The 288,358-nt window shown below is 43.1% G+C and overlaps 1 long non-coding RNA gene across 1 annotated transcript; it reads left to right on the forward strand.

Moving 5' to 3' along the window:
* The first annotated feature begins 22,748 nt into the window (after positions 1-22,748).
* On the forward strand, positions 22,749-224,782 carry LOC309978095. Its single transcript, XR_014327110.1, has 4 exons — positions 22,749-22,786; positions 105,105-105,333; positions 107,379-107,533; positions 224,673-224,782. It is a non-coding gene; the product is annotated as an uncharacterized lncRNA (long non-coding RNA).
* Positions 224,783-288,358: the final 63,576 nt, after the last annotated feature.

Consider the following 288,358-nt stretch of genomic DNA (forward strand, 5'->3'; position numbering starts at 1 on the left):
GCACAGGCTTCACTCGTGCAAGCTTCAGTAGTTGCGGCACGTGGGCTCAGTAGCTGTGGCTCGTGGGCTCTAGAGCGCAGGCTCGGTAGTTGTGGCTCATGGGCTCTAGAGCGCAGGCTCAGTAGCTGTGGTGCACGGGCTTAGTTGCTCCGCAGCATGTGGAATCTTCCCGGACCAGGGCTTAAACCCGTGTCGCCTGCATTGGCAGGCAGATTCTTAACCACTGCACCACCAGGAAAGTCCGAAAATGAGTATATTTAAGTGTGGGTGTAAAAGAAGCATTGGAGGGAGAGGACATAATTCTGGAAGGAGAATAGATAATAGTTCTGATGACTATCCCGAGAAGTCAGTAGCCAGTGGGATCCAGAATACAGGTAGACAATAGGAATCTTTGCAGGAGGAGATAAGGAAGAAAAGACTGCCCCTCTCACAGATAAAAGAGTCAGTCTCACACTAAGAAGTTCCAATCGCAGAACTTCTGTTTTCTCTTTGTAGAAAAGTACATTATTTGGCTGAGAATGAGGGATACAGTCATCAGATGTAAGGTTTAGATGTTAAAAAAAAAAAAAAAGCATCAGCTATCCAAAGACTCAGGAAAATGCAAGAGGTATAAGCATGTAGTAAGTGTCCAAGAAACTAGAACCAAAGACAGAGTACCACTAGGGTTTACTCTCTCCATGCTTAATTCTCCATATTTTGTATCTTTCTCCCTGATTGTTGGTTTCGTTAGATATATTGATCATGGCCACTGCTGGGGAAACAGGGGTAGCAGGGCTCCTGCACCCCACTCACACATTCACCAGAAGAGACGTGTTGGTACTTTCCACTGAGGCAGAGAAATGGGAGCCCTAGTGACCAAGTCAGGGCTCTGGCCAGGCTCCCCGATTCCAATCTTTGATGTAGTTCTAGGCAGGTGCTTTGTTTCTCAGGTTTCTCATATCTACAATGAAGATGGTGCATATCCCCGAGGGCGGAGATAAGTAAATAACAGATACAGAGCACACAAGCCAATATTTGGGGCATAGATCAACTTAGTATTAGACTGTTGATAGAGGATGTGCGTAAGACACTGGACCACAGGAGTTGAAGGCATTGGCTGGGTACCTGAAGGAACAGGAGACAGCTGGACGATGTATGGGAGAAGACAAAGAGGTGAAGGGGCTGGAGGTGGAAGATGTTTGCAGGAGGACATGAACTACAGGAATAGAAGTGTGCATGGCCAGAGAGAGGAGGACTTGATAAAAGATGTCTGAGAGGAAGGCATCCCAAATGATGGCAAATTGGTGGAAGGACAGCGGGTATTTGGAGCAGGCAGTGTCTGGGGACATCCAAACAACAGAGCCATAATGGTTTGTTGAGCGTTAATAAGAAGCAGGAAGGTGGAAAGAGGAACAAGGGTCTGAGCATCACAGAGAGGACCACGACTGATGAACCAGGCGAGATGAGGGAGGGTGAGAGGTCAGCGGCTGGTAACTAGAGAGGAGATATTATACCACTGGGAAACTGGAACTGTAATCAGTACAGTGTCACAGATTTTTAACAGTGTTAGAGAGAAGTGAAATTTACTTACTGTGACACCACATCAAAGTACATTACTTTTTCTGAACTGGTTTGGTTCCAGATGGCCATCAAAGTGAAATACAAACGTACGTATTCCTCCTAAGAAGGATAGTGTATGGCTTTGTACATGGTATTAGATTTACTTCGGCTGATGAGTGGTGTGAACAGTCGTGGATTTCTGAAGGTTGGCGTATTGCGTTGGAAGGTCAGTGTGCTCATTGTCTGTTGGAGGCTTGATTACGCCTTTGAACAGCATCGTAATTCGGTGGGGGGGAATGTTTTCATGTTTTTTCTCATCCGTGCTGAATTTTCCGTTGTGGAAGATGCCAGCCATCAGGAAAAGGGCATGTTTTATAGGGACAGACGTAGTTGCCAACGAAAAATGAGTGTCATCGAATTGTGATTCTTTGTCTTGAAACTTCAGTGGTGCTATTCTGCATAAGCAGAAGGAGATAAAATCTGAACCCTTCGTCAAGGGCTGGCTTCCACCTTCACAGGTCACATGGCAGTTTTAATGTTTCAGTGTGTTCTCAAGTGTTTCTTTTAGCTAACTGTGAACTTGACCTCAGAACTACTATTGTTTTCCTTTTCATCTTTTTAAAATGACTAACCAAACGTGATTCTCTTTTAAGGGCTATATATGTCAAGAGTTTTGAAGGTTACTAATGTAACTAATCTGGGTGGCTCTGGTATTCAGATCGAGCATGTATTTTGACTGGATGTGACATTCGTGAAAAGACCTCCTATATTGTCCCAGGTTGTAAAGTTATTGTGCAATATAATTGATTCCAGATCATGTCTTTAAAAACTTAACTCCTTACTACTAATGTGATAGATAGTCTTGATAACACTGGCGTTGAAAATTATTTTCAAAACAATGGAATGTAATCCCAGAAAACAGAATCACCACTTGACTGCCAGAGAATTAGTTTACTTTGCAAGGTCTTTTTACCCTTGTTGAATGCTCTTGAAACGCTGAGCACATGGCACCTGTATTTTGCTGAGAGCTCCAACTTCGAATGTGCATGACAGGTTGCTCTCTTTTGTTTCTCTGTGGTTGGAGAATGGCACTGAGGACCCTGAGTAGCTGGGAACTTCTGTGTCTGCCTGGGCCTTAGAGGCAAGGTAACTGTCAAGGTGACCTCTGGTTCTTTTTCCATTATGCGAGTCTAGAATTCCTATAAAAACAACATGTGACCTGGAGAGCCCAGTAATTGCTGAAGAAATCTGGGCTTTTAGTCACCTAGTACTCTTGACTTGGGGTCTATTCCAGGACAAGTCGTTCAGCCCCTGTGATGACATAAGCCCCTCACCAGTCCAGTGAGGGAGGTGGGTAATGATTACCTGCACTTCAGAGCTACTGATAAGAATAATTTGGGATGGATAATGCTTAGATTAAAGGTGCAATGGAAGTTGCTACTTCAACAGCATATATTTAGCCATTTAACAGTACCATCATTTAAGCAGAGGAAACTGATACAGCTATGGTGAATGTTTTGTCTTCACTAGGGGTTCTCAAAGTGTGGTCTTCAGACCAGCAGCATCAGCATTACTTGGGAGCTGGTTAGAAATGCAGATTTTCGGCAGCCACCCCCCACCTGCTGGATCAGAACCTCTGCTGCAGGGTGGGAGCAGCTGTCTGTACATTAACAAACCTCCAGGGATTCTGATGCGAGTTCAAGTTTGAGATCCACAGCTCTAGACCAGAGCCTTTTCTGAACAGGGCCAGATAATAAACGTTACTGGCTTTGCAGACAGGTGGTCTCCGTCTCAACTACTCAGCTCTGCTGTTTGAGCCTAAAAGTGGCCATAGACAGTACATAGATTAATAGACGTGTCTGTGTTCCAGCAAAACCTTTATAAAAATGGTAGCTGGGTTTGGTCAGCAGGCTATCACACTTGCTGACCCCTATTCTAAACCACTGTTACTCATTTTAGATCAATTTGGCTTGTTTTCTGTGAGTTGAACTGAAGACATTTATCCACATATGATGTTTTACTTTTTACATTTTTTATTTTATTTTATTTTTGCCGCACCACACGGCTTGCTGGGTCTTAGTTCCCCGACCAGGGATCGAACCCATACCCTCAGCAGTGGAAGAGCAGAGTCCTAACAACTGGGCCGCCAGGGAATTTCCACACAGATGATATGTTTTTTTTAAAGATTCTCTTTATCCAAAATATGTCTATTACTGAGTGCAAATTGAAAACACCTTTTTATTATTTGAATTTGTAAGGTTTTTGTGTGTAAGCAGAAAAGTAGATGCTTATGATAATTAAGGGAAGATATTTATTTTAAACATTAATATTGTATTTGAATTCATTATTAATACATAAGGAGCAAAATCTTACCTTAGGTCTTTTGTTTTTCTTGTCTTCTTCTTTTGTTTGTTTATTTTTTTAACTTTTATGTTGGAGTATATATCCAGTATTTTACATTGGAGTTGTGTTAGTTTCAGGTGTATAGCAAAGTGATTCAGTTATACATAATACGTGTATCTCTTCTTTTTCAAGTTCTTTTCCCACTTGGGTTATTACAAAATATTGAGCAGAGTTCCCTGTGCTATACAGTAGTTCCTTGTTGGTTATCTATTTTAAATATAGCAGTGTGTACATGTCAATTTCACACTCCCAATCTATCTGTCCCTTCCCCCCTTCCCCCGGTAACCATAGGTTCTTTCTCTACGTCTGTGAGTCTGTTTCTGTTTTGTAAATATGTTCATTTGTATCATGTTTTTTAGATTCCACATATATGTGATATTTGTCTTTCTTTTTCTTACTTCACTTAGTATGATAATCTCTAGTTGCATCCATGTTGCAGCAAATGGCATTATTTCATTCTTCTTAATAGCTGAGTAATATTCCACTGTGTGTATGTAGCGCATCTTTATCTGTTCCTCTGTTGATGGGCATTTAGGTTGCTTCCATGTCTTGGCTATTGTAAAAAGTGCTGCAGTTAGCATTGGGGTGCATGTATCTTTTCAAACCATGGTTTTCTCTGGATGTATGCCCAGGAGTGGGATTGCTGGATCATATGGGAACTCTATTTTTAGTTTTTTAAGGAACCTCCGTAGTGTTCTCCATAGTAGCTGCACCAACTTACCTTCCCACCAACAGTGTAGGAGAGTTCCCTTTTCTCCACATCCTCTCCAGCATTTATTGTTTGTAGACTCTTTTTTTTTTTTTTTTTTTTTTTTTTTGCGGTACTCGGGCCTCTTACTGCTGTGGCCTCTCCCGCTGAGGAGCACAGGCTCTGGACCTGCAGGCTCAGCGGCCATGGCTCACAGGCCCAGCCACTCCGCGGCATGTGAGATCCTCTCGGACCGGGGCACGAACCCACGTCCCCCGCATCGGCAGGTGGACTCCCAACCACTGTGCCACCAGGGAAGCCCTGTTTGTAGACTTTTTGATGAGGGCCATTCTGACTGGTGTGAGATGCGGGCTCTTAGTAGGGGCATGTGGACTCTTGGCTGTGGCATGCGGGATCTAGTTCCCCGACCAAGGATCGAACCTGGGCCCCCTGCATTGTTCCCCACTGGACCATCAGGGAAGTCCCTAGTCCCTCCTATTTCTTAAAGTTAAAGCTGGTAGGAAATATTTTAAGTCCAGTTATATACTTTAGTGATAAAATTATGTCTTACTCTAAGTTTGCAGAGCCCAGGATTATTATCAAATAGATTTGGATATCTTATAGTGCTAGCATAGTCTTTTACTGAGAAGAAAACAATTATAAATATTTGCTGAGATACTGAGTGAATGAATGGATTAATGAATGAATGAATCAATGAAGCATTATCTGAAGTTAGGACAATTTTCTTTTTCAGGCCATGGAGCTTTAACAGAACAGCTCCATGTAACTGCTCCAAAATGATAGATAATTGCCCTGTGTTCATATGTGAAAACATGTTTATATTAATGTACACTATGTATGTATTTTTCTCTTGGTTAGTCTATTTTATATTGTATCTTTTTTTTAAACAAAATTACTCTGAAAGCCTGCTAGTTTATGATGAAGTTTCCACAGGCACTAAAACCAAAAGAAAAATAATCAACTCTATTTCTCCTGTGTCCAGAATGTGAAAATTGTTATTTTTGGATCATTTTCAACTATGTTCTTCATTTTTTTTCTGAATTTGGCTACATTATTTTTATTTTTAGTGTGTGCTTTTTATTTTTCTCTGGCCAGGTTTTCTTGCCTTTAAAAATTGGTTTAGAAATGATATAACCCATGGAGACCTCTGTTATTCTCTAACCGTCCATGTGACAGACACTCTGGCTCAGATGGGTTAGTCAGGGTATAGATGATTGAAAGCTAATTAGAGTATTCTGGAACTGAAGACACAAACCACACAAAACGGTCAATTTTTGATGAAGGAGACAAGAATATACAATGCGGAAAAGATAGCCCCTTTAATAAATGATGTTGGGAAAACTGGACAGATACATGCAAAAAAAAAAAAAAGAAACGGTACCACTGTCTCACACCATACACAATAATTAACTCAGAATGGTTTAAAGACTTAAATGTAAGACTTGAAACCATAAAACTCCTAAAAGAAAAAAAAACACAGGCAATCTGCTCTTTGACATCAGTCTTAGCAATATTTTTGTGGATCTCTCTCCTCAGGTGAGGGAAGCAAAAACAAAAATAAACAAATCGGACCAGGTCAGACTAAAAGGCTTTTGCACAGTGAAGTAAACCAACAAAACAAAAATGCAACCTACTGAATAGAAGATATTTGCAAATGATATGCCTGATAGAAGGTTTAATATATAACCCATAGAGACCTCTGTGGGTGTATGTATAAAGAACTCATGCAACTCAGTGTCAAAAACAACAAACAAAATCATTTAAAAATGGGCAGAAGGTAGGAATAGACATTTTTCCAAATAAGACATGCCGATGCCAGTAGGCGCATGAAAAGGTGCTGAACATCACTAATCATTGGGGAAATGCAAACCAAAACTCCAGTGAGGTATCACCTCACACTGGTCAGAATGGCCGTCATCAAAGCGACAACAAATAACAAGTGCTGGCAAGCATGTGGAGAAAAGGGAACCCTTGTGCAGTGTTGGTGCGAATGTAAAGTGGTGCAGCCACTGTGGAAAACAGAATGGAAGTTCCTCAAAAACATTAAAAGTGGAACTACTATATGATGTAGAATTCCACTCCTGGGTATTTATCCCCAGAAAATGAAAACACTAATTTAAGAAGATACACGCACCACAGTGTTCACAGCAGCACCGTTTATAATAGTGAAGACATGGAAGCAACCTAAGTGTCCATCGACAGAGGAATGGATAAAGAAGATGTGGCACGTGTATATATATACAGACATACATAGAAACACACACAATGGAATACTACTCAGCCATAATAACATTAGTCAGAGAAAGACTCATTATATTTTTTTCACTTACATGTGGAATATAAAAGACAGAACAAATGGACAAATACAACAAAACAGGAACAGACTCACAGACACAGAGAACAATCTAATAGTTGCCAGAAGGGAGGCTGTGGGAGGACGGGCAAAATAGGTGAAGGGGAGTAAAAGGTGCACAATACCAGTTATAAAATAAATAAGTCACAGGGATGTAATGTGAAGCAGAGGGAGTATAGTCTTTGCATGATAGGTAAAAAAATATCCCTTATTTCAAATAAAGACACTAAACTTTCAGGGGCTTGAGGAGCATGGTCATAGTTACAAATCGGTAGTGACAGGGTCGGAATCTGGGACTTCTCCTTATAAATCGCTAGTATAACTTCTTAGGTTTACATAAGTAATGACATGAAGGAGGAAAAATTGTAATAAATGACAATGGCCAAGGAAAGAGAAGCAACAAATGTATGAATAAATTTACCCATCCTTAAGGCCCCCTTTTTATCATGCAGTGCTCTATTCATATATAAACAAGGTCCACTTCTGTTATTAGTTCACTAAGTGAAATAATTCATTTCACTTTTCTCTGAGCGTTTTTTCAAAAGAAAAAAAAGTGGGCCAGGACAGAATGAATTCTAAGCATGAATGAAGATTAAGGGGTTCTTTGCAAATGGGTGTATGTACTTAAGAGATACACTCACAGTTTTGTTGACGCAGATACCATATATCCGTGCATAAACTATACATTAGCATCCACGGTTTCTCAAAATAAAAAGGATAATTTTTATGCATGCATGTGAAAATACAAAATTGTTCATGAATGCCTTGCCTATTTCAATATTGTGAATTTCATTCTATACATAAACAGCTATCTAGATGGGTAGCTAGATGGATGGATGGGTGACTGATGAAGAGGGGACAGAGAAATTTATGCAGCATCGAAAGTCTTTGGCCACTGGATGTCATGGTTTTCCCCTGTAATCATTAACCCTTCACTGATATTTGAGGGGTTCCTGTATTTCCGGCGCAGGGGTTAGCAGTGTAAATGGCATGTTTCATTAAACTGTGCCACAGTCCTTTTTCAGTTTACTATGCTTTGTTTAAAGCGCATTGTCAGTATTATTTTCTACCTAAAACTGGCTGATGAGGATTAAATCTCCAAATATATATTTTTAACGTCTAAATATTTAAACGTCCAAGAATTACATAGTTGTGTTGATTATACTTAGGTTTTACTGAATCAAACTCAAACCTGAAGACTCCGTGCAGTGCATTTATGCACGTGCTAGGGTACGTTTTTAAAGAACTCTTTGCTCTACAGAATTTCCATAGTACAAAGAGGTACAGATTTTTAGACGTAATGATCGTATTTGAGCATCTACTTGCTGTTATCGGGACCTGGTGAATACATGTGTGATGGCAGGGGTATTATGAAAGCGTACCATTAATGAGAACCAGAGAGCCATATATCTTCCTTGTGGATGTGGTCCAGCCTACAAAGTCTGATGGAGGTGAGTGGTTGTGACAGTTAAAAACAGTTGTGCTTCTTCTGTCACAGAAATGCTGCTGAGTTTGCTTAAAAAGCACTGCAGGGACTTCCGTGGGGGCGCAGTGGTTGACAGTCCACCTGCCAGTGCACGGGACACGGGTTGCAGCCCTGGTCCACGAAGGTCCCACATGCCGCGGAGCCACTAAGCCCGTGTGCCACAACTACTGAGCCTGTACTCTAGAGCCCGCGAGCCACAACTACTGAGCCCACCTGCCACAACTAACGAAGCCTGTACACCTAGAGCCCGTGCTCCGCCACAAGAGAAGCCACTGCAATGAGAAGCCTGCGCTTTCCGCGGCTAGAGAAAGCCCGCGCACAGTAACGAAGACCCAACACAGCCAAAAATAAATAAATTTATATAAAAAAATTATTGAGAAAGGTACAGCAGTAGGAGTTAGCAAAATGTGTGGGTTCATGGAAAGTCTGCTTTCGTTTGAGAAGGATTTTTCTAGTTAAATTGGAAAAACACAGCCAACGCTCAATTCTTTCATATCCATGTTCAGTATTGTTTGTGGAGATGGTGACAGAGGAGGAATCAAAAAATCAATGAGAAAATGGAGAAGTGCTTTTTTTTTTTTTTTTTTTTTTTTTGCTGTACGCGGGCCTCTCACTGCTGTGGCCTCTCCCGTTGCGGAGCACAGGCTCCGGACGCGCAGGCCCAGCGGCCACGGCTCACGGGCCCAGCCGCTCCGCGGCATGTGGGATCTTCCTGGGCCGGGGCCCGAACCCGTGTCCCCTGCATCGGCAGGCAGACTCTCAACCACTGCGCCACCAGGGAAGCCCGAGGTGCTATTCTTGGTTACAACTGTCAATAGGAAAATTTTTTGAAATGAGATCAAGACCAAGAAAAATTTAAAACCACTCATTTAACAGGCATTTTTAGGACACTTACTCTTTGAATGAAGCTGAAGGTCTGCTTCACCAAAACCCCAGCTTTCAGGGAACTGTCAAACTAGAGGAGAGTCAGATACTAAAATACTCACAAAGATATGTCATTAAAATGGGACATGTCGTGTGGGTAGCCCTGTTTTTGGTCTTGGGGTGCAGAGAAGGTTTCCCTGATGAATTCATGCTGGCTCTTCAGGCCGGTGGGAGCAGAGCTTCGGACAAGCGTGGTGCGTGTAGTTCGAGGGCACGCCTTGAGGGCAAAGCACCTGGATGGTTGAGGGACTGAGAGACTGTCGCTTGCAGGGAGTATTTATAGGATGGGAGGAGGCTGGCCACTACAGGTGGAGGCATAGCGTGCGATCATCTGGAGAGAGGAGGGAGGAGGGAGTGTCTTGTAGGGCTGTTTAAGAAGCTCTGAGCGTCTTAGACGTCCCTGCAGAAGGAGAGACAGAAGGGAACGGAAGGGCAGTGAGAAGGCCGTGACAGTAACATAGGTTGGAGACGAGGACAGCTCGTATGAGGGTGGTGGTGGCGTTTGGAGCACATCAGATGCAGTTGAGAGAAGGTTTGCAGATGAAGTTGACAAGACAGGCATCATTCGTAACTGGATGGTGGGAGGAGATTGGCGAGGTGGGGGGCGGTCCTCAGGGACACATCTCAGGTTGTGGTTGGATTAACTGGGTGCATGGGAAGTGGATGCTAGAAGGATCCAAGCCTAAAGAAATAGGTGATGCATTCCGTCTGGGGTTGGTGAACTTGAGGCGTCTTCGAAACATTAGTGGAGATAAGTAGTGACAGACGTTTGGTTACTGGTCTGAATTTCTGAAGAGAAACATGAGGTAGGAATGGAATAATGATTAATTTTATATGTCAGCTTTGCTGGGCCATGGTGTCTGGATGTGTGGTCAAACATTATTCTCCATGTTTCTGTGAGTGTCTTTTTGAAGGAGATTTACGTCTAAATTGGATGACATTGAGTAAAGCAGATTGCCTCCATAATGTGGGTGGGCCTCATCCAGTCATCTAGAGGCCTGAGTAGGACAGGACTGACCTCTCCTGAGCGGAAGAAGATTCTGCCAGCACATGGCCTTGAGACTGGAACTACAGTATCTGCTCTTCCTGGGTCTCCAGCCTGGTGGATTTGGAACTTGCCATTCTTCCCTGATAGCATGAGCCAGTTCCTTAGAATACGTCTCTTTCTAGATATTTACGTTTCCTATTGGTTCTGTTTCTCTGGAGAGCCCTGACTAATACGGATGGTTATCATGATGTCAGCAGTGTTGCCTAGGTGGGAAGTACAGAGTGAGGAGACAGCAAGTCAATGAAGGACTATTGAGAAACTCCCCCACTTCGAGCCTGACGTAGCAGCCGCGTAGCGTGTGCTTCCTCGGCACGCCGCGAGGTGCCCCTTCCTTGCCGAAAATAAATGACTCCTCTGTGCACATTGCTTCTTAGAGATGGGCTGGAACCAGATTCTGTGGGAGGCTGCCTTGTAGTTTTTTGTATGCCACTGTTCTGACAACAGTGGATTGGTGCAGGGGTCCAGTGTGAGCCAAGGGGACAGTTGGATGTTCTTTCTGGAAGGCTCCAAAGTGGAGGCGAGAGAAGGCTCGCTTTTGTTCCGGTGTATAGATTCGGAGGTATGAGGCGTGGGGACTTGCAGCGGAGGGACACGCGGGTGACCGCATTTGCAGCTAGACCCACTCATCAGAAAGAGTAAACCTGTGTTTGGAGAGAAGCAGGCGCTCATGCGCTCGTGCCGTGGAGAGAGTGCAAGCGCGGGGAGGCGGCCCAGCCTGGCCCCCGGGGGAGTCCTGTGTCGCGTGTGCTGCGCCAGCCCCCTCCCCCCCTCCTGTGCGTCTCCCCACACACATGACCTCCTGTCGCCTCCGTTAGTTACGGCGTGGCTTCTGTCGTGGAACACCAAGAGAGAGCTGGCTGGCAGGGATGGGTGAGGGCAGCCAAGGCCACTGAGTAAAAGGAGGAAGAACCTTCGAGTTTGGAGGAAGGAGAAAGAGTGGGAAGGCCCCACCGAGTTTTGCAGGCCGGAGTCTGTGGGAACCTCTGCAGAGCCGTTTCTGCAGTGACCGGGTGGAAGACACGTGGCAGCAGCCCGAGGGGTGAGCTGCACGTGGGGAAGTGGGAACAGGCACTGCGGGGACCACAGCTGGACTCGACAAGCTGGGAGCTGGGGAGGGAAGTCAGAATACAGAGAAATTCCCCCTTTTATTCTCCCCTCCGCTCCCTTCTCCGTTTTCCCTTTCTTCCTCCCCTTCCTTCCTGCCCCTCTACCCTCCTCACTGCCTGCTGTCCTGCCTGCCTTTCTTTCTTTTTTTTTTTTTTTTTTTTTGCGGTACGCGGGCCTCTCACTGCTGTGGCCTCTCCCGTTGCGGAGCACAGGCTCCGGACGCGCTGTGCGCCAGGGAAGCCCCTGCACCCGGGAAGCTCCTGCCTTTCTTTCTTGATGAGAAACTTAAAGATATTTAAATATTTTCATGATTCTTCCGGTAGAAAAGGAAAGACTAAAGAGCAAAGGTGTAGTAAAGATTAACGTCGCTAATAGGGAGAGAGTCGAGTCCAGAGAACAGAGGAGGGCTGCCCTCAGGAGGACCCAGGGGGGATGACAAGGGACAGTGCAGGCTTGGGTGGCTGGTGGACTTGAAGTGGGAGAACACGAGTTCCCGTTGGCTGGATGAGGTTTTACCCTGATGGAAGCATTGTGTCCTCTACTGAGTATAAGGAGTGAGGCAGGAATGGATTGGAGAGCAGTGAACCTTTAAAAGAATAGCTGTGAACAGTGGGTATGGAGTGCGAGTAAAAAATGTGTTGGTTTTTCTGGATATTTTAAAGTCCCTAGTGGATTTCGTTGATCAGCAGTGCATTGTTATCCATCTGCCATTTGGGTGTGGTTTTCCTGGTATTCCTCACGTGTCTGGGTGAAAGGGAGCAGAGAGATTTGGGTGAGAATGTTTTGTCTGTTAAGTATGAGAACATGCAGAGCCAAGGCAGGTTAGCTTATTGGCAGGGCAGTTGTTAGAAAGGTGAACATTTGCTGTGACATAAGTGGATATGCAAACAAGGAAAAGTAACAAGGGGCGATGGATCCCGTGCGAATTTGGACCAGGTGGTACTAAGCAGTAATTTTAGTGGGAGTGGTCCGTCAAGCAATCTGCAAGGTAGAAGACGGAGGTCTGAAGATGAGAGACTTCAGTTTGCTCTTTCGGAGAGGGAGCAGTCATGGGAAAATAATATGGACAAGGAGATGGCCACAGATGCAGTTCCAGTCTGGGCAGTTGTGGGAGACGCAAGGCAGAAACAGAGACGTGAAAATGAGTGTGGCGCCAGTTAAAAAAGTAGAGTGCTGCGAAGCCCTAGCACGATTCTGCACACTGTACGCACTTTGTACCCTGGCCCTGCTGGGCATACGAGTGCATGGACGACAGGCCATCAGCCACCGCAGAGGGCCTTTCTCTTACTGCTTCTCAGTTTACCTCAGGTTTGTTTTGGTGGGTGAGTGACCTGCAGTCTGATTAATTCGGACCTACCTACAGATGAACTGGGGAAAAAACGACATCACAGTGGAGCTCAGTTTTTGCATGCTAATTTTGCAGTGAGCTAATTCAGGATTTGTTAGAGTAATCGATGACTTTATCCTTAGGGACTCGCAGGTTGAACTGGGCTGAAATGTGAACATGGTATCTGTTCCTCACCGTGGTGGCAGTGGAAGAGGCCCGGGTAATGTTGGGAGAGGGCTTGCAGGGCTTGGCTCTGGTGCGAGATTGGGCAGATCTTTGTTTTCCTAATACCTATTGAGGCAACATGATAACAAAGGCAAAACCATTATATATTGTACAACCTGGCGGGGAGGGCAGACACCTAGAATCAGTGAAAGGTCTTCTGAATTATTTGAGCTCAGCGAGGGCATTCCGTTGAATCCCATCTTGAAATCATTGTCTCATGGAGGAAAACACATACAACAGACTTTGAACCAATATGGAAATGCAGCAGGTGGTCAGTTACTTAAAGATGAGCCACTGACTGCCCGTGTGATTGTGGCACGCTCGTCTCTGTTACCTCTCAGCCGTCCTCACCTGCAGGGTAGGGGTGTCTGTCTAGGCCGACACTCGTCTTTGGAGACATTGCTCTCTTTATTGATCAAGCGGTCTGGCTGTGAACTCCCGCCTTAAAGCGATCTGTCACATAAAATCCGGTTTCAAAGTACATTATTTTAAAATAAAATCTCGTGTGTATGTGCTAAAAGCTGTCGCCCCTGCCTAGGCTCTTGAAAGCACACATGTCAATCAAGTATTTCCTCCTTCTGGCAGTCCGACCACGCCAACACGATGGGGCCGTCCCCGGAGGAGAGAGGCTGTGTCGTTCCACTGGGTCCTGGCAAATGCGTTTGGGGCTTCTACCTGAGACATAAGCGAACCCGCCTATTTCTCTCGACTCGTATCCTATGTTTTATTGCTACGGATGAATCGGAAGTAAAGACCCCTGACTGCTGTGTCCTCTTAGGGTCTGACTCCACAGGGGTGATGGTCATGTTTCGAACAGCAGAGCATGGTGGTGTCTGTGCTAAGCGTTTGCGTCTGTTACAGCAGGGCAGAGGCAGCGTAGGGCCAGAAATGATTCTAGTGACACGTGTGTGAGTTCCTCCTCTACAGGAGTGTCTCAGCTTGAATTGAAATAAAAGCTCAGTGGCACCGTAGGAAGGATGCTTTTTGTCACGGGACCTGACAGTCCTGAGTCGGTGTGACTTCTCTCACACGCCACTTTGAGGATGAGAGGTGCAGAAGCCGTTCACATCACCTCTAGATCAAATGGGCTTTGTGTGCGTTTGATTATGTATCTGCAGTGGGGTCCGCTGGGTAATTTATCATTATGCATAACAACTTATAAAATTGGAAGCTTGGAGGTATCACTTTAATTGATCATCAGATATTTTAGAGCTAAATACACTGATTTTAAATATGTATAATGATCAGTTCCCCCGGCACACTAGGAAACCTGAACAGTTGCAGTAACCCCGGAGTTTTGAGGCGCTCTACAGCAGAGCCATACTCAGGGCCAGTGTTCCGGCCCCATGGAGTCGCGCTCTTGCCTTTCACAGATTTCCCAGAATTTTTCCCTGGAACGCTCTGGCTGCTCCAGAATGCATATCTGGGTGTACTTTTGGTCGAACAGAGCTGAAAACGGCTCCCTCCATCTTCTCAACCGGGTGTAGCCTAGGTGCATATCTCAGGAACGATGTAGTTACGCCTGAACAACCAAGACGGCCAGAGCTGCAAGGGGCCTTGCTGTGAGGCTGCATTGCGTTCATGGAAGAGAGTGGGACGGTGGTCAGAGATGGGAGATGGTCAGGGAAGAGCATGGAGGGAGAGGCTCAAACACAGCGGGCAGCCTGAGCAGAAAACGTGGATGGAAATAGCAGGCTTTGCTGAGGAGGGTAAGAGCGATGAAAAACAGGGACACCTGAGTGAGAGCGAGAGAGAAAATCCGCCACGGAGAGACGTACAAACGACGGCAGCAGGAAAAGAACCAGGTGTGTGTGTGTGGAGAGAGAGAACGACACATAGAGACAAGTAGAGACATAGAGAAGGAAGGGGTTCTGTCGCCCTTATACCTAAATATTCTTGATTCAAACAAGCAGGATTTTTGTGGGAGATTTTCTAAAAAGTGGATAGTTCTACATGCCATCCCCCCCCATTATATCAGTATAGAATGATACCCAATTATAAAATTATAGAAGTAGGTATCTCTTCTATCCTCCTGCCGTATTGTCCTATGGAAATTGTAAGCGAGCAAAGTTAACGTTTTTGATCGATGCAATGTAGCTTTCAGTGCTCATGCTAACTCTGTGTAGACTGAAACAAGTCTCCGAAGTGTTATCCGGGTGTTTAAATCTACTTCTCAGTGCCCGGATGGACTGCCTAATGCATGTCAGGCGTAGAGAGCGGGGCTGGAGCACGGGACCCAGGGACGTGCTGGAGTCCTCAGGGAATTTTACCCACAAGCGTGTCTATTCATCACTGCAATGCGAGGGAGACTAAGATGTATGTTCTCAAACGAGAGCATTTAATGACTCGGGGGCTCCCATCTGGGGAAAATTATAGCTGACTGCAGAGAAACAGGTAAATGGACTCTGTTGGGAGTAAAAACCTGAGGCAGATGGTTAAGGAAGCCAAGTTTCTATGGGTCTCGTAGGGACAAGAATTCAAAGAGGACTGAGCAGTCTCACCAGCTGGAACACAGGGCGAATGTAGGGTGAGGGCGGAGGGCTAGTGGGTGTAGGGTGACAGCGGAGGGACAAGGGCTGGGCCACACCTGGGAGGGCTATGAATACCAGGTTGGGGGGTTATTGGCGGGCGGGAGGGACCGCTGGTGGCTTAGAGCTGAAGAAGCGGGTTGCATGGCACTGCTAGAGAACTGGGGGATTGCACGCTCCTTCCAAAGACTGACGCTAACGTGAGAGGAGATAATCTAGGCTCACCCCACGGAACAGAGACACAAGCCCTGACGACGGTCCTCAGACACAGCATACCCTTGTAGCAGCACCGTCCAGTGGGATTTCCCGTGATGACCCAGAGGTTCCAGATCTGTGCCGTCCAGTAGGGTAACCACTACCCACATGTGGCTTTTGACCCCTTGACATGTGCCCAAGGTGGCTGAGAAGCTTAATTTTTAATTTCATTTAATTTTAATTCACTTAAATATAAATGTAATAGCCATGTAGCTACTGGGTTCTGTATTAACGTAACTATATTAGGTTATAGAGTGAAAAAGAAAGCTTACAAATCATGTTAAATATTACAAGGTAGATTTTGATCCTCTGAGGTTAAGACGTTTCTCCTGTATCCATGTCTGGTGCTCTGTCAAGTTCATTATCAGGAGATGTCTGCCTTACTGTGAAGCCTGATGTTGAGAACATTATCAAGGACACCCTGGAGGACGTTAATGGACCAGTGGTCTAGGCCCAATCTAATTTGGCAATTCACAGTTTCTGTTTTTCTGTCTGTTACAGTGACTTGACCAGTCTTAATTGGACGTTTTTGTGTCATGCTTATCAAACACCCTCACCCTCTAAAACGCTTTGCGCGGTGGCAGCTCGTTTTTGAGAGGGTTTCTTCTGGTGCCGGAGGAAATGCACCTCCAGAAAGTCATTTCACGCTCGGGGATTTGTTCTGCTGTGATGGATTTATGTGTTGGGCAGAACAGTCAAGGTGAGGAGAGACACACGCACACGCGCACAGAGCAAGGCCTTGAGAGACCGCAGGCTGGAGCAAGGGTGACGGGTGGAGGTGGGGAGGTTAACGAAAACCCGAAGCAAACCAGGGGATTCCAGACGAGAAGTGAAGACCTTCACATGTTCCTGTGGAAATGGACCGACAGGCTATTAACAAACTCTGACGTGGGACCTCCTCCCCTATAAACGTTAACACGGTGGCTCATGGATCAGAAGACACACGTTCAGCGGCCCCCCTTCCACTCAGCATTGGCCTTCAGGCGTCTTTGTGGAGCCCAGGGTCTACAGAGAACAGAGTTGGACAAAATAATGGTGTCTAAATTAGAAGAAATGACCTCAGTGCTGTGTTAGAAGAAAGCAAAACTTCCTGGTCTCACCAGGGTTACCCAGAATAGTTCAGAACAAGCAAGGGCGATTCAAAGATGGTGTAACCAAACCAGCAGAGCACAAAAACCCAGCCCTCAGTTTGTGGAAGAGAATCCACAAGTGTCTAAATGCAGTCTGAGATATTTATGGTTAGGTTAGCATTTGAGGGCTTCCCTGGTGGCGCAGTGGTTAAGATCTGCCTGCCAATGCAGGGGACACGGGTTTGAGCCCTGGTCTGGGAAGATCCCACATGACGCGGAGCAGCTAAGCCCGTGTGCCACAACGACTGACCCTGCGCTCTAGACCCCGCGAGCCACAACTGCTGAGTCAGTGTGCCACAACTACTGAAGCCCGTGCGCCTAGAGCCCGTACTCTGCAACAAGAGGAGCCATGGCAGTGAGAAGCCCGCGCACTGCAGTGAAGAGTAGACCCCGCTCACCGCAACTAGAGACAGCCCGCTTGTAGCAACAAAGACCCAACGCAGCCAAAAATAAAAATAAATACATTTATAAAAAAAAAAAGATTAGCCTTTGATAGGAAAACTAGTTATAATGTGTACTACATTTCCAAGTGAAAAGATAAAAAAATTAAGATCTCGTAGATGCCATAAAACTGAGAATTCCTGTCAAAATGACCTTGATCTATCAATACAGAATTTTATATCTCAGTAACGGGGAACACTTCAAAGAAAGCAAAGAAGAGCCCACTGCATTTCTACTCCCAGTTCAAGCTCCTTAGTGGCACAGATGGGACCTGAAACTCCGGTCTGTGGGGTGTCTACTTGGGAAATGTGTTTAAGCTCCTGAGAAGCCCGTGGAAGGGGTTCTACGTGAGTCCTCGGGCTTCAGCTGGTTGTACAGCAACTCCTTCCCCCAGACGCACATTAAGAATAAAAGGACCACTCGTTCTATCACTTGGTAGTGTCCACTCAACTCATGTTATGGTTCTCAGAAAAAAGCAGTTTTTCTTTGGAAGATGTTTTTGAATGTTGACTTCTGTTGATGAGACTCTGAGAGCACAGTTCTCCTCGGCCCGCCTGGTAGGGAGAACGTGCAGAGGGGCAGGACTTGGTGCACACAGGCAGGGAGGAGAAGGGCTGTTCCGTCCCATGGTCCTGCTGAAAGAGCAGAGGCGCTTTCCTCCGAATACCCGAGGGAGTCTCCTCGTGTCTCATCAGCCTGAACGGATTGCGTGGCGTCGTGAGCCAGAGCCAAGCGCTTTCAAAGGCAGCGGACCCACTTCCTCGTTTGCTGTAGACTTTGTCACGCGCCTGGAGCACCTGGCCGCTTGTCGCCCTTCCCGCCCTTCCCGGTGGAGATCCTTGGCACCACCGGAGTCCTAATTAAATCAAACTTATGCCTGAGGCTGGGATGTGTTGACTCCCCCCCCCCCCCCGCCCCCAGTCCAGGGAGATAAGAGTTGAACACAGAGGAAGAATCGGGCTGGGGAGACACAGCAGGCAAGTCCAGGATGGACAGGTAGAGGTGCTGCTCGAAGTATTTTCCTCAGGGACACGTCTGCCTGATTCCTTTTTTCCCCTGGTCAGAATACTATCTTTTGTCTGCACCAACTATAATTGTGGTACTTATAATGTCTTTTGCAGCACAATTAGCTAAATGTCGTCTTAGAATGCAGAGACCTTGAAGCAGCATCATTGTGTCTATGAACTGTGTGTCACTAGCGCGCACAGAAATGGGAGTGAGGAGGAAGGAGTAGACGGGCAGAGAGAGAAAGTGTTGCCGTCTTTGGGAATTTAGCTGATAAACATTTGCTAACATTGGGCTTAAAATATCAGATACTTGTTTAAGGACATTTCGGAAAGGATAATTTTAAAAGCGTGTGAGTTGCCATCACGTAGGACTTTTTCAGTAATTTGAGTCATTTCTTACTGTGAAACATTTGAGGATTTCTACTTTATTAAAATGCGCTAATTGTTATACCACGCAAGTGCCTGGTGACCACAGTAACATAGAGTTAAGAATTTTTGCTTGTTTAAGGAGCCTGCTGCCTATCTTTGCCTGAAATCTTAGAGAATTCCTTTTAGTTCATAAGGAAACATAATACCTCCACCATTCTTAACTCACATAGTTATTAACATGTGTATGAAAATAACCTAAATGTTTTCTTAAACTACACTGGATAACAACATAATTGTTCTACCTGGATACAGGATTATATCAGCACATGTTATGAACAGATCATTTTCTAGAAACACAAAAAAAGAGCAGGGATGAATTTCAGTGCCCCTACTCTAATCACTGGAGACCAAAATTGCTTTACTTCAGACTCTTGGAATCAAGTAAAAATGTCTACTCATGTGCTTAAAGGGTTATTTGTTCTAGATTTAATCTTACAGCTACTTAGGGGGAAAAAAATTGAACTTAAAGGTAAAATGTCACTAGATGTATTTTCAGATCTTTCCCAGAGCATGGTTACTCTTGCTTATGTTTAGTTATCTGGAGAATAAAGTTTTAATGCTTACCTCATGTTCCCTGAAAACTCCTTGTGTATTTTTATGAGATTAATAGCCCGGGAGGAGAGGCGACCATCTGTGTCCTGAAGCTGGAGATTGAGGACTAGGCAGTGGGATAGCTGAGGTTGAGGCTGACTGTTGCTCCTTCAGGTATCAGTTTGCGATTTATGAGTCACATAGGATCGCGGCGAACCGTTCGCGCATCTACAGTACAGTATGTGCGGTAGGCATGATTAAGGAGAGCCGTGAGTGTGAAAAGCAGATACACAGAGTCAATAACTGCAGAGACATGACCAGTGTCATCTAGAGCAGTGAATGTAGCTACGAGGCAAGGATGTGCGGGTCGCTGAGAGATCCTCGCGAGCAGAGTCCAGGTGGTCAGCCACGAGTGTTTTGAAGGAGTTTCAAGGAGCCGTCTTCTCACCAACCTCTAAAACTCCATTTTGTAATTAACACGCGCTCCATGTTATTTTTCCTGTTGAGTTGCATTGGGCTCCTTCCTTTGCATATTTCTGTGCAGGGATGATTAAAATACGGACAGAACATATTTTATGGTCTTAAGGAGAATGCAAGTGGGAACTGAGACACAGTATTCACATTAGACAAGAGGCGGCTGGACGGGCTGCTTGTAATATTGCCAGGTCAGTGGTGTCCTAAGTACTGTGTACTTCAGAGCAAGGAGGCACTGCTTGGAGGGGTGTAATCGAGCCTTCACAGGTGCTAGAAAGGAGGTGAGAACTGAAAGAGCCAGTGCAGGCACAGGAGTAAGGGAGTCAAGGTCCGGGGGTGGGGAGAATTTAATGGTATTTTTCCCAGCTGTATTGCAATATAATTGGCATATAACATTGTGTAAGTTCAAGGTGTAGAAAGTGTGGATATGATACCACTGTAGGTTAGCTAACAGTTCCATCGTGTGAGAGAATTCCATTTCTGTTCTGTGGTGAGAACATTGGACTTCAGTTCTTCTCAGCAACTTTCAAGTGCATGGAGCAGAATTAACCATCTTTCACAGTGCTGTGTATTACAGAACTAGGAGGTGAGAACATCTGTATCATTTCTTCCTGTGAGTGGTTCCCGTGATAACTGAACTAGGATTTTACCAAAGGCGTTTTCTGCCCTGGTTCTCTAAGTAGACGGAAGTGTAAAGCAAGGGTTCCAGTGGTATTTTTAGTGGCCTTCTCTACTCTGGGAACAGTGGTCTCTCATGTACCCTTCTGCATCTTAATTCACCTTTGCACACTGCAGAAAGGAGCTCCATGGAATCTTCCCGTGTAAGAATAGAAGTTTCCTGAATCCGTGTTCTCTCCACGGCTTCCACACAACTCAGGAGCTGTGAGGGGGCGTCCTTAAGAAACAAAATTCCTTTAAAATATATTTGAAATAGATTTTCAGATGACGATGTCACTTAATCAAATGACCAATAACAGAAGAATGTTGGGACTTCAGAAATGTTGCCACTGGGTAGTTGACCATTTGACCCATAAGTAAAAAGGAGACTTTGCTTTAGGGACGTGCCTTCTGCAGTAGGCAGTGTATCTATCTGTGCTCCAGATTAAAATGGCAAGATTGGGAAATAGGACTGGTTGCAGGCACACGTGTTACCAACAATGAAATATGCCCTTTGTCTGCAGTGTGTGGTTAAATGATGTTGGTGTCATGTTCAGAATTAGGTTTCTTGGGCTCTGAGTTGTTTGTTGTCCTCAGGGTTAATCTTGTAACCATCTTTTATCAGGTATTCATCTCTCCCAGCAATTGAGATGCTGAGGCATAGCTTGAGGTCAGTCAGTTGAAGCAAACGCTCTAGCTCGTTTGCTAAAATAGCTCCAGGAGAGCACACATCAGCCTCTGTCTGCGCACAACTCCCCGTCTCCCCCTGCCACGGAAAAAAATCATTTCACGGCACTCTGTTTATACAGGTATTTCCAAAATCTGAACTTAGTGTGACCTTGGCACTTACCAGATAATGGGAACCGTTATGTAACTGAGAACGTATTACAAAAACTTGCAGAAGACAGACGGGTCTTAACTTCTGCAAAGCCCAGTTGTTTCACTGCAGCAGTGTTTTCCCCATTATTTGCTGGAGTAAATAAATACTGAAGCCAAGAATAACTGACTTCTTTAACATTTGTAAAATGGCCAACTCCCCCAGCTAATCCATCTTCAACACGAAGGGGTTAGGTTGAAAGCTCTAGGTCATGAGTTTTGCTGAAGTGATGGAAAGCTCAGGTTTGCCCTTAGGTAAAACTAAGATTAATAATAATTTTATAAAGTGTCTCATAGTGGTCGTACCTCCACCGTTTTTCCCGTCGAGACCACGTATTTGTGAACAGAGGCCTGGTTGCCTCTTTATCTCTGGTAGACTGGCGAGTTCATTGTGGTCATGGGGGCGTGAGAGGCTGAGACCCTCCTGGGAATGCCTGGGGGGTGGTGAGTCACCTTGGAAGCACAGCAGTTCTGCACAGGGTCACGGGGTGTCTGAGAGACCACACTGAAACCCACTATACTTACCTGCAGAAACCGACACTGTTCCTATTGGGGTCAGACCCCCAGACCATGGGAGCTCGTAGCTTCGGGGACCCACGCTGTGCTTTTCGGAAAGCCTTGGAGTTTATTTACCTTGCCTTTGGGGTTATTGGTTGGGCAAGTCCAGTGGTCTGCCAGGCAGGGTATGTTCGTTTCAAGATGAAGACCAGGTCCTCCCAAGAAGGAGAATGCATGTGCATTTAAACATTTTTTTAAATTCACCACACAGGTTTCACTTTATTTGCTTCACTGGTTTATTACATTATATAAGTTTCATGTGTACAACATTATATTTCTACTCTGTGTACTGTACATTGCCGTGTGCTCACCACCAAAATTGTGTTTCCATGTGTCACCAAACAGTTGATCCCCTCTATCCATTTCGCCTTCTCCCCTCCCCTTGCCTTCTTGTAACCACTACTCTGTTCTCTGTATGTAAAGGTTTTTTTGGGTTTGGTTTGCTGATACATTTTTTTTATATTCCACACGTGAGTGAAATCATACGGTATTTGTCTTTCTCTATGGGACCTATCTCACTTAGCATAACAACCTAAAGATCCAGCCATGATGTCACAAGTGCCAAAACCCCATCTTTTTTATGGCTGAGTACTATTCCATCGTGTGTGTGTGTGTGTGTGTATGTATACACACACACACACCCCCCACATCTTCTTTATCCATTCATCCCTGAATGGGCACTTAGATTGTCTCCATATATTGGCTATTAATTACACGTGTATTTTTTTTTTTTTTTTACAGAAAGGTGTAAAGATGGACACTCCTAGGAAAACTGAAGTGTAAGTAATGCTGTCTTCCTTTTAAGTGAACAGTGGTTTTGCTTTTTTGGTTTTTTCCACATTAAACTGGTCAGTCTTTGACATACCATGTACCCGTGTGTGTGTGTGTGTGTGTGTGTGTGTGTAAATATGTCTGTGTGTGTGTATGTATACTTAGTATCCTGATAAATTTCCTAAATTACACTCGGAAGTTTTCTATGAAAACATGAAATGATACTTGCAACAGTACATGAACGTTTTCCCTGGTTTCTCTGAATCGTCTGTGTCTAGTAGAATTTAAACGTCAGCCAAAATTTGAAGCGCCTCTGTGATTGTAAAAGTTCTAGTAGCCACGTTAAAAAGGTAAAAAGAAACTAGCGAGATTAATGTAACAGTATATTGTATGTAATACGGTATATCCCAGGTATCAGCTCTACACGGATTGTAAAACGTTGAATGAGATGCTTTATAGCCCACCTCTTTTCCTGTTTAGCCTTGAGGTTAGTGTGTATTTTGCACTTCCGTCACGTCCCAGTTTGGAAGTACCACGTTTCCAGTGTACACTGGCCACGTGTGGAAACGAGCGGTGCGCTGGGCAGCCTGACTCTGATGCTGCTGGTGTGGTGGGTTGACGTGCAGAGGCTGGCCTTTCTCGGGGCCTTCCTTAGTGGGATGGGTTCGCTGTACGAGGCCCTCTTTGGGTTTTATACCGCTGACTTCGTGGCGGTCTGGAGGTACGTACCGAAAGTAACCTTTGCTTCAAGATCTTCATCCAGGTTCCTTCAGTCACGTCAGGCATTTCTCAGAACTACCGAGGGAGTCAGAGTTTTGCAGAACAATCTTGAGGGGTACTGCTCAGGTACTACATAGAATGTCCTTCGGTTTGGGTCGGTCCATACTGCAATGTAGAGGAAACTTTTCCTGTAAAAAGCCGTAGAGTAAATATATTCAGTTTTGTGAACACTGTACGTACGGTCTCTGTTGCCATCATTCAGCTCTGCTGCTGTCCTGTGAAAGCAGCCACAGACACTGTGTGAATGAATGGGCAAGGATGTGTTCTAATAAAACTTTATCCACAAAAGTAGGCAGTGGGCTGAGTTGATCCATGAGCTATTTGCCAAGCCCTGATGGAGAGGCAAGAATGCTAGACTGGAGCAAGTCTTTTTGGTTCTATATGGGGGGAGGAGAAAACGACAGACTGAAAAAGCAACTGAAAGAGACCAAGTCAACTCAGGTTGCCTTCCATTTGTAAAGTCAGACCCTTGATTCTAACGGCATGTGACCCTACATAACCTTGCTTTGCCACCTGTCTTCTACGTGATTGGTTTGGTTGAAGAATGAGTATAAATCGTGAGAGAGAGAGAGGAGAACCTTTCTAGATGCTCTCTTGTACAGCCACCTGCTCCACTCTGACAGGCTGTCATTTCAGGGCTCCATTGTAGGTAAACAGAAGTGCATGTTGTAGAAGAGGATGCCACGTGAAGTCAACCTGAGGGCAGGTGCCCGCTCAGTTTGTTACAAATGTCTGTCCCTTCCAGGGGGACCCTGTTGAGCAACTTATAAATGCTTTGCTGCCTCAGCACCTTCATAGCTTTTTTTTTTTTTCTTTTTAACCAAAACTAGGATTCAAATATGTCTCTAGTTTTTCTCTTCTTCTTACTCTTGGTGTTATTATTATCATCATTACTAGCAGAGATATTACCGAGGCCTTCAAAGAGTGAGTGTGTATTTAGATCAAATAGTGAGTTATGTAAAAATATTTTTTCTATTATTTGTAACTCTACATAAGCTAAATTTTGAGTTCTCATTGTGCCAAATGACAGACAGTTAGGCTGCAGCAAAAATATAGGTAAACTCATTCAGTTCGGATCAATTAAATCCTGCCTGCTCTCTTTTCCTCTTGCCTGCGATGGCATCAGAAAACCTAGGCTGTGTGTAGTCACTGCATTGGGAGGAGGCATCAGTTCTGGTCACTGGCTTGCCCCTGGGTGGCCTTCACACTGCATGGAGTTCCTATCCTCTCTCTTTTTTTTTTCTTTTTTAAAAAAAATTAATTTATTTTTGGCCGCATTGGGTCTTCGTTGCTGTGCGTGGGCTTTCTCTAGTTGTGGCGAGCGGGGGCTACTCTTTGTTGCGGTGCGTGGGCTTCTCATTGCAGTGGCTTCTCTCGTTGCGGAGCACGGGCTCTAGGCGCGCGGGCTTCAGTAGTTGTGGCTCGCGGGCTCTAGAGCGCAGGTTCAGTAGCTGTGGCTCGTGGCCTCAGTTGCTCCGCGGCATGTGGGATCTTCCCGGACCAGGGCTCGAACCCTTGTCCCCTGCGTTGGCAGGCGGATTCTTAAGCACTGCGCCACCAGGGAAGTCCCCCTATCCTCTCTTTTGCGAGGAGAGAAAAGAAAAAGAAGGAAGGAGGGGGCGAGGAGGAGAAGAAGAATTGACTCCGCACTTGGCTTTTATTTTTCCAAATCTTTCTGTCATACATCTGCATTATTGCTTTTTTTTAAAACAAGACTGACATTTTTGGACTCTGGTTCCAGAGCAACGATCTCCCATTTGGACAATGGCAGCCCAGTACCTAATGGTCCCCACAGGAGAGGAGGAGAAGGGGTGGGGACGGTCGGGGGGAGGGGGAGGGCATCGTGGGCTCTAGGAGAAAGGGCACACTCCCGTTCTGTTTTTCATTAACCCTTGACCACACCCACTCCGGACAGCAACTCCAGGATAGGACGTCATAAGCGTGGGAGACAGGCTCGTTGCCCCGTGGAGCCAGGGAACCTCCAAAATGTGTGGCGTCTGGAGCAGACCAATAAGTGGGCAGCCCTCCCAACTAATATTAGTTGAATGCATTTCATCCTTTATTTCGTGACAGTGCAGAAATCTAATTTGCTCTTTCCCCCTGTTTCATTACAGTTGTTAATCAAAGCGTGATAGTGCAGCACGCATCACGTCAAGCATGATGCGAGCGTGTAGGGAAAAAATGAGGACGCCTTCTTACACCTGACCCCGCCCAGCTCCTCCCCTTGTCTTTTCTCCATGAAGACACAGAGGTCCTTGTCCCTTCACACTCCCAACAGCTCTGTCCCCTGTCTGATCTGTTCTTCCCGGAAATGATCACTCCCTGATGGACATTTTGCTTTGTTATTTGTCCCTTCAGTTAAAAATCTGTCCTCAGTGAGAATAAATTGATCTGTTTCGATCGTTGCTGTATCACCAGGCTGGTGTATGGAGGGCTCAGTAAACATGTACTGGATGAATGAGTTGCACTGCATTTATGTAGTCATTTTACCTGGATTCGTTGTTTTCATATATAACTCATGCCACACAGCAGGTATCCAGTAAGTAGTTACTGTTCTGTGTGTGGAATGTAGTTGTCACTTTACGAGCTTGTGGTATCAGGCGGAGAAGTTAGAGAATATTGCCGAGGAGACATCCCTGGCCTTCCATGGTGTTTAATATGTAGGTTATAGGGTATTAAACAATGGATGCAGAATGGAAATGAGAATGTGATTACGGTGTTTATCTGACTTTCTCATATGACAAGGTTCACATCAATGGGGCTCTTCAGAGTTGACTTTTACTGAGAGCGTGTGAGGGAATGCCCAGCGTCTGATACCACTGTGCTGAGCATCTAACATGTGTTAGAGAGTTCATTTGTCAAAATGACCCTGGAAGAAGGCAGGTGCTACTGTTAAGGCTAAATAACGGACTCAGAGAGGGTTATTGATGGAGAGAAATTGTGAGAGTGATCTGGCCCTGGTACCTGTGTTCTTGAGTCAAGTAATATTTCTTGAATCCAGAATAGAGTCTGGCTACAGATAACGTACACAAGATTCTAATAGTGGGCACACGTATGAATTGGAGGCTGATGGCTTCCTGTTTTCCAGTTGAAGCAAAAGGTGGCCTCTTTGGTTGAGAATAGGTTTGGGAGGGCTTTGAAGACAAACCATTTGAAAGGATTCCAGGAGTCTGAGACAGGGATACAGCACAGAGGACAAAACAGACTGGGTCAACTTTGGAAAGCCCAAGGGATGTGAACTCAGTCCCTTCAGGAAGTACGGCCGCCTGAGGAGCTGTAGAGAGATGCACAGGTAGCTGCGGGCTTAACTCAGCTAGAACCAGGAGTCCTCTTCCTAATTGTGGTAAAACCCATGACATAAAGTAAGTCCTCACGCTTGGAGAATGGTGACCCTGATTTTGTTTTTTGTTTGTTTGTTTTGGCGCTCATCGGAAGACATGGCTGTTTTATCTTTGAATCATCCCAGAGCGCTTTGCAGCCAGTCTGTATGTTTCTCTCCCCAAGATGATGGCCTTATTTGGTTTGGTCTGGTTGGCGTCCTTGGCCTTGGCTAATGTCTGTGTTTCAAGCTCTTCTTCGTTTTCCACGCTTCCCCGATTACTCAGCTGCGCGGTGCATTGTTTCAGCTCCAGTCCCATTAATCAGGCTCTTGCCAACGTTTCACAGCTTGGGAAGAATTTTTACTCAAAACATTGAAAACCAGCATTTCACGGAATTCAGCTGTGGTTAACAATGGGCGGCCTTGTTGGTGGGGACCACATTCAAAGTTAATGGGCTTGAAGGAGCCTCTTGGGGTCATCAGCAGCTGAGGGTGCAATTAGGATGCTCGGGGCCGGCTCACCAGCCCTAGAGACAGCTTCGCCGGCTCGGACACGTTCTCAGGGCCCGGGATGGGGAGAAGCAAGCACATGTCCATCCTACTATTGTGGCGGCTCCCGATCAGATGCAGGGATTTGCAGTGGGAGGAAAATCGGGGATTGTGCCCCGCCGCTCGCTCACGCTGAGGTCACACTGGCCTGATTTTCCCCCCCTGCCACGGAACAAAGCCCTCTAATAAATTTATTAAGTCCAAGTTATTTGCAATTCATGTGCTCTTTGCAAATCAGGAGTAGATGATGAGGACGATGCCCTCTTCACACAAAAGAATCTAAGCATGGGGAGAATTTAGGCAGCGAAGGAGGGCAGCGAGTCCTTCTAAATCATCTTACAAGCCCTTCAGGTAGGTTTTTATGCAAACCAGATGCAACGTTCTTTTTCTCTTCTGACTCTGGATAGCTAGGGTTTGGTGGGGGCGGGGGGAGTTTCTGACTGTTAAATTCAGGATTATATTTTACATATCACGACATACCGTGCCGTTCGTTTAAACCGTCTCAGCAAATTACTGATGAAGGCATCACTTAAATTTCCTACCATCCTAAACATTTCATTTCCTGACCTCTACAGATGGAATTTTTTAAAAAGTAGTAGGCTTTGTTTCTCAGAGCACTCTTAGGTCTACAGAAAAATTGAACAGAAAGTCCAGCGTTCCTGCGTACTCTGCTTCCTCCCTCTGGTCACTCTATTATTAACATCTTGAGTTAATTTCATCCATTTTGTTAAAATTGATGAACCACGATTGATACATTATTGTTAGCTAAAGTCCCTAGCTTACATCAGGGTTCACTTTTTGTGCTGAGCGTGCTGGGGGTTTGGCCAAATACACCATATCCCGTGTCCACCATTACAGTGTCCCGTGTCCTCGGCACTCTACCTGTTCACCCCTCCCTCCCCTCTAGCCCCTGGCAACCACCGATCTTTTCACCATCTCTGTTTTCTTTTTTTTTTTTTTTTTTAGTTTTTAAATCTGTAAATTTTGCCATCTGAATATTTTTCTTTAATCAACGTCCCTGAAATTGACCAACACCAGGAGATTGCAACAGTAGTTTCAGGTTCAGATCATATATTCGTCTGTCATATGTAACATGGTTTTTAAAAACAATCCACTTTCATCAAATGTTAATGGGCTTATTTTTTTCTTTAATAATAATGAAAATCATTAAGGATCCCTAGACAAGTGGCAAAAAATTATAGCGTGTACTGGAAAGAAAATATAAATTATGGGATCATTTGTGATTTTAATTTAAAGAAATAGGTCCTGAAGGACTTGGATAAAATACGACTTTAAAAATGTGTACGAACCGTTACATAAGTGTCATGTTTAGAAAAACACATAATGCATTAAAAATTTTTTTTTAATTGAAATATAGTTGATTTACAGTGTTGTGTTAGTTTCTTCTGTACAGCAGAGTGATTCAGTTATGCATATATATCCATTCTTTTTCATATTCTTTTCCATTATGGGTCATCCCAGGATATTGAATATAGTTCCCTGTGCTCTACAGTAGGGCCTTGTTTATCCATCCTATATATACTAGTTTGCATCTGCTAACCCCAAACTCCTGATCCATCCCTCCCCCACCCCCCTCCCCCTTGGCAGCCACAAGTCTGTTCTCTCTGTCTGTGAGTCTGTCTCTGCTTTGTAGATAGGTTCATATGTGTCGTGTTTTAGATTCCACATATAAGCGATATCATATGGTATTTGTCTTTCTGATTTACTTCACTTAGTATGATCATCTCCAGTTGCATCCATGTTGCTGCAAATGGCATTATTTCATTCTTTTCTCTGGCTGAGTAGTATTCCATGGTATAGATGTACCACATCTTCTTTATCCATTCATCTGTTGATGGACACTTAGATTGTTTCCATGTCTTTACTATTGTGAATAGTGCTGCTATGAACATTGGGCTGCACGTATCATTTTGAATTATGGTTCTGTCCGGATATATGCCCAGGAGTGGGATTGCTGGATCATGTGGTAATTCTATGTTTAGTTTTTTAAGGAACCTCCATACTGTTTCCATAGCGGTTGCACCAATTTACATTCCCACCAACAGTGCAGGAGGGTTCTCTTTTCTCCACACCCTTTCCAGCATTTGTTATTTGTAAACTTTTTAACGACGGCCATTCTGACCCTGGTGTGAGGTGCTACCTCATTGTAGTTTTGATTTGTATTTCTCCAGTACTTGGCGATGTTGAGCGTCTTTTCATGTGCCAGTTGGCCATCTGTATATCTTCTTTGGAGAAATGCCCATTTAGGTGTTCTGCCCAATGTTTGATTGGGCAGGCCTGCTCTGCACCAGTGTCCTGCAGAATGCCTCAGCCTCACATCCCCTGCTTGGGGGCCTGGGAGGCCACCAAGTTGTAGACATGACAGCTGGTAGATAAGCAGGACCACCGAGGATGAGTGGGCAAGAGATACATCTTTGCTGTGTGGAGTCACTGAAATGGGAGCGCTTCTTAGATACCGTGTCATAGTCTACCTTGTCCTCACGAATCATAATAATTGGTGTATCTGCAGCTTTTCCTTTGTATGTTTGGTTTTCTGGTACTCTCCTCCGAGTAAGTTGAGGATAGATTCTGGTTTACTCTTCCCAGGAGCTTATAAAGTAATTTTCTGCTTTGCACTTAACTAATGTCTCAGCAATAAATTAGGGAATAACCCCAAAGCAAAAAGAATAGTGATTCAATTGTTGTGATATATTTATCTCACAAAAAATGTGATATATGTATATTACATATTATACATATTGTATATTTATCACACATACACACAGGCATACCTGTATGTCTGTACCTCATAAATTAGGAAATACATATGTATTTGGAATAAAGAGAGAACGAAATTAGTGGATTGTTGGCTTATTAGTTTTTCCTTCTTCTCAGGTTTTCAATGATTTATTTCTAGCTTTTTATAACTTTGAATTTAACTGAGTTTTAGATCCAGTTGCTAAGTTTTTAAGGAAACAGTGTTGGCTGTAATAGATGTTTTACAAAAGTAATGAACAGCAAATTGAAAATATGTTGCCATGTGCATTGAAACTCAGTCTGCAGCCTTGACTGCAGCCTGGATGTGTAATAACAATGCATACGGGTTATTGAATCGCGGTCATGAGGCTCCCAGTGAAACAGGTTGTTCTACAGATAAAAACACGGAAATGTATCACAGGTGGTTTCATCTTTACAAGACATTTTGTTTTTGCATGACATTGGTGATGGGATACTTTTTAGCATCCATAAAATCATCAACAGTTGTCTGCTCTGGGGACAGTAGCAAAACAGAGGGCTCTGGTGGAGAAAGGAAAGCTCAGCTCCACTAAAAAGACTGACATGGCCAACATTCCCTTGACTTTCATGCTACCACCATGGGAAGGCTGGTCTTACAGGGGAGCGACTCCCCATATCACTAACGAAACCAAAATCGGACAGGAAGGCACAGACATCTCACTGTACATAACACACCATGTAAAATGACACAATTGAACCTTAACTGCCTTTTGACAGTAAGTGCAAATAGGGTCTCTATTCATACAGAAAGGCACTCATTACAGATTAAAACCAAGTGATAAATTGTCTGCCAGAGACACACCTAAAACAAATTGATCGAAACATTTAGGAAAAGTGTCAGCAAGCATAAATAAACTATGACTGTGCTTAATCATCATGGGTAAAACCTTTAGAAATACAGGGAGTAGGGGAGGCGGAGACCTCCAGAGATCATGTAAACAAAGTTTGGAAACTTGGTAGAAGACCCAGATAGAATAATTAGCAGCATTTAGCGTGTGTGTCTGTATATTTAATACCCGTGAGCCGAGCTAGGCAGACCACGCCTTCCCCTCCAGGACCCACAAAACATTTCCAAATTTGGCTTTATATTTGGCCACAAGGACACCCCACAATCACTCAATAAAGGGAGCAGTAGTAGACACCACATTCTATGACTAGGGAACAATAAAATTAGAACTTAATAACAAAAAAGTGTAATAAAATCCTAAGTGGGTGTGTTCCTTTAAAAATAGCACTCTTTAAGTAGTGAGTTATTTAAGAGGGCATTTAGAGATTAAGGACATTCAAACAAGGGAACATTTAAAATGTAATTGCAAGTTATTTAGAAAATAACGGTAGAAATCAAAACGAGCTGGGCATGGTTAGTGGTGGGCTGGTAACTTTAACAGTTGCTTTTCTGGGTGTATTTCAAGCACGAGTGGTGTTTGTGTATTCATTTATATTAATGAGTGAGAGAAAAATAACAGGGAAAGTACACATCGGAACTTTACTTGTGCATCCCCCAGCTGAGCAATTTGTTTGCTGAGTTCGGTAGTTAATAAACTTCAAATACTGGGAGATATGTCCTCCATTTTTTTGTGTTTGTTACTCACAGGGTAATGGCTGAAGACTCAACACTCTTTTTGTGATTAATCTGCACTATTATTATTTTCTCCAGCATTTTCTTCAGGAAATCAACAAAACAATAAAGTCCTGATTTGTAGCACTTGCCAGTTTCTGTGGTGGAAATGCCCCCACCATGGCCGATCTCAAGCTCCCACCATGGTCACTGGACACAGAAATGGCAGGAGATGGACAGTAGCCGCCAATATGTAGTGTTTCCACCATAGACACTGCCCAGTAACCTCCAAAGCAGGGATAACAAGTAGGGAGATGATGAGAGAATTACAGCATTTGTTTATTTATTACTATGGTTTTAATAGAGTTTTGACTGAAAGTTTATGTAAGTTAATTTTTAATAATGACAGCATTGAACAGCAGGCTCCCCGAATTCCTGAACATTTGATAAATCTGTGTGAGCTAGCTCCAGACGTCACCGGCAGACAGTCCAGTCCAAAGGGTCCTTAGAAGGAGAAAATTCCAGTCCAAAGCTTCCTTAGAATTGTTTTAATTTCTAATTCGATAAAATACACGTTACAGTAATGTGACTAGATAGCCCTAAAAATAGGAGGAAGGAACAATTAATAAAGTTAAAAACAAGAATAGTACTTAGAAAATAGGAAGACAGGGTAGAATTTATAAACGAATACTCTGCCAGTTTCTTTCAAAAATGTGCAACGTACACAACTAAAATCTGACGATACTCTCCTTGTTCCCATTGATCCCCGGTCCTCTTAAGAGAGAAGGTGCTGGACGTGGAGAACAGAACGCATAAGGCCAGAACAGGAAGTAGGGGAGTGTTTGTAGGAGATTATGGGGTAGATTCATATGACTCTGTAGAGTTACCTGCTGTTCACCTGTTCGGGAACTAAAGTCGGTTTAAGTGCCGAGTATTTTGGCCTAATTCTTCTTTTTTTTTTAAATAAATTTATTTATTTATTTATATTTTTGGCTGTGTTGGGTCTTCGTTGCTGTGCGCGGGCTTTTTCTAGGTGCAGCGAGCGGGGGCTACTCTTCGTTGCAGAGTGCGGGCTTCTCCTTGTGGTGGCTTCTCTTGTTGCAGAGCACAGGCTCTAGGTGTGCGAGCTTCAGTAGTTGTGGCACACGGGCTGAGTAGTTGTGACACACGGGCTTAGTTGCTCCGCGTCTAAGTGGGATCCACATCCTGGTGGGATATTCCTGGACCAGGGCTCGAACCCGTGTCCCCTGCATTAGGAGGTGGATTCTTAACCACCGCACCACCAGGGAAGTCCCTTGGCCTAATTCTGAGAGCTTGGAGATGATATAGTTCCCCTGTGGTCAGAGTATTAGAGGTGGCTCAGTACAGCTTCACATGGTCCATGCTGGGTGCCCCTCACCAAGAGTGTAAGTCCTGGATCCAGTTCCAAGGATGTGGAAAGACTTGACTCCAGCAGCGGTAGGATCAGCTTGTACCAATCTGGCTTGTTCAGCTCTCCAACCTGAGCTGACCAAACTAAGTAGTTTAAGAAATCCAAACTCTTTGCCCAGACTTATTTACTTGGGTGCAGAGGAAAGGGGAGGAGCAGATGGACCCAGGGGGCACTGGGAAAGGGGAGGAGCAGGTGGACCCAGGGGGCACTGGGAAAGGGGAGGAGCAGATGGACCCAGGGGGCACTGGGAAAGGGGAGGAGCAGATGGACCCAGGGGGCACTGGGAAAGGAGAGGAGCAGATGGACCCAGGGGGCACTCTGTGGCTCGTGGTCACAGTGCTGGGCATCCTCGGGATCCAGGGCTCTGCGAGGGATGCGGGTGGTTGCCGTGGATACAAGTGACTTGGTCTCTCTTGGCTGGGCTGCAGCTGGGTACCTCCCACAGATCCATGTTCTGGGGAATTCCCAGGGCAGAGTCAGGGTTCAAAGCACCCTCCACACAACAAGCCAGCAGTGTCCACTGCAGCAGCCTTGGTTCTGCACAGAGCCCAGTGTTTGCTCATTTCTTGGTTTTCTTGAGTCTTGTCTCATTAGGTTTGGGAGGTTCCTTCTCATTGTCTTATTCCAGGACGAGATGACCATATTCACCTGGATGATTGTTTCATGTTGGTTCCAGTGAATTTCTCCATGCAGTTTATGATAAGCCAAGGATTAGTAGGTTGTCGATTTACATTTGCTGTCCTAGAGCTGGTCTTATAGTCTGGAAACAAACTTGAGAATTACTAGCAGAGTCTAATTTCCTAAGGCATGGTGCACATTGCAGAACCTGTAGATGAAATCCTGTGTACCCCAGTCTAAGTGAGGAAAAGGGAGAGGGAGGGAGAGAGAAATATAAAGGATAAGTAAGAATGTAAAATTGGAATATAGACGGAAAACTGTAGAATATTTATGAGGTGAAATGTTAGGAAAGTGTAAACAGACTGTTGTCATGGTCCCAACTGAAAACAATTGTCAGAGCCTCCCTCCACTCTCTGCTCACACAGTGACAGATGGAGGTTATTCCGCAGGTAATTTTCCCCCATAATATAGGGAAAGTGAAATTTCTATGCTATTGAACTTTAAAGGAACAAGTAATCCCGATGGTACTAAAACTGACCAAGGCCTTATAAAAAGAAGGAGTAGTTGTATTAAATATTATGAAGGTAGATTAACTCTGATATTAAAATCTGACAGTGATCACAAAGTAAAAAAGTTATATGCATAAAATGTGTCATCTCAGTTATATAAATATTAACGCAAACTCTGTAAGTGAACATTTAAACCAGCAGTATATTAAGAAGTAATACCTCATGATGAAATAACGTCTATTTTAGGAATACCAGCATGATTCAGTATTAGGAAATGTATTAATGTAATTCCTGACATTATTAAGTTAAATGAAAAAAATAACTTTGGTGCTTCAGTAAGTGCCAAAAAAATTTGATAAAATTCAACCACTATCTCAGACAAAAGTTCTAGGTAAAATAGACATGAAAGTAATAAAAATAACTTCAACCTAATGCCTAACTATGTCTTGATGGTGAAAGAAACATTCCACTAGAGTCAATAAGAAAGAAGGGTGCCTGATGTCATTTTTATTATTAACATCAGTGTGGAAGTATTAGCCAATACAGTTGTTTAAAATTTTGGAAATCAGAATTAACATTTTTTAAAGATAGGAAAGCCAAAAGAATTCATTATGATAATGATAATGGACTATATGATAATGATAATGATAACAGAAAACACAAGCATGTTAAATAAGGTGGCCAGTTACAAGAGAAGCATACGTATGTAAATATGACATGAAGAATAAAGAGAATGATAATGATGAAAATTTAAATGGTATCTACTGTTCATTTAGTGCTTACTTTGTCGCAGGACTTCTTCTGGGCATATTAGTGGCACTGCGTTTAAATATCTTTCACAACCCCGTGAGATAAATATTGTTCTCATTGTACCGGCCAGAGATGTTACTCACCATAAATACTGATGAATGCCTATGATGACAACCGTCCATGGTGATTATAAGAGAATAGTCTTGGGAAATAGGTAAATGCTAGAGAATGCAAATGATAGGTTTGGGAGAAAACAATAATAAAATTTTTTTCACATAGTGTTTATGGGATATCCTGGTAGAGGTGCCTCAGAAGCATTAGAAAGGCAGTTCTAGGGCTCACGTGGCGAGTGAGAGTTGGGTTCATACATTTGGAAATCATCACCTTACTGACAGTGATGCTAGGTTTTCATTTGAAGATTTAATGTGTGAGTTATTTCTTTTTATAATCAATTTAATACTTAACATTCATATTGGCTTCTAACAATGGGCAGAGTTCAGGACTGAAAATTAATTACATATTTTAAACTTGGTGGAATATTTTAATATTATGACATTTTATCTAATTGATTTATTTTTATACGTATTTAAGTTAGAAGTGTATGTGCACTTATACTACTGCCTGCGTGGAAAGGTGTATATATATATATATATTTTTCGAATACTAGAATATTGGAATATATATATATATATTCAAATACTGAACATATATTTGTATTCAAAAACTGGATTGTAACTATATCCGCTAACAGATCATCTTTTTTTTTAAACCACTTAGTATGATATTTAGAAACATGAGCTGCTGATAATAAAATGCATCTAGAGCATATTAATGGCTAAAGAATATTTTATGTATACTTTGAAAAAAATTCAGTCTTCAACTTTGGGGCAATAAAGTGGTTCATTTATTTCCCTAAAATAAGCAATGTTACGGCAGCTACTTTTCATGAACTTTGAATATTTGTCTGAAGTGTTTCAACAGAAGATCCTAGAATCAGAATTTCTCTTTCATTAGTTATGCTTTTTAACAATAACATGAGTTTATTTTTTAATATACAGAAGTACAGTGAAAAGAGAAAATGATTCCTAATATCACCGTCCAGATGACATCACTGATACTTTAAGAAGTAGACACATGTTTAAAAATTCATAGAGCACTAAAACATTGAAAATGACAAGTGGCAACTTCTTTTCCTTTTCTTGAAATACGTACATTGGAGAGCTGTGCATAGGAGCATATGCAAATCTAGCTCGCTGTGTACATGGCTGTGAATTATTGAAGAGCCCCTACCCAGGGGTGGGAAATATTTCTAGATTAAGTCAGCTTCCCAGAAGCGGCTACCTAGTTTGTTGTTCTCCAGTGCTTTGGGCTCCACCATCTGGAATGTTCTTTCTTTTCTGTGTGTTCCTTAGCTGCTCAGTAACAGGAAAATACACCCTTTGAACAGATTTCTCAGTTTCTCTGCTTCCTGTGCATACATAGCTGGGGATGCCGAGGCTCACGTTTACATTTTGAACGAAGTCGTTCTGTTTTATTCCAGACTGGTAACACTTTTGCCAGTACAACTGTCTCGAAATCTTGGAGGGTCTCCTATGAATTGGATTCCACGCTGGCGCTAGAATGGAATTAGCACTTCTCTTTGAGATACACTTTCCTCTTGGACTCAGTCACTACTTTGGGTATGCAAGGCTATGCTAGAACAATGCCCTCACCTTCTCAGTAGCTATTTTGCCCAGCCAACAGGTTCTACTAGATTTCCGAAGCCTTAATACAGGGTCTTAGTGCTACACTCCTGCTTCGGTCTTTACCCTGAGGCTACAGCTTTCTGGTAGTTTGCTGGATTTTTTTTTTCCCCAGGGTTTTAACCTTTTGGGGGAATCATTTTCTCACTAAACAAGGTGGTGTTAAGACACATATTTGTTTTCCAGTTTTGCTGTTCCCAGAATCTCTATTTTCTCTAAATTCTGTCTCCAAGTTAACCTGCTGTTTCTGCATCTATTCCTTTTTATAGCAGTACCTTCTCATACACAGTTAGTAAGGGCCAGCTGCCTCTTACAGTAATTTGCATAAAGCTCTCTGTCCCAGTGCAACAATTTCTTAGGTACATTTTCTGTCTTGTAAAGTTACCAGAGACAACAGGTCAACCAATGCATTGATTGTGACTGCAAAACATGATCACAGTTTTTTCCAGTCTCTTAGAACAGTTCCCTTGGCATTTTTACAGCCTCCTACATTCTCAGAGATTCTCGGTTGACCGTTCCATCGTGATCATGTTTGTTGTGGGTAGCGGTGTCCAGAGATTTTACTTTTACTTATGGGACATGAACAGATGCTTCTCAACACCTTTCCCCTTGTGTTTACTATGGAATGGGTTTTAAGTACTGTTTTCTTGAGCCCTTGGATTCAAGGAGGGTTGGTCTCTGCCTTCCTGGGACGTGCCATTCTTTGCGCAGCAGAATTCGACTCTTTTCTGTAGGGGATGGCTTCTCCACCCCGGAAGGTGCTACTCTCAGGTATCTGATTGTTCTCTGAATTCAAATGAAACCCTTGGAGTCTTTCCTTTCATTACACAGTCAGCTTGGTTCTCCTTCTGGCCACACTGCTTCCCCTGAGTTTCCACAACCCCTCGCAGAAAGTGAAAAGGGGAGGGAGACTTGGTATCTGGTCCCAGCTTTCCTTCTCCGAGGGAGGGGAGGTAAACTTCGTGTGGGGCTCTCTGGGTGGCCCAACTCGCTGAGAAGATCTTGAATGACTTGATTTCTCTTTAGTCGTCCTTTCCCCTAAGTTCCTGATTGCCAGAAAAGCAAGGGAAAGGAAAGAACTAGAGCTGTATTCCTTTCCCATTCTCTCATCTCACCATGGACTCCATTGGTCTTTTCATGTCTTCGATAGTACATCATCTTCACCAAGGAGCTTGTCTTCTTGAAAAACTTCATCCACTCCCTCCCGGGCCAAATTCTTCGTCCGTCCTAATGCCACTCTTAAAAGTTGAGGGTAATTGTGGATCATTTCACGGGTTTAGTCTTACTAAACTCTCTCCTTCCTTAAAGGAGGAAGAGAGGAGAGGCCACATGGAGCTGCACCCAGCAGAGCTTTGCAGACAGCACGAGAATGTCAGACTAGAGGACATGCTGCTCGTAAATCCTTCCCTTTGTTGGAGCGCTGTGGGTATTAGGGAGTGGGCTGCTTAGGGGTTGGTCTGTGTGTCTTTAAATTGCAGCCTTGCTTATGCTGTCCCCCTTTTTCCCCCCTATTACAGCTTATCTGTTGAAGAACCTGGGTTGTTTGAATTGTAGTGTTCTCCACAGTCTGAGTGTTACTTACTGTATATTTAAGCTGTGGTTAATCAGATTGTTCTCTTCCCTGCGGTTCCAGATGATTATCAGGTGAATTCAGAGGCTCGATCGAAATCCCATTTGGTCCATTGGGCAGGACTATAGCTGGCGTTAAATTCTTTCATCAGGAGATGCATGTTTTCTGGCTTTTAATCTTTTTGCTCTTATCAGCATTTGGTATTCAATGCCTATATCCATGAATTCATTGAGGCCTGCAAAATGGTGATATTCTAATCTGATGACTTTATTTATTCATTTATTTAACGGTAGTAAAAGTATAACTCTCTGCTAACATTCTCTTGCTTACATGGAGAAAGCAAGATATACATTTAGATTTTCAAGGTAATAAATTGGCCACCGCTCATACTCACAGTGCGATCAACTAGTTTTATTTTTTAAATATATTCATAAATTCACGGATCTAAATATATTTGTTGGGCTTCACTCATTTACAAATCTGTCCTTACTGAAGCTCAGACTGGCTCAGCTGCGGCCAGTGCAAGTTCCTTCAACTTGGCCACTGCGTCTTTTTGACAGAACCCTGCTAGTCTTTGGTATCTTTATTTCTGTGATCTGTCCAGATGTTCTAGTCTCATCTTAAGCAGTCATTTCTCTAAGAAACTCTGTCTTCTTGAAATAGGCAGTGGTATACCGAAACCAAAATGTGAGTGCTGAGAAGGGCCATTGCCACTCAGTCGTGCCTAAGAAGTTTCACGTAGTTGAAACATCTGTATGAAACTTGAGCGTTCATCCTAATGTGTCTGTGGCAGTTCTCCCGCCTGTCTGCCTCTCTCATGGTTGTATGTTTACGTCTGAGAGGCAGACGACTCATCACTTTAGTTCACACGCCTTCAGATCAAGAGGGGCTGCACCCAAGTAAACCTGTCAAGTAAACCTTACTTCTCACTAGTGTGGTGAAGCCTAACCTGACTCGCCGCAAAGAGAAGTGCTTTCCCTCTGTTCCTTGGTGACTTTCCTGATATATATGGAGGGAGGGAGGGAGGTGAGTAGGGGGATATACAGGTGGACACAGAGATAGGTGGGTGGATAGTAGATCTTTCTGTTGATTGCAGTGATCTGTTTATAGGTATGACACACTCATTCTTCTTTTTTTTTTGTATCCCCATTACTTGACACCTAGTAGGAGCTCAGCAACCTTCGTGGACTGAAGGAGTAAACTTTGTTTCCAGAATTATTTAGAAACATTATGTGAGATTATCATACTAAGTGAAGTAAGTCAGAGAAAGACAAATACCATATGATATCACTTATATGTGGAATCTAAAATATACAAGTGAAGCTATATACATAACAGAAACAGACTCATGGATGTAGAGAACAAATGTATGCAAAGGAGGGGAGGGATAAATCAGGAGGTTGGGATTAACAGATACACACTACTCTATATAAAATAGATAAACAACAAGGTCCTACTGTATAACACAGGGAACTATATTCAATACCTTGTAATAACCTATGATGGAAAAGAATCTGAAAAAAAAAAAACATATATATATCTGAATCACTTTGCTGTACACCAGAAACTAACACAACCTTGTAAATCAACTATACTTCAATTAAAAAAAAATTCATGTGGAATTTTGTAAAAAGGAAACCTATATTATAGAATCACTTATTATTAAATGCATGTTATGACTGTTTTAAGTATATGTCATCCATCTGTGAAATGTATATTTCACCTCCATTTGAGGAACCTAAAAATAGAGATGGGAATAGGTGAGGAAACTCAAGTCTGTGACCAATCTTTATATTTAATTTGGTTTTTAAAGTCTGTTAGTTCTTTCTTTATTTATGTACGTATGTGTGTATGTATGTATGTTTGGCTGTGTTGGGTATTCATTGCTGCACACAGGCTTTCTCTAGTTGCATCGAGCAGGGGCTACTCTTCATTGCAGTGCGTGGGCTTCATTGCAGTGGCTTCTCTTGTTGCGGAGCACGGGCTCTAGGCACGCGGGCTTCAGTAGTTGTGGCACATGGGCTCAGTAGTTGTGGCTCGCAGGCTCGGTAGTTGTGGTGCACGGGCTCAGTTGCTCTGCGGCATGTGGGATCTTCCCGGACCAGGGCTCGAACCCGGGTCCCCTGCATTGGTAGGCGGATTCTTAACCACTGTGCCACCAGGGAATTCCCAGAGTCTGTTAGTTTTGAACATCCCTTTTAGTTAGTTTTGGAAGAAAATTCTGGGGTATAGGAACCACAGATTATCTTGTGTCTTCTGAGGTCAGAGTGCTGACTACTGCCCTGTTCTCGTCTCCCTGTGCCTGACTGGCAAAAATTCACTGCATAAGAAATAACTTTGTTATTGAAACATTGAAATATTTCAAGAACGAATTGCACAGAATAACAAAAGGGGATGGTAAGCTTCATCTACTTGCCTCTGGCTTCTTTGCATTTTGTAAAAGCAAAATTAACTACATTTTCTGTGTAAGCAGGATCATCACTAAAAAAGAAAAATAAAGTGGAAGATTATCCACCCTTTAAATGAAATTGCTTGTATAGATACACATTAATTATCCGGATTATAGTCCTGTCTCAGTGACAGGTCATCAGCATATTGGGTCAATCCCTGAGATTTCAGCTCTGTATTTATTGAATCCCTGGAAATAAAGGTGAGACCTTTTATTCCCCAAGGAGGATTCAGAATGCAAGTCAAGCAAAAACACTCATCCTTAGACTCACAGAACCTTAGAATAGGTGAGTATTGGAAGGGAAGTTAAATATTTTCTAGACTAAAATTTGCCACTGTTTGGAAACTTGCTATTACATTTCTGCTACATGTACGTCCAGCTGTGTAGTAACAGTTCCAGGATACTAAGATTGTGAATATCGGCATTTGAGAAAGAGTGTCTTGTCTTCCAGTGTTCAGGCGCTAATACGTCAGACAGTAAATTACTCGAGTTTCATGTAAATTCATTTAAGTTATTTGAAATTCATAATGACTATAAGAAGGTTTAGTATTAATCCAACACCAGTAGTGACATTTTTCTGATACTTGGAAGAGTTCAAGAGGCCTCTCAGATTCAAGCAATAAAGTGATCAGTAACTTGGAGAATAAATCCTTTGTAGGCTAGTTGGTTGAAAACCACACCGAGAAAATAAGACTCTAAGGGTGAAAATAAGAAAACTCAAAGTTCTATCAAAGATAAAGTCACCATGTCCTTCAGTTACAAAGAGAATGAGGTGTAGACTTAAATTCTTACATAAAGGTGTTCAGTTGAAGGCTCTAAGGGGTGGTCATGTAGAGATTTGGAAGTCTTAAAACACATATGCCTCAAGCATGTTCTTGTCTGAAAACCTGGAAGAAGATTAAATCTTTACAGTCATTTTTCACTAAAAACAAACAAACAAAAACAACTTCATGAGTGTCTGTCACCACCATAATAATCACTTTTTTTTCAGCTCAGAGACTCAAGTAATATTTGCTGAAAAAAGAGTGAATATACGAGTTTTCATAATGGCACCCTGCAGATAGATAACATGGAGATAATATACCAAATAATTGAACTGAAGACAGACATGGACTGTAGTCGTCATTTTATATCTTCAAAAGTGATGGTCTTTGTTGGAACATCTGCAAGTAATAGAGTCGATATTCCTAAGAAGGCAAATTGAGGGAAAAGTTTAGAATTAAGGATATCTGCTGTCACAGACCTATTTGTCTAGTTTGATGGTACGAAAATATAATACGTATTTGGTTTTCAAATAAAATTGGAGACATTGAAAAATCGTACTGTGCTGTTATCGCCTCTGAAATTCATTTCTTGGTGTTAGTTATTTCCTGTTATTTTAGTTTTTCAGACAAGATGAAATTCAATCACTTAAAAAGAAATTTACATCTAGGCCACTCCACAAACCCAAAATTCCGATATCAGTTTTCTTCTTGGCTTCCTTGGAAAAATGTGTCAAGTTCATTCTTTCACGTAGGAGTCCGGTCAGTATATTAGTGTTGTTTTTGACCATTTTTTAGAACCTCCTAGCATTAGCCTATGAGGTATGGTTGCCATCTAGACTGGGCACTTTGTAAACTAGTGAGGTAAGAGGAAAGGACTTAACTCTTATCCAAGACCGAGAAGAAGGCAGGTAATGATTCAAAAGGGCGTGTTACTTGTGGCCACTAAAATCGTACTCCTAAGAAGCTTTAGGATCAAGCGCAATCCGTAGAAACATAGAATTGTGTGAGATGTCACTTTTTATATAAGTTCTGTTCGTAACAGATGGGGAGAATATAAAAAAGTATTCAGAAGAGAATGAAACTGCATATAGATTAGTTCAGTGTATCTCGTGTGTAACTGCTTGGTTTGAACATCCTGGAATTGATTTGCATACTTAGTTAATGTTGAGCACAGAGGCATTGGCTGTGGACCACTCCTTTTTAAAGGGTTTGAATGTATAACTACAGGCAAAAAATAAAAGTTTCAAGATAGCAAAGAGGATTTAAAGAAATTCATCCTGCATGACTACATCTCCATCGTCCATGTCATGCCTCACTTTTTTGGCCGTCGTTTGCTTGGGTTAAGTCAAGGAACAGGTACATGCATGAAGTAGATTTTCCATTTGAGTATTTGATTTCCAGTCCCATACTGGAGACTGTCCAAGTATCCATCAATAGAAAAATAAATTATCTTCCTTCTTACACATCTATACAGGGGTATGTAATTTATCCTTAGCTGAAATGGGCCAAGTTCAGTGTTTTTGATTATCTCAGTTATTCTAAAACTGTTCTCTTATTATTACACATAGTACCATGCTGGTGAATTTGCTTCTTGTTTTATATTCCTTGGATTTATAAATTCATGGAATATTACCACTAAAGGCAAATTAAGAGATCGCCTCCAAACCTATCCTTTTTCAGGTAATGAAGCATATTCAGAGAGGTTACACCAACGATTCCAAAATGCAAAGGTTGTTTATAGCAAAAGACACCTCACACTTTCTCTAGGGTTTGTTAAATGGCAAAAAGGTACCTTAATGGTATTATTATTTTTTTTCATTATAAGACTCCAGGTTTAATGGGTCTCTGCTTTGTTAATCACACCTAAATTGGATTCTTTGAAAATGTTCATAAAGTTCAAATTACATACAACTAACACTAATATTTTCAATGTCAAAAGCCCAAAGCCCCTCAATAAAATGGTTTGATCCCCCCAAACAGAATTCTCACATACTAAAATCACATTTTAAATGAGTTTTCAACGTTGCATTAGAGTTGTATTTCGTATATTAGAAATATAGTCTTCATAAAATGTTTTAGTCTGCTTTTGCATTTACTAGTTTATCAGCATCATTTTCTACAATACCTGAATGCATTTCAGAATTATAAATCATCAGTTAATTCTTGTCTTTTGATCAATATACCAAACCTTATTTACTCTTCCCTTCTGTTGGTACTTCACAATTTTTACCATTATGAATATTTTGATACACCCAACTTTTTTTTTTTTTGCGGTACGCGGGCCGCTCACTGTTGTGGCCTCTCCCGTTGCGGAGCGCAGGCTCAGCGGCCATGGCTCACAGGCCCAGCCGCTCCGCGGCATGTGGGATCCTCCCAGACCGGGGCACGAACCCGTGTCCCCTGCATCAGCAGGCGGACTCTCAACCACTGCGCCACCAGGGAAGCCCTGCACCCAACTTTTGATTTGTTAAAACAGTTTCTTTTCGATAAAGGTTTAGGAGGGAGGTTACTGGGATTAAGTTTCAAGAGCATGAGTAAAACATTTGGATATAAGACACAAGAGCAGATAGGTAAGGAAAGACCTCACAGTGAATCCCACCTCATCGCTGTAGCAGTGTGACTTCATTTCACATAGCCCTTCAAAGTTTAGTTTCTTATTGGTGAAATGATTGTAGACACATATATCAAACACGAATGTTATTAGGACACTTTATAAATATTTTGTCCAGTGGCAAAATAGGGCAAGTGCTTTATTAATGATGTTTAACATTTTCCTCATGGTTCTTGTGATATTCCTTTCTGAAAGCGTTGTGGTGTTTTCTTCTCCTCCTGTGCACCTGGAGTACATCCCTTTTTATGACATACAGGTTTTTTTTTTTTAATTTATTTTGGGCTGCGTTCGGTCTTCGTTGTGGCCTGTGGGATCTTTTTTATTTATTTATTTTTGGCTGCCTTGGGTCTTTTGTTGCTATGCGTGGGCTTTCTCTAGTGCGGCGAGCAGGAGCTACTCTTCGTTGCGGTGCCCGGGCTTCTCATTGTGGTGACTTCTCTTGTTGCGGAGTACGGGCCCTAGGTGCACGGGCTTCAGTAGTTGTGGCACTCAGGCTCAGTAGTTGTGGCTCGTGGGCTCTGGAGTGCAGGCTCAGTAGTTGTGGCGTAGAGGCTTAGTTGCTCCGTGGCATGTGGGATCTTCCCGGACCAGGGCTCGAAACTGTGTCCCCTGCGTTGACAGGCGGATTCTTAACCACTGTGCCACCAGGGAAGTGTGAGCACATCCCTTTTTAAAATACCTGGCTTATGTATTGAACCTAAAATTATATATTAACTTTGCTCTGAGTTTGATTTCTCTAATTTTCTCTGATTTTATCCTTCTCATATTAATTAAGTAGTTATTACGTTAGGAAAAAAAAAGTAGTGCATAAAGAGAATGTCCATCCTATTCATTGACTAAGACACTAGATAATATTTTAATGACTAGTTATGAGGCTTAAATGGCCCATTAGAATCCCCAGGTGACATATCATTTCTCTAATCATATGAAGTAAACGTAAAATATTGGGTCCAAAACATTTGGAATCCGGGGCGGGGGGGAAAAAAACGTGAGCATTTAAAACCCCAGAGAATCTGAAGAGATACGTGGGCGTCCTCAGGCCGCATTGGAAGAAGTTGGAGCCCATGTAATGATGAGGAGACATTATGCTGTACCCGTTCTGAGATGCTGAGATCGACCGTGTGTGATGGCCGTTTCAAGAGCCATAGCTCAGTTTTGCGAAGGAGCCAGTTTCAGCAGTGATGAGAGCAGTGGGTGAGGCCGATTCGGTACTGCATGTGACTCTATGCTGCTTGAGCTCAGAGCCATCCCGCCTGGTGATTTTTTTTTTAGACTTTGCTTTTTGTGTTTTTTGTGGTAGGCGGGCCTCTCACTGCCGTGGCCTCTCCCATTGCGGAGCACAGGCTCCGGACGCGCAGGCTCAGCGGCCATGGCTCACGGGCCCAGCCGCTCCACGGCATGTGGGATCTTCCCGGACCGGGGCACGAACCCGTGTCCCCTGCATCGGCAGGCGGACTCTCAACCACTGCGCCACCAGGGAAGCCCCAAGACTTTATGTTTTAATGGCGGTTTTAGGTTTACAACAAAACTGAGGGAGGTACAGGGATGTCCCATATATTTCCCGCCTTGACACGGGCATAGCTTCTCCCCTTATCAATGTCACTCACCGGAATGGTACATTTGTTATCAAAGATGAACCCGCATGGACACAGCATCACCACCCAGAGTCCATCGTTTACATTAGGGTTCACTCTTATTTATTTATTTATTTTGGCTGTGTTGGGTCTTCGTTTCTGTGCGAGGGCTCTTCTCTAGTTGCGGCGAGCGGGGGCCGCTCTTCATCGCAGTGCACGGGCCTCTCACTATCGCGGCCTCTCTTGCTGCGCAGCACAGGCTCCAGACGCGCAGGCTCAGTAGTTGTGGCTCTCGGGCCTAGTTGCTCCGCGGCATATGGGATCTTCCCGGACCAGGGCTCGAACCCGTGTCCCCTGCATTGGCAGGCAGATTCCCAACCACTGCGCCACCAGGGAAGCCCAGGGTTCACTCTTGGTGTACAGTCAGTAGGCTTGGACAAATGTATAATAACACGTACCCGTCATTATAGAATCACTCAGGGTAGGTTCACTGCCAAGAATCCTCTGTGCTCTGTCTCTTCATCCACGGAAAACCACCCATACGCCCTCTCCACCTTTACAGTCTGTTAATACTTAGACATAGTTCTCTCCGATCTTTTAGATATGTGTACGTTTTAAGGAAAGGACTCATTTATGACATTGTGTGGTCATAGTTCTGTGTATTTCCTAGAGTAGTAGAAAAATGGCCTTCACATTAACTGCTAGTTCAGTCAGTGTCTCATAAATAGAGCGGCAAGCATTGTAATTATTTTCCATTGCTGTTGTTACCCGATATATTTTTTGTGGGAATAGAAGGCAAAATATATTTATACATTTAACTGGGCATTAGTATACCCAGTATAATACATAACTAGTTACTGATTTCACGCTTAAAATAGCTGAGCGTAACTTGTAATCCTTTTCCTGGTCCGCTGAGAATATTTTGTGTTTTAATATATTTAATGCAACGTGCCCTTTTCATGGAGTCATTTTGTTTAAAAAAAAGATACAGAGACTTTAGGACTTCGTAGTAAGTTAAAGCAGAAGATTGAGTCAGCAATCAAACGACTATTACCCATCTTCCCCTTCTACCTAAATGTGTAAAAGTTCACAGGTGTTGATTTTAACTTTCAAAGAGAAAAGAAAACGTTCTGCCTCAGGATGCTGATGAAAATGGTCATTTTCCCTTTCTGACAATCCCTTTTGGGTGGATACATGTTCCTGTAATCTCTTAAAAGAGTTCAATGCAAAGGGGAAACTAAGTGCAGAGAAAGAGAATGCCACAGAAATTGCAGAGGAATATTTATAACTTGAATATTATGGACAATGTTGCTAAACCTTACGTTCTCGACACTCATCAGTCTATCCTTGGACAGTGCATAACCGAGATCTTAGACAGCTAAGAGTAATGGCATTAGGACTGGCTGGTAAACTTTAGAAGAATCAACTCTGAAGATCCTTACATAAGATTATGTGAACAGGACACCTTACCATTCAATCTGTCGCTCACTTAAAAATGTTTAGGTAAGTGCTACAGAGTAACTTTTTTTTTTTTTTTACTAATCCTTTCCAGTGTGAAGGATGGAGGGGAGAAAATAGATACTCACAAGCGACTCCTTTGATCTTCTCAGGGGATGTAGTGTGCTCGCTTTAATTTATTAAACTGTGCCTGTAAGACTAGGATCAAGAGCTAATCAGGTGTTTGAAAATATGGATAATCCGAAATTGTGCCAAGGATGAGAAAGAAGAGAGGAAGGTGGGGAAATCACCCAATTAAAGAAGCAACACACACCGGAACTCCCGCACAATGCGGCATTTAAGGTGACTTTACCATGGAGAAAAAGGTTCCAACATCCAGAAAATAATTAGATCTTTGGAAGAAATACGAACTAAAATTGGGGGAAAAAATTAGATTGAGCTATATATTTTTACAAGGTTCTATATTTTAAAATCTACTTTCTTTACTTATGATACTTTTTCAATGGTATCTATTCAAAATATGGACCAGTTGATTTGGAAAGTGAGTTCAAAAAGGGATTCAAGGCTTCCCTGGTGGCGTAGTGGTTGAGAGTCCGCCTGCCGATGCAGGGGACACAGGTTCGTGCCCCGGTCCGGGAAGATCCCACATGCCATTGAGCGGCTGGGCCCGTGAGCCATGGCCGCTGAGCCTGCGCGTCCGGAGCCTGTGCTCCGCAACGGGAGAGGCCACAACAGTGAGAGGCCCGCATACCGCAAAAAAAAAAAAAAAAAAAGGATTCAAACAGTTTCATGAATTTTTAAACAGAATGAAATATTTTAAAACCATTGTAACACAATTCAGTTTTAATAGCATTAATTTGTGTGCCTGATTTCAGCCTGACTGTTCTTAGGGAGGTCCAATATTACAATTTGTAAAAAGGCCCAATATGTCCATTACATGATTATGAATCAGTTTCAAGAGTAATTTTAAAGTCAGATTTAGTAATATCTATGACAGCACTTATGGAGCACGTGACATGTTAAAGGCAAGATATTATGCATTAGAGACAGCTTTCAGCTGAGAGGAAGAATGAGGCGTAAGTCAATACTAGTGTTATAGGTGTGATGAAACAGGGCCAGAAAATCCTTATGTTCATTGGCAATAAATCACAAATGTAGAGTCTCGATAGCTTAGTTGCTTGTAGTCATTTTTCTCTTTAGCCTGGTTGCACATTATGGTCAACTAGAGAGGTATTTGTAAAAATGCTATTTGTGGGGTACCATGCCCAGAGATTCTAATCCAGTGGTGAGAGGGGTGGGAGGATGCCTTTTCATTTCCAAAATCTCCTAGAGTTGATTTGAATATGCAACCTGAGCTGAAGCTCCTGCCTGGAGTTATAAATAGAACCAGTTCCATACTTGTGTCTTTTTCTATTTCACTTCTATTAGATTAGCAAGACCTGGTGTGAAATATACAATTATTTTCCGACATATTTTAGAAACATCTTTGCACATTATAGCTTAATATCAGAATGCACACAGTGCATTCTAAATGAGCATTTTCCCTGAGAAGTGACCCGTAGTCGTGGTCTGAAAAAATAATGTTTCAGGCACCCCCACGTTAAATTAATAGAAGGTGGTTACAGACTCCCAAAAGGATTGGTGTCACTTTCAGCTAAGGATGTCAACTGGCTGGTTCTTGTTTCTTTTCAAGTGGCTGGTACGTGGTTTGCAGCTGTGATGATGGGAAATTTGGGAAATGTTAAGAAACCGTCCTACTGCTTCGTAACAAGCCAGGAGTGTATGCATACTCAGAAGTCAGAAACAGTTTAATGAGATGTTTCAAAACAGATAGCGAGACGGGCATCTTCTCTCTGTTGCCTTCCCCTAGTTTAAATGAGTGTGTGCAGTGGTGATAAAGTAAACACGTAGAAGGAGACAGCAAGAAGCAAGCTATCAACTGAACATTGGCAGTGTGTCCAGACATGATAGATATACAACACACGCGTATTATCTTACAGGTCGGGAGGTCAGAAGTTTTAAATGGGTCTCCCTGGGTTAAAATCCAGGTGTTGGTGGGGCTTCATTCCTTCCAGAGGCTCCAGAGAAGAAGCCATTCCTTTGCCTTTTCCGGTTTCTAGAGGACATTTGCGTTCCTGACCTCGCGGCCCCTTCCTCTGTCTTCAAGCACATCACTTAATCTTTGCTGCTTTCCTCACGTCATTTTTCCACCGTTGACTGTCCTGCATCCGTCTCACAAGGGCGCTGGTGATTCCATTGGGCCCACCCAGATAATCTAGGACAATTTTCTGTCTCAAGATCCTAAATTTCATCCCATCTGCCAAGTCCCTTTTGCCCTGTAAGGTGACGTATTCATAGGTTTCTGGAGCATGGACGTGATTGGAGGAGGCAGTTATTCTGTCTACTGCAATATTCTCTAGGCAGTTATTAATCAGTGTCTATCTGACACCTATAATTGTTTTTACTGATTAACTTTTGAGCTTGAAAAATGTATTTTTCCATTTGACACTTTCTGTTGATTCTCCGTTAAATAAGGTGAGAATTCTGACACGCCTACTTTTCCTTCAGTTCTTACCTGACCTTGTACCTCTTGGAGATGGATCTATGTATTTTTATATAATTCCAAAATAATTGTATATTATTTTATATAATAATTGTAAAGTAATAAAATTAGATAAAATATTTTATAAAATGTATATATTTAATTATCCATTGTCAAGTGTTTATGACACCTAGATTTTGTTCTGGAAGTACAGTTTGATCTTTTGTGCTTTTTCTGTGAGTTGATTCTAAAAGGTGAAAACAAGAAGAAAGCATTCATCAGGCCATAGCCTGACTTTGTAGATAATCTACACTGACTGTATGTCCCACCACTTTGGGAGATGATTTAATTCTTGAGGTTCTGAGATTTCACAAGGACATGACTGCTCTTTCATTCCTCTTACCTTTGACCTAAAACCCCGTTTCAAATTTTATATCTTTTAAAATAATGTACTCCCTTCGGTTTTCTTTCTAAAAACCCTACCAGTACAATACAAGCTCTTGATTGAGCGAGTAACTCGCTTATATGTCAAATAGTATACATTTATCTTTTAGTTTTACATTCTAGGAGTTTCCTTACTTTGTCATCCATCATTCCAATGAATTATTTCCATCCTTTTATTTTTCAAGTATTCTTTCTGGCATCTTCATTATTTCTTTTTCATTTAAATCGAATCTTTGCTCATGGATGCAAAACAACTGGAATGTTGCTGAGGGTTAAGTCGGTGTGTTTTACGTTCTCTTCCCTGAATCACGTCTATTTTCTCTGAGATCAGTGTTTATGTTAAATTTACATAATCTTTTACGTTACCTTCTGCCTGATTTTTTTTTTTCTTTTTGACAACTTCCTAGTAATAGACATTTGTCTGTTAGGCAGCCTGTTATAGATATTATTCCATGCCATATGCTAGGCAATCGTCAGTTTGTTGGTAGATGAAATTTTCTAATTCCATAAGTCATACCTGTTTTTGACCTTAGTGTGCCCAAGTCATTTCCTTTTTTAACTTTTTACATTGTTTCATTGAGGTATAGTTGTTTTACAATGTTGTATTAGTTTCTAGTGTACAGCAAAGTGAAGTGGAGTTCCCTGTGCTATACAGCAGGTTCTCATTAGTTATCTATTTTATACATATTAGTGTATATGTGTCAGTCCCAATCTCCCAATTCGTCCCACCCCCTCCTTTCCCCCCTTGGTGTCCATATGTTTGTTCTTTATGTCTGTGTCCCTATTTCTGCCTTGCAAACAGTTTCATATATACCATTTTTCTTCTTTTTCACTATTGACTTGTGGTTTTCAGAAGACGAGGCTGATTATACTGGGTGGCTGATGTGAGTTTCTTTCACTGTGGTTTCGTGATGTTCTGTTGTCATCAGTTTTCTCCAGGTGGAGTGAGAGCTCTCCAGGTGCTCTGTATAGATGAGCAGGGTTTGTGAGCTATCAGGTTTTGCTGGGTTGAGCTTTTGAGGGTTGGATTCAATGTCCCAGAGCCCCTGAATGATAGGATAAGGATATCATTTTCTCTGGGATATCAAAACTCACCCTAGTCACTCACTTTCTCCAGGTAGTCTTTCCAATTATGAAGAGAGGAGTCCTTTGGTTTGTTTGTGTGTTTGTTTTTGTGCCAGCACGTGGAGAAACTGTGAACTTTCCCTTCTAGGCAGCAGTATCAACCAGCTCCTTTTCCCTGCCCACTGGCCTCTTCTTGTTCTCTGAGTCTGATTGACATTGGAGAATGAAGCACATGTCTGGCGCACTGCTCGCTTTCTGACATTAAGAGTCCTTCCAGAAACCTATTGGAATCTGTTGTTCAGTGTTAAACTTCTTCCATTTTTCTTTCCAATTATAGATTGCTTCCTGGTTTTTTTTTTTCTTTTTAAATGGGCATCTGGGAGTGAGGGAAGACCTATGATTGCTCTCCATCCACAATGTTGAACCAGAAGATACTGAGAGTTTATGTTTAAATAATTTAATTTACAGGAACTTATGTTTCCATCAACACATTTCATGTATATGCAGTGCAATTTGGTGATTCACAACGAAGACACAGAGAACATAATTTGCCCAATAACCCCTCATTTCACTGACTCTTTTTCTTCTCTTGTAAAATGAAGAGATTGGATAAATGGTCTGTAGTATTCCTTCTACATGAATATTCTATATTCTTCCCCTCTAATACAGGGAAAACATTTAAGACACAAATAACATATGCCATTTTTGAAATTTGATTCACAGACAAAAACATTTCATTACAAATGACAGCCCATTCCTATGAAATAGTTCCATTTTATGTGACATTTACATTAATCACTTAAAACTTGACACAATTTTATTGGAATTAAGTTTCACAAATAAAAATACAGCCTTATGTCTGAAAGGAGAGAACATAAAAATATTTTTGTATGGACTTTAAGAAAAATAGTTTGACTTTTAAATAGGAAAGCACATCTCAAACACCTACTTTTTCACCAGTTTTATTTTAAATATCAATAGTTTTGTTTTCACTGTTTTCTGAAATGATGGAAATGGAAGGTTGGGTCCTGCCTAATGAATTCAGGGCTGCAGAACTATAGACTGTACCTTCGCTTTTCAAATAAAAGCAAAGAAAGTGTCTCCCAAGTAAGGACTCTTACTTAGACTTTGGATTTTATATGTATCGTACTTTCATCAAATATGCTTTCCGTCTGACCCCTACTGTTTGCTTAAATTAGACTGGAAATTAAAGAGCAAAGGATGCCTGTGGCAATGAACCACTCATTGTTGGAAGTTTGAGAAAATAGCAGAGGAAACATCAGCTGGGCATTTTGACCTAGGACTCATTACATCAGCCTGGGAATTGCTAATACAAGTAGCCGTAATATGTGAAATAACAATAAAGAAATAATTTGTGAAATATGCACAGTATAAAAGTAAGATATTTTATATTTCATTTCGTCTGCTGACAGGAAGTAGCCACTCTTAGCAACTGGTATTTTTCCACCACTTGAATCCAATCTCCCTTTCTTTTTTCCTGTTTTTCCTTTCTTCCGAAAGTGAACCGACACAACCACAACAACAGAAACACAGATCATCTCGTGCAGGATGTTCTGTACTCTGGCATTTTTTGAACTTAAGTGCGTACTGCCTGTGTATCTTGAGGAGACTCCCACATCCTTAGGTATTCTTTACAGCTTGCACAAACTCATCCTTTTGGGGAATCTTCATAACGTAGGGCATTGAACCAAGTGCTTGAAGGAGTACAGTGATGAATCTAGTATAGATTTTGCCTTCTGTGAGCTTGTCAAGGCTACAAGACATGCTAGATCATGAGGCACAGGCTGCCCAGGGCTACATCCCTGGGCCATGGAAACCCACAGTAGAAGAGACACTCCTACCATGCACGAGAGCCTCACATGGCAGGTGATATCTGAGCTAAGCTGTAAAGAATGGGCAGCATCTTGGCAGGTATACCAGCGACCCACCTGTGCAAAGGCACAAGTTAGAACACGCTGCAAAAACAGCAAAGGCATAGGTTTGACTGGAGCCAACACTTTGATGTCACTAGAAGGGAAATAGTGCCAGAAAGGAAGAGTGGAATCAGGTCTTGGAGAGCTTGAGTTCCAACAAGATGGTTTCCTACTTAGTAAAGGAGGTAATGATGATTCCTTTTTTTTTTTTTTTTTTAATTAGCAGCATAGCATGGTCACAGCTATGTTTCTGGATGATGAATCTAGCAGTGGATTATTGCAGGGAGCTCAGAGCAGAGGCTGGAGATGAGAAGAGAAGAAGAGAAGTTTAGCTGAAAGTTGCCAGGCTGAGAATCAAGAAAGGGATGGATTTAAGAAATGTGTGCATGGTAGAAGCAGTGTGATTTGTTCACTGTAAGAAAGGAGAGAGGATTAATCTCCAAGTAGACATGTGTTGCTCATGTTCGTCTCGATATGGCAGATCCTAAGGTTTTTGGAGGTTTATTTTGGTTTGTTCTCATTGAAGTACAGTTGACTTTACAGTATCATAGTAGTTTCAAGGGTACAACAAACTAATGCAGTATTTCGATACATTATACTCCATACAGAGTTATTAAATATTGATTACATTCCTTGTGTTCTACATTGCATCCTTGTAGCTTATTTTATACCTAGCAGATCCTAAGTTGTAATGGAAGACATTGGTATTCGTTTTCTACTGCTGACCATAGATGTGGGAACTTAACATCTGTTTATTACCTCACACATCTGTATGTCAAAAACGCAGCAAGACATTGCTGGATTCTCTGCTTAGGGTCTTACGAGGCCAAAGTCACATGGTGCCCTGCAGGGTAGGCTTCTGGCTCCGGGCTCTGGAGAAGGCTCTGTGTCCAAGGCCATTCCCATGGAGAAGAACCCGGCCCCTTGCCGTTGTAGCATGTAGGTTTTTGCTTTATTACTGGACTTTGGGTGGCGGCCACACTCTGTTGCTAGACACCTCCCACCTGTCCCTGCATGTGGCCCTCTGTTTTCCAAGCTAGCAACAATACATTGACTCCTTCTTAGGCCTGGAATATCTCTGACTTACCCTTCTGCTAACAGCCAGAGAAAAAGCTCTGCTTGTGAAGGACTTGGGTGACAGGATTAGACCCACTAAGAGAAGGGGATTTTATTTTGTTTTTTTAATTTTTTTTATCATCTTTATTAGAGTATAATTGCTTTACAATGGTGTGTTAGTTTCTGCTTTATAACAAAATGAATCAGTTACACATATACATATGTCCCCATATCTCTTCCCTCTTGCATCTTCCTCCCTCCCACCCTCCTTATCCCACCCCTTTAGGTGGTCACAAAGCACTGAGCTGATCTCCCTGTGCTATGCGGCTGCTTCCCACTAGCTACCTATTTTACATTTGGTAGTATATATATGTCCATGCCACGCTCTCATTTTGTCCCAGCTTACCCTTCCCCCTCCCCGTATCCTCAGGTCCATTCTCTAGTAGGTCTGCATCTTTATTCCCGTCTTTCCCCTAGGTTCTTTTGACCATTTTGGGTTTTGGTTTTTTTTTTTTGATTCCATATATATGTATTAGCATACGGTATTTGTTTCTCCGCCTTACTTCACTCTGTATGACAGTCTCTAGGTCCATCCACCTCATTACAAATAAATCAGTTTCGTTCCTTTTTATGGCTGAGTAATATTCCATTGTATATATGTGCCACATCTTCTTTATCCATTCATCTGTCGATGGACACTTAGGTTGCTTCCATGTCCTGGCTATTGGAAAGAGAGCTGCAGTGAACATTTTGGTACATGACTCTTTTCGAATTATGGTTTTCTCAGGGTATATGCCCAGTAGTAGGATTGCTGGGTCGTATGGTAGTTCTATTTTTAGTTTTCTAAGGAACCTCCATACTGTTCTCCATAGTGGCTGTATCAATTTACATTCCCACCAGCAGTGCAAGAGTGTTCCCTTTTCTCTACACCCTCTCCAGCGTTTATTGTTTGTAGATTTTTTGATGATGGCCATTCTGACCAGTGTGAGATGATACCTCACTGTGGTTTTCATTTGCATTTCTCTAATGATTAATGATGTTGAGCATTCTTTCATGTGTTTGTTGGCAATCTGTATATCTTCTTTGGAGAAATGTCTGTTTAGGTCTTCTGCCCATTTTTGGATTGGGTTGTTTGTTGTTACAAGACACCGATGAAAGAAATTAAAGATGATACAAACAGCCGGAGGGATATACCATGTTCCTGGATTAGAAGAATCAACATTGTGAAAATGACTCTACTACCCAAAGCAATGTACAGATTCAATGCAATCCCTATCAAACTACCACTGGCATCTTTCACAGAACTAGAACAAAAAATTCCACAATTTGTATGGAAACGCAAAAGACCCCGAATAGCCAAAGCAATATTGAGAAAGAAAAACAGAGCTGGAGGAATCAGGCTCCCTGACTTCAGAGTATACTGCAAAGCTACAGTAATCAAGACAGTATGGTAGTGGCACAAAAACAGAAATATAGATCAATGGAACAGGATAGAAAGCCCAGAGATAAACCCAGGCACATATGGTCACCTTATCTTTGATAAAGGAGGCAAGAATATACAGTGGAGAAAAGACAGCCTCTTCAGTAAGTGGTGCTGGGAAAACTGGACTGCTACATGTAAAAGAATGAAATTAAAACACTCCCTAACACCGTACACAGAAATAAACTCAAAATGGATTAAAGACCTAAATGTAAGGCCAGACACCATCAAACTCTTAGAGAAAAACGTAGGCAGAACACTCTCTGACATCAGTCACAGCAAGATCCTTTTTGACCCATCTCCTAGAGAAATGGAAGTAAAAACAAAAATAGACATACGGGCCCTAATGAAACTTAAAAGCTTTTGCACAGCAAAGGAAACCATAAACAAGATGAAGAGACAGCCCTCAGAATGGGAGAAAATATTTGCAAACGAATCAACTGACAAAGGATTAATCTCCAAAACATACAAGCAGCTCATGCAGCTCAATATCAAAAAGAGAAAGGGATTTTAATTGACTCGAAATCAAGCGATTGGTACCTTTATTTGCATCTCCCACCGCGCCTTTGCCTTGTACAGGGAGTGAAGTCCTGCGTTCGCGGTTCTGGGGGTCAGGGCAGGGTATCCTGGGGTGGTGGCGTCTTCGAGCTTTGCGTGCCTGGTGTGTGTTAGGGAATTGCTCCAGTTCAGGGGCAGCCTGATGCCTCTGCCACTTTGTCCTGCTCACCGTCTGTGTAGTCAGTTGCCTTTTCCATGTTCACTCAAGAAACAGAGGCAAAGCACATGCATAGGTGTGGAGGTCAAAGAGCTGCCCTCAGCGAAAGTAGTGCCTTCAGATGGCGCCATCTTTGAACAGTGCAGGATACGCACATATGCTGTGAGTTGGTGCAGAATCGAGCTTGTCGGGCTGGGAAGATACTCAGAAATGAAGAAATCTGTCACCACGCAGCTCGTGCCAACAGAAGCTTCAGACCAGCCTGGGTATCAGCCATGGGTGGATGACTTGGGTTGCAGTAGTGTGATAAAAATAGAGAATTATACATGTAGATTTAAAAACTGGCCCAATCTACAACCTGAGAATTACAGTGCTTGTTTTACGGCTACAAGATTTAAAAAAAACAAAAGAAAAAAACAGTCATTGGAAGTTTATAAGCGTCGCAAGTGTAGACTTCTGACTTCTTTTGGTGCGTGTGGCTATAGTCGTCTTCTGTCTCCTAGAGGTGGATTAAAATCCGTAGACTGTTTACCTCCCCCCGTCTTGTGTCTGTGCAGACTGTGCTGTGGAACCCTCGCATTCCACTGGATAGAATGATCTTTGTCTTTTAATCGCTGGCTGCTCACATTAAGAGAAATTGGGGAAGTAAATTCTAGGATGGGGTATCAACTTGGCTCCATATTTAGGAAAGCAAAAGGATTGGAGAGTCAAAAATGGAATTGATATTGAATGGAGATAGAATTTCTAATGGGACTTGTTCCTTCCTTGAGACTTTTTATTTTACTGTCGTAATATAATACCACATTGTGATGGCAAGTCGTGGTATGATTTTGGAGTCAGTTCTGTGAAGACAGCTGTCTGACAGGACAGCCGAGGGGCCTTCCCATTGACCTTGAGGCAGATCAGAAAGCACATATTCCTTCTTTAGAGTTTACTTTTGTTCTCTCTCTCTCTCTTTACATGCTCTGCCATGTGTATTTTTAAAATCTTTATCATTTAGATTTTATGTTTAGATTTTCTTGGAGTTTAAAAGCTCTCATACAATCTTTGGTTTTTCTTTGCCACACATTTATGTCAGATCTCTTATAGTTTTTCTTCTGATCAACATGGTTCTGTTTATTCTCAACGTGTTCATTCTGGGGCTCATATATTGCTGTGAAATATCGTAGCAAGCTATAGTTTCCCTGACAACTGGCTATCATAATTTCAACAGTGATGCAACTATCCAACCAGCTTGATTCAGATCAGTTCAAAGTGTTATAAAATTCCAGCTGGATATTAATAATAGACCCATACGTAACTACGGAACCATTTACGCCTTTAAACTTAGTTTACTGGAAACTACATCTGTGTAAAGACTGATAGACTAAAAGAAGTCATATTAACATGAAAGATACCTTTGAGAAGCGTGAGTTTTTCTTCACGGGAAAACAAATTTCACAGATCTATACAGTGGAGTTAAGTATTTTTAAAATATGATGTAGTACTGTGGTCTGCCCTCTTTAAGATGAAAGTGTGGTGCTATTAACAGAATTATATCACATTTCAAATTTAAATCACATTGCTTCTACTTGTCTGAAATCTTGTTTTAGGCATTAGCTATTTAATTGAATGAGTAAAGAAGCAAATTATTTAACTGTAGATACATTCTCTGTAATCTCTGAGTAATTCATAGGTGATGGCATCAAAGTGACATTTGTTAGATATTGTAAACATACTACGGTACGGTATTTCTTAGCTGTCATGAGTGTGGGTTTGGAACAAAATTCCAACATTAAAGTTGAAGTAATCCCCATGCTGTGTTCCACATTTTGTTCTTAGCCCAAGGGAAAATCACTTTGGAACACAGTCAGCTTTCTCCTTGTGGGAAAGAGAAAGATGTGTGTAGGCTTATTTGCCTACATTTTCTCAAAGTAAACTTTGAAACCTCAAATGCAGCCGCCAGCTAGTAGCTGGCTTCATTTTCCAGAACCAAAGCACAGATGAGTTATGAACCCAAGAAGCATATTTTCACGCCCACATAAGAGCTGGCTCAGAAGCTTGGGAATGCCCTGGGATCTGTGCTTATTAGATGCCTGTGGTCGGCAGAAGGAACAGGGAAGTGAGAATGAAGAGGGGAAATTCCAGCCTATGGAACAGCTAGCCTGGAATGGCAAGTTAACAGTCAAGTATCGCTTGAGAAACGATTTTACCCCAGAGAAAAATTAAATCTCTTTCACGCTCCATGGGACAGCAGAGTCCCATGCAGAATTCTCTAATTCCAGGGACAATTACATTTTTCTTTAAATGACATGAAACGTTTCTTGGTAGAGATGAGACCCCCATAATGTTTTCACTGTGGCTGAGAGGAGCTCTTATGTGACCTCATAGCAAGGAAAACAAGCATCCTTTGTAAACCAAAGAGGCGTTGCACAGTTTGGCCGCCATCCTCATAATCAGCACCAGAGGAGACTGGACAGAACCCAGGTTTTGCCTGTGTCCTTAAAAGATGACAGCACCTGAGAGGTAAACGGGGAGATTCAGGCACACAGAAGACAGGCACAACCAAACAGGCATCTGTGTGGATAGAAGAGCATATGAGCTAAGAAATTCTTGGGCATGATGCCTCTCCCTTGTATATAGCTCAGTTACAATGAATAATATTACACAATATTCATGGTTTCAAAATCACTTGGACTCTCAGCAGTTAAAGATTCCTGACATATGTTTGTGTGTGATCTCTCAGTTTGGTCCTAAACATTTCAAAGCATCGCTCAAGAGTGAACCATTGGATATGACAGATGCCTCATAAAAGATGTTCAGAGTGCTCAGAATTACTGGCATACATTGTAAGAGAGATAACAGTGTCTCTAAATAAACAATGTTTAAAATACAACCTTTGAAAGATACTTTATAACCTGAATGTTATATAATTTACACCTCAGATTATAAAATTAAGCTGAGAATAAATTGAGTATATGTTGGTTCTCCTATCCGTTCCTGAATGTGCACCTGGGCTTACAGCTCCCCTGGAGGACTCTGACGTATGCAACGCATGGTTTATACTCTTTTTTTTTTTTAATCCATTTTATTTCCTTACCTTTTACAAGGGAGATAAATCCCAATACTTCTCAGATGAAGCAAGAACATAGGCAAAGCTGAAAACATGGCAGCAGATCATCTGAGAAGAGCTGGGCACACAACAGTTTTTTGATATCACCATGCGGTTTGAGTTTCTTGTGAGTGGGAAAGAAAGTTTATGGAGAAAAGCACCTGCTGGCTAAAGATTAAGTAATGAATCCAGATGGAAGCTTCCATTCAGTTACCACCATCTTGGTGACTAAGTGGGTGTGCGTCCTTTATAGTCACAGGTTGGGTATCAACCCAGCTACAGTTAGGAGTTGGGAGAGTACTGTGAATAAAGGAAAAATAAAAGAGGGATCGCAGTTGGGAGGGGGGGTGGTCAGGTAGTTAAAACTCAAAAAACATGTATACAGTAGGCATTTAAATTAATAATTACAGCATCAGTGTTTTTAAAATTTCTGTCTTAATAGAAAATTTTCTTCACCCTATAATTTCAGATGCCACAGTAGCAGTTGAAAAAGAACAGAAGCAACTTTACATCTTGTAGCAGTTTTGAGAAATAAAATAGAGTCGAACCCGTTAATGGTATTGAAGGGCATTCCCTTTTGGTACACAGACAGGACAAGTTCACCATACGTTCATTTCCAGATGACGGGTGGTGTGCCCTGCACACTTTGGTGTCTGCCTCGTTAGTGGAGCCAGTTTCCTGGTTGTTGGCAGGCTTCAATCCCTCCCAGGTTGTTGGGCTGCAAGCTTCAGTTCTCAGCTGGATGTTGGCTAGAGGATGCCTGCAGTTCCTTGCCCCGTGAGCTTCTCCTGCATGGCAGCTTGCTTTGTCAGCCTACAGTCCTAGAACAGAGCACAGAGCATCTACTAGCAAGACGGAAGTCACAGTGTTTGTAGCCTCGTCACAGGAGGGAGCTCCCGTCACCTTTGCCACATGCGTCACCGAGTTAGAGTGGACTTGGTGAAGCCCACACCTGAGCGGGAGAGGGCGATACAATACAAGGGCATAAACAGCAGGAAGGGGGGACCACGGGGCCTGGCCTACCACGTGGCTCACCACGTTTGCATTATACCCTCTTACACTGCATGTTATGGTTCTACGGTAGTCCTCTTTTTCAATGGAAGCAAATGGAATACTTTGTTAAAGTAGGTTGGTCATAAAGAGTGAAGACCCCAAAATAATTGAGAACTCAGTTCTACATACCCCTGCATATTCTAGAATGAGGATGTCTCTCCCCATTTAGGGTCATCTGGCCCCATGCGACTCAGAGTGTATTCCACGCACCACCTAGAGCTTGTTAAGATACAGAATCTCAGATTTCACCCTGAAATTAGGATCAGTATTTTATCCACTTGCCCTGGTGACCTGTGTGCACATTAAATTTTGAGAGATATTGATCCAGCCCAGGGCTTCTTAACCTGGCCGTACACGGGACTTACCTGAGAAGTTTTAAAATACTGGTGCCTGTGTCACTTCTGCCAGGGACTTGTATTTTATTAGTCTAGGGCATGCCGTGGGCAAGTTTCTCACATGATTGTTATGTGTATTCAGTAGTGCTAATATATCTCAGTGTGTATTTTAACACATTGAATTGAAAGGAAATCAGTGATAGAAAGGAAAATGCCAAAACAATTTTGTGTATATAGTGTTTCATCTGTATTTCTGTAAAGTGAAATTATTTTTTTTAATTTATTTAATTTTTGGCTGCGTTGGGTCTTCGTTGCTGTACGTGGGCTTTCTCTAGTTGCAGGGAGCCGAGGCTACTCTTTGTTGCGGTGCGCAGGCTTCTCACTGCAGTGGCTTCTGTTGTTACAGAGTACGGGCTCTAGGTGCACAGGCTTCAGTAGTGGCATGTGGGCTTAGTAATTGTGGCTCGTGGGCTCTAGAGCGCAGGCTAGAGTAGTTGTGGCGCACAGGCTTAGTTGCTCTGCGGCATGTGGGATCTTCCTGGACCGGGGCTCGAACCCGTGTCCCCTGCATTGGCAGGTGGATTCTTAACCACTGCGCCACCAGGGAAGCCCCAGTGAAGTTATTTTTAAGATTATTTTCTTTTGTGTCACATAGAACAGCTGAGGGTGCCTTATGGTAATCTGGTATAATTTTATTTATTTTTTAGTCTTATTGAAGTATAGTTGATTTACAGTTTACAATGTGTTAATTTCTGCTGTACAGCAAAGTCACTCATTTTATATATATGTATATATATATATATATTTTTTCATATTCTTTTTCATTCTGGTTTATCACAGGATATTGAATATAGTTCCCTGTGCTATACAATAGGACCTTGTTGTCTATCCATCCTGTATATAGTAGTTTGCATCTGCTAATCCCAACTTCCAGTCCTTCCCTACCCCACTCCCCGCCCCCTTGGCAACCACAAGTCTGTTCTCTATGTCTGTGAGTCTGTTTCTGTTTTGTAGATAAGTTCATTTGTGTCATATTTTAGATTCCACATAGAAGTGATATCATATGATATTTGTCTTTCTTTGTCTGACTTGCTTCACTTAGTATGATCATCTCTAGGTCCATCCATGTTGCTGCAAATGACATTATTTCGTTCTTTTTTATGGCTGAGTAATATTCCATTGTATATATGTATCACATTTTCTTTATCCATTCCTCTGTCGATGGACATTTAGGTTGCTTCCATGTATTGGCTATTGTGAATAGTGCTGCTGTGAACATAGGGGTGCATGTATCGTTTCGAATTATAGTTTTTTCTGGGTATATGCCCAGGTGTGGGATCCCTGAATCATATGGTAGTTCTTTTTTTAGTTTTTTGAGGAACCTCCATACTGTTTCCCATAGTGGCTGCACCAATTTACATTCCAGTAATCTGGTATAATTTTAGTCTTAAATCTTGATCACAAATGAATTAAGACAAACATTTCCTGAAATGGTTGATAATGTACCTACTTAGTAAAGGTTCTAAAGTTCTGTGTGGCACTTGGAGGAGGCATGTTTTCACTTCTTATTGTTGATATTACCTATCGGGTGCAGAAAAACATCAAGTTGAATACTGGTCCCATTCCATCTGAGTTACTGGTTCCCTTCCAGAAGAACTGTATGTTGGATTTGCACTCATCTGAGGGACATTTAAATTTAAGTCTGAAAATTCACTCAGTGTGAAGGATTGGAGTTGCCATCAATTGATATTATAAACTTTTATTCATAAACATTTATTTGTATCAACTGATATTATACATATTAATATTCAGTTAGAAAAATACCCTGAACACCTTCTCTGCAGCAGTCATGCTGCTTGAGGGTTTGAAATAATGAAAAGCATGTGCAAGAAACGTGTCCACTTTTATGGAACCTACGGTGAGTTTGGCAAAACAGGTACAACTCGTGTTACCATTCAGCTCTATGTTTAATTGAACAGTGTGAAAAATGCTATGACAAAAAGGTACCCAGGGTCATGTCAACACAAAACTGGGGGACCCACCTGCTGGTGGGCGGGAAAGACTGCCCGGAGTCGTAGGGTTTAGCTGGGGACAGGAGGGTAAGCAGATACCCGCCTGCTGACACGGGTTTGGCTGACACGGTGAGAGGGGAGAGTTATCGCCCTTCTCAGCTTTTTGGAGCAGAAAGGGGCTGGAGTGAGAGGGCTTCACGACCGACAAGCATGCAGACGAAAAGGGTGGCCAGACCAGACGCGATCTTTCTGCCAGTGGAAGACGTTTGGACTCTGCGAGACTAATGAGAAACTCACCAAGAGTCCAGGAGGTGCACGATGGAGGAAGCAATGAGTAAGGTTTGATCTGTCTTGGATAACCTCTGATTTAGGCACACAAAAAAATCATATAAATATGGAACTCTACAGGGAGGCAATATATTTTACATGGAAGGAGTGGCAGGAAGATGTGACCCAGTGCCTCAGGGCACCGGGGCTGCTGTGACCCACGGACACCCACCACATACGTCTGTACTCAGTAGTCAAGTCAGACCTAATGAAATCCCGAGAGAAATGGGTAGCCCCGGAGTCTGTCATTGTTAGAGAGGACTCTTTGCTTCTCATGAATTTATATCAATGTCCAGTCTAATGTTTATGACTGTCAGCCTCTCTCGTTTTAAAGTTAGTGTTTTGTGTGTTTTGTATTTTCTTCAATTTTGTGTGTTTATTTTTCCACTCATAGCACTTTCTTTTAATTTTGAAAAATAAATGGTGACTTCCAAGAGGAAACCTCTTCTCAGGGGTGAGAGCCTCCAGGGAATGAGGCAGTCAGGTAGGCAGGGAGGACTCACAGCCACGTCACGAGGACGCATTTCTGCACGTTTTCCCCGTCCCTCCTCTGTTCTCGGACTCCGTACTTCCGTTAGAACACCATCGTCGTAGATGCCGTACGTCACACGTTGCCTCGCACTGTCGTTACTGCATGCGTCCATGCGTCTCCTTGTGGAGAGAGGCTGTCTGTTGTTTCTCGGTCCTTAATGCCAAATTCCTGGGCTTTCGGCAGGCTCTCTGCAAACAGTTGTCAGTCAAATTAGCCTTTAACCATGGGAACCCAGAAGTAAAACTCAATCCGATTCACTGGAGACTCCTTGGAAACGGGGGAAAAGTCATCAAAATCCTAGCACAACCACAGACTGGAAGGGTGGCCCAGAAGTATCCTGCTTCACATGGCACAGACACTTAGGGAAGTCTCGGGTTGATTTTTAATTGACAGAGCACCCTGCTAAAAATGTGCACGCACCTAGTAATCTTTCACTAAGAGGCTAGCTCTTGATCTTTCCCCTAGTAGCTCAAGCAGGTCCAATGTAACAAAGGAAATAGGAAGGAATAAGAACTGTCTTTGGCTTGTGTACTTTTTTAAAGAAACAGAATTCGTATGAGTATTTGATACTAAATTAGCCCACCATTTCCATATGATGAATAGACTTGACATTGGAGTTGTTCACGTTTGTCTTTATCTTAACACTTTTATGTAAGGATTTGACTGTCGAGGCCATGCATGTGCATGTTGCTGTTTTACTGATTTAAAAGGGAGAGGCTATCTTTTCAGATCTGTTGGGAAGAGAAAAAAACGATTAAATTGAAAATCCTTTGCAGTATTTGCTTGATCATACATACTAGGATAAATATACTGCTTCTATTTCTCGAAAGAGAAATAGACAGGGTTATTTGTCTCACATTGTCCCCATCTGTCTTGAAAAGACAATCATATATTAGATCATGGAGTGTGAATAGATGGATAATGTAGAAATTACACAAGGAAATCCTGAGTGTCAACGACAGAAAGGCCACCAGCGCTCACATTAGAATCACCATCACTCACTTCTTACTCAGTTAAAACATACTTGAAATGATCCAAACCAGTATGTCCTTAACTTGTAATAAACTTTACTAGCATATTCTACCGAGCCTGAGGGGAATGGCTTCACATTAAGCAGCCGTTATAGAGATTTGTAGGATTGGAGTTATTTATTTATTTATATAGTTTTATATCTGTAAACTGATAGGCGCAATCCTCAGATATCTCCTGTTTTCAAAAATCTATGTGAATTAAAGAGATAAACGTGATAGGGTATAATTTAGAGCTTAAATTACATCAGTTAGTTTAGAGAACCTTTAGGGTATCAGTCCTAAAGTTTCTTTTGGGACACTAGGCAATCCTGACAAATTTTAGTTTTGTGGGTACAGTGCCTTTAGGCATTCAAAGCGTAGAACTGGAGAATTTTATTCATGCAGTTAACTACTAAATAATTAGAAGAGATAACAGGGATGGACAGCAAACCTACACAGTGAGATGTTGGAATGGAGACGGGCCAGTGTGTATCCTTCCAAAGTCTGCAGCTGTGTCGTCCGGTATGGTAGCCACCAGGGACTACGTTTGCATTATTTAAGACAAAATAAAATTTAAAAATCAGTTCCTCAGTTGCACTAGGCACATTTCAAAATGTGATTCCTTCTTGGAAAGTACAGTTGTAGAACATGTCCATCACTGTAGAAATTTCTATCGGGCAGCCCCTGGAAGGTTTTCTTCACCATCCAACTGAAATAGCCAGTGTGTTTGGAACTAGTATTAAAAGGAGTAATTACTTTCTTCCTGTCAGGTCAACCTCCTCAATCAGGAGTTCTTTTAGGGACAGTTTTGTTTGTTTGTTTGTTTTTCCTGGATTCAGTAATGTGAACTGGACTAAATTATATTGTTGTCAAAATGGATACATCTAGCAATGGGATGAATTATTTCCTGGCATTCAGAGTTGTGTTGAGATCCTCTAAGAGGCGAGGAAGCTGAAAATGAGAACATTGCCATTGTTCTCTGCCTAGTTTTTCCACTCTCAATTTCAATACAGTCAGAAGGTTCTTTCCAGGGTATTGCAATGCATTTTACAAAACAAGTATTCACATTCTCCCTCTGATTTCAGAGGTGTAGAAGGAGGAAAGAGAAGGATGGATAAACAAATCTTACTAGTTCCCAGAGGACACTGTGTCTGCAGTTACTTTTCTTATTGGTTTTAACTCATTCAGTTAGGTTTCCTTGGTTTACCTCACTGTAAAACAATTAGTGGTAACTTACAGAAACATTAAAAGGCTAGGGGAAGTAGATGTAATCAGAGTAAAAGAAAGGAAAGTTAGGATAATAAACCCGAGCTCGAGCTAAATGTAACGGAAGCTGTGTTGTCGAATCCCGTTTCTAAAGGCAGGAACCAAGGGTGACCTTCTAAAGTACAGCTTGCATAACCTTCCAGCAATTCTCCATGAATATGAAAATTGATAACCTAGTTTTGGTGAAAATCTGGCTGCAGAAAGCATGATGGTAGCCAGTGGTAAGAAAATAGTTGGGAGTGTTTTCTGTTAACAGTTAAAGGCCGGTCTGCATGACTTACGTAACAGAGAGCTATGTTGACACATTCTTAAGAAAATGAAGGAAACTGGTTATGGAAAGATGGAACGTTAAATACACGCCTGCCCTGTCGGCAGCCCATCACAGAGCCTGTGGAAGGGTCCCCTTCAGATGGCGCTCATATGGGAGAGAGTGTCATTTGTAATGGGATAATGTACCGTTTTTCTCCCAGTTACCTAAATTCATACCATAAATTCACATGTATGCTTCGCCAATGACATATGTTATGAGTACATATGTAAATACTTGCTGTGTTTGTATACTGTTGTCCCTAAAAGGAGGATTCTGAAACAGCTGAAATTGAAGGTGCCTTTTCTGACCATGGATCAGAGCAAAGTTAGATGCTCACCTGGGCTTTTAACCTGCACTTGACCTTTTTAGCACAGTGTCATAACTGACCCACCTAACCAGCAGCAGACGGGAGGTTCAGCCTGATACCGTTGTTCCATCTCCACGTGTAACTTATCTCTCGATGCAATTTATATACCAGTCGGGGCGTCTCTGTCAAACAAAGCTGTGGCTTTCTTAATTTGGGTCAAATTTTATTTTTCCTGGTAACTCGATAATTACCTTCTTCTCTGTTAAAAGCAGGCAGCGAAGTATAGATGCTAAGCTCCAGAACTAATAGGTTACAGACAGCTTGCACGAAATTCCTGTCTAGAGATCGTCAACGTTAGTGCAGCAGAAGACTGCCAGCGGTGGAGGGGGAGGGGATTAAGAACAGGAACTCATTTGCTGTTTTGCCGAATCTAAAGTGACAGTAGGCCCAAGAAGTTAAATGTACGTTAAAATACTACGTTTTCTTCCTCGCAAGGTTACTTCTAACTGGCTCGTTCAGGTGATAAAACCGCATGATTTAGAACTTCAAGCACCTACCATTTCTAACCGTGTAAATTAAAACTAAGTATTTCTTTTTAAGAAAGGGAAATGTTCCTTTTGATAGAGGTACTGGCTGGTAAAATTAATAAGAAGTCATACATCGTTTTAACATTTAGGAATGCTGCCTTAAAGGGCATCCAAGAGAAAACGGCTGACTCAGAGAAGCATGCCATATATTGGAGTTACGAAATGTCACTTCAAGGATCAAGAATGTGAGCTGTGAGTGAATGTGATTTTTCAAGCTATAGTGATGTTTTCTGAGGGGCTGTGATATTTTAAAATAAAATTGTCGTTTAATCCAACCACAGTATCCTTTTTTCTACTTTGGTAGAAATACCTGGTTTTGAAGGCAAATTCTCCAGTTTTTGGACTAAGTTTTTCACAGTGTTGGGCAGACCTCGTTGACCTTTGTCAGTTGAAAACCTAAAATGATAAAAAGCAATGTTTTTAAGATGCCAGGCAAAACCAAGAACTTTACAAATGTAACTACATAGCCATAATATTTTAAAAATTAATAAAAGTTAAAACATAAACTTTCCTAACCTGTAAGGTATAGTGTGAGAGTTAATCATAACCAACTTTATATGTATAAGTAACTCATTTTATTTTGCAGAACAAACAACTCTCCGTACATTTCTGGTCAGGATACTTTCATAAGCTCTCCAATTTATGACATTTTATATGAGATCTTTCAGTACGGATTGTGCCAAAGTCACATTAATCATGTGAGCTGAAATAATTTTCGTTTCCACTTTGTACCACAAGAACTGGTGTTTATGTCTGCTTTGACACCGATTGCTTCATGTCTTGGAGCAAATAACTTTTGGCCTTGGTTTTGTCTGGAAAATGAGCTGTTTGAGCTAAAGGATCTCTAAGGTGCTTTGACTCTTGAAAACTGTAATTCTAAATGTGAGATGGAAATCAGTGTTTAAAACAATTGCCATTAGGACTTAATAAAATTGACAGTAATTCCCCCACTAACTAAGGGCAGAAGTGCACTAAAGTAACCCTTTCAGATTTCCAGTGAGACAGGGAGTGGCACAAATAAGTGCACCCAGAACAAGTGGATAATAAAATTGTTTTTGCTGTTACAGAGTCCCACGGGCAGTGATGCAGAGGCTGAAGAAAGGGAGAGAGGGATTCAAACTAGAGAGATTCTTTCTTGATTGCTTTTTGGAAGAGACACCAACTGGTTGGGGCCAAGTAGTGAGAAGCTTTGGATGTCGAGTTCAAGTTTCAGTCCATCTTGGTAACTTGATGAGAACCATATCATGGTTAGCGTGAGGGGATGAAATGCAGAGCCCTGTGCTTCAGGAAGAGGATCTCAGTAGAATTGTGTTTACATTGACTTGGGTCAGAGAGTGATTGAGATGATTCCAGTGGAGATACTGGAAGTGGCCACATCTGGTCCAAGGGGAAGGATGTCCAGGCTCCATCTTGTCTGACTCTTCCCAGGTACCTCTTCCCATGACCCCACCCTCATTTTCTGTCATGACATTTTTTCCCCTTCTTCCTCTTTGGTCTCTTCCATCTCAATTTTCTTTTCAGGATGTACTTCCTTACAAAGTTCTGTTGTACTTTCTTACAGAGCAGAGTGGCATTCTCAGCCACATCTTTACGCTTAAGGCCCTGAAAAATATTCCACGTTTTCTCAGTAATGGAAACTTTCTCCCAAATCTCCATCGTTCCCAGTAGTACATACGCACCAATGACTGAAAACCCACAAATTTCTAACCCTGTCACTCTGAAACTCTCTGATTTCCTCATCCTTATAACCTAGAAACTGTTAGACTGTTTCTACCAAGGATCTCTGAAGTTAAAGATTCTCAGAATTCAATTTCATTGTTTATATTTCCCTTATATCCGTGCCTTCTTCCACATCCTTCTCCTCAATTAAAAGCTCCACCGTCCACGTGATGGGTCGAGTCCCAAATCTTGCCTACACCTTCTGTCTTACCACTTACATTTAATGAATTGATGCTTAATCACATTCCAAGTCCTAAAAGATTCATCCTCCTTATTCTCTAAGCCAGCTCTTCATTCATTACAGCTGCTGCTTTTTAGTTTTGATTATTGCAACAAACTTCAAATGACACCTTCCTGTATCTTTAAACTACCTCCATACCAAACCATGCTCCAGTCAACTGCTGGGGTGAGCAGCCCAGAGAAATCGATTGCATAAAACCCTTACGTCCGTTCTCTCAGTGGCACCTCATTGACACTGAGATAAAACCTGACTTCTTCAGCACAGTTGGAAAAGACCTTTCGTAATTCTGTCCCTGCCAACCTCTAAATTTCCACCTGGGTCACACTGCACGTAGCCAGGTGTTCTGGTCATTCTGAATGACCTGCAGTTTCCCCTGTGTACTTGTCTATGCTAACGTTCAAATCCCCACTGAAATAAATCTCACCTCCCCTGGGTAGAGTTTAGGTACACAGACATCCACACGTGCACAGTAGTGCCCTCCAGGCATCCCCATCAGGCATTGGTACCGGTGCTCATAATTGTTTATTTCCGTGTCTTTACCACCTCCTCTTTCTTACCTGCTAAAGCGCTTCCTTACCCAGAGTCTGCACTAATATGGGGCACCTTCTCGGCTCTCAGAGAGTACTTGTGGATGAACACACACGTAAATAAGGGATATTTCAAGAGAACAGTGATGGAGACCTGAGAGGGTGCTGTTAGCGTGGGTGTGAAGTAAGACGAGAGCTCTAGACACACTGACACGTGGTTGGTTAGAAGTTAAAGGAGGGAAGTCACAGCGCTGTTAGCTTTCATCTCGCTGGGGGCTGGCGGTGTTTAGTGGTGTTCATAATCAAGGCGTGCACTGGGAAGAGTAGTATGTTTGGACATTTGAATATGAATTCTCTCTCCAATAAAATGCATTTCAGTCATCTGGGGCACATACATATGGACATGCCCAGGAGGCAGTTGGAAAGAGAAATCTGGAAGGAAAATATGAGGCATAAAAGAGGAAGTTACTGGGCTGGAGATGTAGTTGTAGCCATGCTGGTAGGTGATACTGCCAAGGGTTCAGAGTGAAAAGATGAGAACAGATTATAAACCCTGAATAAATGTCAGCACTGAGGGGCATGTGGGGGCAGAAGACAGAGGATCCAGCTGGATAGCTTTAGAAAGTGCAAGCACAGAAAGAGAGAGAGGGAGGGAGGGAGGGAGCTGGGAAAGCAGAGAATAACAGAAATCAGGAAGTACAGTCTATGGTTTCAAATGCTGCAAAACCAATCAGGTTAAAAATGGTTAAAAAAAAATTATTTGGTGAAGCTAACTCCAAAAACAACTTCAGTTCTACAGTAGAGGAGGAATCTGTATTGCAAGAAGCTTTAAAACTAGTGGAGAGGGAAAAGAGGAGGCGTTATTGATGCTAGAATATTAGTTCACAGTATTCTTTTTTTTTTTCCTCGAAGGGAGGAAGAGTGAGTGTACAAATTTAAGAAAAAGGAGTTGAGGTGGGTTTCTTTGAATGCAGAAAAGTTGAGCGTATCTTCAAATTTGGAGGGAAGTGAGCGAGGGAAGAGTAGAGACTGTGGATGAAGGGAAGTCGGGTTGTAAATGGGGCAAAATTCCAGGCAAGATTGAAGGACAGGAGAGGAGGGAAAGAGATAGAGGTTTTGTACTGATGTGGAGAAGGGCTGGGAATTTTGCTCAGATGTGAAGGAAGGGGTAACAATACAGGGAACGTTCGAGATGGAAGGGGTGATAGCAAGTGATATTATGCTGGATGACAATCATAGTATTAAAGCACAGAATTCAAAATATGAAGAATCTATTTCTTATGAGTTAGGGACCTGTGTGAAAAAGAATGGTCTCAGGCATAAAAATAAAATTAGTTTTCTATGCAAAACTGAACACTGTTGATTAGCACTTCATATTCATTTATTTATTCAGTGATACAAAAATTGTTAATCACTATGCCATGAGATAAAGCATAAAACAAACATGTTCACTTAGTTTAGCAACACAAAGAAATGCTGGTAAATATTAGATTACTTCAAGCACATTATTAATATATTCCTCTTGATATGACAAGAGCAAGCAGGAGTAGAGGAAATTGGCACATTTAGTTTCTACAATAAAGGGATGTTCAAACAGTATTGCATTTTTTTGAAAAAGCAGCACTAGATAAAGTGATTTTACTTTGTTGTGAAAAGTGTGTCATATTCTTTAGGGATTCAGTCAACTGATGGCAACACATTTTGATTCATTATTGCTAATTTAAAGGAATAACCATGAGTCAGGACAATAATGAGATTCAACTCCTCATTAGAAAGAAAGTCAATAATGTCTTACACCACCTAAACCTAACGTGGAAAAAACAATTAATAACAGCACAGCCTAGTGCACTGTCCTAAAAGGGCTTTATGTACTGGCATTCTGAAGAGGAATAGCAAAAATGCATCAAAGTGTAGCGTCTACAGGATGAAAAGCACAATTTTAACACAGATTAATAAAACACTTTTCTCTGAGAGATCAGAGGACAGTAAGTAGGGTCCTTACTGCTTTTGAGCAAGAAGCTGGCTATTTCAACTGAAAAAAGTCTTTAAAACACATGGGTAAACCTACGGAGATAGAAGACCTGTATGCAGAGAACTAGAAGACACTGCTGAAAGAAATTAAAGATGATACACACAGACGGAGAGATAGACCACGTTCTTGGATTGGAAGAATCAACACTGCGAAAATGACTGTACTACCTAATGCAATCCATAGATTCAGTGCAATCCCTGTCAAACTACCAATGGCATTTTTCACAGAACTAGAACCGAAAGTTTCACAATTTGTATGGAAACACAAAAGACCCTGAATAGCCAAAGCAATCTTGAGAACGAAAAACAGAGCTGGAGGAATCAGGCTCCCTGACTTCAGACTATACTACAAAGCTACTGGAATCAAGAAAGTGTGGTACTGGCACAAAAGCAGAAATATAGGTCAATGGAACAGGATAGAAAGCCCAGAGATAAACCCACACACATATGGTCACCTTAGCTTTGATAAAGGAGGCAAGAATATACAGTGGAGAAAAGACAGCCTCTTCAATAAGTGGTGCTGGGAAAACTGGACAGCTACATGTAAAAGAATGAAATTAGAACATGCCCTAACACCATACACAGAAATAAACTCAAAATGGATTAAAGACCTAAATGTAAAGCCAGACACTATCAAACTCTTAGAGAAAACCATAGGCAGAACACTCTCTGACATAAATCACAGCAATATCTTTTTTGACCCATCTCCTAGAGAAATGGAAATAAAACCAAAAATAAGCAAATGGGACCTAATGAAACTTAAAAGGTTTTGCACAGCAAAGGAAACCATAAACAAGACGAAAAGGCAACCCTCAGAATGGGAGGAAGTATTTGCAAACAAAGCAACTGGCAAAGAATTACTCTCCAAAATATACAAGCAGCTCATGCAACTCAATATCAAAAAACAAACAATGCAATCCAAAAATGGTCAGAAGACCTAAATAGACATTTCGCCGAAGAAGATATACAGATTGCCAACAACCGCAGGAAGGGATGCTCAACATCATTAATCATTAGAGAAATGCAAATCAAAACTACAATGAGATATCATCTCATACTGGTCAGAATGGCCATCATCAAAAAATGTATAAACAGTAAATGCTGGAGAGGGTGTGGAGAAAAGGGAACCCTCTTGCACTGTTGGTGGGAATGTAAATTGATACAGCCACTATGGAGAACAGTATGGAGGTTCCTGAAAGAACTGAAAATAGAACTACCATACGACCCAGCAATCCCACTACTGGGCATATACCCTGAGAAAACCATAATTCAAAAAGAGTCATGCACCACAATGTTCATTGCAGCACTGTTTACACTAGCCAGGACATGGAAGCAACCTAGGTGTCCATCAACAGATGAATGGATAAAGAAGATGTGCCACATGTATACAACAGAATGCTACTCAGCCATAAAAAGAAACGAAATTGAGTTATTTATAGTGAGGTGGATGGACCTAGAGTCTGTCATACAGAGTGAAGTAAGTCAGAAAGAGAAGAACAAATACCATATGCTAACACATATATATGGAATCTAAAAAAAAAGTTCTGAAGAACCTAGGGGCAGGACAGGAATAAAGACGCAGATGTAGAGTATGGACTTGCGGACACGGGGAGGGGGAAGGGGAAGCTGGGACAAAGTGAGAAAGTGGTATTGACACATATACACTACCAAATGTAAAATGGATAGCTAGTGGGAAGCAGCCGCATAGCACAGGGAGATCAGCTTGGTGCTTTGTGACCACCTAGAGGGGTGGGATAGGGAGGGTGGGAGGGAGACGTACGAGGGAGGGAATATGGGGATACATGTATACATATAGCTGATTCACTTTGGTATACAGCAGACACTAAACAATGTAAAGCAATTATACTCCAATAAAGATGTTAAAAAGAAACCAAACACATGGGGTAATTTTATTCATCTAAAATATTCCCTTGGTTGTAACTGTATTTCTAAAAGTATCTTTGTGGGATTATGTTACTAATTGAAATGTTAGACATGTTTATGGTTTCATTCACAAAGAGACATACAGTTTACTTTCCCAAATTGTCAAATCAGAAAATCCTAAAAGTTTGCAAATCCACATTGAATATGTTATAATCTAATATCTGCATTTGTATAGATTAAGAAACTGACACTCATCAAAGTAAAGGACTTGTCCAATGTGGTAATTCAACAAACAAGATGAACATAGACTACTTTCCATGATTCTGTCTCTAGTTTTGAAGTATAGTCGGTTACTGGTGTTTATTCTGTCACTTCCGTGCTCAAGTCTAGTATGTTCATTCATTCTTTAATTCATTGAGGCATTGTTTTTACATTTCCTTCTCTGTGTAAGCATGATGCTAGGTTCACATTGTATCATGAGTGGGTAGAAATGTGCTTCAGTGTTAGCTTGAGTATTTCAAATCAGGTGGATATGATTCCCTTATTAAAATCTGCCTCATTAAATTTTGTAGGAAGGGGAACGTCACTAGAACTTATGAGAACCTACCATGTGCCTTTTAATCCTGTTCCTTCAATTATGTAATTAAATATTATATCTCAGTTTTATATATCAGAAGACCAAGTCTCAGAGAAGATAAGTTATTTACCAAAGTTTCTAGCCAAGAAAAGATGAAACTAAGATTAAAAATCAGGACTGTCTTATTTCATAGCCAGTATTCTTTCTACTGTACTCTTGAGTTTATTAAATTTTAATTATCTTGAAAGATAAAAGTGTATGAGATTAGAACTGTTCAGGAGCAAAGAAAATGAAGATAGTCGTTAGCGCCAGGCTTTATTGAGATAAACATGCAGGTAAACATGCAGGTAAGTCCCATAAAGAAGCCACTAAAATAATATAAATAAAACACAATGAATGATCAAGGAGGCAAGAAAAAGAGGAGAAAAAGACAAAAAGACGTTGCAAACAATAGTGTGGGTTTAGGCCCAAGATGTCAATTATCAGGATAAATGTATGCATCTACAGAAAGGAATGAAAGCACTGGGGATAGTAATTGTGCACGTAAATATATAATATTTTTCATTATTTAAATGTATTTAAAATATAGTTGACTGTTATAACTAAAATAATAGGGATGCATTGTGAGGTTTTTAACCCCTGTAAAAGTAAAATGCATAACAACAGCAGCGTAAACTCCAGGATAGGAAATTGAAGTAACCTATTTTAAGGTTCCTATACTAAGTGTGCAGTGGTATCGTGTCATTAAAGGTAGGATATAATAAGTTAATGATGCATAATGTGAGTCCTACAGCAACTACTAAAATGAAAAAGTTATAGCTAATATCCTACAAAAGAGGTAGAGGGAATCAAAAAAATAACTAAGACAAAATGAAAATAAAGAGGAAAAGGGAATAGGAATAGATGGACCAATGGACATCAGAGAGCAAGATAGTAGCCTTACCCTCAACACCAATCATCATATTACATAGAAGTGGTTATCTGGTTGGAGATATTTGTCAAAATTCTTTGAACACTGTACTTAAGTGAATTTTATCATGTATAATGTATGACCCAATTTAAAAGGTGATACCACAAAAGAAAAAAGCCACAAGCTGAGAGGAGATATTTGCAACACGTATTGTCTGCAAAAGATGATTCTTCAAAATGGATAAATAACTTCTAGAAATCAATAAGGAAAATTCAAACAAAACAGAGAGAAAATAAGATAATTGAGAAAGCATTTCGTAGAAGAAGAAACACAAATTGCTAATACATAAAAGAAGAGATGCCCATTCTCACTATTAATGAATAAAATGCAAATTAAAACTAAGATGAGAGACAATTTTGCATTCATCTGCTTGGCCAAAATCTAAATGTCTTATGAGTATGAGAGAGGATGTGAAATGGTGAGATACCATGGTTGGGGGAATAAAATATTAATAGCACTTTAAAAAATGTCGAGCTACCTAGTAAATGTGAACAGCACACAATGGTGCAACAAATTTTATTCTACTTCTTAAATTCAATGAAGGGGAAGACACCAATGGAACCAGGAAGACCCTTCATCGGCCCAGAATTGGAGCCTGAAGTCAGGTTGGAGTAGGTGATGGACGGGCAGAGATGCAGGTCTGGGCTGTATTCTTCTGAGTAATGTGGGGTGAAGGTTAGGAGTGTGGTAGCTGGAATAAATCAGACACTTTATGAAGCTCTGCTGATGGTGTGATTCTAACTGGAACAGGCACAAAGAGTTTAATGTTCCTGTGTATACGGGGGTGGAGCTGGGGAGGTTCTCGCTGATGTATCCCCTTGGACTCCTGGAAATAAGAGAACAGTTGTTGGAAATGTGTTGGAGGAAAGATGTAGACGTTCAACCTGGAAAATCCATAATCTTATATAAAAAAATCTTAGTATATTTTCACAAATGTGAAGATGGCCAGGCTGCCAGATGCTTTCTTGGTGAGTTACTTAGTGTGTATGCCTCTACAAAGACACTAGTATTGAAACCATGGCCTGAAAATGTTTAGACAACATGCACAAGCAAATTGATGAGGATAGGAGCAAAAGCATATGAATGTTGAAAATCTTATGAAGTCTCTCTATAAGTGAGAGAGATGATCTCAAAACATCATGAAGAGGGCTTCCCTGGTGGCGCAGTGGTTGAGAGTCCGCCTGCCGATGCAGGGGACACGGGTTCGTGCCCCGGTCCGGGAAGATCCCACATGCCGCGGAGCGGCTGGGCCCGTGAGCCATGGCCGCTGAGCCTGTGCGTCTGGAGCCTGTGCTCCGCAGCGGGAGAGGCCACAGCAGTGAGAGGCCCGCGTACCGCAAAAAAAAAAAAAAAAAAATCATGAAGAAAGTAGATGGATGAGCTTTTAGCCCAGCTACAAAGAACATGTGAGCAGGAGCCATACAGTAGGTTGTATAGTTGTCATGTCACAACCTGAAATTGAATGACAGAACATTTCAGTGTTTGCTCCTTGGACAATGGCAGTTGAAATTTTTAAGAAGAAAGCTATGATCAATAAAAGGACTGTATTTTCACAGCTTATCACTGTTTTGTTTCATGGTAAATTTTTTTTTTTTTTTCATATAGCTGTCCAGTTTTCCCAGCACCACTTATTGAAGAGACTGTATATTTTCTCCATTGTATATTCTTGCCTTTTTTGTCGCAGATTAATTGAACTAGGTGTGTGGGTTTATTTCTGGGCTTTTTTTTTCTGTTCCATTGATCTATATTTCTGTTTCTGTGCCCACACCATACTGTTTTGATTACTGTAGCTTTGTAGTGTAGTGTGAAGTCAGGGAGCCTGATTGCTCCAACTCCGTTTTTCTTTCTCAAGATTGCTTTGGCTATTCAAGGTCTTTTGTGTTTCCATACAAATTAAAAAATACTTTTGTTCTAGTTCTGTGAAAAAACGCCATTGCATTGAATCTGTAGATTGCCTGTAGTATAGTCATTTTGACAGTATTGATTCTTCCAGTCCAAGAGCATGGTGTATCTTTACATCTGTTTGTGTCACCTTTGACTTCTCTCATCAGCAAATTATAGTTCTCAGAGTACAGGTCTTTGTCTCTTGCGTAGGTTTATTCCTAGGTATTTTATTCTTATGCATGTGATGGTAAATGGGATTGTTTGCTTAATTTCACTTTCTGATCTTTCATTGTTCGTGTATAGAAATGCAACAGATTTCTGTGTATTAATTTTGTATCCTGCAGCTTTACCAAATTCATTGATGAGCTCTAGTAGTTTTCTGGTGGTGTCTTTAGGATTTTCTATGTATGCCATCGTGTCATTTGCAAACAGGACAGTTTTAGGTCTTCTTTTCCGATATGGATCCCTTTTAATTCTTTTTCTTCTCTGATTGCCATGGCTAGGACTTCTGGAACTATGTTGAACAAAAATGGTGAGAGCGGACATCCTTGCCTTGTTCCTAATCTTGGAGGAAATGCTTTTAGCTTTTCACTGTTGAGTTTGATGTTAGCTGTGGGTTTGTCATATATGGCCTTTATTGTGTTGAGTTAGGTTCCCTTCATGCCCGCTTTCTGGAGAGTTTTTATCATAAATGGATGTTGAAAGCTTTTTATCAAAAGCTTTTTCTGCGCCTACTGAGATGATCATGTAGTTTTTATTCTTCAATTTGTTAGTGTGGTGTATCACACTGATTGATTTGCAGATATTGAAAAGCCCTTGCATTTTTTAAAAAAGTAATTAATTTATTTTTATTTTTGGCTGTGTTGGGTCTTCATTGTTGTGTGCAGGCTTTCTCTAGTTGTGACAAGTGGGAGCTACTCTTCGTGGTGGTGCGTGGGCTTCAGTAGTTGTGGCACATGGGCTCAGTAGTTGTGGCTTGTGGGCTTTAGAGTGCAGGCTCAGTAGTTGTGGCACACGGGCTTAGTTGCTCCGTGGCATGTGGGATCTTCCCAGACCAGGGCTCGAACCCCTGTCCCTTGTATTGGCAGGCAGATTCTTAACCACTGTACCACCAGGGAAGTCTGATCCCTTTAATGTATTGTTGGATTTGGTTTGCTAGGATTTTTGTTTTTATGTTTATCAGTGATATTGGCCTGTTATTTTCTTTTTTTGTGATATCTTTGGTTTTGGTATCAGGGTGATGGTGGCCTCATGGAATGAGTTTGGAAGTGTTGCTTCCTCTGCAATTTTTGGAACAGTTTCCGAAGGATAGGTGTTAACTCTTCTCTAAATGTTTAATAGAATTCGCCTGTGAAGCCATCTTGTCCTGGGCTTTTGTTTGCTGGGAGTTTTCTAATCACAGATTCGATTTCAGTACTTGTAATCGGTCTGTTCATATTTTCCATTTCTTCCTGGTTCAGTCTTGCGAGATTGTACCTTTCTAAGAATTTGTCCATTTCTTCTAGGTTGTCCATTTTATTGGCATAGAGTTGCTTATAGCAGTCTCTTATGGTCCTTTGTATTTCTGTGGTATTAGTTGTAACTTCTCCTTTTTCATTTCTAATTTTATTGATTTGGTCCCTCTCCCTTTTTTTCTTGATGAGTCTTGCTAAAGGTTTATCAATTTTGTTTATCTTTTCAACGAACCAGGTTTTCATTTCAAAGATAAAACTTTTCCTTTTCTTTTTAACTTTTACCCTAATGTATAATTTCATTATTTAATCCCTTCAACCAACCCATTAACAAGATTTGTCCTAATAGAATGAGTAAAGTTGACACCAGTACCTTTGAATGTTTAAATATTAAATGTTAAATATGAATGAATAAATATTTCATAAAGTATAAATTTTAGAATTAAAAACTAATCACAAGTTCAAACGTTTTGTTTTAAAACACACACTTTTTTGTTGTGGTGTTACATAGCATTACCCTTGTTTCTGTGAATTGAAAAAGAAAATTTATTGAGGGGTTTGGCCTCTAAGAAAATAGTAACAAGTGCATGAAAAGCAATACAAGATAAGGAAGTAAATATATTTTTATACATATATAATACATTATTATATATAAGTATATAATACATATATTTGTATTTTAATATAACATATATGTGAATGTATTATGCATTTATTTATAATATATTATCTATAATAGAATTATATATTATATAATATATTAAATTTTATATTAATATTTATACATAATATATTATTTAATGATATATTTAACATTATTAATATGTAATATATATCTATATTGCATTATAGACTGAAAATTAAATGGTAGAAAGATAATGGGAAAAAACATACCTGGCCTCACAAGTGGCCGTGGAATTTTTTACGGACTACATCCTACCAAGAGGAAACAAGCCTGAGCTGTGTCCAGAGTCAGGGCGCTGAGGACTGATGAAGAAGCTGTGGTAGAGACAAAGCTTTCCTAAGGGCGTATGCCATGGAAGCAGTAAACCTTAGGACACAGAAGAGGTGGGGAAGCCTAACCTCTGACCCCACCCTTAGCCCAGTCCCTACGGAGGGCACCGAAAGCTTACAGGTGTGTGGTACCCTCCGGCTACCAGTAGAAACAAAAGCATATCTCAGCTTAGGCCTTCAGGACTAATGATGACTCAGATCAACAGTGAGCTCACAGTTGGAGATTTTGGGGTGGACCTGAAGGAAAACCCCTCTACTGGGAGTTAAGAAATAGTGCAGAGAGCAGATTTCGTTATAGATTTTAGAAGCTTTAGACACGGAATATAGGACAGATGGTTGTAAGATGTTGAAATGAGAATCAGTTCACAAAAATACGGATGTAACTAGAGGTTATTAGGAATGAAGATAAACATTTGGAAATTTTGAAAACGAACTAGAAATGTAAACCATGATTGCTAAAATTAAAAAAAGCTCCATTGACAGGCTGAATATGAATAGAAGACTTAACTGAAAATCAGTTCGCTGGGAAAGGGAACGCATTAGCTGGGGTCCTCCAGAGAAACAGAACCTGTAGGCGATAGATAGATAGATAGAAAGAGATTTATTGTGAGGGATGGGCTTATGCAGTTATGGAGGCTGAGAGGTCCTAGGATCTGCCGTCTGCAAGCTGGAGACCCGGGAAAGCCCGTGGTGTAGCTCAGTCCAAACGCCAGGGCCCTGACGTCTGAGAGCAGGAGAGGACCAGAGTCTCAGCTCAGAGTGCAAAGTTGCCCTTCCTCTGCCTTTTGTTCTTTTGGGCCCTGAAGGAATTGGATGAGGTTGGCTGGGAAGGGGCACGACACCTTCTCGTGATCATTGAACTGTTCTCTGTACCTTGATCTGAGTGGCAGTTGCCCCACCCCAGAGGTGAGGACGGATCATGCTTTCGATTCAAATGCTAATCTCTCCTGGAAGCACCTTCACACCCAGAGATAATATTGTACCAGCTATCTGGGCATCCCTTAGCTGGTAAATTGACACACATAAAATTAACCATCACAGTTATTTAGGGAAATTCCCCTAGAATGTATCTCAGAGAGAAAGGGCAAGGGAAAATATAAAACACAAGTTAAGAGATTCAGGATATTGAAAAAGAAAATGTGACATTCTTTCCAGAAGGAAAGAATGGAGACAATGGAGAACAAACAAAATTTAAAGAGAAAAGCTGTGAATTTCCCAGAACCAGGTTCACAGATGCAGTTCATGTAGAAGTCAATAACATAAAGATACATTAAAAAAAATCCATATATTTGGAAATCACAACACTCATACACATGCATGAACACATACACACTCACACAAGTAAGACAAATACCAAAAATATGTGGAAGACATTACCAGAGGTTCTGTAGGTGTTAAAGGAATGTTATTTATTAGCACATGTTATGCTAATAACATTTACATCTTAGATGGTATGGAGAAAACTCTAGAAGGAAAACACAAGTTATTGAACTTCAGGGAACGGAGAAAAGAAACTGAATATTATTGTATCTGTAAAATTAAGTTTTTAAAAATCCTTAATAAAAACAAAAAGCCCGCACTTGAACAGTTCAGAATTATCACTAGTGCACTAAGTTAATTAACGATACAGTCATACACACATTCTCTCAGAAAATAGAGAAAGGAGGATTTCTTCTCAGCTTTATGACACCAACTGACACTTGATACCAAAATTTGACAAGCACGTTGCATGAAAAAATGAATTATGGCAGTGAATCATGAATATAGATATAAACATCCTAATAAAACAACAACATATTGAATTCAGTGATATATTAAAAAGGATGTATCATGACCAGCTGGCGCTTACTAAAATTAAAATCACAAGGAGATACCAGGACATACACAGCAGAACACGTAAAAAGTTTTTTAAAATGACAATATGAAGTATTGGCAAGGATGCAGAGTAACTAGAACTCTCATACTTTGCTGGTAGGATTGTAAAATGATACTTTGGAAGATCACTTCACGGTCTCTGATATAATTACATAGATGCCCAGTGAGTGATCTGGTAATTCCACTCCTAGCTGTATACACAAAATAAATGAATGCATTTCTTCACAGAAAGAGTTAATAAGAAGATATAGAGAAACTTAATTCATAATAAGCAGAAATAAAGACAACCAAAACACCCATCACCCGGAGAATGAATAAACGTCCATATAATCATACCATGGAATACTACTTAGGAAAAAAGAGGCACAAACAAACCATACCTGGAACAACACTGCTGAATGCCAAAACTATTATGCTGCGTGAAGAAAGACCAAAATGAAGACATAGCGTATGAGAAGCTTTTCCATCACATTCGAGAGCATGCACAACTGAATTCCGGAGTGCGATTCAGAATAGTGGTTACCTGGGAGACGGGATTGTTGGCTGGGAAGCGGCACGACACCGTTTCGTGATCACTGAACTGTTCTCTATACCTCGATCTGAGTGGTAGTTGCTTGAGCAGGTGCCTGTCTAAAAAGTTACTAAACATCACACTCACAATGTGGGCGTTTTACTGTATGTAAATTGTGCCTCAATAAAAATGCACACATTTATTAAATATAAAATAAAATGAGAGGAATAAAAGCAAATATATCAGCTGTCATAATAAGTGACTAGAGTGCTATTTGATTGATTTGCTGATCAAAAGGCAAAGGCAGTCAGATTAGGTTAACATACTAAGCAGTGTTCCTTCTGTGCAATGGTCACGTCTAAAACTAACTGAGGAAGGAAGGTTAAATAGAATGGCCTGGGCCGGGTCTCATCAGCCAAAGGCAAACATCAAAAAAGCAAGAATGGGGCTTCCCTGGTGGCGCAGTGGTTGAGAGTCCGCCTGCTGATGCAGCGGACATGGGTTCGTGCCCCGGTCCGGGAAGATCCCACGTGCCGCGGAGCGGCTGGGCCCGTGAGCCATGGCCGCTGAGCCTGCGCGGCCGGAGCCTGTGCTCCGCAACGGGAGAGGCCACAACAGTGAGAGGCCCGCGTACCGCAAAAAAAAAAAAAAAAAAAAAAGGCAAGAAAGATGACATCAGTGTCACATGAGGTGAAACCAAGCTCAAAACACTGTAAAAACCAAGAAGAGATATTGCTAAACTCAAAATATTAAGTATCATATTTGATTCAAGAAGCAGTCAAATCCCTGAATAAATCTAGGATAATAAAAGAAACACAGGCTGAATAAGTAACTCTCTCCCAAACAATACCGGGGCCCATGTCAATGAGGAGATAATCCCTGTGGTGTATCTTTGTATATAGCTTGTTCTAGAAAAAAAAAAATTAAAATGTCAGGAAGCTGCACACATAAATCATAGAACCGTCTCACATAGAAAAGCAATTGGACCGTGTCACTTATGAACACCATACGTGAGGGTCATTTAACTCAGAAGAGTCCATAGTGACTTCAACTTCTAAATTCCCCATAAGTGTGCGTGTTCCCAGCAGTTTTGCGCTACAAACCTCCTTTCACGAGCAAGCCACAGGAAACCTTTATGATATTGTTCTTCTTTCCTTCACGCTATAGAGGAAGTTACCTGAGCGAGGTACTCCAGTGATTTGTGTGTCCTTTTCTACAAAGCAGCGTCATAAGGAAAGAGAAGATGGGTTGTCAAGTTCCCTGGGAGGTGTCTTCTTGGTGGCAGGGCGTGCATGCTTGCGGTGTCATGGCCCTATTGGAGAAGGGAGGAAACGGTGCTTCTCGGCGTTAGAAGAGTTCTAAATGAGTAGACGGATCAGAAGTAGTCTTCCCGTGGAGATCACGGGGACGCATAGGCAAGCTCTGCGGCTGGCACTCCTTCGTGGGATCCTGGATCTGGCCAGCAGCAGACTCCCACCTTCAGAAGGCGTTGGCCAGCAGTCAGGATCCGGGTCCTAAGTCCTTAGCACGTAAATCATATGTGGAAACGCGGGACTGTCTGTCCTCTCCGTCTTGGTCACCACCTACATCCATTTCAAAACATTGAAAGCTCCTTCCAGGAAGGAAATGCATTCCTCATTTTGATAGGTCCTTAACCCTCCCCATTCTTAAACTCTTTCAGGGGAATAGGAATCAGAAGCAGCAGGAAGGTTTGACCTCTCAAAACCTTCCCTTTGGATGCCACGAATACCAAACGCTAGTCAGTCCAGTGTCTACAAACAAGGTTTCTGGAATGCCATCAACCTGAGTGATGACTATGAAAAAAGTGATGTGAGAACTTACACGTGCAAATGAGTATTTTCCTTCAAAGTGGTCCCTTGAGAGGCCACACCTGTATTCCAGAAATGTTATTATGGCCCTGAACAATGCTGAAAGCTTTTCTGTTTGTTTTTGATTGGTATCAGAACCAGGTTATGAGTCATGTGAAGGAACGTAAGTGACACGCATTGGAAAAATGTGTCCCAGACACTATTGAAATACTTTCACATAGAATATCTCAGGTGAAGTAAATATTATTCTGTTTTCTACAAATGAGGAAATGAGTCCTGAGAATGTAAGTTGTCAAAAAAGTCTGGTTGAAATATTTCAGTTTCTCCTTTTCTATTCACAAATTAATATCATCCAAAAAAATCACTTCACCTATCCATCTCGACACCAAGTAAACGTTTTTAAATTTTATTGAAGTATGGTTGATTGACAATGTTGTGTTAATTTCTTCTGTACAGCAAAGTAACTCAGTTATACATGTATATGGATGTTCTTTTTCATATTCTTTTCCATTACGGTTTGTCACAGAATATTGAATATAGTTCCCTGTGTTCTACAGTAGGACCTTGTTGCTTATCCGTCCTGTATGTGATAGTTTGTATCTGCTAATCCCAAACTCCCAGTCCATCCCTCCCCTACCCACCCGCCTTGGCAACCACAAGTCTGTTCTTTATATCTGTGAGTCTCTTTCATAGATGTTGATTTGTATCGTATTTTAGAGTCCACATGTAAGTGATATCATTTGGTATTTGCCTTTCTCTTTCTGAGTTACTTTGCTTAGTATGATAATCTGTAGATACACCCATGTTGCTGCAAATGACATTATTTCATTCTTTTTGGGTTTTTCAAATGAATTTTATTATTTTTTTTTTTGGCTGCATTGGGTCTTCGTTGCTGCATGCGGGCTTTCTCTAGTTGTGGCAAGCGGGGCTACTCTTCATTGTGTTGCGCGGGCTTCTCATTGCTGTGGCTTCTCTTGTTGCGGAGCACAGGCTCTAGGCGCGTGGGCTTCAGTAGTTGTGGCGCAAGGGCCCAGTAGTTGCGGCGCACGGGATTAGTGGCTCCGCGGCATGTGGGATCTTCCTGGACCAGGGCTCGACCCCGTGTCCCCTGCATTGGCAGGCGGGTTCTTAACCACTGCGCCACCAGGGAAGCCCTACATCTTAATATTTTAAAGAAATCACAGTTGCAGTTTTACGGGAACCTCACGTGGCTGGATTTTAAAATGATCAGGAAATAGACATGTCCTTTACGGATAGTCTCCTTTGGTTTTGTGGGAAAGCGTCTTTTGGAACACACTTTTTGGTTATTCAAAGGCCTCCTGGCATTTGACACAATGTTTACTTGACACAGATGTTAACAAAGGCAATGATTGTGCCATGGGCTTTCACATGACAGGGAAAAGTTGAAAACGATTAAGCCTTCTGGGAATACAAGATTGTAGGAAGGAGCTCTTGCTAAGATCCTAAGATTCCACTTCTAGGAACTGGTACTTTCTTGATGCTAAAATTAGCTTGGCTTTTGCTGGGCTGGGAGAAACAATCTAGTTAGTGATACAATAATAAATCGTGTTTTTGTAATGAAAACGATACCAACCCTGTCATCTGATAATAGCAACTTGCAGTAGAAACCCAAATCTGCCCCGAGTACTGGATGTCCCTTCTCTGAACATGGGATTCAACCAACATTTTACAAAAGCCATTTCTGGCAGTTTCTTAAGTTATAATGTCTTTGATTTTCAAAGGCATTGAGGGCTGCTTTCAGGCAGGTCCCTCAGCTCCTAAGTTATAGAGCTGGAATTTACTTCCTGGTTTTCAGCACTGCAGTTGGAGTTTTTCCCCCCATTATGTAAGGGGATTTGGCTAACACTCGGTACCAAGGGGAAAATCAGTGATAGAGAGAGAGTCAGGAATGCTGTGGGGTTGGGCGAAGAGTGTAGGAAGTTTCTCATCCTGAGTGTTCTCATCAACAAGCTCGGTTTCCCTGGGTCCTCAGGTTTCTGTCTGTATGAGCATCTGCTTTTCCCATTTTCCGTGCAGGGTGTTGGGTTAATGGTCACTCTCACCCAGCAGTCCTCTTCACTAGGACACAGATTAAGACCCAAGACACAGAAATCCATCTCCTCACTGCATTGGAAGCATAGCTGCCTCACTGTCTTACCCCAGGTTGCCTCAAAAAATAATCATTTACTGTGTTTCAAAAGACCTTCTATTGCATGGCTTAAAACAACTTTTAAATTCCCGAAAGAATGAGGGGGAAAGAGTCCCAGAAAATTAGAGAATAAGGTATTCTGCAGTAAAAATTCTTTCCAGATAATTAGGATTATTTATTTTATTTTCCTATTTACTTTTTTTCTGGGAAAATTACACTTTATTTTAGAAATCAATTTGAAAACATTTCATTGGTTCTGTGATGTGAAGGGGTTGGAAAACATTGCTTTCCACGTTAAACTTCTGTAATTCTATAATCATCGAATTGAAGGTTTAGAAATAGTCAATGAATATGGAAGTACAGTAATGTTTTTTTCCTCATAAGTTGTTTGCCCTGGAAATCTTTACTTTCATATTATTTTTCCTAATTGTGTTGTCTTCTGAAGAAGAGTTTTAATGCCAGCAAATACCATGCAAACTATGAACACGATGCCCCAAATAGTAGAATCGAAAGTTTCATTTCTGATGACAGAGAGAGCGGGCGGAAGTGAGCGACTAAAAGAAAAAAAGTTTCACTTTACTTAAAAAGACGCCATATGGAATGATGTAGTCAGTCTAATTTTATATTAGTTTTCTTCATTAAATTCTAAATTTGCACTGCTTTTGAGACATGGTTATTTTATATTCCGTTTTAAGTTATATATGGCTAGTTTCAGAGACATAACATTAAATCGAAGCCATGATATGCCGTTTTCTCTCTTATTACTAATGATATTACATAAGAGATACTTAAAAGATACAAAGCTCCTTGTTTTACATACATTTGAAGAAGAAATGAAAAAATAGATTTTACGACTCTTTCTGAGAGGTCAAGGAAAAGTAATGAATATTCAAAAATAAGTTTTAGTTTTAGATCAATGTCTGTGAGAACATTTGTTCACACCTTTAAATTATCCTACCTCTTGCTGTTTTCCATTTGTAAGAGAAGATACTTTTGAGTCCTTCAGATGAGAGAAGATGAGTCTTCTGATCTCCTGTGCTAATAAGGAAAGTACAATTGACCTGTGGTTTCTGACTTTGAAAGTTAACATGACGGTGGTGTAAAATGACAGCATGGTGAGTTATCAAGTAACCTCACGGCCACAAAGCTCCATAATTTTATTGCGGACAACTTGCATAATAATGTACTCTAAGGTGGTTCATAGTCAACCTTCAGAAATGCCAGCTATTTCAAAGCAAGTGATCAGTCTCATTTTTGCACAACGACCTACTTTACCTCAAAATATAATAACAATTCAAATACCCCACAAAAGGGGAATCGTACCAATTTAACGTGCTTTCGTGTGCTTTTCAAAGAAAAGAAAAATGTACACTTAGCGATAATCTGGTTACTTCAGTGGGAAATACGTAACTAATGCGTAGTATGCAAGTTTACGTAGCAAGGCCAAGCATTGTGTATGTCTTTTGTGGTTTGTTTTTCGTGTGTGTATATGTGTGTGTGTCTGTGTGTGTTGTGAGTTTGGTAAGTGCCCTAAAGCTCTTCAAATAAAATAGTGATACCGGTTGATTTCATGGCTCAGGCCTCTGCTTTATGCCCCCACAAAAGCCTGCACCTGGATGCTTAGAGCAGCTGTATTCACAATTGCCAAAATTTGGAAGCAACAGAGGTGTCCTTCAGTAGGGGATAGATAAACTATGGTCCATCCAGACAGTGGAATATTATTCAATGCTAAAAAGAGCTATCAAACCATGAAGAGATGTGAAGGAGTCTTAATAAGCATGTTACTAGGTGAAGAAGCCCATCTGAAAAGTCCACGTGTTGTATGATTCCTACTATGGCATTCTAGAAAAGACAAAACCATGGAGACAGTAAAGAGATCAGGGGTTGGGGGGGGGGAGTGCAGCCACTCTTCACGTTGCTAGAAGATGGATGCGTGTCCTTACGCGTTCGTCCGAACTCACAGAACGTACAGCACTGAGCGTGACCGCTAATGTAAACCATGGACTTTGGGTGGTGATGATGTGTTAGTGGAGGTTCACCACTTAGAACAAATATGATCTGTTGGGGGATGGTGATAGTTGAGGAGGCTGGGCCCGAGGCAGGACATGGTATATACATGGGCAGTCTTCGCACCTTCTGCTCAACTTTGCTATGAACCTAAAATTACTCTAAAACATATTGAAAAACGTGTGTGTGTGTGTGTGTGTGTGTGCGCGCTCATAATAGAGCATTCTGTCCATTCTACAAATGGAGATAAAATGAGAGCCTTACGTGCCATGGCAATGAAATGATAATTTATTAAGAAGAGAAAAAAAAAAACAAAAAACCGTAGCCCCCTGATTGAGATTCACGGAATATGCAGGGCAATGCACCTTTATTTTGCGAATGCTTTAAAGCCTCTGTACATGGCATATTTTGCTTACTAAATTTCAACAATTTAGTTTTTAAACTTTGTTTGTTTTTTGGCCAAGCTGCGTGACATGTGGGATATTAGTTCTTTAAAAGCTGGGGACTAAAAATACACGTAGGCCTTTTTCTTTGACAGATTTCTCTTTGGCATCTTTCTGTAGAATCGGCTGGCAAAGTTCATGTGTTACAAACACACACTCAAGGCTTTCATTTTTGGATAATTCTGTGCCGATTATGATTTTTCTCTTCTACAAGTGGGAGGCAGATTTTCTTTTAAAATTTTTTTATTGAACTAATACTGTGCCGGTCTCCGCTGTGCAGCAAAGTGCCTCAGTTATACATATATATACACTCCCTTCTCATATTCTTTTCCACTGTGGTCTATCACAGGATATTCAATACAGCTCCCTGTGCTATGATTAGGATCCTGTTGCCTATCCATTCCAAATGTAATAGTTTGCCTCTACCAACCCCAAATTCCCAGTGCTTTTCTCTTCCTCGCCCCTTCCGCTTTGGCAACCACAAGTCCCTTCTCTATGTCTGTGAGTCTGTTTCTGTTTTGTAGATAGGTTCACTTGTGCTGTATTTTAAATTCCACATATAAGTGATATCATATGGTATTTGTCTTTCTCTGTGTTGCTGCAAATGGCATTATTTTGTTCTTTTTCATAGCTAAGTAGTATTCCATTGTGTATATGTACCACATCTTCTTTATCCATTCATCTGTCGATGGACATTTAGGTAGTTTCCATGTTTTGGCTATTGTAAGTAGTGCTGCTATGAACATAGCATATCTTTTTCAATTATAGTTTTGTCCAGGTATATTCCCAGGAATGGGATTGCTGGATCGTATGGTAGTTCTATTTTTAGTCTTCTGAGGAACCTCCATCCTGTTCTCCATAGTGGCTGCACCAATTTACATTCCCACCCACAGTGTAGGAGGGTTCCCTTTTCTCCACACCCTCTCTAGCATTTGGTATTTGTAGACTTTTGAATGATGGCCATTCTGACCAGTGTGAGGTGATACCTCCTTGTAGTTTTGATTTGCGTTTCTCTGATAATTAGTGACGTTGAGCATCTTTCCACGTGCCTACTGGCCATCTGTGTGTCTCCTTCGGAAAAAGGTCTAGTAAGGCCTCCAGGTGGCAGATAGTTTGAAGGCTTGTCTTTGGGAAGCAAATGAGTAATTTATCTCTTCTTTCAAAAGTGACTTTTCTCCAGTAAAACACTTCAGGGGATGAAGGCAGAACCAGTGCTTGGTAGCTGCTCATTGTAGACAGGCACTAAAAGAACGGCAGCTTTGCATCGGATACACACAGCTGACCTCAGTGTGACTTGATCGCCTACCTAGTTCAGCTGAGGCACGCCACCTCCTGCTGAAATTACTTATTTCTTAGTACTTGGATATGTAATTCTGTATATGATGTTCTTGCTACGACTGAGCAGTCTCATCTCTCTGCTTCCCAGTAGTCTGTGAACTTCTGTAAAAGGCTCCTCTGTGTCCTAGTATATGATAAACATTCGTGTGTCCATTCACTCATTCATCCATCCATTCACTCATTCATCCACTCAGCAAAACCTACTGTGTACAGTGCACTTTTCTATCTGTGATTACATTACAAAAGTGAGTATGAGGTGCTGCTTACCTTAAAAACTGCTGCTTTCATAATTTTATTTGAGCAGGAGAATAAACAGTTGAGCATTACGCTGGTTTCTGATGATTAATAACGGTGTAATGAGTTCATCCTCTCCAAAACAGAATTGCCTCGCCTCAGAGACACAACCGGTGGGAGGGAATTCAGATGCTGTACAAGCATGGGACAGAAAGAGGGTTTTATAATTTCATTTGGGTGATAGTTCCATGACCCATTTTGGTATCATACTTGTAGTTCTTTCATTCAGTAGTTTAGTACTGGCATTAGTCATGTTAATTGGAAGCACCCAGCTTTCCAATCATGCTACGTATAAACACTGAATGCAAAGTATTCTTTATTACAGCCATTAACTTTAAATAACAGGGTTTATGTAAGTTTGGCATACTTTGGGGAAAAACATACGTATTTGTCGACTTCGTTCTCTAAGAGCAAGGACTGTATTTTATTAAAAATCTCCATTTTTCCTGTCTTACTGTTTTCCATTTTCCTTACATACAGCTCACCCAGTGAATTTTAGTGCAATGAACTATGCGTAACCAATTAGCCATAGCTCCATGTAACTCTGTTATCAACTCCATGCTTGAAGTGAAATTGTTTATTTTCATATACCTAATTCCTTCTTTAAGTCAAATCCATCCTGAGATTGATATATAATTTGAGCCTTGAGGGAATGCTCTGTCTTTAATATTTGCTGTCATTTAATATATTAGATTGAACTGACTGGACACTTTGTAGAGATGGCTTCAGCTTCCTTCTGGGACTGTTGTGGGTGAGTTAGGCCTGTAACTCTGGATGACTGCCCATGTGCAACGTGGTTTCTTTGAATTTCATAGAGCTAGAACTAATACTGAATAAATTATGTGATATTGAAGAAAGCTGCTCCATGGTTTTTTTCAAAATTCTGTAGATGAGATAGATTTTTCCATTTGCAAATGCATTCATAGTATCTTTGCAGGAAACAAAGGGATAATTTGATGCCTCGTTTTACAGTTGAGAGAACCGTGATCTAACAAGGTTTTAAAAACATAATATAGGATTGGGACTTCCCTGGCGGTCCAGTGGTTAAGACTTCGCTTTCCAATGCAGGGGGTGTGGGTTCAATCCCTGGTCGGGGAGCTAAGATCCCACATGCCCGGCAAAAAAACAAAACACAAAACAAAAGCAATAATGTAATAAATTCAGTAAAGACTTTTTAAAAAATTGGTAAAAAAATAATATAGGATATAACATTCAGAAGGAAATAATTATGAATAAACAGTGAAGCGGATCGATACTCTTTGATACAGTGCTACTATTCTGCATGATACTTCAGTGGTGGATACAAGTTGTTATATATTTGTCAAATCCCATAGAATGTACAACACTGAGAGTGAGCCCTAATGTGAACTCTGGAACTCGGGTGATGATGACGTGTCAGTGAAAGTTTACAGATGATAAGGAATGTCCCACTCTGGTGGAAGACATTGCTAAAGGGGGAGGTTGTAGGTGTATAGGGGGCAGGCTGTATATGGGAGCTCTCTCTACCTGCTGCTCAATTCTGCAGTGAACCTAAATCGGCTCTAAAAAACAAAGGCTATTACAGAAAGGGAAATCATTCCTGTAATTATTCATAGTCCTTTGCCATCAATAGCTTCGGCTGAAATATAATTAACTTCTTCAGGTCCTTTTTACGTACAGCTGGAGGACCTGGTTATTTTGTGATGGTTAGTAAGCTTTTAACTTCTCTGGGCCTCCGTTTTCCCATCCATACAAGGGGAACGTAGCTTGAAGAGGTGTGACGTGTAAATAGGAAATAATACGCCTGAAGTCATTTTGAATGCACATGGAAGGCATTTTTGAATATGTGATAGTGGTTTTAGTTGCTACCCTTTGGGGTTAAACGTTTATTCTGAGATACCTGTTGCTAATTTTCCTATCATTATCACAATTTATAATCCATTTATAAAATACTTAATATCTAACCATTTTATTCTAATGCATACTAATATTTTAAAATAATCAGGTTTGGTATTTCATATTGAGGCTGCAATATATTTAATTTTTTTTAATGTCACAGTACCTCTTATCACTCAATACAGAATGAAAAGTATTACACTAAATCCCATACCTTCATGGTGTGTGTGTGTGTGTGCGCGCGTGCGGTTAATGCTGAACTGTGTGTCCGACTTTCCTTTTAATACTAGTGGTAACAGCATGCTGATATATGAATACTGCCTTTGACCCTGCTTGGTGGGGGGGGAGGAGGAAGACATGGTGTTATAACCGGCATACGCTAGAGTACTTTGATAAGGTTACTGCCGTGCCTGGGGTCCTTTCTTCCGCAAGAGGGGCCCTCCTGAACTCATGAGAGCGTTACCCCTTCATTACAAAGTGTCGCAAGCCAGTGGTCTCCGACCTGCTGTGCCCCGGGCTTGCCTCTTCAACCCATGAAGCAGCATCACATTCGACCAGCACAGATGACTAGAAGGCAAGAAATCACCTGATGAATGTTATAGACAGGATTATGAACTGCAGACAATCATGTTGCACGTTCCTCTTTGGCCAAAGTATCATAAAGGAAGAGGAGAGTGAAAGGAGTGGGAAGAAAACTCGGAAACCAAGGGTCGGGGTTGCCTCTCCTTCTACCGAGAAGAGAGCAATGCTGTGCTTTCATTGGCAATGCTTTGCCCAGAGGATGCAACCACGGACCCTGTAGAACGGAGTAAAAACCTGCGGGTTACTGGAGTCGCACATCTCTCCTTGCAGTCTCTGGGACCTAGTGAGCTGTAGTCAGACAAGGCATGTGACTGTGCAAGGATGGTCGGGGACGGGCAGCACTGATGGCTCTAAGAGGGAGGAATGGTCCACAAGCCAAGGAGTGCGGGCATCAGCCAGAGCGGGGAGTAGCAAGGACACAGATCCACGTCCAGAATGAGCACAGCCTTGCGGACACCTCAAGTGTAGCCCGGGAGACCTGTGTGGGACTTCTGACCTCCACAAGTATACAACATTCCTTTGTCTTATGCCACTACCTTTGTGGTTGGTAACTAGTTACAGCAGTGATAGAAAATTAACACAGTGACCATCTCATTCATTAGTTCAAAAAACATTTTTGAGTGTTGGATAAATGAGACATGACACCTACTCAATTATGTGGCATGGTAGGTGTTAAAATGGAAATGTGACCAAAATGCTGTGGGGTACAGAAAAGAGAGAGCCCTAAATTTGGATGGTGGGGAAAGCCTGGCTGAGGGATTGAAGTTTTTATTTGGAGCATTAGAAAATTGCCAAGAGGAGAAGAAGAGGAGAATGAATTTGTTTGTTTCCCGTGGTGCTCACATCTGGCACGTGGTCTGCCGTGAACTAAGTGCTGTGTCATAATTGACTGAGTGGGTTAGGGCGGCCTGAGGCCACCCCGGATGTTCTCTCCAGCTATCTCCCAGGACGCGTGTATCTTGGTGAACAATTTCTTCACGCATCCACAGCTTCTCACCTCATGTGCCTGCATCTCCCCAGACCAAGGCCTGTCTCTGGCTGCTAGAGCATTCCTGACCTTTGCACGTGCTGGGGAGTAAGGTCCCTGGTGAACCCTAATCCGCAGTAACCCGCAGATAAAGAGGGGTAAGAGGTAGAGGATTACTATTCCTTGTCCCAGGAGGAAGACGTTCTGAGAGCTGTTCCTCAGGTCTTGCAGAGGGTCCCTGGGGGTTGAGCTTTGTGGTCCATGGCAGTTTTCCGCTCATCAGCATACCAGTTACTAGTACCGTCACTTCCGCTCCTTTCCGACCTCGCCTCATTGTTTCATCATGATTCTCGCAGTCGCCTCCTGGATGAGCTGCTTGCCCTCAAACTATTTTTTGTTACTGAAGTCTAGTTGGTTTATGATGTTTGTTAGTTTCAGGTCTACATCAAAGTGATTCATTTGTATATAATACTTTTTCAGATTCTTTCCAATTATAGGTTATCACAAGATACTGAATATAGCTCTCGGTGCTATCCAGCGGGTCCTTGTTGTTTATCTGTTTTATATATAGTGGTGTGTATCTGCTAATCCCAACCTCCTCATTTATCCCTGTCCCCCCTTTCCTCGTTGGTAACCATAAGTTTGTTCTCTAAGTCTGTTTCAGTAAGTTCATTTGTATCATTTTTTAAAGATGCCACATGTAAGTGATATATGATATTTGCTTTCTCTGTCTGATTTACTTCACTGAGTATGATAATCTCTAGGTCCATCCATGTTGATGCAAATGGCATTATTTCATTCTTTTTTATGGCTGAGTAATGTTCCATTGGGTATATATGTACCACATCTTGTTTATCCATACATTGATGGGCATTTATGTTGCTTCTCTGTCTTGCCTATTGTAAATAGTGCTGCAGTGAACATTGGGGTGCATGGAAAAAACCCAAATAAGACCATCACTATACATTTTTCTAACACATGAAGAATTGACAGGTAGTGCTGAAATTTGGTGGTGATAGTGATATTGTACTATTTTGCTTTCTGTCATGCCTCTGAAACCTTATTCCTTTGTAACTTTCAGTACCTGCAACGCTCTTATACTGCCAACATAATTTAAGAAAAATCTCAGGATTTTAAAAAAAATCATGAAGTCTTAGACACTGATGCTTCAGGACACTTGACCTTAAGGGACTCAGGTACCATTGAAAAACAAAGAAAACCCCACCAGATTGTGCGTTGGAAGTAAGTGTGTGCCAGTGGATTGTGTTGTATAGAACTCCTTGGCCTATTACCTCAACATGGAAACCCTTCTGTCCCTGAACGGAGAGCCTCAGCCTGAGTCAGGAAACTCAGTCAATCCACTGAGACCCTTGGACACTGCTCCACAGGGCCCCCCAACCCAGGCAAGGAAAGGTCAGATGCCAAGACCCTGCTGATGGGTTGAATGATCCGGAAACCATCATTAAAGCATTATTCTCGCAACCTGTTTATTACAAACAGAAAAAGCAATTGTTCTATGGGCTCCTGAAAATAATTTTCAGTAATATTTTTAAAAACTGCAGGGGACCTCAAAAAGTCATTTTCTATGTGTCTTTGCTACAAGGCAGAACGGTTTAACTCTTACAGGACAAATGGATATCCCTCAAATTCTTGAAGATTTACAGGGAGCAGCTTCCAGCAGCAACACTGTAATTTTGTTTTTGAACTTCAGTGAAGAAAACATGCTCAAATTTTATGAAAGTGCATATAAATGTACAAGATAATTTTTATATCGTGCTGGTCTTTTTAAAATCCATATGCAATAATACCGTTACTGTCTTTCATATTAATTTTACCCCTCCTGCACATTTTTCATGCTCTCTTGACTCATTCATAATATCTGGCGTCCTGTGGAGACAGAAACTTAATAAGAACCCAAAAATGCCCAATAGTGAATTTCAACCTTCGGAAGAATATTAGTACTTTTTCTGTTTTCTGGCCATACACCAGTTATATGATCCTCTTCGCTGTTGGTGGAATCTAAAATAAACACTGTGTATTTGTATTCCTGTTTGAATACGGCATTTGAAAAGCAGACTGGTGATTTTTATGCTTTTTTCCACTGTCTTAAAGAAATGATGCGATAAAAATGTTACCATGTCAGAAAATGGCATAAGTTATCTTTGATGAGATCACTACATTTAGGATGCAGACCAATTATGCTATAGAAATTTCTATCGATTTTAATGACTAAAGTATATTTTCACCTTTGGGGGCTTCCCTGGTGGCGCACTGGTTAAGAATCCGCCTGCCAATGCAGGGGACACCGGTTCGAGCCCTGGTCTGGGAAGACCCCACATGCCACGGAGCAACTAAGCCCATGCGCTACAACTACTGAGCCCGCGTGCCACAACTACTGAAGCCCGTGCACCTAGAGCCCGCGAGCCACAACTACTGAGCCCACGAGCCACCAATACTGAGCCCATGTGCCACAACTACTGAAGCCCGTGTGCCTAGAGCCTGTGCTCCACAACAGAAGCCACTGCAATGAGAAGCCCGCTCACCACAACCAAGAGTAGTCCCCGCTTGTCACAACTAGAGAAAGCCCGCGCACAGCAACGAAGACCCAATGCAGCCATAACTAAATAAATTTATTAAAAAAAAAAAAAAACTTGTTTTCACCTCTGTTTTCTTATGGCTGATGGACATGGCTTAGCAATGATGACCCAGAAGATCTTCCGGAAGCACCCCTGATCTTTGCTTTGTCCGAGTGGAATGGGGAGTCACCTCCTTTGAGTCGTGATTGTGGCTCCAACATTCAGTCCGTAACACTTAGTCTTTAATGAACTTTAGTCACTAAAATAAGACTCCAACACCACTGTCAACAGGAAAAATGCCTCTCAGAAACCAAGCAACCGTACACTCTGCATCTTCTGTATCTGACCCCTCCTCTGGATGACAGCCACACAGCCACTGGCCTGCCTTCCCTGGGAGCCCAGCGGTTGCTGTGCTGAGCCGTTCCTTGCAGGGCTGATTCACTCTTCCTGAAGTCCGCACTGGTCATCCTGTGCCTTCTCCTTTGGTCCTTCTCAGACTTGTGCGTTGTAGGACCGCAGGGGAGAGCTCTGAGCCTGCTTCCTAATCCAGAAGTGAAGGGGGTTAACACCCCTGGGACAGCCCACAGTCCGTAGGGCCTGAATGCTGTTGGATACAGTTGATCCCTGAACCACATGGGTTTGAAATGCACGTGTCCACTCATCCGTGGATTTTCTTCAATAATAAATACTACAGTGTTCCAGGATACCCGGTCAGTTGAATCCAGGGATGCAGAACCTCGAAGATGTGGAGGAACCATGGATACAGAGGGCTGACCGTAAAGTTGTATGCAAGTTCTCCACCGCTTAGAGGGTCAGTGCCCTTAACTCCTGAGTTGTTTAGGGTCGACTGTAACTGTTCCACCTGAAGGTGAAATCCCAAAAGCATATCTATACAGACCTAAGCAGATAGGGGAGGATTAGCCCCATTTACCCACAACGCCTTCCATCCTTTCCCCTGACTCCTGAGATCACCACCTAAATAAGCCACCTGCACAAAAGTGACTGTTTGAAGCTTTCTTTCGGGAGGAACCCAGGATGACTCTTTCTTTCTTCTTTCTTTCTCTCTTCCTTTCTTTCTTCCTTGTTTCTCTTCTTCCTTGATGGCTTCCTTCCTTCATTCTGTCCCTCCCTCCCTCTCTCCTTCCTTCCTTCTTTCTTCTCTCCCCCTCTCTCTGTGTGTCTATCTATCTAATCTATTGTGTAATCTGTCATTTTATCTAGTCTATCATCTACCATCAAACATGAAGAGATACAATCACTTCTAAAGAGTCATTTTAAAGGAATGTTTGTGTATGAAAGGCAACTTAATCTGCATCAGTAAAAGCAAATAATTTCTAATCAGTGATTCTTCTTTTAGTTGCTAAAGTTTATTAAAGACTAACTTATGGACTGAATGTTTGTGTACCCCAAATTCTTCTGTCTGTGAACCAGGAGGGTCCCGACCAGAACCCGACCATGCTCGTACTCTGATCTGACTTGCGGCCTCCAGAACTGTGAGAAATAAATGTCTGTTTTTGCTAAACCACCCAGTGTATGAGATTGTGTTACAGCAGCCTGAGCTAAGACCCCAAATTTCTCTCTGTTTGAAGAAAGGTGACATGGCAGTTGTAACAGGAAACTTTGAGTAAGTTCAGGAACCAGAGAGTAAATGACGGAGCCTCCTTAAAATGTGTCTGATTAGAAATATTCCACGTGTCTGTTGTTTAAAGAAATGACACAGGTCAAGCAGGATGATCTAAAGTGCACTCTGTGCCCCACCTCACCTGGAAATCTGCTCCCTGGCCTGAGTGAGCTATGAACAAACTCTTCCACAGCTCCTTAATCAAAAACACAACCCCATGTTATTTTCAGAACAATAGTGCTCTGACGTTCCTCGCTGCTTGTGTTTTCAGTTTTCAGTACACATCAGATAACTTATTTGATTTTTCATCAGATGATGAGCTCCCTATTACCTCTAGGATAAACATGGCCCCTCAGCCAGTCCAAGTCCAGTTAGATCATCCTTGGCATCTTCCTATATTCAATGTTATGTCTCTAAGCTCCTCAGAGAATAGCGTCCAGTTCCATAGGATGAGCATATGTTCCTGGCTTAATCATCTGCTAGAACTTTGTCACTTCTGTCTTACGGTGATTGGACAGGCAGCTCTGGTACATGAGGTCATTTAGCATAAGTCTTGTCCAAGCAGTGGCCAGTGAACCTCCTGGGAGAAAGATGGATGGAAAAGACTTTAGATTTGGAAATGGTTCCCGTCCCCGAGCTATTTCATCAAACCATTTATTCAGCCTACTCTGAGTATCTTTGAAATAGATTGTCTCGTGTGGCTCTCAGAAGGTTATAAGCAGCTGTGGGCAATGTTGCGTAACTCTCTCTCTCAATCAATGTGGACAGACACTAAGAAGAAGAAATGCTAGACGCTGGCAGAGTTTAAACATAAATGAGTTTATGTGATTTACTTGATAATATAATGCAACGGATGATTTCCAGATCAGGAGTTTTAAGTCTTTCCACATGTGTGGGCACTAGGTATGTCCAATATTTCAAGGAATCCTGCTGTGAATCTTCTTGTAAAGTAAAACGTCATTCTACAAAGGAAGTTATCCATCTCTCTCGATAAACTTTGGTTTTGTTCTTCTATATTTAATTTTTTTAAGGAAGAGCCACTTCAGACATTAATTTGATTTTAAGAAGCTCAAGCTTATTTTCCATGTTGGAAGAATCACAGCTTTCAGCTTGCTCTATATGGCAAAGAAACAAAAATCTCTCCTTTTGTAAAGAGAGTGTAATTTGAAAGATGGTTAAATTAATGATATTTGATCAGTCATCAGAGTAATGGAGCTTGCACATACTCTCTCCCAACCACGCACTATGAGCCTGCCGTCACGCGTCCAGTTGGAAAATGTGCACGTGGATTTGCTTACATTTGAACACGAAGTGATCTGTGAAAATATACATGGTGATTGGCAGTGATCTCATAAATGCTAAGAACTTTTCCACCCAGGGTACAATACTCATGCTGCAATTAGATGTAGGGAAATGCTCGCATATGTCCTGCCAAACAGTATGCATTACAGGCAACATTTACTGGTTACCAGCACGGTGTGTAGAACTCACATACTTGGTTTGTGAAAACCAAAAGAGGGGAAGAGAACCTGAATTGGCCAGCTGGCACAGATTATATTTAGAGCAAAATCTCTCTTGCTCGTCAAAACAAAATAAACTCACAGCTCCTCAGTTAATTGTATAATTGTATCCATCAAGATCCAATCTAGTACTAGACTCGATAGAGAATACCCTTCACGGTTGTCTGAGATTTGTAGGTTGCTGAATTTTTAAAGAAATTCTGCAATTTTCACATCTCTTTAGGGCTCTACGTGAAGTTTTTCTCCTGGATTCATTATTTCACTGTTCTTGCTTGGGATTTAAATTCCGTCGTTTCATTTGGAGTTCAAAACCTTTCAAAGACTTGTGTCAGTGAATTAAAATAGCATAAAATCTGTCGTTTTTCAAATATACGCATAGATATATATGTATTCGCCCTCACCTATTGATTTACAGCTATCTATATGCAAGTGTCTCTGCTCAGAGAAATACTTAAAACCAAATATTGGGTCAGTTGTATTTAAATGATTGCAAATGGATTTATTTTAAGTGGAACTTAATCATATTATCCTCCGTAGAAATCTTGGTAGAACTCAGTTCAGTGGCGTGGGCTTCTGCTTAATATTGAGTCTAGGATGTAAGAATCGCCAGACGTAACCTTGACACTCACACTGCGTGGCTTTTATACTTACTGTCTACATTTTGTGCAACTTTGGACTTGCCAAAGTAATAAAAAAACAAACCTCTCTCCCCTGCATAAAGCTTTCAGGGACTTGCCGTCACCTACAGGGCAAACCTCAGGCATGTTGGCGTCTTGTAAAATTCTTGAGGACGAGGAAAGCTTACTGAGTGGTTTCTCTTCTCCACCAGCCCCGCTCCCATCCCCCGCCCCTTCCTGCCACGTCTCATATCAACTTTGCCTGAAGAATCCAAGAACTAGATGGCAATACCATACACGGGAAGCCTCCTGGGATGTGTTAATCAAGGTATTTCCTGTATCTGGAATCCTATTGCATTCTCTTCTCGGCGAGACCCTACAAAACCCAGCTCAAAATCACCTGACCCTGTCACAGGAGCCTCTAAGCGGAGTCAGTCACTCCCCCCTCTGTTTTCCCGTGACATCTCATTCATTAACGAGAAGATATGTCTGTTCCTGCTTAACGGCTCTTCATAGCAGGGCAAGAATTTCAGGTAGACTGACACCGGGGATCTATGTCTGCAGTTCTATTGCTTTTGTGTCAAATCAACTGAATGATGTGGTTGATTGGATCATCCTGTTGCAGGCTGAACCCACGGGAAGAGCAGTGACATTGTTACGGTGTTGACCTCTTGTATGGAGGTTTGCTCACCATGAAATAAGGCCCCGAGAGATCATAATCGAATGTCACAGCGTTGTCATATTTTAATTGCAGTTAGCCTTGAAATGTAATGCAGTTGAACGTAGTGCCTTGAATGCATTATAGTGCATTGAGTGTAATGCAGTTGAAATGTAATGAAATCCAAAACAGCTACGTGCTATATTATAGGTTCAATTCTTTTCCAAAATATATATAAAGCTATAAATATTCATCACTGGCGGGACTCTTCCAGGGGTGAATGGAGTGGGGCTTATCAGCAAAGGGCCAATGGGAGTGATCTGAGGGGCACACAGAACAGTCTCCACAAAGGACACATTTTCCCTGTGTGGTGGGATCCCACCAACGTTTTTGAGGCTTTATGAGTACATACTTGCCTTTTTAGTAAAATGCACGTAGGCATTGTCACCTTATTAAACAGAGCCAGAAGCTGAAAGTGTGCGGGCCATTCAGGTACACTGAGACAAAAGGACTTTTCACTTTTTTTTTTTTTAAACCCTGAACCAATTTTATAAACTGGCAAAAAGCAGAGAACCCTGCAGTGGAGACCGACGACAGCAGAGCTGCTGAGGTTGAATTGGAAGGCCCACTCCGTCGTGTGCATGCAGAGTATGGGATGGGTGGATGGTGGCCCTTGTGGCTGCTGGGCAAAATGGTGCCTCGCCGGCACTCCTTTGGGTGGTCGTGGAGACTACTCTGTGCAACCCTGTGCCTCCTTCGTATGCAACATGGAAAACCACCAACTCCAGACTCCCTTCTTTCTTTTTTACCTGAGGCAGAGGGAGTCAGGGAGTTGTCTAAGGCAGGCATCCTCAGCAAATGTTCTTGGGGACAGAGAGTGGAAAGAAATCTTATTACGTTATGTATAAAGCATGCAATAATACAGTATATAAACAGATGCAGGGATATCCATGGTATTAGAATTTCACGGGGTGTTTTTTGTTTTGTTTTGTACTTTTTCCCATACGTCCTTGTTGGTGATCTATTTTAAATGTACTAGTGTGTACATGTTAATCCCAAACTCCCAGTCTATCCCTCCCCCCCACCCTTCGCCCCGCCGGTCACCATAAATTCATTCTGTAAGTCTGTGAATCTGTTTTGTAAATAAGTTCATTTGTATCTTTTTTTTTTTTTAGATTCTGCATATAACCAATATCATATGATCTTGGTCTTTTTATGTCTGACTTACTTCACTTAGTATGATAATCTCTAGGTCCATCCATGTAGCTGCCAATGGCATGATTTCATTCTTTTTGATGGCTGAGAAATGTTCCACCACATACGTGTACCACATCTTTATCCATTCGTCTGTCAGTGGATGTTTAGGTCGCTTCCGCGTCTTGGCTATTGTAAACAGTGCTGCAATGAACATTGGCAGCGTGTATCCTTTTGAATCATGTTTTTCTCTGGATATATGCCCAGGAGTAGGATTGAAAGGCTAGTCAATCAGGGGGTGTTGATGAGGAGAAAAACGTTTCAAAAATCTCTTTGGAGGGCGATAATGGAAACAAGTTTCTTCGCTGGATAGAGTAGCGGACGGGGTAATGCTTGATGACGCAGAGGGTAAGATGCAGTGAGACTGCCAGCTGCTTGGAGAAGTTGGTTCGATGGAGAGACAGAGAGAAGCGGTGTGCCTCTGGTCTCCTAGGATGAAAATGGAGCTCGTGGGATGTGCAGTTCTGAACTGACGCAGAGGAAGACACTTTGTCTTTCTCTAACGCTGCCGTCACACGTTACATCTTAAGGACCTTATCCTAACCGTTAAAGAGAACTTGACCATACCCTGTTGCTTTCCAGACATTTCTAATTATGGAAACCAGTCTCATTTTTTTGTGATAAAGTCTCGTTTTTCTGGTTTTGAAAGGTCCCGCCCGCTTTCAAGTTTGGGTCCAATACGAAGCGTCCCTTCTTCCCCCCGCCTGTGGCCGAGGGACCCACAGAGGGAAGGGTATAGGGTTTGACTCTTCCCTCTGCCTCCTTCTTTAAGAACCTTCGTTTTGTTACCTGGAAGCCTTTGAGCCATGGGGCCGATAAATTCCACATTAGAATGTAGAATTCTACAAAACAGATGTATCCAACCATACCCCAGCTAAGTAAACTTCTTTTAAAAATTGTTCAGTCTAACACATAGGGTAAGTTTTTTTTTGAATGAAAACAGAAGTGTTCTCTTTGTCATGCAAAAGTAAGTTAGGGTTCCATCCTAAAGTAGCCCAGCCTGCCTCTACAGGGCATACAGAAGGTGGAAAGGTTTGGCATCTCTCATCTCGGAACTCTGGTCTACACACTTTCCTTTCTAGCCAGCCGGTCCCTAGGTCCTTCAGAATCCAGCTCCTCTCAGGTCTCTTTTGGGCCATCTGCCCCTGGCAGTACCCAGCTTATTAACCCTCCCGTACTTGAAACGAAACTTTCCTTGGTAGGAACCCGCCCTCTCAGAGCCACCATTTATCTGTGATTTGCAAAACGACACAGAGGGTGTTTATATTTCCTCACGGCTTCTTCCAGAAGCCACTGTGTTCCCAGGTTGGCAGAACTATCTCTGAGAGACCCTAAAAGGAAGCCTTCATGGAAGGCTTCATGGAAGCTTCATGGAAGCCAGTGAGAGGGTGCCTGAGCAAAGCAGTTTTAGGCATACTGTCAGGGAGGTAGTTGGAGAGAGCTTTCCTTGGGAGTCCTCAAATCCCATCCCAGACTGGAACTCTGAGTCTTTCTTTGTGTCATCGGGTCCCAGATGCACCATTTGGGTCCTTTTTTTCCTCTGTACCCCTCAGGTATTTTGTTTTGTTTCTTAATCTGACTCTAATTATTGCCTTTGTTGATGACGCAGCAGGGTGCAATTTTCTCCTGTGCAGATGGTTACTTGTTTATTTTGAAGACAGCAGCTTATTTATTTATTTTTGGTAGCCTGAAAGACTCCCGAAAAAATAACAGCCCGTGGCTCATATCTCCCTGCTGTAGAATCAAAGAGGGATGAGTTCAAGATTGTAGCTAAATAAAGCAGGGCTTCCAGCACAGATAACGGTTCTCTGAAATGAAACCGTTCTCTTAGAGCAGTTTGATGTGGTTCTCTGACATAAGAGATCTTTTTCTCTTCTGTGAATACAGCCAGTTATCCACGAAACAAAACACCCTTTGGTTCTGATTTACCATGTAGAGAACTGGCATGGCTGCTGCAGAATCCTTATACGCCGCGTAAGTAATTAACGATCATCCGTTGCGTAATCCATCCCACTGTCAAGGCGGAGAAATCACTCTCGTTTCTGTTTCTTGATCTCTTGGTTGCAACACAGTTGACACCCTCTGAAATGTTCCATAAGCTTATTCCAGTTGAAACCTACCTGGCGAATCACTCCTTGAATGAGCAGGATGGTTTTCAGAGACTAGAAGAGTAGACCTGTCCCAGTGGAGACCCGTATCCACCAAGGGAGCCTATAAATCTCATTGGAGAGGGTCTGGGGGAGTAAGGTGACACGTGTGTGCTCCGACTCCTTCTCAGTTATTTATTTCATAGCAGACTCTCTGTGTTTTGTATTTCTGCAAGTAAGGGAATCCTGCCAAAACCTCTAATTTTGAGGAGATATAAATGAATTGTTACAGATGGAAAAAAGAAAACAGACATTTTCTTTAGGGAAAAAGACATTTTACTTCCAAATAAAAAGTGAGTCTCCTTTTTCTTATGAAAAAGAAAAAAATATATATATATCAATGTAGACACAACAGCCAACCTGCTGTCACCCACGTCACCCTTGGAGGACCCGTCCCAGGACTGTGCGTGTGGTCGCCACACAGCATGGAGTTCTCTGTGATTACAACAGAAGGGAGGGTCTGGAGAACCCTGACTGTTCTCCTTGGAGTCCTCATAAATCACTTCCGGTTCCTCTGAGATCATGGCATGGGAGAGGCCATGCTCAGGCAGACCTGATGGAATGCATGTCTTGCGAAATTGAATCACTGCAGCTTGAACGTGTTCTTAAATGTACACGTTGAGTTACAGTTGTTGAATTGTTCTAATTAGCAACCTGCCAAGCTTCATTGTCGATGGGATAAACGGGTTATCTAGGTTTCCCTGAAGTTTTTATTTTTTATTTTTTTATTATTATTATTTATTTATTTATTTTTGCGGTACGCGGGCCTCTCACTGTTGTGGCCTCTCCCGTTGCGGAGCACAGGCTCCAAACGCGCAGGCTCAGCGTCCATGGCTCACGGGCCCAGGCGCTCCGCGTCATGTGGGATCTTCCCGGACCGGGGCACGAACCCATGTACCCTGCATCGGCAGGCGGACTCTCAACCACCGCGCCACCAGGGAAGCCCTGAAATTTTTATTTTTTTAAGGAGAGGTGTGTGTGTGTTTACTGTTATTCGATTTTTTAATCCCTTCAATATTTATGGCAAAGGGCGTTGCCTCCCTATTGCAAATGGTCCCCATCAGCAGACTGTCTGCTGATTAGAGGTCCTCTTCCAAGGGAGTATTCAAAGAGGTAAATTTCCATTTGAAGGAAAAAGTTCTTCCAGGGATCTTGGTCAGAGGCCTAAAAGCAATAGATGTAAACTGCTGCTAAGTCTCTGTCTTTTTCCTGTTTTGCAGGTATTCTCGCACCAGCAGGGTTCTCCTCCTGCCACACTGTCTGGAAGATTTCACATTCCGGGCACCTCATCTTCCTCACCCAACAACGGTGTTTTGTGTCTTGATCCCAGTTGAAGAGCCTGGCACACAAACAGCCTAGGCTATTCATTCCTGGAGCAATTTTACATACGCAAGACGGAAGCCAAGACTGACGTCTTCATCCCAGACGTGCTCGTTCACACACATTCCGGTACGTTCAAGCGCTGAGATCGGTACAGTGAGCAGTAGGGTTTGAACACATGTTTCCGATCAGTAAGTCTGCTCTTGCCCACAGAGCTACCTCTTTGTGGCAGTTCCGTCATCCCAATGGCTATTTAATCAAATGATGTTTATTTCGTCCAACTGGAGTTCTTCCAGTGGGCCAGTGATGGCATCACCCACCCACCCGGGTGGTGCTGTTGGCTGTCTGCTGGGGCAGGACCACTGCCAAGCCTGACACAGTCCCTCACACTGACTCCCAGACTCCCCAGCCAGCGACGCTGGACTGGCGCCCCGTTGCAAAGGAAACCCTAGAGCTCTGACTTGTCACCGGCTGGTGATTTTGAGTAGATGTTATGCCCTCCGTGCCGGCCAGGCTTCACAGAGTTCTTGGACACTTTGGTTAAAGGTCCTAGAGAAATGCCCCTTTCGTTTGCCACCAAGATCGAGGTTTTGCCAATGAATATTATTGAAGGTGTATCGTTGGGACCAGAAACAGCGTGGAGTAGAAGAGGTGGGGGCCGAGGGTGAGTGAGTTGGGGAAAAACAGTTGTATTCGGTCCAGGAAGCAGGAGGTGGCTTTGTGAAACGGGCAGGAGGTGTGCCAAAGACGGGGCCGTCTCCTGGGTATCGATGCTCAGACACAGGAGTACAAGAGAAGCCCTGGAGGGCAGAGGTGGGTGGAAACAACAGATGCTGTTGCATGATCTCACGCAGGGCTGCTTTTAGAAGAACTGGTAGCTCACCCCGGCCTCTGTTGCTCAGAGTGGCAAAAAAAGTCACATCTGAAGCCTCACCCACATTTGGCATTTTTTCCCTTTCCAACCTATTTATAGTTTTTCAGTTATCTTTACTTTGCCATTTTCCTTTGTTCCAAGAACAATGCCACCTTTATTCCATTAAATTGTACCTTAGAATTGAATACCAAAGGTAAAACTCATAGGACCGTGATAATATTCTTAGGATCCCATTCACCTAAAGGTATACATAGTAGGTCATCCACATTGATTTTCCATTATATCTTTACCTGTATTGGGGATCCAATTTTCAATAAATTTTCTTCTCTCAAAATTATCAGAAAATGTCATGTTTAATAAATTACCTGCCATCCTGATGGAAGGTAATTTGTTAAATGAAATCTAGTTGGGAAATTCTCAGCTGAACTTTGGCGAATATTGTATAGAAAATACGTAGTTGACCCACGCAGAAGCGCACTGACTCGTGATGTCTTTTGCTATGTTTACTTTTCTCTGAAATAATATTGTGAGAGGTACGGAAACACGGTGATTTGCTTTTTGTTGAATGGTCTACATGAGGGATGGGAAAGTAACAGCCATTTGGTAAGCACCTCTGATGCTCTGGGCTAGATGTAGTTCTAACCTGTTTGAGTCCTGTCCACAATACCAAAAATACAAGATGCAGTGACTAGCTGGAATCTGAATCTTTCACTGGTTCCACAGTCCCCGTGTTCTACCTGCTCTGCAGGGCTCAGTATAGTTTCCTGTAAAGGGTCAGATGGTAAATACATCAGGCTTTATGAACGGTACGGTCCTTGTTTCAACCACTCAGCTCTGCTGGGGTGGCGAGTAAGCACCCCGAGATACGTGACATGTAAGCAGCTAGGTATGCCTCTGTTCCAGTAAAACTTTATTTACAAAACTAGGTGGGGGCCTGTGTTTGTCCTAAGAGCCATCATGAGCCATCCCCTACATGATACTATGATTTTTCTCCAACAGCATACACTTTTTATCCCCTCTGATCTGTCCACATTTTCCATCTTCGCATCATGATGCTCTGTGGAGAGTGGCTCTTTCCCCCCAGCATTGCCGTTCCTTGTAAATCCCCAAATATGAAACCACTTTCATAAGTTTGTGCCACCACCATCCTTCATGGCAAGGTTCGTCTTATGTCAGAAATGTATTACCGTGTTCCAGATGGTGTCTTAAACAGACTTCATTGTGGTTCTATTTGGCATGACCCTGGGAGAGATTAGAGAACGGGAGAGCTCATGCAAATGTGTGTTTATTGCCAGCACAGGGTGAACGAGTCATGCTCAGGGGTCAGAGCAGGAAGTGGCTACTGCTGGATGAAAGAGTCTGCTGGAAGAGATGAAAGATGCTTCGTGTCTCTGGGAGTGGAGAAAGAGAAAAGAGGCCAGTCTTTTCCGCAGCTGTCGCGGTGAAAAGTTCCAGGTATGCAGCTCCTTTTGATGTGACGAGACACTGTTTTGTAAATTTACATAATTCAGGGAGGCATTCGGATTGGCCCTTTTCCTGCTCCTCTGTTTTGCATTTTGAGAGTCAAGCTTGTGCAACAAGGTATACCGCCTCCAGAGTAACATGAAGTGGCCGACGAGGCTCAGTGTGAAATGTTTGTCTGCATATCACCGTTCCATCTCCTCCAGTGGGAGGAGAATGTTCCTGTGGTCCATGATGCTGTAGACACCTGAGATTAAACATGCGGAGGCCTAATATTCAAATCAAATTTAGATTTGAAATCAAAAAGTCAAGGGAGACCAAAGTCCAATCCCTTGTGTCCAGAAGTGGAAGGTCTTGATGGATTCCGTAATTTTCCTCCAATTCATCTCTCCCAAGCAAACAACGTTGTTATTTCTTTCAATTTATTCATTTAGCTTTAACATCCACTGTTGAGAACCTAGTGTTCTCTGTGGCACACAAACTCCCGTTCGTTAAATTTAGTTAGACTGCGATGACCCTAATGCTGACTATTTGGTGAGTGCTTGTCAAATGCTGAGTGGTGCTTTGAAGATGTCCACGAATGATCTCATTAAACTTCTTTGTATAAATATGGGATGGGTGCTCTAGTAACTGTTGTACAAACAATGCCAGTCAGTTGCTCAAAGTCACTAATTTGAATCAAAAAAGTTGAACCTTGTGAACCCAGAGCTGTAAACTTGATATCATAGTCAAGAGAATTAGGTGCCTGGGTCATAGACCTTGGTGTATCAGGGAGCAGTGAAGACCAAGGGAAGCAAAGAGCTTCTGTGCTTTTGTTCCACCAGGTTGTCTTTGGATCAGAGAGTTGATTCTGAGGAGACTGAAGTCATTATGGGAAATTGTATCAGTTAGCTGTGGCTGTGTGACAAATTACCACACACTGAGCAGCTTCAAACATGGTCCCGGTTTCTATGGGTCAGGAGTCTGGGTGCGACTTGGCTGGGTCCTCTGCTTGGGTCTCACATGGTCAAGGTATCCGGTGGGGTGTGTTGTCCTCTGGAAGCGTGACGAGGGAAGGATCCACTTCTAAGCTCCCTCAGTTTGTGTGGGGGGGAGTCTCATTCCTTGTGGTTGTGGAGTTCATGGCAGAACTAAAAGGGAATACAGAAGCTTCAAGGTGACCTTGTGGTTGTGACTTCAGGAAGAAGCTACCACTCTTTCAGTGAGCAAATGAAGGGGAAAAGTTGGATAGACGTTAAAAGCGCAGTTTGGGGGTGAAAATATGAACACATAATGGGATGTATATCAATATGATTTACATAAACGTGAAACCCACATAAAACGCTACACACTTCATAAACACAGGTGAGCAAATAACTCCTGTGAAACATATTACATAGTTCCCAACATTGGGGTGAGGAATAGTGATGAAAAGGAACACGTGATAAAGGGCAGAGGATCTTTACCTGGACCAGTGGTGATGATGCCCCGTGATCTGACCAGTGTGGAATATAATTCACCCATCCTTCCCCACCAGAGACTCAAAAGGGGAGAGGGGGCTGTGTTTTAAAGTATTAGTTAACATATTTTCCCAAAAAGGTCATTAAAATAAAAGTAAAGAGACAAAAATCTTCCCCTGTTGATAGACTTAAACAGTTAAAATAGACTTGTTTTGGTGATGCAAATCATTGTTCTATGGAATATTGCCGACCGTATGTACTCCCCTCCCCAGCCAGACAGCCAAGTGCTTCTCAGGGCTGGATAGTTACTTTGTACATGATTAACTGTGCTCTTTCTTCCATGCTGATGCTATCACGATTCCTTTGCTGTTAGTCTGGGCCGGAAGGGGCACAGAGAAGCAATTTTCCTTATAAAACTGAGAGTTACAAAAAACGAGTGTGTGTTGGCAAGTGTTGAGAGGAACTTCTCATCAGAAATTCCAGGCTTGGAAACCAAGTTCTGTGTCCAGGCTTTATCGTCCTTACACGTTAAAGTCATTGCAACTACATTTGTTGATGCATTTGTTCTGTGTAATGAGGCTCCTCTCCTTCCACTGTATGGGGGAAAACAATTGAAGCAAAAGCGAACGTTGTCAGAGTCCCAGTTTGGTGATACGTACCTTCTTCAAGCAGACAGTCAGGCTTCTCGTTTTCAGCCAGCCCTGACTTCCTAGGCTCTCTGTTCTGTGACGTTGAGTCGAGCGTCTTCACGAGCCTGTGACCTCATCACCAGAAAAGATTTGGTAAAGGGAGTGAAGAATTCTTGGCTGTGTTTTTCTTTCCTAACAGAAGCTCAGAAGCGATGAGTCTATTTGAACTGCTCTAAATCCTTTTTGTGTGGAACTCTCAGGAAATGCTGTAGCCGTGTCTCATCATTAATGATGTTTTGGAAACCCAGCTCCGTTTGAACTCCTGGGTCTTCAAAAATGATTGCTTGACCACAGTGACTCCTGTACTAAGTCTAGATGTAAATTAAACAGGACTTCCCCAATTTAGTGTCTGGAGACTAACTGGAGACCTGCAGAAGCCCCATTAAATCTTCCAAACAACTTGTTTATTGCGCTGAGTGTTTTGATCTGAGGTTGAAGGGCAAGTGTGGATGGAGAGTGCTAGATTTAATCAACAGAAGTAACTTGAGGGTAAAGATACTTTCATTGCCAGTAAGACAGACTCTTCTTTTGGTATTTCAGGTCAGACACGAGTTCAAGGTGAGAGAAAAATGTCAACCTCCCTTTCTTTATTTTCCTCTGAGAAAATAGAAAATAGAGTGTTCTTGGCACACTCAACAAAAACTAAGATGAAAGATGAAAGGTCCTCTCTCCAGATAATGTAGTCTTTCTTTTTTTTTAATTTTGATTTTTTTGTTCATTATAGATTTTTTTTTTTTTTGGCATCTATTTTTATTTACTTGGCCATGCCACACGGCATGCGGGATCTTAGTTCCCTGATCAGGGATCAAAACCATGCCCCCTTCAGTGGAAGCTCAGAGTCTTAACCACTGGACCACTAGGGAAGTCCCCAGATAATGTCGTCTTTGGTGGGATGATTCCTATGAAAACAAATAAAACCAAAATGCTAAGTACTCAGTGCAGGTATATTTAAGGTGAAGAGAAAGCATATGAGGATATACAGTCACAGAGAAATTCACGTACAGCTGTGTTTTGTGTTTTTTGAATTTTGTTGGCGCATACTTGAGTTACAATGTTGTGTGAGCTTCAGGTGTACAGCGAAGTGACTTAGGTATACATATACGTATATTCCTTCTTTTTTAGATTCTTTTCTCATATAGATTAGCCCAGAATATTGGGCAGAGTTCCCTGTGCTACACAGTAGGTCCCCATCGGTCATCTGTCTTATATATAATACTGTGTCCATCCCAGCTCCTGATTTATACCCGCAACCCACGTTTCCCCTTTGGTGATCGTAAGTTTGTTTTCAATATCTGTAAGTCTGCTTCTGTTTTGTAAATAAGTTCATTTGTATCTTTTTTTTAAAATTAGATTCCACACAGAAGTGACGTCATATGGTATTTGTCTTTCTCTGTCTGACTTACTTCACTCAGTATGATCATCTCTAGGTCCATAAGAGAGAGTTTTAAGCTCAGCCTTAAGTAGAAAGAGTTGGCCCGGGAAGTGCGTCTTAAGATGGCGGGAGACATATCTGCTGTGTCCATGGGAACGGGTCTAGGACCGGAGACTTTGAGTTAACTAAGTACGCCCACGGCACGAAACACATGGGCAGGCGCACAGCGAGCAGGAGAAGGACTTGAGCGGGCCAGTTCATGAAAGATACGCTACACCACGAAAACCCATGTGAACTTCATCCTTCCTGACATAGGCAACCTCTGAGGACGAGTGGTCAGCCAGAGACTAGCGCAGCCATATTCGCATACTCGAGTGGCTCTTCTGTTAACAGTACAGTGGATGGACTAGGGAAAGAGATGGAAGGCCTTGGTAGCCTGGGGGAGCAGAAAGGAGATGACCGCAAGTGCTGAGCACGTGTGGGGACAGAGGAATGAAGAGGCTCGTCCAGTGCAGCCTCTGAACATCCCCAGAGAGGCACATGTTCAGAAGGTCTGGTTCACTAGGGTGCGACCGGTAGGATTTGGTGTGTACCGTGATTTGGTAGGATTTGATGTGGTCCTCTTACCCTTGCTTTCTCTTGCCAAGGTTTCAGTTACCTGCCGTCATCCGAGGTCGACAAATGTTAATTGGGAAAGTCCAGAAATAAAGAAGTCACGAGTTTTAAATTGCGCGCCGCTCTGAGTAGTGTGGGGAAATGTCTCACCGTCCCGCTCCTTCCCGGCCGGGAATCATCCCTGTCTTCAGTGAATCCCCGTTAGTGACTTCGTAGGTGCCTCAGTTATCAGGTCGAGTGTCATGGCAGTGCTCGTGTTCATGGGACCCTTATCTTACTTTATAACGGCCCCAAAGCCCAAGAGTAGTGATGCAGGCGATTCACACAGCCAAAGAGCATCCTCCTTTCAGCAAAACGGTGGATGTTCTCAATAAAGAAAAAAATACGCCGAGCTTGCTGAGATCAACAGCAAGAAGCGATCTTCTGTCTGTGAAACTGTGAGGAAGGAAAAAGAAGGTTGTGCTCGTTTTGCTCTTGTCCCTCCGACTACGAAAGTGACGGCCACTGTGCACGGTAAGTGCTTACTTAGGCTGGAAAAGGCATTCAGTGTGTACAGTAAGATATTCTGAGAGAGCGAGGCCTCACTCACTTAACTTTTATTGCAATATATTGTTGTAATTGTTCTATTTTATTATTAGTTATTGTTGTTGATCTCTGTGCCTAATTTATAAATTAAACTTTATCATAGGTGTGTATGTACAGGTGTGTACCTATAGGGTTTGGTACTGTCCATGGTTTCAGGCATCCACTGTGATTATTACAGCGTATCCCTTGTGGACGGGGGCACTACGTCATGAACACGACAGCCACTAGAAATGCTTGCAAGTCCATGGTTTAGGCCAGAGATTGTCCCGAGACTAAGGTATTATGACCTTTCCTCAGCTTGGCCCAAGCAGGGAACACAGGAAGGAGGGCACCTGTGGGGAAGCGGGTAGACGTGAAGGAATCAGCCAGGGGTAGGATTTAATGAATGTGAGACCTCTGTTGGGGGTTCAGGTAGAGATGCCTTGTTGATAACTTGAAATATGGATCTAGAAATCAGAATAAAGTCATAAATAAATTTAGAAGTCAGTCATGTTTAAGAAGGAGTTAGACACATCTGTGGGCTTACCCACGAATTGGGTAGGATGGCGAGAACAGAAGAGCAGTGGAGACATCCACTTTTAAAGGCTGGTGACGGGAAGAAGGCTGCACATCCCCACAGAGAAGGAGTCGTCGGGGGGAAGGAAGTGAAAACGGTGGGACAGCAGAAACCCACAGGGCTTGGAAAGAAAGGATGCGTCCTGACCAAGTACAATAGACTCTGGCAAGATTACTTTATTCCAGCCTTCTGCTCATGCACTTGTTTCTTTTGGTAGGAAATATACTTGTGATGCCATCACCAATCTTTGCATAAACTCTGGCCTCTGATATGAAAAGAATGACTTCATTTTTCTTGACCCCGACGCCTTAGAATCCACCAATGCTTGTCCCTCTCATCAGAGCCTCGGTATTGGCAGTCAGAGGTACTTGGGTGTTCAAATCATAGTTTCTGCTGTGTTTAAAAAGTCAACCAGGCGGCCAGTGGTCTTCTGTACACTGCATGCTCTGTTTGACCTCTCATATTAAATTTTGAGCGGACGTAGTTTTGCATTCACAAGAGAAATGTATGGATAGGCAAAGAAACAGACCATCAGTCATTTGCACTTTTTGCAAATGATTGAAAAATAATTCTTGAGGGTATTATGCTTAGTGAAATAAGTAAGACAGAGAAAGACAAATATTGTATGTTTTTACTTATATGTGGAATCTCAAAAATAAAGCAGAGGAACAAATACAACAAAACAGGAACAGACTCACAGAGAACAAATTAGTGGTTATCACACGGGGAGGGACAAGATGGGTGAAGGGGATTAAAAGGTCCAAACTGCTAGGTATAAAATAAATAAGTTACAAGGATGTAATGTACAGCACAGGGGATATAGCCAATATTTTATTATAACTTTATATGGAGTATAATCTATAAAACTATCAAATCACTATGTTGTACTCCTGCAGCTAATGTAATATTTAAGTAAAGTGTACTTTAATAAAAAAGAGTAATTCTTGAGACCTACACCCAGCCAGGTTTTGGACCAGGCAGAAAGGACACAGCCATGGACGAGCTGGTTTTAGTCCAGCCCTCATCGAATTATTGTCTCCATTTATCTAGTTTGGAATCCTGGGAATAACACTGATCTAGTTTGGGTTTTCTCACCAGCAGAGCCCAAAGCAGGATTGTCGTACAAGTAGCTTTCTGCAGAGGTGACCTCAAATTTGCGGCAAAACATTTGAGTCCCTGACACTTGCTTTCCCAGCTTAGGTTGGACAGGTGATGCTCTCCCTTCTAGTTCCAGCTTTCACACTGCAAATAGTGTCCTTTGTGCTGTCTGCTTAGTGCCATGTCATGGAACTTTGTGCCTTATCTGAGTGGTTTTGCTGTTTAAAGTGACCCCCAAATGTAGTGCTGACGTGCTGTCTAAAGCCTGGTAGGTGAACGGAAAAGTGAGACACAAAAAAGGGTCCCATAAAGGGTGAGTTATTGAGTACGTTATGTTGAGTCCCTCAAGGGAATACTCTGAGAGTGTTTGCAGTACACGCCTGCAGGAGCTCTCTGAGGTGGGAATCAAACCACAGTGTTTGTGCAGCACCTGTGTGGGGAATTGGGAGTGAAGGACCTGTGTCCTCTGTTGGGAACAAAGACGTTTTCCTCTGTGCTTCCAGGCTCTTCTGTCTTGTGTAAGAATTAAATTGACCTGAGTCAGATCAACAGGAGAAAAATCAAAATTTACTACCACGTATACATGGGAGAGACCCAGGAAAACTCAGTCACTCGCCAAAATGGCAGAACCCCTCCACTTAAATACCGTCTTCAGTCAAGACAGAAGAGCCTGCTGGGGTAGTGGTTTGGGACCTCAAAGGGGAGGAGGGCAGTTCCCATGGAGACGGAGAAGCAAGTGTTTGTAAACAAGTGTTTGCTGGGCCTGCAGAGACAGGGGGACACAGAGAGGGATTGTAACAGGCAGACCTTGCTGGGTTCCTCCCCACCTACACACCCGGTTCACAGTTTCGTTATCTAGGGTGACGGCTCCCTTCCTGGGGCAGGTCCTCTGTCTACATTCCTCGGGCAGTTAGGGGAAGGTCACACGTTCTTTTTGAGTCTTTCAGGCCTTGACTGTTCTTGGCTAGAAATAATCCTCATGCCAAAGAGGCAAAGCTTTGGGGGTGGCCAGCTTTGCTCCCCTACGCAATCTAGAAGGAGTGAGTTTAGCGCGTGTCCAGTGGAGTTAGACAGACCTGGCTTCCAGGGCAGCCGTGCCGCTGGCTGGTGTGGGGCACTGGGAAAATTCCTCGCCTTCTGTCAGCTCGATTTTCCTCGTCTGCAGATTGGGGCTGTAAAGGAGAACTCTGTTAATGCCTTCATACACCGTGGTCGGTTCCTTGCCTGGCACATGGAAGCAATAAAAGTTTTCTTTAACCGTTAATATCATTACCCATTCCTTCCACTGAAATCTCATTATCATCCCCTTCTCATTAGTGTTTTAAGTATTTCCTCATTCCTTGGAATCTTTCACAAACATTTTTCTCTTCTTCTTACCACTACTCCCGTTTACTTTCCTAACTCGTGACTAGTGTACGTTTCCAAAAGGATGATCAGAGCAAACAGAGAGGTGGAAAGGTCAAAGAAATGGTGCACAGAAAAGATATGCCTGCATCCTAAAACCCCACTGAAAGCTAAGCACGATGAATGAAAATAGACCCACTGTATGCCTCACCGTGAAATTTCTGAGCACCAAGAAGAAAGAAAACATAGCTTTAATCTGATTCAGGATTTGGTGTCTGCACTAAAATTTACATGTAACCCCAAAATCAGTGCTCACAGTTCTTTCACAGGCATTGGTGGACGTGCACACGGTGGTGAAAGGTTTGTGTCACCAGACACACACTTGCCCAGCGGGGTCAGGCAAGACACAATATGTTGTTTCAGCTCCCACACTGTAAACATGAGCCTGCACTTGTGGTCTACTTAGTGCCCTGTTTGGGCATCCTTGTGGTTTATTTCAGTGATTCTGCTGTTTACAGTGGCCCCATGTGTAGTGCTATAGTGCTATCTGATGTCCCTAAGCACAAGAAGCCCGTGGTACGCCTTATGGAGAAAATGCATGCGTCCCTTGACTTCGTTCAGGCATGACTTACACTGCTATGAGTCCAGTGTTAAGGAATCAGTATGTGGTAAATAAGGTGTCTTTCCAAAGAAACACAGAATAAACAAGATCACACATGTATTGATCAGCTGATGAAATGTTGTGACCAGAGACTCTCAGGAACCTAACCCTGTGTTTCTCCACTCGTAAGCGGCATTCAGTATCTGCAAGTTCATTGCTCGTGAAGAGTTCGTAGCACATCACTACCGGAATCAATGGCATGTGTATTTTAAATCCAGACAGGACACAAAGCAAAGCAAAACAACTCAGAAAACTGACAACAGAATCAAAGCCAAACTTTTCATATGCAAGACTTCCTCGCAAAACACCATGGCACAATACCTGCACTGTTCTGAACGAAAATGATTTTCAAACTGTAATGTGGTACTCACTGAAGTAGCAGGACGGAATAATGAATTGCTGTTGAACCCAAGTTCACATGCCTGATGCACAGTAAGGCCAGACAAACGCACGTGTCAGAGTTGGGCGCAGAGGCAGGACTGTTGCAGGGCCGAGGAAGGAGAATGGGTGGCTTGGGAGTTGGGAGCAGGGATAGGATTGTTGCCGAGACAACCGAGGAGAATGGGTGGCTTGGCTCACAAGACCTGAACTCCCTGATAGTTTGGGGGGAAGAGTTTTTACAGGCAACATTTGCGGGGAGGGCTGCAGGGTGTGAAACCTTCCTCTGGTGGGCAGGTGGGGAGGTAACTGGGTGGTGTTCTGGGAATCTCAAGTCATCAGCCTTCTGGTTCCAGCGAGTCTGGGGTTCATGTGCTTGTGCTCAGCCTGAAGTTACCATCCTCCACCTGGGTGGGGGCCTTTTTTCCTGTGGAAGAACTCAGAGATATATTGTTACGTGTGTCCTCTGAGGAGGAACCAGGACCCTGCTTTATTGCTGCACTGTTTCTTGACGGCTCCTCCCTTGTTTCTGCGTTCCCTCCCTTCCCCAATTAGTTATCTGCCCTTTGGAACTCAAGGAAGGTTTAGGAGGTGGGAGCCTTTTTCCTGCAAACAAGAAATGGGGACATGGATAGGCTTTTGTACCCAGGAGGGCCCCTCAGGACACTGCTTGGTTTCAGTATCCTCTTCTCGTTGATATTCCTCCCCTTGGTCTTGAGGGGAGCAGTCAAGACAGGGGATACAGTTTTGGATAGAGAGGTTAATCATAAACTCAGCAGAGGAGCTTAGTTTTAGGGGGATCGGTTTGAGAATCCTAAGTTGGCTTTAGAATTGTGTGCCCAGAGTCACGGATAGTTGCATTCAAAAGGTGGAGCCTGGTCCCCTCCCCTGGGCTGGGCTTAGTGACTTGCTTCATAATTAACCCAACAAAGCAGAAGTGATGGTGTGTGAGTTCTGAACCTAGGTTATATAGCAGCATTGCATATTTCACCTTGGTCTTTTTGAGTCTGTTGGGTCACTTGCTTTGGGGGAGGCCAGCTGCCCCGTGAAGGGGCTGCCCTGGGGAGGGTCCCCCTGTGGTGAGGAACTACCACCTTCTGCCCGCAGCCAGCAAGGAACCGAGGTCTCCTGTTCTTGCCATCTTAGACGCGGATCCTCCGGCAGAGTCAAGCCTCCAGGTGACTGCAGCCCTGGCCAATGGCTTAAATGCAGTTTCATTAGAGACCCTGAGCACACACCACCCAGCTAGGCGACCTCCACATTTTGACCTTCAGACACTGTGTGAGATAAATGATTGTTGTTTAAGCTGCTCAGACTTGGGGGTTATTTGTTATGTTGTTATGTAATGATAGATACCACCTTCCATTAATCCTTTCCAAGTATGGGCTTCAATAAAATGACTAGATCAGGAGAAGAGAAGCTTTGTAACCTAAGAAGCTTAAACATAGAAGAGTGGTGCACATTAATGTCCGTGACAAGCAGCTGTGTTTGGAGCAGAAGGCTGGGGTCTCTGGAGCGAGAACTGTAGTTTATGGAAAGAAAAAATATCCTGTATCCTTTTGTATATGATCAGGAAACATGGGAGAGTTTTTACGATAAATACACAGAAATTAAGAAGAAACGGAAGATAGTTATGAACCTAAGAATGTAAGATACATTCTACAAAAAAATACCATATGATAAAAAAATTGTCTGGTGCAGAAGTAATATTGATAATGCTGACGTTTATCACATTTACTGATTTTTCAGTGCCTAGAATTAACCTATTAGGCACAGAAAATACAATTATAGTTCCAGAAATAAACATGGGTGGCATCAGTAGTGGTGGGATTCAAGCAAAGGAGAGGCGATAGGACTTCTTAGCGGGGGAGTGGGAGAAGGTTAGGGAAAATTTCCATCCGTATCTGCTGAAGTGGTGGTCGTGAGCCACCCTCTATATGGATTTGGGTAGTGGCCAAAATTTAAAATTATATAACTAAAGAGTTACTAAAATTATTGATTTAACTAAATCGTGAGGATTATGGGAGAGGAGAGGGTATGATGTCAATATAAGGAAGCTAGAAAAGCTGAAAGTTAATAGTCTGTCTCTCAAGATAATACACCAAGAAAAATAGCTTAGAGTTAACGAGACAGAATCATAGGTTAAGTAACATCCTGATTTTGCAACAGAATTTGTTCCTTGGAGTGACGTACATAATGGTAGGTGCAGGGAAAGGGGATGTTTTTTTTTATCATGAGCAGGATTACTTTACTAAGTTTTTTTTTTTTTTTAATTTATTTATTTTGGCTGCGTTGGGTCTTCATTTCTGTGTGAGGGCTTTCTCTAGTTGCGGCGAGCGAGGGCCACTCATCGCGGTGCGCGGGCCTCTCACTATCGCGGCCTCTCTTGTTGCGGAGCACAGGCTCCAGACGCGCAGGCTCAGTAGCTGTGGCTCACGGTCCCAGCCGCTCCGCGGCATGTGGGATCTTCCCAGACCAGGGCTCGAACCCATGTCCCCCGCATCGGCAGGCAGATTCGCAACCACTGCGCCACCAGGGAAGCCCAGTAATTTTTTTTAAAAAGACATATCCTGGTTCCTGGTACAGCAGTTGTGTTAGATTAAAGATCATTAATTTCTTCAGCTTGTCAAAAACAGTATGTAAACAAATAATTTTACTCTAGGTTGAACCAAGTTGAAGATTTCCTTCCCTAGATTCATGAGGCTCTAAGAAATAGTAGTAATCTTTTGTTTGTTCAGTTTATATCATTATACCTGTAACCACTTGAAGGAATTAAAACATTTATCAAAATGTACATTTTCCAACATAATTCATAAGCTGACATTTCAATGTTGCAATTCCCATACTTTCATTTTATCTTAGAAATGTAACATATGTTTTACTCCCTCAGTCAGTTTTTAATGATGTTATCTTTTTATAGTTCTTCAATGTGTGCAATACAGTAAATGCTATAGACACTTAGTTTAGAGATGCGTTTGCTTCCAGCAAGTTAAAAAGCCCAGTTAGAACATGCCTTTCAAAGGGATTCTGTCAAACTCTGACGTGTGCAGTCTACCGGTACCAGCATTTACAGCTCACAGAGAATTCTCTTTTGAGACCTGTTTTTTCTCAATTAATTTTTAAATGAAACATTGGTTAGAAGTGACCTTAAATTATTAATGTGTGTGTTGGTTAGAAAAACACTTTTCATGAGAGAAAGTGTCATTTTGATTGCATATCTAAGCAAACCTTAAAGAAACCCAAGATTTTTATTCTTTGTTCCAAATCCCAAGGATGATCAAAGTCTGTAGGTGGGAAAAAAATGTTATTTTTCACAAAGATGAGAAGGAAAAACTGCTTTTTATACTATTTTGTATAGTAATTCTTATCCCTCCCACTCACGCACCTTCTTTTTCTGATCTAACAGTTGATCGTGCTTTTTGGCTTCTAACTTAGGTTACACAGACACACAGACACACACACACACAGACACACAGACACACACACACACAGACACACACACACACAGACAGACACACACACACACAGACACACAGACACACACACACACAGACACACACACACAGACAGACACACACACACACACACACACACACACACACACACACACACACACACACACACACACACACACACACATACACACACACACCCGACCACGTCTTGGCCATTACCTTGGAGAAGAAAATCATTGTATTCACATTCACAAAACTTTGTCACTGAGGGCTCTGAATTCTTTCCCACTTCTGGGCTTGGAAATACGTCCACTGACTTGTTGCGTGACCTCTTGTCATCAGTGACTTGGAGAAGAAGAAAATAGATGACTTTTTTCCAACTCTTATGTCCGTTTCCCCCATTTTTCCATAACTGCACATTGGCCACATATAACATGATGAATTTTAACCGTAACCTCAAATCTATTGATAGGAGTGGGGGTAGTGACTCCAGGCTTTATTATCAGTGATGAGAAGAGAAACTCTAGACAGGGAAATGGAGGGAAGGAAGCCCCTGGAGATCTTGTACTGGTGCCTGGGAGTCTGCAGGATGCAAGCAATTTGCCCTTCTACCTCAAGAGGGCTCAGAGTTGTGTTATATGTAACTAAAGAGCATGGGGAAAACTTCAGTCTTTTAAGATTAAAACTCAAGCCTTTGAAATGATACATGCCTACATACTAAACTGGACATTTTGATGATAATCACCACTGTCATTATAAAAATGTTAAAATGGCAGTAATGGAAAATAGCTTTTCTTTTTAGGTGTGGCAATGGCTTTTTAAAAGACTTTAAGTAGAGTTGATTTACGATGTGTTAATTTCTTCTGTACAGCAAAGTGACTCAGCTATGCATACATATATATACATTTCTTTTCATATTCTTTTCCATTATGGCTTGTCACAGGATACTGAATACAGTTCCCTCTGCTCTACAGTAGGACCTTGTTGTTTATCTGGAAAATGGCTTTTTAAACGTGAGACTGCCTGTGAAACAGTATCTCTGTCCACTTGCTAGTTTTGTCTGTTGCCCCCCAAAACAAGGAAGGTGATGATAGTGTAGGACCTGCCTCCTGTGTGCCAGGGCGTCAAGGATGCTGTTGCTCTCTGGGCACTGTACCACCACGCTGGCATCAGTGCCCCTACGGATGGTGAGCGTAGGGCCGGAAAGAACTGCGGTCAGCAGGTTTACACCATCTCCATAAACTCTTCTTGCCAGTCTGTTTATTGGGGCTGATGACAGGGTTATGCGTCTGTTCACCGAGACCAATGTCTCTGTCGCCATTGATATTTGAAGTCTGGTCCAGTATAAGTTACGATATTAGGGTCTAGACAGCTCTCTGCATTTGGAGATCGTTATCCTCCTTCACATATCAGGATGTTCTTGAGCAAATTTACACAGGACCCATTGGGGTCTCAAGGGAAAAAAAAATCTTCTGTCACTTGCTTGATTTATTTTTCTATCTATAATATATATAATTATTAAAATAATACTGAAACAATCACAGCTGCTAATTTCAGTCATTTCCGTAATGTGTTTCAAAAAGTTAAAGCGATACAGAAGGTTGGGGGAAGCTCTAACTCAGGCTGAGCCAATGTGGCCAGTTTTAATCTTACAAGGCTGAAGTTTTCCCCATGCTCTTTAGTTACACATAACACAACTCTGAGCCCCCTTGAGGTAGAAGGGCAAATTGCTTGCATTCTGCAGACTCCCAGGCACCAGTGAGATCTTCAGGGGCTTCCTTCCCTCCGTTTCCCTGTCTAGAGCTCCTCTTCTCATCGCTGATAATAAAGCCTGGAGTCACTACCCCCCATCCTGTCAATAGAGCAGAGCCGTCTTCATCCCATCTGTGGACACGCATCCCCTGACGATGCGAGCAACCCCACATCAGAGCTTACCCCAAATATGGGAGATGTGGGGGTGACCATGTATCTCATTTCAGCGTCCTCCAAGGCCAACCACATCATCCGAAGTCACTCTCACTTTGACCCCAATCCACACTGATTTACATCATAGAACCATTTGAAACTCTGGTGTTTTACAGAAATGGAACCTATTTTCCTTCTATAATTTAGACCCCATGGGTCAGGAGAAGTAATTCTCCCTCTACCCTTTCAGGTTCGGGCTGAGAACCCCTGTAATAAAAGACACATTAATAGGACAAAAACGAACAGAAGTTTAATAACATGTATACCTCCCCTATACAGGGGAGATAACCAGGCAAACTGAGTAACTCCCTGACATGGCCCAAGCCACCCCCTTAAGTACCAGCTCCAGCTAAAGACAAAAGAAGGTGTTGGAGTGAAGAGAGCCAGGTAAGGGAGGGGACCAGGAGAAGCACAGGAAACAAGGGTAAGGTGGCTGCGCAAACTGGAGTCCTCGCCTTCTCGCTTGATAAGACTCTTGAGATGTAGAGCATCCTTTTCTTCCTGGTACAGAAAGGGAGACGCCCTTACAAATGGAGGTTTCCCTTGTACATGCAAATGCCTCTTACAAAAGGGTAACTTCTTCCCGGGTTTTCAGAGCTTCTCCTGGGTCTGCTGTTTCTTAAAAATGATCAGCCTCAAGATAATCTTCATGCCAAATAGGCGTATCTGGTGGTGTCATATTCTCCCTTCAACCCATTAGAGACTTGAGAAATCATTGCCTAAAACTCTTACTTCTAAGGAAAGATGATTCCAGAGAAATCGAGTAACGTGCCCTGGATATGCCATGAATTACTGTTAGCACTGGGGCCAGACATCTCATGCTTTGCTGTTTCTGATGCCAAAAGCTCAGCCTCTGTGCACCATTGCACAGAATTGAATCTCGGAGACAGAGTTTTGGGTGAAGTAGAAAAGAATTGCGTTATTGCCTTGCCAGGCAAAGGGCGACACAGCGGGCTCCTGCCCTCGAAACTGTGTGTCCCAACCCAGGAGGGTTTGGTGAGGAGTTTTATAGCAATGGTTCAAGGGCGGGGTTGCTGAGAAGATTAGGGTGTGTGCAGGGCCTGCAGTCCTTTAATCTGGCCTCAGGTGGTCTCCTGATCTTCTCTGAAGAATGCTTCTTCTTCCACTTGTTGGGGGTTTCAGCTTCCCTTCCCTGATTGGCAACTGTTTTAACCTGCCCTTTGGAACTCAGGGAAGGTCATGGAAGCTGAATAGGGCCCACAGGGTCCTGCTCGACTTCATTTTTATAATGTGCCATTTCTCTTTCAGTAAACATTTTAAAATACATATCCAACATCAAAGATCATGTTAAATATTTTTAACCAATAAACCAGAAGAGTGTCTGAGATATTAAAATTTTCTTTAGCTATTAAAGATAAAATTTACTGAAAAAGTTTTTCCGTGAAAATGAAATATTCTAAAAATATATGAGCATTTACATTGAAGTAGGATTCTCTATTGAAAAAGTATGGTCCTTAAGGTTCATTTCTATTCTATTTTTCTTTTACTAGCCTCAGGGGGGAAAATACAATAGGTTCAGCAAAGCACAATGTTATGCTAAATGAATTTTATGTTTAGGGAATCTTAGCCTAAAAGAGGAATTTCAGCAGAACCATCTGATGGTAAAATACTTCATTTCTGATCAAGCAAAAGCAGTTGATGAGCTATCATGATAGAAGAAACAATTTGGAATTCTGTCAAAGTCAATGAATTTCTGTACAGAATTTCTCACATAGCACGTTGCAAATGGTCTCAGGGTAGAAAGTCAGAATCTTCCCTTGAAAAATCAATTATGTTCGTCCAGACATAGCCAGAAGCAACTTAAAGAAAAAAAGAAACACTTAAAAACTGTTTTCTCCCTTAAACATGAAGCTTATTCTTAAAAAGCTTGGAGATACTTCCTGAAAATGATTTCTTTCTGAAATCTTTGTGAATTATTACCAACATCAAAAGCCAATGTGGCTATTTCTCTCTTCTTGACATAAGAGAAGAGGTTTATCATTATTGAAGCTGCATTTCAAAAAAATAGAATATCAGGAACAAAAGATAAATGTAAATTAGCCTCCTTTTCAAATAGTTTGTAAAGTTTTTTACAGTCTTATGAGTAATAGTTTCTGGCTCTTTTTGATTAGTAGAAGGGTACAATATCAGGTTTTTTTTTTTTTTTTTTTTTTTTGCTAAAATACCCCAGAACCTCCTTCCTTTTTATTACCATTAACAAAACTGTCAAAAAAAATACATATATATATGTCGTGAAAAATTTTTAAAGAGCAAAAACTAGAAGATAAAAGGAAATATAGAAAAAGGAGCAAATATATCTGTCACAGCAGTAAGTGTGAGTCCTCATCACAAGAAAAAAAAATTTGTAACTGTGGTGATGGATATTAAGTAGACTTATGGTGGTAACCTTTTTGCAATATATACAAATATCAAATCATCATGTGCACCTGAAACTAATGTAATTTTTTTTAAATGTAAATGACATAATTTATCTGCCTATTAAAAACAAAAGATTCTCACACTTAATACACACACACACACACACACACACACACACAACTTAAAAAGATTACAGTGAGAGGAAATAGTAACCACCACCATATTCCATCACAAACAAAATGAGAAAAATAGAAAGTAAAAAAAAAAGCACCCTGAAAATTTTAAGTATTTAAAATTTTAAGTAAAATAAATTACAATCTGTGCCTTAACTGTTGAGTGAAAGAGGAATTAAAAACTGAAAATGCAGAATTTATAGAAAATGAATTTGCTGTAGATAGTTACAACGTGCTCAGAAGAAACGGAATGACTTTCAGTAATTACGGAATAGAAAAAAAATATGCGAAGAACATTCAACTGAAGTTGTTAGAAAAAGCAATTAAAAATAAAACTAATGCATTACCTCAATTTTGCTATGAACCTTAAACTACGCCAAAAAAATTAAGTCTGAATTAAAACATGAAAAAATAGAAAACTAATAAAGAAAAGTACAAAAATGAAATTAAACATTAGAAAGCAGACAAATGATGAAACATAAATCCAGTACTGACTCTTGGTGAAAATGAGTAAAACGAAGTCAGTAGATGATACAATTTAACAGTTGGTGATACCACAAATCCAAATTTTGAAATAAAATTAAAGAAATAACAGAGATTAAACAAATTACAGAGGGACTTATTTTACTCTATTCTATGGAAATAAATTTGAAAACTTTATATAAAAACAGATATTTTCTAAATACAATGCAGAAGTATTTTGATAAAATTGATCACACAAAAAGACGAAATGATGAATGTTTCTGAAGAATTTCTCCTATGAAACTCAATGCAATCTGTATTTTTCAAATAAAACAGGTAAACAAAAAAGCACATAGAGACAGTAACTGACAATGTGTCTGTATTGGTTGATTGATGTCGACATACTGCCATTTATTCAATTGAGAAACAGGGATTGGAAACTGCTCAAAGCCAAGCACTGTGTCAGGCAGTGAAGGTTCAGTGGTTACAAGACCGAGACCCTGTTCTTGAGGGGCTCGTAGCCTAGTGTTGGAGGAGAAGCATCAAATAAATGATCATACACATGTGGGCACGTGTGCACATGCGCGCGCACACACACACACACACACACACACACACACACACACACACACACACACACACACACACACACACACCCGTGGCACTAACAACACTGCGAAGAAGAAAAAGTCCAGGCTCTACGAACATTTTATAGCTGGACTTACAATTGGGAAAACAGATCTAGCCAGAACATTCAAGGAGGGTTTTCCTGGACATTAAGACCCCTGAAGCAGTATCTGGATCTAAGGACACCATGACTGGAAAGCCCTGGACAGGAAAGACAATGAACTTACTTAAGAATAAAAAAGTTTATGGGGACTTCCCTGGTGGCGCAGTGGTTAAGAATCCGCCTGCCAGTGCAGGGGACACCAGTTCGAGCCCTGGTCCGGGAAGATCCCACATGCCGCAAAGCACCTAAGCCCGTGCGCCACAACTACTGAGCCCATGTGCCACAACTGCTGAAGCTTGCGCACCTGGAGCCTGTGCTCTGCAACAAGAGAAGCCACTGCAATGAGAAGCCCGCGCACTACAACAAAGAGTAGCCCCCACTCGCTGCAACTAGAGAAAGCCCACGCACAGCAACGAAGACCCAACGCAGCCAAAAGTAAATAAATAAACTTACTAAAAGAATTAAAAAGTTTATAGAGGATCTCCCTCCCTCCCTCTCCTCTCTCCTCTCTCCTCCATTCAGCCCAACCCAACCCTTATGAATAACTACTTTTATTAGTTTCTTTATGCAAATGTAAACAAACACTACTGTCTATCCATATCCATCTATAAAGATCTGATGCTTCTGTTTTGTACAGATGCATAGTAGTTCATTGTGTAGCTTATTGTAGTTTACTTAGCAAGTCCTGTTTAGTGAACACTTATTTCCAGCCGTTTTGCAAATTCCAAATATGGCCTAGATCTAGCCACACGATAGAATACAGCAAATCAGATGTTGATGACAGCTAGTATGAAAAGTTATGTCATCTGTTTCTCTGTGTCTCTAGTTCGATGTGAGAGAGCAGTATTGTCCATCAGCAACTTTGTGTTTTGAACCTATGTGTGAACTTTTTTCTTCCATTCACGAGTACCACTGTTGAACTCTCTACAACTTTTCAGCATGTGTCACTTCTCCCTCAACCACAAAAATGGTGGTAAAGTGAAAACACAAACAAAGCTATGCTAATGCCTCCGTGTTTGACATGGAGTTTGTTATTAATAAATGCCTTTGATGATTTTTAAATCCTTGCCAGCTGTTAAGGAATAATTGAGGGTGTGAAGCATGTAACAGTGCTTCAGTTCTCAGGCAAACTGAATTTTATTACTGGTGTGTAGATTTCTCTCACTTGTTATTTTTAGATAATATCCGGAAGCAAACGAATGCATGTAGACCCATCTCAATCCAGTTTAGAAACAGGAAACATCTATATTCCACGCTTTCTGGTGAAGTCTGAGTTACTAATTTGAACTCATCTGCCTCTTTGAATTTCTTAAGATCTGGGCTGAGATGAAGCATCCTTAGATATATTTAATCCCAGGGTTATCCCACCTGAGTACAGCAGTGTGCGTGTACCTGTTGTCTGTTATGGATGTCATTTTGATCAAGCCTGTTCCACTGTGATCACTGTGTGCCCTTATTCTATTAGTTATTCAATATTTGAAACCACCCTGTGTATTAGAACTCCTTTTTTGTGCCCGTGTTCTCATATAAACTTTGTGAATTCGGCCAGGTATACCCTCTGAGTCCAGAATAAATAAAGATTTGGCAGTGCAAGTACCCTGAGTAACTGAGACAGGAAAGTCTGTTGGGAACTCACTGACGCATCAGAGAGGCAACTATTTACATAGTGATGTCCATTTTGACCAAATGGAGGAAGTTTATCATCCAAAAACTATAACTTAGTGGCTCCCATAAAACTGATTTATGAGATATAAATCTATTCATACCCATTGTTAAACCCAGGCTGTAACATAACTGGAATTAGGAAAGTTACGTTTTTGTGAAAGAAAGCTCTCCAGCTTGAGTTTTATTCAAAACAAATGGTGTAGGTCAGCGGGAAGCTTTCTTAGGGATTGTTTCTCCCGGTGCCAGCCCCACGGAAGAGCCGAATTCCCCCAAACACAAGCAAACTTCAGTTGAAATTTATACTGACTCCACCATCATGAATCTGCTTTTCAAAATAAATAGTATCAGATTAAAATGATTGATACCCTAATTCTTTTGTAATTGCTTCTAAATGTTTACATCCAATACGTACAGAAAGACTACTCACTTCAAAAGTTTTTCCTAATGTGACAAACCGGGTAGTATGCCGTCTTACAATTATAGATTAGCTCTAGAAACAGTTCAAGAGCAGAGGAAATGTTGACCCTAGATTGAATCTTTCATTCTCCCCTGTCTCTGTGATTTTGGGAAAAGTTCCAAAAGTTAAAGGAAGGCAGAAATAACAATATGCAACGTATTATTACACGTATATATTGCATCTCTCCAACATTAGGAATTATATCCATCACTGCCGTCTGTATTTGTGGGTGGATGGATCCAGACAGACTTGTGTTCAGCTCTTAGCTCTCCCCATCACCAAATGATTGAGTTCAGGCAGGCAGTCAGATCCCTTGAGCCGTGGGTTCCTCGTCTGCACAGTGAAGACGTGTGGGGTTTAAAATAAACATCCTGCATCACGCCTCGAACAAGGTTTAGACGCCACACAAGTATCTTCTATTTTGACTCAGTTCTCTCGACTGCCGTAAAATACATAATGCATTCTTTCTTTCCCCTTTGCCCTTTGATTTATTATTTCTAATTCAGGTCTCTTTTTGAAATGTATTTGGGGCAACATTTAAGACGCATGGCAATGTACTACATCTGGAAAATTTCAGATAAAGCCTCCACATTAATCAGGAGATAAGCAGTAATTATGAGAGTAATGTAAGGGCAAAATAAGCTACTGGAGGGCAGCTGAAAAGTTCACTTGGAGCTCCCATGAGTGATGGCAAGGCAGAGAAACACGAGGAGTTCAAGGTGCTTGTTTTCTCATGAGATGATGCCACCTGTACCCCGGAAGACACCAACGTAGTCCTGGGTCTCAGTGGTGTTTATGGTACATACTTTTCTATGAACTGTGAAGAGAGAAGATTGTCAGTGATAGCTCTTCCAAAACACGGTGTAATTCTGACTTCCAGTGGCCCTTGAGACAGAAGGTCTCTCTGCCGCAGGAGTTCCTCGTTGGCTCTGGTTCTGGGAAGGTGACACACTGTGCCCTGGCGTGGGTTACTCTTCTCCTGTGCGGGAGGCCTTCTCCCTACCCCACTGGAGCTGGATCCCCACCCCGGGCAGCCTTGACTAGCCAGCAGAGAGGGGTTAACGTCCCTGAAGCAACCCTCAGGGGTGAAGCGACCCTTGGTGGAATAATTCTGAATTTTCTGAGTCTACAGTTGCAAGATACCCATGATGAGGACCTTTTCTCACTCCTCTCCTTTATTTGTTCAACGTTCTCACTTCCTCAGCAATGCTTCCTAGCATCCTTTTCCAAATAATCTACCTGCCCTTAAGTCCTGGACTCTGTGTCTCCTTTGGGAGAATCCAAAGACAGATTTCATTCAAAGTCAAAAGCACGTTGATAAATCGTACCTTTGTGAAGGGTTTTCTGTGGGGAAATGAGATAACCAATAGAGCATAGTCCACAGCAGCTGGGTCGTGAGCCACTGTTACAGGAATACAGTTTAGACGATCTCAGGTAATGAAGAGATAGCATGCACAATCTCCCCGCATAATGTGGTTAAATAAATCAAACGCATGTCCGACGTTCTAGAGAAGCGAATAGAAATTGAACAAACAGGCATGAGAGTGGCTTGAGGGATGCTGGTAATTTTCCAGTGTTTTTGACTTGCCCGTGTCCACTTTGTGAAATTCATCTGTGAATGTACATCGTCATTCATTGTGAAATACATGTTTGCAGTTTTCTGTGTTATGTCACACGTCAGTAGAAAGGTTACCTTTAAGGAAAGTTATGTGGAAAGCTAGCCAAATTGAAGATTTCTGGCACAGGTGTAACATTCAGACGTGCTGTGTTCCTCTTTTGTAAAAGAGGATAATTCCTCTCTGGTAGGACTATGGTGAGACATCAGTGATATGGGTAGAGTTTTCAGCCCCTGTTTGGCCCAAGTAGGAACTCAGTCAGTAGACCGTTTGCCCCTGTGTCTTCAAAGGACATCTCATTCATTTCCTCTCAGTAGCAGGAAAGTAGGTGCATGGTAATAACTGAGCTTGAAACTTAAAGATCCTGGCATATGTTCTTAACCTGGCTGACGGATGCCCAGTGTTCCAACAAGTAAACTTCAGTTTGGCTTAAAGGAGTCCTTGAGTTAAATCAGGGTTCAATGAAGGCTGGTAGCGAAAATCTCGCGATTTTGCCGACAGGAAATACCAACATGTGTATACATGCCCCACATCTTCTTCAACCATTCTGCTGTCGAGGGACACTTGGGTTGTTTCTGTGACCTGGCTGTTGTGAATAGTGCTGCTGTGAACGCAGGGGTGCGTGTATCTTTTTGAATTAAAGTTTTGTCCACGTATGTGCCCAGGAGTGGGATTGCTGGATCATACGGCAACTCTGCTTTTCGGGTTTGGAGGATTCTCCATGCTGTTCTCCATAGCAACCGCACCAACTTACAGGGAATATCAATCCTTAATTTCCCAGTTCCAGATAAGAAAGCCGAGGCCTAGCTGATTTAACTAGTTTACTTTGGATTACCTAGCCCAGACTCTCGAGTTGGAATTTGAAACGAGGCACTGTCTCTCCAGCAGCCAAACTCTTAACCGATGTGCAAGACCGGAGGGCCTTCCAGGATTCAGCAAGTGGGCCAGACGTGAACACATGTGCACGGCCGCGCGTGCTTAAGCATCCCTCTCCTGGAGAGCAGTGTTCGCTGACCATCCATCTGTTTCTGCTTACGGGGTTTGGGATTTTCCATTGTAAAATGGTTTCAAACTTTGGATGCAGTTTAGTTATTTGCTTAAAGTACCCCTCGTAGTATTTTCCCTGTGGAGCGAGCCGTGTATTTTTACACAGGTGGTCTGAATACCTTTACCCGTTAAAAACAACAGAATTTAGTTCTCTCCCTCATTGGGACCTGGTTATTTTTTCCTCCATGAACTTGTGATGAACGTGGGAGATGGGTGGAATCTTCCCTCCGTTTTTCTACAGCACTATTCTTGTTGTTCATCCAAGAGGAAGAAACCACGTCGTCTTCTCTGAGATGCGTCCCCGCCTGAGTGGTCCTCAGATCTCCTCTTGCCATTTCCTTTTGCCACTTGGGTAGCCAAGGGTGTATTGGGCTTGAGTCGTCTTGGGAAGGAAGCTCTGGAGACAGGGCTATCGTGAAAACACAAGGAAGGGAACGGAATCCTTTGTACTGAATCCCTATCATTTTAAGACATCATTTCACCTTTTGTGAAACAGTGTTTCTCAGCACTTTTGGCCTGTGTTTGCTTGTCTGGGACGGATGAAATGTGGAGCTCGTGGTGGGGATTATTCTCTGTATGTCATCGACAGTTATTTTCTTGGTCCACTCACTGTATCCTCTTAGCATCCTACACAGTAGAGTTTCAGGTTTGGCTGATTGCTGTGTTATTTACTTATTCATTCTTTCTTTCGTTCATTTATTTAGTTTTATTTTCTGGCTAAAAAAATTTGTTAAAATGTTAACTAACATATCTACCTTTACTCTGATTACTGATTTCTCTGGTAAAGGGAAAAAAGTTCTCTTATAATAAGAAATCTCGCTCATGCTTTCTACCTCATAAAGTGGTGACTGTTGGATTTGGTTGGTTGGGTACAGTTTCAGAGTTTGCTGGTGTGTGATGTACACTGTTTGACAGTTAAACCGTGAACCTCTATTCCCCACAGAGTATATCACTTCAAAAAAAGTCACTACCTTGGGAATGTGACTCTTAAGAAAACTTCTAATTTCAAACAAACTTTTCTCTAGCTACAAGGAGGATAAACAAGGTGAAATAAAAATGCAAACAAAAGATAATTTGTAACATGTCTATTTCGCTTTTCCATGAATTTATAATTTATGCTAGATGTGGCCATGCATGAAATGTACATTAGATCCACTCTACATGGATATGAAATGTTTAACAGTAGAGTCCCATTTCTATGCAAGGAGGAATATTTTCAATTACATGACACAAAAACTACCATAGATTTAATTTTTTCTTGTGATGAAAAAAAAGGTGGGCTTGGCAGATAGAAAGTTGAGGAAATACTCTGGACCAGAGGGAAGCACAGCTTGGACTAAGCCAGCAAAGGAGAGGACAGGGAACAGGGAACAAGAGATGTGAGAATACACAGCGCTTCCTTAGTGAGCAGTTAGTGCTCAGAATGTGAGGAGAGAGCAGACACAGGTCCCCCCTGGGTCACTGTCTCCCCTGAAAGAATCTAAATGAGATTTTAAATGGGAAACAGTGCGATTTTCTTGTAACACTGGTGCGAAGTAGGAGTCTAATTAGGAGACGAATAATATGAAGCAAGTAAACCTGTATTTAGTGCTTTAAGAAATACTGCATTGTTCTGGATTGAATAATATCACCCAGATATGCACGGGTACCCGGACCTGTGGACGCGATCTCATTTGGAAACAAGGTCTTTACTGATGGAATCAGTTTAAGGTGAGGTCATGCTGGGTGAGAGTGGTCAGAGTCAAATCCAACGACTGGTGTCCTTATGAGAAAGTGTCAGCATGGGCAAAGACACATGGACACACAGAGAACGCCGTGCGGCAGCAGTGATGCATTACGAGCCAGGGAACATCAAGGATTGCGGGCAACCACGAGAACCTAGAAGAGGCAAAGAGGGATCGTCCTCTGGGGCCTTCAGACAGAGCGGGGCCCTGCCCACTCCTTGATCTCAGACTTCAGGCCTCTAGGCTATGAGAGAAAAAAAAAAAAATGATCCCTGTTGGCTAAGCTGCCCAGTGTGTGGTAGTTACAGCCGCCCCCCGGGAAACTAATACAAGGACAGAGAGGTTTCCGTTCTTATGTGTGTAACAGGAACAGTTAACGTCAGAAGCGTAGGGCCCGCACTTGTCTGCCATCCTTCGTGGTCCCTTGTCCTGCTGGCTCACGTGGTACGTGGCGCGCGGTTCCTTCGTGAAACGCCGTATCCACGCGCTGTCAGGATGGTGAGCGCTTCCCATTGAGAAGCCTTTCCGTTTGATTCCATTCCATTAGCTCTGCTGGGGAGCCCATCGCCTCCTGAATTCAATGAGGTGATAGAGTCAGCGAGAGCCAGTATGAGTCCAGGTTGTATTCTGGGACGAAGCCTATTTTTTTCAAATGTGACATTAATCCCCATCCAGAACTTTTTAGGCAATACCCAGTATCACGGTGACCGGGACATATCGTGGTGGCGAGGATGCATGGTTTGGAATTTTTGAACACTGAGTTGACAAGGTGCCCTGTGTGGAGGCAAGAAAGGCCCGTGACCTCAGCCTTCTCATCTGGGCCATGGGGTAAAATCTACCCCCTGCAGAGTTGTTTTTGGGGACCCCTGCCGTTGGGTTTGTCATCCCCCAGCCGAGAGCCTGGGGCATAGGAAGCGCTCAGCACCCGTAAGTTTGCTCGCTCCACCTCCGCCCCGCTGCTGCTGGTGGGGAGATACTTAAGGTGAGTCTGCTTACGGAGACAACAGTGTTAACAGTTATCCCGCTGAAAGGTGGATTCGTTTCCCAGGGCTGCCAGCAGACACTACCACTGACTGGGTGGCGTAAACAACAGAACTGTGTTCTCTCTCAGTTCCGGAGGCCACAAGTCCAGAATTAGGGTGTCAGTGTGGCCAGGGTCCCTCTGAAGGCTCTAGGGCAGAGGTGTCCCCTGCCTCTTTCTCCTCGCTTCCGATGTTCCCTGCGATGCTGACACCCTTTGTCCTGTGGTCACATCACCCCCGTCTCTGCCTGCAGCATCACGTGGCCTCCTTCCCTGCGTGCGGCTGTGTTCACCCCTCTTCTTATGAAGGAGACCGGTCACTGGGGCTAGGGTCCACCCGAATTCAGTGTAAACTCATCTTAGTTGATCTCATTACATCTGCCAAGACACTGTTTCCAAGTACCGGCACTTTCTGAGGTTCTGGGTGGACCTGAGTTTGCGGGTGCAGTATTCAAGCCAGCACGGTCCAGCACATTCCCGGCGGGATGAGAAGAGTGTGGCTTTGGGACGTGTTCATATCATGCGGCACATCTCTGTGCCTTTCGTTGGTAGAAGGCACTGGGTTTTGTCTGTCTGTCTGCTTAAGGCTGTGTTTGTGTGTGTTTTAGGGGAGGCCCCTGAGGGTCAGGAAGCTGATTAGCTCTGCCGCTTTCAGGATGCTTCTCAATCCTTGAAGGAGATGTTGCTGCCTCAGTCCCTCAACTGGCGTGTTCTTTTTACTCAGATTTCACCCTCTTATTGTTAGAGCAAAGGTCTGTGTCCACACGCGGTGTTGTGTGGCTGCCCTGCCACACCTGGGGCCTGGAGGATGCACCCACACAGCCCTCCGGCCTCGTCAGCCTGCTGCTCAGGTGTGATGTCTGCTGCACACAGGCTCCCCAAAGCTGCCCTCTCTTTGGGTTTCCAGCTTTCCTTCCTCTTCTGCCTCCATCACTGCCCCCTCCCCAGCTGGATGCTGTCCTGTGTGCCCCTTCTGCTCAGACCCAGGAGGCCCCTGTTACCTGCCAGTGGCGAGGCCGGCCAGGCCTGTGTGCTGTGAACCCCGCAGTCAAACATGGAACCCTCGTGTGGAAGCACCCACTCCATTGCTCCCGTTTCCGCCTTGAGCGTATGACTCTGGGGCACTTCCGTATTGTAAGACTCCTACTCTCGGAGGGGAGGGCGCACGTCGGAGAAAGATGCCCTTTGGAGGGATCAGCATTGACCTCAAACGATGGGCAGCAGCCGTTCCCTCTTCATTTTTGTACATCTACTCCGCATGTTAGAACCTCAGCTGGTGCTTGTGAAATGAACGCGTAGGTGCCAAAAAGCACGCCTGACATTTTAGCCAGGCCACTGCTGTCATCCTGGTTTTCTCCCGGCATCTCTCTGTGTTTTACATTGACCCCTCCCTGAGCCTGGGGAGTAAGGTTATCTCCACGCTCTGCATGTTTCGTGGAGAAATGAGCAGAAATCCTGCAAGAGGGAGCACATCAGTACATATAGTACGTGTTACAAACCTGACCTTTGCAGTTGGCTGGTCTTCAGAGAAAAGGTGCACGTGAGCATGTAGATCCCTCAACCCAGTGATGCTGGAGCAATTTGTGTTAGCGATACCTGCAGGGAATACATGTGTGCCCGTGTGTGTGCACATAGCTATGCTTTGTTAGCCATCCACGTTGGGACATTTTATTCATGACTCTGGAACAACACGTGTAGATTGCAATCATCCTGACGGAAAAGGCTGCCATCACTCTCACTCTGAGAGAGATGGTTATCCCGTGAACTGTGCGTCCTGGTGATGGTCGAATCCACAGTACACGAGGTTTTCCAGCTTGGGCCACTCGGCAGAGGGTCTCACTCCCTGCCTTCTCCCGTCCTTCCTGTCACCGCCGTCATGCAGCCGTCCAAGCCGTTGTCCATCCTCCTCGTGGCTCAGACACAGATGCGTGTTTTCCTGGCCGCGTGCCGATCCGTCTCCATGCTCCAGTGGAAGGGTCTTCGTGCGATGCAGATCTGCTTATGTGCTTCCCCTCCCCAGGCCTTCACAGGGATCCAGAGGCTTCCAGAGCCAAGTGGGAGCTTTCCTTCCCTGAGAAACATTTTACCGAAAGGTAATATAGAAAGAGCACACAGCTCTGGGAAGCCTGATACCCTGAACACAACGTGTATTGCCAGCCCGAGATCAGGAGACCCACATGCCACTGAAACCCCTCGCTTTCTCTTCCAAACTCTCTTCGCCTCTGTAAGCATCAACCCCAGCCTCAGGTGAGTCTGACTCCCCGTCAGCCCATGTGGTCCAGCCTTACCCACCAATATAACCAAACCCCCTGAGGTTCTCTCCTTCTGTTGAATACGCCTCCAGACCCTCCCCCGTGCCCCTCCCCCCGCCTGGGACACTGTGCCCTCACTTCTCTGCCCGGCTCCTTTGTAGTTTCAAAGCCATCTTGAGGGCCACGTGGGCCAAGGGCTCTCTCTGATTCCCCAGACTGGTTCCCCTGCCCCTCCTCTCTGCACAGCCCTCTCTCCATCCCTGCAGTGCTTCATGCCATCATTCTTGGTCTGTTTCTTTGACGACAGGGTTTATGTCTTTTCTGTTAACCTCCAGCATCTAACAGTATAAAGAATAGTACAGAGAAGCGTGTGTGTGTGTGTGTGTGTGTGTGTGTGTGTGTGTGTGTACTCAACAAACGTTTATGTATCACTTTCTGTATTTATATAGAACTCTCTATATGAATATCGGATGTGATACATAAATGCTTGTTCAGGAAATCAGTGAACAAATGAATAACTGAATGGAGTTCACAGTCGTGACGCTCTGTATCACCCTAACACGCCAACAGGATGAGTGTAAAGCACGATATCCAAGCTGTGCTCTTCTTCTCCTGTTTACACATTGGGCAAGAGTGTCGGGAACTCTCTATATAAACAAATAGCCGAGCTGGAAATGTGACTAATGTCTCAGCATGCCGAATAGATTTAGTGATGGGACTTCGTCGTTTCAAGAAGCCACACAGGACCCCAGAAGCAGGCGGGGTCACTAATATGCAGCGTCCGTGTGCCAGGTGCTTGTTGGACATGAAGGGCTGCCTGCAGTCGATCACCTGGAGTCCCTGCTGCTGCCACCCCTCCTCCCCCTCCCCTCCCCTCCCCTCCCCTCCCCTCCCCTCCCCTCCCCCTCCCCTTCCTCCCCCTCCCCCCCTCCCCCTCCCTCCCCCTCCCCCCTCCCCCTCCCTCCCCCTCCCCCTCCCCTCCCCCTCCCCCTCCCCTCCCCCTCCCCTCCCTCCTCCTCCCCTCCCTTCCCCCTTCCCCTTCCCCCCCTCCTCCTTCCCCTGCTTCCCATTTAATTTCTCAGATTCCTGGCCCAGCACTACCTCCACCCACCTGGTTCCTTCAACTCCTGCATTTGCCTGTTTGCTGTCTGGTTTAGGGCTTTCTCCTTAAGGTCCCGAGAAGCTTCCGTTCCACCCCGGACAGAGTTGAGATTCTGTCCACTGACTGATTTTCTCTCCTGGTCCACATCCTCTTGAATTAAGCTCATCCTCTTGCCCTCTGCCTGCGGCCACACCCATCCCTGGAATAAGCTCGCGACCCGGGTCTGGGGGTTAGCTGCGCACAGCGTTGCTCGCTGATTAGAAGGAAGTGCCGATCTTCCCCGGGCTCTTCGCTGTGAAAGCACGCCGCTCCTCTTCACGCCCCACCTCTGCAAGGACACACAGCCCTTGCACTGGAGAGCCCTCGTTTAGGCGCCTGACGAGGGTCAGTTCCCCGGGAGCTCTGGTCCCACCGCAGCTGCACGCAGCAGGTGACCGCGCAGGGATGCCTGCCTGGCTCCACCCCACGGCACGTGCGACCAGATCCTAACCCGGGCGTTCGGTTCCTGGGAATATCTCAGGACGTCCCCTGCCTAGGATTGAGTTGATAGGTTGATTATATTCAAGGACCGAGGTAAACAAGGATTGGAAGCAACCCACCCCCTTATACAGCTAATGTGTCTCCAGTGCACACTGCTTGCCGGGCAGGGTGGACCTTGGTAAGCCAAGGACTCATCGTGTCGGCTCTCCTTGTGCTCGCAGCTCAGTGGGAGTCAAAACGTACTTACTGCAACAAGTACAGAATGGGATAAAGCCAATAGTTGAAGGGGAAGGAGGCAGGAGCTATGCTAAGAGTCAGAGGGAGAGCATTCCAGGTAGGCTCGCAGCACGTATATGGGTGCATGCACGGGCACTAAAGCGAGAGTCATTTTATATATTTTATTTCCAGCAAAGGAAAGCCCAGTTGTTCAGTTAAAGGCAGGTGGGCCAGAAGCAAACCAGCTTCAATTCCTTAAATTATGTATTTGTGCGTACCCATTCCTTCCACCCCATATTGTAATTTTCCCTTATCTACATGGATATATTCTTAACGTATGTGAACAGAACAAACACATCTGCACAAAAGGTTTTTCCCCTGTGTCTTTGTCTTTTTAACTGAAAGTTGAACTAATTTTCAAGTTTCTTTCCACCCATAAAAGTGTACACTACGGGTTCCAGCCTCAATATACTCCAGGAGAAGAGAACAAATACTTTCTGTAAACCTTCTATATGTCAGGCACAGAAATTGGTGATTTACATGGGATTTGTCAAACTAGCCCCAGAAATAATTGTTCATTCAAAATTCCCGACAAGCTAAGCTGTGTTTGTTTGACAGAGAGGTAGTTGGTCTTGAAACAAACAAACAAACTATGCATGCAAGATTCTCAGGAAGGCAGGAGGTTCATTCTTACCTCTTTTATTTCCCCATGCTTGAATAATGGGTATTCTGATTTGATATGCTCGTTTGCTGTAATACTAAATCATGTAATGTGAAAAGCCAGCATAAATTAAGGTCCTCCGGGAATTAAGAATATTTCACCTGTGGAATATGATTATGTTCCAATTTGTCAAAACCATGCAATACATCCTCCAAAATACCTGAGGCTTAGATCATCAGATTTGATATACTCTTCTAAACGCGTGAGATTTACTCTTCTAAATGCGTGAGATTACGTTCGTGAATTTAATTTTCTTTTTAAAAACTGTCTTTGGCATTTAAAACAACTAAAACTTTTGAGAGCCGTAACTCTGAGTTGTCACCAGCCTCTCCACACACGATCCACCCCTCTGCCAAGCCCTGCAGACAAACTTAGTGACGTGCGGCGAATCACAGCGCCGATCTTCATGCTGGCGGACTTATTCCTGCCTTTCAGTCATCTCTCTCATCCGTCAGCGTGGATGCAGCTCAGGGAGATCCCGAGCTTTCTGCGGGGGGCATGGGGGCTGCGCGAGTGCCACAGAAAGTGTGGGCGCGCACCCACGATTCATCCCCGGGAGGCCCGTCCTGCCCGGAGAACATCCACGCGCTGTAGCTCGCTCCCACAGCTCAGACGAGGCGGTGAAAACACGGTTTATTTTTCTGCGAACCAGAATCATCCCCCGGGCGATGCAGGCTGCAGTTTTTGTACCTTCGATGTCTAAGCCTCCAACCTGGGGAAATATGGAAGATGTTGGTGGACTCCAAGGTATGGAAGCACTTTAGTTTCACAGAGAGAAAAGAGGTCCTGGCAATACAAGAGTCTTTCATCACAGGAAAGACGTGTGTGATGAATACTGCGTCATGGGCGGGGGCGGATAAACACAAGTGAGAAACCGAGCTGCATCGTGAGGCTCGGCGAGGAAAATACCACCTGGGGAAGCTGAACGAGGGTCAGACTCCAGCCAGCGGCTCTAGGCAGCGCTCGGTGTCAGGTTCCGGAGGACAGAGGAGGGGCGCCAGATTGTCACCCGGGAGGTCAGGGGCCGGTCCCGGCGCGACCGTCGGGAGGTCTCATGACGTACCTGGAACTCAGCTGCATTATCCGGGCAATGAGTCGTCTCTTAGATGCTACCCCCTCTGAGTTTCTGTGCCGTTCCTCTTCCCATAGCAAAGGTCTCCTTCTCGGGGAAGCCTTCTCTGGCCCGGAATCCAAGTCATCCTTCCATCAGGGCTCATCACGTTGATGTTGTCACTGGCTGTGGTCTCCTCTGCTCACCTGGACATCTGCTGAGCGCTGCCCGGCGCCCACCACTGCCTAAAGGGGCACTAAATGAATGAGTGCTAACCAGAGCTGGGCCATCTTTCTGTGCCACAGGCTGGGGTCCTGATGCACGATGGAGGGCCTCCCCGCCACCCACGCAGACTCAGCCCTCCGGGAAGTGAGGCCAAGGATCCCACAAGCCAGTGAGCTGAATCGAGGGCCAGGCCAGACCACCCAGCACCGTAATAACGTGTTTTCTCTCACCCAGGGTTCAGGCTGCTTCCCGTGAAGAGTCACTTCAGCTTTCCCATCTACTGTTGATATTTATGTATGTTTATTGGTGCAGGAGGGCATTGTGGAAAATTCTCGGCCAAACTCCTTGATTAGGGCCTTGCTACTCAGCGTGTGGTCCTCGGACCGGCAGCACCCGTCTCCCCTGGGCGCAGCTTAGACATCTAGAACCCCATCCTCGCCCCACCCCACCCCAGCGAAGCCGCGTCTGCATTGTGGCACCATCTGTCTGCTCACCGCCCAGCCTGCAACCACGTTCTGTGATCTCAGTCGTCGCAGGATCAGTTTTCATGACGTTCTCTGTCCAGCTGTCCCTTCTGTGTTGCTTGGATGAGAGTAACTGTATGCGGGGCGGGTGTGTAGACATGCTGGCGCAGGGGAGGCTGGGGAGAAAAGCTGCTTCTTACAAGTAGCCTGACAGCTCTGGATCCCTTTGCAAAGGCACTAGCGTCGCCCCCCCCTACAGCAGACACCCCCAGGGAGTCCTCGGTGCACCGAGGCGCAGGCTTAGCTGGCAGCCCTGGGCAGGTGCACGTACTGACACAAGCACTGCACTTCGGTGACACAGCCCGAGGCTCTGTATTCTCACGACTTGTGTGCAGAAATCCCTGCTTCCTCATCACATCCCTGTGTCCTAGGAACCCCTCACTTAGTTACTGTGAAAGCAATTATAGTGTAATCCAGTATGACTCTATGCTAACTATTTTAATAACTGAGTATTAAGAGATAGGAGGATACATTTTCTGAAATGCACACACTGGATGTGGGTCGGTCCCCATTAAATAGCCCCAAATACCCAGTACCTCCTTTCTTCCCTTCCACTTTCCTTTACTTAAAAAAAGAAATCTTGTAATTACCTTGTTATGTTCCTGTCGTGTCTACTAGACGATGAAGTCTGGAAAGGCAGTGATTGTGTCTGCTTCTTGTTCCAGATCTAGCATTGCCAGATTTAGCCAATAAAAGTACAAGACTCAGGCTTCCCTGGTGGCGCAGTGGTTGCGAGTCCGCCTGCCGATGCAGGGGACACGGGTTCATGCCCCGGTCCGGGAGGATCCCACGTGCCGCGGAGCGGCTGGGCCCGTGAGCCATGGCCGCTGAGCCTGCGCGTCCGGAGCCTGTGCTCCGCGACGGGAGAGGCCACAGCAGTGAGAGGCCCGCGTACCACAAAAAAAAAAAAAAAAAAAAAAAGTACAAGACTCAGCTAAATTTGAAGGTCAGAGAAGCAATAATGTGATTGGATTTTAGTAGAAGTTTAGCCCAGGCCGTATTTGAATCATGCTCCTGTTTTTGAGATATTTGTTATTTCTCTGACCTTTAAATCTGACGCAGTGTCCTGGACTTTATCTGGCGGCGGAACCTGGACCTACCTCAGCACTCCAATGAGTATCCAGCCCAGATCAGATGATCAATAGATGTTGAATGCTTGCCCCTGTTAGGAGGCAGAAGCTGAATATGGGAGGTGTGTAAGGAGAGACGCTGGGGGAGAGGGAGTGAACAGTGAGCCTTGAGAAATCAGGGCCTGGCTTGTTTTAACCAACGTGGAAAACCTTCAGGAATACCTTATAAAGGAGAGCATTCACGGATGAGTTACTTCACTGAGAAAAAAAAAAAGGGGGGGGGTGTTGTGGGGGGGAATACCGTCAGGGCAGTTAACTGTGGCTCTGTGCTCATTGAAGATTCTGACTTTCTCCAGGGAGGCTCTGCCTGTGAAAGATGGAGCATGAATTAGCTCGGGAGATGTTGGGTGGCTTCTTGGGTGACATAGGAAACTTTAATGGCAAAACGAGAGACACCAATAATGCATACTTGTTTCTTTGGGGAACTCAGGAAGTTTAGTCTCAAAAAGAGGGAAAGTGGAGATCAACAAAAATTGTAAAAATAGCCCTTTTGTGAAACAAAAAGGTAGCTATAAATGAAGGGCCAGTGTGTTAAATTGAGGGAGAGTAGTCACCCAGTCCTGTGTAGTTCTTTAGTATTTCAGGCATGGGTATTAGATTGCATCACTGTCGCACATCCCCACCCCATCTTTCCCCTGTAACTGGGTGGTGCTGTTCTGTTGTGGCCTGGGTGTTCTTCCCCACCCTGGAGTCTGGTCTCACCCATGTGATTTGCTTTGCCCGATGGGATGTTATCAGATGCCAGCAGCTTGGGAAGTGCTTGCCTGCTTGGCCTGGACCTCTCTTTCTCTTGCACCTTTGTTGCCCCCAGGGACGGCCAGCCAACAGCTAATTCCTAGCTGTGAATGAGCCCAGCAACATCAGGACCACCTGGCCGACGCCCCCCGCACCGCCCCCCCCCGCCACATCAGCCAGATGAGTATAAACACTCATTATTGTGTGCCTGGCGGGGAGGGGGGGTATGTGTGGGTGGGGTCGTGATTGTTTGATGTGCAGAAGCATGACGGCAAGAGATAACTGATACAAGAACACAGCAGCCTGGAAGTCAATGGAGGAGCACAGTCACAGTTGTAAAATCCATTTTCTCTGGTTCTTTGGCCTCCCTCTCTGCTGGAAATCTCGTTCCTCTCACATGTTACCCAGTGGTTCTGGTAATCCTCAGTGAAGTGTTCCTGCGTGTTTGATAAACGAGTCCTGCTGGCTTTCCGAGCACTTCCACCGCTTTGATTGTCCTACTCCAGGGAGTGGGGGTGAGGCTTCCTTGTGTTGAAAATGCTGCCCGTTCTTCCTCTGGGACTGGTACCTCCCCAGGGAGCCCCAGTACTCTCCAGGGATGGTACCGTCTCCGTAGACTCTAATGCCCATGGCAAGCTGCCCTTCTCCTGCCCAGAGCACTGAGGCCACTGTCCTCACCTGCCGGAGTTTCTCCGTCACTCCTGGCGCCCATGGACACTCACATAGAGGTTACACGCAATGCTCCGTTTATATTTTTTTGTTTAGCAAAGTCAAGAATGAAGTGGTATGTTTCAGGTTCCTCTTACATATTTACTAATCTTGTATCAGTTTCCGATGGCTACTGTAACACATTATCATAAACACGATGGTTCAAAACCAGACACGTTGTGTTCTCTCGCAGTTCTAAGATCAGGAGTTGAAACTGAGCATCCCTGAGCTGAGATCAAGGTGTCTGCAGGGCTGTGCTCCCTCCGGAGGCTCTAGGGGAGACTCTGTGTTGCCTCTTCCAGGTTCTTGTGGCTGCTGGAGTTCCTTGACGTGGAACCCTGTCACTCCATGGCTCTGGCGTCATGGCACCGTCTCTTCTTCTGTATGTGTGTCCGATATCCTCTGCCTCTCATAAGGACGTTTGTGATTGCCCTCTGGGCCCATCTGGATAATTCAGGATAATCTCCGTACCTCAGAACCTTAATCACATTTGCCAAGCCTTTGGCATAAAATGTAACATTTGGAAGGTACTAGGGATTAAGACATGATATCTTTGGGGGCCTCCATTCAAACCTCTCCAAATCCTATTCCCACCCAAAAACTTTGTGAGAAAATAATCGGTGTTAAATTTACCAAGTGTGGATTTTCACCTCTGAGAAGGCCAATCAGGCATTCAAGAAATACTAATGGAGAACTTATTATGACCTTTGAATATAGACCCCCTCCAGGCTTGATCACAGGCCCTCTTGCCTGTGGCATAAATCGTCAACCAGACACCTTTCAGTCCCAGATAATATCTCAGGTCCAGATTCTTCCTCAAAATCTGTTCTCCACATCCAGCTGCATCTGCTTGTGAATCTCAAAGGTGCCTCAAACTCAGCATTTCCCCAAATGAAACCCATGCCCTTCTCCTCCCAACGTGCTTCTTGTTGCCCGTGTCACTGAATGCGTCCCAGACAGCCCCTCGGGGCAGCCGTCCCAGACTCCTCTCTGCACATTCAATTGCTGCATCCTGTGAATTTTTATCACATCTCTTCATTCCTGTCACTCTCCTCTGTCATCACTTTGTCAAGCCTGCCATCATGCCTTGCCCGGACTATGTCAAGGGCCTCCCAGCTGGTCTCTCCACACATCTTCTCCACTCCTCAATACACTCTCCACTTGCCAGAGAGATCTTTTTAAAACACAAGACTTCATCTTGTGACTCCACCACTAAGAACTCGTCGAGGGCGTTCCATGGTTCTGGGGATGAATTTCAACATCCCTCATCTCCTGCCTTGCTTTCAGGAACCTAGAGCTGATGTAGCTCTCTCGGATCACTTTGCATTATCCTTTCCTTTTACAGTTGTACCTCACCACGCTTGAATTCTTTAATTCAGTGAGGCTTCCTGCCTCCTGCGTGAGCATCACCCTCGGCGTCTGGAATAAGCATTCCATCCCTCCTGTCTGCCTGCTAAGCTGTTAATCTTCCCCGAGACACAAACCGTACTTCCTGAATGTGGCCATTGCTAACCCCCGTGGCATGATTTATTTCTCGACAGCATTGTTCATAATTAGAAGTAAAAATTAATTGGGTATCGGTTTGCTTATTGCCTGCTTTCCAGTAAAAGTCTCTTTTTTTCTCTTGTAGCAGATGCTCAATTAATATGTCTTTAAAGAAAACGAGTGAATGCATCCTAGTCAAGGAAGTAGACCTAATCCTCATCTTCCCTGAGTTCGCGTGTCCCTGTTACATTTACACATATCTTGGTTGTAGAAAGTCCTTTCATCCGAGTCCTGAATACATTAATTATTTGTCTCTTTTTTTTTTTTTTTGCGGTACGCGGGCCTCTCACTGTTGTGGCCCCTCCCGTTGCGGAGCACAGGCTCCAGACGCGCAGGCTCAGCGGCCATGGCTCACGGGCCCAGCTGCTCTGCGGCACGTGGGATCTCCCCGGACCGGGGCACGAACCCGTGTCCCTTGCATCGGCAGGCGGACTCTCAACCACTGTGCCACGAGGGAAGCCCGATTATTTGTCTTTTGATATTTACCATTGCTAGTTCACAGGGAGAGGTCAGCTTTATTTCATGCCGTCATAAACTTATTTATTTTCCTTGATATTTGAGGCACTGTCTTTCTTTATACTTCAATTTTTAAAATATTCATAGAGAATGTACATGTATTTTCATTCATTTTGCCAAGAACTCAGTGGATCTGCTAATTGTGTATAGACTTTGTTTTTAACCTCAGGCAGGTTTTCTTCAGTTATATTTTTGATACTTTTGAGACACAAATGGAGGCATATTTAATAAAATGCCTTTTGACAGTTCAGTTCACTAGAAGCATTCCTCTTTCCTTTTTTTGCCACTTTTTTTTTTTTTTTTTTTTGCAGTACGCGGGCCTCTCACTGTTGTGGCCTCTCCCGTTGTGGAGCACAGGCTCTGGACGCACAGGCTCAGCGGCCATGGCTCACGGGCCCAGCCTCTCCATGGCACGTGGGATCTTCCCAGACCGGGGCACGAACCCGTGTCCCCTGCATCGGCAGGCGGACTCTCAACCACTGCACCACCAGGGAAGCCCTTTTGCCACTTTTTGAAGTTTATGGAATGTGTTCACATTTTTTGTGTTTCAGCACTGGTAATTCTGTTAGTTTTTCCTTTTGTTTTCTTTCTGTTAAGAAACACCATAACACTGTGAATGGTGTTTATTGCCTTCCTTCTTCTACTATTTTCTCACTGCATCTTTCTTTTTTTTGTTTTTAAATGAATTTGTTTATTTATTTAGGCTGCACTGGGCTTAGTTGCGGCATGCAGGATCTTAGTTGCGGCATGCATGTGGGATCTAGTTCCCCGACCAGGGATCGAACCCCAGTCCCTTGCCTTGGGAGCACGGAGTCTTAACCACTGTGCCACCCAGGAAGTCCCCTCTCACTGTATCTTAACTTTAGCCTAAATAATAAAGGCTAAAAAATAAAAATATTTTTTATTTTATAAAAAATAAAATAAGATGTTCCTTGTATTAATAAAATGAATAATCAAATAACTAACACAAATGAAGGCCATGGAAGGATCAGTAAAGATAGTTCTTTTGGACTAAGGAATTTAATTACTCCAATGTGTACTGTTAAGATCCAAGACCATTGTAATCTTCTTTAGTATGCTGTTAACCAAATACTGTCTCAAATGGACATTTCAATACTGCCTGGCTCATCTGTCAAATTTAATGTAAACATTTGCATTTCATTTTGGTTGCAGTTAGAATAAAGAGCTTCCTACAAAATTGACATAAAATGAATGGTCAATCCATTTTTATTGGAGGCACAGCTAAGAATGTATGGTAAGCGCATGCCTTATGAAGATAAATAGAGCGTTACTGTAAGTAATTAGGAAGCAAACGTACGACAGCAAAGGGGCTGCGTTCTGATACAGGATATAGCCTGCTTAGCACTGTAAGTTATTCTTATGACCTACGTTGTGTTGTTTGTATTTATCACGGGTGTTAAGGAGAATGACTAAAAATCATCAATCAGGTTATTAAAATAATAATGTCATGCCTATCAGCAGAAATTGTTAAAAAGTTCTTAAATCCTTCCTGGTTCACCTTGTGGTACCATCAAAAGAGCACAAACTTTTTGGTTAAACAAAAGCAGGCTTCACGTCCCTTACCAGTCTGCTGAACGTCCAGGATCACCGCTTAAATTCAACGTCCTCATTTGTAAAATGGTCGTAAGATCGCCCGTGCCAGTGGTTCTAGATCTTAAGTGTGCATCCAGGGCTTGTGAGACACAGATCCCCGCCCTCCACCCCCAGAAGCTCCCCTCTGTTGTTCTGGACTCAGGCTCACAGTTTGCATTTCTTTTGGGGACACTGGTGATGCTGCCGCTGCTGATCTGGGGACCACCATTAGAGGAGACGACCTTTTAGTCGTTCTGAAGCCTGGGTGAGGCGCTTTAAAGTAGACCGTTTCCCCAGAGATTCTGGTTGGATTGACCTCGAGTGGCTGGCCTTGCAGTGACTTAATATGCCGCAGGCTGGGCAGCCATCAGTCTATATAAAGCTTTTGGCTCTCCGTGTAGTGATTTGGGTTGCGCAATACACGTTAGTTCTGTTTCTTTGCACACGCGCTTATTTTCGTTCTATTTTCATAGCTAACTATTCGAAGTCCCTGAATGAACCCAGATTGGTCAACAGGTATTTGCTTATTCGTTTAATGACTACATACATTTCAGCCTTGACTAATAGAATTCAAGTCCCTCTCTCTGCAGAGTTCAGGCTAATTGTCTACGGTAATTGACTGTTGTCTTTTCCCACACCTGTTGTCTATGTGAATCCACATCATGGATCCTTCCACTGCAGGAGCTGGGTAAAGCCAGTCCACGGGCAAAACTCCCTTAAGTGAACTTCGTATGGTGATTTTGGTTGAGGTTCTAGGATAAGCACTTTTTACTTAAGATCTTATCTTTATAAATGTTTCATGTTTGTCATACATTCAAGATTAGTGAGTCTTATAATCATTTGCATAAGTATTAAAGTGAAATCAAATACTTACCCAACTAGATGACCAGAAGGGCTTTGAAAGGGGGAAAAAACAAGATTCCCATGTCATTACCCCCTTTTGAAATTGCAAATAATTCTCCTAAAGCTGACCCCATTCTGTTCTTAGAAGGTACAGAAATCTCCAGATAAAAGAGCCTTTAGGGATTAAACAAAAACTTTACACTTCTTGTGGCGTTTAGAAAACTTGGAGGAGGCCCTTTTTTGTAATTGATAATTATAGGAGAGGGACCTGGTTCTAAATAGAAGAGTATTAAATTATTTTCAAGGATTCTCATAATGTCTGTTGAGTATTAATTTGACATACTTTTCTTCAGTAAACATTTGACAAGTGCTGATATATTCTAGGTCTTGTGTTAGATTTGGGTTATGAAGATCAACAAAACTTTGACTCTGGACTCAAACAGTGAAACAGTGACTGGATAGCAGTCATTTAGTTTTGGCTTTTCAGCGGGACCCTGAACTATGGGGTGTGACCAAGGTTGAATAATCACCATGATGGGGGTGGGGACTGATGAATGAAAGGAGGCAGCTTGAAGGTCACCACAGGCCATAGATGAGCAGCTATAAACACCTGCATAACTCTTGCCTGGGGTTGACCCAATAATTTGTAGCTTAGAAGACCCGTGACCCACTTGTAATTCGCTAATGTTGTGCCAGTGGCCACCTTGGATTTCTACAGACAAAAGTGAGCATCCTGAATTTTCAGAATGATAGAAAATGTCCTCGAAAATGTACAGGCTCCTATGTGGCAAAGAAATAATTTGTAAACGGAATGTATATTCAATCCCCAAAGCATTACTCGGGAGTTTTGTATTAACATTGAATTGCTTTCTATAATCTTAAAGCTGTTCCTTTATTTAAAAGAATACAAAATTCTGTACTTCCTGATGTTTGAGTTAAGGAATCTTTCTAGGGAATAGTCAATGAATGTTGCTGGATTTGGTGGACCTTTTAAAAATTTTTGAATAAAAATCCAATTCTGCAAGAGGCCACATCAAGTAAAAAGAATTGCTTAAAAAAAGGAGCAGGTTGTACTACATGTTATTACTATAATTGAACCGTTTAAAAAATTATGTACCGGGCTTCCCTGGTGGCGCAGTGGTTGAGAGTCCGCCTGCCGATTCAGGGGACGCGGGTTCATGCCCCGGTCCGGGAAGATCCCATGTGCCGTGGAGCGGCTGGGCCCGTGAGCCATGGCCGCTGAGCCTGCGCGTCCGGAGCCTGTGCTCCGCAACGGGAGAGGCCACAACAGTGAGAGGCCCGCGTACCGCAAAAAAAAAAAAAAAAATTATGTACCTCTATGGACTAGGAGAAGATGGGACTTTTTTTTAATTAAAAGAAGAGACGTGTTAGGGTGGAAAGTCTGTGGGCGGTATTTTTCTCTTGATGTTGGTGTTATAACAGCATCTGTACAAGGTTTAAGAGAAAACATGTTTCTAAAATCAGAGACTCAGAACCTATTTTCGCAGCTTCCACAATATTTGAGCCTGAGGGGGAAGGGAGGGAGAGGGAGGCAAAGAAAGGCGAAGGACCATTTTCCTTCACTCTAAGTCTTATCACCATGCAGGGTGTGTTCTCTTCCAGAACTTTCTTAGGAAACAGAGTAAACTTATCCAAACATGTATGCCATAAGGAATGGCATAGAAACAGCAGCAGTATGGGAAAAGTGGGTTTCTTCCAATATGGAGGAAATAGGCTGTCTCCTTCCTAGATAAAGGATGCCATTCGTTTGAGCTCTACGTTGATAGCTGGTGGCATGTGAAATGTTCTTCAGCTCTTAAATGTGTTCTAATGCCCCCAATTCTTCTTCCCAAAGCAACTGTTCTCAAACCGAGAGTGAGGGGGAAAAATGAGAGAGATGTTTCCACTTCAGCAATAGGACTAGGTTCTCATCCTACTTGTAACTCAAACGAAACTTTCCCAAGCACAACCGAAATAGCTCCCATAGAATTTCAAACGATGAGAATCAAGCCCAGATGGTCTGGACTGAAAACGTTAAATCGGATGCTATGACTCTGGTCAAGTGAGATGACATATTTGCATTTTTCTGATTCTATTTAAAATTAGTCTTTTTAAGAAGTCCAGCTGCTTCAGAGTATCTTTTCCATTTCCCTCTCAGTGCATGAAACTTCCACCCTGAGTCATGCAAGTGGGTAAAGAAATTGAATTTTTAGAAGGCCCTAGTTAAATAATAAATATGTCTGGAGTGGATAGGATAGCAATCCAGAAGTACCCAGTACTGCAGCCACATGCAGTGTTTATTGGGTGGCCAGGAAGACCGAGAGAAGGGTGTTGAGTCCATCTGGACAGACCTGGGAGAAGGGAAGTGAAAGCTCCCCATGTGCGTCAGTACCAATTTTCTGGTGCTAAAATAACAGCTAAATTATGCCTCTCCTTCCTTGTCAGTCTACTCTGGGTATTTCCTTAATCTGTAATGACTAGCTCTGTGCTGTTATAAAGCCTAGGAGCGTCGGCAGGGTCTCTCCCTTCTCCTTGAATCAGAGGGTCCTGCCCAGGATTCCTGAGTTGCCAGGTGTGTTCTCCCATCATCTTTGTCTAAGAGCAGGCTTTTTAAAATGTGTTTTTCTCAAATCTCAGTTTTCGTTACTTTGTGGCTAAGTCTGGGCACTTCAGACAAGGATTCCATGCTCACATTCCAGTATCGCTCATCTAATTGCCTAAGAGAAGGAAAAGAACCTTCCTGCTCTCCCTTAACCGACAAACAAGAGTTGGAGACCCGAGTGTGTTCATTGTTTTTCTTCTTCCGGCAGACTTCAGGGAATACTGTCTTCTGTTGTCTCCAGAGGCAGCAGACAGAGTGGAAATAAAGTGGCCCTACTGTGGCGCAGGAGAGGTAGCTGAACTCTGCACGTGGTGGGGCTCTGACCCAGCCCAGACCTGGTCACTGCGCAGCCCTTGCCCGGTCCGTGTAAACCCCGGGGAGGACGGCCTCATACATACAGCACCACCTAGTTCTCCTCCTGTCCCCTTGTTGCATCATAAGTGCATGGCTTTTGGACCTCTTCGGGGTCTCACCTCTCTTCCTAATCTGCTCTTTACTGACAAAACCAGCCGTCTATGTCTCTGCAGTGATTAGGAGACCAAAGAGAATTACTCCAAATGGCTGTAGGCAGCTTGGCTAGCTCTCTCGTGAGCTACTTCGGAAAAACGAAGAAGTCCATCATGGGAGTTAGAAACAATTCTGTGTGGCAAAACAGAGGTTTGATATCAGCAATTAAATATAAGAATCTGATCATATAGAGCGGGTGCGATTCACGGTCTGTCCCTGTCCTCTTTCTCTGGGTGTCAGGCCACACTGTTAGAGAATTTAGACCACACACCAGGGCGTGTGAGTCTCCTTGGACTTGCATTTGTTGAAGTGAAGCCACTTCTGTGGGTCAGTTTTTCTTAGTTACAGCGAACCTCGCTCTTCCCAGAAGTGACCGTCCCAGCTGTCAGTAAACACAGAGCTTAGCTTCTGTCTGTCAGGTGGACACGCTGCAGAGACTAAACTCGCAACCACGTATTAAAGGGCAGATGAGGCAAGACACGTCCCCGTCCCGTCACCTCTCTGCATGCCAAGCCCTCCTGCGCCGTGAACACTCTGGAAGCAGGTTACAGGGATAGGGCGCTCCTGTTTCTGTGTGTATTATTAGCTGATAGGGCAAAAAAATCACACAAATGAAGATGACTTAATGTGAATTAATATGATGACTGTAAAAATTTGTGTAATAGAAATATCGATTAAAAAGAGGTAATAGCAAAAAAAGAAAAAAAGAGCTGGATAACAATCGGAATTTAGCCACATTGCAAGCATATAGAGGGTGATTCTTAAAATCATTTTAATTATCCAGGAGTAACTCACAAAGCATTCCGGACACTAATTAAAGAGATTTTCATGTTGCTGCCAACCCTCCCTTCTTTGAGTTAAAAACAACACAACATAGTTAACCCAAATGAAGCTAGGTCTCATGGAAGTGTTTTTTTTTTCCCAATTCTGTAGTAGTGTTTCTTTAATAGCACTATGGGGATATATTTAAATACCATAAAATTCACCTCTTTAAAGTGTACATTGCAGTGTTGTTTAGTGTATTTGCAGAGCTGTGCATCCTTCATCATAATCTAATTTTGGAGTATTTTCATCACCCACAAAAGAAACCCTGCCCCTTCTAGCACTCATTCCCCATTCTCCACCCCTGCAGCCCCTGGCAAACACCCATCTGCTCTCTGTTTCTATACATTTGCTTATTCTGGACAGTTTATGTAAATGGGCTCCTACAGTATGTGTTTCTCTGTGACAACCTTCTTTCACTCAGCATAACGGTTTTGCATTTCATCCATGTTGTAAGAAGAACCAGCGCTACAGTCCTCCCTCTTGCTGAGCAGAATTGTCGTCAGGCATCCGTTTCTTGCCTCTCAGCCCCCAGTGCGCCCCTCAGTATACGTGCTCTGATGCCCTGAACTTGTCTCCACTGAACCTGAGCACCACGTAGGGCTTTCTCAGTAGAGGGCGCTGGAGGGACATGGCAAGGGGAAGAGGTTCCTCCAGTTTCAGGTGCAGGTTGGTGGGGGACATCACAGGTGCAGTGGGAACGTCCGGTGGGCCGGCCCCAGCTGTGGGACTACGACCCCTGAGCAGCCCTGACGCCTGGGTCTGGCGATAACCTTTCCCCAGCCCTCTCAACGCAGAAAACCAGGGTCCCCTGGAGGTGACACTCTGCAGGCTCCCCATGGGGCCCCCTCCCCGGGAACACCTTCTGTGTCCTCCAGAGCACAGGTGTTCCCTACCTGCTGGTTGCTGCTCACCTGGTCCTTCAGCCGCATTGCAGGGGTGGGCCTGTGGTCTGCCCAGCAGCTCCAGACCGACAGTGGGCTGAGCAAACCAGCAGGCATCTCTGCTCTCTGGCAGCGGGACCACAAGCCCTGCGATTCTAAACCCTTTCCTGGTTTGTCCTTCTTCGGATGCTCTCCCTGAGGCCGAGTGCACCATAGAGAGTTTCCATTTATCTTCTGGTTACTTGTTAATCACAGTTCACACTTCTTTACCCCGTTTAACCTACTGCATGGCTTCCGTCGCCAGCTGGACCCGGCCGGCTGCAGTATTCCGTTGTGTGGATAGACCACATCTTGTCTATCCGTTCGTCAGCTGGTGGGCATTGTTTCTATTTGCTTGGCTATTAGAAATGATGCTGCTGTAAACACTGGAGTCTAAGACTCCGCGTGGACATATGTTTTCATTTCTCTTGGGTAGATACCTAGGAGTTGAATTGCTGGGCCATGCAATACATTTATACTTAACTTTTAAAGAAACTGTCGAACTGTTGCTGGTGGGAAGGAAAAACCGCGCAGCTGCTGTTGTCCACATCGGCGGCAGAATTTTTCCTTCCCACCAGCAATGTATGAGGGCTCTGATTTCTCTACATCCCCATCAATACTTGTTACGGTTCATCTTTTCTGATGATAACCGTTCTAGTATACTTTATACTCTACGTTGAAGATAGTGATGGCAGAAATGAAGGTTGCGTAAAACATTCAGAATTGTGTCCAGTATTCAGGAAGAAATAGGCCTTATCTATTATTTGTTTTATTATCAGAAGTTAAGGGATCCATTTCTATTGTTCTATTGTTCTGTGTTCTACTGTTCTATTATCAGAAGTTAAGGGATCCATTTCTTTGGGGGTGCAATCATGGTAACATGTCGTTTCCTTTATGCTGTGGCAGCGGACTAAATGAGAGTAAACTTCTATTTTCTTTTGGAACCAAAGCAGCAGAAAATTTTATTTCAAAAAAGAATATAGACCTCTATAAAACTGAAGAAAAATTTGAGCCGAAAGACAGGTTGATTCTGTGTCCTTTTATATAAGAGTAGTTTTTTTCCTTTTTTTTTTATGATAGGAGCTTTAAAACTCATCAGTTGGGCCAAAAACAACATTTAATTATTATTTTCTAGGCCATACGTTCGGGCGCAGTACAACTTCAAAGAATGGAGAAACCCTCTGTTTCCGCTTGGAATTCAGGGAATCTCTCTCTGACTGTGGTTCAGATTTCCTGTTTTTGCTCGAGGATGGTTGAAATTTGGGCCGTTCAGTCAGGTTCAAATTATGTTAGAATAGCATTTGCCTTCTAGTTGCAACGTAAGGCTTTGAATCCCCACCCACTCTTTCTTGCCTGGAACCACCATCCTCTTCAGTCTAAAGAGCTTTAAAGCTTTTAAACAAGGCTAGGATGAGAGAAAGGCCGAACCCAAAGAGAAAAACTTAGAAACTTTCCTGATAACGTTAGATTTTCCTAAGATGTTCAGATTACAGGCCACCTCCGAACCCCTCTACTTGGAGAGCCCTCAAGTACATAGCTTGACCGTAGTGACCTGTAGATTAAAAACACAAAAACAAAAACCACTGTGGAAGCTGTTCATTTAAGTCTTTCTGGATTTCTAGCTACTTTAAATATTAGACGGCAAGTCTAGATATAAATACACGTGAGGTTTTGTGGTGTTGGAAGCTACTTGATGCACTAATATCTCCTGGTTCATAGCCACTTTGCTCTGTGCTATTGAAATATGTCAGTTCTTTGGGCCGTTTGGACTTCAATATGTACAAATGCCAATAACATTTTAAATAGTTTATAATATTATAATTCTTAGTAAAGTACATTTACAAGTTAGCATAACTCTCCATTTAGAGAGATCTGTCAGGTTCCAAAAAATAATGGATTTTTATGTAATAAATTTGTGACTTAATATGTCACTTAATACGATCCTTTTAGATATATAAATATATAAAATAGGTTATATATATGTGTGTGTGTGTATATATAAAATAAGTTAATATAAAATGTGGATTTTAGTGGAAATATTACACCAATTTGCAAACAGTGCTGTTTATTCTGATTAGTTACAAACATTTGCATGATTTATTTAAAAACTCTTTGTAGGTATAGCTGATGTTCAATACAAAAAATTATTATCTTGGTGTTCTGTGATTAGTTTTTACGTAAAACAATGCAGGGGTTTGGGCAGAGGGTACACCACTGTTTGAGGGTAGGACTTTGATTTTATGACACACAAAAAGGAGACATTTAGAATATACTGGTAATTGATTAGTTCAGTATGTGTATATTTTAAATGATGATGAATCCAAGCTGCGTGGCCTCAGCATGTTTTCATATTTTGGAAAGGTGCTGAAGTAGTGCAGGTTGGGGCACCTGGACCATATTTCAGGGGCCAATTTCAGCTCAGGGAAGAGCATCTAAAAGCAGCGTGCTTCTGCCCACTTACCTGTTTTTCCAGATCCTGGTTGCCAGATTGCATCATTAACTTTATAATAGCAGAAATTGAAAGAAGCTTATATTTTGCATGTTTTGCCCTTTGATTCAAACAGCATTATTATTTTTAGGAAAGAGGTTTAGATATACAGCTCTGAAGTGAAACAGAAGAGGACTTTTGTGAGGAAGGCGGAGTCTGAAAAATCCAGGACAATATGTGTCCCATGCCTTAAAGGTATTCTTATATGTGGCTTCATGATTCTATATCCAGGAGTCGGGCCCTACTACATAATAAAAAATGTAGAACAAGATTTAAATGCAAAGAAAGCCTCTATATAAAAAAATATATATTTTTTTTTAAAAAAGTAAGTCAAGCAAAATAATTACATAAATCATGGCAATAACTTTATTGTTTATGTGAAAAATCTGCAAATCTACGAATTTCAAAGTACTGGGGCAATAAAAAAAAAGAATCGCCGAACTTTCAACTATTTGAACCTACCATGTCTAGGAATGCCGTGGGATATGAATCCTTAAAAGTGAGACAGGGCCAACAGCTCGGGCGAGTGTGTCTCACACTCGCTGTACACATGGATCTTCTGAAATAGGACATTTGATAAAACCTACAGGAGCTTACAAAATGCAGTATGTTCTTGAATTTAAAAAGAAACTTTGTGTCGTTCTGTCTGCACCTCTTCCACTTGTGATACTCTGCTCTCAGCGTCCCCTCTCAACTTACCCTGTCCTCCTCTCACCCTGAAAAATTGTCTGGGAAGGAGGGGGAAGTCAGATCATTCTCAGGCTGTGTGTCTCAAGCTGGACGAGTCAGACCAGGGCTAAGTTTCCCAGTTTGAACAAGAGCAATGCAGGCTGCAGCGACTGGCAGTTCCTCGGCCAAAGAGAAGACGGTCCAAAGTCAAGTTCCTTCGGTCGTGCGGATGTTAGTAGAAGGGGGTTGGCGCGAGAGCAGTCCAGGACCACGCTGTCCAGCAGGACTTTCTTTGGTGGTGGCAGTGCTCTGTGACCCTGTGCTGTCCCACACAGTAGCCACTAGCCTCACGTGGTCATTGAGCACTTGACACGTGGCTCGTGGGACAGAGGAACTGAACCTCTCGTTGTATTTCATTCTATTTAATTTGAATGTAAGTGGCCACGTGGGGCTAGTGGCCGTAGTACTGGATGGGACAGCTCCTGTACCTGCTGAAACATTCCATGGTTAAGTCCCGTCAAGGTCGCTCTGTCACTGTGACTGGAAGATTTAACCCCTCAGTCTTCTTCTCTTCAAGCAGATAATTATCAGAAAATGAAAAGACCTAGCGCACACACAGATGCATACACACACAGACACTCTCCAAGAATCGACAGCAGTTCTCAAAGCTAATGCAATCTCATATAAATCCATGTTCAGGAAGAGAAACTGACTGGGGAATAATCTCCTTCACATCGAGAAAGTATGATCAGCTCTCTTGAACCCTTTCCTTTTTTCCTTGGTAAGTCCCGACTGCTCTCAATGCTTGAAAGCCAACCTATGCATTTACAAACAATCGAGACATCTTTTTGTCAAAGAGAGGCTAAGCTCGCTAACGAATTCCAGAGAGTTTAGGCATTTATTTGTTTCGGTGACAGTAATTCTTTCAGAGGAAAATATTTTGATCAAGTGAAGCCCAAATCCTGAGCTGTTGCTCAGTGGCGTTGAAAATATATAGAAGTAGAATAAACAGAAATAAAAGGCCTCAAGTACAAAAGAAAAAAATCAAGGTATTTTCCTTCCTCTGAGGTATAAATTTCTAATTTTCTTAGCAATTATGTTACTTTATCAAAATATAAGAGAACTTCTTTGAGCAGTATGCACATTCAATGTGTAATAAAAATTAAATACCATGAATATATGTCAAATTTTAAAAAATTCCACCTAGACTTAAAAAGTTATGAGATAAGTAAGAGGTGAACATTTTTTTTCTGTTAATGGCCAGATGGTAATGTTTTATTTTTTTAAAACTTTTTTTTATAAATTTATTTTATTTATTTATTAATATTTTTTTGTGTGGCCGCGTTGGGTCTCTGTTGCTGCATGAGGGCTTTCTCTAGTTGCGGCGAGCAGAGGCTACTGTTCGTTGCAGTGTGCAGGCCTCTTGTTGCAGTGGCTTCTCTTGTTGCGGAGCACGGGCTCTAGGTGCGCGGGCTTCAGTAGTTGTGGCACATGGGCTTCAGTAGTTGTGGTGCACAGGTTCAGTAGTTGTGGCTTGCGGGCCCTAGAGCGCAGGCTCAGCAGTTGTGGCGCACGGGCTTAGTTGCTCCGCAGCATGTGGGATCTTCCCGGACCAGGGCTCGACCCCATGTCCCCTGCATTGGCAGGTGGATTCTTAACCACTGTGCCACCAGGGAAGTCCTGATAGTAATGTTTTAGACTTTGCATACTCTGTCAGAACTAGTCAACCTGCCCTTTTAGCACAAAAGCCACCATAGACAGTACATAGACAAATGAACATGGCTGTGTGCCGATAAAATTTTATTTACAAAAATCAACTCGTGGGCCAGGATTTGTCCTGTAACCTGTAGTTTGCTGACTGATGGAGTAGAAGAAAAACACAGACCTCTATTGTTGGTGACTAATGCCTATCAATTAGGAGAATAAACATACGACTATCTCATGAACCAAGGAGGATCTTGTTACTGTGAGCAAGGGGAAGAAAGGAAGGTTTTAAAGGAGGCACGTGACATCCCTTGAACTCTACATAGGAAGGAAACCGTGAATATGTTGTACAGAAGAGCCAAGAAAGGGATAAGGGCAGACACTGTCATCATATCAGGACTGGAAAACAACCGGTTTTGGAATTGGCTGCCGGGACTTCTATTTCACCATATCCAGAATGTCCCCATGATCTTAAAAGCCCACAAGATGCTGTATCTAGCTCCCTCATTTAAAAGATGATTATGGAAAATATATCTTTAAAGGACAGTTTAAGAAATATATTCATTATGGGAGGTTTGAGCACCTACAAAAATAATCAGAATTGTGTTATGGCTTCCTTCTTTCTGTCCCTCAGCCCCCCAGCCACTGACCCTCTGTCAACCCTGCCCCATCCACACCTCATCCTACGCCCATAATGTTACGTGGAAGAAATTTTCACGCACTGCATCATTTCATCTATAACTATGTCAGTTGGTATCATGCCAAGATGAGGGTACAGAGTATATCTGTTTATTTCTGGTCACTGTGTATGTCTATACATTTGACCAAAATCTATCTTTTTATCCCATGAATTAAATTAATTAGACATACAGACCTACATACTTTTGTAGGTAGAAGGTAACATGGTTTAAAACAGGAAAACGGGTTTATGTATCTGCTGAAAGTTTCATCATAAAAATAAATTCATTTCTCCTATATATATATTTCTTTTCTTTGCTAAGTTCAATTTCATACAAGCGGGAACTGTTTTCATACCGTGAAAAAACCTATGGTAAAGTTTACCAGTGCTCAGGAAGCACAGCGTATGTCTAACGAGGAAGCAACACCGTGACTGTCCTCCCACGCTCCCTCGGGAGGTTTGACCCAACTCAAATGACAGAAGACAAGGAAACGCCCTAAATGTGCAATCTGAGGAAGTGTTACTGCCTTCTTTCAACAGGTAAAAGGAACCTTGTCTTACCTTCGCATTTTGAAAAGAACATAGCATGCGAAGTTAGACCATGGGGCCCAGGTCCAAACCAAGGGACTTACTAAAGTTATCAGAAAACAGAATGATTAAAAATAACAAGAGTGCACTTTCATTGGCCCATTTATCTGTGGTTGCATTGCCACTCATCCCTGAGACCATGCAGTAGATACTGATTCATTCAGACAAGGAAGTGAAGTTTCCACCAGTGTTGCAGCAGGAGATGTTGGTTTTTCTAGAAGTAGAACTTTAGTCACATGCGCTGGACTCACCTTCAGTGTCAGTGTGTGTTACCAGTCACTGCTGCTGACAACTGTGTGAGAGCATCAGCAAGCATGCATAACACTGCCAGGACTGGGGTCCTGGCCAGAACAAATTGGATGGGAAGCTGACTGCTGAAGATACGAAACTATAAAATAATTTCAAATACCCAAAATGTTAAAAAAAAAAAAAAAGTGCTAGTAGAATAGTCCAACAAAACTTTTTTTTTTATTAATTTATTTATTTGGCTGCCTTGGGTCTTAGTTGTGGCACGTGGGATCTTCGTTGCGGCGCGCAGGCTTCTCTAGTTGTGGTGCACAGGCTGCAGAGCACATGGCCTCCGTAGTTGAGGTGCACAGTAGTTATGGCGCACGGGCTTAGTTGCCCCGCGGCATGTTGGATCTTAGTTCCCTGACCAGGGATAGAACCCGCATCCCCTGCATTGGAAGGCGGATTCTTAACTACTGGACCCCCAGGGAAGTCCCAACAGAAGGCGATTTTGTCTTTCTCTGCTTTGGTTAGGAATTCAGAACTTGGGCACTTCTGACGTTTGGGGTGGATCAATCTGTTGTGGTGAGGGCTGCCTTGTTCAGTGCAGAACGTTTAGCAGCATCCTCGACCTCTCCCCACTAGATGCCAGCACCATCTTCATTCCCTCGTTGTGACAACAAAAACCTTCCCTGGGTATTACCAGATGTCCCTGGGGTGCGGAAGGAAGCAGACTCTCCCTTAGCTGAGAAGGAACCACAGCTTTCAAGGCACATAAAGGAATGGAGATGTGTCTTATAGGAGAGATCACCCCCCAAAGACAGTAGAGATTCAGGTATTATAACTTTACCTTATATCCAAAGCCTTAAGGTAACTTCCAACCGAAAAGATTCTTCTCTTTAGTCCTTAGTTAGATAAGTAAGTACAGTCTGTGTCACGGTGACGACAAAATGAAATATCATAAACCAAGGTGTGCAGGCGCATTTCGTGACAAAGGAGGGGGGCAGCAGGAGCCACCCACTGTAGGGCAAGGAGACTGGCTCCTGAAGGCCCACTGCTGGCGGAGCTGACGCGCCTCGAGCACTTGTGTTTCCTGGGGTGCATGCTGTTTACACTGGGTGATGCTGCATGAGCAACGGCAAACTCCCTCTCTAAGCGAGAATTGAAATTAAACCCCTGCTTTGGAAAAGACGGAGCACGTGTACCTCATTTATTGATGAGGCCCTGGGTACCTGCTCGCTTAGGAAACACTTGGTGACCAGCTCTGAGGCTGACGGGCGTCCTGAAGCCTGGTGGCGTTTTCCCCGGGCAGCTGTGGTGAAGATTCAGGGACCGTCAGGGACCGTTAGTGGTCATGGAAGGAAATAGACGGGAGGAGGACCCTTCTGTTTGACACGCTCGAGTCAGAGTCCAGAAAGTTCAGTATGCCGTGGCTTCAGCATAGTTTTAACTATGTTGTTTAATGCATAGTTTAACATAGCCCTTCAACCCATTTTCCCATGCAACTTACCTTCGACGTCGTGGATCTCCATCTCTTCTTGTTTGACGGGATTCTGCTTTTCATGCTCATGACCGCTTTCATGGAACGATCTGAGAGGGGCTCTGAGCCTATCCCGTGGTCACAGGAGATCTCTGGAAACTTGGGTGCGATTGGCATGGATGCGGTCCTCCTCAGAGTGAGGCAGAGGATTTGATGGAATCAGGATAAAGTGAGAGCTGACCTGCAAGGCTTTGAAAGTCAGTCTAGTCAGAGGGTTCCTCGTCTAGATGGGGCTGGTGAGTGAGAGTCAGGGGCCGAGAGGAAGCACCCGGGATAATTCAGCGAGGCACAGATATCCTTACGTTCTGCTTCTTCAATCACTTTTGTATTGAAGTCGCTTAAACCAACTAAGCAGATAGTTCCAGGGGAAGAATGTACTGCGAGAACTGCAAATTGGTTCACCATTCTATTCTGAAACCAGAAATAAAATCATTAACAGTCAGTCCGCTCTTAAGGATACTAAATTTTGATCAGACAACTGTGGATAATTACAAACACTTCAGATGTCCTGTTCATCCTTTGTTCCGAGCCCCGCAGTCGATGCTCTTGGCATTCACACGTTCTCCGTGGACACGTTCTGTAGATAACCTTAGAGCCTCGGAGAATTGCAAAATCGTGTAATTCACATGATTTAAAGAAAATTGCAGGGCTTCCCTGGTGGCGCAGTGGTTGAGAATCTGCCTGCCAACGCAGGGGACACGGGTTCGAGCCCCGGTCTGGGAAGATCCCACATGCCATGGAGCAGCTAAGCCCGTGTGCCACAACTACTGAGCCTGCACTGTAGAGCCCGCGAGCCACAACTACTGAGCCCACGTGCCACAACTACTGAAGCCTGTGCACCTAGAGCCCGTGCTCTGCAACGAGAAGCCACCACAATGAGAAGCCCATGCACCACGACGAAGAGTAGCCCCTGCTCACCGCAACTAGAGAACGCCTGTGCGCAGCAACGAAGACCCAACTCAGCCATAAATAAATACGTAAATAAATAAATAAACAAATGTATTAAAATAAAAAAAAAAGAAGAATCCACCTGCCAATGCAGGGGACACGGGGGTTCTAGCCCCAGTCCAGGAAGACCCCACACGCCGCGGAGCAACTAAGCCCATGCGCCACAACTACTGAGCCTGAGTGCTACAACTACTGAAGCCCGTGCGCCTAGAGCCAGTGCCCCACAACAAGAGAAACCACTGCAATGAGAAGCCCATGCACTGCAACAAAGAGTAGTTCCTGCTCGCCGCAACTAGAGAACGCCCATGCACAGCAACGAAGACCAAACACAGGCAAAAAAAAAAAGAAAGAAAATTGCTTGAAACTCTGCTGTGACCCAAGCCAAAGAAAATATGGGAAATCTGTTTCTTTCTCAGTAGATTTCTGGTGAAAATGCAATGTCTCACCCCTTGTCAGTGAGTACAGGACGTACGCAGGCATGGAGGAGGAGAGATGAAAAGACTTTCCGGAAAGTGCAGTAGAAGAGCTCAGGAAGGCACCTTCCTCCCCTTCATATCAGTCCTTGAGATCAGAATACTAGAGGTCTGACGGCCAGGAGGGAGGAGGGGAGGCAATTACAGAAGGCTCGGAACAGGGACAGAAGTTAAAATGGCGTTGTGTTTGCTCTTGAGACGGGGCCAGGCCAGTGGGGAGGGGCTGTGTGCCACCTGCCAGGGCTGAGGAAGCCGGGGCTTTAATCTGCTCCACGTGAGGACCACCTCCAGTGATGTGTGCACTGGAGTCCATGGACCACCCTCCTGCAGTGACCATGCGTAGCCCAGGGCTTCACACGGTGGTGGGATTCGTGTGGCGCTTCTGCTGGGGTTCCTGGGTGCTGCTGTGTGTATTTACCGGGAGCCTCTGATGGGCACGGCCTTGTTCTCGATGCCCCCCAGCAAGGCCTGGGTTCTAGAGGTTTCATTACAGGGGCAGGAGGAAACAAAGAAAGATAAGATGTATCTGATAGTGAGGAGCGCTGTATAAATAACAGCAGGCTGGTTAGAGAGAGCTCAAGGTAGGACCGCGGGGGTGTAAAGATTCCCAGGACGACAAGGCGGGGAGCCAGGAGGGAGGGGTGCGGGGGAGAGATGTGCGGATGCCGACTGCGCAGAGCTGCGGCCCCTTTATTCACACTGAACCAGCTGCGAAGGCAGTGGGGGGCTTTGAGCAGAGGTGGAACAGGATTGACTTACATTTTAACACGTTTGCTCTGGCTTGAGGTCAGGGGGGAGGTTGAATGAGGCGAGAGTGATAGAGCAGTTCTGGTGAGAGTTACGGATCGCCCAGACCCACTTCACCAGGAGACACCTCCAGAGCCAGAGGGATGGCTGTTAAAGCCAGAAAAGCAAAACCAATCCAGATTAAGCTGAAAGCAGAAGATCCAGCTTATTTCAGCATATTGCAGACGTGCCCGCAGAAAAGATACCTATTGCTAGTGGTGTGTGTTTTCACTGTATCTCCTCTTCCACAAAATGCACACACTGTCTTGCACACATACACACACATAGTTGAGCATAAGCTATATTATCCTATATAGTTTAAATGGAAACTATCCAGTAGTTTTTTTTTTAATTTATATTGATATAGTTGATTTACAATGTTGTGTTAATTTCAGGTGTACAGCAAAGTGAGTCAGTTACATATTTACAAATATCCCCTCTTCTTTAGATTCTTTTCCCATATAGGCCATGACAGAGTATTGAGTAGAGTTCCCTGGGCTATACAGTAGGTCCTTATTAGTTATCTATTTTATATATAGTAGTGTGTATATGTCAATCCCAATCTCCCAGTTTATTCCTACCCCAACCCTGGTAACCATGAGTTTGTTTTCTACATCTGTGACTCTATTTTTGTAGCTAAGTTTGTTTGTACCCTTGTTTTAGATTCCACATACAAGCAACATCGTATGGTATTTGTCTTTCTCTGTCTGACTTACGTCACTCAGTATGATAATCCCCAGGTCCATCCATGTTGCTGCAAATGGCAAGATTTTGTTCTTTTTTATGGCTGAGTAATATTCCACTGTATATATGTACCACGTTGTCTTTATCTATTCGGCTATTGATGGACATTTAGATTGCTTCCATGTCTTGCTGTTGTAAATAGTGCTGCAATGAATATTGGGGTGCATGTATCTTTTCGAGTTATGGTTTTCTCCAGATATATGCCAAGGAGTAGGATTGCTAGATCATTTGGTAGCTGCGTTTTTAGTTTTTTAAGGAACCTCCATACTGTTCTCCATAGTGGCTGTACCAGTTTACATTCCCGCCAACAGTGTGGGAGGGTTCCCTTTTCTCCACACCCTCTCCAGCATTTATTGTTTGTAGATTTTTTGATGATGGCCATTTTGACCAGTATTGTGCTTTTTAACCATCTGTATGTCTTCTTTGGAGAAACGTCTATTTAGATCTTCTATCTATTTTTGGATTGGGTTGTTTGTTTTTTTGATATTGAGCTGCATGAGCTGTTTGTATATTTTGGAGATTAATCCATTGTTGGTTACTTCATTTGCAAATATTTCCTCCCATTCTGTGGGTTGTCTTTTCATTTTGTTTATGGTTTCCTTTCCTGTGCAAAAGCTTTTAAGTTAATTAGGCTCCATTTGTTTATTTTTGGTTTTATTTTCATTACTTTAGGAGGCGGACTGAAAAAGATCTTGCTGCAATTTATGTCAAAAAATTTTACAATTTGTATGGAAACACAAAAGACCCTGAATAATCAAAGCAATCTCAAGAAAGAAAAATGTAGCTGGAGGAATCAGGCTCCCTCACTTCAGACTATAGTACAAAGCTACAGTAATCAAAACAGTATGCTACTGGCACAAAAACAGAAATATAGATCAGTGGAACAGGATAGAAAGCCCAGAGATAAACCCACACATCTGTAGTCACCTAATCTATGACAAAGGAGGCAAGAATATACAGTGGAGGGCTTCCCTGGTGGCGTGGTGGTTGAGAGTCCACCTGCCGATGCAGGGGACGTGGGTTTGTGCCCCAGTCCGGGAGGATCCCACATGCCGCGGAGTGGCTGGGCCCGTGAGCCTTGGCCGCTGAGCCTGCGCTTCCGGAGCCTGTGCTCCGCAACAGGAGAGGCCACAACACTGAGAGGCCCGCGTACCGCAAAAAATAAAAAAAAATAAGTGGCGCTGGGAAAACTGGACAACTACATGTATAAGAATGAAATTAGAACACTCCCTAACACCATACACAAAAATAAACTCAAAATGGATTAAAGACCTAAATGTAAGGCCAGACACTGTAAAACTCTTAGAGGAAAACATAGGCAGAACACTCTGACAGAAATTGCATCAAGATCTTTTCAACCCAATTGTGTAAATATAAACTGTGAAATTCAGCATGCCTACAAATGTCTTGAGTTCCATTATTTGAGTTCATTTGACTCTTTATTAACTATTATAATTTTCTGGGTGGCTTTTCGTATGTCCACAATAAACGTAATTCCTCTCTCTTTTTTTTTTTTGCGGTACACGGGCCTCTCACTGTTGTGGCCTCTCCTGTTGCGGAGCACAGGCTCCGGACGTGCAGGCTCAGTGGCCATGGCTCACGGGCCCAGCTGCTCCGCAGCATGTGGGATCTTCCCAGACCGGGGCACGAACCCGCGTCCCCTGCATCGGCAGGCGAACTCTCAACCACTGCACCACCAGGGAAGCCCCCTCTCTTTTTATTGGTAGACACTGGAGACTCAGGTGCTGGCAAACGATTTATGAGAAGTGACATTTTAAGACAGAGGCCACCTCCAACTAGAGCCCCATTCCTGCCTGAGCCATGCTTGGGACAGCGAAATGTGAGTGAGGTGGGCATAGAAGTATCATCCCCGTCACACTGGAGGGAGGCCCCTCTTCCCATCATCCCCTCCCGGGGCCTGTGCCCCGGCTCACTCTGACCTTTTCCCACCTGCAGTCTGACCCCGGGGGACCGCCACGGTGCTCCTTTGTGATTCTGGCCACAGCGGTTTATCTTCATTCTCTTAAATCAGAATATGGACAATAAAGACGTCTTTTTGCAAGCAGTTAAGGGGAGGCCAAAAAAAACCTGTCGCCTTTAACCAAAAAGAACCTGAGTGTAGTTCTGTTGGTGAATGGGACAGCCACAGAGGGGGAGGCATGGGCTTTGCAGCCTAGGATATGAAACCGGGATCCACAGGCCGTGTGTCCTGGGGTGATGAGGTAGTCAAGCCCTTGGGCGCTCAGTTCTTCTGTGTCAGATGAAGATGTATGAGTATCGATGTCATAGGCCTTTTGTGAGGCTTAAGTGACATAATCAATGCCCGGCCTCTAGCATGGCATAAAGCCCGTGTGTACCCATTAACTGGCAAAACTCATTCTTTTCCTGAGGCAGTGCCAATCTTTTTAGTTGTTTACTCATTTTGTGAGTTCTTCAGATAAGCATTCAAAGATGAGAAAGTTGTATAGACTCTCACACATTGATATTATTAGTTAACCACAAACGTATCGCTACTTCTAAATAAGTCAGTCAATTAACCATAATTATAAAATATAGGTGTTTTTAGTAGAAAATGTTTCAACTATGAAATATAAATATAGAAATGACACTGTGTATCCCTGAAAATATTGTATCACACACAGCAAAGGGCTCTTTTTTAAAGAATGTCGACAATCCTGATAAACTTAATTGTACATCAGAATCACCCAGAGGGTGTGTTAATGGGGCAGAACCAGGAGCACCCCTAGAATTCCTGATTCCATAGGTCTGTGTGCAGCACAGTAATTTCCATTTGCAAAAGGTCCCCAGGTGACGGTGATGCTGCTGGCCTGGGGACCACATCTTGAGAATCATTAATCTCGAGAAACATTTTTACTCTTGTTACTGCAATACCAATATTTGTTGATGTTGAAAACTAAATTCAATCAAATCAAAACAAAAATATTATTGTTACTGTTTAAACCGTACATCTGCATGAATTCCATTGTCTGCATTTCCTAAAATGTGCAAGGAAAAAACTGAAAAGGGCAAAAGGAGATTGGGAACATCAGAAAAGCAATGCACCTGACAGCTAGTAAGTGCACCCAGTCCCGCCATGGGCGTCAATCTGGAGGGAACATATATTTTGACAGCAGTAGCCCCCTGAAGACTCAGGCTGTGGGCAACTCTCCAAATTGTGAACCTTCCATCTTGTGCAGAAGTGGGTGACATGTCTGTGTTGGTGGCCGTGGTTTCTCTCTCTCAGCAGACATGTTAGCAATAACGAGCTAACCAAGACCAGTTCCTTTCAAGGGGATTTATCTGCCTCAGTAAATGGGAGGGCAAATCCCAATTGCCTATTGAGGTATTTGAGGTTCCTTATTTACGAGAGAGCTTTAAAACTCCTCGAGTGTTAGCCACACCATGGGAGCGTTAAACACATCTGCCGCCCGTTAGGGATGATCCGTCGATAGGTAACCTTTTTTGCGAGAGCGTTTACTTTGGAGGTAGGAAGGTCCTCCGCAGGCGGACACAGAAATATTACCTAATTTGCTTTCTGCGGGTTCGTGGTGTGAACTCAGCACACTCAGCTGAGCCGGAGGCATCCTTCTCCTGGCCTCCTCATTTTCACAGGTTCGCATCAGAACAACCTGTTAGGGAATCATCTTAATTTAAACTGCCTGGTGACCTAACTGGGCTTTTGTTCTTCTGTTTTCTAGCGGACACTGCTTATTTAAGCGACTGTAACTCTACTTGATTAAACCACTGTAATTGGATTCATGCTGTGGGAACTTTGGGTCTGAAAGAGTGTCTGCAACAGTTGGGCTGTGGTCCTCTTGGTGATGCTGGACATCAGCCTGTGTGTGAGAGAGAAACCTGCCCTCGTGTGCCCTGGCTTCCTCACCGCTGTAGCTTAATAGCGATTCTACTGCTGCTGGTGTGGGAGGGGTGGGTTGTATGTATGTGTGGGTGACTTACTTCAAAGGTGCTGGCGGCTGTTTCAGCAACTTCAGAGGTGTGGCCCAGACAGAGAATTAGGGGCTATCGATAAAACCCTGTCAATCCACTTTAATCCTATTAGAAAAGCACTTATGGGGCTTCCCTGGTGGCGCAGTGGTTAAGAGTCTGCCTGCCAATGCAGGGGACGCAGGTTTGGGCCCTGGTCCGGGAAGATCCCACATGCCACGGAGCAACTAAGCCTGTGCGCCACAACTACTGAGCCTGTACTCTAGAGCCTGTGAGCCACAACTACTGAGCCCACGTGCCACAACTACTGAGCCTGTGGTCTAGAGCCCATGAGCCACGACTACTGAGCCCGTGTGCCACAACTACTGAGCCTGTGCTCTAGAGCCCATGAGCCACAACTACTGAGCCCGCGTGCCACAACTACTGAGCCTGTGCTCTAGGGCCCACGAGCCACAACTACTGAAGGCTGTGTACCTAGAGCCCGTGTTCCACAACAAGAGAAGCCACTGCAATGAGAAGCCTGCGCACCGCAATGAAGAGTAGCCCCTGCTCACTGCAACTAGAGAAAGCCCGAGCGCAGAAACGTAGACCCGATGCAGCCAATAAATAAATAAATAAAATAAATTTATTAAAAAAAAAGAAAAACACTTATTTGTCCCTTTTCTCAAAGATCTGTAGGACAAATATGCTTCTTCTTTAGATGTTTTCATACCTTAACTCAATTTTTCTCCTGGAATTATGCCTGATTCAGGGTCTCAATTCCTCCGTGAATGATTTTGACACAACTCTCATGAATCAATGTCTCATCTGTCTGTCTCTCCCTCCTCCTTCCTCACCTCTTTGTCCTGACCACAGCCATTAGCCTTGGATTAAATATTTAAATGTTACCTTAAATTCTTTTCATTCTTGCACTTAACACAATGCTACGTATCTGGAGGAAAAAGTCTCCGGTTAACTTTTCTTTTAATCTCCTAAAATTGTTAACATAGAAGGAAAAACCATGTCTGTAACATATTAGAGAACAAAAAGAAACCGGAAAACATTGTAAGACACACATTGTGAAAAAGTTCAAAAAGGTCAAAAGGTAGAAATGGAACAGTAAAGACCCTTCCCTCTCTGTCTGTCTCTCCTCCTGTCCCCTAAAATGTGTACTGTTTTCAGATTCTTTTCACTCAAAATGTTTTTTTAATGGATATAATTTTGGGGTTTTTTTGGGTATTTTTGCTTCAAATATCTTTAGTTTTTATTTATTTGGCTGCCCGAGGTCTTAGTTGTGGCAGGTGGGCTCTTTTAGTTGCGGCATGCATGTGGGCTCTAGTTCCCTGACCAGGGATCAGACCCAGGCCCCTGCATTGGGAGCATGGAGTCTTAGCCCCTGGACCACCAGGGAAGTCCCTCACCCAAAATGTTTTGGCCATGCTCTTTCCCTGTCTTTGTATTTAGCTATTCCTTGTGCTCTAATAGCTGAAAAATCACACCATTTTACGATTCCATCCAAATGTATTTAACCACGGCATGTGTGTTATTTCCAATGTTCAGCTGTTACAACCAGCATAGCAATGGGAAAACCAGAATGCACTGGATGAGAAACTCTGTAAAACTTAAAGAAGTGGAATAGTGTGTTCCGAGCGTTTAACACATTTTAATTTCTGATTGATATTTAAATCACCCATTTGTAGAAATACAGAATTCCCACATGAATCTTAGGGCTCTGTCTTTATTAGGGAAAGTGAAAATCCTCTGTTGAACTTTTCTGTAAAAAAAATTAAAAAATAAGACAGTCCAGTTGATACACGTGTGGATGTGCAAGTAATCTCCACTGTACACCTCAGGAGAAGGTATGTAGCATTGGAAGGACTTTTATCAGGAAGTCACAGTTCAGGGCTGGTTCTGAACAGGAAGGCCTCAAGCAGGAGCCTCCAGTCGGGGGCCGGTTACTCAGCCCCGAAGCATGGCTGTTTGTAATGGCATCAGTTAACTGGGTAAATACCATCAGCGATCTTAGAAACAGCAGTAAACGATAGACGTCGTTCCGGAGCGAACGGCGTGGCTCTGGAAAGCCCGAGCAGGCTCCCTGCCCCGACGCCTGGGGCGGGGTGAGGGCTGAGGAGAAAGGGTCAGCGCACAGCCCGAGGTGGGTTCACAGCTTGGGCAGGAAGCCAGCCGTTTCTGTGACCGGTGCGACGCACAGCGTTCCTCCGGGTTCCTAAGAGCGGGAAGCGGTGCTCCCCGCGCTGCTGGCCCAGGCTGCCCCGCAGTGTCTGCGGGTGCTCCCGTGCAGGTGCGCGCATGCCCGGACACCGTGGTCTCCAGAGCTGGCTTTGCTGTGCCACATCACGTGGTAGCGAAGTTCCCAGGGAGGACGCCAAACCTTCCTCTTTCCTCTGGGGGCCAGAGGCTAGTAGTTGCTGAATAGACGAGTTGATTAGGTTCGTGGTCAAGAGAGAAAAGGGTCTAAAACAGTGAATGCAAGGCACATGGTTATTCTGCACATTCTAGGATCTAGGTAGTCGTCATTGGTCAGTGGACAAACCACTGTATTTGAAGTAAAGGGATGCTGACTGCCTTCAACTAACTAACTCCCTCTCTCTCTCGACATGGGCGGATTCTGGCACATCTAATTGCATGACTTTATTTTGTGTGTGTGTGTCTTTTTTTCGTTAAATTTTTAAAAAAATTTTTGGCTGCATTGGGTCTTTGTTGCTGCGCGTGGGTTTTCTCTAGTTGCGGCGAGCGGGGGCTACTCTTCATCGTGGTGCACGGCCTTCTCATTGCGATGGCTTCTCTTGTTGTGGAGCACAGGCTCTAGGCGCGCGGGCTTCAGTAGTTGTGGTGCCTGGGCTCAGTAGTTGTGGCTCGTGGGCTCTAGAGCGCAGTCTCAGTAGTTGTGGCGCACGGGCTTAGTTGCTCCGTGGCATGTGGGATTTTCCCGGACCAGGGCGCAAACCCATGTCCCCTGCATTGGCAGGCGGATTCTTAACCACTGCACCACCAGGGAAGCCCCGGAAGGAGGATTCCTAACCACTGAGCCACCAGGGAAGTCCCTAATTTCATGACTTGAGAAAAATCTTTCAATCCCCAACTTCCTGCCCACCAGTCCTCTGACTGTGCTGTATAAAAGATGTTTCTCACTCTCTTTTTAAAATATAATCCTCAGTCCAGAAATGACATCTCTCTACTTTGGGTTAAGAGGAAATTTCTATTAAAATAAAACCCACACCTCTGGGATTCATGGTCTCTCTCCTGTGAATAAAGATTTTAAAACACAAATATTTTAATACACCTTAACATACGTGTGATTTACATGTATTGATGTGGGAATAAAATTTAAAAGAAATGTATTCATTTTAAGAATATGCCCATCAAGGAACAGAAAACTTTTTCCATTCAAAAATGGAAAATTAGAGAGGATGGTAATTTTACCTAAAATAAGTCATTCAATTAAGGAAAAAAAACTTGTTTCCGTGTTGCTTTTGTTTCCTGCTTTGAAAACTTTTGAATGTCATTTAAGATAAAGGAACTCCTTCACATTTTTCTAAAATAAATTGAGATGTCCACAGCAATAGTGAGAAATTAATGAGGGACTTTCCTCAAGCAAGCAAAGGAAATGTAAAGATTTTCACGATTCTGTAGACATTGAATGTAATACAATCAGATCCCGGTGTTCCAAGGATCAAGGTTAATCTCATGACAGTCCATCTCTATCGAGGTGCAGCCTGCCTAGGGAAACAGAGCATAGAGAAACCTGAGCTCAGGCCGCCCGGCCAGCAGGCGATTGTGTGACTCAACACAATAATCCCCTTTATAAAGAACACACTGTGCTATTCTTCAAAGCAATTAGTTCATCTGTCGTAAAAATCAAATAGAATCGCCGAAGGATGCGCCTGAGAAATATATGTTTTTAGTAGTCTACCCATTCTCAGTTAAAGTAGGTTTATCCCTGTAGAGTCCACAACTGCGTTGCCCCTTTAAAACATAACCCCATTGGGGCTTTCCTGGTGGCGCAGTGGTTGGGAGTCCGCCTGCCGATGCAGGGGACACGGGTTCGTGCCCCGGTCTGGGAAGATCCCGCATGCCGCGGAGCGGCTGGGCCCGTGAGCCATGGCCGCTGTGCCTGCGCGTCCGGAGCCTGTGCTCCGCAGCGGGAGAGGCCACAGTGGTGAGAGGCCCCAGTGGTGAGAGGCCCGTGTACTGCAAAAAAAAAAAAAAGAAGAAAACATAACCCCATTAAGACAAATGATGTAGCTGTAATTGCCATGCTTCTTTTCCTGCTCTGTTACTTCACAGTTATGTACACAATTTAAAAGGCACCTTGAGGTGTGGTGGATGTTGGAAACCCTTGTCTTTTGAAATCCCAGCAGCATATCTCAAATCCGTACCTTTGTTAACTCGTCTGATCCCATACATGCTACACCATTTGACTGTAAGTGGGCACTGAGAACAGAATGACTCTATTTGTGTAAAGCACAGGTTCTCAATTGGGGGGGTCACCTAGCACCCCTCCCTGGGAGCCATGTATGGAGACATTCTGCTTGCAAGGAGGGGCGGTTCTACTGGCATCTAGTGCGTAGAGGCCAGGGACGCTGCTGAATGTCCTACAGTGCACGGGGGGGCCCAGCAACAAAGAATGATGCAGCCCCAATGTCCGTCTGCAGTGCCGAGGATGCGAAGCCCTAGACTGCAGGAAGGCTGGTTTTTACCTTCTAAAGCTTTGGATTCTTGTTGGCAAGGCACCACTCCAGTTGGGACTGGATCCCTCTGCCTTCCAGGAAAGAGACCTGTGTGAGTCCAGACCTACCTGCTCTTCCGCTGAAGCGTGGCAAGCCGTGCCCAGCCTGCTCCTCTGTAACTGGTGTCTGATGGCATGCCAGCTCGGCCCCGTCAATGTGCGCCCGGAGCCCAGCCGAGTGGAGCCCCTTTGTACACGGGGCCGCCTCGCCGGACCCTGTGTGGTGCAGCTGTGTTTGGTCAGGTCTTTTGCTGTTGAGCCCTGGCCGTTTGTAAAGCCCTTCCGGAGATGGGAACCTACTTAGGGGCCCAGCAATGCAGTTGGATCTCGTATTACCGTATAATTTTTATAGAAAGGGACGTTGCTGCTGGCAAAACGAGGGTTGCTGGGAAAACGAGGTTTGCTGGCAGACCAGATTTGAGGACTTTTTCTTTTTTAATGGGGATGATTAACAGTCCCTTCCAAAGTGTCGTGGATATTCGGAACCAGGGCAAAAAAAAAAAAAAAAATATTTGTTCCGCTGGCAGACTGGTGTTATTGTACAAATACAGACGTTTCTTAGTTATCTATTGCTGGGTAACAGATTAGCACGAATTACTAGAAATGACTGAGACTCACAGGTGATGAACTCACCCACCTAAGGATCTGGGGTTTGAACCGTGCTCGTTGGACGGGAAATCTCCTGTTATTTTAGATGATTGACCCAGTAGGTGGATTCCTACCCGCTCCTGCACATGCCCTGTATCATCCTGTTACCTTGAGTTGTGTCAGGACCTGTGAATATGATGAGGCGACGCTTCCTATACCCAAGCTCCTGACCCAGGGACACTGTGAGATAATTAATATATGTGCTTAGAAGCCACTAACTGCTAGTTACTGTCCGTGAGCCTTAGATGCCCCCTCTCTAAATGCTGCCTGCTTGACTACTTCCAGGGGTCAGCACGAGCATTAAAAGAAACAGCGAAGAAAGAGCTTTGCATAGAATGGGTGCTGAGTAAAGCCTAGTCCCTTGCCTCCAGCCGCCCCCATTCCCTTTAATTCTGTGTCCTTTATAAGGAGAAACAGAGATACTAGTAACAATATAGCAGTAAACTTCTATTCCCAAATATAAATTGCAACAGCATAGATGAGAGTGCAATAAAATTGTCCTTGGGTGCTAAAATACATTATTGCCCAGATCATTCATGCATTTTTGTTTCATATGTTTATTAAATTTACTAATTGATCGCTTCTCTGGACTATGTTTATAATAGGATCTAACAGTCATCAAGTGACTGGCCTGTGGTCTTGGGTCTTACAACCAGGGGAGGGAACTAGGTAAGTAAAAGGACGTGTGTATGGATGGCATGTGATAGATGGAAGCCTTGCCCTGGGAAGTGTCCTAGGTGAGCTGAGATTCGCAGCAGCCTGCCAGGTTGGAGGAAGGAGTGGCGAGAGAGGATAAGGAGGCCGGCACTCAGGCTGAAGGAACATTCAGCGCTCGGAAGGGGCGCAGAGATGCAGGTGTTTTGTAAGTAGATCAGTGGCTGCGTGATGAGATGTTAGGAAAGGCATGGGCGATGTAAACTGCTAGGGGCCGGAGTCCAGCAGGGCTGTGTGGCAGAGTGCTTCACACACTGTGCTCTGGAGTTCACAGTTTATTGTAACAATGTTGAAAGGTGTGGGAGACGTTGTTTGCAAGGCATGGGCAGGCTTAAACTTTAACATGGTGATGTTTACACTAAGGAAAGTTTAAAAAGCAAGGTGGGAGGTCAGGAAGCCGGGTGCTCAGGGGAGGAGAGACCATGGAAGCTCCAGGAGAGGTAGAGGCAGTGGGCGAAGACCAAGAGCCTGTGTATTAATGAAGAAGAACCCAGGGGGCTGGGTGCTGGCTTAGGTGTGGGGAGGAGAGGCCCTGAGGTCCTGGCTCAGAAAGGTGAGGTGATGGTGGTACCCTCTGCTGAGGTGGGGACTCTCAGAGGAGCTGAAACAGACAAGCTAGGGCAGAAGACGGGTTCAGCGTGGGGAAGGTTGAACCTCCATTCCAGGCCTTGGGGGTTACCCACAGGGAATTAGGAAATAGGACTGAAGACTGGTGCTCAACAGCAAGGTCTGGGTTGGGTACACAACGTGAAAATGACTAGTTACAGAGTGTAACACACACACTCACTAGATAGAGGGATGGGAGTGTGTGAAGCGGTACAGCTCAACCACGGGTGGCTTTACTCCCGGGGACCATGCGGTGATGTCCAGGGACATCTTAAGTCTTCCAGTCGGAGCAAGGGGTGGCCCCCAGCCTCTGGTGTGTAGAGACCCGGGGTGCCGCTAAACACCCTGCCAGCTACAGGGCAGCCCCGTGGGAGAGAGGAACCAGCCCCAGAGGTCCCTGGACACAGGTTGACAAGCCGTGATGCACAGCCTAGGACTACAGGAGGAACGTGTGACAGCCACCTCCTGCTGTGCTCTGACAGCTAAGGGAGATGAGGAGCAAAGGATCCCACGCAAGAGGCTGTTTAAGAAAGAAAGAAAAAAAGAAAGAAGGAAGGAAGGAAGGAGAAAGGAGAAAGAAAGGAAGGAAGAAAGGGAAGGAAGGAAGAAAGAAAGGCAGAAAGAAAGAAAGGAAGGAAGAAAGAAGGAAGGAGGGAGGGAGGGAAGGAAGGACGGAAGGAAGGAAGGAAGGAAGGAAGGAAGGAAGGAAGGAAGGAGGGGACACAGAAGATGAAGACATTGTGTTGTCATAGAAGCCAAGGGTTAGAGACCTAGACATTAGGGTCAAAGTCCCAGAGAGAGCAAGTGAAAGAGTCCACTGGGGGACTTGCCTGGTGGTCCAGTGGTTAAGGCTTCATGCTCCCAATGCAGGGGGCAAGGGTTTGACCTTTGGTCAGGGGACTGAGTTCTCTGGGTCACACAGTTGGAGGGTCAGTGGGGACCTCGGTAGGAAGAGTTGTGTTGGCCTAGTGGTGGCGTAGCCGTGTGACGGGGGTTCAGAGGCGAATGTCATGGAAGGAAGGAGACGTGGAACGTGGAGACACATCTTTTGGGAAACTTGACCTCAAGCGGGGAGAGACCTTGTTTGGTGCATCTAAGAAAAGGCTGGGTTGAGGGACATTTTTTTTTTTTTTAATGGAAAATACGTTGTGTGGATCCTTATAGAGCGTGACCAGAAAGAGGGAGAGAGTAAACTACAGGAAGAGGCGCTGGGTCCGTAAGCGGGATTGAGGGGATGTGTCCTGAGCTGCGGTGGAGCACGTAACTTGGGTGAGAAGTGGAGGCAGGGGGGAGGTTAGAGAGGTTACTAACAGCATGAACGCCTCGCACTAGGAGGGGCTCAGGAAGGTCTGAGGCTTCAGCGCCCACCTCCACCGCTTCAGGTCTCTTCCTCCTGGGCCGGGAGACGTAACCGCTCTCTACCTGCCTTTAGGCGGAGACGGGAGGGACACAAGTAATGCCTACGGTTGGACTAATGATTGAACACATAAGTGTGTTCAGAGTGTTTAGAATGGTGCTTGGCATTCAATAAGAACTCAGCACACGCGTGGTAATTCTCGTTATCAGTGGAGCCTGAGACAGACATAGTGATGGAAAGTTTAAAGGAAGTAGAGCAGTTTTAAGGTAGCCTCTGGGGTGAGTGGAGCAGACACATGAACAAGGAAGAGCAAAGTACATGATAGGTGGCTCTGAGTCCAGTTTTATGTGCGCCCTGCACGGACTGGCAGCGAGATCCTACACCGTTAGCAGCAGTTCCACGAATCGAGGAACCTGTGCCCTCTCTTCACGTTCCCTCCTGTATTTCTTTTCATCTTCTCCTCATTCTGGAGTCAAGCAGATGGACTCTAGGTCCTAGTCATTCACTTCTAGAAAGAAGGTATGGTTAGAAGTTCGAGACTCAGCTTTGCTACTTTGTATAAATGGCTGTCTGGCCCCATTCCTTCTTTTAATGAGTAGGTTTGTAGCATCTTTTATGTACCGGGCAGAGGAGGAAGAGCAGGGATCAGTGCAGTTTCCCTGATGTCACACACTGAGCACCTCGTGGCGCTGAGATGCAGGTGGAGGGGGCACATGCAAGGAGAAAGGAAGCTACGGCTTGTCACCGTGGGCGGTGTGCCTCTCCTCTCAGGGAAGTGGTTCTGCTTCTGCTGACCTCGCAGGGACGTGAGGAGACTCCAGCCGGGTGCTGCGTGTCTGAGGGCCCAGCAGATGCTGCAGCTTCCTGGGGATGCAGTTATCGGGAGTGCCGGGCGTGGGGGGCCTCCCGCCAGCCTTCCCAGCACGGCGTGCCCAGGCCCCTGGTGGGCGACTGCACCGTGGTCAGGTCAGGACCTCCTGACGCCTGGATAGTAATGCCAGGACCTCCTGGATGTTACTGTCTCAGGGGATCGACCTGATTTCTGATCTGACTGCCCACTCCACCACCTCCACATCTGTGCCACTCGGGCAGCTCTCAGGTGCACTGACCCTGCCTGTTTGCTCACCGTCAACTCTTGCCCCATCCCAAGAGCATCCAACCTCTGCTTGATGGATCGAGACTCGGGTAATCAGAGATCGTGCAGGGTCTGGATTTAGGATTTGGGGCTCCAGGCTGGAGGAGCCAGCTGTATAGAGTGTGCATTTTTAGGGGCCTTTGAAAAACAAGGCAATACTGACACTTTCTAGAACGTCGACCTCTGGCCCAGTTTATCTCCTAGAGACCTTGGGAATCAGGTCATTGCTCTCCGATATTATGACTCAGCGGAGTCATTCCCTTCTGTGCACCGCTGACTGACGGGCTTAAAATGCAGACATTGGTGCCCGAGAGAGAGAAAAATATTAGAGATACGAGGTCCCATGCAAAAAGAAAAAGAAGATGGTCATGAAAATACCTATGGCTTTGTCTCCAGTGTGGAGCAGAGAGATAACTATTGAACTTTTGTATCCAGTGACCCAATGGAGAGTCAGTGAGTCCTGGTTTCCTGACAGCTGCCATATTTCTTACAACTGAAATAACAATTACAAATCTGCACCCTGAGCTGTACTTTTTCACCGTGGACATATTTTCTCTTTAGCAAACACATGACGGTATTTTGTTGGCACAGTGGGATGATATATTGTCACTGATGTCATGGTCTGGAAGTTGAATCCAGATGCAATATATTCAGCCATAGTGTATGTTCATGGGTGGAGAGGGAAGGTTTTTAACCATCATTTACTCTTATTGTGTGTATGACTGTTAGAGAAGTCCAGGTCCCCAGATGTTACTCGCGATAATCACCAAAAATCAAGCTTCGTACTAAGACCGTCTCAGCTGTTTATTTAGTTCATATAGTAGCTCTCAGTGATGATCAAAGTCTTTGCTGTCTGCCGGGTTGGTCTCCACAGATGTTGGGTTCACTCCTCCAGAAGAAGTATTCTTTCCGCTGTCCGTGCTTTCTGTGGGAGAACAATTAAATCACCCCAGCGTCCGATTTAATACGAACTTGCTCATAACAATTCATGGACGATGGGGTAGACACAGGAGAACTCCGTGCAAGTCGGCTGTGCTGAGCTGCAGAACTGGCCACCGTGCTGGGCCCTGCGGCCCCTGGCACCGAGAGTGGGCACCTCTTTCCCCTCCTGTTCAGGAAAGGCAACACAGCAGTGCATTTTGTTTCTGGGTTTGTTTGTTTGTTTGTTTGTTTGTTTTTAGCAAATCCTGAGCACACAGGTTAACCCACACGTTGAGAGACAAAGTTCGATAAAATTTTCCCTAGCTGTTCAGAGAGGAGTATTTAGTGAAAAGATAAGAGCTCATCAGTACAGAGGCAGTAAGGGAAAAGGAACAAGTGGGCATAGCAGACTTTCTTCATTCTTTATTTTAAAGCATGGTGTACTGTGTACCCAGAGACACAGAATAATTTTCCACACCACGTATTTCATAGAATCTTCTGCTTGTTAAATAATTGTCTTTCAAAGGAAACATTTTTTGCCATTAGACTTTTTTTCTCAAAATATATTTTGATCTATAAAAAATCTATATACATATATATCACAGTGTTGATACACATCTAGCTATGTATCTAGGTAGATGTAATATATACAGCCATATATATATATACACACACACACACACATATATGTATATATTTCGTGTGCGTACACACACCATAATTTTCCTTGCATATTGGAATGACCCTTCAGGACTCTTGGATTGGGAAGCCATCTGCCATGTTGTGGGGAAGCCCAGGGCTCGTGAGGAGACCTGTGTGGAAAAGAATCAAGCTCTCCAGGTTTGCCCCCACTGAGCCCCCAGACCTTAGCCAGCACACAGCTTGCCACCACGAGTCATGAAAGCGCTGCCCTAGCTACCAGCTGACACCACGTGGAGGAGGGTCCTGCGCGAAGCCCGGCGCAAATCACACAGTCAGGAGAACCAAAGCCAGTGGAGGTTTGAGGGTAGACGGGGTTCCATGCAGAGATTAGAGAGACAGATACAATGCAGGAGCCTTGGAGGACTGAAGTCAGGCAGGCAGCTTTGTGAAAGTACAAAGGTCACAGAGAAGCCACCATCGATGTCCTCAGCCTTGTGCGGCACTCTGTGCAAAGGAGCGATTCTCAGAAGGCCATCTGAAAGCCATGGGGAAAAAAATCCTGTCTCCTGTCAGCCAGCACCAGAAGCTGCTGCAGAGGGCCGGGAGCTATGTCTTCTTTCCCTTCCACCTTCCAAATTTTGCAAAAGTGCCCTTCATTATCTGCATCTGAACAGAACCCTCGTGGTAAGAAAGTCTGAACAAAGTAATTTTCAGGCTTTGTCCTCTGCAGTACAGGGGATTGCTTAGAAGGACAGGTGTGATGCTGAGTATTAAACTATAATGGGGGGCTTCCCTGGTGGCACAGTGGTTGAGAGTCCGCCTGCCGATGCAGGGGACACGGGTTCGTGCCCCGGTCCGGGAGGATCCCACATGCCGCGGAGCAGCTGGGCCCGTGAGCCATGGCCGCTGAGCCTGCGTGTCCGGAGCCTGTGCTCCGCAACGGGAGAGGCCGCGAGAGTGAGAGGCCCGCATACCGGGAAAAAAAAAATTATAAAAAAAAAAATTATATTAAAAAAAACTATAATGGGTATAGCTGGACTATTAAGTTATCCTTCCATTCTGAGGAAGCAGAGCAGGAAGAACAGCACAAGACGTCTGCTCTGGTTAATGTTAAATTGCATATCGATTGCTACTGTGGAAGATTGTACTTTCCAAAAACGCCCAGCAGTATTTCCAGTCCCAGGTATTCTTCCAGAGACTTCCCCCTTCCCCATCAAGAGGGGGCACCCATGTCTACTTCGGCTGATAAAGGACAGTGGAAGTGACACTGCATGACCTCCGAGTCTAAGACATAAAAAGTGAAACAGCTCCAACGTGGTTCTCTCTGGACACTCAACCTCAGAAGCAAGCCGCCTTATTGGGAGGAAGCCCAGGTCACATGGAGACCCATGTGTGAAGAGGGACCGAAGCTTTTCCAGCACCCAGATGCCAGCCAGCACCATCTTTCCAGCCATGGAGATGAGGAAAATCATGGTAGAAAGGACGCTTCAGTCAAGCCACTCCAGCTGATGCCGCGTTGAGCAGAGACAAGCCTTCCACACAGCCAGACACAAACTGCACATACGTGAGCAAAATAACTGTCTGTTCTTTTAAGTCATAAGTTTCATCGTGGGTACGTGTCACAACGAAACCCAAACTATGGCTTTCGGATTGGTGGCAGAGGTCAGAAGGTCCTTGGAGACATTGAAACCTGATAATCCTTGAAGAAGCCGTTGTCAGCAGCTCAAAGGAAGTTGAGAAAAATGCTACTGGACACTCAAAGAAAGGGGTCAGATAATTTAGCATCACTGTCACCTGAGGTAACACGGTAAATAAGAAGTATCCCTACTGAACTGGATGAACTAGCTAAAGAGATCGCCATTCACAGTGTCAAAGACGCCACTTGCATTCCTCTACCTGCCTCTAGTGACATTAAAGAGGAGAGAAATAAGGAGTGGACCATTAGATAGAAAAAAAGCCAGCATTGCTGAACTGAAGTAAAAACTCTCACGTTCAGGATTTCCAGATGGCAAATGATTCTCAAATTAAGAAATATCTTAAGGTAAAGATAAAATCCAGGGTGCTGTCAGGAAAACACGGTCCAAAGCTGGATGCAAGGGGGAATCTAAATCATTTCGTGACGATCTCAGTAAGATTTATGGAGGTTCCTCGTACACTTTATCAGATCCGTCTAATGATCTTAAAGGCAAGCCCAGAGATCTTGTTTGTTAAATAATAGAGCTGCTAAAAATCTTTAGGGGGTTGGCTGCCAATAATTCCACAGGGAACCCAAGATACAAGAGGGCTTACGTTGATGAGATTGGGGGGTGAGGCTTTTGTTTAAAAGAGTGAATTCCAATAAGATGCATAGAAATCACATGAAGTTTTAAAGGACTTGTATCAGTTGAAGCACCACCAGCTCAGAATAAAAAAGAAAGGCCTTTGGACACTGGCCATACAGGCTGAGAAAAGTAGTCCATTTTGAACTTGGGCTTTTTATGGAAGAAGAAAAACTAACACAGAGAAGACAAAAGCCCACAAGGCAGAGCCCTGAGCCATAATAAAACCATCCCCAGACCTCAAGGAGCCAGCAACAGGTGGCCAGCTGGATTTCAGAAATGCTGCGGACCAGTGACAGCTGTGTGCGTCCGGTTCCCCTCCGTGCTGAACGGGATTACCTGCGGCGGTTATCCTGTGACTGTCCCCCGTGTATGTGCGGTGTGCAGATCTGCGTAGCGGGTAGCTACTTTGTCACCGTGTCCCAGGGCTTCAGATCAAAAGGAACCTTCTCTGCACCTGACCCATATTTAGATGCCAGGAGCCTGGTCCTTGAGCTGAACGTCCACGTCCTAACAGACAGGACTGTCGGAGCATATTGAGAAGGGGTGAGTTTACGTAGACTCGTACATAGCGTGTGAGAGCAATGTAAATAAACTTATCACCAAAGAGCAGACCGTGGAGGTTCTAAAATATGCCCACAAATTCTTGCCAGCCCTCCCGTTTAGATGGGGGAGTGAACTGGTGGAGGAGCCCCGGCTGTTCTAGTCGCCAGCTGTCTGAGCCATCCCAGACCAGAAGCCAGACGTGAGTGGAGAGACCCTGCAGACGACCCTTGCGCTGGCCACGTCTGACTGTGACTGCAGGTCAGCCAGCAGGGGAGCTGTCTAGGCAAGCCCAGCTAACTGGATCAGCTCGATCAGCCTATACTCATGAGCAAAGCTAGTGTTATCTTTGTCGGCCACTCTGGGGGACACTGCTGTTATACGGCAATGGAGAATTGGAACAGCTCTGCTCTTGGGTTTGAAATTTTGGCCGAACGCCATATTTTTTGCCAGCGTTCTCTTCCACTTGCATTAGTGGACCAATTAGTATTTTTCATTGTCTGCAATGTATCATTCACAGTAGAGTATTTGGAAGACCTCACATAGCAGACAATTTTATTGTACTCCTGTAATTCTCAATATTGTTTAATCTTCATCCTCTGTTTAAACTTTCTTTGCTTTAGTTCATGCACAAGGCTGGAATATTTTTTTAAAGCTCTCTCCCTAGGACTTCTTAGAAACACCACTTTGGGAGTGATCCTCTTGGAGGGCCCTGAACAAACATGCTTCTTTTCACGAGATCCACTCTGAAGGGGACCCTGGTCCCCCACAGTTATTTTTGGAGGCCTTCCTGAAGTCAGTTGCAGATGAAAGTGATGCCCTGATAGTACCGTGTTCTATCATGATTGGTTCAGCTAGAGCAAGCCCCCTAGGAGAACGCCCCACTTCTACCCCGGTCATGTGTGGAGGCTGGTGTTTCTGCTCCGGAGGCTCTGCGTTTTCGTTTCTTCCATTGTGAAAAGACCTCACTGGGAACGAAGCTAGCAGTCCCCAAGGACGGGCGTCCATCCTGTGCTGCCAGCTGCCTGTGATGCCTCTGGCTTTACAAGAGCAACAGTGCAGCCTTTGAGCATCTTTTGGTTCTGGGGGAGGGGAGGGGCTTAACGGGGTTGATGACAGCTTTTCTCCCGTGTTCAGCTCCACGCTGCTGCTTCCAACACAGGCTGACGCTTTCTTTTTTTTTTCCCCCCTTAATGCTACTACTTCAAAAATTTTTTTGGTCTGGGACTGAATACCAGACATTAAAAAACATCAGGAACTTCATATGGACTTCAAGAGTTAATCTCTTTGTTTATCCTTAAAATAGAGTTTTGCCCTCAAGTAGTCACATTCAATTAAATGTCATTTCTGTTATTTCTGGTGCAGTGAGGGTTAAAGGCCATCAGAATGACTCCACAGAGAGACCAAGATTGCCCTTACTTAATTTTCTCAGAATAGAGAGCATTCGTCAGGGGAAAAAAATAATAAAACTATCATAAAGTTATGAAAAGTACACAAGGAAAAAATTAAAGGATTATATTTTAAAGCCTTGGGACATAGAATATTATTCCTTATAAGATACGTTCCGTGGTATTATTTCCTGGAATGCTCAGGATTTTTTTTTTTTTTAACTACCTAATGACTAAACCACAAGCATGCAGATCATAAAAGCTTCAGAGAAAATACATTGGTATTTTTCCTTAACGGGGTTTACTTGTAGCCTCTAGCACTATTTGTATGAAGTGTTACATCAGAACAGTTTGTTCTCAAATAAAAGTGTCATTCACAATTTATAAAAGACTATACGATCTCCATAGCACGTATGTGCAACTGTGTGAAGTGGGTACAAGGTCATCACCTGAAATGCAAGTAAAGCTCGGACGTCAAACAAAGGAAGTTCCTACCAGAACCAGAAGTAGATTCCAAAATATCTTCTCATGTAATTTGCCTCCTAAAAGATGTTCTTTCAAAACCAAAAATTCTATGGTGGTTCTATGCCAGTGAAGATACAAATGCTGTTTGAATCATCAAGCTGTCACTGACCTTCTAATACTGCAGACTCCTCATACCCGTGTCCAGGCTTGGCTAAGGGCTGTCACTCCCAGGGGTTCTAAACTTTGATCTATGCCAAATGATGGACAGTCAAACCACTCGGTTTTGTGGTGTGTGGGGCATTTCAATGTACAACGCGTTCCCTGTGCCCAGGCACTGCATCATCTCTTAGCATCTCCTTTGTGAGGAGTTTGGGCTCCCTGGAGTAGCAATGATGTTCTCAGCTCAAGAGTGAGCCACACCTTTGTCCACTCCTCTATCAGTGGATGCGTAGGTCGCTTCCATGTCTTGGCTGTTATAAATAACACTGCAGGGAGCATTGAAGTGCATGTATGTTCTAGAATTAGTGTTTTCATTTCCTTTGGGTAAATGCCCAGAAGTGAAACTTGCTGGATCATATGGCAGTTCTACTTTTAATTTTTTTGAGGAACCTCCATACTCTTTTCCATGCGGCTGCACCGACTTACATTCCCACCAAAAGTGCACAGGGGTTCCCTTTTCTCCACACCCTCGCCAACACTGATTTATTGTCTTTGATAACAGCCATTCTCACAGGGGTGAGGTGATGTCTCATTGTGGCTTTATTTGCACTTCCATGATGATTAGTGATGTTGAGCATCTTTTCATATGTCTGTTGTCCATCTGTGTGTCTTATTTGGAAAAATCTCTATTTAGGTCCCTTGCCCATTTTTTAAAATCAGGTTTTGTTTTGTTTTGTTTTTTGATGTCAAATTGTATGAGTTCTTTGTATCTCTTGGATATTAATCCGTTATTGGATATATCATTAGCAAATATCCTCTCCCGTCTGTAGGCTGCCTTTTTGTTTTGTTGATGTTTTCCTTCACTGTGCAAAAAACCTTTTAGTTTCATGTGGTCCCATTTGTTTATTTTTTTTCTATTTCCCTTGCCTGAGAAGATGTATCCAAAAAATACTGCATACTGCCTGTTTTCTTCTAGTAGTTTTATGGTTTCAGGCCTTACATTTAAGTCTTTAATCCATTTTGAGTTTATTTTTGTATATGGTGTGAGAAGGTAGTCCAGTTTGATTCTTTTGCATGTAACTGTCCGGTTTCCCCACCACCATTTATTGAAAAGGCTGTCTTTCCCCTGTGGTATGTTGTTGCCTCCTTTGTCATAGACTGAGTATAGAAGTGTCGGTTTATTTCTGGACTGTCTGTTCTGCTCCATTGATCTATGTGTCTGTTTCTCTGCCCATACCATACTATGTTAATGGCTGTAGCTTTGTAGTATAGTTTGAAATCGAGGACTCAAATACCTCCAGCTTTGTTTTTTCTCAAGATTGTTTTGACTGTTAGGAGTCTTTTGTGTTTCCATACAATTTTAGAATTATTTGTCCTAGCTCGGTGCAATATACCATTGGTGTTTTGACAGGGATTGCACTGAATCTGTAGATTGCCTTGGGCAATAAGTTCATTTAATTTAATTAATTTATTTATTTATATTCGAATCCCAAACTCTTTTTTTTTCTTTCTTGTGGTATGCGGGCCTCTCACTGTTGGGGCCTCTCCCGTTGCGGAGCACAGGCTCCAGACCCACAGGCTCAGCGGCCATGGCTCACGGGCCTAGCCGCTCCACGGCATGTGGGATCTTCCCAGACCAGGGCACGAGCCCGTGTCCCCTGCATCAGCAGGTGGGCTCTCAACCACTGTGCCACCAGGGAAGCCCCCAAACTCTTTTTTTAATTAATTAATTAATTTTTTTAGACAGCAGGTTCTTATTAGTTGTCTGTTTTATACATATTAGTGTATAATGTCAATCCCAATCTCCACCATCACCCTGATACCAAAACCAGACAAAGATAATACAAAAAAAAGAAAATTACAAACCAGTATCACTGAAGAATATAGATGCGTAAATCCTCAACAAAATACTAGCAAACAGAATCCAACAACACATTGAAAGGATCAGACACCATGATCAAGTGGGATTTATCCCAGGGATGCAAGGATTCTTCAGTATATGCAAATCAATCAGTGTGCCACATGATATTAACAAATTGAAGAATAAAAACCTGTGATCATCTCAGTAGATGCAGAAAAAGCTTTTGACAGAATTCAACACCCATTTATGATAAAAACTCTCCAGAAAGTGGACATAGAGGGAACCTACCTCAACATAATAAAGGCCACATAGGACAAACCCACAGCGAGCGTCATTCTCAGTGGTGAAAAACTGAAAGCATTTCCTCTAAGATCAGGAACAAGACAAGGATGTCCACTCTCGCTATTATTATTCAACATAGTTATGGAAGTCCTAGCCATGACAATCAGAGAAGAAAAAGAAATAAAAGGAATACAAATTGGAAAAGAAGAAGTAAAACTGTCACTGCTTGCAGATGACATGATACTATACGTAGAGAATCCTAAAGATGCCACCAGAAAACTACTAGAACTAATCAATGAATTTGGTAAAGTTGTAGGATACAAAATTAATGTATAGAAATCTCTTGCATTCCTATACACTAACAACGAAAGGTCAGGAAGAGAAATTAAGGAAACAGTCTCATTCACCATAGCAACAAAAAGAATAAGATACCTAGGAATAAACCTGCCTAAGGAGACAAAAGACCTGTACTCGGAAAACTATAAGACACTGATGAAAGAAATCAAAGATGACACAAACAGATGGAGAGATGTACCATGTTCTTGGATTGGAAGAATCAATATTGTGAAAATGACTGTACTACCCAAAGCAATCTATAGAGTCAATGCAAGCCCTATCAAATTATCAATGGCATTTTTTACAGAACTAGAACAGAAAAATCTTAAAATTGGTAGGAGACCCAGAAGACCCCGAATAGCCAAAGCAGTCTTGAGAGAAAAAAACGGAGCTGGAGGAATCAGACTCCCTGAGTTCAGACTATACTACAAAGCTATAGTAATCAAGACAATATGGTACTGGCACAAAAACAGAAGTATAGATCAGTGGAATAGGATGGAAAGCCCAGAGATAAACCCATGCACCTATGGTCAACTAATCTATGACAAAGGAGGCAAGGATATACAGTGGAGAAAAGACAGTCTCTTCAATAAGTGGTGCTGGGAAAACTGAACAGCTACATGTAAAAGAATGAACTTAGAACACTCCCTAACACCATACACAGAAATAAACTCAAAATGGATTAAAGACCTAAATGTAATACCAGACACTATAAAACTCTGAGAGGAAAACATCGGAAGAACACTCTTTGACATAAATCACAGCAAGATCTTTTTTGATCCACCTCCTAGAGTAATGGAAATAAAAACAAAAATAAACAAATGGGACCTAATGAAACTTAAAATCTTTTGCACAGCAAAGGAAACTATAAACAAGACGAAAAGACAACTCTCAGAATGAGACAGAATATTTGCAAACGAATCAACTGACAAAGGATTAATCTCCAAAATATATAAACAGCTCATGCAGCTCAATATTTAAAAAAAACAAACAGCCCAATTAAAAAATGGGCAGAAGACCTAAATAGACATTTCTCCAAAGAGGACATACAGATGGCCAAGGGGCACATGAAAAGCTGCTCAACATTGCCAATTATTAGAGAAATGCAAATCAAAACTACAGTGAGGTATCATCTCACACCGGTTAGCATAAGCATCATCAGAAAATCTACAAACAACAAATGCTGGAGAGGGTGTGGAGAAAAGGGAACCCTCTTGCACTGTTGGTGGGAATGTAAGTTGATACAGCCACTAAGGAGAACAGTATGGAGGTTCCTTAAAAAACTAAAAATAGAATTACCATATGACCCAGCAATCCCACTACTGGGCATATACCCAGAGAAAACCACAATTCAAAAAGACACATGCACCCCAACGTTCACTGCAGCACTATTTACAATAGCCGGGTCATGGAAGTAACCTAAGTGTCCATCAACAGATGAATGGATAAGGTGTGGCACATATATACAATGGAATATTACTCAGCCATAAAGGAAAGAAACTGGGTCATTTGTAGAGATGTGGGTGGACCTAGAAACTGTCCTACAGAGTGAAGTATGACAGAAAGAAAAAAACAAATATCGTATATTAACGCATGCATGTGGAATCTAGAAAAAGGGTACAGATGGTGGTGGGATGAATTGGGAGTAAGTTCATTTTAACTGTCTTAATGCTTTCAATTTACGAGCATGATGTATCTTTCCATTTGTTTCATCTTCAGTTTCTTGCATCTGTGTCTTATAGTCTTTTTTTTTTTTTTTTTTTTTTGGCTGTACGCGGGCCTCTCACTGCTGTGGCCTCTCTCGTTGCGGAGCACAGGCTCCGGACGCGCAGGCTCAGCGGCCATGGCTCACGGGCCCAGCCGCTCCGCGGCATGTGGGATCTTCCCGGACCGGGGCACGAACCCGTGTCCCCTGCATCCGCAGGCGGACTCTCTACCACTGCGCCACCAGGGAAGCCCTGTCTTACAGTCTTATAGTTTTCTGAGTACAGTTCTTTTACCTCCTTGGTTAGATTTATTCCTAGGTATTTTATTCGTTTTGATACAATTGTGAATGGGACTGTTTTCTTAATTTCTCTTTCTGATAGTTCATTGTCAGTGTATAGGAAAACAACAGGTTTCTGTATATTAATTTTGTATACTGCAACTTTATGAAATCCTGCTTTTTGCAACAACATGGATGGATCTAAGGGTGTGATGCTAAGTGTGAAACATCAGAGAAAGACAAGTACCACGTGATGTCACTAATATGGAATCCAAAAACCAAAACAAACAAAATGAGAGCAGTCGTAGGTACAGAGAACAAATGAGTGGTTGCCAGAGGGGAGGGGAAGGAGGGGGTGGACGAAATAGGTGAACAGGAGTCAGAGGTACAGAGCTCCACTTATATGGCATATAAGCCATGTAATATATAGCATAAGGGAGACAGTCAAAAATATTATAAAAACTTTGTAATAGTGTATACCCACTGTATCACAATAAGAAAAAGGGGTGGGCCCAGAGTTGGGGGATGGAGCAATGGGTGAAACTGAAATCCCCTGCCTAGTGAAAAAGGGCAAAATGAGTGAAAAATTCTGACTCTAGGGAAAAAGAAACTTTTGTTGAAAATGTCAAGCCTTCCCAGTGTGATGTGTATAGGTTCTTGGTCCCCAAAGAAGAAAAGTGTTCTTTTATTTTAAAATTTGCCTCCAGCAGTTTGGTGATGAGTCGCTGTATAACCTGAGAAGCAAATGCAATTAAGTAGTTACAGATTACACGTTTAGTTTCTATTTACTGTGGTGGAGAAGAAACAAATTCATGCTAGGAAGGGAACTGCGACTCTGGTACCTTCCTGATGGGTGTTCACAGGGCAAAAAGCAGAGGCTGTTTTCGGTTTTGTTCCTTGAAATGCAGTGACCTGTCTAATCTTTGATTTTTTTTTTCATTGAAAGAGTTTCTTTATTTGCTCTGGAAGTTTGATTCCTTCCTTACTAAAAGACCACTTTCGCAAACCATTCTGAATTTATGTTATCTAAAGTAACAGCATTCTAGACGATCTCTTTTACATTTATACAGGATTCTGGTGTATGTGATGTCCTTTGACTGGAAGAATAGATGTAGATATAGGTGTAGGTGTAGGTATAGACATAATTATGCTGAAACATTCACATTTGATTGCTTAACTTTTAAGGAAGGAAGAAAATGTCCGCAGGGTTAGTTTAACTCAAAATTCCTTACCTGTTTTAGCTCTCAACAACTCTTTGCTGGATTTAAAGCAGGGGACCTAGGTGCACCAGTTATGAGCACAAACTTTGGAAGCAGATGTCTTCACATCTTATTTGCTGTGTAACCTCAGACAAATTTGTTAACCTCTCTGTGCCTCAGTGTTCTCATTTGCAAAATGGGGAAAATGACAGTACACCTTTATGGGCGATTGCTGTGAGAATTGAACCATGAAGTGAAAACTCAGTGGAACAGTTCGTGGCATGCGGCAACTGCTATAGAAGCGTTCACTTCTGCTATCATTATACGTGTAGAAAACAATATTCTAAGATGTTCGTTCGTGTTCCCAAGTCCACAACAGCGTATTCATGGTTTAAATGCAGGTCTAGTTCCAGGTTCCTCTCCTAAGGACAACTTTGTTGATGACGGCTTGAATGTGGCGCTCTGGATCCTTGTTCTGGAGCTCCAGCTCTGTGGACTGGGACACATTCCTCTTGCATCTAATTTCCTCCTTTGTGGATCGTAGGGGCCTCTTAATGGAATTCCTGTGCTCTTCAGAGTTAGGGCAAGAATCAAATAATTTTAAGCAGTCAAAATTACAGAGGGCTGGAAAGAGTTTGGTGGTTTTATGATTTCCTGGTTTTAAGTAAAAAATTCCTCATTATATAGATGCAAATGTGTGATGGAAACATGGTCCAACATCTAGGTCCTTAAGTCAAGGAGATGGGACAGCCACAGTGATGCCTCACGGTGGGTCTAAAAGATGCTCAATGTGTTGGGTATTTTATTCCTTACATTGTATTTTTACTGGAATTTACATTTCTGGATTGACTTGGGTGTTCTGCGTGTGTTTTTATTTTGCCTGTGTCTTTCACTTAAGTTGTAGATAACAAGAATAGACATCTAGATATATAGAAAGGCTTTTGAAGAGAAGCAGAGTTAGTAAAGTAACAGTGTGAGGCCAACATCAAATTTTCCAAGCAGGTAGAAAATATAAAGCAAACCCAAAATGTTGGGTGCATAATTTGATAGATCGCTGGCACGCATGGCCTTCTGTCTGTAAGAAATCAGAAGTGAACAATCTTTGGACATCAAGTAGCTGACAAAGGAAAGTATTTGATGAGTCGAGCGAAGGAATGAACAATAGCCGTACGATTTAGATTTCCTGAAAAGTCTCTAGAGCTTGACGTCAAAGGAATTTTGACTTTGGCACACTACGTCTCAGAGTTGGCTGAACCAAACATATTTCAAAAATAATTTGAACTCTCACTTGAGCCTAAAGCATATTTCTTCCCACAAGCCTTAAAACCATGTCTTATTTTATCCAGAAATTTTAGTTCTTTACATCCCAAGGGAAAATGTACATTTGGACACTTCTGAAATAAATGAGACTTTTTAGGTTAAGATGAATGGTCTGTAAAGTACATTTATACACTGTACTAGGCAGTCTTCAAGGTATTCACACTCCTGTATCAGTCCTCTCCCTCACTGAACATGGTTGGTCTGTGCGACCAAACAGAAGTGCGACTCTTTGCATGTTTCCATGTTCTGTATCAAAGGGGAGCTTGATTCCATGCACTGGGGACACAGGTTTCTAGATCATTTGTCAGTGTATCAGGTTCCTCCTTTACATTTTAAACATTGGTGACTGTATGTAGATAGCAAAGCAAAGGGAAATCAGCTTTTTGGCCCCCCCAAATTATATATATATATATATATATATATATATGTGTGTGTGTGTGTGTGCATGTATATATATATAATTATAATATATATACATAATATATATAATATATATACTTTATATCATATATATATGTATGTATGTTTGGCGACCTTATTCTTACATTATTTACAAAATTCAGTCTACCTATATCTTTTGCTTCTGTTTTATAAATATTAGAGAACACTGCCCCCCACACACACAACAGTTATGCCATTTTGTGCCCTTTCTGTTTATTAGGCTGGGAAAGATGTAAAAGACACATCGCAGCAAAACAATGTTTCATCGGGATAAACAATCCAGTGAAAAGCTATAGGTTTCCGCCTACAACTATTGCCTAAATATCTCGTAATAATGTCATCACTCCCTTGTTTGAACCAACGTTCTACAGAAAGACTTCCTTCGCTAGAACTTGCATAAACGTAGCATCAAAGTCTTAACTCACTTCTGTAGAGTCGGGATCATACATTTTGCCATGCATTTGAATATTTTGAAGTTCCTGGATGGCAACAGGATGAAAAAGTAACTTTTTCCCTTAAATGACTACTTTGTAGAAATGAATATAGCCATTGTTTCCTGAACTTCAAACACATGGCATAGGTCTTAGTACCTTTGAAGTCAGGCTCACTTTTGGCACAGTTTACATCGTGGCCACTGGAAAAGGCTTTCGTGCTCCTGTAGACACGGCTGTAATATTTGACATCGTGGTGTTCACCAGACCTGGTTTCCTCCGACATAGGCACACACCGACCGCTTCAAGGAAGGATTCTGAATGCCTGCATCCCGTTTGTTTCGTACCAGTGTTCTCCCCGTGTGTCTTAGTTTTCGTTAGCTCTTTGGCCAGTGTGTGCCGTTGGTGTCTTTCTCCCCATTTGGTCAGACATTCTGTTGATGCTAATTCATGAACGTCACCTCCGTTTTTCAGTCTTCCTGTGGCCAATGACATTCTCACAGCTTTTGCTCATCATCTAAATGACATTAGAGCAAACTCTCATTTGCTGAAGACAGTAAAAGGTTACACACATTATAGGGGGATGGTAGGAAGAACTAGACACAGAACCAAGTCTCAGTATTACAGGGGTGCTACATTTTTAGTGCCTGCTCTATTTGCTTATTAGGTGAATAATGGAAACTCTCTCCTACTGAATTTGATTATCTTTTAAGATAGAAGACTTGCAGACTCCACATGATACCAGATTTTCAACCCTAATAATATCCTTCTCAGCAGGGGAAAGCTACTCAGCTTTATATAGTCCGATACTTTATTTTCACCATCAAGCAAGATAGCTTATATCCCGTCAATATAAAATATGTATATGAGGTAATGTAGCTAATATGTACTGGCATCATTCTCCCATAAAGGTCCCAGTGAAGACTTTAAAACTTACCCTGCTGACAGTGCAGCCCACCTGTGCCATAATATGGGAATACATTACATTGCTCTTTAGACAACGGGATCCCAATTTGTCCATTTTTGGCCACGTCAAACTTTGTAAAGTTACTCTTCTTAACATCTGTTGGTTTCCGGGTGGAGAAATTACTCCTGGCAACACAGAAAGGGTCTGACCAGGTAGATGCTGACATTTCTTTCAGTGGATGTTTCCCAACTGACACACTGGAGACATATTTTAAGGAGTTTTGCTTTTGTTTTTGTTTTACCTGGACACGCAGTGTGCATTTTGAATATGTGTTTACTCTCGTAAATCAGTCTCTTTTTTCACATCATTGGAAATCCTCTGCTGCTGCCTCTTCCTGATGCCTGACTTATCCACAGATACATGAAAGGCTCTGATTGTTCCTCTGTTGAGTGCCCTCAGCTTCGGCTTGAGGATAAAGCAGATCAAAGTATGATAGGGTCCCTTTCCAGCTGGTGCAATGAACGGGACACTGCAAATGAGACCGTGTCTGGTTGCAGGTGTTAAGGTCTTGTGTTCGGGGCGTCTCTGTGGCGCCCAGGACAGAGCCGCTGCGGCACAGTCATGAGACTGCCTTGTGGGGCATCTCCAGCATGTGGAATCACTCTGGCTTCTCTCACGTGCTCCAAGTGCACACGCTGGGTCACTTCGTCACAGAGGGTTAGGGCTTGCATTTGGGGAAGTAGAAAAGGCAGGTGTTTGAGGATGCTGCTGTGTGTAGCACGTGCTTGCATCCACGTGTGATTGGTGGGATCCTGTGTACTAGACAGAGCATTATGACGGTTGTGGCATCGTTTAAAAAGCCATTTATTGTGATCTTGAGAGCACACTTTTGGCACGAAACTTTGTCAACGAGTTGAATTATTTTAACCTTTAATGTCACCCATTATAAAGTGTTAGATGACACCTGTTTTCCAGGCACTGGTGTTCCTGTTGAAAACCTGTTCTGAAGAGAACCCACGTGCCATTTGATTTCACTTCTCACCAGGATTCACCACCCAGCACTTCGCTACTGCAGTTTCTGTGGCAAAACCACTCTTAGAAAATAAAAAGTCAGTTGATAAAGAGAAATAGTTTAACTTGACCTTATGAAAAAGATTGCTTCCTGCAGAACCTACCATTCTATTTTTTTTAAATTTTTATTTGATATTGGAGCATAGTTGATTAACAATATTGTGTTACTTTCAGCGGTACAGCGTAGTGACTCAGTTATACATATACATGTCTCGATTCTTTTTCAAATTCTTTTCCCATTTAGGTTATTACAGTAGACTGAGCAGAGTTCCCTGTGCTATACAGTAGGTCCTTGTTAGTTATCCACTTTAAGTATGGTAGTTATCCACTTTAAGTATGGTAGTGTCAATCCCAAACTCTTTTGCACAATGCATGAGTCTAGACCAAACGCAACACTTGAAGTTTGTACTGGCGTGTTGCACTTTTAGCCTCTGTCATCTCTCCGTCCTCTCGGCGGCAGAACCCCAGAGGCTACAAAAGAGCACGAGCGACAAAATGCACACAGCGTTTGGGTGACTGGGAACGTTGTGATGCGGCAGTGGTGGTGAGATTCACAGCACGATCTTCTAGATGCTAATGAGCTATGTAGCTGCAGCTTCAGGAAGCCTCTCTGGAATCATCAGTTATATTGTGGAACTCTCACTTATCTAGATGAACAATATAAGCTTGAGATATAATGGGAATTATTGTAATTAAGGAGCCAGTAAACAGAGGAAAGGCCTAGCAAAAATTAAGTGAAATAAGTATCGGTGAGGTCTTTCTCCTTCTGTCATTCTCTTTCTGGAATGCTGCATTGCTTTTACAATAAAGAAGAAAACATCTGAGTTCCATTTAGCAGGCAACTTAGTATTTTTTTTAACCCTTGGAGTTTAGGCCGATTTAAGAAGATTTTTTAAAAATAGAGTAAGTATCTTGTTGATCTTTATTAAAAAATTGAGATATACTACACATACCATATATTTTACCCTTTTAAGATCTACAGTGCGATGTTTTTTATTCTATTTGTCAAGCTGTGTGACCGTCACCACTGTCTAATTGCACAACATTTTTATTACCCTACAAAGGAAACCTGTACCTTTTTGCTGCGTACCACACAGCCACACCAGCAGGCAGCCACTACCCTACTACGTCTTTGTCTGTTCTACACATTTCATAGAAATGGGACATACGGCACATGGCCTTCCGTGCCTCGCTTTTAGAGAAAAGGGAGTCGGTATCAAAACTGAGATAAGAAGGTTATACTGGAAAGCTTCGCGCAAAGGCAAGAAATAAAATTTCTGCCATCAGTTTTGAAAGGCAGCTTCCTTTTGGCTTCTGGTGAGGCACATACTCAGTGAGGATTTCATGACGTGCTCTCGCTGTCATTCTCCCGCAGGGTCTCGTTTTTCCCATAGTGAGCAGAGGAATACAGGAGGTAGCAGTGAGTAAAGCTGCTGGTTATTAATGTTAATATTGTTATTAACAGTAACAATATTAATAAGTCTATTGTCACACTTACTAGTTTCTTTGGTCCATTATACAGATGCGGTCACAGAACGCAGGGAGCAGAGAGAACATGGGGACACAGTGGTTGACGTTTACTGAGGGTGTGTCTGTGCTTGACACTCCACGTGCTCCTTGATTTAATCCAGGGATGGAGAGACCAAGGGAACCGAATAGAGAGTCAGGAACAGAACCGCACAGAGTCCCTTGATTTTTGATAAGCAAAGGCAACTCAAAGGAGAATGTATAATCTTTTTGGCGCTGCAACAGTTAGACATCACCCAACCAAAAAAAAGGGAACTTAGCCTCAGACTTGGAAAAAAGTTACGCCTTTCAAAACCATCTCAAAATGGAGCGTTAGGCCTAAATGTATAATGCAAAACTGTGAAACTTGTGGAAACTAACATAGGACAAAATCTAGGTGACCTCTGGTTTGGCAATGACTTTCTAGATATACCACAAAAAGCGTGACCCATGAAAGAAAAAAATTAATAAGTAAAGGTGCATTGAAATTAGAAGCTACCCTGTTAAAAGAATGAAAATATAAGACAGAGACTGGAAGGAAACATTTGCAAAACACATATCTGATAAAGGAATTGTGTTCAAAATATACAAAGAACTCTTAAAAGTCAACAAGAACCACGCAATGAAAAATTAGGAAGAAAAAAAAACTGAACTGACTCGTCACCAAAATGATACACAGGTGCCAGATAAGCATTAAAAAGGATGTTAAACATCTTTTTTAAAGGGAATTAAAACTTAAAACTATGAGTTGTTTCTGCCCCATTAGAATAGTGAAAACAAAGCAAAACAACAAATCCCCCCCAACCCCCCCACAAAAAAACCCACCACCACCAATTGCTGGAGAAGATGTGGAGAAACAGGAACTTTCATGCAGTGCTGGGGGGCAGGGATGCAAAATGACCCACTTTGCAACACACTTGGGCAGTTTCTAACAAAGCGAAACAGAGGCTGACAGTACCATCCAACAGTCGTGCTCCTGAGCATGGACCCAACTGATTTGAAAACCTGCTCCACCCAAAACAACCCTGCACACACACGTTTATATCAGCGTCACTCATAAGCACCCGAGTCACCTGGAAGTGGTCGAGATGTCCTTCAGCAGGTGGACGGTAACCAAACTGTGACGGTGAACGTCCACACCGTGGAATATGATTCAGTAACGGAGAAAAGCAGAGCGAGCGGTCAGACCACAGAAGAGGGAGTAACCTTAAATGCACATTGCTAAGTGCACAAGCCAGTCTTCAGAGGACCCGTCCTGTATTCTTCTGTTTGTGTGGCGTTCTGGACAAGGGAAAATCAGAGTGGTGAAGTGTCAGTGCTCCGTAGGGTTGGGCTGGGGAAGGTATTAGTAGGTTGATCAGGTGACGCACAGGGCCTTTACGTGTGGTCGGAGTGCCCTGTGTGGTGCTCTAACCCATGATGGATACAGGGCACGAGGCGTTTGACAAAACCCCTAGCACTTTACAGCACAAAGAGTAAACTTTAACATACGCAGTACTTTTCAAGATCACGTAAGTTAGTAGATTCCGGAGAGAACGCAGACTGTGGCAGAACAATCGGTGTTGCAAACGCTGCGTATGAAACAACTGGGCGGTGGGGATGGAGGGGAAAGTGCCGAGCTAAGCAACCTTGGGAGTGACCGGAGACTCAGAGTAAAGGCAGAAGAAGCTGCAGGAGCCCTAGTCCATAGAGTTCCACCTCAGTGTCTGCGGCTATGCGTCACCTGCTGTGATGGGGCGGTACGCGTATATATGTTGGAATTGAGTGTTAAGTAAAGGCATAGTGGGTGGTAGGAGCCAGACTTCTCAGTGTCGCTGTGGAAGGTTGCAGACCGCCAGGCAGGAGGCTGGTCGTGCGTTAGGCTTGGAGACCTCACGTGTGGCTTAATGTAAATACAGACATTTACGTATAGGAATAGGTCTAGGTGTCTAGCTATACCTGGGTTACTGTGCTTTGGAAACACTTGTACAGAATTCAGAATCAGTCTAAACTAACCCATGACGGTAGTAGTGAGAATCGAGGTTGTCTTGGGTGCACTAACTGTGTCAGCAGAGGGACGTTTGCGTAGAGACTGCTCTGAAGCATCGCCTAGGTCCTGTCGGCACAGGTGTACAAGCAGGGAAGGGTCATAGCGCTGCACTCTTAAGAGCCGTGCAGTTCACTCTAAGTTAAATTGTGCCTCAGTTTCCAAACAATTGAATAGATGATTTCAAATTGCGGTCAGAGTGTTGGATTGCATGGCATGGGGACCATCCTTTCAACAAGGAGTGGAAGTTACTGAGAGAAAGCACAGAGTTCTTAACAGATGTTCCAAATCAGGCTCCCGGCGCCCTGGACTGTTGAGGACGTGGTACAAGGAACAGACAAACCCTTAATCTTCTCCTGGCCCTCCTGACGCTCTCTAGAATACCTGTATTTTGAGACATGCTTTCCTTTCCTGTGTGGTGTTTCAGTTAACCAGCAATGTGTGAAAGGCGAGCAGGTATGGAAAATTGCACTTGTATCATTCCCTGGTGGGTTTGGGGCTTCACTGGCTTGTAATCATGTGCTGTGGTTGGATTGTACACTCCCTGCCGTACTTCCGTTCAGCATTAGCAGTTGGTGGAGATGAAATCCACACGGGATTGTGCATTTCCATTGTTTTCACCAAACTACAGGCAGTCAAAGTTCTCCCCTGTTTATTTAGGTAGTTTATTATTGAATTGGGTGCATTCAAATTCCCAGGAACTCTGTGACTAGTAACCCTGACAGTAGAACGCAGGTGCTTAGGAGGACGGGAAGTTGAATTCGTTTCAAGTTACACACCTGCCTTTTCTTCACTAACGGCAGTAACTTCGACCTTGCCTTATGCATAGGCGTTTGTCTTCTGAATGTACATTCCCCAGGCTGAGCGCCTTGTTTTGAAACTGAAATGCTCTCGTAACAAAACAAAACAGGAAGGCCCTCACTTACAGAATCAAAAGTACTAACTTCCTAAAACAGTTCTGTCCTAAAATTCCTCAAACGTTGATCACTGAGCCCAGGCTGGAGGGAATGGACTATAATTGGGGGGACAGAATGCTCGAGTGAAAGGCTCACGTGAACATCTGGAAGAGAAGCCTGGAGGGTTGACCTCAGAAAATGACAACTTGCTTGGCGACCGAAAAGTGCAGGCTTCTACAACCTGCGGGTGGAGGTGACCAGCGGGGTTAGTGAACGTGGGGAAAGCTGAAAGCATTACGGCAGGCTGTGGGCTTGTTCACTTTTCTTTTCTAGGAATATTCGACCCTTATTTTAAAAGCTCTCTGTTAACCAGTGAAAGTTGAAACGATATATTTTTACAGCTAGATGGACTTCTGTGATATGCAAAGTCAGTATTATTCTTCTGCTGAGCCAAGTATCATGGTCTCTGTAGAGAAAGTTCTGAATGAATTATTTTGGAGTGATGGGACTCTCTCATCACTGACATTCCTTCAGTGGAGAATGTCAGAGGAAGCCCTCCGTGTGTGAATTGCCCACAATGCCATGTGTTGCCTGCCCCTGGTCCAAGACTCATAGAAGATTAACGTCCAAAAGAAAATCGCAGCTGGCACGTGGTTATTATTTCTGCCTTTTAGCTGTCACACCTGGCCTCTGAGTCTCATAGCAACATAAGATAAAACTGACCACTATGAATTCATGGACTGACCCAGCAGGCTGGCCAAGTAGGTTCTAATAAGAGCCCAGCGTTATGCAGAAGCTTCGTAGGGGTGAAGTAGTAACTGAGGTGTACCGTATGAGAGGTATTCTTAAATTGTGGCCTAGCGCCAGCAAATTCCATCCATAAGAACTCTAGAGTATGCCTTTCAAAGCTGTATCTCCTTTATGCCGACGCCCCGGGCACCCTGCAGTACACACCTCAACCATGTCTCTGCTTCCCCTCCTCTCGGTCACCGTGCAGCAGCCCTGCTGATTTTTATCGAAAGGCTAGTTTTAGGAGAGTCTTAGTTTTACAACAGAATTGAGAGGGAGGTACAGAGATGTCCCACCTACACCCCCCCGACACTGCCCACGGACATGCATGGCCTCTCCTGTTACCAGCATCAGTCAGCAAAACGGTATTTCTTCTTTTTTTTTTTTTTTTTTTTTTTTTTTTTTTTTACCAAGAATGAACTTACATCGACACATCACGATCACCCAGAGTCCATAGTTTACCTCAGGGTGTACACGTGGCGTTGTACATTCTTTGGGAACCGACAAATGTGTAGTGGCGTGTATCCTTCCGTATGATGTCAGAATGTCATAGAGCATTTTCACTGCCCTAAAAATCCTCTGTGCTTTGCCTATTTATCCTTCCCTCCACCGTAAGTCCTGGCAACCACTGATTCTCTTACCACCTCCCTAGTTTTGTCTTTTCCAAAATGTCATACGGTTGGAATCGTTACAACACGTCACCTTCTCACACTGGCTTCTTCACTTACTGATGTGCGTTTCAATGTCCTCTGTAAAAGCATAAATCAGATTCTGTGGCCCTCTTCAATTTAAAATTATTTATTTCCTCCCACTGAAAACGTTTTACTGTATCCTCAGAATCTTTCGGCGTGTTTTCTGAACAACCTCGTCCTGTCAGACGAGACCCTAACATTATCGACCACCACAGTGTATCCCACATTACAAAGATGTGGGTTAAGAAAAAGTACTTGGAATGTGACCACTTATAATATTCTAAGCCAAACACGAAGAGCTTGTTTTTGTAAGTAGAATGTTTTACGCAGTGCTTTATGTATCCAAACAGCGTACTGTTCTGTGTATAAGTTACGTCACATAAGGGTAAAGTTAGCACCAATGGACCCTCCAGATGCCTCAAAGCTAAGTTGATCTCTGTATTCCTCTTTTATCATGTCATCTTTTCTCTTCCCAGTAACAGCCACTGTGTTTGATTTTTGTGCTTTTTATTATCTTTTTAAATAGAATTTTATTACACGTGTATTTGTCCCTAAGTAGATTTTGTTTTGTGTCTTTTTCAAATCCCTTTCATACGTCAGTATTAGCTCTGTTGAGGTTAGGTCACACATGGCGAGATACATCTGTTTTCAAGTTTAGCAGATGTATACTCACGAAGCAGCTACCATGATGAGATGGGGCATATTTCAGTCACCCCAAAATGTTATTTCATCCCTCGTTGTGCTTCATTGCCACCATTCTTCTCCTCACATCCAGGGAACTGTTGACTGATCATTTTCACTATCATGTATCATCAGGAAAATGCAAATGAAAACCACAATAAGGTGTAAGTACACACTGGCCAAACTGATGGCCATTAAGAAGACCGACCATAGCAAGTGTCAGTGAAGATGTTGAGCAGCTAGATCACTCATCATGGCTGCTGGGGACGTGAAATGTCACGCTGCAAAACAACGGGGCATTTTCTTACAGGGTTACACACACCTCCCGTGGTCCAACCCAGCAAATCCCTCATAGGATTTACCCCAGACCTGACACCGTATAGGTACACACGAAGCTGGATGCACCAGTGTCAGCAGCTTTCGTCCTAGTAGACACAGACTGGAAGTGACAACACTGTCTGTCAACAGGAGAAAAGATAAATTGTGGTACATGGACGGTTGCTCAGCATAAAAATGAAGAAACCATCCTTACATGCAGCAGTATGGATGAATCTCACAATGAATATGTTGAGGGAATGAAAGCAGATTAAAAAAAAAAAGAGCACACACTGCACCATTCCCTCTCTATTAAATTTTACAACAGGTGAGGTCAGTTTCAATTGCTTCTGTGCTTTATAAAAAATGGTATCCAATATGCAGTGACTTGATTTTTGTCATTGAGTATCAGGTTTCCAAGATATTGCTGCATGTTGCTATAATTCACTGTAGTTCATTTATCCTGCTCGTTTGTAACATTTCACTGTGTAAACTGGGAAGATTTGGACCATTGGCTGCACTTTGCCAACCCCTGCTTTAAGCTATTATTGCCCCAACGCCCAGGACACCAGAGTCTGGATACGTGGACAACATCAGTTTCTAGAGCAGGAGTCAACCCACGGCAGTCTGTGGGCCAAATCTGGCCCTCCGCTTGTTTGTTGAAGTAAAGTTTTACTGGGACCCAGTCCCATTCACTTGTTTGTTGTTTGTGGCTGTCTCATGCTACAGTGGCAGCATCAAGCAGCGGCAAGTGACACCACGTGCGCTGCAGAGCCTAAACCGTTTCCTGTCTAGCACCTTACAGGAAGATTCAGCAGAAAACCTCCTGGACCAGGGTCTGAACAAAGATCTTCACCTAAAAGTCTGTGCTGAACAAGTGCAAGCAAAGACACCCCTCAGGATGGTAGTTGGGCAAAAGTACTTCTGCTATCCAAAACTACAGCTGCGGAAAATACCCCAAACTGAGGCTACTGGCCACACTGAAAAAGATCCCACTGCATTTAAAATTATGAGATCTTGTTAGCCCGTACAGCCCAGGTATCCATGGCTTTGTGACGCCCATGCCTTGTACGGGCCAGGTAGCCGTCTTGGTGTCAGCTGAAGCGTGTGATGGTTTCACCTGTCAGTTCAGGTTACCCAAGCCTTGGATGAAGTCAGAAGACCCCAAATAGACCCTCACCCATCTTGAGATTGGCATCCGAGGAGAAGCTTCCAGGGCAGAAAGACGCATCCCCTAGTCATGGCGTGGTCCTATTGCAACAGTAAAATTTATCTGCAGAAAGTAACCTGTCCAGACCGTGGTTTTCGTTTTCTTTTTTTTTTTCCCAAGCTCTTCTCGGTACCAGTGAGTATTTCCATATTCTGGGGCCGTCTTCCTAGAATGGGAAAGTCTCCGCATTTGTGAAGGTATAAGAGAGTTTTACTTTCAGCTCAGCCAACAGACCTCTTTTATTGCCTTCAACCTTTTAAAGAAGCTAGTAGCCGGAGTTGTCCTTAAACTGCCCTTTTATTTTCTGGCTTAATAGCAAAACTGCCTTCTGTCTACACTCTTTCTCTTGCCCCAAGAGAGGCCCCATTCTCTAAGAAAGTAGGCAGCGGGCGTGTTGCCAGAAAAGCTCCAAAGTGAGTAGCAACATTGCCCCGCTAGGTGTTCTTCTCAAAATCACAAATTCATGGTCCAGCCTCTCCCGGAAAATACTTAAGAGGAGCATCTTTCCATTCAGAAATTCGTTCCTTAAGCATAACCTAAAAAGGTAGCATCCGAAACAAGGATTATTTGCGGAGGGAAAAAAAAAAAAGGAACCAGTCTCTTGTTTTAAAAATCTCTCATTCTCACTCTGCCAAGCCTGCATTGCACAAAAATGTGTGTCTTGATTTCAGTTCATCTCGGCCCACTGATTCTCGTCTGCCCAGCGTGATCTGCAAAGCCTTGAAATCAGGCACAGCCTCTGTTGAAGCCGCTAACTGTGTTTGCGAGACTGAAAGAGGATCCAGATGAAGAGGTGAAACTGCTCCAGGCCTCCGTGCCAAGCAGACACCAAAGATGTGTCCAAGCTTCTCGAGTCTCCTGATAACACAGGGAGGGGCTGGCTCCACCAGGCCGTCAGCTGAGCATGGGAACACCACGCCGAAGGGAAGCTGTTCGCGTTGCTGGCTGCCACTCGGAGCACAGTAACAGCAACGCTGGCGGCCGTTGGCGTTCTCAAGTTACGGCCCCCAGCTTCGCGAGTTTGCACACACCGCCTTCTACACTTTCCGAGGGTCGCACCAGTGAAAGCGAGAACCGTACTTTTCAGCTTGCGTGGAGCTTCCTAGGCTGGCATCTCAGCGTTTCCGCCCTGTTATCTGACATGATAGTTGCTAATTTACCTGCGAGGCAGGTAGGAAGTGTATCCCTGTTTGCAGAGGGGGAAACCGGACGCAGAGGAAGGGGGAGCTCTGTCCTCTGTCCAGAGCTTCAAAAGAAAGATCATGTCCCTCCTGGCTCAGGATGGAACTGGCTGTGCAAATCCAGGCCCTTTCTTTGGCAGGAAGTTCTCTGCTTCTTGTGTGTGTGGAGAGAAGGTTGAGAACTGCGAGTCGCTGCTGGAAGAAAGGGAAATCCAGCATGATCTCTCCCTTTGCCTAACACCGAGATACGCGACATCTGAGCTGTCATTTCTCTAAGGAACCTCAGGGAGGAAGGCTGGGATCTTGATGTAACAGGATGATTTGTTTATACTGTGGATTCAGGAGTCAAGGGGACGGAAAATTCAGAGAAAATGTGTGTCCAGTGTATGTCGTATGCCTAAAGATTATTACTGATTCTGCCCGTCAACATTTTCTTTTTTCCATTAGAGGAATTGTTCCTAGGAATCTGGGCTGCTTGGTCCCCACAGTTCCGTTTAAATCATGAAAGCATAACCCTGGCTTGTGGACTTGCTGTTCCTGCTTTAACAGTTATTTTAGAACCATGGAAACGTTTCCTCTCAATGGAGGCTTTGCCCTTCGTCTTTCCTACTTACAGGGCAGCTAGTCCAGCTGCTTCCCACCCTGTGCTGATCTCCAGCCATGCCCGACAGACGCACACCCAGGCACACCCAGCTACCTGCTCTATCTGCACCTCAGCACATCACACAGATCCAGATGGGCGTGGTCGGGCGGGACCACAATCTTTCATGTCCCTGCTGGGCTCCGCAGGAAGACGTAGCCAACTGTTTGACCAAGAAGTGGTTCCCGCGACTGTCTTGAACAAGGAGCCACCAGAGACGTGCTGTTAACATGGCTCATTATGTGTCACCTCCTCCCAGCGTTACAGCCCTGGTAGGACGTGGTTCTCCTCCAGGCTCCCAGATCTGATTGGGAGTTTGCCTCGCGCCTCGCCTGAGCAGAGGAAGTGATTACGGAGAAGAACAGTAGGAGAACTTCAATCTCTCCACTTGAGACGAAGCCATCACTTACTCCCCGCAAATGTTTCCCCACCTTTCTCATGCAGTTTGTCACAACTTCAGACGCCCTTCACGTGGGAGTGGTGGCGTGCATCCTGTTATCCTTCTGGCAAGTTTAGGAAATTTCCTGCTGGGCACGCAGATGAAATACTACATATATGTTCATGTTGGTCAGCAGAATCCATCTCATGCTCTGGAAATCACCTGAAATTCTGCTTTTTTTGTTTTTATTTTTCGTTTATACAGCCTTTGGGGTTGTATCATTTGGGGCTTTGAAATCAAATGAAACCAAATAGCAAGGACTCTCCTCTACCACCTTGTAAAGTTTGTCCCCAGATTTACTTACATTTATATTTTTGTGATTTCAGGGTCCAACATTGCACCAGGGCATAATTTAAAAATAGGCAGATGTGGGTCGCAATGAAGGATGGTTGACAAATTTAGGTGAGACGATCCACTACCGAGACATAGGACTCCAAGTCCCAGTGACTCTCCACACCGCCGCAGGGAACGCGTCTCAACAAAGCACTGACTACCAGTTAAGTGAAAGGAATTTCAGAGTCCAGAAATGTTGACATCCATCCACATGGGGTTACAGGCTGAGTGCAGACAGGAATTAGGCTCCCTGAGAGTTTGGTCAAATGTATGTATACGTGTTAAAATTTGAGATACCTAATCAAAGTGATGTGTGAACTAAAGTAAAAATTATGTGGAGGAATGATTACACATGTGGTAAAACTGCATTAGCTGGGGCTTCCCTGGGGCACAGTGGTTGGGAGTCTGCCTGCCAATGCAGGGGACACGGGTTCGAGCCCTGGTCTGGGAGGACCCCACATGCCGCGGAGCACCTGGGCCCGTGAGCCACAACTACTGAGCCTGCGCGTCTGGAGCCTGTGCTCCGCGACAAGAGAGGCCGCGATAGTGAGAGGCCCGCGCTCCGCGAGTAAGAGTGGCCCCCGCTTGCCACAACTAGAGAAAGCCCTCGCACAGAAACGAAGACCCAACACAGCCAAAAATAAAAATAAATTAATTAAAAAACAAACAACAAACTGCATTAGCTGTACACGACCACACAAATGAGTGCGTGTAGAACCGGGGAGGTTGGCGGATGTGTTTCCGGGTGGTACCATAGGACTGCAGTTCTGCAAGATGTTACTCTTGGGGAAACGCCTGAAGATGACTTGGGACGCTCTCTGCATTGTTTCTTACACTTGCATGTGGATCTGCAAGTTCCTCGACATGAAAAATGCAATCAAAGGCACTCTGTGGAGGAAGGCAGAAAGACAGCAGGAAGATGCATGTCCTGAAGCGCATTTGTAAATGTCCACAGAGGGTAGGCAGGCAGAGAAGGTGGATGTGATCTTTAGGGTCCGAGGATTAAATAGCAGAGGGCTGAAGGAAGGTTGGAAAATCCTATGTCTCCCTGAGGAGAGAGATCAAATAACAAGGCCACGATTATGACAGCTGAAAGGAATGTCTCCAGGGTTTCCCACCCTTGACGCGGACACACACACACACACACAATGTTGGCGCCCGGATTGAATAGACAGCACCAGCGGTTGTCCTGGGTATTAGCACCGGCACTAAAATGGAATCCTGAGTCTCCTGGGTCGCTTTCTTTTACAACTGTGAATGCTGAAATCTGGCTTGTGAACTGATCAAAACTCAAGCTCAAGGTTGCGGTTTGCTGCCTCTTTGGAAAAACCAACCCTTGGGTCGAAATGCTAATCAAGCTTTATTTTAAAGCATGAAAAACAGAGGGGGAAAAAAAGGAGACAGTCACCGTAGACAAGCTGACTAATTTCTGTTCAGTGATATTTCACAGCCTGGCAGCCCTGGAGTCTGGCACCTTTGATCTCCTTTTCCTAAAGAGCGTTCCTTTGTAGAGGACACCGCCGTGCTGGGGAGCTGGGGTCTGCCCTCTGCCCTGACTCTGTACCTTGTTCTCTTCCCGCATGTGGGCTATAAGAACAGGGTCTCTTTCTAACAGGAGGCTTTCGAGATTCAAAGACTTGGAGTTTCCGTAGCACCACCTGTATCCGCCGTTCACGTTTGTCGTCGCCACGTTCGTTCATGTGCTCCGCTGTAGGAGAGCCTCTCGTTTTGTTTACTCCTTTTCCTTTGGGTGACCGTTGACATTGCAATTCAACCTCTAGGGACATATGCCCAGGAGAAATGAGAGCATGTGTACGCAAAAGACTCATCTAAGAATGTCCACAGAAGCACCCTTCTTATGAATATGATGAAATAAGTGAGAGGATGCACGAAGGTTAGTAAGGGAAGCATCCTTGGGGAAGAGAGAGGCAGGAATTGTAGGAGGATGGGGCAGAAAGTTTGGAGCAGGGTCCAGGAGGAGATCTCAGTGTTGGGAAGCATCTTGCTCCGTGCAGACTCAGTTCAAATGCTGTATAATTTCCTGTCCCCTCCCTCTACCTTAGTTTGGACAGCTAAGATTGTCTATAAAGTGCCAATGCTCCTGGTGTTAAGAGTGGTCAGTTTTGTCCATGCCAGTGGCTGGATTAAGGAGGATTAAAATAGGCTGACTCTACTTTCTATAGTTAAATAACAGTCCATCCTAAATTATTTGGCTTTAAAGAATGCATTCCTCACCTCCACGTCCAAACTACTGATACCGTGAGTATCAAATCGTAGGCGCGTTCCTAGAAGCAGTGAACTTTAATAGAGATGGCGTTGGGCGGACATGATGATACCCAGATTTTTACTGTGTCACTGGTACTAGCAAACCGAGTCAACCTGAAGAATCCCTTCACCTCGTGATAGCTCTGCTGGCTCTAAAATAGTGGCTTTGGAGTACATGGCTCTAAGATCCTCTAAGCTCCCAAAACCTACAGAGTGAAGTTTTCGTATTTTATAAATCAGTAGCTTCATATCTTTGTATTTCACTGTTGGTCCTGAGGTCTCTAGAATACCGTCCCCAAGGCTGCTGGATTTTACTGTTCAGGGTTAGAGGCTTCATGCTGAACGGAGTGGTTGCTTCTACCACACGTGTGCCAGCCTTTCTCCACGACCCCAGGAAAACAGTCACGTCCTCTTTCCATGAATCGGAGCTAAAAGGGGATGCCAGCATCTGACCTCACAGGATGCCGGCCAGCTGCAGCTGCGTATAAGGAGGAAATTCGATGCGCCACCTGCTTAAGACCACTTGCTGGTGGTTTAGGGTGAGTTTTCAAGGATTCGGTAGTAAAATCATCATTTTCCTGCAGGCATTTAATGCACATTTATAGCTTCAGTTTTGCTTACTCAGCTGTGCAATATCACGTCTGTATAAATGAAGATTCAAGCAGAGAAGCAGATCTCCTAGGATAGACAGATGATAGATAGATATATGTGTAGATATGTACATATGATACGTAATTATATACAATATATAACCTCTACATAGATAGAGACAGATAGATACCTATAATATCTATCTTATGTATCTATAGGTTATATTAAGCATATATAGATTATTATAATACAATGTAGATATTATGGATTATTCACAATGTATAGATAGATATAGATATGGACAGATGGAGATAGAGATCTATGGGTCAATATTTATCTATCACAGATAGATAAATAGATAGAAAAACAGATGTTGACATATATCTACCTCTCCGTTTTTCTGTCTGTCTGTATCTATGTACCTGTCATCGTTTATCTATGGAGAAATGGGCAAGTCTAAACTCTGCAGGGCTGGAAATCCCCTGGTGGTCCAGTGGACTGCATGCTCTCACTGCCAAGGGTCTGGGTTCAAGCCTTGGTTGGGGAACTGAGATCCCACAAGCCGTGAGGCGCTGTCAGAACAAAAAACAAAAAATCTATGGGGCAGACCGACAGGAAAGGGCAGTCTGGGGCTGCTCTACACATGCAGAATTTTTCTTCTCTCATGGAAATGTCAGCCTTGCTGTTTCCCCCCAGCTTTGTCAAGGTATAGTTGACGCATAAACACTGTATGTATTTGAGGTATACAGTGTGATGGTTTCTTACATGGGTACTTTGTGAAATGAATACCACGATCAAGTTAATGTACACATTTATCACCTCACAGAGCTACCATTTTGTGTGTGTGGCGAGAACATTTAAGATCTACTCTCTCAGCAGATTTCAAGTATACGGTATCGTATATGCCAAAGCACTCGTGTTTTTCTTGTTCCGCTATTCTGCAAAGAAAGGGAAAGAAAGGGAAAAAAGTCGCTACTTAGTGTAAAGCCATGGCTTTCCCTTCCAGAGAGCTCCTAGGCCAGCGCTGGGCAGGGACCTCCTATGGCATAAGTTGACGGTTAGCCAGAAGGAGAAAAGCAAACCAGGATGAAACTAAAATAACTGATAAAAATTTAGATTTATTGGGTTAAAGATTTACCCGATGATTAGGTACTCAAACGCTTCTATTCCTTACTTTCCTTAAAGCCAGCAAATAGAGTGTTTTTTTAAATTTTATTTTTTAATTTTTTAAATTTAAATTTAATAAAATAATTATAAATAAATTTATAATTTATTATAAATAAATAAAATAAATTTATTAATTAATAAATTAAAAATTTTTAAATTTTATCCTGTTATGGTGATTTTTTTAAAGGTTTTTTTGAAAAACAAAGTGCATCACTCTCTATCTGGTGCTCAATGGGCAGGAGTAACATCAGGAGAGCGAATAACCCCCAGGGCCACTGCTACTCCTCACACAGTAGCCGCTTTGGAAAGAGCTGGGAAAGGGTTCAGGAAGTAACCCATGTCTCGAAGGGTGGCCGTCAGGGTTCTCAACTTACGAGTGAAGGTCACAGAGCACAGTTTATTAAAAGTTGGATATGTGAACCGTCTTCTCAACCATTTTGCTATGAGTGATGCTTTTTGAAACACATATGTACATTGTCTTACAAAATCCAGATTTAGAGGAGAAAAAAGCCTTAAATGTCCTCGTCATCTTGGTGAGGAGGGATCATGATATCGTGTGACATGGAACAAGGCCGAGCTGTTTTATTATTGTCTGTGGTTCCAAGAGCTTAGCCTTTTCCAAAGTGTGTCAAAACACCCAGCTTTTAATCAGCACGATCAGAGTAACAGTGTTACTAGTTCAGTGGGCTGCCATCTCATCAGGCAATTTGCTCTACAAGAAACATTTTGCAAACACGATAAAACCCAGAGTTTCCGTAAGTCTCTAGAATACAGTCAGAGTTGCTAATAGCCTGTCAGTAAGAGCAGAGAAAAATCTTGGAACTGTAATAAAAAAAAGCTGGTTTTCTTCCACAAAGAATTCTGTAGGGGGGCTTCCCTGGTGGCGCAGTGTTGAGAGTCTGCCTGCCGATGCAGGGGACGCGGGTTCGTGCCCCGGTCCGGGAGGATCCCACATGCCGCGGAGCAACTGGGCCCGTGAGCCACAACTACTGAGCCTGCGCATCCAGGGCGTGTGCTCCGCAACAAGAGAGGCCACGATAGTGAGAGGCCCGCGCACCACGATGAAGAGTGGCCCCCACTTGCTGCAACTGGAGAAAGTCCTCGCACAGAAACGAAGACCCAACACAGCCAAAAATAAATAAATAAATAAATAAATAATTAAAAATGAATATCTGCTTAAAAAAAAGCTGTAGAAAAATCTTACAGGAAACTTGGGTTACGCTGCACTTTTTTGTGGTGGTTATGTTGATTCTGGATTCGTTTGTCTCTTCTCCAAGGTCTCACTTGCTCTCATTGCTTGAAGCAGCTTAGGCCAACGCTCACTAACTTGAGGAGTACGGCAAAGCAAGCCTTACTAATTTCAGTGATGTGCAGATGAGCTGGCTCCCTTGCTACTGTACAGAAAGGAAACTGTGAATCCCACTAGCAAAACCATCCAGGAGGCTTCATGAAGCACATTGTGTATCCAAGGAAAATGCAGCTCTCTATAAAGTATCTGGTGTATTTCCAATCTGTCTTATTTTGGGGGAAAATCACTTAGATTGACATTTATGAAGTTTCCAATGATGCAATTGTGTCATTCAAATCGTTTCTAAACATTACACAGCAGTGACAATTTATGGCATAGTAATTTAGGTACTGTCCTGCAAAATTACGGATACGTTTCGCCCTCGGACATACACTGGGCTGTGAAAATCCATGCTTTCTGCATTTGCCAGCCACAGTGAAATGCTTTGCTTACAAGATCCAGACTATACATTGAAAAAGAGAGTGGTGGGAAGGTTATTGGGAGATCCCATAACTTGTTTGGTGAGACCTAGGAGACTCTCGAGATGATGGGGAGAAAATAGAATGACGGCCTCGAGTAAAAGGCTTGGTTCCGCTATGTGTTCTTATGTTTTTTCATTTTTATTTTATATAGTTGACACAAATGTGTATCTCTAAGCTATAAAAGTATAGTTGATCGACGATACTGTGTTAGTTTCAGGTGTACAGCAAAGTGATTCAGTTATATATCTGTCCATTCTTTTCCAGATTCTTTTCACATATAGGTTATTACAGAATACAGAGTAGAGTTCCCTGTGCTGTACAGTAGGTACTTGTTGATTACCTATATATTTTTTAACATCTTTATTGGAGAATAATTGCTTTACAATGTTGTGCTAGTTTCTGCTGTATAACAAAGTGAATCAGCTATACATATACATATATTCCCATATCCCCTCCCTCTTGCATCTCCCTCCCACCCTCCCTATCCCACCCCTCTCGGTGGACACAAAGCACCGAGCTGATCCCCCCCGTGCTATGCGGCTGCTTCCCACTAGCTATCTATTTTACATTTGGTAGTGTATATATGTCCATGCCACTCTCTCACTTCGTCCCAGTTTAACCTTCCCCCTCCCCATGTCCTCAAGTCCATTCTCAACATCTGTGTCTTTACTCCTGTCCTGCCCCTAGGTTCTTCAAAACCAGTTTTCTTTTTTTTTTAGATTACATATATATGTGTTAGCATACAGTATCTGTTTTTCTCTTTCTTACTTACTTCACTCTGTATGACATTCTAGGTCCATCCACCTCACTACAAATAACTCCATTTCATTTCATTTTATGGCTGAGTAGTATTCCATTGTATATATGTGCCACATCTTCTTTATCCATTCATCTGTCGATGGACACTTAGGTTGCTTCCATGTCCTGGCTATTGTAAATAGAGCTGCAATGAACATTGTGGTACATGACTGTTCTTGAATTATGGTTTTCTCAGGGTATATGCCCAGTAGTGGGATTGCTGGGTTATATGGTAGTTCTATTTTTAGTTTTTTAAGGAACCTCCATAGTGGCTGTATCAATTTATATTCCCACCAACAGTGCAAGAGGGTTCCCTTTTCTCCACACCCTCTCCAGCATTTCTTGTTTGTAGATTTTTTGATGATGGCCATTCTGACTGGTGTGAAGGAGGTGATACCTCATTGTAGTTTTGATTTGCATTTCTCTAATGATTAGTGATGTCGAGCAATCTTTCATGTGTTTGTTGGCAGTCTGTATATCTTCTTTGGAGAAATGTCTATTTAGGTCTTCTGCCCATTTTTGGATTGGGTTGTTTGTCTTTTTGATGTTGAGCTGCATGAGCTGCTTGTAAGTTTGAGAGATTAATCATTTGTCAGTTGCTTTCTTTGCAAATATTTTCGCCCATTCTGAGGGTTGTCTTTTCGTCTGGTTTATGGTTTCCTTTGCTGTGCAAAAGCTTTTGAGTTTCATTAGGTCCCGTTTGTTTATTTTTGTTTTTATTTCCATTTCTCTGGGAGATGGATTGGAAAAGATGTTGCTGCGATTTATGTCAGAGAGTGTTCTGCCTATGTTTTCCTCTAAGAGTTTGACAGACCTTACATTCAGGTCTTTAATCCACTTTGTGTTTATATTTTCTATTTCTTCCTGGTTCAGTCTCGGAAGGTTGTGCCCTAAGAATTTGTCCATTTCTTCCAGGTTGTCCATTTTATTGGCATAGAGTTGCTTGTAGTAATCTCTCATGATCCTTTGTATTTCTGCAGTGTCAGTTGTTACTCCTCCTTTTTCATTTCTAATTCTCTTGGTTTGAGTCTTCTCCCTTTTTTATATATGAGTCTGGCTAACGGTTTATCAATTTTGTTTATCTTCTCAAAGAACCAGCTTTTAGTTTTATTGATCTTTGCTATTGTTTCCTTCTTTTCTTTTTCATTTATTTCTTATCTGATCTTTACGATTTCTTTCCTTCTGCTAACTTGGGGTTTTTTGTTCTTCTTTCTTTCATTGCTTTAGGTGTAAGATTAGGTTGTTTATTTCAGATGTTTCTTGTTCCTTGAAGTAGGATTGTATTGCTATAAACTTCCCTCTTAGAACTGCTTTGGCTGCATCCTGTAGGTTTTGGGTCATTGTGTTTTCAAAGTCATTTGTTTCTAGATATTTTTTGATTTCCTCTTTGATTTCTTCACTGACCTTTTCGTTATTTAGTAGCATGTTGGTTAGCCTCCATGTGTTTGTATTTTTTACAGTTTTTTTCCTGTAATTGATATCTAGTCTCATAGTGTTGTGGTCAGAAAAGATACTTGATATGATTTCAGTTTTCTTAAATTTACCAAGGCTTGATTTGTGACCAAAGATATGATCTATCCTGGAGAATGTTCCATGAGCACTTGAGAAGAAAGTGTATTCTGTTGTTTTTGGATGGAATGTCCTATAAATATCAATTAAGTCCATCTTGTTTAATGTGTCATTTAAAGCTTGTGTTTCCTTACTTATTTTCATTTTGGATGTTCTGTCCATTGGTGAAAGTGGGGTGTTAACGTCCCCTACTATGATTGTGTTACTGTTGATTTCCCTTTTTATGGCTGTTAGTATTTGCCTTATGTATTGAGGTGCTCCTATGTTGGGTGCGTAAATATTTACAATTGTTATATCTTCTTCTTGGATCGATCCCTTGATCATTATGTAATGTCCTTCTTTGTCTCTTGTAATAGTCTTTATTTTAAAGTCTATTTTGTCTGATACAAGAATTGCTACTCCAGCTTTCTTTTGATTTCCGTTTGCATGGAGTATCTTTTTCCATCCCCTCACTTTCAGTCTGTATGCGTCCCTAGGTCTGAAGGTGGGTCTCTTATAGACAGAATATATACAGGTCTTGTTTTTGTATCTATTCAGCCAGACTGTGTCATTTGGTTGGAGCATTTAATCTAGTTACATTTAAGGTAATTATTGATATGTATGTTCCTATTACCATTTTCTTAATTGTTTTGGTTTTGTTATTGTAGGTCTTCCTTCTCTTGCGTTTCCTGCCTAGAGAAGTTCCTTTAGCATTTGTTGTAAAGCTGGTTTTGTGGTGCTGAATTCTCTTAACTTTTGCTTGTCTGTAAAGTTTTTAATTTCTCTGTCGAATCTGAATGAGATCCTTGCTGGGTACAGTATTCTTGGTTGTAGGTTTTTCCCTTTCATCACTTTAAATATGTCCTGCTACTCCCTTCTGGCTTGCAGAGTTTCTGCTGAAAGATCAGCTGTTAACCTTATGGGGATTCCCTTGTATGTTATTTGTTGCTTTTCCCTTGCTGCTTTTAATATTTTTTCTTTGTATTTAATTTTTGATAGTTTGATTACTATGTGTCTTCACGTGTTTCTCCTTGGATTTATCCTGTATGGGACTCTCTGTGCTTTCTGGACTTCATTATTTCCTTTCCCACATTAGGGAAGTTTTCAACTATAATCTCTTCAAATATTTTCTCAGACCCTTTCTTTTTCTCGTCTGCTTCTGGGACCCCTATAATTTGAATGTTGGTGCGTTTAATGTTGTCCCAGAGTTCTCTGAGACTGTCCCCAATTCTTTTCATTCTTTTTTCTTCATTCTGCTCTGTGGTAGTTATTTCCACTATTTTATCTTCCAGGTCACTTATCCGTTCTTTTGCCTCAGTTATTCTGCTATTGATCCCATCTAGAGAATTTTTAATTTCATTTATTGTGTTGTCCATCATTGTTTGTTTGCTCAGTTCTTCTAGGTCCTTGTTAAATGTTTCTTGCATTTTGTCTATTCTATTTCCAAGATTTGGGCCCATCTTGACTATCATTATTCTGAATTCTTTTTCAGGTAGACTGCCTATTTCCTCTTCATTTGTTTGGTCTGGTGGGTTTTTTAGTTTGCTCTTTCATCTGCTGCATATTTCTCTGTCTTTTCATTTTGCTTAACTCACTGTGTTTGGGGTCTCCTTTTCACAGGCTGCAGGTTCGTAGTTCCCATTGTTTTTGGTGTCTGCCCCCAGTGAGTAAGGTTGGTTCAGTGGCTTGTGTAGGCTTCGTGGTGGAGGGGACTGGTGCCTGTGTTCTGTTGTGTGGGGCTGGATCTTGTCTTTCTGGTGGGCAGGGCTGCGTCAGGTGGTGTGTTTTTGGGTGTCTGTTAACTTAGCATGATTTTTAGGCAGCCTCTCTGCTAATGGGTGGGATTGTGTTCCTGTCTTGCTAGCTGTTTGGCATGGGGCATCCAGCACTGGAGCTTGCCGGCTTTGGGTGGAGCTGGGTCTTAGCGTTGAGACAGAGCTCTCTGGGAGAGTTCTCGGTGATTGATATTACGAGGGGCTGGGAGGTCTCTGGTTGTCCAGTGTCCTGAACTCGGCTCTCCCACCTCAGAGGCTCAGACCTGACACCCGGCCAGAGCACCAAGACACTGTCAGCCACATGGCCAGGTACATGGGGAGTTTCTTGCCTTTTGGGAAGTCTGAGGTCTTCTGCCAGCGTTCAGTAGGTGTTCTGTAGGAGTTGTTCCACATGTAGATGTATTTGTGGGGAGGAAGGTGATCTCCACGTCTTACTCCTCTGCCACCTTGAAGGTTCCCCCCTCTGATTATCCATTTTATATAGAGTAGTGTGTATATGTTCATCCCAGTGTCCCCCACGTGTTCTCGAATCTCAGAGAGATCCCTGCAGCCATCCTCCTTCTGACACTTAGAGGTCCGTGAGCACCCACTGGGTTGGTGTCTCCACCGTGGTCTGAAGCCCAGAGGGCAGCATACTGTTCACTGCCCTGAGGAGAGGTGGCTGTACTTGCATGAGCTGAAGTATGCTTTCAGTTCCTAAGCTGCTCAGCTCTACTTTGAAAATATACCCTCAATCTGACCTTTTTTATCATCTCCATACTTCACATCTTCCCTTCATTGGCTACCAGAGGGGCTCCCTTACTGGCCCCTGATTCTGTCCCAGCCCCGTTTGTTCTTCACACAGCGTTCAGAGCTGCTTCTCAGGGCACTCACTGATTTAAGAGGAAGCCACAGCATCACTCTTCCACCCAGAGCCTGCCAGTGGCACCTTGACGCCCCCAGAACCAAAGGCAAGTCTTTGCCACGGCCGTTGAGGCTCTAGGTGATGGGCCCAGGCCTCCGCATCACCTCCAGCTTCATCTCCTAGGATGTGCATCCTTACTCAGTGCCACTCCGTGCTCCCCCCCTGCTGTTTCTTAGGTTAGCCCAGCTCACTGCTGCCCTGAGACTTCCCTGTCGTGCCCCTCTACCCAGAGTACTCTCTCCAGATTCCCACTTTGTAAAATATTTTAATTTTATTGGAGTACAGTTGATTTACAATGTCGTGTCAGATTCCCACTTGACTTGCCCCTTCACTTGCCTCAGGTCTGGGCTCAAATGTCATTTCATCAGCATGACATTCTCTGACTACATTCTATAAACAGACTGTCCTCTGCTAAGTTTCCTGTCCCCCATATACTCCATAACCTCCCTCGTAGGTCCTTCTCACGATGCATGCATGCACGTGTGTGTGTGTCTGTGTGTATGTTGTTTGCTGCTGATAGCCCGTGAGCTTGGAGAGGCCCACTCGGGACACAGAGTCCAGTACATATTTTTGAATGAATGAATACATGATTGGGCTAATGTATAGAATGCAGGACACAAGGAGGTTCTAAGGGTCTGAATTAACAAGGGCCTCCACCCTGGTGGATGGTGGATGCAATGGAGGTGGTTGAGTTTTTCTGCCTAACAGATCCATAGGAATTTCTAGGACGTATTTGCAGTTCCCTAACTTCTCATGTGGTACGTTAAATAAGTAAAATAAGGTTTAGGTAGAGTTCTTAACCTCTATTTCAGATATCCCCAGGTGTTCAGGAAATTAATGAATATGACACTTAGGGACAAACATTCTTTGAAAGAAAAGACTGCATTAATGAAAGATTTAGCTGCTGCATTTAAAACATGGCAGCCTGAAAAAAATAACTTGCATCGATGATTCTAAGACACGCCTGCCCACACACACAGAGTCATGGGCTTCACTGTGTCCCCCTAAAGTGCATACGTTTAAGTCCTAACTTCCAGTATCTCAGAATGCAACTGTATTTGGAGAGATGCCCTTTAAATAGGTAATTCAGGTGAAGTGACTTCATTAGGGTGGGCCCTAATCAGTATGACTAGTGTCCTTATAAGGAGCAGTTCAGGCACAGAGAAAGACACCAGGGATGCGTGCTTACAGACCACGTGAGGACACAGCAAGAAAGCCTACCCGCCAACATAATGGGGTGATACACATGGCTGGCGTTCTTGCCATGCTGTGCCTCCCTCTGAGCTCATGATAACTCAGTGAGGCTGGCATTATCATTGGCCCTTTCTGTATGAGGAACCAGGTGTAGGTCTACCCACGGTCCCAGAGATGCTGGGAAGGAACCCGGCTTCAGCTCCACAGCATTTGGTCTTGACAGCCACGCCATTGCCTCCTGACGTTATGTGAGTTAAAAAACAGAAACAGAAAAGGTCACAGGTTTTGGACCCAGACGGACACGTGTTCAAACCTTGGCTCTGCCTCTAATGCACATTTTGAGTGGCAGTCGCCTCTTCTGACGTGCCCGCGTGCGGGAAACATTCCGTACCGCCTGCTTCTTTTAATATCGAATCACTTTTGTTAAAATATTATGAGACGACGTCTCTATATGCCAGGAGATTTATCGAGTATACTTATTCAAAATCATTTGGAACCAAAAACCACTGACCAAAGGGAATTTTCCAGTGATGCAGTTGCATTTTGCATCATTAGTTTTATGCTTTAAATTAGTCAAACTTGAATCATGTTAGAATGTGAGCCTTTAGATCAGCCTGTGAAGCTTTCCATAAATGTCATCATATGCCAAAGAGTGGCAAAAAGATATATATATATGTTAAAGAGAATATTGGCCTATCTCCTTGAAACTTATAACTGCTACTACGAATTTATTCCAGTCAAAATTACCTATCCTTGCAAATTCAGCACATGATCTCTTGTATGTTAGCAAAGGATCGTTTTCTTTTCAGAGATAATTATAAGATATATTAAAAATGATATGAGAGCTGTGAAGGGTCAGGTACAGTATAATTCTATTGGGTAACATTTCTTTTAAGATACCACTCTATAATATTATCAGGGTAATCATTTTTATAAAAGAAGAATTGCTTCTTTTTTTGGGGGGGGGGGGGTACGCGGGCCTCTCAGTGTTGTGGCCTCTCCCATTGCAGAGCGCAGGCTCAGCGGCCATGGCTCACGGACCCAGCCTCTCCGCGGCATGTGGGATCTTCCCGGACCGGGGCACGAACGCGTGTCCCCTGCATCGGCAGGCAGACTCCCAACCACTGCGCCACCAGGGAAGCCTTAGTTTCCTTTTTATGCTTCCAATCATTGCTATGCTTTTTAGTAGCCTCAGGGTTCCTTTTTTCTAAGTAAAGTGAGGAAAATGTATTTCTCCATTGTTTACTAAAATGTGTAATATGTGAAAATGTGTATGTGAATGGAATTCTAGGGGGAAAAAATGAACCAGATTTTTGGTTCCTTTCTAAAAATTGCCTTTATAATTGTTTTTTTGTTAAAATGGAACATTTTATAACATTCTAGGTGAAGGAAGATCAGAGTTTCAGAAATCATCATCATGTTTTAGGCATAACATACATAAACTGTTCGAATCTTTAAGTGTGGAGTTCAGTGATATTTTATGTATGGATATACTTAGGTTACCAATACTCCGGTCAAAATAGAAATATTTCCAGGACCCGGCAGTTTCCCTCGTGGTCCTTCTCGATCGGTATCATCCTCTTACCTAGAAGTTGCTGTCACTCTCACATCTACTATTATGGGTTAGTTTAGCCTTGATTAACCTGTAGATGGATGGGGTCAGGCAGCATGCGCTCGTTTCCAGCTTCATCTGCTCATGACTCCGTCTGGGAGATCCATTCATGGTGTTGCATGCAGCAGTGTTTCGTTCTGTTTTTATTATTACTTGGTAATATTCTTTTGTAAGAATGAAGTGTCATTTCTTTTATCCACTGTTTGGGTCGATCTAGTTTGGAGCTCACATGCATAAGCCCACGATGAACACGCCTGTACTTTTGTTGGACAAGCATATTCTGTTGTCTTAGGTCCACCCCTAGGAATGAACTATGTGGGTATTTGTGGGGTAGGTACATGATTGGCTTTAGTGGACACTGTCAAACAGCTCTCCAGAGAGGTCGTCCTATGCACACTCCCACAAGCTGTATAGTTAATTAGCTTCGCAGCCGTAGAAATACTTGAGGTGGCCAATCTGTTTACAGTTTCATCCATTCTAGTCGCTGGGTAGAGGTATGCATTCTGACTTTCATGTATATGTTCCTGGTGAGTAATGATCTTGAGTAACTTTTCCTATGCTCGTTGACCATTTAGAAATCCTCTTTTGTAGTGTCTGTTCAAGTCTTTTGAAAATGTTCCATTCAGTTGTCTTTTTTGTATGAATTTGGAGGCGTTCTTTATATATTCTGTATTCTGGATACTGGTCCAGTGTTATCATTTAACTCTCTTACTGATGTCTGCTGATGAACCAAAGTTCTTAATTTTAATGAAAAACAATTCATCAGTTTTTTTTTCTTTTGTGCCTCGTGATTTTTGTGTGCAGTTTAGAAATTATTATATACCTCAAGTTCATAAACATATTTTTCTGTTTCTTTTCTACAAGTTGTACTATTTACATTTTACAGATGGTCTGTAATTTATTTCATATTTATTTGAGGTAGTGATAAAGATTCCTGTTTTATTAATTAATAAACTTAAAATAAAGATAAAATTAGTAAGATAAAAATAAATTAATAAAAATATTAATATCCAGTTGAACCAAAATGACTTAATTGACAGTCCTTTCCTCTAATGAATTGATATGACACTTTTTCATAAATAAGTTGACTGTTTCAGTGAGTCTTCTAGATTCTAGACTGTTTGTCTCTTGTGCTACTATCTTGGTTTCTGTAGCTTCTTTTGTATGTCTTGATATCTGGTAAATTACACCACTGACATTTGGTCTACTTCAAGATTAACCTGGGCTAATGTAGGCCCTTTGATTTTCTCCCAACTGCCACAAAACTTGAGTGAAGTATTGATAGGGATGGCATTGAACCTGTAAATCAAGCTGGGAAGAGTGGGTGCCTTAAAAGTATCAGGTGCTCCAATCTAGAAACATGATAGGTTTCTCTATTTAGGTCTTCTTTAAATTCTCTCAGCATTTTGTGTTGCTTCCCGTGTAAAAGATTTCACATAATTAGACTTATTTCTTGGTATTTGGTGTATTTGATGATGCCGTCAATTATATGTGTGTGTTTCTCTTTCTTTCTTTCCTTGCATTTAAGTTTCAAATTCCTTGTTGTCTGTATCACTTTCAGGTTTTCCTAAATCATGAAAAAAAACATTTGACCGTCAACTTTGGTCAAGCCAATCATAATTGAAGAAATGTTCAAACGCTTCCTTCACTGTACATTTATCAAGATATACAGACAGCATCCGCAGTCCCTCTTCCTTGCATCTCACTTGTTTTTCAAAGTAAATGAGTAAATTTTTATGATGACGGTCCCGCAATGAATCTTTTGTTGTATCTCTTACCAGTTCATGTACACACTGTTGTTGGATCAGCCATTATTAAGCATAGCTCTAATCATAGCATTTTCTTATCAAATCTCCATAGTGTTCTAATATTTTCAGTTGTGCCATTTCTCCCTTTTTTCCAGCCTTATCTCTGTTTCATCCTCTTGTGTTTCAGACACCAAATCAAACCATCCACCTTTACACACCTTAGATGAGAAGATGTGACCTTTGTTCATGCTGCTTTACGCTTACGGAATCTCCATCCCTATTTGTCCCTTCTGTATCCCTCCCTCAAGAAACATGTAGATCACAATTTGGTTTAAAATAAGATGCCTTATGAGCCCTCAACCGAGTATAATTAAGGGCTTCTTTGAAATCACGTAGTACACATTTTTCACTGTTCCCCATGCACTAACTCATCTGAGGAGATATTTTCCCCAAAACCTCTTCTGACACTGTCCAATCCACCTTTGTGTCCCTAACAGTATTCAGTGTCGTCTTTGGCTTGTGGTCAACAGTTAATAAATACACGTTGACTTAAGTTTAATTGTAATCAATGCAAAGTGGAGTCCATCATGCACGATGCAGTCTTTTCTGTGTGAGTTTTGCAAGCCACGGGTTCCTGAGCAAACCTTTTGAAGTACTGACAAAAAAATAGGCAAAACTCCATTCTGCTGTGGCTAGAGTATCGTTAAAGAATTCTGAACCTTCAGTTTTTTTAAAGCATGTAATTTATGTGCATGATAAAACAGCCCCTTTGTTTCACAAGTCAACATTCTTAATGCAGCCTGTCAGAATGCATTCTCAGTAAATTGCTTTGATGAACATGCCAGCCCAGTTAGTTTCTTTTAAGGGGAAGAGAAGAAAGGGGGGAAAAAAAAAACTTTTGCAGCAGAAAAAAAAGAAAGTAAATAGAACAGGTCTAGACTGTACCGCATAGTTTTACATCCAAGATTGCACATAATATCGTTTCACACTCTCATGAGCCAGGATTCTGCCTCAAAATTTGCAATTCAAAAGCTCTGTTTTTGTTTTATAACAGATATGTGGTTCCGATTTCAGCTTCTGCCTCACGTACCCACCCACGAGCAGGTCCCAAGCAGGCATGGACTTGATATAATTTTAAACGTGCTCCTAGGAAAGCAGTCGTCAGCTTGGCAACCTGAGTTCTGGTCCTTGGAGGTGCTCTGCAAATCTGTGTCCTGGCGATGCCCAGGACAGGATCTCACCCCTAGGACTCCAGGGACACGACACTGGTTCGTTTTTAACTGACTTTTCTGTATGCAGGACCTGGTATAGCTAAGAGAACCTAGTAAAACTTCCTGTATATATTCTCCTAGAAAATTTAAAACAAAATTCTTGGTTTCCCTCCCCTACCAAGGCTGCTGGCGTTTTATGTAAAAAAAAAAAAAAACATATTGAAAATAGAGTAGCAGAGAGATCCATTTGCTGTTTCTGTCTTAAGCGGAGCTTTGGATAAATGGAGACTTAGCCTAACACATGTTAATTCACACAAAAGAGAGCCAGATTGTCTCATTATCAATCTTTATAAGTACGTCGATTGTGTGTGTGTGTACAGATGTTCACATACATACATTTGGGGAAGATAAGTTGCCGCCTCACTTTGGTGCTAACCAACTACAGAAAGGCTATTGCTTCTTTCAGTTAGCTCCAGTCTCTGCACTAAATGTGGTCAGACTTAGAGGGAGATTCTCTGTATTGGAATTCTCCGTAGTTCAGTTGAGTCTTAACTAGTGTTTCCTTGGGCAGAAAGATGAAAATAAGGTTTATTAAAGAAAGCTCTGAAATTCTTGTAATACACAATGTCAGATAAACAGTGAAGAGAGATCATCAGTGAAGATTGTATTGTGTGTGCACAGTGTGTCCCCATGTTTGTCTGTTTGTTTTTCTGCGTTACGTGGCTATCACTGTCAACCTGACACTTTTCTCCTCCAGGCTTCACGAGGGTCAACAATGCCCTTCCCGTAAAGCAGCTGTCAGAATGTCCTCGCCCTGGTCTGAAAGACATGGCCCAGGATTCCTTTCAAAAGCTTAGAAAGTGGGAGCAGACTTTTGCACCCGATTCGGTACGAATCAGTAGGAGACGTGTCGGGGAGAGAGGAATGGCCTGGGATGCAGGCTGGTGGAAGGAATGGGAGGCCGTGGCCTCCAGGTGCTTCTAGAACCCCCCCAGGTAGCAGACCACACAGGCCCGCCCCTCCCACGGTGGTGCTTTGATGTCTTTAGAGTTGTCTTTCATGCCGCCCCAGTTTCTCCAGGAGAAAAACACACACCTCCACGAGACACCCAAGGGAAATAGATCAATATAGTCTAACGGTCAAGACTCACACAGGTTGGTCAAACCTGCTGGCTCCTTTCTCTGCTACTGCTCCTCCCTGTGAATGGACCGTTCGCCAGCCCGGTCAGTTCCCTGGGGCAGCCTTTCCGTCCTCCAAGGCCGCAAAGCTCCTTCCACTTCCTCGGCCCCCATGCCACACCCAGGCCCACGGATTCCTTACCGCGCAGGATAAGCGTGTGGTAAGGCCTCTCTTTCATCCCAGGCCCGCTATCCCGAGATGCTCCCCCTCTCACCTGAGGCCGCACAAGCGTTTCCAAGTCTGTCCTCGCTTGACAATTCCCCCTTGTCTCGAAAGCTGTTCTGTGAATGTTTGCGGCTGATTCGCGGCCCTGGAGGTAGAGAGGGCCAGGAGGCAGGATGCAGTCTGGTGTAGGGACTTGCTCGAGCTGGTTGAATCTCAGCTGTGTCTCTCTGGAAGGTGGTTTTTTTTTTTTCAGGAGGATCTTGCTTTTCTCAGCGTGAATATAAAATATGTGGTGACTGGAGATGTTTGGTTATCAAGGCTTTGATCTGTCTTGGTCCAGCTCTGTGTGTCCCCGCGTGAGCAGCTGTTTCCAACGGTGCAGACCTGAGATGGGCATCCTGGACCATAAGGGCCTGGCCTGGACCATATGCAGTTATTTAAGACTGAACGACCCATCTCTTTACACTCAGGAAAGCGTATTTATGTCACACCAGAGTCCCAAAAGGCGGGGGCCCATCTCTGTTGTTCTGCATTGTGGTTACAGGATCCAGTGTTGGAAATGAGCTTTTCGCTCTGATCTTGGGCACATACTCCTTGTGTGAATGGATGGATATCCGTGAAGAGATGAGCAAACTGTGGTCTTCTGATGAAATTATTCTGGTGGGACCAGAAGCAAGGGCAGCCCCACTGCCACCCCCCGCATTGTGTGGTGGGAGGTACTTCTCCTAGGACAGAGGGATTTCCCATCCCCAGCTGACCCTGAGAGATGCACATGCAGCGGCTGAGATTAGAAGTAAGAGGAGAATCATTGGGCCCCCTTAAGCGGAGGACTCCTTCCCTTTTTTGGCTTCATGGAATTCGGTCCTGGGGACGGAGACAGTTGCAAGGGTGACGTTTGCCGGATCCTGACAGGGTACTGCCTTCCGGTTGCTACTTTGATAAAGGAACGTCAGCTGGGCCAGTCCGTTCCATACACCCAGACTAACTTAACCTGCAGAAAGGTGAGGTTTCGGCACTGGCACTCTAATCCCTTGCTCCGAGCCCCATACAGATTGACTCCCATCCCTCTGTTGTTGGTGTCATTTCCAGCTTGTTACTTTGGTCACGCGAGGCCCATCCTTCCTACTTAGATGCAAGCCCCTGAGGGACAGAGTCAGGGTTTATTCTTCACAGCCCACAATGCCTGCTGAAGATAGACCTCGCCCCAGGACGCATGTGTTACATTCATTTTGTGTTCTTCACTGAGGTTAAGTAGTTTGCTTGCAGTGGGCCCCTCATTCAAGGCATTGAGAAAACTTGAGACCTGCATCTATATTCATTTCACAACCAATGTGTGAACATGTGGACGTGTAGCTCCCTGTTCCTCATTCCTTTTTATTTTATTTTTTGTCCTTTTTTTTTTCTTTTTACTGGTGTATAGTTGCTTTACAATGTGGTGTTAGTTTCCGCTGTATAATGAAGTGAATCAGCTACATGGATACATATAGCCCCTCCTTCTTGGACCTCCCTCCCCCCTCCCCCATCCCATCCATCTAGGTCACCACAGAGCACCAAACTGAGCTCCCTGTGCTATATAGCAGGTTCCCCCTAGCTATCTGTTTTACCTATGGTAGCGTATATATGTCAATCTTGATCTCCCAATTCGTCCCACCCTCCCCTTACCCCGCCCACGTCCACATGTCCATTCCCTACGTCTGCACCTCTGTTCCTGGCCTGCAGATAGGTTCATCTGTACCGTTTTTCTAGATTCCACGTGCATGTGTTAATATACGGTGTTTGTTTTTCTCTTTCTGACTTACTTCACTCTGTAGACAGGCTCTAGGTCCATCCACCTCCCTACAAATGACTCACTTTTGTTCCTTTTTATGGCTGAGTAGTATTCCATGGTATACATGTACCACATCTTCTTTATCCATTCATCTGCCGATGGACATTTAGGTCCCTGTTCCTCATTTCTGAATACGCATGTGTAATAGGCACACAGCTTGACTTAGACCTGACCTACCATCTAAATGGTTATTTGACATGTCAGTTCTAAGGAGCTTGTTAGGGGCATGGTAATTCTGGACATGGTGCTCCAACAGAGCTTTCTCATAATTCCTTCCACCAGGTTCAGGGGGAACCAGGAAGGGTGTGGTTCCAGTTAGTGAAGGCATCTGTGGACTGTCTGCCATTTCCGACACCTGGCGTGAGTTGAGGCAGCCTCCGTACCTTCGTCGCCGTTACGGTCAAGTGGGGCTAACATTTATCTTCTTCGAGTTATGCCCTCTTAACATGCTTTGCCTACTCACATGTAGTTAGTATTTGCAACGTGCCTTAAGTTCCTCAGATTCCTGCCCGAAGCAAAGTGTGGCAGAGGACAGAGCTTGGAGAGCTTTGCAAATTTGCAGCTTGGGAACACTTCAAAGCCTGGTAATAACAGCACATGTCTAAGGTGATGGGGAAGTGTCTCTGTGTTTCCTTTACATCCCTTTGCTGGGGATTTGGTGTATATGTCATGACTCCATTAAGTTTCCAGGGGTCTCAGGTCCTTAAAATTAAAAGGATTGAATAAGATTATTTTTAATATTGCTGCCGTTTGTGGATGCCTGGTTTATTTGGGAACAGTGAAAAATCCTAAACCTTATCTGCACTGGAGTATAAAGCATTCGTTCTTATCAGATAACATACAGTTCTCCTTCTGAACCCCATGGTTTCACGAAATAAGCTGAATTTTCCTTCCTTGACAGAATATTTGAAAACAACCTCTGACCTTAGCAAACGCAATATGGCCAGCGTTTGGCTCGGCTATAGAACTGAGACCTGAAGATAAATGATTTTCATTGTTCCATTGAAAAATATTGTTTTCCCAGGTGTTTAGACGTAAGCAGTACTATTATGTAATTAAACACAGGTTCGTGAACATTTTCGTATCTTGGATTGTCTGCTGCCTTACAAGATGAGTCATGTCAGATTAGCTATGGTCTGAAGTAAATACGCATAATAAACGATGCACTATTTTGTAGACTTGTATCGAATGTCCCAAGTAGTTTTAGTTACTAATACAACAAACATATTTATCCCATGGAGCAATTTCTCTGTTAGACCCTGGCAAGTGAATTGCTGGGAAGTTTCCGGGCATTCCAGGGGGCTGTGCGCACCATGATTTCATTTCAGCGCGGTTTTGTTTGCTGCTCCAAAACATTACAATCAAAAACCAAGTATACAGGAAACAAGATTCGGACAGTGTTTGTATTCTTGTGTGAATAATGTTAGACACCAAAAGATGCCTGTGAAAGTGGATTACAGACAATCCTGTATATAGTTTTTATAGATACACACACACACGTGTAGGTATATAATTTTATTTACATATGTATTTTGTTTATAACATACATAATCACATACATGTTATATATATGATGATATATGATCTCATCTATATACATATAATATTATAGTAAAAGAGACAAAACAGAAGACCAGCGATTATTGAAAGCCAGCTCTATTTCCATCTCCACCACCTTGCCGAAAGATCAGTAAGCCCAGTGTTTGTAACTGACATCAGTGCATTGGCAAAGGTCAAATCTTCTATCATCCTGCGTTCCTCACTACAGGCTCAGTTCTCAGATTCCAGGCCACATCACTTGCACTGAACGCAATGATGAAATGTTTTCTCAAGTGCGGTTTAGTCTGTCACATCCTCTCACTTCCAATATGAGTTAGCGTGGACCAAAAGGAAGAGAGATGAATAGAAAGCAGGTTCTCAGGGTTCCAAACCAACGTCAGGACTTTGTATAAAGCTAGAGAAAGAAGCTTTCTAACAGTGATGGTTAAAATTCCGACCTCCAAATATGAATATCTCAAAAAGCAAATGAAAGCTTCAACGACTTGAATCATTTCAGTTCCTAGAAAGGCTGAAATGGCCATTGAGAACTGATAGTTCCAGTTCGGCTGGGGCTGAATTACCATTTGACATTTTAAATTATTCTTCAGGAAGGTAGTTGTAATTCGGTTGCCTAGCAATTTGGTTTTTTAATATAGTCACTTTGTCTTGAAGTTACAGAATGGTGTCCGTGAGAACAGCTGAGAATAAAGTTTGACTAGTGACCAAGATAGGAATGCATGATCTCCTATCGATGTTTTCATTTTGTCCCTAAGCCCCATAACATTCTACATTTTAGGAGGTTATTCATTGTATGTTGCGTCGGTCCACAGAGTATATGCAAGGGCTGCGGTATTCTGAATGGTAATACCACGTTATTGTCTTAGTCGGTTCAGACTGTACAATAGAATACTGTACTCTGGGTGGCTTACAAACAGCAGACATTTCTTTTCTCACAGTTCTGGAAGCTGGAAGTCCAGGATCAAGGTGCCAGCAGATTTGGTGTCCGGTGAGTACGCGCTTCCTGGTTCATAGACGGTCGTCTTCTTACTGTGTCCTCACATGGTAGAAGGTATGAGGGGGCTCTCTGGGGTGTCTTTTATGGGCACTAATCCCATCATGAGGGTGACACCCTCATGACCTCATCACCTCCCGAAGGACCTAACAGCATCACATGGGGGTTAGGATGTCAACATACAAATGGAGGGTGGGTGGAGACACATTTCGTCAGTGACTGTTACATATGGTGCTTTCAAAAAAAAGGTTTCTCATCATTATCATTCTGGCACACATAGCCTGTGAGGTAGGGTTGCCTATGGGCTGTCGATATAAACACTAATATTACTAACTGGGAAAATGAGAGAGAGTGTAAATTGTGTTCATCCTCCCACCAGGTACAGTTCAATAGTGTTTCAAGGCTGGGGAAGAAAAAGGAAGGGACAACACTCTGAGATAAAAAATTCTCGCTCCTCCCTTTTGGCGTTTCACATTAGAAACAACACAATGGGAATATGTTCATTATAAAAAGTATGTATGTCCCAATGTAAGAAGCTAAATGATGAGGGTCATTGGTATCTCAAAATAATGGATACATAGGTAGCTCTCCAAAAAGGGATGAAAAAAATATGTGGTTGATTATCTGGAAAAATGTTGCATAAATTCTTTCCTCAACATGAAAAGGGAAGGGCTGTTTCAAACAGTTAGTGTTCATTAATTCGCTTTCCCTTTTACAATGAATTCTGTTTAAGTTATTTATTTTATTTATTTATTTTTGGCCGTGTTGGGTCTTCGTTGCTGCACACGGGCTTTCTCTAGTCGCGGCGAGCAGGGGCTACTCTTCAGTGTGGTGCACGGGCTTCTCATTGCGATGGCTTCTCTTGTTGTGGAGCACGGGCTCTAGGAACGAGGGCCCAGTAGTTGTGACTCGCGGGCTGTAGAGCGCAGGCTCAGTAGTTGTGGCGTACCGGCTTAGTTGCTCCGCGGCATGTGGGCTCTTCCCGTGTCCCCTGCGTTGGCAGGCGGATTCTTCACCACTGTGCCACCAGGGAAGTCCTACAATGAATATTTGTTAACTATCTACCGTGTGCCAAGGATTGGGTTAAACAGTGGGGAAAAATAGTGAACAAAACAGATGTCCAAACAAACTTCCTATTTCCTCCCTCATGCAATGTGTATTCTCTTGGTACGTGTTAAGCAGACGATTTTTAAAATGTAAGTTACGTATCTGTTACCTGACATGAAGGAGTAATTCGTGTAGACTCGGGGATCAGCGAGTCATTTTTCTTGAGAGCGACACTTGAACTGAGGTCAGAAGGAGGTAAGTGAAGATTTCTGTGTCAAGACCAAGTCATCTAAGCCAGTTCCTTAATCACACAGATGTAGGCAGTGAAGCTCTGAGGTGGCCGAACTCAGTGACGTTACCCTGGGGACTGAGGTCTCAGTTTTCCAGCTCCATTTCCAGCTGAGTTTCTTCCCATCACATCATGTTTTCTCTTCCAACCTACTTAATGCAGGAGAAACAGTTTAAAATGTTTTATTAGATTTTAATTTCTTTGTCTTAAGCTTTGCAGTTTTCATTGGCTTTTCTTCTGTGTAGATTTAATTCATGTGTGTTTATCACTTGATTGAATTATTTTAATCAAAGTCAGTTAACCAAATCCTTTAAAAATGGAAAAAGAACCCACTCTCTACCATTTTCTATGACTAACTGCTATCCTGTTAAAATAGCAAAGGAAAATGTGTATCATCAAAGAAAAATCACAGCTCAGAATGAATTTGACCTCCTGAAACACATTTTAGAACACTTAAGTATGTGTGATAGCTCTTTTTGCTTCCTGACAAGAACAAAGACAGATTTATCTAGAGATTTATTAGCAAAACATGCTTTTCTGGCAAAATTAGCCATGGTCTAACCTTTGAGATTGACAAAATACAGCAAGAAATAAAAAAACATTGCAGTTAACCTATTGTTTTCAAGATAGAGCATTTTTTAAAATAATCTACAATGCTAGAGACTTAGGCCTCTATTTAAATGTTGGACAATTTAGGGTTCTTCAATGAAAGGATCTTTAGGTCTCATTTAGAAATGAAAACAAACTTGAATTGTAAAAACTAAAATTCTTAAAAACAAAGTTTATAGTTCTACTTTTGTTCCTTCTAGCCATGTTAAATGGTAAGCTTAGTTGAATTTGAAAGAGAAAAAAAATTGATATGGTAAATGTCTTACACACTCTTCTGCCACCATGAATTGCTTAAGACTAGAGAGTGAATGACGAGGACGAAAGATCCTAATTGTCCTGTTTCTGGACTGACAGTTTTAGTGTATGTAATTATTTTTTGCTCCGTGAAAATTTTATTGCCAACTGAGGCTGAAATGATGTTGCGTACAGAGTGGGCAAACATCTCATCAGCGTTTATTCTTGGTAAGACCGTATCTTCGTCCAAATGCACTACAACAATGCCAAAAATACAGCAGTCTTTGGTTATTGTGTGAGTGTTAGAATCCTTCTGGATCAAACAGCGTCTATTCTGAGTCTGGATAGGAACTATCTAGGTGCTCTTCCAGAAAGTCAGTTTATTTCCCCTGGATGGGAAATAAAGGAGAAAAACACACACCCGGGGAAAGTGAACCACACATGCAGTAGACGTATGCGTCCTCTGACCTACTCTACAGCTCAGTCTTAGCGGGGAGGTCAGCTTGACCTTGATGCCTGGATCCTGTTTGTGCCCAGGGGCATTTTCACAGCCCTGTGCTACTGTAGTTGGGATTTGGAACTGGTCTTGTTACGGGTGCCTGAGGGTCTGCAGTGGCCCATCAAACTGGCTCTAGTCCCAGGTCTCAGATGCCAGCCAGGTTCCCTGCTCACACTGAGGGCTGTGATCGGAGCCAACAGTAATGGTTTGGAGCATAGCCCGGCCTCTCCTCACAGCCTGGATCTTCTAACCCTCCCATCCTTCCCCCATCAGTGTGCTTGGTCCTCCCTCACTCTGAACAGTCATCTTGGGGACATATCACTAATACACACTGATTCCTAGAATTTCACGCCAGGAAACTCTAGATGCTTCCTCATGTGGGTTTCCAGGTAATGGGACGAGGGAACAGTTTGGCCATTGTCTATCCTGGAGTCTCGTTTTTATGTCAGTGTATCTTCCAGAACGTTGGGCTTGTGAAAGGGGCCGCGTGCCCACAGACAGCTTCTGGAGCCGTCAGATCTGTGGGAACACTTCCTAACACAGCTGTCACAGGCAGAGCAAAGCAGGGCTGGCAGACGTGTGAATCATCAGCTACGTCACCCTCTGCCAGAACCAGGGGCGAAGTCTGCTGAAAACTTCATCGTGCTGGTGTCGACATGGATTAAGGTCTAATTTTGCTCCATTTTACATGATCAAACCTCAAGTGTTTAAGCACCGTCCTCCTAGAACTTCACACAGGGCTGAGTTATAAGACAGAAAGGCGTTGAAAGAGCCCCAGAAGTCCTCCTACATAGATGGTTATGTCAGTAGCAGGTTTTCGTGCAGTTCCCTTTAAATCATGCGTCTCAACTGATCTTGGGGGCTCACATCTCCATAACAGGACTCCACACAGAGCAGAGATTAATTACTTCCAGGAGGCTGGAATTAATTAATCAATTCCCGAGGGGAAAAGGGACATTTCAAATCCCGACTGGACAACTTACAGTTTGTGGTGAAGTGTTCATTCCGGGGGTGTCAGCTGCTGTATATTAGACATTTTCACACTGAGGACAGCTCAGGAATGACACGTAGCTAGGAATCATACGTGGTGTTTCATCTCTCGTTTTCTGGGAGAGGAAGAATCATGGTCTTTCACTGGAATTGCACTTGAGGAGTGAGTCGGCTTTGGGTGAGGAAAAACGCACTGAGCTGAGATTCTAGAATCTGAAAAGCACGATTTCTAGAGTGTTGGTGTCTGCTCGTGATAACGGCTTGTTCAATTCATGTTACCCTCCCAGAAGGGCAAGGAGAAGGACAGTAGTCAAGCAGAGAAAGCCCACTTTTATCACGTTTACCTGTTTTACTGGGGTGTCAGGTTAAAAAAAAATGCTATAATTTTTTAAAGTTTGAAAACAACAGTCCATGGATTAGCCAGGGTTAGACACGATGCTGTTTTCATTGGAACAAGGATGGGTCGTGTCTGCATCCCGCCCTCTGAAAGCTCACAGTCTGTTGCAGAAGAGATACACAGTTGAGTCTCATTTTTTGTAGGTTCCGTATTTGCAGGCTGGTCTTACTTAAATTATTTGCAACCCAAATCAATACTTACAGCATGTTTGCAGTTATCCATGGACGTGCACAGTGGTAAAAGTGTTGAGTTCAGTGCCGCCCACGTCCCTAGCTGAGGTCAGTGCTCTGCCCTTTTCAGCTCTCCTACTATAAACAGGTGTCCTTTACATGGTCTAAAAAGTTGTTTGCATTTTTGTCCTTTTGGTTGATGATTTTGCTGCCTAAAATGCCGTTGAGTGTGGTGATGAAGTACCGAGGTAGTGTTCCTCAGCGTAAGAAGTTTGTGGCGTGTCTTAGAGAGAAAATAGGTGTTGGAAAAGCTTCATTCAGGGTTGACTTGTAGTGCGGATGGACGTGCGTTCAACGTTAGTGTATCCACAATATATATTCAATAAGGTGTCTTTAAACAGAAGCACACGTAAAACACACATAAAACAAAGTTATATATGGGCAGTGGATGAAAATGTGACCAGATGCTTATAGGCACGTAACCCTGTATTTCCTGTAGGAGCGATGGTTCAGTATTTGCGAATTCAGTATTTGTGGTGACGTATGGAATACTACTACCACGAAGAATGTGAGTTGACTCTGTGTGTGTGTATAAGCATGTTATTGTGCTACAGGAAGCATACATAGGTGTCATGAGAACACACAGAAGAGCCACATCTAGAGAAGCAAGGGCTGTGTGAGGCCCCAACATCACTGTCCTTCATGGCCATAAGAACACAGCTGTAGAAGATGGTCTCCTTTCTTTGGTGACCGTGGCCTCTCTGTAGTTTGATTCTTCCGCCTGCTGAGAAGTTACTTGAGCAGTAACCACTGTCTGGATTGTTTTGGTCTGCTGATAGCTAAACAATAAAAAGGAGATTAAAATATTCTCTTGAATACCATAATGCCAAAGGTTTTACATAGATACAGAGTTGTTTTGGAGCAAAGGCCTTTTGAAAGATATTACAGGTGCCACATCTGACCAAAGTTAGATTAGTTTCACTTTGAACATATTAACGCAAAGAGGCAAACAAAATGGTGCCTCGTAGCAACTCGTTTCCTTTTTTCCAGTGTTCCCTTTGTCTAGTACATTATCTGCCCGAGAAGCAGAATGATGTTTTGAAACTATAAATTGGGGAGGTGGGAGGGGTGAACAGGCGGAGCACAGAGGCACTTCAGGGCAGGGAGATGGCTCTGTATGACGCTCTCACGGAGGACACATGCCGTTGTGCGTTCGTCCGAACCTGTGGACTGTACACCACTAAGGGTGAACCCTAATGTAAACTGTGGATTCGGGTGATGATGATGTGTCAGTACGGGTTCATCGGCTGTAGCAGATGTACCCTCTGGAGGGGGGTGTGGACAATGGGGGAGGCTGTGCATATGTGGGGGGCAGGGGGCATATGGGAACTCTCTGTGCCTTCCCCTCCATTTTGCTGTGAACCTAAAACTCCTCTAAAAACAAAGTCTAATATATATAGTATAATATATAACATATATACGTACGTAGATTATGTATATCAGGTCAGGCAACTCCCTTGTTTATAAATCTTCCATTATCCCTAAAGGAAAGTCTATATTTCTTAGCGTAACTTGGCCAGAAGTTGATCAGACCACATCTTTTATCATTATCCTTCTGTCATTAGCAGACACAGATAAAGATGTCGTGAGACGTAAAGCTTAAATTATTTTTAAAAAGAATATAAAACTAAAAAATCTGAATTTAGGCGCAGGGCCTTAGAAGAGAAGGGGCCTTCCAAAGATTCTTTAGTTTTACAGCAAATTCAATACCAGTCATTAATCCACCGCCAAACTGGCATTCCTTTTGTGCACTGAAGAGGCCAAACCCATTCCCCACTCGGAGAGCTCACAATAGGTCAAAGTTGCATCTTCCTCATCACTCATCTGCTGAAATTGTCACCTTTTCAGAGAGGTGGTGCCCTGGGTTCCGTGACTAAGGTAGTCACACACCACCCCATTGTATTACCCTGCGTAATCCTTGCGCACTCTGGAACCGCATTCCGTTCCATTCCATTCATTCCATTGTAGTACATATATTAATTTGAAATGGTCAGATACAGGTTGAATGAATGAATGAATACAGGAAGGAATGAACCTATCTGTACTTAGCAATAAAGAGCATATCATGACAGCGTTACATGCCAGAAATCTAAGGATCAGCCTGTGATAACATTAGTAAACCCATTGATGAGGATGGTCACTGATGACAAAGTTAAAAGGATGGGATTCCCTCCCTGCTGCACAGAAACAGACATCTGAAAAAGACATTTTAATAAGATTCCTCAGTTAAATCAAAAGTGCTTCCTCCTTTCTTAATCTGAGAGGAGCTAATCTCAGCCTCAGGGAAGGCGGCAGAAGAACAGAAGCCTTTCCAAGCACAGTCAGATTAAGAGCAGTGTTCCGTTATCACCAAAAGGTTTAAACCATCGCGTAAAAGTGCTAGTCACTAAAAACCTTCAAAGTTTGAAAAGGATTAGAAAAAAAAAAAAAAGAATTCACTTAGGAAAGGTACTTCTATAAAAAGGTTTTGTATATCCAAATAACACTCAAAAAATGCATTAGAAATACTGCATTCATAGTACCAAGCAAAATACTTACATTCCCAGGAGTAAACTTACTTACAAGTACTAGGAATGAAAAATATGAAGAAGAAGTCCATATAGCTAAAGAAGAGTGAAGTGCTTCAGAAACTGGAGGCATAAGTGGTCGCTGAGACGCCTCAATACTGTAGAAATGTTCATACGCCCTAAATGACTTTCCAAAAGTTCAGAACAACCCCAGCCAGATTCCCTTTGTTGACTTCTAAAATTCACCTGGAGTGAAAGAACAGCCAGAAACATACCGAAGAGAGAGAGGATGGGGCATTGGAACACAGAGGACTATAAAATAGAAACAATAATAAACACATGCTAGAATAGACAGGTAACAGAAACAAGGGTATGGTAACAATGGAAGCAGTAGTTCATAAAGCTGGCATTCCACATCTCTCCTGAAAAGATGGATTATTCTCATGAAAACTGGATGCCTATCTCACGCCACACAGCGAAATGCATTGTAGATAGATTTTCAAAAATTACACGTAGTAAACAAAACTTTAACACTACCAGAAAAACCAAAAAAAAAAAAAAAAAAAAGCAAAACCATGGGTGACTTCTGTAATGTTCTGTCAAGGAAAGTATTCTCAGGTATGACAATTAGAAATTAAAGTGTAAAGGAAAAATGCGATATTTTATTTATTCTGTATGCAAAATGCACTACATAAAAATTCAAATGACACAGTTACCTGGAAAGAAATGGTCATACATCAATAAGCAAAAAACTGATATCTTGAGCTTCCCTGGTGGCTCAGTGGTTGAGAGTCCGCCTGCCGATGCAGGGGACACGGGTTCGTGCCCCGGTCTGGGAAGATCCCACATGCCACGGAGCGGCTGGGCCGGTGAGCCATGGCTGCTGAGCCTGCGCGTCCGGAGCCTGTGCTCCGCAACGGGACAGGCCACAACAGTGAGAGGCCCGCGTACCGCAAAAAAAAAAAACACAAAAAACTGATATCTTACTGGCCCCTCAAAATAGCCTTCACAACCAACAAAACAAAAATGAATAAAGACGTGAACAGGCAATTTCCAGAATAAGACAAAAAATAGCCAGTAAACATATAAAATAATCAAACCTCACTGCTATCCCTCCTGCCAAAAAATAATTTTGCAAGATTTTACTTTTTTTCCTATTATTTTGGCAAAGATTTAACAAAGTAGTAATATCATGTTTGGTTTTTTTTAAAAAGGGCTATGTATAAAATAGACAATAAGAACCTACTGTAGAGCACAAGGAACTCTACTCAATGCTCTGTGGTGACCTAAACGGGAAGGAAATCCAAAATGGAGGGGATGTATGTATACGTATAGCTTGTTCACTTTGCTGTAGAGCAGAAACTAACACAACATTGTAAAGCAACTCTACTCCAATAAAAAAGAGGGGGGGCAGGGCTGAAAATGGAAACCTTTATACAATTTGGTGGTATTATAAATTTATGAATATACTCAAACTTACGTTATATATGTTCACTCTATGTTCATTTTTAAAGTGTATATACTCCTTGGTAATGTGATTTACTTCAAATGAGCTAGTTTATGAAGATATTTGGGAAAGTACACAAAGATCTAGAAAATATGCATAAATTTAAACATACAGATACACAAATCCAGGTATTTATTTTTATAAAGCAAAAAGTGAACCCAGAGTTGTTCACAATAGAAAATTAGTTAAGTAACTTGTCTTACATTCATCCAGTGGATTAGCATCTAGCACTTAAGGGTAACACTAGAGCATGAAAGATGCTGTGAAAAGATGTAAATAATACTGTATATTGTTAGGTAAATGTGTAAGAAGATCCGATATGTGCAGATCTGCACCTCCAGTATATTCTGTGTCTCTCTCTGAGGGGTAGAATGTTGAGGGACTCTTGAGGATTGGTTGGTTTTAATTTCTAAAAACATCTTTATATACAAATTGGTTACTTTGAGAGCAAGGAAAATAAGTCATAATATTCACAGTTCAAGTCAAAGTAGCTAAATCGTAAGAAAATAATCTATTCTAGAAGTGTCATTGGGGAGGCAAGGTTTGTGCGAGCAAAATAGGTGACTAATACTGAGAATAAGTATGTTAACTTGAATACAGAAAAGGAAGAGACCAGCTCACTACTTGAAATGTAAGAGATGCCTCCTTCACGGGGAGAGAGCCAACCTCAGTTTGCTAGCATCTTGCAACTGTATATCTCGCGACACGGAAATGTAAATGTGCTGGGTACCTGGAGAATAAAATAATCAGTCCCCCACTCCCTCAGACAAGTCCTTCTTCCCTGTTCAAATCAAGAAGAGGAATTATGGGGACTTCCCTGGATGTCCAGTGGTTAAGATTCCACACTCCGAATGCAGGGGGCCCAGGTTGGATCCCTGGTCAGGGAACTAGATTCCACCGGCCGCAACTAGAAGATCCCATGTGCGGCAGCGGACATCCCGCATGCTGCAACTAAGACCCAGCGCAGCCAAATAGATAAATAAAGATTTTTTTTAAAAAAAAGGAGAGGAATTCTTTACACCCATTACGTCTCAATTAAGTGCCTTATGGGATAAAGAGACTGACATCTTTTTCCCTGGAATAAATGTTGTTTTGTATTCATATTCTTGCCATAAAACCATAATGGCATGTTCTGGGGCAAGTCTTTCGGAATTGTCATAATTGTCCTGTCATACTGAAAAACAAGTCTCTAAGACTTGGCATGTGACTTGAAGGTTGGACCATGGTGAGACTGAGTAAGTAGGGTCTTGCTGGGTCCACTTAGACTGTGTGAAAGTTTCCAATCTGGAAGAAATAGAGCAGGTCTCTCCGAAAGCTGAGGTGTGAATGATGGAGACAGATGGCGAGTGCGCATTTCATAAGGTGCCTGGGTTTCCTAAGTACTGGGGTTCAGGTTTTGCTGGATCCCCATGAAATTTCTTAGTACATTTAAATACCTCTGTGTAAGTGTGTGTGTGCGCGCATGTGCACGTGCTACACTGACGGAGTTTCCATTCCGCACCGTCAAAAGAATTCTCACCGTGCATTTTCACGTGTTTGCAGCAAGGCAGAAATAACTCCTTTCTGGGACAGATGGAAAACAGACATCAATAAGTGACCTGGGCCAAAGTCAAACTGTCCAGTTGGCCCTGGTCCGTTCTAGCCCGCTCCAACTGTCCTAGGCACCATGGGAAGCAGCAAAGCATTGCTCGTGAGTTGTAATGCTGCATTGGGAAACAGTGGGCATGCGGTAGGTAGCATACGGATGTAGGTTCTGTGGTTTGTAAGCGAAGAGCACATTTAGTCTGGTTTGTGACTGGTGATGGTGGGGAATATTTTTGAGGAAATGACTGATTCCACCCAAAGTGTTTATTCAGGGAGATTCTGCAACACATTCAGAACAAGCCAAATGATTAAAAGTCAACGCCCATAACTCCAGGTTGACTTGTTTTATTGCTTTCCTGCGTGAAGATGTATGTCAAAGCATGGAGCCTATCTGGGTGCATTAAATCACTGTTCCAAATTTGTTGGCTTGGAGTTTCCTGTTGTTCAGTTTAAATGAATTGGAAAAAATGGAAAGGCTTTTGGATTTGTTTTCCTGTTTCAGTCAATTCAATTTGGATTAATAAAAGCAGACCCTGAGCTATGTTGGGTGCTGCTGTAGGTCTCAGACGACCGTGGATGGCTGCACACCTCTATGCTGTGTTCAGATGGTCGTCTGGGACTACGAACCTATGCTATGCCCAGAAAATAACAGTTATGGGGCAGTGACCTCTGTCAACACAGCAAAATATATTTTCTTGCTTTTCCATGAAAAATATATGTACAAGTTGCTTCTCAATAGCTGATAAACTAAGCGAGGGACCCCAGAAATGCCAGATGACATTAAAAAAATTTTCTTGACATAGAAAATATTTTCTCTTGATTAATATTACAGGGTGAGAGCAACTCAGATTTTTTTTAGTTTCATGCAAGTGGAAGAAGTGTTAAAAGCATTTTGCAAACTATGTCATGCAGAGGTTAGCTGTCACTAATGTAAGCATGCATTTGAGACACACGTATGAATTTCATTTCTTCCATATCTTAAAACTTATCCTCAACAATACCTATCTCTTATAATACCACCACTGTTAGTTTAGAGAGTGGGAAAAGGTGGCTGACTACAAATGATCTGAAAACAGTTTGGCTACTTCTTTTTCGTTAGTTTACAAATGTGTATTACTGCATTTGTTTAGCATTATGAATAGATGATTATCCATTGGTTAGACAGGACACTAGGCAGTCCTTACTTCTCATGATAATTGTGTGTCTCCATCTGAGATTTTGGGAACTTTATTTTGATAAGAGTCTTTGAAATTTTCACCAATTATTCTGTAAATTCAAATTCTTGTATTTCAGGTAGAGTATAAATATTTTAAAATTCATCACTTTCCCTACCCCTCACAATCACATAACCATAAAGGGACATGGAAGGCAGATGATAATTACCACTATAACATTCTGAATTTTATTCTGACCCACATAATTATACAGAAGATGTTAAGGTCCATAGGAAAAAGGCAAACCCAGTGGGAAAAAGAACCAAGGGATATTACAGACCATTTTCAGAATTATGAATTGCATATAGAATGGTTATTGAAGAAATGCTTAAACTTAAAAAAAACACATTAGAATTAAAAAGAGATGAACTTTTTTTTATTATAGTTGATTTACAATGTGTGCCAATCTCTGATGCACAGCAAAGTGACTCAGTTATACACATACACACTTTCTTTTTTTTGTATTCCATTATGGTTTATCACAGGATATTGAGTTTAGTTCCCTGTGCTCTACATTAGGACCTTGTTGTTTATCCATTCTAAATGTAATAGTTTGCATCTACCAACCCCAAACTCCCACTCCATCCCTCTCCCTCCCCTGCTCCTCCCCCTTGGCAACTACAAGTCTGTTCTCTATAGCCATGAGTCTGTTTCTGTTTTGTAGATAGGTTCGTTTGTGTCATATTATAGATTCCACATGTAAGTGATATCATACGGTAATTATCTTTCTCTTTCTGACTTACTTCACTTAGTATGATAATCTCTGGTTGCATCCATGTTGCTGCAGATGGTATTATTTCGTTCCTTTTTATGGCTAATAGTCCATTGTATATATGTATCACATCTTCTTTATCCATTCATCTGTTGATGGACATTTAGGTTGTTGCCATCTTTTGGCTATTGTGAACAGTGCTGCTATAAACATGGGGGTGCACGTATCTTTTTGAATTACACATTTGGCCAGGTATATTCCCAGGAGTGGGATTGCTGGATCATATGGTTATTCTATTTTTAGTTTTCTGAGGAACCTCCATATTGTTTTCCATAATGGCTGTACCAACTTACATGCCCACCAACAGTGTAGGGGGGTTCCCTTTTCTCCACACCCTCTCCAGCATCTGTTATTTGTAGACTTTTTAACCATGGCCATTCTGACTGGTGTGAGGTGCTACCTCATTGTAGTTTTGATTTGCGTTTCTCTGATAATTAGTGATGTTGAGCATCTTTTCATGTGCCCACTGGCCATCTGTATGTCGTCTTTGGAGAAATGTCTGTTAAGGTCTTCTGCCCATTTTTCAAGTGGGTTTTTTTGTTGTTGTTGAGTTGGATGAGCTGTTTGTATATTTTGGAGATAAGCCCTTGTCTGTCGCATCATTTGCAAATATTTTCTCCCATTCTGTAGGTTGTCTGTTCGTTTTGTTTTGTTTTTCTGTTTGTTTTGTTTCTTTTTTTATGGTTTCCTTTGCTGTGCAAAAGCTTGTAAGTTTGATTAGGTCCCATTTGTTTATTTTTGTTTTTATTTCTATTGCCTTGGGAAACTGATCTAAGAAAACATTTGTATGATTTAAATCTGAGAATGTTTTGCCTATGCTCTCTTCTAGGAGTTTTATGGTGTCATGTCTTATGTTTAAGTCTTTAAACCATTTTGAGTTTATTTTTGTGCATGGTGTGAGAGTGTGTTCTAACTTCACTTATTTACATGTGGCTATCCAACTTTCCCAGCACCACTTGCTGAAGAGACTTTTTCCCATTTTATATTCTTGCCTCCTTTGTCGAAGATTAATTGACCGTAGGTGTGTGGGTTTATTTCTGGGCTCTCTATTCTGTTCCATTGATCCATATGCCTGTTTTTATACCAATACCAAACTGTTTTGATTACTGTAGCTTTGTAGTATTGTCTGAAGTCTGGGAGAGTTGTGCCAGACTTTGTTTTTCTTTTTTTTTTTTTTTCCCCTCAGTGTTGCTCTAGGAATTCTGGGTCTTTTATGGTTCCATATAAATTTTTGTATTATTTGATCTAGTTCTGTGACAAATGTCATGAGTAATTTGGTAGGGATCATGTTAAATCTGTAGATTGCTTTGGGTGGTATTGCCATTTTAACAATATTCTTCCAATCCAAGAGCATGGGGTATCTTTCCATTTCTTTGAATCCTCTTTTATTTCCTTTATTAACATTTTATAGTTCTCAGTAAATAAGTCTTTCACCTTCTTGGTCAGGTTTATGCATAGGTATTTTTTTTTTTTTTGGCACCATTTTAAAAGGTATTGTTTTTTTTACATTCCCTTTCTGGTATTTCATTGTTAGTGTGAAGGAATGCAACCGATTTCTGAATGTTAATCTTGTATCCTGCTACTTTCCTGGGTTCGTTTATTAGATCTAGTAGTTTTTGCATGGAGTCCTTAGGGTTTTCTATATATAGCATCATGTCATCTGCATATAGTGACAATTTTACCTCTCCCGGAAGGGATAACATTTTAATCCATCGGTTTGAAAAAAGTCAACAAAGAAAGGTAATATGCAATATTGGAAATAGGAAATTGGTATTTGTATGCACCATTAACGGGAGTGCAAAGTGACAAGACATTAGTGGAGGAGCATTAGGGGAGAATACCAGTTTTGAATTTGCATACTTGGGATAAAGAGTTCCATTAAAATTTTTCAAAAATTGTACCACAGTCACACCATATAAATAGACAAGATATTCTTTTCAGTGTTGTTTTGTAAAAGTATTAATAGTAACCTTCCTAAGAGACCAACATTATAGTGCTGGTTAAAGAAATCATACATCAGCATGAGGAGCTGCTAAGAATTGCTAAGAAGGTGATATATCTCTGTTGCTTACAGAAAGTTATTTTTTATGTTTTTAAATTTTAAAATAAATAGTACAGTAAATTAAGCATGGTACAGTAAATTTAAAAACTAGAAAATATATACATTCAGGGCAATCGTAACTGCACCCTGTGTGTAGAAATATAATGTGTACTAGGCTAGGTATGTTGTGTATTTTTGGAGAGACAGTGGAATTGGGGTGGGGGGATAAAGGTACAAAGGCCAACTTTTCTTTAAATAATTCTTTTATTTATTTTTTAAATTCTTTTTATTTTTAATATTTTATTTTATTGAAGTATAGTTGATTTATAATATTGTGTTAGTTTCAGGTGTACATCCTTATTATTGTGTGTGTGTGTGTGTGTGTGGTAAGAATACTTAACATAAGATGTAGCTGTTGGCAAATTTAAGTATACATTAGAGTATTGTTAGCTGTAGGTACTATGCTGTATAGTAAATCTCCAGAATCTTCTCATCCTGTACAGATGAAACTTTGTACCCTCTGAGCATCACTTCCTGTCTCCCCCTCCCCCAGCCTCTGGCAACCACCACTCCACTCTCTGCTTTGATGAGTTAGACTATTTTAGGTTCCACATTTAAGTGAGATCATACAGTATTTTTTAACCACACCTACTTCTCAGTTAGCCTGACAGATTTATGTTAACAAAGAGAAAGAGATGTCCTCTTCATAGTTGTCTCTTTGAAGATAAACTTAATGTATTTGCTGCTCCATGCTAGACATTTTACAAAACACTGTTACTTGAGAATAAGAAAACTGATCACAGTCAGACATGACTATATTACTATACTCCAATGTAATTAATGAAAATTTAATAAAACATAAATAGTAAATTGTACATAAAGAAAATGACAATTGGACTCAAGCAGTGTATAGAAGGGTAAGTTTAAGTTATGTAATTATTTCAATGATGCTCAAGTAATCCAAAATGTCTTGGGAATCATGTCTTCAAATTTTCTTCAAGAGTCAAGACAGGGCTTCCCTGGTGGCACAGTGGTTGAGAGTCCGCCTGCTGATTCAGGGGACATGGGTTCATGCCCCAGTCCGGGAGGATCCCACATGCCACGGAGCGGCTGGGCCCGTGAGCCATGCCGCTGAGCCTACGCATCCAGAGCCTGTGCTCCGCAATGGGAGAGGCCACAGCAGTGAGAGGCCCGCATACCGCAAAAAAAAAAGTCAAGACAGTGACTTCCCTGGTGGTGCAGTGGTTAAGAGTCCGCCTGCCAATGCAGGGGACACGGGTTCAATCTCTGGTCCAGGAAGATCCCACATGCCACAGAGCAACTAAGCCTGTGTGCCACAACTACTGAGCCTGTGCTCTAGAGCCCGCAAGCCACAACTACTGAGCCCTCGTGCCGCAACTACTGAAGCCCATGTGCCTAGAGCCCGAGCTCCACAACAAGAGAGGCCACCACAGTGAGAAGCCTGCACACCACAATGAAGAGTAGCCCCCGCTCACCACTAGAGGAAGGCCACGTGCAGCAACAGAGACCCAGTGCAGCCATAAATAAATAAATAGATAGATAAATAAATAAATATTTTATTAAGAAAAGAATCAAGTCATATTCCTTTGAATGTTTTTAAAATAACTCTTATAAAGGTGGCTTTGGAATTCTGAAAAATGTCATAAGTTATGTGGAGACTATTCCATTAGGAGGAAAGAGTAGGAAATGTTAGCAACAAAAATAAGGTGTTTTTTTGTTTTTTTATAAATTTATTTATTTATTTTTGGCTGTGTTGGGTCTTCATTGCAGTACGCGGGCTTCTCATTGCAGTGGCTTCTCTTGTTGCGGAGCATGGGCTCTAGGCACGCGGGCTTCAGTAGTTGTGGCGCGTGGGCTCAGTAGTTGTGGCTCGTGGGCTCTGGAGCGCAGGCTCTGTAGTTGTGGCACACGGGTTTAGTTGCTCTGCGGCATGTGGGATTTTCCCGGACCAGGGCTTGAACCCGTGTCCGGGATTCTTAACCACTGTGCCACCAGGGAAGTCCCCAAATAAGTTTTTAATATCAGGAAATAGAGCTGTTCTCACACGTGCTCGTACACGATCATTAGCAGTGAAATGTTGGGTACACGTTAATCATACTACTGTCTGGTTGGTAAAGCTGGAGCATGGAGGTAATGAGGCCTATTAGGATCCCACCTAGAGTCAAGGAATCCTAGAAAGTTCCAAGTAGAAGAGGCCATAGAGATTGGCTTGCTCAAGTCCTTTGTTTTAGATGAGGAAACTGAGGCCCCGAGAGGTTCAATGGCTTTCCCGGGGCCCGAATTAGCCCGGTTGCCAATCTAAGGAGAAACTAAAGTCACCGGCCTCTCAGTTCATTCCTTCACAGAGATATGGAGAAGCCAAAGGATATGTTGATACCAGTGTGTCCTTTGTGGGGTGATCAACTAATGAGAAAATCATAGTGGAGAAATGGATGTGGACAGTAATAAATTAAAACTGAGAAACACCGTGAGAAGTATAATAAACAATAGCGTAAGAGAAAAGCATAGGAACAGCTGATGTACTGAACCATGAATTTTGAAAGGAAGGGTGATGTTTGATGCATCCTTGAATTTCAAGTACCAGCAAAGCGCCCAACTCGCAGGAAGTCCTCAAAGCTGTTGTTGAAAATGGCGTAGCAGTTCCGTAAGGGCTCATCCGGGATGGGTTGCGTCATAGTTACTCTTCCTACTTCCTACTCTCCTACTCTCCTCTACTTCCTACTTCCTACTCTCCTACTCTCCTCTACTTCGTAGAAGTAGAGATTGCAACGGGCAGGTGCCAGGCACACTGGGCCGTGCAGGAAAATGCATGTGTGCAGCTGAGTATTTGCAATGCCACGACTGATTTTATTTTGTTTGTTTTTACTTTTTAAAGCTTCTTGTCATTGGAGTATAATTGCTTTACAGTGGTGTGTTAGTTTCTGCTGTACGACGAAGTGAATCAGCTCTACGTATACATACGTCCCCTCCCTCTTGGACCTCCCTCCCACCCCACCCCATGCCACCCATCTAGGTCACCACGGAGCACCGAGCCGAGCTCCCTGTGCTATAGAGCAGGTGCCCACTAGCTATCTGTTTTACACGTGGTAGTGTATTCATGTCAAACCTAATCTCCCAATTCGTCCCACCCTCCCCTTCCCCTACCCTGTATCCACATGTCCGTTCTCTATGGCCACGACTGAATTTAAATCCCAGCTAAGTCGTGCACATCAACATGAACTGTGCCATAAAAGCCACGTCTGTTGAACATCATAAAACTTCCAATTGGGAAAACCACCCTTGACTAAAATAAATCAAGTGAAGAGAGGTTTTTATGGATTCCTAGGTAAGCCTGAAATATTTGGGATCCTTTTTGCCCCTGTCATCTGTGTGGAGTACAGCTCCCGCTCGAACTTGAACTTCTCTGTTCTCACGCAAGCTCATGGTCAAAGCTCAGGATGCACTGAAGTGTCTGTCAGATGCTGGTCCCCGTGGCAGCGTCTCCGCAGTCAGCTGATGATATTGTTCATGTCTGATGTATCCCAGACTTCCTTGGGGTTCCTGCAGTGGTTTGCTTTAGAAACTAGAGAGTTGAATTTTCCTTTCGTAGCCATAGCTTTCACGTGTCTTCAGTAACAGAAAACAGATGCAGGTGCAGTTATCTTTTGCAGTCCATAAATTTCACAGAGAACGCATTCCTTTTTTTTTTTTTTCCTGGCCTTTCCCTGGAAAGGCTACCGAGGGTTTGCCAGGCCTCCAGGACCTTGCTCAGAGGTGTAACCTCTGAGCCTGGTGCAGTCCACAGCAAGAGACCCAAGCCCACCCATGAGACAGTGCACCTGTTTAAACCATCTGCGGAGCCAAAACAGAATAAATTTTTCTTGCAGTTCATTGATGCTAACAGAATAAATGGTTGGAGCTGAATTCTGCAGTCAAGGCATCTGTGGGGACATAGCTGGGCCCATCCCAACTAATCTGCACAGCTAGGGCACGTTTATATGCCGAAGTCCTTTAGAAATCTCCTGTCCATGAGGTCATTTCAGAAATGAAGAAACCAAAGCTTGTGATCATACAGAGTGACCTGTCTCTTATGAGATTCCTGAAATATGGCAGACACGATTGTAAAATGTCTTTACAACTGCTCAACTCAATTTTCAATTGTTAAATACGTCCGTTTGGAGAAGGACATATTCACTATATCCTAAATAGACATTTTTAAAGAATCTTTTTAATGCTAAAAATAAATGATCATGCCTACAGTTGAAAATCGTATGGTGGTGATATGCCATTGTGTAACTGTTGTTTGAGAATAACCAACCTTCCTAACCATTCACTTATAAAATCAGACACTTAAACTGTAACTTGCACAAGTTAGCTACTAGGATTACTCTGTCCTCCAGACTTGACATCTTGGATACACGTGTATGATTACCTGTATTCTGAAAGAAGGAAGAATGTTTTCGGTAACATCCTACATCTTGAGCAAACTCTTCTATTTCACTACCTTTTTCCTCTTAACTAATTTTATTAATACTGTTGTCTACATTTTACTGTCCTTCTGCTGGTTTTCTGTTTGAAGAAGGATTGAGAGTATGCTTGAGATCTCAAGCATTGTGAGCAGACCTAATCATTCATGACTAAATTCCATAATGTCACAGCGATGGCTTTGTGACACCTAAAACTTATGCGCTTCTGGGAAACAAGGCTAATGAGTGAGGCATGTTGACGTGATGAGCAGAATGTGTCAAGTCTAAGCTACTAGTCCAGACTCCGCTGCAGTCTTGCCCTGGTTTCTTTTTTTTTTATTTTTTTTATTTTTTTGCGGTACGCGGGCCTCTCACTGTCGTGGCCTCTCCCGTTGCGGTGCGCAGGCTCATAGGCCATGGCTCACGGGCCCAGCCGCTCTGCGGCATGTGGGATCCTCCTGGACTGGGACACGAACCCATGTCCCCTGCATCGGCAGGCGGATTCTCAACCACTGCGCCACCAGGGAAGCCCCCCTGATTTCTTTGATATTTTGAAGACATTTCAGTGATCTCAAAAATCAACATCTGCTTTTTAAAAACGGTGCTATCTTATTTAATAATTTGTTCCCTAAGTAGTAATCTGCTAAGCAAAAATCTGCTTATATAAAAATGTTAGGACTTAATAAAGCCCATAAAAACTATTATTAATGAATAATGATGAATTATTATTGACACATTTTCCAAGATTTCATCAATAAATTTAATTATATGGCTACTTGTGAACGTAGAGCAATCCCAAAAGGTACATTGTATATTATGTGGCTACTCAAACTAGTTTATAAGAGAAGACATTTTAAACTAAATTTACTACTAAGTTTTACTAGTTGTTAAGGAGGGGCCTGAAAATGGGTAAGAATAGATTCTCTTCTCACTTAAATTATCATTTCTTTATGTGATTCTATATAATGGATGATATATAATTCCTGCAACTCTAATCAAAGGATTTAGAAGGAGGTAGGGGCCCTGGAGCACAGAAATGATGAAATAACATTAAAAAACAACAGAATAAGTGTGGGACAAAGTTGAAATATTTTTGAAAAGCAGCAATGAGTGGGGCTTAACAAGTATTGAGAGGAGTTGCAAAGTGACCCTCATAAAGCAGTAGGTTCATTGTTCAGGAACTGCTAAACGTACACATGTAACTTCCAGAAGTATTTCCAAAGATGGATAAGAAATTAAGGTACGTTAAAGGTGGCATCTTCATCAGTGTAAAAAGGTCACATTGACCAGTACATGGGATTGAAGCAGCTGGCTGTTTTGAAAACAAAGTTATGTCTTACCTCATGATACATAACATAATATCTAGATGGAGTAAAGATTCAACACATATATATAAGAAATACTGACAACAGAAACATAGATAGTTTTTAAAAATTGGGGGCTAATCTTTCTAAAACCCACCCAGTGATTAAAACAATAGCTATAACTGTTTTAAACTGATACCAGGGGCTAGAAAGCCACAGCAGGTGGACCCGTTCTAACCTGGAGGTGGATTTGGTGTGGCCTAATCTAAGAATGGTTTTCATATGCTCAGAGGGTGGTAAAAAAGAAAAGAAAGAAAACAAGAAAGGACAAAAGGAAGAAAAAGAGAAAAGAGAGAAAAATGAAACAAAACAAAGAAGAATGTGCAACACAGATTGTATGCAGCCCACAAACCCTAAAATTTTCACCGTGTGGACTTCACAGAAAACTGTACATCCTCGATCTTCACTATTCACTGAATAAAAATAACAATGTCAAAACATCAGAAACAGTAAGCGTCATATGAAAATTTGCAGAAAGAAGGATTTAAAATATACATGTCAAAAACTTATCCTCTTTCATAAAAGAATATAGAATATACACAAAAAACCTGTTATGCATAGTTTATTTTTATTATTACATATTGGAAGTCTTTGACAGTGTTTAGGCCTTTAGTGTAACTTTTTCTGATTTTTTTCTTTCTTTTTTTTCGGGTACGCGGGCCTCTCACTGCTGTGGCCTCTCCCGCTGCGGAGCACAGGCTCCGGACGCGCAGGCTTAGCGGCCATGGCCCACGGGCCCAGCCGCTCCGCGGCATGTGGGATCCTCCCGGACCGGGACACGAACCCGTGTCCCCGGCATTGGCAGGCGGACCCTCAACCACTGCACCACCAGAGAAGCCCCAACTCTTAATAATAATGAATTTTTCTTCATGATTTTATTAATCTTTACTTATGATTTACCATATTTTCTCATATGTATAAAAAAAAGATTTTTCTCCAATCAGTAGCCGCAGTCTGATCACTTAAAACTCCACTTGCCGGAAGTGAAAGGTCTCAGCATCAGGGGTCCTGCAGATCACAGATAGGTGGTATAGTTAACAGCTGCTCAGCCAGTGGCCTTGGTGTCCCAGAGGTACCCAGGTGGGGGCATGGGAGGCGGCTCAGGGGTTACAAGGTAGCCTGAGGAGGGTGGCTCTTCTCTCTTGTCCTGCCCGGGGCTTGGGTTAAGATGGACGACGGAAGTGGATGCTCAGGGCTAAAACCAGGAGGCATCCGGGAGACCCCCCCAAGGGTCAGTGCTGTCCCTGTTGTCAACAGTGTGGATAAGCAATGAATTCGTGGTATTACAGTAAGTGCCCTACATATGAACCTTCTTCAAGTTTCAAACTTTCAAAGATGCGAATGTACGTTCCATCAACATCAGGCATGAGTGAAATTGCAGCTTGCCCTCTGTGTCCTTTTTTTTTAAAGATTTAATTTTGTTTATTTTTGGCTGTGTTGGGTCTTCATTGCTGCATGTGGGCTTTCTCTAGTTGTGGCGAGCGGGGGCTACTCTTGGTTGCGGTGCGTCTAGAGCATGGGCTGTAGACGTGCGGGCTCGGTAGTTGTGGCTCATGGACTCAGTAGTTGTGACGCACGGGCTTAGCTGCTCCACGGTATGTGGTATCTTCCCGGACCAGGGCTCGAATCCGTGTGCGCTGCATCAGCAGATGGATTCTTTACCCCTGCACCACCAGGGAAGTCCCCCTCCATCTCCTACTGCTGTTGATCCTTCAGCTCTACCATCTCCCACCTCCTCTCTGTCCTCCAGTCAGTAACTCTTCTTGCCTGTTCCCTCGATGCCAGTCCCTGTGTGCCAGCTATTGTACTGGACTTGTACTTTCAAGGTACTGTACTGTGAGATTAAAAATGTTTTCTTTATTTTTTGTGTTTTTTTATGTATTATTATGTGTGAAAAGTATTATAAACCTATTACAGTACAGTAGTATATAGCCTATTGTGTTAGCTGGGTACCTGGGCTAACTTTGTTGGACTTATGAACAAATTAAATTAGACGTATGAACACGCTCTTGGAAGTGAACTCGTTCATATGTAGGGGACTTACTGTATTCAGAATATTCATTCCTGCGTACACTCATGTCTGCTGTGCACCTACCAATTACATGATGTTTTCTATCCACAAGCAACTGAAAATATAAGCTGCGTTCCAGTTTTTCATGCAAGCAGTGGTCCTGTTTGGCTCTCCATCAAAGCAAACCACATCTTGTTCTGCGGCTGTCCCCTTGCTCATCACATCTGAGACAGCTGTACCAATTTGCCCCTTGCATCAAGCCACGAGCGCATCCTCAGACTTTTTTTTGGAGGAGTATGAGATAGAGAAATTTCGTTTAAAAAATATTAATAACCAGTTTCTTCTTTTTTTTTTTAAACTGGATTTCACTTTTCTTACCTCGCTTTGTGTATGGGGTTTACATTCTGCACGTTGAAAAAACCTCAAAACTGTCCCCTCTTCAGAGTTGAAGCCCTATATTATACCGTTTAATGTTTCTATTAATATGTAGCGAATGCATATTAATAATAAACATGCATGTGCACTCATCAACATGCACACTGGTTCCAAAGAGTCACCCAGAAAATATATATTGAATCCTTCTTCAGGGGACAGATCATTTAATTTCCTTTATTAATGGACTGTATAGATTTTTCTTTAGTTCCTCTCTGTGTTTCAAAGAAATCAGCTTCTAACGTATAAAGACATGGCCTGAAAGACAGCACTGTGGAAATGGAGGTATCGTTCAATGCTTATCTGATTGGACCTCCATGATGCAATTTGCCACGGATGATGTGAGTATAGACTTCCGTTTGATTGTGGACTCGTTAATGTGGCTTTGATTTTAAAGCACAGAAGGCCTGCCTCATGCTTTAGTTTTGAAAATACAGATGGCAGCACTGTGGCTTATTTATTGACAAGCCAGGCTACCAAGGGGAATTTCTGACCCAGGTCATACCAGCAACTGGAGGTCCCTAGGGCGGTTAGGTCAAACCCTGTTTTAATTAACCTGAAATCATTTAGACATCACTCCTGATTTTCACTAATTGCCGTCTTCCTCAACTGACTTGTGGACTCTGCTGCTGCTTCAAGATTTAACGTGATCACGTCATTGTTATTCCTCAATTGTACTTCAGAAATGCAGATTTCCTACTTCAAATGTCATTCTTTTAAGAACTACAGGTTTGCATGAATACACACACACACACAAATTAATGGTTAATCTAGAAATTTCACTGTATCCGACTTGGTGAGAAATAAAGTCCTGTAAACATAGAACAAGGCATATTATTCATGATGGCTTGGAAAGATCATTTAAGTGGCAGTGCTTTGTAAACGAACAGAGCCGTGCGAATACATGTTATTATAATAAGAGCCTTGGTTTCTGTGAAGGATATATTCTGAGATCTTTGCAAATTTCCAAATTAACGAACACCACTAGAAGGCCTACTTTAACCCACAGATTTGGCGAAGATACTGCCAGTGTCTGTGTCAGAATCCTGACGGTAAAGACAGCTTACATAAAGATGCTCCAGAAAACCAGCTTTTACAATGATGAGTAGAGAACCAAAACAAACCAACAAAGGCCATACCAACCTGAGGAAGGAAACCTGGACTTTTGCCAGCATCACCAGGAAGCTGCAGGCCAGATTTGCCCCAATTTTGAATCGATGCCTCAGCAAAATTCATACTCATTACCGGCTGTGGAATTTTAAGGTCACTCACTAGTCCACGGTGAGCATTCGTGTCCGGCAGTGTTGTTTGTGCAGCCTTGCAAGGGAGTCCAGCTCCCCACAGAGCACCAGTCCAGTTATCAGCCCTACCCTTTCTAGGTCCAATATAAGAATGTAAACCTAGAGATTTAATAAGGAGTGGAATTCACGGACACAGCAAGTCATTAGGGAATTGAAATAGCATCTCTCGCTGTCCTGAACGCGGCTGCATCTCAGGTCTCCTCGTGGGGGAGAGCGTACATAAACACAGCCTCTTCCCTTTGAAAAATGGTGATTTGCCACCAATCCTTTTCCTTTCAGTGTGGCGGAGAAATATCGCTGTTGAAAAATTCCAAGAACGTGTCCAATATGGGAGGATTAACAGGCTGATGTCTTCATGTCTTTCTTAGCTTTCAAATCATTTAATGTTGGCGCGGATAGGAAAAAAACCTTCGCTCTTTTGTTAAGCAGATACCTGTTGGGGAGCTGAAGCATGTGGTCCAGAAGCAGCTAAGAAGCAGCTCCCCACCGGCCAGCGCCCAAGAAGTCTGCTTCTCTGCCTCGGTGCTTTACCGAAAGCACGTGAAACGTGCACATGAATGTGGCGGGCAGAATGTTTTCAGAGGACGAAAGGAAAAATGGGGGCTACTCATTCCTGAAGAGATTCAGACTCTGTGTGTTCCTCAAATATTGGATTCTACTTTTAAAGTAAAAAGCATTGGAAAGTTCCTCCAGTGGTTTAGAGAATTAGTCATGTACTACTAATAATACACGTATCTCTGAAATGAATCCATTTCTGAAAATTCAGTATTTGATTTTGACCATTTCAGTGACCTCAAGAATGTCTTGTGTATGTAAATTTTCATTCATTCATTAATACGTTTCTGTCCTATGATTCGTATTCAGGTTATATACAGTGTTTCTTCTGTCTTTTGTCCTGTCTTTGTTTCATTGTATTTAAGATATTTAGATTAAATATTAACATCTTAATCGCAAAGAAATTAATTGTATTTTAACCCTGGAAGTGACCCCTTATCTCTGCCCATTCAAAAGATTAAGGCCTGTGTTTTAGTCTCTAGCTCCTTCCCTTACATACTCAAATAACTGATAAAGATGAGGGATTTTTTTAAACGATCTGAATTTTTGTCTCATTTCTTCACTTTACTGTTCATAGATAGCTGAACGTGAGAAACGCGCAGTTTCAACAATAATTAAAATCAGAGCCCTCTGCCCTGAGCTGTTCCTGGTGATGGATGGGTTGTGACGAGGCGTTCATACGTGTACCATCACACTGGGTCAGCTCAGAGTCGTGAGAGCACAGTGACGAGTGCAGGTCTCCTGCATCTGACAGGAGGCTGAGGGACGGCTCCTAAGACACGGCCTCATTGTATGGTCTGAGCAGGACAGAATCGTCCTCCCAAAGCTAACAGTGTTACTTAGGCAAGGGCTGCGGTCTTATTCGAGACATGTCTGCATTTCCCAGAACTATTTAGTCGACACACACGTGTTAACAGTGCATCGTAGATGAAGCCCGGAAAAGCATGAGGTAAAAAGTGGAACAGTCACTCCACATAGACTCAGCATTTAACAGGTGTGGTCTTTTAAATAATGAAGTCAGTTATTTAATCCTTAAGCATGAATGATCTTGTCTGGAGTAAAAATACACTAGGCTGATACCTCCGGAGAGCCCAGTATCTAGTTCAGGCTGGGAAGAAAACATAATTTGTTTTACTATATATAATTTGTTTTATATACAGTCGTGTGTATCTCTCGATCCCAATCTTCTAATGTATCCCTTCCCCTCCCTGTCATCCCTTGGTGACCATAAGTCTGTTTTCTGCATCTGTAACTCTATTTCTGTTTTGTAGATAAGTTCATCTGTACCCTTTTTTTTTTAGATTCCACATGTAAGCAATATCATATGATATTTCTTTCTCTGTCTGACTGACTTCACTCAGTATGACAGTCTCTAGGTCCATCCTTGTTGCTGCAAATGGCATTATTTCCTTCTCTTTTATGGCTGAGCAGGTTGACATTGACAGATACACGCTACTATATGTAAAACACATCACTAATAAGGACCTGCTGTAGAGCACAGGGAACTCTACTCAGTACTCTGTAATGGCCTGTATGGGAAAAGAATCTAAAAAAGAATAGATACATGTATACATCTAACTGAATCACTTTGTTGTACACCTGAAACTAACACAACATTGTAAATCAACTCTACTCCAATACAAATTTTTTTTAAAAAGAATGTGACAGACATCTCAAAAAAACCCCCCATAATTTGAACGTGATCAAAATAGTGTTGGTATATTTTCTGTGTTTGCTTATGAGAAGCAGAATTGGAAGTATTTTTCGTAGTTTTCAAGATGAACAGAGCTATTGGAATAAATGCACTGGTGGAAAGCTAGGGAAGGGGAGTGTCCTGGCATGCAGGTTTCTACTGAACAAGTCCCAAGGCAGCAGGAGGCTGGGGACCCCTGCTGTATGCGTTTTACTTTGAAAAAGTAGCTCACTTCGCTTGAACAAAAGGCCCATGGGAGTTTCTCAGGTCTCTTGTCATAGAACAGGAGCAGCTGCTCGTCTTTCCTCCTAAAAATTCAAGATCATTGTCTCATGCTGAGGGAAGCAAAGTGAAGACATGTGACTGTCAGAACTCACAGAATCTATCGACATAGAGTCATCTTCTGTGGGTATCATTCGTGCCCAGGCAAAGGAAGCACATGGAGACGGGGGTTTACCACAAGGAGAGCCATTTATAGAAACAACAGGCAAGAATAATCATTCTGCTATATGCAATGCCAAGTAACAGCATAAGTGAATAAAGACCAGGTGAAAGGGAGTGTGAGGAAAGATTTTTTTCAGATTTCAAAGGAAGGAGACATTGGTTTCCAAGTAGGGTACCAAGGAACGCCTTTCTGGAAGGTTCAAAGCTGAGCCTGGTTCTGCAGGGTGCATCTCTGAGTTCATGCCATTCTGCCCCTGGGGTTCACTAAACCCCTACTGGTGTCTACGAATTGCTCTGTTCTGCTCCGCTTACCTAGGCTTTCATTTTCCTGGAATTAAGTTTTTGAAAAGCAAAATATATATTTTAAAAAATATATTGTGCCTCTGCCTCATGTTTAACACTGGGCTGCATTTGGGAGCCCTTGCACGCTTCCATGCTTTGCAATAAAAGATATTTCAACATTGTCTTAATTAAACCCGCTTTAGTGTTGCTTTGGTGCAAGAAATACGATCTTGTGAGCGAGGATATAAACACACGCCGTCGCTGAATGGCTCATTCATTTCCCTTGGCAAGTATCTTCTGAATGTTTCTGATGGACAGGGTTTTGCATGAGACAGGACTTCTGTTGCAGGAAAGCAGGAAATCCTGGAGCAGAGGCGGGGGATAATCAGAGACATACAAAACTCTGAAGTGAAATGGAAGGCAGCAGAACACAGCAGAGATGTGTGTGGGATGGAGGAGAGGAAACATCCCCAAAATATGCTGAGTGCGGGTCTGCACTTAGTTTCTGTGTTGTATTAGGATTCTCCAGAGCAACAGAACCAGTAGAAGCCGTATATATATATGTGTGTGTGTTGACACTTATTATGAGGGATTAGCTCATGTGATGATGGAGGCTGAGAAGTCCCACCATCTTCCCTCTGTGAACTGGAGACCCAGGAAAGCACATAGTATATTTCAGTCTGAGTCCAAGGGCCTGAGGACCGGGGCCGCTGATGGTGTAAATCCCAGGCAGGAGAAGATGAGAAAAGATGTCCCAATTCATGCAGTGAGACAAAAAAAAAAGGGGGGGGGGGCGGGGGCAGTGGTGAATTCCTCCTTCCTCTGCCTTTTGTTCTTTTCAGGCCCTCAGCCTATCAGGTGATGCCACCCACACGGGGGAGAGCTGTCTGCTTTACTGAATCCCCCCGTTCAAATGCCCATCTCATCCAGAAACACCGTCACAGGCACACCCAGATAATGTGTAGCTGAGGTACCCCTTGGCTGGTCAAGGAAGGTGACACATGAAATGAACCGTCATGTGGGCGCTTGATAAGAGAATTCCATCACAGGGGAAATCAAAGATGCCCCAGGTACAAAGTAGCTTTCAGGCCTTTGTGGAGAATTTGAGTTGGAGAAACGATAAATGTGTTCTGGGTGGGATAAAAAAAATTAGAAATAAGTTTGCAAGCATAGAGTGGACAGCTCTCATCACTAAGTCTTCGAGTGTGGCTGGACTTAATGAATTGCTTCCGAAAGAGCATGTGGAAAGGGGAAGATGGTAACTCTAGTGGAAAGATGGGCAAACACTCTCTCGCCCAGAGATGCTGTGGGCACCCTGATTTGGTGTCATGACAAGGGTGCCGCACCTCTGTGGTCTTCTTTTCCGAAACCCATAACCCCAGTCTCATCGTAACAGCAACATCCAGTAAAACCCAGATTGAATGGGTTGTGCTAAATATCTGACCCGTGCTTCTCACATCTGTCAAGGTCGTCCAAAACAGGGGAAGTCTGAGGGAAGTTCCCATCCAGAGAGGACTAAGGTGACATCACCAAAGGCAGTGGTGTGTCCAGGACTGCATCCTGGAACAGAAAAGGAACTTCAGTGGGAGAATTCCTAAAAGTCAAAGAAAATCTAGTTTAGTTAATAGCAGTGCACCGATGTGGGTTCCTTAGCGTTCCTTCGTGTGTACGCTCTCAGGATGGAAAACTTTAACTGGAGGGGAAACTGGATGACTGGTGAACGGTAGCTGTTTGTACTCTCTTTGCAGCTTTTCTGTGAATCTAAAAATGCTCCCAAGTGAAAAGTTTTTGTTTTCTTTTTCAAATTGGCGGGACCAGTGGGTGACACAGAAGGGAGTGAGATGAGGGAGGGACAGGTGGAGGCTGGGACACGAACCAGTGACAGCAAGGAAAATTATCCACCACTGGAGATGAGGTGATTAGGAATGACAGCCCAGTTAGGAGGTTGATGAACTAAAGACAGAGACATTGTGAGCGAGAAACGTGACCTTCTCCGATGAGGTGGCAAGAAAGAGATGCCTGGGGAAGGCATTTCCGAGAAGGAAGTCGTGAGTTTTGTATCCGGGCGAGGATGACTGATGTCGTAGGGAATGACTGAGCACGGAACCAGTAGAGGAGTGAAGGTCTGAGCCTGGATGCCTGGGAGATCAGTGTCGTTTACAGAAGTGAAGTCGTGTGACAGGAGAGTGGGGCGGGGGGGAGTCGGGTTGGAACATACTGACTTATGGGAGGGACAGGGTGCCCAAGCCGAAACGAGTCTAATGACTTCAAGAGTAATTTCAGGGGGCGTCTCGTGCGAGAACGCACAGCACTGTAACCTATGAAGTGTGTCGCTGAGGCTCGCACTCTCCGCTGGGGCCCTTCTAGCCCTGTGCTCGGGCAGAGAGGACTGGAGCTGGACCAGCAGAGCGCGTAAAGGCAGCCAGGGTCTCGGGGAGACCCAGGAGCAGGGTCCACAGGAACGGTGAGGTCTCCGCGGGGTCACAAGCCCCAGTGCGGCTGAGGCAGGTCGCAGCCGAGGGAGCCAGTGGTCAAACCGCGACGCTAAGGACAGGGGAGAAGAGAGGGAGGGGTTGCGCCCCAGCGGCGCTGGGATGGAGACGTGAGAACGTGGAGAATCAGCACACCCACTCCCGGCGTTCCCAGCCTTGGCACTACTGACCTTTGGGGCCAGATGGTTCTTCATCGTGGGGTGCCCTGTGCCCTGCGGGATGGTTAGCGGCACCCCTGGGCTCCACCCACCAGACACCGCTCCCCGCCCCTCGCCTGTGACGATCAAAACTGTCTCCAGAAACATCTGCAGACATCCCGCCGGCCAGGGCCCTGGGGAGCTGGGGGGCAGTCAGGAGGGTTGAGAACCACTGATGTGGAGTTCGAGTTTAGTTCGTGAGCAAGAGAAGACTCGAGTGGATAAAAAGAAAGGAAGGAGATATTTGTATCTATTTCTACTTTGTAAAAATCTCAAACTCCATCCACCAGCATTAATACACTTCAGAACGCCACCCCCGTGGTATCTGTTGGATGAATTTTGTAGACAGGAAATGTGTGCCTTGTGTGTGTCCTTTCAACCAAGCTAAAGTTTCACAAGGACTCATTCCCTCTCAAAGTGGAAGAATTATTCTATTTTTGCAGGCCCACATCCCAGGCTGAGTTGGGCCACACACAGAGCCACAAGTGCCCGGGAAGATGTATTTATCATGCATGGGAGGTGGCACTGTTTGCCGAAGGGTGCAGCTGTTTATAACAGATGCTAGAGGAACAGAATCACGGTGGCAGCAGTGGTCTTACAGCCAACGGAGCAAGGAGGCATTTTCCAAAGTAATCATCGCCCACCTGCTGGTCTGTTCCTTCATTTGTTTGCCCAGTAGCTCAGTTCTCACCGGTCTTGTTGGAAACGTGTGACATCCCGTGATCCAGATGCAGCCGAGACTGCTGTGCTCGACAAGATGTTGTGAGCAGAGGCATTAAGAAAACGAGAGTTTCTAGAAGCTTCACAGACTCTTTGAGAACCAGGCGTTCCCCGTTAGTACACGATGGCTTCAAGGGTCTTCGCACCGTACCCTTATCATGCGCCCCATGTGCCGTGGTGAGAAGGGCGCTTCCCCTCTGTGCATTCGTCCCCCGAACCCCTAACCCCACGGTCATGCTGACAGAAGCGTCTGGCAAACCCAGACGGAGGGACGTTCCACAGGTACCTGAGCAGTACTCTTCAGTGTTGTCAAGGTCATGAAAAACAAGGAAAGGCAGAAACCTGCCACACATCAGAGGAGGCTGATGAGACACGGTGACGGAATGGAACCTGGAACGAGAAGAGGACATTAGTGGAGCAACTAGGAAATCTAAATACGGTCTGGAGTGTAACTAATAGTAGCTAAGTTCTTAGCTGTGACGGACGCCCCGTGGTCACGTGAGGTAACGTGAGGGAAACTGGCTCAGGGATACAGGAGAACTCACGCTATGACTAGAACCGCCCCAACTTTTCTGAATATCCAGGAATCCTCCCACCAATGCAGGATTGGTACAAAAGCATAGGACACAGGAGAGGAAACTGAGCAGGGTCAAGGGAGCTTCCAGCGTGCTCCCAAGGTAGAGGCAGCGGGATCACGTGGGCAGGTGTGAAACGGGCAGTGCAGGGAGCAGGTGGCCGAGTGAAAGCGCAGACTATGGCGGGTAAGGAGCGGCGGGTGGTGGGGGGGGCAGAGACACAGACCCTGGATAAGCAGCACCGGGGCTGAAGCATGAACTGGAGGAGCGCAGGCTCTGTGAGCATAGAGCTCACCACCACACACAAGCTGTGCTGCGAGGGCTAGAACATTTGCACCCCTAATCTCATGTTCCTCTTGGGTAAGACAGGTGTAAGGATGCGATTTCGGACCAGTTGGGGATTTAATAAAATAATTAGTGTCATGCGTGTAGCGTATAGGATGCATTTAGATGTAAGTTTCTTTCCCCTCCGAGGAGTCCCTGCTGCACCAGGAGTATTTGAATCCCTGAGTCATGCTCCGTAGGAACTGGGATGTGCGTGGAGAAAACGCGTGGACCTGGAGGCTGCACCCCCGTCCCTGCAGAAAGAAACTGATGGTGCCTCATGCCCTGGGCAGTTCATTTCAACTCGGTCGTTCCACCGTGGTGACTGTGGACGAACTTGGACTCCAGAGGGACATGGGTGACGCACATGTGCGTGATGTCCCCAGTATAAAGTAACTGCTATGGTTTCAGCTTTGAAAAGTAGCAAAACCGTTTTGAAACATGTTCAGTGCCCGACCTCGTTCCCCACCTCCCTGGATTGCTTGGTTCTGATGTAAGAAGGAGTCTGACAGCTACGAAGTGACATTTCCAACAGAGGAAAGAAAGCAAGGCAAGGTTTTTGTAAATTATTTAAACAGTGCAGTGGAGTCCAAGAGCAAAGTTGCTTTTTATGGCAAAGACTGATCCTTTCTAAAGCTATTAGTAAGCTGAGTCTGCTTTGAGAGACTTTTCCTTGGAAATAGCCAGGATTGTGGCACTTATTAGACTAAAAGGTATCCTGAGTTCACACTTCATCATGCTTGGGTGTTAGGGTCTGGAAGCAATCACGAATTGACCAGATTCCAACCCTGAGCTTGAAGTGTTCCGTTCTGCAGTGAAATTAGATCCTAGTCTATGCATTTTTCTCTACGGATGAATAAACCATATTGTAAACAGTAGGGTTTAAAAGTGTGTGTGTTTTCACCTTTGTTAAGCTTACTGTGTTAATAACAAGTAGGAAAAGTGGAAAAGGGAAGACAGTTTAGGAAGGAAGAGCTACACAACTTTGGTGTTAACACGCGGGTACCTACGTTATTTCTGCTGCTTTCTGGTTGGTTACGTTTTTAGTAGTGTTTATTATAAATGCTTTCTGATAATAAACTGTTTTTAACACACAGAAGAGGATAAAGAATGTTACAATGAACGGTTTTACACTTAGTTTTAGTATTCTGCCTCGTTGGCTGTAGACATTTTTAAAGTATTATACAGTCAGAATCATTGACCACATCCATTGCTTCCTATCCCCTTTCTCTCCTTCCCTTCCCACACGTAACTATGAACCCTTACTTGGTTTTTATGATCGTCGTGTGAGCTATTATACTTTGATCGTACGTGTGCATCTGTAAACAATACCTAGTACGGTTCAATGTGCTTAAGTTATGGAAATGGCATCCTAGTGTCTCTATTCTTTTGTACTTGCTTTTTTCACAAAATTGTGTGAGTTTCAGTCATGCTGTTAGATGAGGGTATAAATTCATTAATTTTCAGTGCAGGATAGATTTTATTATATGTATACTATAATATACTTAGGCATTATCCTATCAGCGAACATCTAAGTCGCTCGCAGTTTGTTCCCCTATTACACACGATGCCGTAGTTTGCTTGTACAGTGTATGGAGTCCAAATCCGAGATTTTTGGATTGCAATCTGGGTGTCAAGATTTTCAAGAGTTCCCCAGGAGAACACACTGGGTGGCCGAGGTTCCTTGACCAGACCTCTCCTGGCCAACATAATCAGATTCAGTGGGTGAAGGATGCCAGGTTTTGCTCTTTGGGAAGAACTCTTTGGGAGCGTCTAACAGGCACCTGGGACTGAGATAAACTCTTCTCCAGAGAAACGCTTGTATTTGATGGGCAAGGAATGGGGCCGAAGCATGTTTGGTATTAGCACATCGTAGAGCAGTGATTCTGGCCTGCAGACAGGGTTGGGAGCTTGTGCTCCAGTGTATACACGTGGAGGTGGATTTCCCAGGCGGTCCAGGTGGTAGGATCCAGCGCATGACTGACTTGGCTCAGTGTTGCCAATTGCCCACCAAAGGAATTACATCAACACTGATGTTCCCCTGAACACACAGTAATATTCCACTCATGTGGGATGGACGTGCATGCCTTCGTGAGATTTTGTAGTTCTCTGACTCACAGTGAGGTCAAGCTCTTTCGGACATTGTCCATTTGGGTTTGCTCTTCAAAAACTGCATTCCATATAATTTACCCACTTTTAAATGTCTTGAGGATTTTTTAAATTACGCATTTGTTGCTTTAAAAAATACATACCCAGATACAATCCGTGTCAGTAAATTGAAGTTGCATAAGCTGTGTTCTTGTCTGTGTCTTGATTTTTACCTCATTTGTGGTGTCTTTCCCTGTGCAAAATAAAAGGAAATAATGTCAAATTTTCAATATCTTTATGAGGTTTTAAAAAATGATTTACATAGTGCTGGTCTGAGGAATAGTGTAAAGCGCGCCTGTGCAAGACACACCCCTGTCGAGACACACAACATTCCACCACCCCAGAAAGCCCCCTCGTGCACCTGCCCAGGTGGTCTCTTCCCAGTCCACCCAACCCTCCCCCCGAGCCTACCGTTCTCAGTTCTTTCACTGTGGATGAGCTTCACCTGTTCTAAAACGTCCTGTAAATGTAATTTCACAGTGTTCTCATTGGCGTTCGGCTTCTTTCACTGGAGGGTAGTGTTCTCGAGACGCGTGCATGGTAGGGTGTGTATAAACAGCTCATTCCTTGTACTGCTGAGGGCGTTGCTTGCCTAAATAGACAGTTTGTTGGTCTCTCCTCCTGTGGATGGACCTTAGATGCTCTCCAGCGCTGGAGCAAGTCCTTGTGTGGACATACATTTTTATTTCTCTCGGGTGAGTACTCGGGAGTGGAATTGCCGGATCATGGTGTATGTCTAACTATGAGAAACTGTTTTTGCGAGTACAGCACACCCTACACACCCCGTCAACAGTGTGAGAGTTCCGGTCGCTCCACAGTCTCGGCCGCGTTGGGGCATTCCAGCCATTCCGGGGAGCGTTGAGTGGTCTCTCTCTGGGGTTTAAACTTGCCCTTCCCTGGTGAATAAGGGTGGTAAGTACCTACTCTTGGCCATGTCGGGATCTTTCTCTGTGGAGTGTCTGACCAAGCCCTTCATTCCTTTCCTTTTTCTTAAGGTAAATGGATATTTTTAGATAGTGTTGTAAGGCAAGGATTGACCACGTGTCTGTATTGCGATTATTTTCTCTTTGGTGTCTTCATGTTTCCTTTTCTTAAAGGTATCTTCTGATGAATAGAAGTTTGTTTTTTTAATTTTGAAAAGCCTAATTTATTACCTCTTCCTTTATGATGAATGCATTCTGTGTCCTGTCTGAGAAGTCTTTGGCCACCTAGTATCACACAACATGCTTTTGTTTTATTCCAGAAGTATTTTATAACATCAGAGTTTAGGTTTTGGTGTCTGCTGCGTTCAGATTTACTGGTTTTCCGTGTAGATGTCCAGTTGTTTCATAACCAGTTTGGGGAATTTATTATTTTTTTAATTGGCCTACAATTGGTTCAGTTCCCACCCTGCCTCGTCTCCCACTTTCTGTGGGTGGCAGTCCCAACTCAGATCAAGTTTCAGAGCCTGTGCCGGGCACTTTGAGTCTGCCTGAGGCATGCGTCCCTTAGAGGGTCGTCTGGGTTTCCAGAAGGGATTGATATCCTGGTTAAGGTCCCAGAGCCTTTGCTCTGGTTGGGTCTGCTCCGTGCACGCACGGTTCAGGAGTAAGATAAGACCGAGACTTCAGATGGCTCATACACAGAACAGGAGATGTCTTTCCCAGCTCTCCTCTCTGTGCAATTAGCCCCATATTGGGTCACCAGGGAAAATACAGGATGCCCAGTTCAGATACACAGTGAATAATGTTTTAGTATAGAACATGCACCATACTTATATCAAAGACGTATTGCTTATCTCAAATTTTAACTTGACTAGCAATCCTGTATTTTCATTTCGTTAAGTCTGCCAAGCATACCGCAAGCTCTGTGGCTCCCAGACACCCCTGTACCTGATTCCTCTGGCCAGAAACAAAGACAGGTTTTTATCAGAGTTTTAGCCTCCCTGCCCCCCGGCCCGTTAGGTGTGGTTCTGTGTGACTTGGGGCCGCCTTTGGGGTGAAGCACAGAGAGATAAAAGAGAGGAAGTGGTAACCGGGGTTCGTCAACACTCCACAGGCCACAGGGGTTTCTTTTCCTTCTTTCTCTGGAGAAAAGAGATGGGCTGGGTCTCCCTTTGGGAGGGATCTGAGCTGTCTGCCCCGGGAGCTGCCGCCACAGCAGTGCAGCTGTCCCATGTGGGTCAGGCAGGAGAGAGAGGGGAAATGCAGAGCGCAGAGGGGCGTGTGTCCCCTCCTTCCTCACTCTCGGCACACGGGAGCCCCTTCCTCTGGGTCTCCGGCTGGACGCACGGGCTCCGTCGTGCAGTTACCAAGCTCACTGCTCGGTTCCGGACCCGTCAGCCTTCTGGTCTAAGGCAGAAAACCAAGGAGGAAAACATGGGAAACTCAGTCCTGTTGTGGGAACTTATTCAAGCTTTTCTTTCAGTCCCTCACGTGCCTGTTTTTCACTTCTTAGCTCAAGTCATAGTTTGGGGGATTTTGTCCAGAGACGTCAGCTGTATTCAGTGGAAGGAGGAGGCTGTGATTAGCTGACTCTTGGACCCCATTATTGTATTTTGAAAAATCTCTCCCTTCCTCTATAAAAATCACTGATACTTTGGCCTGGTTTCGTTTCACAATGTGTACAGTGTGTGTGCATCTCTTTCCGAACACCCACTTTTATTCCCTTGATCCATTTGTGTGTCCTTTTCCTACCGCCATGCAGACCTGGTCTCAGTCTTGACTACTCTGGCTTCAGAATAACTCTCGAAAGCAAGTAATGTGGGTCGTCCAGATTTGTTTCCCAAAGTTATTTTGGCTACTCTGGGTCCTTTGCAACTTTTTTGTAAATTTTGAGAATTGCTTGTCAGCGAAGCTTGCTGGAAGTATAATTAGAACTGCATTCCATCTATAGGTAATCTGGAGAGAATTGAGATCTTAACGATGTTGAGTCTTCTAATCCGTGAGCACGATTTATCTTTTCATTTATCTAAATCCGCTTTAATTCTCTCTCAGCAACGTTTTGTTATTTTCGGGTAGAGGTTTGGCTCCCCTTTTGAGTGTATCCCTATTATTCTATGTTTTAGGATGTTATCATGGATGGCATTTTGGTACTTAAAATTCCATTTGTTACTATTGTATAAAACTAGAACTAACCTTTGTATATCGACCTTTGATTGTGTACCCACACTAAATTCACTAATTAGGATGAATAACTGTTTTATATACTTTAGCATTTTCTACATACAAAACCGTGTTTCTGCAGTGTTAGAAGCTTACCTCTACCCTCTTAATATTCTTACCTTAAATAATACAATTTATTGTATTACTGTACTCACTATGATCTCTAATATAATATCAAATAAAAATGAGAGTGAATATTCTTTCTTTTTTGATCCTTACCTTAGTGCACAGTTTTAGTGGAAAGTATTTGGTCTTTCACCATCAGACTCCCATAATCACATCTAGGTCTCGAACTTATCCAAAGCCATCTACTCAAGTTACCTTATTTTCTCTTTTAAATTATTAATACAACAGGCTACGTTGGTTAGTTTTTAAAAATATTTATCTTATTTTTTTTAGGCTGCATCAGGTCTTAGTTGCAGCATGTGGGATCTTCGATGAGGCATGTGGGATCTTTCATTGCGGCACGGGCTTCTCTCTAGCTGTGGCGTGCAGGTTTTCTCTCTCTAGTTGTGGTGCGCAGGCTCCAGGGCGCGTGGGCTCTGTAGTTTGCGTCATGCAGGCTCTCTCGTTGAGGCGCGCGGGCTCAGTAGTTGTGGCGCAGGGCTTAGTTGCCCCCGAGGCATGTGGGATCTTAGTTCCCTGACCGCGGGTTGAACCTGCGTCCCATGCATTGGAAGGTGAATTCTTTACCATTGGACCACCAGGGAAGTCCCAACGTTGGTTGGTTTTTGTAAGGCTAATCCAGCCTTGCATTTGTGGAAGATCTCACTTGGCCATAATATATTATCTTCTATTCCTGATTATTGCTGGATTTGATTTTGCTAAGGACTGTTGTGTGTTTTGTTTTTTTTTTTTTTTTTCGTACACTATTCTTACCTGGTTTTGGTATTGGGCTTATTCTGGCTTTATTAAATCATATGTTTAGTGTCTTCTGTGCTTCCATTTTCTGAAGGAGTTTGTAAGTTTCATATTGTTCCTTCCTTTCACGTTTCTTAGAATTCATCAATAGATCTGCTTGGTATCAAATTTTGTTTGGAGGGAGGTTTTCTTTACAAATTCAATTTCAGGGCTGTTCTGATTTTGTTTCTGTTACGTCTCTTTCTGGCAGATTTTTTTAATGTTGATTTTATCGAGGTGTTTAAATTTATTGCCCTGCATTTTTTCACAGCATCTCCTTAACATCACGTAATAAGTTCAGTGATGTCCCTTATTAATACTGGCGGTTGCTCCCTCTGTCCACCCCATTCTCCCTCCTTCACGTCTGCCCTACTCCCCATGCCACCCCCCATGTTGGGTCAGGTTTGTGCATTCTATTCATCTTTTTCAATGTGCCACATTTTAGTTTCGTTAGTATTTGCTCTTATTTATTTTCTATTTCAGTGGTTCCAATGTTATCTTTGATTTTTTCTTCATTTTAACTTAATTTGCGTTTAATTTGCTATCCTTTTTCTAGCTTAGGTAGAAGGTCAGTTTGTTGATTTTATTTATTTATTTTTTAAATTTATTTATTTTTGGCTTCATTGGGTCTTCGTTGCTGCACACGGGCCTTCTCTAGTTGTGGAGAGTTCGCGGCGTGCGGGCTTCTCATTGCGGTAGCCTGTCCTTGCAGAGCACGGGCTCGAGGCGTGCGGGCTTCAGTAGTTGTGGCACGTGGGCTCAATAGTTGTGGCTCGCGGGCTCTAGAGCACAGGCTCAGTAGTTGTGGCGCACGGGTTTAGTTGCTCTGCGGCATGTGGGATCTTCCTGGACCAGGGCTCGAGCCCTTGTCCCCTGCATCGGCAGGCGGATTCTCAACCACTGCGCCGCTAGGGAAGCCCGGGTTGTTGATTTTAAACCTTTCTTCTTGTGTGAGTGTTTAGATCTGTAAATTTTCCTACCAGCATACTTCAGCTGCATCCCACAAAGTTTGACGTGCCGAGTTCTCTTTCTCGTTCAGTTTTCAGTGTGTTCTAATTGCTGTTGTCGTTGCTTTTTTTGTCCCATGGGCTCTTAGGAGCATGTAGCTGAATTTCCAAACATATTGGAATTTCTTAGACACTCTTGCTATTGATTTTTTTTTTAACATCTTTCTTGGTGTATAATTGCTTTACAATGGTGTGTTAATTTCTGCTGTATAACAAAATGAATCAGCTATATGTATACATATATCCCCATATCTCCTCCCTCTGGCATCTCCCTCCCACCCTCCCTATCCCACCCCTCTAGGTGGTCACAAAGCACCGAGCTGATCTCCCTGTGTGATGTGGCTGTTTCCCGCTAGCTAACTGTTTTACGTTTGGTAGTGTATATATGTCCATGCCACTGTCTCACTTTGTCCCAGCTTACCCTTCCCCCTCTACGTGTCCTCAGGTCCATTCTCTGTGTCTGCGTCTTTATTCCTGTCCTGCCCCTACGTTCTTCAGAACCTTTTTTTTTTCTTTTTTTAGATTCATATATATGTGTCAGCATACGGTATTTGTTTTTCTCTTTCTGACTTACTTCACTCTGTAGGACAGACTCTAGGGCCATCCACCTCACTACAAATAACTCAATTTTGTTTCTTTCTATGGCTGAGTAATATTCCATTGTATATATGTGCCACATCTTCTTTATCCATTCATCTGTCGATGGGCACTTAGGTTGCTTCCATGTCCTGGCTATTGTAAATAGTGCTGCAGTGAACATTGTGGTACATGACTCTTTGAATTATGGTTTTCACAGGGTATACGCCCAGTAGTGGGATTGCTGGGTCGTATGGTAGTTCTATTTTTAGTTTGTTAAGGAACCTCCATAGTGGCCGTATCAATTTACATTCCCACCAACAGTGCAAGAGGGTTCCCTTTTCTCCACACCCTCTCCAGCATTTATTACTTGTAGATTTTTTGATGATGGCCATTCTGACCAGTGTGAGGTGTTAACCTCATTGTACTTTTGATTTGCATGTCTCTAATGATTAATGATGTTGAGCATCCTTTCATGTGTTTGTTGGCAATCTGTATATCTTCTTTGGAGCAATGTCTATTTAGGTCTTCTGCCTATTTTTGGATTGGGTTGTTTGTTTTCTTGATATTGAGCTACATGAGCTGCTTGTATATTTTGGAGATTAACCCTTGGTCAGTTGCTTCATTTGCAAATATTTTCTCCCATTCTGAGGGTTGTCTTTTCATCTTGTTTGTGGTTTCCTCTGGAGGAGTCAGGCTCCCTGACTTCAGACTGTATTACAAAGCTTCAGTCATCAAGACAGTATAGTGCTGGCACAAAAACAGACATAGAGATCAATGGAACAGGATAGAAAGCCCAGAGATAAACCCACACACCTATGGTCACTTTATCTTTGATAAAGGAGGCAAGAATATACAATGGAGAAAAGACAGCCTCTTCCATAAGTGGTGCTGGGAAGGAAAATGGACAGATACATGTACAAGAATGAAATTAGAACACTCCCTGACACCATCCACAAAAATACACTCGAAATGGATTAGAGACCTAAGTGGAAGGCCAGACACTATCAAACTCTTAGAGGAAAATATAGGCAGAACACTCTATGACATACATCACAGCAAGATCCTTTTTGACCCCCCTCCTAGAGAAATGGAAAGAAAACCAAAAATCGACACATGGGACCTAATGACACTTTTGCTATTGATTTTTAATTTTTTTAATCAATAAACATACTGTGTACATTTTCAGTCCCTTTAACTTTATGGAAACACTTTTATCATGACCCCACACACACATCACCGGTCTTGATAAATGTTCCGCTTGTCCCTTGAGAAGAATGTGTATTCTGCTGCTGTCGGGTGGAGGGTTCCATAAATGTCAGTTAGGTTACGATGCCAAGAGTGCTGTTCAACTCTTCTGTGTCGGTAATGATTTCTTGTTTTTTTTTTTTTTTTTCTGCTTACTTTTTCTAACAATTCCCGAGAGGAGATTTTTGACAGTTGTATATTTTCCCTTATATTACCTTCTGGCACAGTTTTTATAAACTAGAAGTTATAAATTTGTAAATGAGAAATCTGCTGGCACTGCAACTCGTTTCAGGTCAGCGGTGCCTCTCTTTGGTTCATTCTGTCAGTTTATATGCATCCTTGAAACGGTGCAGTTTCACTGTGATTGCCAAGGACTTGTGGTTTCCATTGATCCTGCTTGATATTCGATTGCACTTGTGATTGGAATACTGTTTCCTAATTTCTGTGAAGTTACCAGCTATTACTTTTTTTGGCTGTGTTGGGTTTTCGTTTCTGTGCGAGGGCTTTCTCTAGTTGCGGCAAGTGGGGGCCACTCTTCATCGCGGTGCGCGGGCCTCTCACTATTGCGGCCTCTCTTGTCGCGGAGCACAGGCTCCGGACGCGCAGGCTCAGTAGTTGTGGCTCACGGGCCCAGCTGCTCCGCGGCGTGTGGGATCTTCCCAGACCAGGGCTCGAACTCGTGTCCCCTGCATCGGCAGGCAGACTCTCAACCACTGCGCCACCAGGGAAGCCCCAGCTATTACTTTTTAAAATGTTTATATTCTTCTGGAACTTTAATTCCATATGTGTAGCAGCTTTTCAGCTTATTCCCCATATTGCTTAACTCCTTTTTCATATTTTTCTTCTGTCTCTGTGCTGACTCTGAGTAAATTTGTACACACCGCTTTCCTCCTTACAAATTCTCTGTTTGGATTTGTCCAGTCTAGTATTTATCCTATTCCTTTAGTGTTTTTTTTTTCTTTTTAAATTTTCAAGAATGTCATTTTCATCTTCAGTATTTCCAATTATCTCTTTCTTTTCATAAGTCCACCTTTATTCCATATCTTGCTTTTTTTTCGATTTATTTTTTTTATAAGATTCACCTTCCATTTATCCTTTTGGGCATCCAGAATAGTTATTTTTAAATCATCACGTTTCTATTTTTTACTGTCAAGTGGATTAAACTTATCTTACAACCTTTGGTTTCATTGGCTGTTTTCCGTAGTCTCATAATTCTCTGAATGTTTGTGAACTTGTATTTGCAAGTTTATTTAGAGAAGGAGTCTTTAGTCCAGGGGTCCATCGTGGTTGTTAATCTCTGTGCACAGTGAGCCTGGGAACATGGCTGATCCTTGCATCGCTGAGTGAGGCAGTCACTCTATCTCCTGGTTGGAAGTGTGTCCGCTTCATCTGAGTACTGAAGCCATAGCTATCAGGCAGTGTAAGACAGCCACCACTTTGATCAGCTTCCTTTCCTGAGTCCTTAGTTTCATGCAGGTAAACCTAGCTCCGGTGCCCCTCCTAGGTAAGGAAAATGCAAGTCTTGCTGTTTCAGTGGAGACCAACTCATGGGAAATCATGAGCCCCGTTGACAGACCTCTGGCTTTATCCTACCGGTATTTAAATCTTCTCTTTTACTTTTTATTCGCATTGCTGCGTGTAATGCAGAGGAGTTTCAGGGCCCTGAGCTATCTGGATTGGAAATCAACTTTCTGTTTTGTTTTTAATCCGGTTAAAGGGCTTTCACGTGTCACTAGAAGGTATCACAGAGCAGCTCCAGCCCTTAGAAATCGTTTGCCTGCTCTTGAGATGAAGATGTCCTTAGCTCCATCACATTACTGCCCCCTCCCTGTAGGAAAGTGTGTCATGCTTGTGTCCCGTTCATCCCTGGTCCTGCTGAGTGGCTCTCCCCCAAGGACAAAGTGGCCTCGTGCATGGCAAGTACAAGCTGAAGTTTGCGTTCCTGCTACCTTTGGGGAGAAGGGCGTGGCCAGACTAGCTGAACTATAAGCCCCCTCCAGCTGTAGGGGTCTATGACTCCGTTGACAATCTCCCCTCCATGGTGGTCGGACCCAGAAGGCGCAGGGGCTTCTTTGCATCGTTACCTTGAGCCTAACCTTTGCAGCCCTTCCGCTGAAAAGCATTCTTTGGTCTGGCCTGGCCACAGGAGTGGACTGAACGGCATTTCTCAAAAAGCCGTAACACGAGCACAGGTGCTCTTCACACGAGAATAGGAACAGAAAGATGAGGTGTTGTGGAGAAAGCAACTTGGAGTTCTTACTGTGTGCTCTGTGGACAGATGTAAACAAAAAAAAAGGATTCCCTGCCCTTCATTATTATGTTATGGTTAGTTGCTTACAGCCATAGCCGGGGAAGCTTGTTAGTTACATGAAATTGGACAGAGTAGTATATCTCTCTAAGGCCTCAATGTCCTTTTCTGGGCAAATAATAATAATTAGCATCCACTGAGCTTCTCCTAAGTACTAGCCCCACATAAAGCATCACATTTAATCCTCAAAGGTTCCCGGTAAGGCAGGCGTGGTTGGTGATCCCTTTTACTAACTGCCCAGCACCACACAACAGGTAATGCAGTCCTGAGATTTACAGAGCGTCTGCTCATTACGTGTTGCTGCGCTGCCTTCTGTGCATAAATCAGGGATAGTTGTTTCTCCCTTAGCTCAGAGGAGTGAGTGAGACTTGTGAAGGGTCTGGCCCAGAGCACACACTCAAAACTATTAGCCCGTCAGCACTGTGGAGGCGACATCTCATAGGGTAGCACCGGTTAAGAGACGTCCATCACTAGAGATTGTCGTACTGAGTGAAGTCAGTCAGACAGAGAAAGACGAATACCATATGGTATCGCTTATATGTGGAATCTAAAGAAACGGTACAAATGAACCTATTTACAAAACAGAGATTGAGTCACAGATGTAGAAAACAAACGTATGGTTACCAGGGGCGAAAGGGGAGGGATAAATTGGGAGATGGGGATTGTCATATACACACTGCTATATATAAAATAGGCAACTAAAAGGACCTACTGTAGGTATAGCACAGGGAACTCTACTCAGTACTCTGTAATGACCTGTGTGGGAATAGAATCTGAAGAAGAGTGGACACATGTATGTGTATAACTGATTCAGTTTGCTGTACACCTGAAACTAACACAATATTGTAAATCACCTATACTCCAATAAAAAATAATTTCAAATAAAAAAAAAGAGATGTCCACTAAATTTTCCTGGGGATTCTTTCTTCTTGTCATATCCTGCTGTCCGTACACCATCTCTGTCCTCAATGCAGCTCCATGTGTCCTGTTTTCTTCCTCTGTTTGTGGACATTTTGTCACACTAGCTAGTTGCTGACTCAAGGGCTGAACTTAGAACCTTGAACTCTTCAGAGGAAATGTTTTCTGTGCACATCGAATGTTATGGTTTGCATCAAGGGCCATGATATGGCCCAGGCAGGGTTGAGACAATCTTCTGGCTCATATCAGTGCAGGTCGGGACACCGCCTTACGAATGGGGAGGAAATGTATGCCTCGTGTCTCATTGAGAACATGACGCTTGGGGCACAGACTGGGGACACAGGGGAAGGGACCGTCATCGTGCTCCGTGCACACAGTGAGTGGCAGAGGTTGCTATCATCACAGTGAGGTTGCTGTCAAGCCATGCGTACTTGTGGGAGAGAAGCTATATGGCCAGAGCAAAGTCTCCAGCACCCTTTCCCCAAACTCAGTCACTGAGTTCCAGTGTCAGGAAGTCTGCCACATCCTCATAGCCCAGTACTGCTGTTTAATAATGTTTTCCTTTAAAATAACTCTTCCTGAAGTTTAAGTAACTGTATCTGAAAGATAGACTTTATATCACGACTCTAACATTAAGCCCATTATTATTCGTCATAAACAGAAGGTTTCATTTTAACAACTTGTCTGCATCCCACACTCACGTCAGGGACCAGACGTGTTTCCTTGGGAAACAGAAAGGAAAGAACCTTCCACACCTGCTGACATCACTGCTTCCTTTACCTGACCAGAGGAAGTCTGTCTCATCCCAGTGGTCTACTCAGAGCCACGTAAAAGAGGAAAGATGTGGAAAGAAAATCTGTAACCTGCACTTCTATGTAAGTCTGGAGATCTTTAGAATAATTACAGATGAGACCCAAAGATATTTTCAACAAGGAGGGACAGCTTGAACCGCAAAGCGAGAAAAACCTGATAAACCTCAGGGTCATTTTAACACGAAACTATTTTTCTACTTTAGTAGGAAATGTTCAGAGTAGAGTCTTCCCTGTGTACTTGAGCACAGTCTTTTCTCCCAGTGTCATTGGTAGAAAATAACTGAAGCCATGAAGCACGTCCATGGAAACATCCCAAGGGGGTGTGAATGGATGAAAACAACCCAGTTTCCTTCCCTTGGACTCTAAAACCTTTCCCCTATTTTATTCTCTTCCTCTTTTTCCCTTTTCCCTCTTTTTGCTAACTTGCCCTCCTCTGAACCTTGAGAACCTGCAAGACTCACACGAACAGTTCTCCAGAGAACTGTTCTCACAGTTGCCTGGATGGGATTCCATCACAGACCCCTAGCATGGGGCATGAAAAACAGGCACATCTCCACACCTTCCGGCTGCATGGGTGGGGCCCCATGCTGGGATTAGTGCCCGAAGAAGCAGGGACACCAGAGACCTTGCTCTTTTCCCCCCAAGAGCATACACAAATAGGCCATGTGAGCACACAGCAAGATGGCGGCCACTACAAGCCAAGAGAAGAGGCATCGCAGTGAGACTTACCTTGCTGGCACCTTGGTCTCCAACTTCCCAATCTCTATGACTGTGAGAAAATACAATTCTGTTGTTTAAGCCACCCAGTCTCTGGTATTTTGTTATAGTAGCCCTAGCTGACTAATACATACTTTATTACAGTTTATAATCCCCACAGCAGGAAGTGGTAACCACGTCTCTGAATTTACTATCTTACTGCTGTTGTCATAACCTGCGTCCAAATATAATCAGACATGTGTATGGGTTTTTTACTCTTATAGATAAACTGTTTAAGGGCAGGGACCATATCTTATGTCTAAGCATCTATCATTATGTCTTATTTAGGGTAGGTTGTCTATAAAGTATTTTTCGTTGCTGAAATTTACAACTAGCAATGATTTATTTTGGGGTGAAGTTTTCCCCACTTACTAAAATATTTTCATTCCTGACTGTATTCACTTGTAATCCAGGGGAGAAACAAAGTGAGGTAGAAGGCATCTCAATGCAGATGTGAGAGAGAAAGAATGAAGAAGGGATGCATTTTCAAAAATCTGTGACTGAAGTGATAGAGTCGTTCAGATATGCTTCTCTGTTCCAAAAGGCCAGCCTTCTCCCTCTCTTCAAAATACGTTTTATGCGTACTTACCTCTACACTCTTGCCCACGTTATTTCCAGAGTTACGTTCTCTCTTCTACTCATGTTCCATTTAATTTCGTCATTTTAAGCCCAACTGAAGACCCAATTCCTGGGAGAAAATTTCTGAACTCATTCTTTAGGCAATGGAGATTGTATTTTTTTCTCTTTGAAACTGGAGTAGGCCATAGTAAACGAGGCTTAAATATGTCCGGAGATCCTTGTAGTGTTTCTCATGCTTAATAAGTTTTGTCTCTTCCACGAGTGCGTCGTTCAGCTAAGAGCAGCAATTATGTCTTTCTCTGTCCTTGGACTCCCCATCAAACTAGGCAGCAAGCCTTGTATACAGTTTAGGGTCAATGTTTCACTGTCGCTATTTCATTCATTAATTTAAACTTGGGATAATTTGGCTCCTGGTTTTTAATCATATGTACCTTCCAAAGTTTTTATTAAATTATTTTGAAGTATTCATGTTGTGGATTGGACGCCAGAAGTAACAGAAGATCTATTTTCCGTTCTCTTCAATTTTAACGCATGGCTCATGTCATATAAACGTCTTCGTTTGGCTCATGGATGGATTAGTTGGGGCCTTGGATCCGGTTTTCTGCGATTTTCCTGGTTTTTCCTACTTTCCTCATCCTGGCCTATTTCATGCCCCTTCCAGTTAACACCACTGAAAATCAGGAATTTCCAGCATAAGGCCGGACTCTGGTGTTGATGGGTCATCTCTGAATCAGTTGATAGCCAGGGAAGAAGATGGCTTTGGTCTCCAAGGTCTGGGGTACCTCAGGCAGCCACTGAGGGAGAGAGAGCAGGATTTGCCTGATTGGTGGTTGCTTTGGAAATCAAGACCCGCCCACCCATGCTGGGTGGGATGCCATAGTGGGTAGGGTTGGGGGACTGGGGAGACTCACATAGTGCTGACCCAGCCCTGCAGCTACTTCGGGCATGAAGCATGATATTAGATCTGCCACATGGAAGAAGTCAGTCAGCAGACATAAAAAGCAACAACTCACCCATTTTAAACTCTTCAGTGCAGTCAGCGTACACCTTTAATCTGCATAGAAATCTTAGGAAGGCCTTGACATTCATCTGGTTTGGGCCTCTTATTACTTGTATTAAAATTGCAAGCAGTATTTAAGAGAAGTAAAGGTAAAAGTTTCTATACAAAACAAAAATTCATTTTGTAGGATCTCGCTGGTCTCCGCCGTTGGGTTATTAGATATACTTCTTTTCTTTTTTTTTTTTTTTTTTTTTTTTGCGGTACGCGGGCCTCTCACCGCTGTGGCCTCTCCCGTTGCAGAGCACAGGCTCTGGACGCACAGGCTCAGCGGCCATGGCTCACGGGCCCAGCCGCTCCGTGGCATGTGGGATCTTCCCGGACCGGGGCACGAACCCACGTCCCCTGCATCGGCAGGCGGACTCTCAACCACTGCGCCACCAGGGAAGCCCAACTTCGTTTTAATTGTTTAATAAACTTATCGTAGTGCTTACTCTAGCGTTTATAATGCATCTTTAACACCTTCAAATAATAACTTATCCCTTTCCTTACTATGTAAGAAGCTCACAACGGCATACTGCCCACCCTGTCTTTTGTGCGATTTTTGTCACACATTTTCCTGCAACATATATATTCAACCCATAAGTTATTATTAAATTTTACTCTGAACTGTTAATTATCTCTAAAGAAATTTTAAAACAAGTAAGTGAAAGTCTGTTATATTTGCCCACAGGTTTAACATTCTGTCACGCTTTGTATAAATTCCATTTTCCGTCTGGTACCATTTCTGTTGCGCCTGAGGAATTTTGTTTACTGTGTCTTAAAATGCAGGTCTGCTGCAGACGCTGAGAAATTTTCACTGGGTGTAGAATTATAGACTGACGGGTGGTTGGCTGTTTTTGGTTTTTCCTTTTCAGCACTTTCTGGATGCCATTTCATTGTCTTCTGGTTAGCACAGCTTCCATGGGGGCAAGCGTGTATGTCTTAATTCACAGAGAGAGAGAGAAAGACGACAGAGCAGTTAACACATTGACCCAAATTAATTTGTAAACCCTCACCATTGGAATCTGGGGCCCGCTTACTCCTGCACAAGTTCACATCAGTGAGAGAGCTCTGCGTTATTCTCCTGGGAGTTTGCACTCTGGATGTATTTTGGGGGGTCGCTGATGGTCGCTATGTACCTAAAGTGAACTTGACCAGCTTTGAAGAAGGAAAATGGTTAGGTACTTAACTGGCTAATTCATCACAGTGACCAAAGGGTTTCCCAAGTATCGGTGACCGTAAAGACGTCACTGCCTCCTTAAATTAGCTCTGTGTGCCCTTGGCGTTGGTCTGCCAGTAAGCACTGTCTGGGTCACACTGTTTCGATGGCCCTGGAAACCACAACTGTTTCTGGACATTTCTCCAGAACCCACTAGTCAAGAGTTTGACTCACTAATTTATCTAGTTCTGTAGGAACACCTATCAGTTGGTGGAGGGATTGCCTAAGAATTCTTTTCCTTCATTTAACTGGGCAAACAACTAATTGGGCTAGAATGAGCTGATTTTTTTTTTTTTTCCACATCCTATGTACGCACTCTTAAAAATAACATTACACAGAATAGGTGTTATTTGTATTGCCAGAATTGCAGCGAAGAGTTTCACATTTTAATGGCAGTTTTAACTTCTGGGCATCATGTTTAACAGGGGTGATCAGAGGCATCCGTCAGAGGCTTTGTTTTGTGTCCACTAAGCATCAGGGAACTGGAGGAGGGGTGCTGACCTGTGTCGTTGTGCCCGTGAGGAGATATGCATGTGTTCTGGTGGTTTAAAAGTAAAATGGTACTGGTATTTAGGTTTATGTTTAAATTTTTATGCAATTTTTAAAGATTACTTTCCATTTACAGTGATTACAAGGTATTGGCTCTATTGCCCGTGTTCTACTATACATCCTTGTAGCCTGTCTTATGCCCAATAGTTTGTACCACCCAGTCCATCACCCCAAACTACCCCTCCCGCACTCTCGCCACTGGTCACCACTAGTTTGTTCTCTGTATCTGCGAGTCTGCCTCTTTTTTGTTTTAGTCACTAGTTTCTTGTATTTTTTTAGATTCCACATTTAAGTGATATTATACAGGATTTGTCTTTCTCTGTCTGACTTATTTCACTTAGCATAATGCCTTCCAAGTCCATCCATGTTGCTACAAATGGCAAAATTTCATTCTTTTTTTATGGCTGAGTAGTAGTCCCTTGTGAATATATACCACATCTTCTTTATCCGTTCATTGTCGATGGACATTTAGGTTGCTTCCATATCTTGGCAGTTGTAAATAATGCTATTTTACAGTGAACACTGACATTTTAGGTAAAATTTATTTGAACTCTCACAAATGAATTCCAGATTAAACAGAAAATTATTGTCTTGGTTTTACTGCTATTGTCCTTGCCATGTTAAAAGCTTCCGAATTACCAAGGGTGAAAAACTATTAAAAAAAAAAATTAAACCCCCAAAGACATGGGATGGAAGAAAAACATAAAAAGTAGAAGCTGGTTGGTGCTGAAGCAATGACAGAATCCTTAGAAAACAGAAATGATGTGTTTCTTCCAGGAAGAAAAAGTGAGTTTGAAAACACCGTTACTGCTTCCAGTACCACTTACAATGCCAACTGCCCAGAAATGTATTACTTTGAAGGCAGAATGGAACACGGTGTGTTCCAGATAGACTTTGCGTGAACTGAAAGGGCAGGTTACGAGGAAACTGCTGGTAGTAACTGGTTGTAAACGGTCTGGGCTGCAGCCAGTACTGCAGCCCTGGGGGTGGGCAGGGACTTCAGATCTTCAGCACTGGGCAGCCTCCCTGACCGTAAAGTGAGCACACAGCACAGTAGCTCTCTCCTCTCCCATAGCTTATAACCACCACTAACCTCTCAGCCAGTAGATATCACAGGCGTTAGAATTGCCGAAAGATAGCGCAGTATTCATTATTGTACTGAACTGATTTCAGGAAACAATGCATAAAAATAATAAAAATGAGAGCAAAGCCTGGCAGGCTGAATTTACATGGAAAACGGTCTTAAAGCAGCTGATAGGAAGTGACCTATTGCAGGCCGTTACTAAAAATATCACAAAGACAGAAACGCACATACAGTTTGCTGCAATCATTCATTATTAATTGATAACATTGGTGAGCATCCTCTCTGTACCAGGCAATGATTAATGCACGGATACATAAAGATAAAGAAGACACATTCCCTGCCTGGGGAGAGAACAAGGCCATGCATGCAATGGTGCTCGTACAATATGGTCATTGATGTGGGTTCTCTAAGCATTATCTTCCAAGCATCTTAGCAGGTGATGTGTTAGAATAATCACCAGTAGGGAGATCAGGTTGACTATAACAGAATCAGTGACTCTCATTAGATAAGTTAAAAAAAAAATTTATGGGCTTCCCTGGTGGCACAGTGGTTGAGAGTCTGCCTGCCGATGCAGGGGACATGGATTCGTGCCCCGGTCCGGGAAGATCCCGCATGCCGCGGAGCGGCTGGGCCCGTGAGCCGTGGCCGCTGAGCCTGTGTGTCCGGAGCCTGTGCTCCGCAATGGGAGAGGCCACGGCAGTGAGAGGCCCGCGTACCGGAAAAAAAGAAATTTATATCTTGGATGCTGGAATTATTTATTTGCAAACTATTTTAATTATCCTACGCTGGAAGCTGTGCCTGTAGTTTTGCAGGAAAGATTATAACTCATTAGTGTCCAGACTTGGAGACAAAGGGACATCTACAGTACATAAATATGTGAAAAAGTGACACCACAGAAAAGAGCACAGGTATTTTATTTTCAGAACAGTGGCCTTAATTTTACCAGTTTCTGAAAGCAGTGTCATAATTTCAAGCAAAAAAGAACACTTATGGAGTACACATTTCACTTTTACACGATAGTAACACAACGTTTCACAAGAGTTTATGTACTCATTTCTCTATCTCAAAATATGTTCATCTGTGCCACTGTGTATTACTATATAATTGGTCTATTCATGTTATATTACATAAAAATAAGCTTTATTAAAAGACACTACTCAGAATTATTTCTCCTGCTTTTTTTTAAAACTTTTTATTTTATATTGGAGTATAGTTGATTAACAATGTGATAGTTTCAGGTGTACAGCAAAGTGATTCAGTTGTACATATACATGTATCTATTTTTCAAATTCTTTTCCCATCTAGGTTGTTACATAATATGGAGCAGAGTTCCCTGTGCTGTGTAATGCAAATGGTAGAATTTTAACACGGAGAATGGTCTTGGCCAGCAGTTCTCAAACTTCATTGTGTGTAAAGCTTCAGGGGTTGTGTTAAAATACAGATGCTGATTCAGCAGGACTGGGTTGGGGCCTGAGGTTCTGCATTTCTCAGTATCTCCCAGGAGATGTTGATATGCCGGTCCATGGGCCACACTTGGAGCAAGTGAGCCAGAACACTAGGTCTGATCCATTTTGTTTAAACCATCTCTGCTGTTGGTCCTGGTGACTTGGAATATTGAATCCTATTTGCAACACACTTAGATAAGATCTGCGTCATGAGATCCACAGAATTACACGGGCTCTCATCCCAATTCCCATTTCCTTACACCAGTTTGTCTTGAAGGGATTTCTTTTTTTTTTTTTTTTTTTTTTTTGTTAAAAGGGTACTTTATTATTTATTTATTTTTTGGCCGCGTCGGGTCTTAGTTGTGGTGCACGGGATCTTCATTGTGGTGCGTGGGCTTCTCTTTAGTTGTGGCATGTGGGTTTTCTCTCTCTAGTTGTGGCGAGCAGGCTTCAGGGCGCATGGGCTCTGTAGCTTGTAGCACGCGGGCTCTCTCATTGAGGCGCGTGAGCTCAGTAATTGTGGCCGGCGGGCTTAGTTGCCCCGTGGCATGTGGGATCTTAGTTCCCTGACCAGGGATCGAACCTGTGTCCCCTGCATCGGAAGGTGGAGTCTTTACCATTGGACCAGCAGGGAAGTCCCTTGAAGGGATTTCTTAATTTGAGGGATCCTTGGCAACTTGGAGTGGTTTCGCATGGTCTGTCATGATCTTTACGGCTGCCCTTACGAAGTGATCTCTCTAAATTAACCTTATTCCTGGAGACAGATTGGAACATTTTGTTATGTGTTCTCTTTTAGTGTAATAACGGTTGTAGGCTAATGGGGAAAGATGATGAGCACAGATTACCCTCATGTAGTCAAATTCAGACACAGTGATCATAGTGAATAACCTACCTCAGAGGCTTCTTTTTTCTAACAACGATAATGATAGCAATTATCATATTAACTGTAAGTTACTGAACGCTTTCTGTGTCTTATTTGATGTGTAATTACATCAAATTCTAGCTTTGCTGTGATGATACTAAGTTCTGAGAGTTTAATTGGTCTGTTCTTCGTATCATTTATAGCAAGTTAAAGTGAAATCGGAGATTCAAGTGCCTACAGATTGTTCCTTTTTTCTCTGTATCGGGCTGCAGCTCAGCTCTCAAACCTCCGCTTTGCCCGTCTGAAGGCTGTCGCTTCCTGGAAGTGATTATGCCGGTGTATTTTCTGTCTTCTCCTCTCCTTTCTCTCGGGGAAGTCTCAGTTTCCAGGAGCTTACCTGTTTTTCGTTTCCACTGAATTGTGAGTTCATCTGGGCCCTGGTACCTGCCCCCCCACCACAGTACCTCTCCTGTTCTGAAGCTCCCGCTGTGTCACTGGGGTCCCCAGAGAATCACAAAACTCGTCTCCATCCCTCTTTCTTACCACCATCTCCTATGTATAATGTGTTTCCTTTTGCAGGAAGAGACTGCTTCCTGTCAGAGTTTCAGGTGAGGCGAGGATGCCTAAATGCGTGTTGATGTCTCCTCTGCTTCCTGGTAAAGACACACACTGCCCTACCCACAGGACAGTTAGTGCAGATCTGGTTCTGCCGTCGTTTCCTCTCTGTTGGATTCCCATCTCCCTTGGCTTGGGGAAGTGCTTAGCTCTGTGTGCATTTCTTTCACTCCAGGGTTAAAGTGTTTTGAGTTCTCTGGTATTCACCTCTCGATATTGAAATGCAAAATTTGGAATTAAAAAAATAATTTCTCAAGCACCAATTTCTTGGAAGAAATGCTTTGCTTTCAAGACCCATATTTCTGCTACAAAGTAAAAGAGAATTCTACCTAGCTCTTCAAAGCCAGGAATTTAACTGATCTTTGTTTGTGCCCATCCTCTCCTGTGGCAATAAGCTTCAGGCCAAAGGCTGATTTTAATGGTGAAGATCTGCAGAAAATAAAAAAGCACCAAGAAGAAAACACGTACCTGATATCATTTCCAAAAAATTCAAGTAGGGTACATTCCTATGTTTGGAAATTACAGTACAAATCTGAAAAGGTGCTTTTGGAAAGTGATCATCCAGAAAATAATTAGGAAGCGGACACGTTTCTTTTTCACATACACTTACACGAAAGAGATTGAATCGAGAAGCTTCACTTCATGGAAACGTTTAGATTTTTATAACTTTATCTGAAGCCAAAAAGAGAAGGGATTTATCTGAGACGAAATGTCAGCAAAGTTTTACAGAAGTCCTGAATGAGTCCCTGAAACACTTTGAAGGTGTTGATACGACAAATCAGAATTTTGTTTTCTGTTTGTTTTGTTTTTCTTTTCCATTCCCTTTTACTAAGATTTTCTTAATCTGGATATAGCCTCCCAAATCTAGGATGAATCTCTTTTTTTCCCCTGTCTTTTTGAGTTACTGCTGAAGGAAAGTTTCAATTTCCAAACACTAGAAAGTGTTTTCTAGACGTTCTTAAAATCCCCGAGCTAGGTAAACTGATGTAATTTATATTAACAGCATAAACATTGGCAATTAATGATTTTTTTCCACAAAGACTTTTTTTTTTTTTTTTTTTTTTTTGCTGTACGCGGGCCTCTCACTGCTGTGGCCTCTCCCGTTGCGGAGCACAGGCTCCGGACGCGCAGGCTCAGCGGCCACGGCTCACGGGCCCAGCCGCTCCGCGGCATGTGGGATCCTCCCGGACCGGGGCACGAACCCGCATCCCCTGCATCGGCAGGCGGACTCTCAACCACTGCGCCACAAGGGAAGCCCCACAAAGACTTTTTTTTTTTAACCAAAGTTCTGAGTAATAGAGAACAGAGGGATTTTGCTAAAACGGAAAGGAAAATTATATGCCTGCTTGAATTCGTGCTGACCAGTTTGCAGCATGTTTCACGTGAGGCCGGAGGGGCCAGGAGGAGCACTGGTGTCTCACCGAGTTATTGTGGAGGAAACGGGTGTCGTGTGACTTGTAACACCCCTAGAATATCTTGGTGAGCTATTGCCTACAGATGTCTGATAGAGCAGAGAGACCACGGGAACGCCCGCCTCTCATGAAATCTCTACACACGCATTTTTAACTCGCTCAAGATTTATGACTCCTGAATCCGAAGTCAGGAACACAAATCTTATTACTGCTGTTACTTACGTAAGACGACACCAAACACTCCGCGTTGTAGGCAGGCAGCGAAGGCGGGGGCTTTGAGTGTTTAAAGTGCTTACCGTTGCGTTTGGGGGAGGTGTGGAAAATCACTTAGCAGTTCCCATTCTCCACTCCTCTCTGCTAGGAATGCTTCCTACGGAATCATGGGCAAAACGGAACCACAAATAAAACTTGCAGGCTTAGGAATACAATATCTCCACTTGGAATTCTCCAGTTCTTTACACATCAAGGGAAGTATACTTCTCATTAGAGGACTCACATTTCTGGTGTTACACAATGATGTATGTCTCCTCGTGGATTATTATCTTAAGAATAAAACACTCTCAGCTCTTCTCCCAAAATATATATGACTCAGTGAAGACCTCAGTATGCAGTTCTCCACTTCTCCGTCTCAGCATTATTCATTTTTTTTTAAACTTCTTTATTGGGGTATAATTGCTTTACAATGGTGTGTTAGTTTCTGCTTTATAACAAAGTGAATCAGTTATACATATACATATGTTCCCATATGTCTTCCCTCTTGCGTCTCCCTCCCTCCCACCCTCCCTATCCCACCCCTCCAGGCTGTCACAAAGCACCGAGCCGATATCCCTGTGCCATGCGGCTGCTTCCCACTAGCTATCTACCTTACTACGTTTGTTAGTGTGTATACGTCCATGACTCTCTCTCGCCCTGTCACAGCTCACCCTTCCCCCTCCCCATAACCTCAAGTCCGTTCTCTAGAAGGTCTGCGTCTTTATTCCTGCCTTACCCCTAGGTTTTTCATGACATTTTTTTTTTCTTAAATTCCATATATATGTGTTAGCATACGGTATTTGACTTTTTCTTTCTGACTTACTTCACTCTGTATGACAGACTCTAGGTCATCATTATCCGTTTTTGAGATGAGAAAGTTCATGGTAATTTGGAAAGAGCCAGGATGCAAAGAATATCATAGATAGTGTCTCAAGTTTTCAGAGAACATAATACACACTAGGTTAGCGGTGTCACTGTGGGACTTCATGGGAAACACAGTTCCTGTTAAATCCATCTCCAGTGGGAATTCAGTATCTATGTGAAAGGTTCTTCTGATGTTCATGTCAATGGCGTAGCTTTCTGGGATAACAGATTTATTTGGAGGGCACACCACATGAATGAGGTACAGCCTCCGGGGGCAAATCAGGTTCACAACTAAAAAAAATCATTCCAAGACCTGTTACTTTTCAACATTTGGCCCTAATTCACAGAAAGGAGCAAGAATTTGGGGCAGGGATCTGGGAAGTAGGGCCAGGTGGGGAGATGGCTTGTTTAGAAAGTAGAGTAGATACGTGGGCGGCTGGAGGGCTCAGAAGGGATGGGGCAGGGGAGGTGGGGTTGAGTCTCGCGTTGGAGCGACCATTCACGCCATCTTCATGTGAATAGCACACACTTCAGTGAGTGACATGTTTTATTTTCTAGGAACAAGCTTTTAGGGTTTTTTTTTGTGTGTGTGTGTGGTATGCGGGCCTCTCACTGTCGTGGCCTCTCCCATTGCGGAGCACAGGCTCCGGACGCGCAGGCTCAGCGGCCATGGCTCACGGGCCCAGCCACTCCGCGGCATGTGGGATCCTCCCGGACCGGGACACGAACCCGCGTCCCCTGCATCGGCAGGCGGACTCACAACCACCGCGCCACCAGGGAAGCCCCAAGCCTTTAGTTTTAGCCTGATGTTATTTGGGTACCAGAGACCACCCGTAACTTGCTAGTTGCAGGAAGAACCATTTTCAACAGCATAGCAACTTTGACCACGTGGTGAATAGTTACCCCCCCCCCCCCAGCGTCTTTCTGGAGGCTGCTCTTCTGTGAGAGCCACCGTCACGGAGGGCCCTTCCACGATGCCATTTTCAGTCTCGAGGAGGCTCAACAGTGCTGGGGGTTCAAAAGCCCGGGATGCATAAGGCCATAGTGCTTTTAGCTTGAGCCCCGTGGCCCCATGCTTTCTGCTCACTTAGCATCTAAGGCTCAGGCGTCAGTGTAGAAAAGACCCTACGCGCCTTCCAGGACACAGGGAGAAGGAACCATTCGAGACCAAGTCTCAGGGATCAGGGCCATTGGTCAGTCTCTAGTATTTTCATTGAGAACTACTTAGAATATTCTTAAAACCCATTCAAAATAGAAATAAGACCCTCCCTGATCATTTATTTTATTCAAACCTATTTTCTGCCCCTCATCCTTCTGCTGCCCCTGTGCCTTCCCGTCGCGGACAAGGGGGCTGAGAGATGCATGTTCCCATGTGGAGAAACACAATGGGCAGCAAGGATTTCGGGCCTAAGTTCCTCACATACATGTCATGTGGATACATTTCTGAAAATCAGTAATGACCTTGAACTCCATAAATGGTATGAGCAAATTGTATACATTTAATTTAACTTGGATTCTGCCTCTGGAAGCTAAGTTTGAATTAAAATATAAATAACTGTACATCTCTGGGAAACCGGTAAGCTGTTTTTGAGGTCATTCTGACTGAATTTTGTGAGGAACTGACTCTGGAGCGAGATCTTGCTTTCTGGTCAATTTGCACTGTCGTATTAGGCTGATATGCAAAAGTCAGGTTCCAGGGAAGCGGAAAGGAAGCGTAAGGACTCATAGGAAACACTTAAGAGGAAGACAGCAGAACACCTTGTAACACGAAGGGCAGTGGAACTTACCTTAACCGGAAACATGCCTAATAATCTTTAGGTTTCCAAGTGTGTGGGATTATCCCGTTGTCCCTGTGTAACGTCTGGGAGGCCTGACTGTCTCAGGAGCAAGTGCAGAATCTCTGCAAAGGCCAATGCCAAATGTAAAAGCTGGAAACCACCATGCTCTTCTAAATGCAGACTTCAATCATACACATTTTTTAATGTGCTTATTTATATATGGTGAGTTCTAATATATTGTGGTATATGCTTCCTTCTCTGGTTACTCCAAATTTTGCAGAAAATGTTCACGGAAGTAGCATTATCAAATTTCTTTTTCATTTATCTCCATTTTCATCCCTATTTCTCTTTTATTTTAGTCACTTTTAATTTTGACATATTTTCAAGCATACAGAAAATGTCTAATTATAGAAAAATTGATAGTAAGCATTTACCCAGATTCAGGACACGTTAAAAGTTTGCCACATTTACTTTGCTCTGTTCTCTCCCATAAAGTCACAAATTTTCCCTTGGCAACTCATAAGAAGTTTATGGTATTGATAAGAAATCCGTGAGATATTTTGAGACTACCTGTGTATCTTGTTGATCAAACTCTCTTTGACGTCTTGCTGGCATTCATGCCAGTGTGATGACTGCAAAATGGTGATTTGCTAACTGCATTTCTTCAGCACTTATTAGTGGCGAAAGAAGGGCTCTCCTTTGTCCTCTGTGGTTTTATTCACCGTCAGCATGGACTTGTGGATAACACAAATGCAGCTGTTTTTAAGTGAGTCCTTTCAGACCGGCATCTGTGCACTTTTGAGATGTTCGCAGCATTTTGTGAGCACCTCCTTATGTAATATTATCACAGTTTCTTAAATGTCAAAATGGAGGTAAAAATAAATGTAGAGTGACCGTCTCCACCTACTAATGTATTAAGAGAATTCATTGGCTTCCATGATGATAAATACGTCTATGTCCAGTTAATGCTTCCAAGTGTTGGTCGCGCCCAAAAGTGGTGCAGATAAAATCATAGAATACGTAGGATCTACTTCAAGTTTTTACCCAAAGAGCTTTCAACAGGAGAGGTGTCCACAGTCTACTATGAATACAGAGACCATGCCTGCAACCAAACTCAGTAATTACGCTGCGCTAAAACATTTGAACTTAAAGAGAGCTAATCTGGTGTAGATGGTGACAAAATAATTATTTTCATGAAAACCTAAGAGTGTGTTAATGTCATAATCTAGCCTTGGGTTGTTAATTTGAGCGACAGTCTTGTTTACTGTTACCAAACTCCTCTTGAGCCCTGACCCCTCAAATGCTTTTTTTTTTTTTTTTTTTTTTTTTTTGCGGTACGCGGGTCTCTCACCACTGTGGCCTCTCCCGTTGCGGAGCACAGGCTCCGGACGCGCAGGCTCAGCGGCCATGGCTCACGGGCCTAGCCGCTCCGCGGCATGTGGGATCTTCCCGGACCGGGGCACGAACCCGCGTCCCCTGCATCGGCAGGCGGGCTCTCAACCACTGCGCCACCAGGGAAGCCCCCTCAGCTGCTTTTGAGTAGTTACAGTGATTGAGGGCACCGTCTACATTTTAAGAGCGGTGGTTTGGCCAATTTTACTAAGTGGCATTTCCTTCTAGTTATGAGCTAGGATCCTCCCTGGAATTCTCTCCCAGTTCTTCGTTTCCGTTTGAAGAGGCGTAACACACACAGTCCGTCTCCTTCCTCTTGAGGCAGCACCTCTTTAAATGTCTGAAGAGCACCCAGGCTCTTTAGGATCTTGGCTAAACATTCCCAGGTCCCATCTTCATTTTCAAAGGCCCGAGTTCACTCTTGATTTGCTCTACTCTGCGTAGTCTGAACAGTCTATATCCCAAAAGCTACCAGTGCTGATGAATGATGGTGACTACCTGCACTACTGTGGTTCGGGCTCTTTCAGAAAGAGAGTGGCTGTTGATTACTCCTGTCTGCCAGGATCACAGGGAGAGTGTGGTGTTCGTGTCCCATCCTATATTGTGAATAGAGGCAACGGTTTGGAAACAGGAGATGTGCTCTAACCAGGCTAGCATACTTGACACTGAAATTAAATTACTCTTCTGCAGTACTGATGTTTCAAACCATTTAGATTTTATCACATTGCTAGCTTAGAACAAATTTGTAGTCAACTGACATGTCAGGGCTTTTGTTTCCCTGTTGCGTGCTTTCTGGATCATGGTCTATTATATAATCTCATTATTGCCGGAAGGCTTAGGGAGTGTCCTGATTGGACAAACTGAAAATAGATATAATGAGGTGAAATTAAAGGAATTAATATCAGCTTTTTATTTAGCTTTAAAAAATTAGCATGCCAAACTTCAGAAGAGGTAAGAATTTACTTTACTTTTGCTTATATGAAAATTGTCTTGAGTGTGTCAGAACACGAGAAAAGTATGTCAAGATTTTCAAGGGAAAAGCTCTACTTACCTGTTTAATCTTTACCGGCTGCTTACCTAGCTGAAAACATGAAACAATTATACTACGCTAACATTTTTCATAAAGTCTCACTATCCTGGAACACATACATATTTATTTTTTGTTTCATGGGCTTCTCCATCCTATATTGTGAATGAAAATTTTTAGGGGAGAAATAATAAACCATGACAGTAAACATTCAACCTAATAGAAAAGATTGCTCAGGGGCTTATTCTTTGATTGAATAAATGCTTGCTTCAGATGTGATAGGTGTTAGAAAGCCTTTTAAAATTTTTCAGAAGGTACAGTAAGCTATATCCCTAGCCCTGTAGTCTAAAATGATAACTTTAGAAAACTGCAAAGCTGCCGCAAACTACGTGGTAAAGGTAGATGTTACTGAAGGAAGAAAGCAAAAAAGCTTTGGTTTCTACCTGTGGAAACAGTTTCTCATTTCAACACATTGAGTAACTCGTGTTCTGTGAGGCACTCACTCAAGAGAACCCCATGGTAATAGTCCCAAGAATACCGTCTTCCGAAAGATAACTGTGTTAGGAAGTGCATACTTTTGACAGTTGGTCACTTTGATTTTTAATTTAAAATGTTCATCATGGTTTTAAAAACTGTAAAAATTCCGATATTCTTTATAGGAAAGGCTCTAGAAGATAGTTTGTCCAGGTTGTGTTCGTTCTCTTTGATGAAGCAGCAGAAATGGGAATTCTACCCAAAAAGAAGGAACAGAGGCCCTGTCTCAGTGTCCCCCTGTCAGCACGGAGGAGAACCTGATGACGAGGAACTCTCCCTCACAACTCCATACAATTCTGACAGAGGTAATCAGACCACCGTGCTACACAACAAGAACAAGAACAGTGATAAGAATAATGAGAGCTTCCGTTTGCATGGAGTTTTCCATTCGTGTAACAGACGAGAACACTGGCATGAAGCTTTCTTACTCTGGGGCACTCATGCTGCGTCCAGACTAGACTGAGGGATGAGAAAACAGACTCAGTGTCTGGGAGACCTTAGAATTCTTCCTGACACCTGAGGAGTGGTTGCCACCTCCCTTTTCCATCTGAAGAGTCAAGAAAGAGCCTGAGGGGCTTCCCTGGTGGCGCAGTGGTTAAGAATCCGCCTGCCAGTGCAGGGGACACAGGTTCGATCCCTGGTCCGGGAAGATCCCACATGCCGCGGACCAACTAAGCCCGTGCGCCACAACTACTGAGCCTGCGCTCTAGAGCCCGTGAGCCACAACTACTGAGACCACGTGCCACAACTACTGAAGCCTGCGTGCCTAGAGCCCATGCTCCGCAGCAAGAGAAGCCACCGCAGTGAGAAGCTCGCGCACCGCAACGAAGAGTAGCCCCCGCTCGCCGCAACTAGAGAAAGCCCGCACGCAGCAACGAAGACCCAACGCAGACCCAAATAAATAAATAAATAATTTTTAAAAAGAGCCTGAGGCTTAGCTATTCTCTTGCAGAAAAGCTCCTAGAGTTTGATTCCCCTCAGTGCTTTGAAGCAACATGGGGTTTATTTAAGACAGTGCAGTGCAGCAGCCAGGCAAAAAAAGAAAAACAAACATAAGCTTTCTCACTAAATACTTGTCATGTGTTCAGCTGACGATGTAAATATCTAGATATGTACAAATTTGGGGGACCACCATAGCCCTATACATTTTTCATTTTATCTCTTCAGAGTCAACCAACTAGAGATGTTCTCAGTATTTGAAAGGAGGAATGATTGCTCTAAGCCTGTATTCCCATTGTACAGTAAATCTACCTCTATTAAAACACACACTCCATTTTCCCATAATCATTTCTGCCTTCCTTATTAAATTAAGAGCTCTTTGGTGACTGGGAACATAAAAATAATATTTGTGGTGGGTTAAGATCCCTCTAGATGTCCGATCCTCCACACATATTACTTTAGTCTTACAAAAAATGCTCCATGATAAGTTTTATGATTTCAATTTGGTTAATGAGACAGCAGCCTCAAAAAGACCAGGTTATCTGATCAAGATCTCACCACAAATCCGTGGTCAGTTTTGGACTTGAAACCAGTCCTGCCAAAAATCACCACTGGAGACAGTGCCAGAACCACCATAGATTACGTGTATTAATCGTAGTATTCCTAGGAACTGGCCTGTGCTTGATCTATAATTAAGGTAATTCCAACCAATAGCTAGTAAATATCCAGTTAGGTTTTTCCACATACCAAGAGATAGGACACAGGGCTTTCTATGTATTTACTTATAAATGATCTAGTCTGTGGGAAAGTACCGCTTTCAGAGATGCTGTTAGTGAATGCATTAGTTATCTATAGCTTGTAACAAGTTATCCCAAACTGTCATGGATAAAAAGAGAAAAATTTATTGCCTCACCCTTTCTGTGGGTCAGGAATTGTGTGGCTTACCTGGGTCCTCTGGCTTAGGGTTCCTGGTGAGGTTGCAGTCGCCTGGGACCTGAGACATCTCAAACCTAGACGCATCTTCTTCCAAGCTCACTCCCGTGTTTATGGGAAGGATGGCTGGATTCAGCCCCTCGTGTGCTTCTGGATAGAAATTCTCAGTTCCTTGGCATATGGGGTTCTCCAAAAGGCAGCTCACAAATCACTTCATGAAAACAAACAGGAGAGATCCTTCCTTCAAAATAGAAGTCACAGTCGTTTGTACTTAATCTCAGAAGTGTTATCCTAATACATGGCAGTATTCTGTTCCTTAGAAGCAAGGCACCACATTCAACAGGAGGGGGTTACCCAGGGCACGGAGGTAAGGAGGACAGGGATCATTGGGGGGCAGCTCAGAAGGCTGCCTACACCAATGAACACAAAAAGGAAGGCTTGGAACATTCTGTCTAGAGCAGGACACTTACAATTCCCCATATAGGAAAGAGTGGGGTGAATTTTTTGAGATTGTAATTCCACCTGACACCCAATTGGCAACATTAAAAGTTGTCTTTTAACCAGAATCATATCAATACCTTTAAATAATATTCAAGCATAATCATTGCAAGACCTTTCTTTTTAGACATTTACTATAAATGTAAAAATATATATATAATATATATATATAATATATATATTTACTCTTCAGAGCCATGGACATTTTGCAAATTAAGTAAGCACTATGATGTTTGCCTGTCACTACTGAGTTGTCAAACAGTGAAAGAGCTGGAGTTACCTCTTAACCTTCAGCTCTGAAAGCGTTTTAAAAATGTGAGAAAAAGTGTGTGTGTGTGTGTGTGTGTGTGTGTGTGTATAGAATATAATATGAGAAAGTGAGCTACCTAGTTTTATTTTTTAACAATGTAACACATTACAGACCTTATCTGCAACTATGTGAAGTCACTTTTTATTTTGTTTTAAGTTTATTTTATTGAAGTGTAGTTGATTTGCAATGTTGTGTTAATTTCTGCTGTACAGCAAAGTGATTCAGTTATACATATGCAATATATAAATTCTTTTTCATATTCTTTTCCATTATGGTTTATAACAGGATATTGAATGTAGCTCGCTGTGCTATAGAGGAGGACCTTGTTGTTTATCCATTTTATATATAGTAGTTTGCATCTGCTAATCCCAAACTCCCAATCCAACCCTCCCCCTTACCCCTCCCCTTTGGCAGCCACAAGTCTGTGAAGAAGTCACTTTTCATGAGTGACAAAGCATATTAGACTAGAAAGTTTTAAAATATGTTCCCCTGAGGTTTGCAATAAGATCAGCCTGGAAACTGCACACTAATGAATGACAGAATCAAGGCTTATAAAATCCATTTTAGAATATTCTGATTTTTAGTCATGTTACAAAGACAAGAGCCTCATTATCTTTTATCGTTTATACTTCTGAACCACTAGTGTATACATTACTTTACTACACATTATTAAATTTCACTTTAAGTGGAAAATGTTAATATTTTAACTCAATAGTTCAAATGCTTTTAATACTAATATATTTCTAAGGGAAAGCTTTTCAAGTTCAATTAGAATCTTCTTAACTTTTATTTCTGCCGTGTTTGGAAAGAATACTCTAGTGAGATAGATTATCCTAAAACTAAGATAATGAAAAACTAATTTGTGTCTAACTTGAATACAATTTGGGATTTATTTGAATAGCATCTTTAATATGTGAGGAACTCGTGACAATTAAAACACAAATATGAAATACAGCCATGTAGACTGGACTCGACCTGACCGGATTTTTCAGCCTTCTGGTCTACCCTTCTCAGCAAACCTCTCTGTACTTCACCCTTCTTTTTTTTTTTTTTGGATGTTTCTTTTTTGAAAACTTTTTAAATATCATTGCTGTACAATATTATATGTTACAGGTGTACAATATAGTGATTCACAATTTTTAAAGATTATACTCCATTCATATTCATTATAGAATATTGATTATACTCTCTGTGTTGTACAATATATCCCTGTAGCTTATTTTATACATAATAGTTTGTACCTTGTAATCTCCTACCCATGTATTGCCCTTCCAACCTTCCCTGTCCCCACTGGCAACCACTAGTTCTCTCTGTATCTGTGAGTCTGCTTCTTTTTTTGTTATATTCGCTAGTTTGTTGTATTTTTTAGATTCCACTTATCAATGAGATCAGACAATATTTGTCTATCTCTGTCAGACTTGTTTCACCTAGAATAATGCCCTCCAGGTCATCCATGTTGCTGCAAATGGCATTATTTCATTCGTTTTTATGACTAATATTCCATTCTATATGTGTACCACATCTTTATCCATTCCCCTGTCAATGGACATTTAGGTTGCTTCCATCTTCTGGTTATAGTAAATAGTGCTTCAGTGAATATTGGGGTACATGTATCTTTTCGAATTATGGTTTTCTCCAGATACATGCCCAGGAGTGGGATTGCTGGGTCATATGGTAGCTCTATTTTTAGTTTTTTAAGGAACCTCC

The sequence above is a fragment of the Leucopleurus acutus genome (assembly GCF_964270905.1).
Source record: "Leucopleurus acutus genome assembly, chromosome: X".
In the NCBI taxonomy this organism is placed as follows: domain Eukaryota; kingdom Metazoa; phylum Chordata; class Mammalia; order Artiodactyla; family Delphinidae; genus Leucopleurus; species Leucopleurus acutus.